Source organism: Peromyscus maniculatus, chromosome 3, assembly GCF_049852395.1.
Source record: "Peromyscus maniculatus bairdii isolate BWxNUB_F1_BW_parent chromosome 3, HU_Pman_BW_mat_3.1, whole genome shotgun sequence".
Lineage (NCBI taxonomy): Eukaryota > Metazoa > Chordata > Mammalia > Rodentia > Cricetidae > Peromyscus > Peromyscus maniculatus.
This window is the reverse complement of record NC_134854.1, coordinates 104,639,218-104,889,362: the sequence shown is the minus strand read 5'-3', so window position 1 is coordinate 104,889,362 and position 250,145 is coordinate 104,639,218. Positions and strand designations below refer to the sequence as shown.

The following is a 250,145-nucleotide window of genomic DNA, read 5'->3' as shown; positions in this document are numbered from 1 at the left end:
GTCCTGGAACTTGGAAAATATGTAGTCACACGGATGGCTCACTGCGCTCCCTGGTTCTAGCCTGACTGGGGACCGTCCATGTGTCACCTCTTAAGCTACAACTTCCTACAGCTGAATGTATCTCTCTCCCATTTAGGCTACCCTGCATGGCCACCTGCCCATCCACAGTGGCCTCTATTCATAAAGAAGGCTTAGGAGGGTCTTGAACGTTCACTTGCTTCCCTATTGGACCACAGAACCTTGGTCCAACCACTGAACTCTCTAGTCTATTCTATGAGGACATTGTAGTCTCAGTTGCAATGAAAATCATGTATGGGAATAAAAGTGAAGCCCTCCCAGGGAAAGTGCCCTATAAGCAGAGCTCCAAAGACTAAGGAGCCGGGGCCCCAACCACTGAGTCCTCAGATGCAAGCAGCTCCTGCTCACTCCACCCGGACCTGACCTTAAGCATCTTAAGAGTTTAAGGACAGCACCAGGCATGTGGTGGTGCACACCTTTAATCCCAGCACTCAGGAGGCAGAGGCGGGTGGATCTCAGTGAGTTTGAGGCCAGCCTGGTCTACAAAGAGAGTTCCAGGACAGCCAGGGCTGTGACACAGAGAAGCCCTGTCTTGAAAAACAAACAACAAACAGAAAGAGTGTAAAGCCTGGTCATCTCTCAGCTGCTTGCTGGGTCACAAAGCCCAGGGTTCTCAGGAACAGGACTCCCTTCTGACAGAAGGGAACGGCAGAGGACTGGCTCACTGGCCAACTACACAGGGTCTCCTGGAAGCTTCAGAACCGGCTGGGTAGAGTTTGAGACAGGGTGGGGCTATGACAGAGCAGATGGCAGGAGCCAGCTTGCAGGGCAGCCAAGTTAAAGGCTCTGGGCTGCAGCAAACGTCTCGGTAGTGTGCTAGAAAGCGGACGTCCAGTCAGTCCAGCCACAGAGGAAGAGAGAGCATTGGCTTATACACCTGGAAAGTGCAGGCGTCAGGTTTTAGGTGCAGCTTTGACCCAGGCATCCAGAGTCACAAAGGTTTTGGGTTTTGCACACACACACACACACACACACACACACACACACACACATTTTGCTCTACTTCCTTTCATATTGATCCAGCCCTCAATAGCATAGCGTAATAAGATTGCTGCTGAAAATTCCGGGACTGCATATGACTTTTCAGACCTAAATTCAACTTAAAAGAAAAAGAACATCTGGGGATTGGGGCATCTGCACATGTCTGGGACTCATGCTAGGCTATTTGAAATCACTCAAGCATCCCGAACAAATCGCTGTGGCCTGATCTCTGACTAGACCCGAACCAAGCACCTTGGCGAGGAGTCACGTGTGCTTGCTTATTTGTGCATTTCTAGAGAGCAACTAGAGCCCAATCAGCTGGAAGGAGGAGAGGATGGGAGGAAGAGGTTCCTCAAAGGATGTTTCAGGTACTGCCAATCGGTGAGGAAATGGATGGTGGTAGGGAGAAAGACAGCCGTCCATCCTCATCCTCCTACACACACAGAGGTACGATATTTGATATCAACTCAAATGATAGATGAGGGAAAGGAAGAGAGGCATGTCTTACACCTTCACTCCACAGGTCCACTATTGCTACTCTGATGTGCAAGCTTTCCAGAGTCGGGCAGTCTGTCTTGTCTGTCTCTGATCCTCTGTACATCTTAAGTGCTCAGTAAGCATCAGTTGAAACAAACAAAAGCAGCACACTGATTTAAGGCATCTGCACACACACACACACACACACACACACACACACACACACACACACACCACTAACTCTTTTACAAAGTCATTCATCAAGATAAATATTAATTGGGTTGGAGGTGTCATTAAGTGGCAGAGTACTTGCCCAGCATGTGCAAGACCCTAAGTACCACACGCAACTAAAGAGGTTCATTTCCAACTGGGCATGGTGGCACATGCCTTGATCAGAGGCAGGAGGATCTCTGTGAGTTTGAGAATATATAGCAAGTCCCAGGACGGCCAGAATTAGATAGAAAGTGAGACCCTGACTTCAAAAACAAAACAAGGGCTGGAGTGATGGCTCAGAGGTTAAGAGCACTGGCTGTTCTTCCAGAGGTCCTAAGTTCAATTCCCAGGAATCACATGGTGGCTCACAACCATCTATAATGAGATCTGATGCCCTCTTCTGGCCTGCAGGCATACATGCCGACAGAATACCGTACACATAAATAAATACATCTTTTTTTAAAAAGTTCGTTTCTAGTGTTTGTTTTTGGACACAGAACCCATTTTTTCCTAGATGAAATTTGACCTGGAGTTTGTGACAGCGCTCAGATTCCACAGTGTGATAGAATCAGTTTCTGGAGTCTCGGGGCCTGCCCTCAGCACTCCTGTGAAGCAGGGCACAAGAGCTCCTAAGACTTGAGGACACCTGCTTTAAGACCCGGGCAATACATAGAGAAACAGACTCCCGGAGAGGAAGCTGAGCTCAAGCCCTGTCTGAGAGCTTGGACTCCTTGGGGGTGAGGGCTTATGGAAAGGAGTGGCACCACAAACCCACGTTTTGGAAGTGAACTTGGTGGCCTTGTGTGCAAAGCAGATGCAGGAGCTGTGCCCGGGCTAGTGAAGCCAGCCTCCAGGACTCAACGAGGGAGAAGTGAGGACCAAGATACTAGTGGATTGATTTTATATCCAAATTTTATTTGACAAAATATTTGCAGCCAATAAGATGTCTCAGCATGTAAAGGCACTGGTTGCCAAGCTTTCAAAGACCCGAGTTCTATCACAAGGGGCGGCGGGTGTGGGTGTGTGTGTGTGTGTGTGTGTGTCCATGAGAAGTAGAGAATCAACTCCTAAAAGTTGTCCTCTGACTTCCACAAGCGCTCTTATGGTACACACACACACACAATATAAAATGTAAAAGAAAAATGATTTTTTTTCCAAGACAAGGTTTCTCTGTGTATCCCTGGCTGTCCTAGAACTCCCTCTGTAGACAAGGCTGGCCTTGACTTTGGAGATCCACCTACTTCTGCCTCCCAAGTGCTGAGATTAAAGGCGTGTGCCACCATGTTCAGCTAAAAGAAAAGAACATAAAGAGGGCTGGAGAAATGGTGCATCAGTTAAGAGCACTTGCTGCCCTTCCAGAGGACCCAAGTTCAATCCCCAGCCTCCGAGCCAGCTTCACAACCACCTGCAACTCCAGCCCCCACGCTCCTGACTTCCGGGCACCTGCCCTCATGTGTACATACTCACGTACTACATAAACATAACTAAAGATAAAAGAAATATGGTTTTATGTTTATTTTAAAAATTAAAACGAAGGTGATAAATGTCAAACACTCATTACTTCCTGGTCTCATTTTACCATTATTTCCTAATGTGATTACTTCTCTGGCATCTGTAGACTAGAAATGTTACATTCTGGTAGGAGATTTGCATATCTGCTCCCACTTGTGTGTTTAGTGACCTTCCTGTCTGAATGGGCTTCAGTGAGAGTATTTACATAACAGAATAAGTGGACATTCCAGATTAGGGCTGATTTGTTTTCCAGTGCAGCTTTTGTTAAACTTTTACCAGCACACCACTGGTTTAGTGGCCCTCTCTTTCTCATGTTCCCCATCCTTTGGAGAAAGGGGTGTGAGTCACACAGGACCCAGACCACCTGCCTAGTTTGCACCGTCGCCCTCAAGAACGTGCTGGTAGCAGGAGCTGGAGCTCCTTTAAGGCAGCTGAAGCACATTTGTTTCCTCTGCCCGCCCACCCCATGCCCTTCTTCATAGACCCAGAGACACTGGAGTGCTCCCAACTGGACTTTGAAGCTTGGAGTACAGACAAGCCCCAGTCAGAGTTCATGATAAATTCGCTGCAACTGCAGCCCCTGAAGGCTGGGTGGTGTTGGCAGCAAAGCCTCATCAGATAGTTCCTGGGCATGGCTTCCATGTGGCCTCAGCACAACCTCAGCCACGTGTTCCTTCTGCCTGGCCTGCCGTGGCTTAGAACATCTGTTAGTGTCTGGACAGTGGAAAGCGTGCCCAGGAGCTGGTGAGGTGGCTTAGTGGGTAAAGGCTTTTGTCAGGAAGACTGAGGACCCGAGTTCGATCCCTGGAAGCAGAAAGAGAGAACTGATTCCTGCAAATTGTGATCTCCACACAGGCCCTGTCTTAGGGTTTCTACTGCTGTGATGAAACACCATGACAGGGTTTATTTGGCTTACACCTCCATATCACTGTTCATCATCGAAGGAAGTCAAGACAGGAACTTGAAATGGAGGCAGGAGCTGATGCAGAGGCCATGGACGGGCGCTGCTTGCTGGCTTGCTCAGCCTGCTTTCTTCTAGAACCCAGGACCCCAGTTCAGGGATGGCACCACCCACAATGGGCTGGGCCCTCCCCCATCAATTACTAAGTTAAAAAACGCCTTACAGCTGAATCTTATGGAGGCGTTTTCTCAGTTGAGGTTCCCTCCTTTCAGATAACTCCAGCTTACGTCACGTTGACATAACACTCCTCAGCAGTGCATCATGGCACACCTCCCCCCACAACCAAATAAATAAATAAATAAATAAAAAATGTAATTTTTTTTTTAAAAATTGGGCTAACAATGTTACTAGAGTGCTTGTCTAGCACACATAAGCCCCAGGCTCCATCCCCAGAACCACGTGACCCTGGATGTGACGGTGTCTTATCTATAACTGCAGCACTGGTAGGGGCCAGAGACTCAGGCGTTTCTTCAGCTATACCGCAAGTTCGAGGCCAGCCTGGAATATATTTGATCCTGTCTAAAAAAAAAAAACATAAATAAATAAGGCCAGATGTAGTGGTGCAAACCTAATCCCAGCATTAGGGAGGTAAAGGCTAGCCTGGTCTATGTTACAGCTAACGTTACATAGTGAGACCCTATTTAAAAAAAGAAAAAAAGAAAAAGACTACCTTCTTTCCCAATACTTGGGCTTGTATACAAGTCTATTTACTATTGTTACTAATAGTCTATTTTACCTTTTTTTTTTTTGTTTTAAGATTTACTTATGATGCATGTAGTGTTCTGTCTGCATGCCAGAAGAGGGCGCCAGATCTCATTACAGATGATTGTGAGCCACCATGTGGTTGCTGGGAATTGAACTCAGGACCTTTGGAAGAGCAGTCAGTGCTCTTAACTGTTGAGCCATCTCTCCAGCCCTAGTCTTTATTTTTTAATGCTAGGGTCTTCTGTATCCCAGGCTGGCCTCACACTTGCCGAGAATGACCTTGAATTCCTGCTCCTCCTGCCTCCCGCTCCACCTGCTGGACTTGCATTGTGTACCTCCACAGTTTTATCCTGTGCTGGGGATGTTCAAGGCTCTGTGTATGTGAGGAAAGTACTCTGCCAACTGAGTCACATCCCCAGCCATGCATTTATTACTTTCCAGAAACATCTTTTATCGTGGTCAATTCTTCATAAAGTATGTGTGTTCTTGGTTTGTTTTACGACTAGAAAGAGCCCTAGGAAGCACTCATCGGTAGAATACTCACTCAGCATGCAGAAGACTCTAAATTGAATCCCTACTACTGAAGAAGGAAAAAAAAAAGCTCAATGAAGTAGGTTTTACTTTATCTTATCTTACAAACTTGTAATCTGAGGCTCAAAGAACTTAAACAACTTTGAGCCCAAGGTGCACAGCTAATAAATAATGGAACTTATATTTGATAATAGGCTTCTCTGACTCCAAAGTCCATTCTTTTCATCTTAATCACGCTATTACATTGCTCTCTTACTGAATTCCCACATATTACTATTCATTGGCTCTGCATCACTTTTTGTTTGTTTATTTTTGTTTGTTTTGTTTTGTTTTTTTCAAGACAGGGTTTCTCTGTGTAGTTTTGGTGCCTGCCCGGGATCTCGCTCTGTAGACCAGGCTGGCCTCGAACTCGCAGAGATCCTCCTGGCTCTGCCTTTTGAGTGCTGGGATTAAAGGTGTGTGCCACTGCCACCCAGCTCTTTATCGCTTTTGTCTCGCACGTCTCTTGAATAAATTCTTCCCCTCCTTAGTTCACTGCTAGTACCTTGTTCAGATATTAAGTACACATATATAGGTGTTGTTTCTTCCTAATTACAAATGTATACATGGACTGTAAGAAAACTCATTGCAATGCCAGGTAGTGGTGTCATACACCTTTAATCCCAGCACTCAGGAGGCAGAGAAAGAGACAAGTGAATCTCTGAGTTCGAAGCCAGCCTGGTCTACAGAGTGAGTTCAAATCTAGACAGTAAAAGATCCTTAACTGTAACCTTAATATACAATAACGGCACACTGTATATTCCTCAATTTTTTTTCTAGTATATACTACCATATGAATTTTTTTTTTTTTTTCCCGAAACAGGGTTTCTCTATGTAGCTTTGTGCCTTTCCTGGAACTTGCTTTGGAGACCAGGCTGGCCTTGAACTCATAGAGATCCGCCTGCCTCTGCCTCCCGAGTGCTGGAATTAAAGGCGTGAGCCACCACCGCCTGGCCCATATGATACTTTTAAAAATGAAATCAAGGGGTTGGGGATTTAGCTCAGTGGTAGAGCACTTGCCTAGCAAGCTCAAGGCCCTGGGTTCGGTCCTCAGCTCTGGAAAAAAAAAAAAAAATGAAATGAAGGAAGCTGGATTTGATGGCACACACTCAATTCCAGCACTCGGGAGGCAGAGGCAGGTGAATCTCTGAGTTCAAGGCCAGCCTGGTCTACGAAGTGAGTTTCAAGATAGTCAGGGCTACACAGAGAAACCCTGTCTCAAAAACAAACAAATAATAAACAAACAAATAAACAGAATCAAGGAGCTGGAGAGCTGGCTCAGCAAGATTTGCTGCTCTGCAGAGGATCTGAGGAGGCCAGAAGAGGCAGACAGATCTGAAACCGGAGTTACTGATGATTGTGAGCAGCTGTGTGGGTGCTAGGAACCAAACCCGGGTCCTCTGGAACAGCAGCAAGTGCTCTTAACTAGTGAGCCATCCCTCCAGCGCCAGTCACATTATTTTTAAAAGTTATATGCAGGTGTATGTCTGTGTCTGCCTATGCAGGTGCCTGCACAGACCAGAGGTATCAGATTCTCCTAGGGATGTAGCAAAATTTATTTAGATGTTTCATTAGAAGGATCCCTTCTTTAGAGGGATGCATTTTTTTACAATGTGACTGTTCTCTGGAATCTAAATTCTGTGTCTATCTTATTATTTCACAACTTTTGTTAGTCGAGAAACTTAGTGTTTCCGACTAGATGCACTGTAATGGACTTACCCCATTGCTTACCAATGAGAATGAAGAAGAGGGGGGGAGGGGGAGGGAAGGAGGGAGGGGGAGGGAAGGAGGGAGGGAGACAGAGAGAGAGAGAGGCGGGACGGAAGGAGGGAGAGAGACGGAGGGAGGCGGGAGGAAAGGAGGGAGAGACAGAGACAGAGAGGGAGGGAGGGGGAAGAACGGACGAACGCACAGAGAGACACAAAGACAGAGAGGGAGAGAGAACGGCTCTGGAACCTAATATGCGGAGCCCAAGTTAAGAAAAGTCTTCTTTGTGGCGTTTCCAGCCTCATAGAGACTTAGCCCTTTTGTTTTGAGACCAGGAGTGGCGTTAAGGCTGGCCTCGAACTCGTGATCATTTTTTTAAAGGCAGGTGTGACAGGAAGGTACGTAGCAATGCCGGAACTTTTCTTTGAAATGGTCCTTGTTTCTTGCCGGAGTATTTTTGGCCGTAAACCGTGCCACGCACAAACATGGTTGCCAGGCGCCGGAAGTAGCCGGTTATTTTGCTGGATTCCGTTCTTCCGCGGGGCGGAAAAGGCATGTCGGCTTGTGTCCCGACCGTTTCCAGTCCTCTTCCCTCGCAGGACCCCATGAGCAAGCTGTGGCGGCGCGGGAGCACCTCTGGGGCCATGGAGGCCCCCGAGCCAGGTAAGCGCGGGTGGCTCAAACTCGGGGGATCTTTGACAAGGAGTCCTCTCACTCCGCGGAGCCAGGTCAACTCGCCACAGGTGGGAAGGAGCGAGGCGGGGCTGTTGTCATGATAACGGCTCCTAAGAGTGGGACTCGGTCAAGTTGTGAGGTTATTCGGCTCTTCCCCTGCCACTGTTTGATGGGACACCTCTGACAGACTCTCCTTCTGCAGGGGAGGCGCTGGAGTTGAGCCTGGCAGGTGCTCACAGCCACGGAGTACACAAGAAAAAACACAAGAAGCACAAAAAGAAACACAAGAAGAAGCATCATCAGGAAGAGGAGGCCGGACAGACACAGGCTCCTGCTAAACCTCAGCTTAAACTTAAAATCAAGCTGGGTGGGCAGGTCCTGGGCACCAAGAGGTAAGGTCAAATATTTAACTCGAGAAAATTCAGCAGCAGGAGGGCTGGGCTTTTTGGAAAATAGAGAGTGAACGTTGATGTTAGGGTCCAGGTAAAGACATCAAGGATCCAAGCAGTCGGGAAAGCCGGATGTGGCTCCAGAGCGGTAGAGTGCACTTGTTCACTTTAGAGTAGTGTTCCTTCTCTGCAGTGTTCCTACCTTCACTGTGATCCCTGAGGGACCACGATCACCTTCTCCCCTGATGGTCGTGGATAATGAAGAGGAACCTATGGAAGGGGTACCTCTGGAGCAGTACCGAGCCTGGCTGGGTGAGCAGACCCTGGAGGTGGGGGAAGGGGATTGGTTCTGAGAAGTTTCACGTCCCAGGACCAATTTTGCTAAATTAACGTTCTACTTTTCTTTCCCCAACTTTCCTGCCCAGATGAAGACAGTAATCTATCCCCCTCTCCACTTCGGGATCTGCCAGGGGATCTGGAGGGCCAGGAGGAAGAGGAGGAACAGAGGTGGCTAGATGCCCTGGAGAAGGGAGAGCTGGATGACAACGGGGACCTCAAGAAGGAAATCGATGAGCGGCTGCTCACTGCGAGACAGGTTCGTTAGTTCAGCCTTTATTCACGCCACAAACACATGAGGAGAACCTGCTGTTTGCTAGCCAGCGAGAATGTCGGTGGAATAGAAAAGATAAGGGGCTGATGCTCTTGTGCATGCCGAGGGATGGAAAATTATTTTCTTTTTTGAATTGGGATCTTTTTTTTTTTTTTTTTCTGTTTTTCGAGACAGGGTTTCTCTGCGTAGCTTTGCGCCTTTCCTGGGACTCACTTGGTAGCCCAGGCTGGCCTCGAACTCACAGAGATCCACCTGGCTCTGCCTCCCGAGTGCTGGGATTAAAGGCGTGCGCCACCACCGCCCAGCTGAATTGGGATCTTACTGGTTAGCCCTGACTAGCCTGAAACACCCAGAGATCTGCTTGCCTTTGCCTCCCAAGCGCTGGAATTAAAGGTGTGTACCACCACACCCAGCTCATACATAATTTTTACACACTACAGAAAGTAGGAATGACGAAATAGAAAGTGTCACGACAGAAACATTAGGGTCGTTGTAGGGAATGGCTTATTGTTGTTTGCTTTTGTTTCAAGGATAATTTTTATTTATTTTCATTTTATGCGTATGAGTGTTTGGCTGCTGCCCATGGAGGCCAGAGGTCATCAGAACTCCTGGAACTAGATTTACGGACAGTTGTGAGCTGCCGTGTAGGTGCTGGGAACTGAACCAGAGTCCTCCGCAAGAGCAGCTAGTGCTCTTCACTGCTGAGTGCTCTTTCCAGCCCAGGACTCCTCTTTGAAGAGATGACATTTCCAGCACTGGAAGAGGTCCTCAGGCAGAGGCCAGATGCCATAGGCACAGAAGGAAAGCGTGGCTAAGCTGCTCGTGGGTCATAAGCAGACAAGTGACATCGCTGACTTAATTTTCAGTTTTTATTGGGGAAGGGATTTACGAAGAAAGCTGCTGTGCAGGCTGGGGTGGTGCATGCCTGTAACCCCAGAACTTGACAGACAGAAGGATGGCTACAAATTCTGAGCCAGCCAGGAACACATCCAGAGATCCTGTCTCAGTCAGTCAGTCAGCTGGGAGAGGAGTGTGGAGATGGTGATGGCCTGAGCCAAGAAGTAGGAATAGAATGAAGAAAACTCTACCAAATCCTGGATATATTTTGGAAGTAGCTACTTGTAGGGAGATAACTGGGGGGAAAAAGAATCTAGGTTAATTCTGAGTTTTTGGTTTGCACCAAATCCAGCAAAAATCTACACAAGGGTGGTACAGATTGGACACTTGGGGCAGCCTGGGGATAATACTGATGTTTTCCCCTTTGAAGCTGGGAGCCCTGGGAGGAGCAAGTGGTATTAAGGGTCTTCAAAGACAGGTGTGGTGGCGCAAGCCTTTAATTCCAGCATTTGGGAGGCAGAGGCAGGAGGATCTCTGAGCTCGAGGCTGGCCTGGTCTACATGAGTTCCAGCCAGAGCTACATAGTGAGACCATCTCGAAAAACAAAAAATGGGAGAGGGGTGTCCCCCAAATACGAGTCTCAAGATCCTGCCTTTCCTCTCTCATCTCGAGACTTGGGCACCTGGCCATTCCGTTCTCAAGACATCCTATCCTCTGTCTTTCCCCAGCGAGCCCTGCTCCAGAAGGCGCGGAGTCAGCCGTCCCCCATCCTGCCTCTGCCGGTGGCTGGGGGCTGCCCAGCCCCTGCCCTCACCGAAGAGATGCTGCTGAAACGCGAGGAGCGGGCGCGGAAGCGGAGGCTGCAGGCGGCAAGGCGGGCCGAGGAGCACAAGAATCAGACTATCGAGCGTCTCACCAAGACGGCCGCTCCTAGCGGACGCGGAGGACGTGGGGCAGCGCGCGGAGAGCGGCGCGGAGGGCGGGCGGCTGCCCCAGCCCCTGCACCCATGGTGCGCTACAGCAGCGGGGCCCAGGGCTCCACTCTGTCCTTTCCTCCCGGCGTCGCCGCACCCGCGCCCGTGGTTCAGCGGCCCGCCCCCACGGGCCCTGCTCCGCGCTGCTCCGTCCCCGGCTGCCCCCACCCGCGTCGTTATGCTTGCTCTCGCACCGGCCAGGCTCTCTGCAGCCTGCAGTGCTACCGCATCAACCTGCAGCTACGGCTGGGTGGACCTGAGGGCCCAGGGTCCCCCCTCCTGGCCACCTGAGGCCTCTCCCACGCCACGTTCCTTCTGTCTCTCCTACCCTATTAAATTTGGTGCGGTGCCTCGGCTTGTATAGAATTGCGGCAGTGGGAAGCCTGCGGACTCAGAACCTGCGCGATTCACCTAGCCAATCGGTGGTGATTTTGTACTCCTGGACGGCCGTTGATTGGCTGATAAGTCAAAAGCTTGTCCTGTTGTCCCTACTGGCTACTGTAGCTGTCAATCAGAGCCTCGGTCGAACCTTCCCCCTGTCTTTGTCTGTGTGAGTCCCTGTTGTCTGGGAGAGCGGCAGAGGCGCTGCTGCGGATTGGACAGCGGGAGAAACCTGTGACCCGCTCCTATTGGCCAGTCTGTCAGTGAACGGCGCTGATTGGTTGGACCGAGCAATCCTTGTCCTCTGGAAGAGCGCTCCCCGGATGGGAGCTCAGGCCACCGAGTGATGGTGGCAGCCTCGGAGATGGGCCGGGCAGGGACCATGGCGGTGGCGGCAGAAGTGGCAGGGGCGGGGCAGCCGGCGGTAGAGGAGGCTGTGGTCTTCAGGGGTCTGTAGGTGGAGGCATGGCTCGGGCCAGCAGCAGGAACAGCAGCGAAGAGGCCTGGGGGGCACTCCGGGCGCCGCAACAGCAGGTATCCCAGCAGCTCTAAAAGCTTATCACGACAGCCATTTATTTCTCTTTCCCCTTTCCTGTCACTTCCTGTCCGGGGTGGGGGAGGAGCTCACAGAGCCAAAGATACCATGAAGTTCCTGAACATGACCATTCTACTCTTTGTCTAAACTTTGTTACGTAGACGCAGTTGACTTTACCTGCAGCCTCTTAGACCCCATCCCACGACTGCAGTGTAAGCCTGCAGTGGCTTTGCAGTTACCAGGGCGTAGTGAAGACCCCAGGGAGGCTCCCTCTGTCGTGCAGCAGTTTTTTTGTGATGTTTTTCTATGTGCCTATTGTCACAACAGAGTCCGGCAGCGTCTTCTCTTGAGGGAGCAATTTGGAGACGAGCTGGGACCCAGACTCGCGCCCTGGATGCCGTCCTTTATCATCCCCAGCAATCCCATCTGGTTGGGAGCACTGCTCTGGGTCTCACACTGCCCTTCCTCTACCCTAGGGAGCTTGAGACCCAGGGGTGGAAAAATCCATCTTGGGGTTGTGGGAGGCAGACCTTCGGGGTGGGGGGTGTTGAAAGCATTTTAGCTTTGGAAATGGCCTTAAATCTCTACCGATTGTCAGACTGTTTTGTTTATTCCAAACCACTACCTAACCAAAACCCACCCTTGTGGGCTAGGCTTATGTGAGAGAAGTATTGGGTTTAAAGAACTGAAGCCACCTTCTTTGTGTATCCACACTTGATTTTTTACCCTAGTTCCTGGCTATTCCAAATCGTCCATACTGACAGCACTACATATATTTAAGCTCCTCTTAGCATCCCCATGCCATCTTTCCAAGCTATGTTGGCTCGCGGGTGGGATTGTGTGTGTTCATGCAGCAGGTGGGGTGGACAGGGCCTTGGGTAGAATCTCCCTTAGTTCTAAGTGCCTACTTGCCTCCAGCTTCAAGAGCTGTGCCCAGGAGTGAATGCCCAACCCTACCTCTGTCAGAGTGGTCACTGCTGTGGGGAGACTGGCTGCTGCACCTACTACTATGAACTCTGGTGTGAGTCTCCAAAGGGGCCCATCTCAGGCCCCCTGCCCATTCTCCCTTAGATTTCTGAATTCAGCTACCGAGGACCCTTCTCTGCATGTAAGGCGAGGCCGGTAATCTGAGATGTGCTCTTGCCTCCTGCAGGGTTCTGGCTGCTCTGGACAGTCCTCATCCTTTTTAGCTGTTGTTGCGCCTTCCGCCACCGGAGAGCTAAACTCAGGCTGCAACAGCAGCAGCGGCAGCGTGAGATCAACTTGTTGGCTTACCATGGGGCATGCCACGGGGCTGGCCCTGTTCCCACTGGCTCACTGCTTGACCTTCGTGAGTGACTTGAGGCTCGTGGGTGCAGAACCAGTAGCCCCTCCCAAGCCAGGGCCCTCACCCACCCCACATTTCCACTGGCAGACTTTTCAAAGCACTCTTTCCCCTCATAGGAGAGATCCCTCTTCTAGCTCCGATCTTTCAGTCATCCATGCTGTTCTCTCTCCTGCAGGCTTCCTCAGCGCCTTCAAACCCCCAGCCTATGAGGATGTGGTTCACCACCCTGGCACACCGCCACCTCCTTACACTATGGCCCCGGGCCACCCCTTGACTGCTTCCAGTGAATGCACCAGCTGTCTTCCCGCCCCCAGCTGCTCTGCCCACTTGGAGGGGACAAATGTGGAAGGTGTTTCCTCCCACCAGAGTGCCCTCCCTCGTCAGGAGGGTGAGCCCAGGGCAGGGGTGAGCCCAGTTCACATACCCCCTTCCTGCCGCTACCGTCGCCTGACTGGTGACTCAGGTATCGAGCTCTGCCCTTGTCCTGACTCCAGCGAAGGTGAGCCAGTCAAGGAGACGAGGGCTAGTGCCACTCAACCAGATCTGGAAGACCATTCCCCCTGTGCACTGTCCCCAGAGTCTCTGTCCCAGGCCCCTCCTCTGGGGCTGGCTTCCAGTTATGGGGACATCCCGTAAGTAGTTTCAAGGGGAGGCTGGGTGTTCCTTGGCCACCAGGAACAGCCCTGGAATCGACGGCAGTCGTCCTCCGGGTGGGCCCTCCCGATCCTAGAATCTGTCTGAAAGGGCTCAGCCCTGAAGAGGGGCAGTACCGAGGACTGTGCTCTTTACTCTCAAAACATACACAGGAGCCTTTAATCTCATTAAAGAGACGTGAACCAGCTGCTTGTGGTTTTGGGTAGAGTAGACCTCAACGTACTGCATGCCCCCTAACACACTGGGTTCGAAGGGAAGAAGCAGTGGCCGTTTATCCCCTTACCTGAGGACAGCAGGTAGCCCTGAGGCAAAACTGCCAAAGGCAAGAGTTGAGTTAGGGTTTTTCCTGTTTATTTAGAAAAATAGACTCTTGAGTTCACATTCCCCCCAGAGCTGTATGGGGTGACAATAAAGGAGACACCTGAGATGAGCTTACAAGATCTGAGGGGACAAGACCAGGAACCTAAGACCTTGTCTCTGCATATTCCAAGTGACACACGTGGCCTAGCTCTCAGTCACTTCAGTACTCCTCAGCCATGACCAGTAAGACAAGGCTTGTCCATCCCTGGAAGGGGCGGCAGCCCATGCCATGGCCGTCCTGGTCACTGTACTGTTCCCACAGAAACCCTGTAGCCTGGTACTGCCGCCATATGTTGCTCACTACATTGGCACGGAGTTCATGGTAGAGCTTGGCAGCCTGAACCTTGTGGGGACCCTCCACACGCCCATAGTGGTGGAGTGCCCCCAAAGCTAGGTAGTTGATGTTCACCCACACGGCACCCCGCCAGTAAGGGGGATCATGCTCAGAATTGCGCTGTCTATAAAAGAGGCTGGAGGCTGAAAGGGAGCGCAACCCATAGGGGCTCCAGAGATGGCGGCTGTCAGCTAGAATGTCCAGCAGGGGCCCCAGGCGGGGTGAGCTGGGGTCCAGCAGCTGTAGCAGGAAGGGAAAAAGAGAGACATAGCCCACGGCATCCACATACTGCAACTGAGGCGGAGGCCGGCCCACCACCCTCACCAGCCCCTGAGGAGGCCTGGACTTGAGCTGCACTGCTTTTGTGTGGTTCCCAAAGTCAGCAAAGACTCCCAGTTCAGGAGCCCAGTGCAGGTCTTCTAGACTCCCGGGTTCTTCCAGGGAGGCAGCCAGTGGGCCCAGCTCTGCAGCAGCCTCAGCTTCCCCCAGCTGTTCTGCAAGCCGTGACAGCACCCGGGCGCCCAGGGCCACCCAGCATCGCAGGTCCAGGTGCCGCTCTGCTGCAGAAGGGTGGGATGCCCTGGGATAGTCATCCAGGCCCGAGGGCAGTGTTTTGGGATTAAGTAGGGTAGGTAAAGCCAGGTCCCTGCCTCGCCAGCGGTAGGATAGCGGCACTGGCCCGGCCTGACTTTGATGGAGCCAAGAGAACCAAGCATGCAGGCGGGGGAAAGCCTTTCGGAGGAAGGCCAAGTCATCGGGGTCACCGCCTTCTAACATCTGCAACACTGGCAAGAGCAGGCTTGGGGGGTTAGCGTGGGCTGCGCGTTGCACTAGGAATTCGGGGGGCACTCGGGATCGGGCCTCATCCCCTAGTATCTGTTCCCGCCCAATCCAGCCGTCAGCATTGAGCAGCCCCAGCCAGTGGCCTAGGACCTCTCGGGTGAGGTGGGGATCCCATCGCTGGACCACTAGCTGGTGAAAGCCTTCATCCCAAAGGAAGCCTCGAGGGAAGAAGGACCGGGAAGGCACTCCAGAGAAAAGGGGTACAGGGGGGAAAAGAGCAGGGTCTACTTTCTGCTCAGACCCTTCCATGCCAGTGTCTGGCAACACCAAACCCTGTCCATAGAAATAGCCAATCCCGCCCAGGAGGCCACTGAGGGCAGCCTGACCCAAAGCCTGCTCCTCGGGGCTCAGGCCCTTCTCCTTTAACCGGAAGGTCCTCTCAAAACGCTCTTGGAAAGCCGCAGCATGGCTCTCTAGGGCTTGGGTCAGCTGGCTGCCCAGCAACTGCCCAGGGGCTTGGTTGCCTCCCGCCCGGGCACTGCCGGACTCAAACACGAACTCCACAGAGAAAGGGACTTTGAGTGTCACCTGCTGTATCAAGAACTGTCCTTGCCCACCAGGGCCTCTCTCCTCCCACTTCAGAGACCCAGGCAAGCCAAGGTAGCGTTCCGGAGAGGCCCCTGGGGGCCGGTGCTGAAACCAGCTGTTGAGGCGGCTCTTGACCATATCTGTGAGCAGTGGCAGCCCTGGGTTGGAGGACCAGAAGACATTGTAGCTTGAAGGCAAGAAGACAAATAGGGAATGTTATTCAGGAAAGGGATGTCTCCGCAATCTCACGGGGGGGGGGGGAGGGGGGGTCACTGAAACCAGGCCAAGTCAACATCCACACCAGCCCTGTACCACCCTGCACCCTTCCCCCAGTTACCTGCCATGCTTAGGGACAGTGTCTCCTGGACTGGTTGGTGGCAGAAGCGTAAGGCGGAAGTCACCAAGTTCACTGGTATGTCCACTGATGAACTTCAACTGTCCTTTGGCTCCAATCTCTGGTAGTAGGACTTCCTGGCCATCTGTTACCACGTAGAAGAACAGGGACACCAAAGGGAGGAAAGAAGTACCTGAGGCCTGGGTGACCAACGGGAACAGCAAAGCCTTAGAAAAGCAATCTTTTGAGAGGCAGCCTTAGCAAAGGTTACAAGGAAGAACTATGGCAAACACCTTTAGATGCTGAGAGGAACGGGTACCCTGGAGTGGGCTGAGCTAAAGGGCCACCAACAGGGTTCCCCGGGGAAAATAACAGGTGTTTTAGAATTCTACATGGGTTGTTTCATTTAATCTTGTGAGTTAGGTGTCGCGGTGATATCTGCTTTACAGACAAGGAAATGAAAGCTTAGAGATGGGTCAGCCCGGCTGGTGTCCCGACTGCTGTGAACCTCCATTTCATGCTGTATCTGCTGCTGCAAGGGAAGTGGAGGGGAAGTCTGGACTGAGGAAAGAGGTTCCTGATGCCCTGACCTGAGGCTCTACCGTCACTCTCCAGCTCCAGTCCCCTCCATGCTGACCCCCAGGCCTCTTGACGAACTCAGTGGTGAGTCTTAAGGCCCCATCGTTGATATGCTGGCGGCCGAAGGAGAGGCCATCGTGGAACTCCCAGCCGTAGGGACCCACGCCGTCTCCCTGTTCACACGTGTGCCTGAGTTTAGGAGGGGTCCCCGGGGTGGCGCCCTGCTGCGCCCACATCAGACCTGGGGAGTAGAACGGCCACGTAAGTCAACAGCTACTGTCCCTCTAAGTCTGCAAAGACTGCTGGATGCTCGCACTCCTCCCCCGCTCCCGGGCCCCGGGGTTACCCGTCAGCAGTGGTTTGGGGCTGCGAGTCTTCATGCCGAAATAGACGTGTGGACGGTAGGTGCCCCAGAAGAGTTCCGGGGCCACGGCGGGACTGGAGGAGTCGGGGGGCAGCGCGGGCGGCGCGGGGTGCAGTGTGAGCGCGCGACGCGCACGGAGCCATGCCATCACCCAGCGCCCCGACAGACCGAAGGCCAGCGCCAGCACCACCACGGCCAGGGCCGCGCCGCCAGCCGAGCCGCGCGCCCCGCTCGCCCCGCTCGCCCTGCCGTCCCGCCGCCCAGCGCCCCGCGCCCTCTCCAGCGGCCGCGCCCCCTCTGCCGCTGCGGCGCGCCGTCGCCTCTCGCCTCGGGCCATCCCGGCAGCCGGCCCCGTACCCCAGCCGCCACCGTGCGGTCGGTCCACTGAGCCTGCGGCCCGCGCCTCGCTGAGCACCCGCGGAAATCCCGCCCCGCCACGTCAGGCCTGGCCCCGGAACCCGGAAGCGGTGTAACTGACCGGGCTCGGTACTGAGTACCCCCGGCTCAGCCCGTGACAGCCGTCCGTGGCCGTGGGTTCACCGGGTCCCAGAGAGAAGCAAGAGCATGCTGAGCCCCACCTGTTTATTTTGTTTAAATAGTGATCTGGGGCTGGAGAGATGGCCCAGCGGGTAAAGGCGCTTGCCGGCGGCGAGGCTGACGACCTGGCTTAGATCCCCACACCCACGTCGTGCAAGTGAGAGAACTGACTCCCTCAAGTTATCCTCTGACATTCGCAAGCGCGCCCACACGTATCCATACACTCCCTGGCCTCCTGGAGCGCACCTCCATACGTACACACACAAGCACACGCGATTTTTTTTTTTTTAAAGTACGTGTAGGGGGTGAGGCTGCAGACATGATTTAGTGGCTAAGAGCACCTGCTGCTCTTTCAGAGGACACAGGTTCGGTTCTCAGCACCCACATGGCATCTTACAAATTGTCCAGAGGCTGTGACGCCCTCTTCCAGCGCTGCATGCATGTGGTGCACAGACATACATGCAGGCAAAATGTCCAAACACAAAAAATGAAAGTAAGTATTAAAAAAGGATCATGCTAAGGCCCGTTTTTCCTCATTGGGGAATGAGTTTGTCTAGGTTTTCTTCCAACTTGATATGTAAAGCCAGGTTGGCTGAAACAGGGTCTTGTTTTGATATTCTCAACCTTGATATCCTCCTGCCTCAGCCTCCAGAGTGTCAGGAGCTAGGATCTAATATGCTACTTTTTTTTTTTTTCACTTTTTTGTTTTTATTTTTGAGATTCTGACACAATGACAACATTTCTCCCTTCCCTTTCCTCTCTTTAAACCCTTCGATACACCCTTCCCCACTCCTTCAGTCTCATGGGCTCTTCTCCCGTTGTTACGTGTGCATGTATGTATTTGCACACACGTGTGTGAATACAGCCGGCTCAGTCTGTGTAATGTCGTGTTTTCAGGCCGACCATTGGCACAGTTGACCAGTTGCTGGGATCTTCCTGCACCCAGCTTTCCTCAGCTGCCTGTAGTTCTTTGTGCGGGGTGGAGACCTCTGGCTCTCCCCTGTCTAGTCCGCCAGTCCGTTGGTGTGATTCTTTTTTTTTTTTTTTTTTCCATCACAGGCAATTTATTTTGTTCTATTCATTCACAGTTAATACAGAAAATACTTGGAAACATTTCCATATAATGTTTGACACAGAAATCATCAAATAGAAGTATACAATGTTGACAGGAGGCAGTACATTTATAATTTATAACCCCAAATGTATTTATAAATTAGAAATGGAAAGATCTACAAATGAAATTATGAAGGTTCACCAAAGTCATTTAATCTGTCAGTTTCTCATTCATTTTTATGTCTTAATAATATTCTATTGTATGAATAAGCCACATTTTATTTCTCTCCAGTATTTGAAAGCTATTTGAGTTGTTTTAACTTTTTTACTATTAGCAACACACTGCTGTAAACCTTCATGTACATGTTTCATAGGTGCACATTAATATGCTACTTTTACAAATTGCTGTCCAGCACTAATCTGGTAGCAGAAAGCCGTGGCCTAGGAAATACAAGGAACGGGGTCCAAGTCACGGAGCGGGAAGTGGCTAGTTTAAAACTGGAAAGTGTAGATGAAGCAGGCTCTATCACCGCTCACACCCTGCACTTCCCTTCTCCCTGGAGTGGAAGCTTGGGGTCTGCTTCTGTAAGCCACTTAATGACTTCAGACAAGGCTCTAACTCAGCCTGAAATTTTGTTGGCTTTTAAATTTAAAACAAAGCCTGTATACCAGACGGGCCTGGAACTTGCTAAGTAGCCAGATGACCTTGAACTTCTACACCCCCAGTGCTGGGGTTACATGTGCCACTACTAGTGTATTCAGTAGTGGGGATCAAACAGACAGCTTCATGCATGCTAGGCAAGCACTCTGCCAACTGAGCTACAGCCCCAGCCCCCATTCATTCATTCATTCATTCATTCATTCATTCATTCATTCACCCACTCACTCACTTGTAGTGTCTGAGAGGAACCTGGAGACGTTTGCATGCTAGGCAGGTACTTTACCATTGAGCTGTACCCCTTACCTACCTACCATACTTTGATAGATGAACTCAGATTAGACTCTACAAAAGGCATTTTCTTTCCTATGACCCAAGAAACAGAAGACCTTACGGGAAGCATGACTTACATTTGCCTGGAGGCTGTTCAGAGGTAGTACCTGCATCTCAGATTGACCCATGAGCAACTTAGGGTCTCACTATGCAGCTGAGGTTTCCCTGGGACTTACATGGCCAAGCCTTGCCTTTGACCCTTGAGTACCGAGACCACTCCGTTTTTAGTATTTGCATGTGACCTACACCTGACGCATATCTTAAATATATGTATCTTAAATACATGTGAGATGCATGGAGGAAGCAGGATGGACTGTACGGAGTTAAGATAAAAGGGCTGGCGGGACAGAAGACTCATTACACCTGGATGCAGTATTTTCATTCCAACACAGAACCCTTAGAAACAGTGGACAACCTGCTGTCCTTAGTTGACAAATGAGAAAGCAGGCAGTGATAGATTTGTCTGTCCCATGTCCTAGGATGACTGGGATCGACACCCCAGCCAGGCTGGGTCTTTATATTATACGGCCTTCAGGGAGTTGTCTTTTGCCTGCGGCCATGTCAGAGGAGCAGCAAGCAGCAATTGAGCTTAGGGAGTCCAGCCCACCAGGAAGCAAGGCACTGATGGGTGAATCTCAGATAGGCAAGGCTGAGGACTTTGGCTCCAGAATGTTTCTTGCTACTGCTGTGCCTTTACATTTTTGCTGCTGCCATTGTTCTCTAGTATCAGGCATCATGTGAATAGGTGTGGGGGATCCCCACTGCCTTTAATGTAGTGTGATTATCTCATGGAAATATCCTGTTCTACTGGGCATTTTTACCTGTGGATTATTATGAAGATGATTTCCTCTTAAGCTGTACTGTTTAATTGGAATAATGATTTTATACAATAATAGTTAGTTTAAATAGAATTTTGATGATTAAGGGTTTCTAACAAATATAGTAAGATTATGATAGAAGCTAGTTTAGTGGGAAAATTTAAGTAAAGGTAGGATATAGTGTTGCCCCTGCCCCTGGTAGGGCAGGGGCTGCAGAGGACAGAAAATAGAAACAAGGAGGTGTCACACAGCCAGGACTTACGCCTTTCTCTTGAGGAGCCAGGTAGACTATGGCTTAGGGTAATTACTAAGGAAAACAATTGAGTCCCAGAAGCTAGGCTAGCTCAAGTTCTTTTCATCTTGATGTTGAGAGATGTGTTCACGGGTTTCAGTGTGCATCATAGCTAAGACAAAATTTTAAATAATGTCTTAACGATAGGTTGAGATGTTTTTGTTAATGGCATTGAGGTAGAAAATCTTGGGGAACAGTTTAAAGCTTAGGAAGACACACACTTTTAATAGTTGGAATGAGGGATTCAAGAACAATAGTTGAGGTCAGGGAACAAAAACAACGGCAGCCTGCCTACTGCTGGCTGGCATACCTTTCTTGCTAGGATGGGTTGGTGATCGAAGGTGACGATTAATTCCTTGTACCCATTTCTGCCCTCAGCTTCCTGATATGATTTAATAAAAAAAACTGTTGATGAGCGGTTATGCATCCTGAGGACTTAAAGTAGAAATGACTGGCTGTTTTTCATATATAAAAGTTTAGATTTGTAATTCTTTAAAGATTTATTACTTTTTAAAAAGATTTATTTATGTATACAGTGTTCTGTCTGCATGTATGTCTGCATGCCAGAAGACACCAGATCTCATTATAGATAGTTGTGAGTCATCATGTGGTTGCTGGGAATTGAACTCAGGACCTCTGGAAGAGCAGCCAGTGCTCTTAACCTCTGAGCCATCTCTCCAGCCCTTAAGATTTTTTTATAAGATTATTCCTCCCCCACCCCCGACAGGGTTCTCTGTGTAGTTTTGGTGCCTGTCCTGGATCTCGCTCTGTAGACCAGGCTGGCCTCAAATTCACAGAGATCTGCTTGGCTCTGCCTCCCAGTGCTGGGATTAAAGGCGTGCACCACCACCGCCCAGCAAGATTACTTTTTGAGATAAATAATAAAGTAATTGATCCTTTCTTTATAACTGAAAAAATGCAGCCTGCCAGGAAAAGAACTGGCTGAGAAAAACACCTTGCTTGCTCATATTCTGTTAATCTATAACAAGTTGCTTGGACATGAATGTATGTGGGTTCTTGGGAATAACATTTCACCTATAATACATGAAATGTTTCATCATGTAAGGAAAATGGGAACATTTTTTTTAACCTGTATTCATTATAATCGTTCACTTGAAAAACAGAATGCAAACACACTGTAATTTTTATATTGCTTGAATGATTTTGCTGGGATATATAAGCTGAAAAAGAAAAATAGAGAGATGATAGAGACCCTGAAGATGTGTGTATTTTCACTTTTTCTTGGGCCCCAAAAGAATTAAGTTTTACTTCCTCAGACAGAAGAGTCAATTGAGTGACTAGTCCGCCGACTCTGTGGCTCCCCTTCCAATTCTTGAGCTGCTGAAGGCTGGTTCTCACAGCAGCAGTCTGTTGGGGGATGTCTTTTCGTACGCTGTGAATATACGTTGTTCCCATTGGTTAATAAATAACCTGCTTTGGCCTATGGCAAGGCAGCTTAGAAGCTGGCAGGAAATCCAAGGAGAGAGACAGGGAAAGAGAAAGGCGGAGTGAGGGAGATGCCAGACTGCTATGCTAGGAGCAACATGTAATGTAATGAGATGCAGGCAAAGTCACGGAATACGTGGCGATACATAGATTAATAGTTATGGGTTGAGATAAACTATAAGAGCTAGCTAGCAAGAGGCCTGCCATAGACCATACAGTTGATAATTAATATTAAGCCTCTGAATGATTATTTAATAATCGGCTGAGGGACTGCAGGGCCGGGTGGGACCTGAGAAACTAACCACTACAGCAGTCTTTCTTAGGATGGTGCAGAGAGAATCCTTTGCTATCCTTTCAGGCAGGGAGGAGTTACAGTTTTGCTGTGGGGAGGGGAGCCCCACAGTTAATATATTTGGTAAACTACAGAGCAGCCAGTCTCTCAGAGATCTCTGATTGCCTTAGCTAGGCAATCTTAAATTCTTCTGGCAGTGGCTGTGGGCTACTTTTTTCTTCCCTTGTAATTCATAGTAAGGAACAAGGGGGCTGGGAAGGTGGCCCAGTGATTTGAGCACTTTCTGGGAAAGCATGAGAAATTGACTTGGGATCCAGTGTACCCACATAAAAGCCAGCTGGGGAGAAACCTCAGCACTGGGGGACTGGAGACCAGATCCTCAGGGCTTGCTGGCTAGTCTAGCTGAAAATGGTAAACTCCAGGTTCAGTGAGAGATCTTGCTTAGAAACAAAACCAAACCAAACCCCACAGAACAGCTGGAGCATGGCAGAGGAAAATACCCTACCTTTGGCTTCCACATTTGCAAACACAGACAAGCGCATCTACATATACATATCCATACACTCACAAAAAGAAGCAATGGGAATAGCTGGGCAGTGGGGGTGCGCACCTTTAATCCCAGTACTAGGGAGGCAGAGGTTGGTGGGTCTCTGTGAGTTCAAGGCCAGCCTGGTCTACAGAGTGAGTTCCAGGACAGCCAAGGCTGTTACACAGAGAATCCCTGTCTCAAAAAACAAAACAAACAAACAAAAGAGAATGTGTACTGTAACCCAGTACTTACAAACACACACACACACACACACACACACACACACACACACACACACACACACACACGAGTGCCTTTATGTTATAAAATATACATGGTTATTTGCTTAAAACTAAAGTTTCCTAAAAGAATACTCATGTGGCATGAATGGATAACTTTTTATACCATTGAATCCTCTAAAATGATTTCATGGCCACACCAATGTCCATTAGACTAAGAACTATTTCAGGTGCTATGAGAAATGAGCCATTATGTGCCTGAAGGTACGATTTAAGTAGCAGCAAAAGATGATAAGGGAAAATGACACCAGGCAGGAGAACGCAAGTGGTACCGAGAATGAATAGTAATAGAAAGGTCTTGCTAAGTAGACCAGGCCGGTCTCCCGAGTAGCTGGGATGGTCTGTGCCACCAGGTGGGACTGATTCTACTTTAGGAATGTTGTTTGCATATGAAGGAAGCTGATAGTAGGTAACCATAGAAATGGGGATTAAAACTAAACAGAAATGTAGGGTTTAAGTCCAGAGTAGTTTAAATCACGGTCCAGTGAGTGGTTCTGTGGGGGTCTGAATAGGAATGGCCCCCATGTGTTTGAATGCTTGGCCCATGGGAAGTGACACTATTAGTAGGTATAGCGTTGATGGAGGAAGTGTGTCACAGCCCCTTCCTGCTGCCTGCAGATCGAGCCGGACAACTCCCAGCTCCTTCTACAGCACCATGTCTGCCTGCATGCCACCGTGATTCCTATCATGACCATAATGGACCTCTGAAAATGTAAGCCAGCCCCAATGGAATGTTTTTCCTTTATAAGAGTTGCCGTGGTCATGGTGTATCTTCAAAGCAATAAAAACCATAAGTAAGGCAGATTCCTTATGAGAGTAAAAAACTACTAAAACCAGACAAAACTGCTAAGAAAGATGAGGACTGAAGCCTGGTGTGGTTAGGCACATCTATGATCCCAGCACTCAGGAGCCTGAAGGCAGGAGAATCCTTTCAAACTTCTAGCCCACCTTGGTCTCCGGACCAAATTTCAGGTTAGCTCATGACAAGATTCTGACACAGAAACCAACCAAGCAAACAACCTGAGAAAAATAACATTCATTTGGCAATAAATATTTAATTAAAAGGTACTTGGGTAACAGATGAAGCCAAACTCAAATACGGTTACGCAGTGAGGGAAAAGGAGAAAGAAAAATTCAAATTCGTCCTGACCCTCCACCACCTCATCTTACTTATCTTGCCCCCAAAGCACTGGCAAGTGTCAGGTTTCCATGAACCATCAGTCTGTTTCGTGACCGCCACGCAGCGTTGTGAGTGATTAAGCCCAGTTCTTCTTAGACAGCTATCTTTAGTTCCAAGCTAACCTTCAGTGGTTGGACTCTTAAGCAATGTCAGCGCCGGGTACCAGTAACTGGGCCGGGCTTGTCTGCGCTGGAGGCCGATGCTGCCGCGGCCGCCGCTGCGTTCCTGACCCGTATGTGGGAGGCCAAGGCAGTGAACATTTCCTGAGCGGTGAGGTGGGCGCCCCGCATAATCAGCCGATACCCATCTCCTGGGGAAGATGCAAGCCGATGAGTCAGGGACCCCCGAGTCCGCAGGGCTAGGGCTGCGCCCAGCCGCCGCCGTCGCTCGCCCGCCCACCCGCCCGCCCGCGTCCCAGCCAGACCTACCGAACACCACGTCCACGCAGGGCTCGGAGCCGTCGTGCCTCACGTCGGCGATCACCGAACAGTTGAGGTTCGTGGCACGGACTTTTTCGCTGCTCACCGCCTGGAGAAAGGTCCTGCGGTGGGAGGGCGGCGTGAGCGCGCGGGAGGACCCGGGAGCCTGGAGCGGGGACGAAGGGGCGCGCAGCGCGCGGGGCAGGGAGAGCCGCTCCGGGGCGCCCTGGAACTCGGGCGGGGGGGGGGGGGTCGTGGGTGCGCGCGCAGGCGTCGGGAGCGCGGGCGCCTCCCACCTCCCGGGAACCCGTACCTTGTCGCCTCCACGTTCTTCTCAAACGGGCAGAACTGAACTCGAACCAGCTTGACCGGCCGCAGTCCGAGCCGAGCCAGAGCCGCCGCCATGGTTCCCTCTGGCCCGGAAGGAGTAGGGCTGGGGATCGCTTTATGGGAACGGACCACTTCCGGCGGCCTCTGCGGGGACTTTTAAGCGGTTGCCCTCCTGGGCCGCCGAGGGATCCAGAGTGGGCGGGTCGCAAATTCTTCAGCCCTTAACAGTACCCTGTGCCACACATGGCGTAGACAGTGAATGTGCAAAAATCCCCCGCTTGCACGAAAATTCGTCGTCTCCTGCAGCTTCCCCCCTTCAGTATCCTGCCTGCTACATGTAGGACAATCCCTGCTGTGGTAATCCCCTCGTTGGATTTAGGATGGTGTTGACCCACCCTGGTAACTGTACAGCCAAAGCTTAAACGTTGTCACAGTCCTACAGCCTAATGACTGAAAATAGAAACGAGGAAGGGTTAAGACAGGCCCTCCGCGTGTAGAAATGCTTGCTCCATCTGTGTTTCCTCATGAATTCACTTTAGCCTTGTTCCTGGGATTCAAGAGAAAGCATGTAGCTTGCTTTGGCCTCCCGAGAGCCACACCTGCAGACCTAGCTATTTCTAGCTCATGTCTTCATTGTTGCTGATGTCTACATTCCATGCTGCAGTTTGCCCATTACTCTGGATTGCAGGTACTAGGGTGATCTTGGATTCAGTTCCAGACTGTGTACTTTATGTATGTGTTCTCCCAAGCTCCCAGTTTTAAGCCTCTCTAACATAAGGTTCCTTGACTGGGGCTTAACAGTCCATGATTTGGAACTCCCCATCCTAGGCAGCTTAGGGCTCAGGACTCGTCCCCAGGCAGGAAAGAAAGGGCAGGTGCCAACGAGGGTGCTGGTGCAGCCTCAGGGCAAGCCAGGCTTGCTGGTTTCCAGCCAGGTAAGCCTCAGGACTAGGTCCTCCTCCTCCTCCTCCCAGGGTGCTTAGCAGGTGCATGTTCTGGGCTGGGGAGACTCCAGGCCGTAGAGGGGGTGCCAAGCTTTCCAGGCTGTTGAGGTTGCTGGTGGGGAGTTCAGTGGTCTGGACGTCATTACAAAAACCTGGGAAGGCAGGAGTGGACAGCAGATTGGTGGGTGATGTTAATGCCAAGTCAGTGGTGAGATGGGGCTGTGGGTCTCTTAAAAGCAGTGATGGAGGGATTTAGGAAAACCTGGGATTGGGGCAGCGTAATGACTCACAGCAACAGCGAGTCCTTCTGTGGACTGGATTCTTGGGCAGGGGCTGCTGCAGGAGACACAGCAGGGCTCCATCTAGCCGCTGGAAGATGCTGAGTGAGAGCAGGGTCTGGCGAAGCTCCCGGGACAGGCCCCACTGCTCCTGTTCCAGAACCTCCCTGATGACTCCGAAGTCTTGTTTGAGCTGCAGCGCCCCCTGCAGGCTAGATGTCCAGGTACAATGTGGCCGCGGGGACCCTTCTGCCTCCCCAGACTGCTCTGCCCAGATGTTCTCTCCATTTTCCCTGTTGACATTCGCCCTCTGCCACTACCGTCTTTCCTTCCCACCTGAACCGGATCCCATGGGTGAGGATGTGGTCAAGCCAGGCACCCAGGACGGCTGTCAGTGCCTGGCCGAGGGGAGGGGCTTGGGCTTCGGGTGGCAGTCCCTGCAGTCCTTGTAACACAGGCTCCAGCACGGCGCAGACCACCATCCCTGCATACTCACTAGGAGCCCGGGGATGTTCTGGAGAGAGAGAAGAGAAAGGGCAGGTTGTGAGACTCTAGAAATCCAATGTGGGGGTTGGGGATTGAGCTCAGTGGTAGAGCGCTTGCCTAGCAAGTGTAAGGCTCTGGGCGTGGTCCTCAGCTGGGGGGGGGGGTCCAATGGGCACCAGCGAAGGGGCACAGAAGGTAAGGACAAGGGCGGCGACAGTGGTGTGGAGCCACAGTTGGGGGCTTGAACCACTCACTCACTGGGAACCCCGGAAGGAGAAGATGGACATGGGAGGTTACCAAGACAGTGGGCTGTGTGTGTGTGTGTGTGTGTGTGTGTGTGTGTGTGTGTGTGTGTGTAGGGGGTCGTGTCGCTTAGTCAGAAAGACTAGCATGCGTGAAGTCGTCCTGGGTTTCATCCCCAGCACTACAAAGAGAGAAAGAAAACTTACCAGGACACAGCCGAAGCCTCCAGTATCGACCCCTTGGCATGTGGAGCTTGAAGCCCTGGGTGGCTTGTTGACGGCATTCTTGGAAAAAGAGACTCAGCGACTCTTCGGGCAGGAGCTGCGTGGGGAGGAGGAGAGTCAGAAGGGCTCACCTGTCAGACTGACGAGATGGTGCTTCTCCCACCTGAGGCCTCGGCGCGGGGTCTGTACAACCCCGAGTCCGTGCGTCATTGTGGGAGCTGAATTTTCCATGAGGTCTGGACCCAAACTCTGCACAATATGTAGGATTACCAGTTCTTAGTTGTCAAAGGCACATGACAAGTCAGGCATGGTGGGCATGGGCTTGTGTGGAATATTCCTTTACACTGTGTGAACGTTTGTCACTGTGGTTGGTTTAATTAAGAAGCTGACTGGCCTATAGCTAGGCAGGATAAGGTTAGGTGGGAGAATCGGACTAAGAGAATGCTGGGAAGAAGAAGGAGCAATTTCAGAACTCGCCAGCCAGACTAGGAAAAAGCAATATGAAAAGTATATAAACAAGGTAAACGAGCCTTGGGGGTGCACATAGGTGAATAGAAATGGGTTGATTTTAGTTATAAGAGCTAGTTAAAAACAAATCTAAGCTAACAGCCGAGCATTTAAAATAAATAAGTCTCTGTGTGGTTATTTGAGAACTAGATGGTGGGACAGAAAAGTCCACCTACATGCCTGTACTCCAGGAATATCAGGAATTCATGACCAACCTCAGCTACATAACAAGTTCAAGGCCAGCCTGGACCCCATCTCAAGAAAATAAAAACAAAACCCAAATGGGTTTAAAACCTGTCAGAAGCATATAGTAGACAGATGGGTCTGTGTGCCCTGATCAGGCAGGGGCTGAGGCAAAGGGTGAAATTAAAATTATCTGGCTACATCCAAAAAGGAAGGCAGTGGATGCAGACCAGGACCCATGCCTGTGTCACTGTTCTGGCATCCAGGAGCCTTTGAAGTGGCCTTACATTAAGTATTCCTTGCCGTCTGCAAAGCGAATGACCCATGAAATAAAGAGGGAAGTAGCGGCAGGCTGTGTTCCATGAAGGGGAGGAGACAGCAGTAAAAAGGGTCTTTGTCTTGCTGCCGGTCTCTCGGAGGAGAGGAATCTAAGAAATGGGCATTTGGCAGAAGTGCTGTAAAAATGTGACTGAGCACAGTGGCATGTGCCAGTAACTCCAGGGTTGGGGAAGATGAAGCAGGAGAATCACAAGTTCCACGGGTCAGCTTGATCTTACTCTCTCAGAAAACACAAGAAGGGGAGAGGGGAAGGGAGAACAAAAGAGAAGAAAAAAAGATCCGGATGTGTGGATCCCAGGAACCTAAAGCGGGAGAGGAGGCCACTGGGTTCCCGGCACATCTGGCTTGTTTAAGCCTAACCTCTTGCCTTCTTCTCCAGCGTGGCATTTCCTCCTCCCTCCCATCTTGACAGGGTCTTACTGTGTAGCCCAGGCTGGCCTCAAACCCACAATCCTGCTTCAGCCTCCGCAGTACTGGGTTAAAGGTGTACACTAGCACACCTGGCCTTGCCGCCAACAATTTAATACTAACTTGCTTACTCTGCCAATTCCCACACTGCTTCCCTGACACACGCAGGCCCACACACATACAGAAGAGGGAGGCAGGGACACACATATGCTTACAGATGGGGAGGACAACTTACAGAAATTGGTTCTCTCTACCTCACATGAGTCCTGGAGATCAACTTTAGGTTGTCAGACTTGGCAGCAAGCACCTTTAACTGATGAGCCATCTTGCTGCTTCATTTCCCCCTTTCCTGCTCATAATTGGGATCAAAGAAAGCCTTGATGCATGACCAGCAAACGCTGTGCTGCTTAGCTACAGCCCAGTTTACATTTCACTTTTGTACCCTGAGACAGCCTTGGCTGTCCTGGATCTCACTCTGTAAACCAGGCTGGCCTCAAACTCAGAGATCTGCCTGCCTCTGTCTCCCGAGTGCTGGGATTAAAGGCTTTTGCCACCATTGCCCAGCTACATTTCACTTTTTACACTATAGACATGTAGTACTTCAATAAAACTGTACATTAAGCTAGATGTGATGGCATGCACCTTTAATCTCAGCATTCAGGAAGCAGAGGCCGGCAAATATGAGTTTAAGGCTAGCCTTGTCTACATATCGAGTTCCAGGCCAACCTGAACGACATAATGAGACCCTATCTCAACAAAACAAAATAAACAAGCACATAATCACACACACACACATACTAAACTTAGGAGAACCAGTGGATTGAACACTAGTAGGAAAAGTGGAGGACGTAATTACGGAAAACCACTTTTGCAGTCGTTAATGAAATAAGTCTCAGCAATGATGTCAGTGGCTACCACTATTAGCAAGTAGCCAGGGAGTAAGAATCATAATTGGCCACTCGTTGATACTGTTATGACCATATTTGAAAATTTTCCATAGTAAAGACTTAGAACAAGAACCAACCAAGAAAAAAAAATGAAGTTAGTGGAGACTCCAAGGAGATTGCAAGGCACAGAGGTTCTACTCTGTTCATCCCAACCCTGTTCCCTAGTTAGCACACACTGACACTGACACTGTAAGGGGCTCTGCTCTCCCCTGCACCTGTGCTCTCCCTCCTGTGCTCTCTCTCCTGCACCTGTGCTCTCTCTCCTGCACCTGTGCTCTGTCTCCTGCACCTGTGCTCTCTCTCCTGCACCTGTGCTCTGTCTCCTGCACCTGTGCTCTCTCCTGCACCTGTGCTCTCTCTCCTGCACCTGTGCTCTCTCCCCTGCACCTGTGCTCTCTCCTGCACCTGTGCTCTCTCCTGCACCTGTGCTCTCTCTCCTGCACCTGTGCTCCCTCCTGCACCTGTGCTCTGTCTCCTGCACCTGTGCTCTCTCCTGCACCTGTGCTCTCTCTTCTGCACCTGTGCTCTCTCTCCTGCACCTGTGCTCTCCCTCCTGCACCTGTGCTCTCTCCTGCACCTGTGCTCTCTCTCTCCTGCACCTGTGCTCTCTCCTGCACCTGTGCTCTCTCTCCTGCACCTGTGTTCTCTCTCTCTCCTGCACCTGTGCTCTCTCTCCTGCACCTGTGCTCTCTCCTGCACCTGTGCTCTCTCTCTCCTGCACCTGTGCTCTCTCTCTCCTGCACCTGTGCTCTCTCTCCTGCACCTGTGTTCTCTCTCTCCTGCACCTGTGCTCTCTCTCCTGCACCTGTGCTCTCTCCTGCACCTGTGCTCTCTCCTGCACCTGTGCTCCCTCCTGCACCTGTGCTCTCTCCTACACCTGTGCTCTCTCCTGCACCTGTGCTCTCTCTTCTGCACCTGTGCTCTATCTCCTGCACCTGTGCTCTCTCCTGCACCTGTGCTCTTTCTCCTGCACCTGTGCTCTCACTCCTGCACCTGTGCTCTCTCCTGCACCTGTGTTCTCTCTCTCCTGCACCTGTGCTCTCTCTCCTGCACCTGTGCTCTCTCTCCTTCACCTGTGCTCTCTCTCTCCTGCACCTGTGCTCTGTCTCCTGCACCTGTGCTCTCTCTCTCCTGCACCTGTGCTCTCTCTCCTGCACCTGTGCTCTCTCCTGCACCTGTGCTCTCTCTCCTGCACCTGTGCTCTCCCTCCTGCACCTGTGCTCTGTCTCCTGCACCTGTGCTCTCTCTCCTGCACCTGTGCTCTCTCCTGCTCCTGTGCTCTCTCCTGCACCTGTGCTCTCCTGCACCTGTGCTCTCTCTCCTGCACCTGTGCTCTCTCCTGCACCTGTGCTCTCTCCTGCACCTGTGCTCTCTCTCCTGCACCTGTGCTCTCTCCCCTGCACCTGTGCTCTCTCTCCTGCACCTGTGCTCTCTCTCCTGCACCTGTGCTCTCTCCCCTGCACCTGTGCTCTCTCTCCTGCACCTGTGCTCTGTCTCCTGCACCTGTGCTCTGTCTCCTGCACCTGTGCTCTCTCTCCTGCACCTGTGCTCTCCCTCCTGCACCTGTGCTCTGTCTCCTGCACCTGTGCTCTCTCTCCTGCACCTGTGCTCTCTCCTGCTCCTGTGCTCTCTCTCCTTCACCTGTGCTCTCTCCTGCACCTGTGTTCTCTCTCCTGCACCTGTGCTCTCTCCCCTGCACCTGTGCTCTCTCCCCTGCACCTGTGCTCTCTCTCCTTCACCTGTGCTCTCTCCTGCACCTGTGTTCTCTCTCCTGCACCTGTGCTCTCTCTCCTGCACCTGTGCTCTCCCTCCTGCACCTGTGCTCTGTCTCCTGCACCTGTGCTCTCTCTCCTGCACCTGTGCTCTCTCCTGCTCCTGTGCTCTCTCCTGCACCTGTGCTCTCCTGCACCTGTGCTCTCTCTCCTGCACCTGTGCTCTCTCCTGCACCTGTGCTCTCTCCTGCACCTGTGCTCTCTCTCCTGCACCTGTGCTCTGTCTCCTGCACCTGTGCTCTCTCTCCTGCACCTGTGCTCTGTCTCCTGCACCTGTGTTCTCTCTCCTGCACCTGTGCTCTCCCTCCTGCACCTGTGCTCTCTCTCCTGTACCTGTGCTCTCTCCCCTGCACCTGTGCTCTCTCTCCTGCACCTGTGCTCTCTCCTGCACCTGTGCTCTCTCTCCTGCACCTGTGCTCTCTCCTGCACCTGTGCTCTCTCCTGCACCTGTGCTCTCTCTCCTGCACCTGTGCTCTGTCTCCTGCACCTGTGCTCTGTCTCCTGCACCTGTGCTCTGTCTCCTGCACCTGTGCTCTCTCCTGCACCTGTGCTCTCTCCCCTGCACCTGTGCTCTCTCCCCTGCACCTGTGCTCTCTCCTGCACCTGTGCTCTCTCCTGCACCTGTGCTCTCTCCTGCACCTGTGCTCTCTCTCCTGCACCTGTGCTCCCTCCTGCACCTGTGCTCTGTCTCCTGCACCTGTGCTCTCTCCTACACCTGTGCTCTCTCCTGCACCTGTGCTCTCTCTCTCCTGCACCTGTGCTCTCTCTCCTGCACCTGTGCTCCCTCCTGCACCTGTGCTCTCTCCTGCACCTGTGCTCTCTCTCCTGCACCTGTGCTCCCTCCTGCACCTGTGCTCTCTCTCTCCTGCCCCTGTGCTCTCTCCCCTGCACCTGTGCTCTCTCTCTCCTGCACCTGTGCTCTCTCTCCTGCACCTGTGCTCCCTCCTGCACCTGTGCTCTCTCCTGCACCTGTGCTCTCTCTCCTGCACCTGTGCTCCCTCCTGCACCTGTGCTCTCTCTCTCCTGCCCCTGTGCTCTCTCTCCTGTACCTGTGCTCTCTCTCCTGCACCTGTGCTCTCTCTCCTGCACCTGTGCTCTCTCTCCTGCACCTGTGCTCTCTCTCCTGCACCTGTGCTCTCTCTCCTGCACCTGTGCTCTCTCTCCTGCACCTGTGCTCTGTCTCCTGCACCTGTGCTCTGTCTCCTGCACCTGTGCTCTCTCTCCTGCACCTGTGCTCCCTCCTGCACCTGTGCTCTCTCTCTCCTGCCCCTGTGCTCTCTCTCCTGCACCTGTGCTCTGTCTCCTGCACCTGTGCTCTCTCTCCTGCACCTGTGCTCTCTCCTGCTCCTGTGCTCTCTCTCCTTCACCTGTGCTCTCTCCTGCACGTGTGTTCTCTCTCCTGCACCTGTGCTCTCTCCCCTGCACCTGTGCTCTCTCTCCTGCACCTGTGCTCTGTCTCCTGCACCTGTGCTCTGTCTCCTGCACCTGTGCTCTGTCTCCTGCACCTGTGCTCTCTCCTGCACCTGTGCTCTCTCCCCTGCACCTGTGCTCTCTCCCCTGCACCTGTGCTCTCTCCTGCACCTGTGCTCTCTCCTGCACCTGTGCTCTCTCCTGCACCTGTGCTCTCTCTCCTGCACCTGTGCTCCCTCCTGCACCTGTGCTCTGTCTCCTGCACCTGTGCTCTCTCCTACACCTGTGCTCTCTCCTGCACCTGTGCTCTCTCTCTCCTGCACCTGTGCTCTCTCTCCTGCACCTGTGCTCCCTCCTGCACCTGTGCTCTCTCCTGCACCTGTGCTCTCTCTCCTGCACCTGTGCTCCCTCCTGCACCTGTGCTCTCTCTCTCCTGCCCCTGTGCTCTCTCCCCTGCACCTGTGCTCTCTCTCTCCTGCACCTGTGCTCTCTCTCCTGCACCTGTGCTCCCTCCTGCACCTGTGCTCTCTCCTGCACCTGTGCTCTCTCTCCTGCACCTGTGCTCCCTCCTGCACCTGTGCTCTCTCTCTCCTGCCCCTGTGCTCTCTCTCCTGTACCTGTGCTCTCTCTCCTGCACCTGTGCTCTCTCTCCTGCACCTGTGCTCTCTCTCCTGCACCTGTGCTCTCTCTCCTGCACCTGTGCTCTCTCTCCTGCACCTGTGCTCTCTCTCCTGCACCTGTGCTCTGTCTCCTGCACCTGTGCTCTGTCTCCTGCACCTGTGCTCTCTCTCCTGCACCTGTGCTCCCTCCTGCACCTGTGCTCTCTCTCTCCTGCCCCTGTGCTCTCTCTCCTGCACCTGTGCTCTGTCTCCTGCACCTGTGCTCTCTCTCCTGCACCTGTGCTCTCTCCTGCTCCTGTGCTCTCTCTCCTTCACCTGTGCTCTCTCCTGCACGTGTGTTCTCTCTCCTGCACCTGTGCTCTCTCCCCTGCACCTGTGCTCTCTCTCCTGCACCTGTGCTCTCTCTCCTGCACCTGTGCTATCTCCCCTGCACCTGTGCTCTCTCTCCTGCACCTGTGCTCTCTCTCCTGCACCTGTGCTATGTCTCCTGCACCTGTGCTCTCTCTCCTGCACCTGTGCTCTCCCTCCTGCACCTGTGCTCTGTCTCCTGCACCTGTGCTCTCTCTCCTGCACCTGTGCTCTCTCTCCTGTACCTGTGCTCTCTCTCCTGCACCTGTGCTCTCCTGCACCTGTGCTCTCTCTCCTGCACCTGTGCTCTCTCCCCTGCACCTGTGCTCTCTCCCCTGCACCTGTGCTCTCTCTCCTGTACCTGTGCTCTCCTGCACCTGTGCTCTCTCTCTCCTGCTCCTGTGCTCTCCCTCCTGTGCTCTGTCTCCTGCACCTGTGCTCTCTCCTGCACCTGTGCTCTCTCCTGCTCCTGTGCTCTCTCTCTCCTGCACCTGTGCTCTCTCCTGCACCTGTGCTCTCTCTCCTGCACCTGTGTTCTCTCTCTCTCCTGCACCTGTGCTCTCTCTCCTGCACCTGTGCTCTCTCATGCACCTGTGCTCTCTCTCTCCTGCACCTGTGCTCTCTCTCTCCTGCACCTGTGCTCTCTCTCCTGCACCTGTGTTCTCTCTCTCCTGCACCTGTGCTCTCTCTCCTGCACCTGTGCTCTCTCCTGCACCTGTGCTCTCTCCTGCACCTGTGCTCCCTCCTGCACCTGTGCTCTCTCCTGCACCTGTGCTCTCTCCTGCTCCTGTGCTCTCTCTCCTTCACCTGTGCTCTCTCCTGCACCTGTGTTCTCTCTCCTGCACCTGTGCTCTCTCCCCTGCACCTGTGCTCTCTCCCCTGCACCTGTGCTCTCTCTCCTTCACCTGTGCTCTCTCCTGCACCTGTGTTCTCTCTCCTGCACCTGTGCTCTCTCTCCTGCACCTGTGCTCTCCCTCCTGCACCTGTGCTCTGTCTCCTGCACCTGTGCTCTCTCTCCTGCACCTGTGCTCTCTCCTGCTCCTGTGCTCTCTCCTGCACCTGTGCTCTCCTGCACCTGTGCTCTCTCTCCTGCACCTGTGCTCTCTCCTGCACCTGTGCTCTCTCTCCTGCACCTGTGCTCTCTCCTGCACCTGTGCTCTCTCCTGCACCTGTGTTCTCTCTCCTGCCCCTGTGCTCTCTCTCCTGCACCTGTGCTCTCTCTCCTGCACCTGTGCTCTCTCTCCTGCACCTGTGCTCTCTCTCCTGCACCTGTGCTCTCTCCTGCACCTGTGCTCTCTCCCCTGCACCTGTGCTCTCTCCTGCACCTGTGCTCTCTCCTGCACCTGTGCTCTCTCCTGCACCTGTGCTCTCTCTCCTGCACCTGTGCTCCCTCCTGCACCTGTGCTCTGTCTCCTGCACCTGTGCTCTCTCCTACACCTGTGCTCTCTCCTGCACCTGTGCTCTCTCTCTCCTGCACCTGTGCTCTCTCTCCTGCACCTGTGCTCCCTCCTGCACTGGTGCTCTCTCCTGCACCTGTGCTCTCTCTCCTGCACCTGTGCTCCCTCCTGCACCTGTGCTCTCTCTCTCCTGCCCCTGTGCTCTCTCCCCTGCACCTGTGCTCTCTCTCTCCTGCACCTGTGCTCTCTCTCCTGCACCTGTGCTCCCTCCTGCACCTGTGCTCTCTCCTGCACCTGTGCTCTCTCTCCTGCACCTGTGCTCCCTCCTGCACCTGTGCTCTCTCTCTCCTGCCCCTGTGCTCTCTCTCCTGCACCTGTGCTCTCTCTCCTGCACCTGTGCTCTCTCTTCTGCACCTGTGCTCTCTCTCCTGCACCTGTGCTCTCTCCTGCACCTGTGCTCTCTCTCCTGCACCTGTGCTCTCTCTCCTGCACCTGTGCTCTTTCTCCTGCACCTGTGCTCTGTCTCCTGCACCTGTGCTCTCTCTCCTGCACCTGTGCTCCCTCCTGCACCTGTGCTCTCTCTCTCCTGCCCCTGTGCTCTCTCTCCTGCACCTGTGCTCTGTCTCCTGCACCTGTGCTCTCTCTCCTGCACCTGTGCTCTCTCCTGCTCCTGTGCTCTCTCTCCTTCACCTATGCTCTCTCCTGCACCTGTGTTCTCTCTCCTGCACCTGTGCTCTCTCCCCTGCACCTGTGCTCTCTCTCCTGCACCTGTGCTCTCTCTCCTGCACCTGTGCTCTCTCTCCTGCACCTGTGCTCTGTCTCCTGCACCTGTGCTCTCTCTCCTGCACCTGTGCTCTCCCTCCTGCACCTGTGCTCTGTCTCCTGCACCTGTGCTCTCTCTCCTGCACCTGTGCTCTCTCTCCTGTACCTGTGCTCTCTCTCCTGCACCTGTGCTCTCCTGCACCTGTGCTCTCTCTCCTGCACCTGTGCTCTCTCCCCTGCACCTGTGCTCTCTCCCCTGCACCTGTGCTCTCTCTCCTGTACCTGTGCTCTCCTGCACCTGTGCTCTCTCTCTCCTGCTCCTGTGCTCTCCCTCCTGTGCTCTGTCTCCTGCACCTGTGCTCTCTCCTGCACCTGTGCTCTCTCCTGCTCCTGTGCTCTCTCTCTCCTGCACCTGTGCTCTCTCCTGCACCTGTGCTCTCTCTCCTGCACCTGTGTTCTCTCTCCTGCACCTGTGCTCTCTCCCCTGCACCTGTGCTCTCTCCCCTGCACCTGTGCTCTCTCTCCTTCACCTGTGCTCTCTCCTGCACCTGTGTTCTCTCTCCTGCACCTGTGCTCTCTCTCCTGCACCTGTGCTCTCCCTCCTGCACCTGTGCTCTGTCTCCTGCACCTGTGCTCTCTCTCCTGCACCTGTGCTCTCTCCTGCTCCTGTGCTCTCTCCTGCACCTGTGCTCTCCTGCACCTGTGCTCTCTCTCCTGCACCTGTGCTCTCTCCTGCACCTGTGCTCTCTCTCCTTCACCTGTGCTCTCTCCTGCACCTGTGCTCTCTCCTGCACCTGTGTTCTCTCTCCTGCCCCTGTGCTCTCTCTCCTGCACCTGTGCTCTCTCTCCTGCACCTGTGCTCTCTCTCCTGCACCTGTGCTCTCTCTCCTGCACCTGTGCTCTCTCCTGCACCTGTGCTCTCTCCCCTGCACCTGTGCTCTCTCCTGCACCTGTGCTCTCTCCTGCACCTGTGCTCTCTCCTGCACCTGTGCTCTCTCTCCTGCACCTGTGCTCCCTCCTGCACCTGTGCTCTGTCTCCTGCACCTGTGCTCTCTCCTACACCTGTGCTCTCTCCTGCACCTGTGCTCTCTCTCTCCTGCACCTGTGCTCTCTCTCCTGCACCTGTGCTCCCTCCTGCACTTGTGCTCTCTCCTGCACCTGTGCTCTCTCTCCTGCACCTGTGCTCCCTCCTGCACCTGTGCTCTCTCTCTCCTGCCCCTGTGCTCTCTCCCCTGCACCTGTGCTCTCTCTCTCCTGCACCTGTGCTCTCTCTCCTGCACCTGTGCTCCCTCCTGCACCTGTGCTCTCTCCTGCACCTGTGCTCTCTCTCCTGCACCTGTGCTCCCTCCTGCACCTGTGCTCTCTCTCTCCTGCCCCTGTGCTCTCTCTCCTGCACCTGTGCTCTCTCTCCTGCACCTGTGCTCTCTCTTCTGCACCTGTGCTCTCTCTCCTGCACCTGTGCTCTGTCTCCTGCACCTGTGCTCTGTCTCCTGCACCTGTGCTCTCTCTCCTGCACCTGTGCTCCCTCCTGCACCTGTGCTCTCTCTCTCCTGCCCCTGTGCTCTCTCTCCTGCACCTGTGCTCTGTCTCCTGCACCTGTGCTCTCTCTCCTGCACCTGTGCTCTCTCCTGCTCCTGTGCTCTCTCTCCTTCACCTGTGCTCTCTCCTGCACCTGTGTTCTCTCTCCTGCACCTGTGCTCTCTCCCCTGCACCTGTGCTCTCTCTCCTGCACCTGTGCTCTCTCTCCTGCACCTGTGCTCTCTCCCCTGCACCTGTGCTCTCTCTCCTGCACCTGTGCTCTCTCTCCTGCACCTGTGCTCTGTCTCCTGCACCTGTGCTCTCTCTCCTGCACCTGTGCTCTCCCTCCTGCACCTGTGCTCTGTCTCCTGCACCTGTGCTCTCTCTCCTGCACCTGTGCTCTCTCTCCTGTACCTGTGCTCTCTCTCCTGCACCTGTGCTCTCCTGCACCTGTGCTCTCTCTCCTGCACCTGTGCTCTCTCCCCTGCACCTGTGCTCTCTCCCCTGCACCTGTGCTCTCTCTCCTGTACCTGTGCTCTCCTGCACCTGTGCTCTCTCTCTCCTGCTCCTGTGCTCTCCCTCCTGTGCTCTGTCTCCTGCACCTGTGCTCTCTCCTGCACCTGTGCTCTCTCCTGCTCCTGTGCTCTCTCTCTCCTGCACCTGTGCTCTCTCCTGCACCTGTGCTCTCTCTCCTGCACCTGTGTTCTCTCTCCTGCACCTGTGCTCTCTCCCCTGCACCTGTGCTCTCTCCCCTGCACCTGTGCTCTCTCTCCTTCACCTGTGCTCTCTCCTGCACCTGTGTTCTCTCTCCTGCACCTGTGCTCTCTCTCCTGCACCTGTGCTCTCCCTCCTGCACCTGTGCTCTGTCTCCTGCACCTGTGCTCTCTCTCCTGCACCTGTGCTCTCTCCTGCTCCTGTGCTCTCTCCTGCACCTGTGCTCTCCTGCACCTGTGCTCTCTCTCCTGCACCTGTGCTCTCTCCTGCACCTGTGCTCTCTCCTGCACCTGTGCTCTCTCTCCTGCACCTGTGCTCTGTCTCCTGCACCTGTGCTCTCTCTCCTGCACCTGTGCTCTGTCTCCTGCACCTGTGTTCTCTCTCCTGCACCTGTGCTCTCTCTCCTGCACCTGTGCTCTCTCTCCTCTACCTGTGCTCTCTCCCCTGCACCTGTGCTCTCTCTCCTGCACCTGTGCTCTCTCCTGCACCTGTGCTCTCTCTCCTGCACCTGTGCTCTCTCCTGCACCTGTGCTCTCTCCTGCACCTGTGCTCTCTCTCCTGCACCTGTGCTCTGTCTCCTGCACCTGTGCTCTGTCTCCTGCACCTGTGCTCTTTCTCCTGCACCTGTGCTCTCTCCTGCACCTGTGCTCTCTCCCCTGCACCTGTGCTCTCTCCCCTGCACCTGTGCTCTCTCCTGCACCTGTGCTCTCTCCTGCACCTGTGCTCTCTCCTGCACCTGTGCTCTCTCTCCTGCACCTGTGCTCCCTCCTGCACCTGTGCTCTGTCTCCTGCACCTGTGCTCTCTCCTACACCTGTGCTCTCTCCTGCACCTGTGCTCTCTCTCTCCTGCACCTGTGCTCTCTCTCCTGCACCTGTGCTCCCTCCTGCACCTGTGCTCTCTCCTGCACCTGTGCTCTCTCTCCTGCACCTGTGCTCCCTCCTGCACCTGTGCTCTCTCTCTCCTGCCCCTGTGCTCTCTCCCCTGCACCTGTGCTCTCTCTCTCCTGCACCTGTGCTCTCTCTCCTGCACCTGTGCTCCCTCCTGCACCTGTGCTCTCTCCTGCACCTGTGCTCTCTCTCCTGCACCTGTGCTCCCTCCTGCACCTGTGCTCTCTCTCTCCTGCCCCTGTGCTCTCTCTCCTGCACCTGTGCTCTCTCTCCTGCACCTGTGCTCTCTCTCCTGCACCTGTGCTCTCTCTCCTGCACCTGTGCTCTCTCCTGCACCTGTGCTCTCTCTCCTGCACTTGTGCTCTCTCTCCTGCACCTGTGCTCTGTCTCCTGCACCTGTGCTCTGTCTCCTGCACCTGTGCTCTCTCTCCTGCACCTGTGCTCCCTCCTGCACCTGTGCTCTCTCTCTCCTGCCCCTGTGCTCTCTCTCCTGCACCTGTGCTCTGTCTCCTGCACCTGTGCTCTCTCTCCTGCACCTGTGCTCTCTCCTGCTCCTGTGCTCTCTCTCCTTCACCTGTGCTCTCTCCTGCACCTGTGTTCTCTCTCCTGCACCTGTGCTCTCTCCCCTGCACCTGTGCTCTCTCTCCTGCACCTGTGCTCTCTCTCCTGCACCTGTGCTCTCTCCCCTGCACCTGTGCTCTCTCTCCTGCACCTGTGCTCTCTCTCCTGCACCTGTGCTCTGTCTCCTGCACCTGTGCTCTCTCTCCTGCACCTGTGCTCTCCCTCCTGCACCTGTGCTCTGTCTCCTGCACCTGTGCTCTCTCTCCTGCACCTGTGCTCTCTCTCCTGTACCTGTGCTCTCTCTCCTGCACCTGTGCTCTCCTGCACCTGTGCTCTCTCTCCTGCACCTGTGCTCTCTCCCCTGCACCTGTGCTCTCCTGCACCTGTGCTCTCTCTCCTGCACCTGTGCTCTCTCCCCTACACCTGTGCTCTCTCCCCTGCACCTGTGCTCTCTCTCCTGTACCTGTGCTCTCCTGCACCTGTGCTCTCTCTCTCCTGCTCCTGTGCTCTCCCTCCTGTGCTCTGTCTCCTGCACCTGTGCTCTCTCCTGCACCTGTGCTCTCTCCTGCTCCTGTGCTCTCTCTCTCCTGCACCTGTGCTCTCTCCTGCACCTGTGCTCTCTCTCCTGCACCTGTGTTCTCTCTCCTGCACCTGTGCTCTCTCCCCTGCACCTGTGCTCTCTCCCCTGCACCTGTGCTCTCTCTCCTTCACCTGTGCTCTCTCCTGCACCTGTGTTCTCTCTCCTGCACCTGTGCTCTCTCTCCTGCACCTGTGCTCTCCCTCCTGCACCTGTGCTCTGTCTCCTGCACCTGTGCTCTCTCTCCTGCACCTGTGCTCTCTCCTGCTCCTGTGCTCTCTCCTGCACCTGTGCTCTCCTGCACCTGTGCTCTCTCTCCTGCACCTGTGCTCTCTCCTGCACCTATGCTCTCTCCTGCACCTGTGCTCTCTCTCCTGCACCTGTGCTCTGTCTCCTGCACCTGTGCTCTCTCTCCTGCACCTGTGCTCTGTCTCCTGCACCTGTGTTCTCTCTCCTGCACCTGTGCTCTCTCTCCTGCACCTGTGCTCTCTCTCCTCTACCTGTGCTCTCTCCCCTGCACCTGTGCTCTCTCTCCTGCACCTGTGCTCTCTCCTGCACCTGTGCTCTCTCTCCTGCACCTGTGCTCTCTCCTGCACCTGTGCTCTCTCCTGCACCTGTGCTCTCTCTCCTGCACCTGTGCTCTGTCTCCTGCACCTGTGCTCTGTCTCCTGCACCTGTGCTCTTTCTCCTGCACCTGTGCTCTCTCCTGCACCTGTGCTCTCTCCCCTGCACCTGTGCTCTCTCCCCTGCACCTGTGCTCTCTCCTGCACCTGTGCTCTCTCCTGCACCTGTGCTCTCTCCTGCACCTGTGCTCTCTCTCCTGCACCTGTGCTCCCTCCTGCACCTGTGCTCTGTCTCCTGCACCTGTGCTCTCTCCTACACCTGTGCTCTCTCCTGCACCTGTGCTCTCTCTCTCCTGCACCTGTGCTCTCTCTCCTGCACCTGTGCTCCCTCCTGCACCTGTGCTCTCTCCTGCACCTGTGCTCTCTCTCCTGCACCTGTGCTCCCTCCTGCACCTGTGCTCTCTCTCTCCTGCCCATGTGCTCTCTCCCCTGCACCTGTGCTCTCTCTCTCCTGCACCTGTGCTCTCTCTCCTGCACCTGTGCTCCCTCCTGCACCTGTGCTCTCTCCTGCACCTGTGCTCTCTCTCCTGCACCTGTGCTCCCTCCTGCACCTGTGCTCTCTCTCTCCTGCCCCTGTGCTCTCTCTCCTGCACCTGTGCTCTCTCTCCTGCACCTGTGCTCTCTCTCCTGCACCTGTGCTCTCTCTCCTGCACCTGTGCTCTCTCCTGCACCTGTGCTCTCTCTCCTGCACTTGTGCTCTCTCTCCTGCACCTGTGCTCTGTCTCCTGCACCTGTGCTCTGTCTCCTGCACCTGTGCTCTCTCTCCTGCACCTGTGCTCCCTCCTGCACCTGTGCTCTCTCTCTCCTGCCCCTGTGCTCTCTCTCCTGCACCTGTGCTCTGTCTCCTGCACCTGTGCTCTCTCTCCTGCACCTGTGCTCTCTCCTGCTCCTGTGCTCTCTCTCCTTCACCTGTGCTCTCTCCTGCACCTGTGTTCTCTCTCCTGCACCTGTGCTCTCTCCCCTGCACCTGTGCTCTCTCTCCTGCACCTGTGCTCTCTCTCCTGCACCTGTGCTCTCTCCCCTGCACCTGTGCTCTCTCTCCTGCACCTGTGCTCTCTCTCCTGCACCTGTGCTCTGTCTCCTGCACCTGTGCTCTCTCTCCTGCACCTGTGCTCTCCCTCCTGCACCTGTGCTCTGTCTCCTGCACCTGTGCTCTCTCTCCTGCACCTGTGCTCTCTCTCCTGTATCTGTGCTCTCTCTCCTGCACCTGTGCTCTCCTGCACCTGTGCTCTCTCTCCTGCACCTGTGCTCTCTCCCCTGCACCTGTGCTCTCTCCCCTGCACCTGTGCTCTCTCTCCTGTACCTGTGCTCTCCTGCACCTGTGCTCTCTCTCTCCTGCTCCTGTGCTCTCCCTCCTGTGCTCTGTCTCCTGCACCTGTGCTCTCTCCTGCACCTGTGCTCTCTCCTGCTCCTGTGCTCTCTCTCTCCTGCACCTGTGCTCTCTCCTGCACCTGTGCTCTCTGTCCTGCACCTGTGTTCTCTCTCTCTCCTGCACCTGTGCTCTCTCTCCTGCACCTGTGCTCTCTCCTGCACCTGTGCTCTCTCTCTCCTGCACCTGTGCTCTCTCTCTCCTGCAGCTGTGCTCTCTCTCCTGCACCTGTGTTCTCTCTGTCCTGCACCTGTGCTCTCTCTCCTGCACCTGTGCTCTCTCCTGCACCTGTGCTCTCTCCTGCACCTGTGCTCCCTCCTGCACCTGTGCTCTCTCCTGCACCTGTGCTCTCTCTTCTGCACCTGTGCTCTGTCTCCTGCACCTGTGCTCTCTCCTGCACCTGTGCTCTTTCTCCTGCACCTGTGCTCTCTCTCCTGCACCTGTGCTCTCTCCTGCACCTGTGTTCTCTCTCTCCTGCACCTGTGCTCTCTCTCCTGCACCTGTGCTCTCTCTCCTTCACCTGTGCTCTCTCTCTCCTGCACCTGTGCTCTGTCTCCTGCACCTGTGCTCTCTCTCCTGCACCTGTGCTCTCTCTCCTGCACCTGTGCTCTCTCCTGCACCTGTGCTCTCTCTCCTGCACCTGTGCTCTCCCTCCTGCACCTGTGCTCTGTCTCCTGCACCTGTGCTCTCTCTCCTGCACCTGTGCTCTCTCCTGCTCCTGTGCTCTCTCCTGCACCTGTGCTCTCCTGCACCTGTGCTCTCTCTCCTGCACCTGTGCTCTCTCCTGCACCTGTGCTCTCTCCTGCACCTGTGCTCTCTCTCCTGCACCTGTGCTCTCTCCCCTGCACCTGTGCTCTCTCTCCTGCACCTGTGCTCTCTCTCCTGCACCTGTGCTCTCTCCCCTGCACCTGTGCTCTCTCTCCTGCACCTGTGCTCTCTCTCCTGCACCTGTGCTCTGTCTCCTGCACCTGTGCTCTCTCTCCTGCACCTGTGCTCTCCCTCCTGCACCTGTGCTCTGTCTCCTGCACCTGTGCTCTCTCTCTTGCACCTGTGCTCTCTCCTGCTCCTGTGCTCTCTCTCCTTCACCTGTGCTCTCTCCTGCACCTGTGTTCTCTCTCCTGCACCTGTGCTCTCTCCCCTGCACCTGTGCTCTCTCCCCTGCACCTGTGCTCTCTCTCCTTCACCTGTGCTCTCTCCTGCACCTGTGTTCTCTCTCCTGCACCTGTGCTCTCTCTCCTGCACCTGTGCTCTCCCTCCTGCACCTGTGCTCTGTCTCCTGCACCTGTGCTCTCTCTCCTACACCTGTGCTCTCTCCTGCTCCTGTGCTCTCTCCTGCACCTGTGCTCTCCTGCACCTGTGCTCTCTCTCCTGCACCTGTGCTCTCTCCTGCACCTGTGCTCTCTCCTGCACCTGTGCTCTCTCTCCTGCACCTGTGCTCTGTCTCCTGCACCTGTGCTCTCTCTCCTGCACCTGTGCTCTGTCTCCTGCACCTGTGCTCTCCTGCACCTGTGTTCTCTCTCCTGCACCTGTGCTCTCCCTCCTGCACCTGTGCTCTCTCTCCTGTACCTGTGCTCTCTCCCCTGCACCTGTGCTCTCTCTCCTGCACCTGTGCTCTCTCCTGCACCTGTGCTCTCTCTCCTGCACCTGTGCTCTCTCCTGCACCTGTGCTCTCTCCTGCACCTGTGCTCTCTCTCCTGCACCTGTGCTCTGTCTCCTGCACTTGTGCTCTGTCTCCTGCACCTGTGCTCTGTCTCCTGCACCTGTGCTCTCTCCTGCACCTGTGCTCTCTCCCCTGCACCTGTGCTCTCTCCCCTGCACCTGTGCTCTCTCTCCTGCACCTGTGCTCTCTCCTGCACCTGTGCTCTCTCCTGCACCTGTGCTCTCTCTCCTGCACCTGTGCTCCCTCCTGCACCTGTGCTCTGTCTCCTGCACCTGTGCTCTCTCCTACACCTGTGCTCTCTCCTGCACCTGTGCTCTCTCTCTCCTGCACCTGTGCTCTCTCTCCTGCACCTGTGCTCCCTCCTGCACCTGTGCTCTCTCCTGCACCTGTGCTCTCTCTCCTGCACCTGTGCTCCCTCCTGCACCTGTGCTCTCTCTCTCCTGCCCCTGTGCTCTCTCCCCTGCACCTGTGCTCTCTCTCTCCTGCACCTGTGCTCTCTCTCCTGCACCTGTGCTCCCTCCTGCACCTGTGCTCTCTCCTGCACCTGTGCTCTCTCTCCTGCACCTGTGCTCCCTCCTGCACCTGTGCTCTCTCTCTCCTGCCCCTGTGCTCTCTCTCCTGCACCTGTGCTCTCTCTCCTGCACCTGTGCTCTCTCTCCTGCACCTGTGCTCTCTCTCCTGCACCTGTGCTCTCTCCTGCACCTGTGCTCTCTCTCCTGCACCTGTGCTCTCTCTCCTGCACCTGTGCTCTGTCTCCTGCACCTGTGCTCTGTCTCCTGCACCTGTGCTCTCTCTCCTGCACCTGTGCTCCCTCCTGCACCTGTGCTCTCTCTCTCCTGCCCCTGTGCTCTCTCTCCTGCACCTGTGCTCTGTCTCCTGCACCTGTGCTCTCTCTCCTGCACCTGTGCTCTCTCCTGCTCCTGTGCTCTCTCTCCTTCACCTGTGCTCTCTCCTGCACCTGTGTTCTCTCTCCTGCACCTGTGCTCTCTCCCCTGCACCTGTGCTCTCTCTCCTGCACCTGTGCTCTCTCTCCTGCACCTGTGCTCTCTCCCCTGCACCTGTGCTCTCTCTCCTGCACCTGTGCTCTCTCTCCTTCACCTGTGCTCTGTCTCCTGCACCTGTGCTCTCTCTCCTGCACCTGTGCTCTCCCTCCTGCACCTGTGCTCTGTCTCCTGCACCTGTGCTCTCTCTCCTGCACCTGTGCTCTCTCTCCTGTACCTGTGCTCTCTCTCCTGCACCTGTGCTCTCCTGCACCTGTGCTCTCTCTCCTGCACCTGTGCTCTCTCCCCTGCACCTGTGCTCTCTCCCCTGCACCTGTGCTCTCTCTCCTGTACCTGTGCTCTCCTGCACCTGTGCTCTCTCTCTCCTGCTCCTGTGCTCTCCCTCCTGTGCTCTGTCTCCTGCACCTGTGCTCTCTCCTGCACCTGTGCTCTCTCCTGCTCCTGTGCTCTCTCTCCTGTACCTGTGCTCTCCTGCACCTGTGCTCTCTCTCCTGCACCTGTGCTCTCCCTCCTGTGCTCTCCCTCCTGCACCTGTGCTCTCTCTCCTGCACCTGTGCTCTCCTGCACCTGTGCTCTCACCTGCATCTCTGCAGCCAGCTTCTGGATCTCCAGGCCCAGCTTCTGCTCCACCTCCAGGGTTAGGGTTGCCTCTGAGGCCAGGCTGGACAGCTCCTCCACTGCATGCAGTAGAGGCTTTAGGTGGAAACAGAGAGTGAGGACTCAGTTCAGGCCAGGCTGCTCCCTTCCCTGCTCCCAGGCCACTCACAGGCAAATCCCTTTGGGTCAGGAGCAGGAAGGAACTGGGTGTCCATGCTGCCAGGTACTGCTGAGCTCTGCCCAAGAACCAGAGCAAGGTGGTCTGCAGGGTACAGAGCCCCAGAGCAACAGGCGCAGGACCTGGAGGGAAAGAGCAGAGAGTATCCTAGTGTCCATAGGCTACCTTCAGGAGAAAGCCAGCTGCAGAACAGAGGGAAGGAAAGAGATATCAACTGCTCTACCTCGTACCCCCTTCCACACCCTTCTTACCTGGAGGCAGACACAGGCGAAGTTCTGACCTCGGCTCTCGAAGGGCGTCCAAAAGTGGAGGGAAAAGCCGCTGCAACAGCTCGGCAGTAGGAGATAGTAGAGCAGGGCTGCTCTGACCCGTCAGGGACGACCCCAAGGCCTGGCAGAACCCTGGAAGGACAGAGTATAGTCTGAAGGGGGAGCAAGCTGACCCTTGGCCACCCCCCATGTCCCTTTCTCCTTACCTTGGTCCCAGCTCCAGGTAAGAGACTGATGAAGTAGGATGTCACACCAAGACAGCAGCTCCTTCTCACACTCCTGAGGCAGGGATGCTAATGGGAGAAACAATGGGAGCCTGAGAACAAAACCTCCCTGTTTACAGCCCCTGCCTACTCCTGATGTGTCCTCCACCACTCAGTCAGGGGTGGGAAGTCAGGCGCCATGTCTCTCAGCCTGTGGGAAGCTGAGGCATGAGTTCGAGGCCATTATGGACTACGTAGTAAAAACCTACCTCTAAACAAAACAAAGATGGGGGGGGGGTAGCAAGGTGGCCTGGGAAACCGTAACCTATGAACTCAGGAAAGTTCATTCTAAAGGACCTGCGCTTTCTGACAGGCTAAAGGTGAGCGAGCCGACTAGGATAAAAGGAGAGAGATACCCTCACCACAACCCCCAAATGCCAGCTTGGGTTCCTCACTCACCTTGACACAATGCCTGACGCAACTGTCGTGCCACTGCTCTGGGGTCCCCCCAGGGTCCCACGCTTAGGTCCAGACTCTGAGCACAGGCTGCCCACAGCAAGGTCCAGTACTGGCTCCACAGGGCTCCAGGCCCTCCAAGCCTCAGTCCACCGCTGTCGGTGCTAGCCACACCCCCTATTAGACCCAGCAGCCCTGGCAGCAGCTCTCGCTCTTCGTCGCACTGCCGACGGAGTTGGTCTTGCAAGCCCGATCCGCCAAGGGCCTCAGCCAGCCTATGTGCCACCTGACAACCCCGCTCTGCAGCCAGGAGGTGGAGCACACGGGCCGCGGGGAATGGGCGCGCCGCCCCAGGGACGCAGCTCACGGCTTGTCCCTGTAGCTTGTGGTAGAAGGGAAGGACCAGCAACAGTTCCGCTAGCTGGGACGTCAGGCCCAGGCTGGCGGGTGCCCGGCCTAGGGCGCGAAGCTGCATCTCGATGGCAGCATCCAGACGCTGGGCTGCTAGCCCGACGGGGCGAGCCAGTAGAAGCGTCTCCGTGGGGTCCCGGCGGCCGAGGCGCAGAGCCGACCCACGCGAAGGGCACAGCTGCAGGTCGCGATGCAGCTGCTGCTGGGAGAGGGCACCAGCCGACGAGCTGGAGCGGAGCAGCCTCACGACCGCCTGCAGGTGGCGGGCAAAGTCCCGGGCCCGCAGAAGCTGCTCCCGCTCGCGGTGCAGACGGAGCAATGCGGTCCGGAGCCGCTGCAGAGCGAAGGGCATCGGGCCGCTCGCCGATGCGGGCTCCCACGGTTGTCTGTCGGAGTCCGGGCGCGGGACGCTCTCCGCAGCCCGCAGCCCCGGCCCTCCGCGACTCCCCTCGCCCCGCTCATTCCCAGCACCCACGGGATGCGCCCACGACGGGGGTACGTTAGAGAGGGGAGGCAGAAAGCCACCGGAGCGGGGCGCCCGGGCCATGGCACGGCGAGTCCCAAACGAACCTAACGCCCGCCACCTCCCCACATCCCGCGGCACTCCACACCCGCGGGCGCCTGGACTCACCAGCTTGCAGCCGGAAGTTTCGTGGCTTCACTCGCTCTCCGTAGCCGCGGCGTCTGCCCCTAACAAAGATGGCCGTCTGCTCATTCTTTCCCGGCCTTTAGCGGGAACCAAATTCTAACCGGACTTTCACTTTGCTGTCACCGTTGACGGGAGGTGGCGCTGTTGTAGGGCGAGTCAAGTTAGGTGAGTGGTTTGACCAGACCGTAGGAAGCTCAGGAAGAGAGGCCCCTTCAATCTACCAGGGTTTGGACATTTTCAGTAGAATTTTAGGCTTCAGGTGGAGGGTCCTGGCGTCTCCATCTCGGGCTCCCTGACGTCACCTTCCTTCCCTGAGGTCTGGTTGACATCTGGGGCCCCTGTGGGTCCCGATTTAGCAAGGAGTTTCGGTACCACAGAAAAGAGGAAAGCGAGACCCTGGCTTCCTTTTGCCCTGATCATCGTCTTCATGATTGTTGGTGGGTTTGTGGTTGTTTTGTTATGTTCTCTTCTCTTTGCGTCTCACTTTGTATGTTCCTGGCTAACCTGGAACTCGCCATGTAGACCAGGCTGATCTCGAACTCACAGTTGTCCGCCTGCCTCTGCCTCCTCTGCTGAAGTTAAGAGTGTGTTTGTGTCATCACGGCCAGACTCCGGCAAGATGTTGTTTTGAGTTAGCGGCGGGCTTTGGGAACCAGTAGGTTCGGGCCCTACTCATAAAGGACAGCAAGGGACCCTCAGGCTGCTGCGGATACAATGCTCAAAGCAGGCAAAACTGAGCATTTGAGGGTCTCATGGTTGAGGACTCAGCAGTGGTTTGGAAAGATACTGCGAACACAGGACGTTTTGAGCAAAAACGCTGAAGCAAGGAAAAGAGAGTTCACTACAGCCCAGCACTCAGGAGGCTGAAACAGGATTGTCATGAGGCCTACATAGTTTCAGGCTAGCTTGGGCTACAGTGTGAGACCAGTCTCTGACAGTGGCTTGAAAGGCCACAAGGGTTTAGATTTCCTGAAGTATATGGTACAGTTGCTGAGGGAGAGACAAAAGCATCAGATATAGGGGCACTGGCTGGCTAAATTTCCAGGTGCCTTCCTGATCATTTCCTGATTTATTTCTAGAAACTCAGTTAACAAGTCCTCAGGCGAAGGATACAGGTCACATAGAGAATTGGACCCAGCCTCAGATTCATGAGCGCCCACCCACAAAGTCAACAAGTCTAAAAATTAATTAATTAGTTGAAGTTGAAGAGATGCCTCCACTCAGGCAGAGGACCCCAGTTCAATTCCCAGCACCCACATCAAATGGCCTGAAACAGCCTGCAACTCCAGTTTCCGGGGGATCTGATGTGTCTGGTCTCTGAAGGCACCTGCACACCTGCACATGCCACCCCCCAGATACATATAAAAAATAAAATCTTGAAAAGTTAGTTACCATTTATTTGGTTGTTTTTTTGGTTCATAACACAAACCTGTTTGCTTAGTAAAAAAAATCTTGAGACTCCTTTTATAATCCTCCTTTATCTCAAACATTCACTAGAATAGTGTTTGTTTGTTTGTTTGTTTGTCTGTTTTTGAGAGGGCTGGTGAGATGACTCAGCCAATAAGGGCACTTGCTTCCAAGACTGACAACCTAAGTTTGATCCCTGGAACTCACATGGTGGAAGGAGGAAATCACACACACACACACACACACACACACACACACACACACACACACCAATAATAAGGAGTAAAATAAAAACTCACAGCCGGGCGGTGGTGGCGCACGCCTTTAATCCCAGCACTCAGGAGGCAGAGCCAGGTGGATCTCTGTGAGTTCGAGGCCAGCCTGGACTACCAAGTGAGTTCCAGGAAAGGAGCAAAGCTACACAGAGAAACCCTGTCTCGAAAAACCAAAAAAAAAAAAAAAAAAAACTCTTCTAGTCAATGACTTAGCAGTATCGAGTGGAGCCACCAGCCACACCTAACAGTTTGTCACATAGGAGATATATAAACAGGAAGTAGAGCGGAATTAAGAGGTTTCTCTTTTTTAAAGGAGTGATAGAGACAGCTTCCCTGATAATGTGACGTTTAAGCCAAGATCTAAAATGGACAAGAGAGCCAACCCATTTGCCTGGGAAAGAATATCCTAGGTGGAGGACATAAGACGTGCAAAGTCACAGATGGTGTGTTGTAGGAACTTCACAGGTGTTGGCTGTCTCAAGGAAAGCTCTGGACAGTATAGAAATAGATTGGGCTTCAGTTACAATGGCTGCCACCACCAAGGGGTCATTAGGTAAGAGAAGCCTTAGTAGATAGGAAAAGAAGATGAGCCCACAGTGTTCCTAAAAAGGCTTAAGAGTCAGATGAAAAAATACTTGAGATTAAACATGAAAGAGTCTTTGGGATAAGGGATGCTAAAATTACACTTTGTAACTAACCACTGAGCAGACAGACTGAAAAAAATGAGAAAAGATGGAGGGCTAAAGAGATGGGAACAGAGTTATTCTGAGCCACGCAAAAGGTCTGTCCAAGAAGGGTCAAGGAAAGACACAGCAAAAGCTTAGATACTGTTGACAACCATAAATCAGACTAATGAGGGTAGGCAAGGCTCCAGGAAGTCAAGGTCCAAATCACCAGAGAAGCCTCAAAGGGAGTAAGACCAAAGAGAGACTTTAGGGAGGAAGAAGAAATCCACTGTTAAAATGGAGGGACCGGGGCATTCCAAGAGCCAATGTCCTGTCTTAGAAAACAAGAAATAGCTGGGGCAGTGGTGGCGCACACCTTTAATCCCAGCATTTGGGAGGCAGAGCCAAGCAGATCTCTGTGAGTTCAAGGCCAGCCTGGACTACAGAGTGAGACCCAGGACAGGTACCAAAACTACACAGAGAAACCCTGTCTCAAAAAAAAAAAACAAAAAAACAAAGGAAGAACAACAACAACAAGAAGAAGAAGCAGTTAGAAATGGGGGTTGGAGCCAGGTGGTGGTGGCACCCACCTTTAATCTCAGCATTTGGGAAGCAGAGCTCTGTGAGTTCGAGGCCAGCCTGATCTACAGAGTGAGCTCCAGGACAGGCACCAAAACTACACAGAGAAATCCCATCTCAAAAAACAAAAACAAAGAAAGAAAGAAAATGAGAAATAATACCCACCTATCAGTGAGAATTAAAATACATTAATAAATGTCTTTCTCATCTAAAATTTCAATTACAGAGTTAACATGCAGATTTTTTTTTTTTTTTTTGTCTCTGGATGTGCTTTCTTTTCTGCCATTTCTTGTTTGCAAGGTTGTAGTCCCCAGCGTCAAGGTCATTTTGATAATATGTCAAGGTTCTTGCTAGAATATATATATATATATTTTCTAACCAGGGGGAGAAAGAAAAGTAAAAATTGGAGCAAAGAAAAGGCTTGCTTAAGACTTCCAAAGAAAAAAGTTTGGTGGTTAAAAGTAGGTGTGCAGCAGGGTGGTGGTAGTGGCACACACCTTTAATCCCAGCCCTGGGGAGTAGAGGCAGATGGGTCTCTGTGAGTTCGAGGCCAGCCTGATCTACAGAGCGAGTTCCAGGACAGCCAGGGCAGAGAAACCCTGTCCTGAAAATAAAATAAAAAAATTGTACAGGTAATCTTAATTTGTTATAAGGTGCCGTGTATGTTATTTGGATTTGACAGTTATTAAGAAATGAAATAAGAAAGAGACAGTGAGTGGGTATGAGAGAATTGTTGGGAATAATCTAAGTATAAGGTCATATTTTTGTTAAAGGGGTAAAAAAGAAATGGGAATATTTTGGACAAGGGTGGATTTTTTTTTTCTTGGTTTTTCGAGACAGGGTTTCTCTGTGTAGCTTTGCGCCTTTCCTGGAACTTGCCTTGGAGACCAGGCTGGCCTCGAACTCACAGAGATCCGCCTGGCTCTGCCTCCCAAGTGCTGGGACTAAAGGCGTGCACCACCACCGCCCGGTGGATTTTTTTATGGTAAAAAAAAAAAAAAAGAAAGAAAGGATTTTATTCTAAGAATGAAAAATAAGCGAGGGAGCCAAACAGTGAAAGCCTAAAGCCAAGTCCCGGGGAGACTGAATAAACTGTACAAAGATGATCTATAGGTTGGATGGTTAGAGTTTATTAAACTCTAACCAATCATGGATTGCAAGGATGGCTTAGCTGTTAAAGGCACTGGCTGCCCTTATAGAGGACCTAGGTTTGACTCCCAGCATCCACATGATGGCTCACAACCATCCACAACTCTGCTTCCAGGGGATCAGAAGCCCTGGTCTGACCTCCGCAGACATGAAGCATGCTTATGGTGCACCTACATACATGCAAGCAAAATACTTAAACAAATAAAATAAAATAATAAGTAATAAATAAAATAAATAAATCTTTAGAAAAAAAAAAACCCCAAGGTTATACTGTAGTTAGAATTTTCTTTGGGCCACCAACCAGCTCCCAAATAAAGACATGTAGACTTATTATTAGTTATGAATGCTCAGCTTTAGCTTAAGCTTGTCCCACTAGCTCTTTTAACTTAATTTAACCTCTTTTTCTTTCTTCCCCCAAGTTTAAATTCCTCCTCCTCCTTACTTTCTCTGCCCAGAAGTCCCGCCTATACCTCCTCCCTTGCAGTTGGCATTAAGCTTCTATTAGACCAATCAGTTGCCTTAGGCAGACAAGGTAAAACAGCAACACATATTTGCATAATTAAAGAAATATTCCACAACATAAATAAATGCAACACATCTTTGCATAATTAAAGAAATATTCCACAACATTATACTGATCAACTTGTGATAATATTTGCAAAAACTGGCTTTAAAAAACAAAAGTGTATGTCTAATCCAGATAATTATCTACTTTTTTTGTTTTTTGCTTTTTGTTTTTGTTTTTTTGTTTTGTTTTGTTTTGTTTTTCTGAGACAGGGTTTCTCTGTGTAGCTTTGGTGCCTGTCCTGGATCTTGCTCTGTAGACTTGAACTCCTGCGTGCTGGGATTAAAGGTGTGTGCCTCACTGCCCAGCTAATTATCTACATTTTTGCTGCATTAGACTTTAACTAATTGGGGAAACCAAGTCACAGCAAAATCAAGATTTGTGTAAAACTGTTGGGTTGTTTCAAATTGTCTAAGCTTTACCTAACTGTGACACAGATTTAAAATGACAAGGTTGGTGAGGCTGTCCTTCTCGGTGTTCAGCAGAGCTTGGGCGCCTACACCAGTGTGGGTAAGAGAGTCAAAGAAGAAATGGAGTATCTTGGCCTTTGACCTCCAAGGTCAGCTAGGACGGAGGGGACAATGAGAACCCTCTCATAAGTCACTTGTCCTCTTGATTGAAGAGGCCATGGAGTCTTCAGAGATCAGACCATCACCAGAGTAATCCTACACAAAGGAAGAAAGTCACAGGGGACCTCAGGCTATGTCTGATCCAATACTAAGGTTAGAATCGTAGGAGGATCTACACCATTGCTAACCAAGTGTGTGCGAGATGCCTAACTTACCAAGGGAGTCCCGGAAACTGACCAGATTCGTTAGGCTCCTCCCTTCCCTGGCTCTTCAAGCCGGTGAGCTCCTGCAGGCTGTGCAGCGTGCTCCAGAGGTCCAGCTTCCATGAGCTGTCACCCATGCTGGGGTAGTACAGCTGTCACTGAGTCGTTTCTGCTCCTGTAAATAATCCCAGTAGCACTCATTGGCCTGCCAAGTTGTGCTTTGGTGGCGTCTGTACATTGGTCTACTGTGGGCTCCCTCCCCATATTTCTATCTCAGTGTCCTCCACCCAATCCATGCCATTCAAGATTACTTCTCAGGGTTTGCCTATCCCTGCCCTCTCTTTTTGGTTTTGTTATTTGAGACAGGGTGACTATGAAGCCTTAGCTGGCCTGGAACTCACAATGTAGACTAGACAGCTCTCCAGCTCATCATAGGAAGCAGCCTCTGTGATGGATTTAAAGGTGTGTGCCACCATGCCAAGCTTGCCTCCCTGGCTTGTTCTCTTGTATTCTCCATATTTCCTCTCCTTCTGGCCGGCCGCCTGCCTGCCTTTCCCCAGGAAGCCAGTCTCCTGTGGGAGACACTGGTGGCAGAGGAGGAATGCATCCCCCAGAAAGTCAGGAAGAAACGACGCCAGAAGAGTGTATGTGTTGGGGTGGGGGTCCAAAAGGACTTTGGAGTGGAGGCCCAGAAGGACTTGGCAGGGGACAGGTGGGGCTCACTGCGGTAGGGCCCCTTGCAGGTGGGTGCAAAGGGCTCGGGGACCAGAGAGTCTTCTGGAGACCATGAGCAGTGGCAGGAATCCCACCGTGTGCTTGACTGGGACCTGCTTCTCCCTCACTGTGGGGCCTCCGGCCGGTGGCTTTCTTGTCTGCTTTTTCACCTATCAGACGAGAATAGTGGGGCTGGGGAGATGGCTCAGCAGTCAGGGGTGCTTGCTGCTCCATCCCAGAGTTCAAATCCCAGCACTCACATAACAAAGCAGGCGTGTGGCAAAACCCCTGTGACGTCAGTGCTGAGGGGTATGATGCCTTCTCTGGCCACTGTACTCCAAAGTATGTCTACCCACTCATGTATGTACGCACACACATAAATAAAATAAATCTTTAAAATTTTTATTACATCTATCTATCTATCTACTTACCTACCTACCTACCTATCATCTCTCTCTCTCTCTCTCTCTCTCTCTCTCTCTCTCTCTGTGTGTGTGTGTGTGTGTGTGTGTGTGTGTGTGTGTGTGTATGTGTGTGTGTGGTGTATGCATGCCATAGCATGTGTGGGGAGGTCAAAGAACAACTTGCAGGACTCAGTTTCTCCTTCCACCATGTGGGTCCTGAGGAGGTGATCAGGCTTCACAGTAAGTGCCTTTACCCACTGAGCCATCTTACTGACCCAAAATAAATGTTTAAATGATGGTCCGGATAGATGGCTTAGTAGTTAAGAGCAATTACTGCTCTTGCAGAGGACTCTGGTTCAGCACCTACAAGGCAGCTCACAGCTGTTTATAACTCCAGTTTCAGGGAATACAGCGCCATCTTCTGGCCCCTGAAAGCACTGCACTCGTGGGTACATACTGACACACAGATACATACACATAAATAAAAGTAAAATAAATCTTGGCACCAAGTGTGGTGATTCATGCCTTCAATCCCAGAATTTGGGAGGCAGAGGCATGCAGATCTCCGTTGAGTTCAAGGCCAACTTGGTCTACATAGTGAGTTCTAGGACAGTCAGAATTAGGTAGAGACCCTGTCTGGAAAAAAAAAAGTACAATAAATCTTTAAAAATTTTTAAATGACTCACAAACCCGACATCATGGAGTCACAGGGAGCGGATGAACCAGTACATTCAGCACATGGCTTGCCACACTGCATGTAGTCAAGTACAAACAACCTCATCCTTACTGCAGTGCTACAGAATGAAATCAGGCTGCAGAGATGCCACCAAGCCTGAAAACCTGAGTTTGATCCTTGATCCCTGCAACCCACATGACTTCTGACCTCCACACATGTCCTGTGCTGCCCCATCTACACACACACACACACACACACACACACACACACACACACACGCGCTCACTGTGTCGCCCTGGCTGGCCCTGAACTCACTGTGTAGATCAGGCTAGAATTTAACTCTGCCCCCTGAGTGCTGAGATTAAAGGTATGTACCTAGCACAATAAACATATTTTGTTTTGTTTTTCAAGACAGGGTCTCACTATGTAGCTCTGTCTGTCCTGAAACTCACTATGTAGACCAGGCTAGCCTTAAACTCACAGAGATCTGCTTCCTTCTGCCACCTAAGTGCTGGGATCAAAGGTTTGCACCACTACACTGGACCAAAATACATTTTTAAAAAATGCTCGTTTTATTATTTTTATTTTTATTTTATGTGTAAGAGTGTTTTGCCTACATATAGGTCTGTATACCAGTTGTATACATGGTGCCTGTGGAGTCCAGAACAGGGCATGGAATCCCCTGAAACTGGAGTTACAGATGGTCGTGAGCCGTCATGTGGGTGCTGGGAATTAAACCCGGGTTCTCTGTAAGAGCAGCCAGCACTCTTAATTACTGAGCCATCTCTCCTTTGAAAAGGATGCAGAGAGAGGGTGCACGCGCGAGAGAACCACATCTCCTGAGGGCATCAAAGGGGAGCGAAGTCCTGAAGTACTCCAAGGTTCATTGGAAGGGATTATACAGAACTTCAGACTTTGAGACTGTAGCAGAGCCAGGGAGGAGACCATGGAGTTTGTCCTGTTTTCAGCCCTAAGAGACTCTAAGGTCAGCTAGAGCGCCGTGCTCAGGAGTGTCTCAGGAGTGATGGATAATGGCTAAGTCACACCCTTTGGCTTGATGGATGCTCACCCTCCCTCATCTCAGTCCCTGCCCCGTCTGTTCCAGATACAATTCTGTTGCTCCTGGCCTCTGGTAACATTTCCTGTCTGTGTTGCTATACGCCTTCTGACCTCTCGTGTGTTCAGTGATCAAATTCCTTCCACCTCCCCCTGCCGAAAGATTCTTCAAGGCTTTGCATTTGAGAAGTCCCTTCTTAGATCTCGCCTGGAGCTGGTGGGACTAACACGGCTTCACACGCATTGATTGCTGGCATTGCAATTGGCTTCTCCCTCCCTCCCTCCCTCCCTCCCTCCCCTCCTTGCTGGGAATGGAGCGGGCTCTCGCCACCAAGCTCGATCTCCAAGCGATTTCTTTTTGTAATTGTTGAAACATCTCTTTTTTATAGGCCTTGGGCATTTTTTTAAATTGTTTATGATTTAGGACCTTAAAAGCGCTGAAGCAGGATAAAAGTCAGCAGTGATTAGCTGGGACCATGTGGCACTTGTGTCTCTCAGTGTTTGAACTTAGTTCCTTCATTTGCACAATAGAGGCAATCCCTGCCTCACAGAGTGGTTAGAGGATGAAAGGAGAAGGCTGAGAAACTATCCATCCAGGTTGCGAAATAAACTGATTTTTGCCTGCACCTGCCCTGTGGATTTGTGACTCCTAGATGGAAAGAGGTGTGTGAGTACATTGCTTTTTAAATTAATAAAGTCCAGAATTCCTGGGACTGTGGATCTCCATGCGTGGAGACCAGTACCATCAACATCACCCAGGAAACTGATGGATGTAAACATGCGGGCACCAGGCCAAGAATTTCCGTCAGGCTGCAAAGCATTGAGCCCACAGTGATCGGTGTTCAGTAAGCCTTCTAGGTAATCACTGTTCACTGTGTGTGTGTGTGTGTGTGTGTGTGTGTGTGTGTGGTACACATATGAGAGGGATATGTGTTTGTACATTTGTGGAGGCTCGAAAAGTACATTAGATGTCTTCCTCTGCTCCTTGACACTTTTTCATTTTCTTTTTTTAAGGTAATGTCTCACTATAAGGCCCTGGCTGACCTGGAACTTGATATGTAAACCAGATTAACTTCAAACTCAGAGATCTGCTATCTCTGCCCCTCCCCCACCAAGAGCTGGGATCAAAGGCTTGAGATACCATACTCAGCTCATCATTTTGCTTTTCTTTTCTTCCTTTCTTCCTTCCTTCCCTCCCTCCCTCCCTCCCTCCCTCCCTCCCTTCCTTCCTTCCTTCTTTCCTTCCTTTCTTTCTATAAGGAGGAGCCAGGCATGGTAGCATGTGCAGAGATAGGTGGATCTCTGAGACTTCAAGGCCAGTCTGGTCTACATAGTGGGTTTCAGGCCAGCCGGGGCTACAAAGTGAAACTCCATCTCAATAAAATAAGGTAGAGAGCAACCGAGGACGACACCTGCTATTGACCCCTGAACTCCATGTGGACTTAAACACACATGCATGCACACTGGCACACAGATGCATACATATGCAAAAATCCTTGCAGCCACATATACATGAAAAACTGCGCGCGTGCGCGCACACACACACACACACACACACACACCTTACAATATTTTCACATTGGCTTTTGGACACACCTTTAAACGATGTCCCCTCCTCCGGACTTCCTAGCCTCGTCTGAACTTGAGTCGTAAGATCCTCTAATACCCTGCCCCCTGCCTGCTGTACACCCACTGCTTCTAGTGAACAGGGCTCTGTTGCAGAAGCTCAGATTCAGAGTCATTACAAAAGGAGGTGTCCAGCCATCCTGGGGTTCCTGGGGGTGCTGGTGTAACAGTGCCAGAATCTGGCGGTGCTGGGCAACCCAACAGAGAGGACGGCCTGCTGGGAGAGTCCCACAGAGGGGGTCTGGAAGGCGGTGATGGAGCATGGTGGGGCCGGGGCCAGGGCGGCTGTGGTACCTGTGCATACGGAAGGGCGGTGCAGCTGCAAAGAGTATGTTCTGAACACGACTGCCAGGGTCTTAGCTCTGTATCAGTGGTCACAGTTTCCGTCCCGTGCCATTTTCCTTCCAGTTGATAAGGTTGACAGTCATCTAGTCCCAGTCACTAGAATCACATGGATTCCCTTCTGTGACTGCCCCCACACTTCTCCCAACCAAGCTGTGAACTCTCTGCTGCTACTCTCTGCAGTGGCCGAAGACCTCTGGCAGTCTCTCTCATGCCACCATATCAGCCTACCTACCCTAAGCAGTGTTCTGCTTGGCCTCCCTAACGTCTTGAAGATGATGCCTTGTTACAGTACAGTGCCTACTCCAATTTCCTTCCCGGTCCTCTTGCCTCTCTCCCTAGACATCTGCTTCCTAGTCACCTCCATAGGGCTAGTGCCTGAAGGAGTTGAAACCACGTGCTTTTGTTTTGTGCCAGGGGGCGGGGCGGAGGGGCAAGCAAAATGCCAGGGCTAGAGAAGTGGCACTTTCTGTTCTGGCAGAGGACTTGGGTTCAGCTCCCAGCTGATGTGGGCTCACAACTGACTATAACTCCAATTCCATCCGGGCAGCGGCGGCGGTGGCGCACGCCTTTAATCCAAAGGCAGGTGGATCTTGTGAGCTCGAGGCCAGCCTGGTCTACAGAGCAAGATCCAGAACAGGCACCAAAACTACACAGAAAAACCCTGTCTCAAAAACAACAAAAGAACAAACAAACAAACAAAAACAAAGCAAAACAAAAAAAACCATCCAATTCCAGGGGATCCAACACTCTCTTCCAGCAGTGTTGGCACCAGGCACACACAGTATGCATATGTATGTGCAAGCAAAACACTCATATACACAAGATGAAAATAAATTAATCTTAAAAAAAAAAAAGAAGAGTATGTCCAGTATGGTGGCACACACCCTTAATCCCAGCACTTGGGAGGTAGAGGCTGGTGGATTTCTGGCCAGCCTGGTCTACAAAGTGAGTTCCAGGACAGCCAGGGCTACACAGAGAAATTCTGTGTTGAAAAACAAAAACAAAAAACAAAACAAAAGCTTGTTTCAGAGAAGCAGAAAGATGAACCCCATCTTACCACCTACAAGGGCGGTGTCCTTGGTGGTCCCAGACCAGAAGTCTGTCAGTTGGGCTGGCCTGCTGATTAATTCACACGAAGCACTTCATTCTTGTGTGAAGACACCAGGATCACTCCTGCCTTCCAGCCTTAGTCACCCTCCCTGGAATGCAGCTGAGGCTCTAGCTGAACGGTGGTCTCCTAAAGACTGGCAGGGTGGGCCTGGAACTCCTCACTGCTCCTGGTCCCTCCCCAAGTGCCGTTGCAGGAGGGTGATCAATGGCCAGAAGAAAGGCATGTCGGAGATGTCAGCAGTGGGGCCAGGCTAAGATGTCCTTGTGACAGTCACAGCTATTTCGAGCTCCTCTCAGCAGTCAGTTGTGCCCCGCCGCCCCCATACCTGGACAGAGGTCCCAGAGGTAGAAGTGGGGGTGCCCTCTTTCCAGACATTGGTGTCACTGTGTCCCATCATAGAGTTCTTTGTTCATTGGTGTGTGTGTGTATGTGTGTGTGTGTGTGTGTGTGTGTGTGTGTGTGTGTGTGTGTGTGTGATGTAGCCCAGGCTGACCTAGAACTCTTGATCCTCCTGCCTCCACCTCCCAAATGCTAAGATCACAGGTGTGCACCCGCACTAGGCTTAGTGTGAAGCGCTTAATGCCCGGAACCTGGTAAAGCTTGATTAAGAGTAGGGAACGGAAAGAAACAGGTTATCACATAGGGGACAACCTAAAGTTTAGTGCTGAGGTCTGCAAGACTGCAGACAGAGTCCTGGGAACAAAGGTGGCCAGTAGGGGGTAGTGGCCGGAAGCCACCGCTGGAGTCCTGCCCACTTCCTCTCCATCCAGTGTCTCCAGAGGGGAAAGACAGGCGGCTCTCTGAAGGGCAGCTGATGCCTGCGTCCACATCCTGACCTCAAGATTCTTTTGGAAAATGAGCATAGCCAGACACCTACCTTTTGGGGTTGCTACCACGGCTAAAAGAAGCACCGCGTTTTAAAGGAGCCGCAAAGCAGCAAAACCAATTAATTTCCCAGTAAGTAGCAGATTGCGTTGGTTTGGGCTGCGAGCATCCCGGACTGAGGCACCTTGCAGCAGAGCGGCGGCTTTATTCTCAACGAGTAAGGAAAAAAAAAAAAAAAAAAAAAAAAAAAGTAGGAGTGTGGACTGAGGGACAAAACAGGGCTAAATGGGTCTCTTCCCTCCACCCGGGAACCCAGACAAGGCCCCTAGCAGAGGTGAGGAGTCCAGGGCCCTGGCACCCAGGGCTGGCAGGGGCCTTGCTTTCAATCGTCCACCTGTATCTCTTCATCTGATAAGTGGGGCTCAGAGTCAGGCCCTGTAGGGCCAGGGTCAGGGCTTGAAGCGCTGTCTGGCAGTGCCAGGTGGCACAGGACTCCCGGAGACAACGCGCACAGGGAGGCCACGTCCGCGCGCATCTCCTCCACATCTCGCTTGAGCTTGGCGCGACGGTTCTGGAACCAAGTGACCACTTGCGCATTGGCCAGGCCCAGCCGCGCGGCCAGTCCGTCGCGCTCCGACGGTGCCAAGTACTTCTGGAAGACGAATCGCCGCTCCAGCTCCAGCACCTGCTGTGCAGTGAACGCTGTCCGCGACTTGCGGCGTCTCCGGACACCAGCGCCAGGACCCGGCGGCGCCTCTGGGGCGCCTCTGCCTGCACGGATAGAACGGAAATGTCAGCCTCCAGTTTTGGAGGAGCTGTGGTCTGGGCGGAAAAGCTAGGGTCGCAGGGCTCAAGCAGGTGTGGGGGAGGACCAGCACCACGATCCCTATACACCGGGTCAGGTCAGGGATTCGAAGAGCAGCAGCCTCTGGAAGAGGTGAGATGAGGTTGCTCATGCAGGGGAGTGGGTGGGACTGATCAGAGGAGATCTGGTGCAGGGGTCAAGGCCGTTTGGAGAAGATCCTCCGACGGCTTTTGGAGCTCCAAGTTGCGTGTGGTGGTAGGTTAGAGGCTAGATTGAGGTCGCGTGACCCACCCGGCCTGGTGGCCATATAAAGCCCTCTGTTTATTTGTCCTTAAAAACACCAGTTCCCTCTCCGGGAGCCAAAAAGGGATACAGTGGGAGCATAGGGAGGGAAGGGAGGTAGAGAGAGGCGGTTTCTGTGCCCAATGCAGCTGCAAGGACCTTCTTGGACAAGGCTCTAGAAGTGACCGGCTGGGGCTGGGCTGGGGCTGGAGCTGGGTGGTCGAGAGGTCTCTGGAGCTTTCTGCCTCGTCCTAGCCCTGCCTTACTCGTTTCTTGCCTACGGCTCAAGCCTTTTGTCTCCTCCGCGGCCTGTCTGGGTCGCGATTGTCCCGCGTACAGCGAACGCACCAGCCCAGCCGGTCCCCTAGATTCTTTCCAGCCTGGCGATACCCCGCGGCGCTGGCGACCCCCCTCGAGCCGCTGCAAGGTCTAGGAACTAAGACTGGAGAGTTGCGGGGGCCTGAGATGCAACTCTTGACACCTGGGCAGAGGGCAGGACTGGGTAAAAAACGATCGGCCAGGGTTGGACAAAACTTTGTGACGGGGGGGGGGGGGGGGGACGGGGACAGACAGACAGAGAGAGAGACACAGAGAGAGACACAGAGAGCGACAGAGACACAGAGACACAGACAGAGACAGCGACAGAGAGGGAGAAAGAACTAAATTCAAGTCTGCGACTTTGCAGGCGTTGTACCTTCAGAAGGCTGCAGAGCGCGCGGGTCACGGCCCAGGAACGTTTTACTAGTCAGCTCCTCCAGCGCGTACAGTGGCGACGCGGGATCAGGACTGGCCTCGGGAAGCGGTGGCGCAGAAGGTGCTCGGGGAACCATGCTCGGGCCTAGGATGTCTGCGATGCTGAAGGGTGTCCGGCGTTGGCGTCCAGAGTTCATGGCAAGCCGGGTTGTCACGGTTCCGCCTCCCGCTGCTCTTGGCTCCACAACCTCCTCGGGCCCCCAACCCTCAGCTTCCGATCTGGGCCCCCTGCCTCGGATCCGCCCCCAAGAGCTGGGTTGGAGCCCCATGTCCCCTCCTTCTGCACCCCCACCTCCCTCCAAGGGCCGCGGTGAGTCTGGAGCCCGAAGGTGTCCTGGCAACCTTAGTTCTTCTGTGTCTTGGAGAGAAGCCGGTGGCTTCTGGCTTTGAGGTATAGCTCTGTGCACATTCAAACTGGGCTTCCTTTACTGGATTCTGCCGGCTGCTTGGCTCCCCGCAAACGCTCTGGCTCATAAACTCCTGGGCAATAAAATTGCTTTCCCTGGCCCCAAGGGCTGGGGATTTGCAGAGTACTTAGAAACAGGATTCAAGGCTGATTATGTTAGGATCCTGGGCCTTAGCTAGGAACTCAGTATCCTAACTTGGCCTAATCTTCCCCACCCAGCCCCAGGAAACGGTCTTAAAGAGAACATGGAGGCTGGAAATGGTTGGTACAGTGTGGGGGGTCCGGGATCAAGACTTGGGAGAGCCTGGCCTAGTGGAAGACTGTCATAAAAAGATACCACAAGGAATGGAGCAGGTGAGTCTGCCATGTTGGAGCCTAGAGGTCCCAGTAAGTTAAAACACACACACACACACACACACACACACACACACACACACACACACACACACAAAGCTTCCAGAGACCTGGGCTGGCCCTCCCGGGGTCCCTTGCTCCCAAGGACTGGTCTCCACAGAGAACCTGCTCTTCTTCTTGGCTTACCAGTGGGTCTGCCTGTCATTTTATTAAGCTCTTATATTTCAGGTGTGGTGTCGCTGTGGGGTCACTCTCCAGGGAAGACTAACTGAAGAGCAGACCTCACAGACCCAGCCAGATCACGAGGCAGGCAGCACTGGTAACCCCGACGCCAGCTCTGAGGTCTGGTCTGCTCCTTGTCTTTGGTATTCTCCATCTCCTTCTCCCCCACATTTATTCTCACCCGAGTTAGCACTCCATGGTCATCTTGAGTTGAAATAAGGCAGCTCTGGGACAGTGAAGCTGGGTAGTGAGGCTGGACGGGCCCGGGTTCTCTTTCTACTGTGTCCGCCTCACATACATAGCTGAAGGCTTCACAGCTTATAGCCATAGAAACCCAGCTATTCCCAAAGGGCATGCCTATGTTCTTTTTAAGTTGTATTATTATTATTATTATTATTATTATTATTATTATTATTATTATTATTATCATCATTGAGTTAGAATCTCACTGTGTAGCCCTGGCTGTCCTGGAGCTTACTATATAGGCTAGGCTGGTCTCAAACTTCTCTGAGACTAAAGGTGTATGCCACCATACATGGCTTTTAGTTTTAATTAATTTATTTATGATTGAGCTAGGGTTTGTCTCAGTATGTAACCCAGGCTCTGCTCAAACTCAAAGCAATCCTCCTGGCTCAGTCTTCTGTGGAGTGAGCCACTGTGCTGAGCCAAAACTAGTATTCTGTCTGTTTGTTTGTTTGGTTTTGTTGACAGTCAAGTGAAAAACCAGAAGAGTCCCTCCCTCCCCTGGACTGTTCCCCATACCACCTTCCCTGTAGTCCTCTGCAGCTCCGTATTATTTATTCAGTGCCCACTTGTCTATTCCCTGGGGCAAGTGTAACTTAGAGGTGGGGTGCCCCAAATAGGACTTAGGAGATTCTGGGAACCTGGGCCAAAAGTTCCTTGACAATAGGCCACTTCCCTTGATAGTCCGAGGGGTGTCTTTCCCACAAAGGGTTCCCTCTGATGGCACCCCCAGACTTCAGGCATCCAGATCCTCCTGGAAGCCCAGGGGATGCTCTGGATGCAGTGAGCCACTGCGGGGTCAGAGAGCAGAGCCGGCCCGATGGAAAGCTGAGCTGCTTCAGAACCTTGTTAATTGGTTATTAATGGAGGGGGTGGGGAGGGCAGTACAGAGCCTCTGCTGCGGGCCTCGGGCCTCAGCACAGTCCTTGTGGTTTCACTTAATCTGCAATTAAAGCAGATCCCAGGAGGCAGGAGGGACCGCCCTACCACATCCCAGACCCGTCACCCAGAAGACACTGCAGCCTCTCCTCACATATCCATTATGTGGCTTTTATGTCCTTTTTACCTCTGCTCTCAATTACTCCTGTGTGTGTGTGTGAGGAGTGTGGGGCTCTCCTGAGGGGCTTTGCCTTCCTCCCCGTCCACCTCGACTGCCTACCGGCCTCCCACCAGCAGATGGGCTCCAGGAACGGATGGGATGGTCCTCAGACACAAGTTTGGGGGAGAAAGAGAGGCGGAGAGGTTAAAGGGAAGATGTCTCAACGTCAGAGACTAAGGACATCTCAGTGCCTAGGGACTAGTGCAGACTATCCTGGGGCCATTGAGGGGGGCTTCTCCTGGTTAAGCATCTGGAACATGAGCTGGGAAGAAACCAGATCCACAGAGGGGGACCGGAGGAGGGTGAGTGATTAATGAGGGCTAGGAAGAGATTAAACCTGAGTTCTGGGCTTGAGGGGAGCGCTTAGCCAGAGCTACATAGTGAGACCCTGTTTCAACAACAGTATTTTCAGAGGCTGGGGATATAGGTCAGTTGGTAGAGGACTAACCCAGCACACACACAAAACGGAAAAGGAAAAGAAAGAAAAACCAAGCAAGGTGTGTGGGAGAGGTCCCTCTGTCTCTGGGTTGTTTTCTTTGGGGGGCTAGAGTTAAAACAAGGTCTTTCAGATAGCCCAGGGTGGCCTAGAACTCACAGAAATTCTCTTGCCTCAACCTCAGAGCCGCTTGCACTCAGCTTGGGGCAATTTTCTTTTCCAGGTTGTGTATCTAAGTGGTAACCAGACCCATTGGGTTCGCACACACACACACACACACACACACACCCGCCTCCCAGAGAAGGATTGTTGTGATATCCCAATATGAGATGCGAATGACCTCGGGGTCAAGGTGGAAAAAGGGAGTCTGCAGCTGCGCCGCATCAGCAGCTACTGGAGATGCACTCCGCTGACAGGATGAAGGGTGTTGCAACCACGGACCATCAACCAGCCAGACTCAAATCTTAGCACCTTCAGCTGTCCTGAGCCGCAAAGCAAAGGCCGCATCTCCAGGCGTGGGTGCTCAGGACTCCTGAGCTAGGAACCCCTAGTCTTCAGGCTGGACTTAATTAAAACAAAACAAAAACATTTAGAGCGAGGGGGCGAGTAGGGGAGGGGCACGCGATTTCACGGATACAAGCTGCTCTCTGACGTTTTAAATTTTATTTAAAAAAAATATGCTGCCAGTGGCGCACACCTTTAATCCCAGCACTCGGGAGGCAGAGGGAGGCGGATCTCTGTGAGTTCAGCCTGGTCTACAGAGCGAGATTCAGGACAGGCACTTAAAACTACAGAGAGAAACCTTGTCTGGAAAAACCAAACCAAAACAAAAAACCGACTTTGTATTTTGATCATATTCAACCCCAGTTCCTCTGATTTCTTTTTGTTGCTGAGCTGCTGCAAGAGCGCGCACCTTCGCAGAAGGCGGGTCGGGGAGGGGGTCGGGGGTGGGGAGGGAGACAGGACACACGCAGACTGCAGTCTACCTCCCACAGTGCTAGCTTAGCAGCCCTCCTCCTTGCTCCTGCCCAGCCCTCCATGAGAAACTCACGGGCGGGCCGTACAAACCCTTGAGAACACCCAGGGTGCCGCAAGCTTGCAGACTTTAGATCCGGAAGGTAGTGGGAGAACACTATCTGGATATTTAATCCACCCGAGCTGCTGTTGAGGTCATCTTCTGGGAACAGCTGTTCTGCATGGGGGAGGGGTCCCCGGAGGAGGTGAGGCTGTTGTCCACCCCTCCCCACCCAGATCCCTGTCGTCTGCCTCAAACACAAAAGCACTTTTTATTGTTGGAGACGGCTCACTTTGTACTCCATCCAGGCTAGCACAGAACTCTTGGTAATACTCCTGCCTCAACTTCCCCAATGTTGGAATTTATAAACAAGAGTCACCTTGGCCTAGCTCATCTTTTGCAATACTTTTGCCTTGGCCCTATATTCTCTATGTGTCCCAAGTGACTTGGTAAGGTTTCCAGACAATATAACGAAAGTGGACAGGTTCCAGATGCAAGCTTAGGCTTTCTTAGCTCATGTGGCTTATATTCATTGCCAGCCTTCCAACCTTAGCTACATACCGAGACCTCCTTGAATTCCAGAAGTCAGCCTTCAAGTCATCACGGTTTTTGACTTTACAATCAGGAACCCCCAAAACTTACAGTCTGCTCATTGGGGCTCATCCCAGATTGACAGCAGCCTGAGGCTTCCTCCAGAATGTCCTGGTTGTGAATAGAGGGTTTCTTTAGCAGCCCTAGCTGTCCTGTAGACCAGGCTGGGCTCAGACTCTGCCTCCTGAGTGCTGGGACTAAAGGGGACCACCTATGCTTGCTTGCTTGGTTTTGCTTTTTTTCTTCCTTTGGGTGGGGGACACTTTCTGACTCTCCTACATAGCTATCCATAGAACCAGGCACACCCCTCTTCCATGAAGCTCCTTTCCCCACCTTAAAGCTCCTTTGGTGTCTTGTACCTGGGCCCCCTCTCAACTCCCCTTTCCCATCTCCGCTTCACTGACTCCCCATCCTAGCTGCCTCTGTAGACATCTGCCCTGGGCTCAGGTCTGCCCACTAGAAGCCATTTGTGGGGTCTTTTTCTTGTCTCATTTCCCAGGCTGCAGAACCAGATGCAATTATTTGGATTTTTTTCCTTAAATATTACTCTTCCTCCTCTTCAGCCCTGTAGTGGCCACACATCCTCCTCTCTTGACGTGATCGGTGACATTTCCACTGAGGCTGGGACCATATACTGCAGCCCACGAGGACGGCAAGAGCTGCCATCTAGACAGCCTTCCCTCACCAAAAAGGCCAGGTTTCAGTTCACTGAGGGCCTCTACCCTTCTCCTTGGGCAAATCACTGAAGACATTTGGTAGATGGAGGAGCCGGGAGACTGCTGAGGAACCAGGAAACAGGCCAAAGCTTGAGTGTTCAGTGAGTGGTTAAGGAAGGTGAAAAATGCTTTTTAAAAGCTTTTATTTCAAAAAATAAAGACACAGTTAATTTCACATAAATATCTGGGGAGGGGTGGGGAGGGGTGGAAGCAGGACTGGCCCCTACCTCCTCTTCTCTTTCACACTGTACTGTAAAAGCAAAGGAGACGGCTATGGAGAGAAGGGAAGAGAACGTGAGTGGGCTGCGGCATCTGCAGGGCCCTCAGCCCACCGCACCTGGCACCTGGCACCTGGCACCTGGCTTACCTTGCCGAACCAGCGGGACAGCCAGAGCTGCTTCATTGTCATGTGGTCAGGGAGAACTTCATTGTCAAAAAGGAGCTGTACCTAAGGGGGCGAAGGGGCGGGGGAGCTGTCTCAGGAGGACTAGGCAGACTCCCCGGACTCTGTCCCGTGTGTGTTATGTAGCATGTACATTGTGTGTGTTTATGCAGTATGTGCAGTATGTATGTATGCTCGCATGTACATTGTGTGTGTTTATGTAGTATGTATGTATGCTCGCATGTACATTGTGTGTGTTTATATAGTATGTATGTATGCTCACAAGTACATTGTGTGTGTTTATGTAGTATGTATATATGCTCGCATGTACATTGTGTGTGTTTATGTAGTATGTATGTATGCTCGCAAGTACATTGTGTATGTTTATGCAGTATGTATGTATGCTCGCATGTACATTGTGTGTGTTTATGTCTGAGGAGGCCAGAGAACAGCTCTGGGGTTTTTCCTCAGGCTCCATCCACCTTTTTTCTTTTCTGAGACAGATTCTCTCACTGGCCCGACTCATCAAGTAGGGCAGGCTAGCCCCGACGCCGGTGCCGGGACTACAGGCACTACCTCACTAGGCTGGTTTTGTTTTAGGTCTGGGGATTGAACTCTGGTCCTGGTGCTTACAAGGCAAGGACTTTACCCACTAGTCTGTCTCCCGCCTTTTTTTTTTTTTTTTTTTTTTTTCATTTCTGAAGACAAGGTCTTACTTTGGACCCCAGACTGGCCTGGAATTCACTATATAGCTTGGGCTAACCTTGAACTTGAAGTAATCTTCCTGTCTCAGCTTCCTTCCAGGCACAAGCCACCAAGCCAGACATGTCCCTCCCCTTTCAACATCTTGTTCTCCAAATAACACAGTGGGTCTACTCACATAAATACCACAGTGGGTCTACTCACTCACATAAATACCACAGTTTGTCTACTCACAGAAATACCACAGTGGGTCTACTCACATGTTGTGGATTTAGCATTAGGCGGTGACACAGAACCCTTCGGAGATGGCGAACCTCAGCTCTAACAGAGCACCGGACATATTTGTTCTAGGAGCAGGGAAGGGGGGAAGAGGACAGGTGTGTGAGGACAGGGTTGCTGGTACTTCTCTTTCAAAGAGGCCTCCCCACCTCAGCCCCTCTCACCTGAAGGACATTTTTATTCTTGTCTTTGCCAGAACTGGATGGAAACAGAAACAAGTTAGAGGATCCCGTTTTTCCCTCTCTCCCACCTAGATCCATAGTCCATTTCCATCAAGGGGACAGACACTCCCTCGCCCCTCAGCTGACTCTGGGTCACCAGCACTATCACTTCATGCAACCTCTGACCCGCCCCTCACCTCAGCCGCTCCAGGCAGAGGCTCAGCTGCTCGTCATAGCGGTAGTAGTGGGCTTTGGAGTGGTCAAAGCTGCTGAAAGGGAGGCCAAGGTTGCTCAGGGCCGGCTCTGAGAAAAAGTAGACACCGAGGAGGCTGGGACAGGTTCCGAACCCTCTTCCCCAGAGAGCAAAACTGGGCAGAAGAAATGCCCTGAAGACGTTACTTGACACCCCCCGCCCCTTTCCCCAAATGACCACCAAGGACATACCTTCCCCACTGGGCTGGGAGACTCTGTCCAAGCCCCGGGACTGATAGAATTCCCGAATCCGTTTCTCTTCACCTAGGGAGGGGCGAAGGGCGGCCATATTAATTCTCTTTGTCCTGGCTGTTGACCTCTTTATCTAGATGGTTCCCAACAAAACCGTTTGTTCGCGTCCAGCTGCCACCCAGCACCGGCGTCAGGAGGGCCCCCCCCCCCAAACACAAGGTGGCCACTCACTGTCTTGCAAGCCTGGTACGAGCTTATACACTATGTCCTGCATGACCCGATCCAGCTTGAGGTTGAGCAGCGGCTGCGTCTCGTGGATCTTGATGTTGCACATGGGGCAGTACTTGCTGGTCTGCAGGTACTTCACGATACAACTTTTGCAGACTGCAAGAGGAGAAACGCGGCCGCTCAGCCCCTTTGGGGAACCCGACACACAGGGCGGGTGCGGAGTGGGGCAGACCGCACAAAAGAGGCTTGCAGGCGGTGGCGTGGTGAAGGACAGGGCGGGAGCCGGGACACTCACAGGTGTGGAGACACTCTGTGATGGTGGTGGCATCCACGAAGTAGCCGGCGCACAGGCAGCAAACGATGTGTTCGTTCAGGTCTTTGATCTTCACTCGGACCTCCTCCTGTGGACACACCCTCCTCGGTCACTCCTCACTCGCCTCCCGCACGCCCTGCCCACGTCACCTCTGCACTTCCCAGCTCCGGAGCGGTTCCTGTCACTGGGACTCGGCCCGAGGAGGTGGGGGTGGGGGTAGGGGTGGGGGGAGAGGAGCTCCCCCTCCGCCCAGCAGGGGGCTCCGCGCACAGCGGGTGCTCTCTTCTCCAGGGCTCGCCCGACCCTCCTTTCCCCAGGGAGACCAAACGCCGGCAATGACACAACGCGCAAGCGTCCTGGTCCAGCGTTTGGCAACCCGGTCGGTATCGCGCGTGCGTACCGCGCACCCCCACAGGCTGCGCAGGCGCACTGGGCGCCCGTCCCGCCACCGCCCGTCCTCTCGCCCGCTCGGGTTCGCACCGCTACCGGACCCCAGAAGTCAACCCGCCGCCCCTGCACCTCGTTCCGTAGCGGGTCCATCTTGTACACTGACTGGAGCTGGTTCCGAAGCCTCATCGCGATCGCAATCTGGCCCCCCTGAGGAGACGCCATCTTAAAGGCTGATCCCAGCCCGCCACTTCCGGTACCGCCTGCGGGGCGGGACTTGTCTCATAGCAACGAGGGCCTCAAACTCTCCGGATTGGCTAGTCTTCCGGCACACCCCGCCCTCACCCCCCTCTCTCTCTCTCCCGGTGTGCTCACCTGAGCCCGCTGGCCCCCCCCCTCCCCGCGGTCATTAGGGAGTGGGGGGCCGTGGAGCAGGGTCCCGGGATCGCACGCCCCCCACGGGCGTCCTTCCGACGGCACGCGCCGGACCTCTGGACCAACTTCAGGAGCTTGTGATGGATAGCCTGCGCCCTCCGAGGCCGGCCGATCGCCGCCCGCTGCTGCCCCGGAGAGTGGGCGTCCTGGGACGCGACCTCGCCCCAGACCCCGGGTCCTCACCGTGCAGCGCGACCCTGCTCGGCTGCGGCGTCCGCGCTGCGGATCTGCGTCCGGGTGGCGGGCCGCCTTCTCCGCTCCGCCGCGGGAGTTTCTCCCGGCTTCGCGAAGTCTCGGAGAGGGTGCCTTGGGCGGGGTGGGGAGGGAGAGACCCTCCGGGAACGTGGCACTCTTACCCCCCACTCTCTCCCTGCTGCCGGGGGTGGGGGGGAATAGGCCCTGGTTAATGATGATGATTTAATCATCGGCGCCTGCGGAGGCCTGGGATAGACTAATGCAGAGCAGATGCCGAAGGAGGAGGGGACGCTGACAGCGAAGATACTTGGGCAGCGAGTGCCTGCAGTAGCATAGGCCCAGGCCCGTACTGGGGGCGGACGCAGGGGTCCCCAGGACTGGTGCACTGTCATCACTGGGCTCTTACCACGATTTTTTAAACTCTGACGCGTTATTAGCACCGAGTACAATTGGAGATTGGAGCCAGAGGGGAGATACCACCTGGACATTGAAAGTGTGATGGAAATGGGAAAGAAAGGTAGTGTGGAGGGGAAACATGATCGAGAAAACAGAAGGTGTGGATTGGGAGTGGTAATAGAAGGAACGGGGGCCTAAAAGGGTTGGAATGATTAGATTGATGGCAACAGGTACTTGACAGAAAGGAGTGTGTGTGTGTTACCCCATGAATGGAATAAAATGTCCTCTTCAGAATGGAGTACATAACCAGCAAGAAAGTGTTAATGACTTGTTAATCAACTAATTACAGCTATGGTTTACCTCTCAGGGCCAAGCTACGGGCATCACATCCCGGGTCTTGACAGATTCTTCCTGTCCACCATTGCTTCCTCTTCAGTCCCTTCTTCCTACAGCATGGAAGAGTGATTCTGACCATAGCTTAGACAGAGCACAATGTTTTTGATGGATTTTCTTATTTAGAGTGTGGAGTTAGTTTAATGCGTATTTACATTTGTGGAGACCAGAGTATACACTTAAAAACTTGCAGTTTATTATAAATTAGATCTCCGGGTGGTGGCAGCGCACGCCTTTAATCCCAGCATTCGGGAGGTAGAGCCAGGTGGGTCTCTGTGAGTTCAAGGCCAGTCTGGTCTACAGAGCCAGATCCAGACATGCACCAAAACTACACAGAGAAACCCTGTCCCGGAAACAAAACAAACAAAACAAAACGGGCTGGAGAGATGGCTCAGCGGTTAGGAGCACTGGCTGTTTTTCCAGAGGACCCAGGTTCAATTCCCATCACCCGTATGGCAGCTCACACCGTCTCTAACTCCAGTTCCAGGGGATCTGACGCCTTCATACCAACACACATAAAATAAAGTTAAATAAATTATAATAAAATATAATAAATTAGCCTTCAAGAAAACTGTTGAAAAATAAATAATAAAGGCATAGTCCTGTAATCTCAGCACTTACAAGGTAGTGGCAGGGGGAATCATGAGTTCAGGGTCATCCTAGGCTATATAGCAATTTTGAGGCCAACCTCAAAGATATATATATATATTTGATTTTTCAAGACAGGGTTTCTCTGTGTAGCTTTGTGCCTTTCCTGGACCTCACTTGGTAGCCCAGGCTGGCCTCGAACTCACAGAGATCCACCTGCCTCTGCCTCCCGAGTGCTGGGATCAAAGGCGTGTGCCACCACCACCCAGCTTCAAACCTGGGATACAACAACAAAAACAAGCAATAACTAATCCATAAAATTAAAAAAAATAGATTGTTGAGCTGAGTGTGGTGATGCACACCTTTGACCCTAGCACTCAAGGCAGATCTCTGAGAGTGAGGCCAGCCAGGTCTACAGAGTGAGTTCCAGGATATTGAGGACTACCTAGAGGCTCTGTCTTGAAAAAAACCGAATAAAATAAATAAAAAATCAGATTCTTTTCTTTCCTTCTTCTGTTTAAGGTATTTTAGTAGCACTGGGGTTACAGCTCTGTAGTGGGGTGCTTGTCCCAGGTCATCCCTAGGAACACACACACACACACACACACACACACACACACACACACACACCTAGACAAACCCAGGGGCTGGAGAGACGGCTCAGATGCTCTTTCAGAGGACTTGGGCTTGCTTCACAGCACACATAAAAGGTTTCCGACAATCTCACTCCAGCTGTAGCTCCCATGCCCTTGTTTGGCCTCCACAGTCATTACACCATGTGTGTGGTACACATACATACATGTGCAAAACACTCATGCACATCATATAAATTTAAAAAACCAAAACAAACAAAAATTTAAACTTGATAGCTTCCCTTTTCAGTCAGAATAACAGCCTAACGCCTTGCATGGTTTCATGGTTTCTCCAGCCACACTGGGCTCCTCACTGTCTGTTCCATGAAAATACTAAAATGGGCTCTGCTTCGACACACTGGCCATCCACGCGTCCTCCTTCCTGTGGGTCTGCATGAAGCTCCTGTGTTCCTGCTGCACAAATATACATACTGTTCACTTGCCCTTTTCCTTCTTGCCGTGTTTTCACATTGTTAGCATTTATTTTGTTTTGTTGTGTTTTTTGAGACAGGGTCTCACTATGTAGCCCTGGCTGCCTGGAACTTACTAAGATTAAACTGGCTTTAAACTCAACAGAGATCCATTTGCCTCTCTCTGCCTTTCAAGTCCTGGGATTAAAGGCAATTGCCACCACACCAGGTTGTGGATCTTTTTCTTTAAATAAATAAATAAATAAATAAATAAATAAATAAATAAATAAATAAAGCTTGGGGCTGGAGGGATGGTCCAGTGGTTAAGAGTGCTTACTGCTCTTTCAGAGGACACAGGTTGGGGTTCCTCAGTTCCCAAGTCAGGCTGTTCACAACCACCTGTAACTCCAGTTCCAGGGGATCTGATGTTCTCTCCTGGCCTCCACGGGCTCTTACATGAATGTGGTGCACATAAACTCACACAGGCCTTGAAAAAAACCGAAAACTAAAATAAAAAATCAGATTCTTTTCTTTCCTCTTTCTGTTCAAGGTATTTTAGTAGCACTGGGGTTACAGCTCTGTAGTGGAGTGCTTGTCCCAGGTCATCCCTAGGATGCCCATAAATTAAAAAAAAATCTTTTAAAAATAACTTATTTTGTGTGTGTGCGCATGCACACTACAGTGAGTACACATGCATGCACATACATGTGTATGTATAGGCCAGAGGACAAACTCCAGTGCCTTAGGATCCTGGGAGGGGGGGCTCCTTGGTGATAAGGAAGGTCAGGCTGGCTGGCTAACAAGCCATGTGGCTCTCTTCTCACTACCACCCCAGTGCTTCCATACCAGGCTTTTTCACATGAACGCTGGGGGTTCAACTCAGATCCTCCCATTTGGGTAGCAATCGATCGTCTGAGCTATCTCCTGAGCCCCTCTCTTTTTTTTTATTCTTTCTTTCTTTTTTTAAACACTCCAGTATTGTTCCAGCCGACCTCAAACTTGTAATCTCCCTGCTTCAACCTCCTAAGGTAGAATTACAGGCACGCAACCCCCCCTACACACACACACACACACACACACATACATACACAAACACACACACACTATTATATCTCTTTATATATCATATGGATATAATATTTGTTTCTAATATTTTTCTAGTTTTTAATCTGACTTTTGCATTAGAATGTTAAGTTCTTCAGAGCCGGGTACCTCCTCCCTCTGCTATTCACATCTATATTTCCAGATCTGAGCACACAGCTGGTGTTAAAATATTCTGAAATGGCAGCTGGAGGGCCAGCTCAGCAGTTCAGAGCACTCACTGCTCTCGCCGAGGACATGAGATCGGTTCCCAGCACCCATGTCGGGCAGGTGCTCACAGCTACCTGTAACTCTAGCCTCAGGGGGATGCAACCCTCCTGGCCTCTAAGGGCTCTTGCACATATATAGTGCACATAAACTCAAGAAGGCAAACACACATGGATAGAAAATTTAAAGAAATCTATTTAAAATATTCTGAATGAAGAAATGAAAGAATGTAGGTGATGGTGACGACCAAGATTAAGGGTTTAACAATGGTAAGGAAGAACTGCAGCTGGAAATTAAACACATCTGTAATCCTAGCACCCGGAAGGTAGAAGCAGGAAGGTCAGAGTTCAAAGCCAGTCATGGCTACATAGTAAAGTCACAGCCTGAGCTACAGAAGACTCTGTCCAAAGGAGGAGGAGGAAGAGGAGGCGGCTGCATGTTAAACTTTAAAGGAAAGCATGGCGGAAGGAGGCAGCGAGGGACCGGCTGAGTAGGCCTGGGTAAGAGGAAGAATAGAACCTGTGAGAAGTGAGCATTTCCTCCGGCCTGTTGGACTTGAGGTGGCTTCAACAGAGATGGGTGGAGCTGGCCAGAAAGCTAGAACAGAAGCGAGACTGAGCCGAGGCTCAAATGTCAGGTGCCAATGCTGTGTGGGTGGGTGTGAGAAGTGAGACCACCGGGATGATGAAACCTGAACAGAGATGGGAAAGCCAAAGTCCGACTTCCGCAGCAGCAAAGCCAGTGGAGAACGGCTACAGACAGTCACATGATAAAACAGGCCTGGGGACGTAGCTCAGTAGTAGGGCACTTGCCTGGCATGCATGAGGCCCTGGGTTCAATCCCCAGTGCCCAAAACAAAACAAAAAATAAAAAGCAAAACAAAGCGCAATAGAAGCCGAAGGAAAGGACATCTCGAGGGTTGATGAGCTGGTCCAGCAGGTGAAGGAGATTGCTTCCAAGCCTGATGACCTAAGTTTGATCCCTGGGACCACAGGGTAGGACCACAGAATCAAGGTAGTCCTCTGACCTCCACATTCATACTGTGGTACATCTACACATACACACACACACACACACACACACAGAGAGAGAGAGAGAGAGAGAGAGAGAGAGAGAGAGAGAGAGAGAGAGAGAAGGAACATTAAAAAAAAAAAGAAATGTAGTCTTAGTGGGGTTTTGTTTGTTTGTTTGTTTTAAGGTAGAAAAGAAAATTCAAGAAATAATTGGTTGCTGGGTGTTCCTCAGAAGGCAGAGGCAGGTGGATTCCTGTGAGTTCCAGGCCAGCCTGGTCTACAGAATGAATCGCAGGCCCGCCAGGGCAACCTAGTGAGACCTGCCCCACCCCCACCCCCACCCCCCTGGAGTGCAAAAAAAAAAAGACGTGGTGCAGAAAAAACAGTGTCTACTGGGTGAACACAAAATTAGCTGAGGAGCAGGAACTGCGGGAGGCAACGGCCATGGAGAGAACTAGGGAAGAGGGAATGAAGATTTCACTCTAAGTCAGGCGAAGACTGTCCGAATGAGAAAGTCCCGAGGTAGCTGGGCATAGGAGGACGACACTGATGGCACACACGTGGTGACATAAGAGTTAGGGCCGCCCTGAAGAACAGTTAACATCAGGGAGGAAGGGAAGGGAAGGCGCTGAGATGGGGCACTCAGCTTCTGCCAGTGAACCAGACACTGAGCGGTAAACGGGTGGTGGTGCAAGCCCGTAAGCCCAGAGTCCGGGAGTTCAAGAGAGAAGGTCGGTCGTAGGTGGGAGAATTTACGACCAGCTTGGGCTCCATAGCAAGACACAATCTCAAACATTTTTTTTAAATGGGGGGCAGGGGAGAAAGGAAAAGAAAACACCCGTGGGCGTGTGTTGCGAACGCATATGGTAGGACCCGAGGAAGAGGAAACACTTACCTGGAATCTCCATCTTCAACTTGAACTAGCTGGAACCATCTCAAGCAGAGATGGGGACAAGAAGAGGAACTCCCAGGTGAGGCTGGCAAAGCTGGAGGGCTTCGGTCCTTACGGCCAGGCCCTAGACCGTGTCCTCCTTGGCTCCCAGATTTGAATGTGCTGCCGATTGTGACCCTTCTCCTCAAAAGGTCATCAGTGGGGGAGAGCCACCTGTGCAGACCTCGAAAGGTACAAGCCAGGCCTTCACCAACTTGCCTGTTTCTCATTCGTTGACTTATTCTTGGGCGAGTTCAAAAGGATTTATTCTGTTTGGTGAGAGGCAGAGTTACTTCCCCTCGTGAAGCTCACCCTCCTGGGCACACCTGCAAGCCAGTCCCTCTGCAGGGGACTGCCTTTCTAGGCCAGGTCCCAAGGCTCCCTGCAGTGAAGTATACTCTGCTTTGCTTGGGGCTTCATGGTAGGTGCATCCTCCCTCTGCCACTCGGAACAGGGAGGGGTCTGAGGAAGGTAGAAGTGATAGTGTGTTCTCTAGGAACATACATAAAACGCACCATTGCCAAAATACTCGCCCCCCCTCGCCCCCGCGCGCTCTGTGACCAGGAAGGCGAAAGGAATGGCTGAAAATGATAGGTGGAAAAGGTAGAAGAGGTCTCTTACATAGTATTAGTGTCCTGGGCTTCTAACCACTACCCTCGTCGCCCATCGCCTCCCCCCCCCCAACCCCCGCAGGCTCCCGAGATCACTGGGGAGGAGGGCCTACTTTTATCTACTTTTATGTTTTGTCCAGATGCCCAAATATCCTGATTCCCAGGAGAGAAAAGACCCCTTCACCCTGCCCCAGGCGCCAGGCTGCCTGCCCATCTGCTGGGAGAAAGGAGGGGCGCCTTTCCCAGGGGGATCCTGGCGAAGCAACTAGAACAGTCGTCCCAAGGAGGTCTGTCTATACTTGCTAGGCACTTCGCTTCACGCGGGAAAGCCAAGCCGCAGGGTGGAGCAGAGCCCGGAGGTGGGCAGGGGTGAGGGTCCAGGCTTGGCAGAGCAGGGCGGGGTCTTCTGGCCGGGACGTGTCCAAGGCAAGCAGAGCAGCTCCTCCGTGCCCACCCGCTGCCCCCCTCCCCGGGCCCAGTCTCACCGGCTCGGAGGCGCCAGGGCCCCCCCCAGGGCCGGGGCGGGCTGGGGAAGGTAATGTAATTCCGGCCCAGCTAACCCGATTATGGCGGCCTGCACCAGGCAGGGTGGCGGCGGGGGCGTGTCTTCGGCTTAGGGGCCCGCCCGGCAGGGGTCCCATCCGAGGGAGGGACACCGAGGTCACACACTCTCTGCTCCTGGGTCCTCGCCCAGAGGTCACAAGGTCACCGAGCCTCTTCATCCTTCCCCCACTCTCTTGGCTGGCACGCTCCGGGCGCAATTTTCTGGGGCTTGGGTGGGGTGAAGTGTCTGTAGGATCCGGAGCTGGGAGCCTCCCAAGGCCTCAGCGAGTCCCCAGTGTCGCCCTTTCGCCTTAGAGAAGGGAGCAGAGTGTGTGAGGATAGCTTTCCGAGATGCAAAATAGAGGAGTGGAATCCCGCGCTGGAGGCCCGGGTTGGTCCGTTTGCGACCCGGGTCCGATTTACAGCAATTTCGGAACATCGAAATTGTAAGAAACTGGGCACCAATTCCTGGCCGGTCAGGACCAGGGTGGGGAGTGCTACAGGAAAAGCCAGAGGGTGTGCCACAACCCCAAGCTCAGATGTTCGTTCCCTGCCCCAGCCCACCGAACGCGCCCTGTCACCGTCTGCTTCCCACACCTGGCCTCTTCCTGGGACTCCAGGTCGCGGATCGCCGTCCCCCAGCCGCTTCTTACACAGCCAGGAAGCCACAACGAGATTTGGTCTCAGAGGGCATTTGGGTAGGGGCCACAACGAATCCAGGAGCTGGCCAGCGGCACCCATCGGGAGGCGAAGAGTGGGGGCCGGGGACAGAGCACCTGCCGAGGAAGCCGGGAGGTCGAGGCAGCCCGAAGGCGGAGGCCCGGGAGGATGCGGGCGCACGAGCATCCCGGCTGAGTCAGCGGCCCCTCCCGCGCACCGCGCCTTCCTGACACCCGCGCCCTCCTCTGCCTGCGCCTGGCACATCCAGCCATCCCTTTCCCTTTAACAGCAGGGCCCCGCCCCTGCCCTCCCTCAGCCCCCTCTGCCCACCCGAGGCCGATCTGTCAGTCACTGCCCCTGCCTGAGCTGGCCACCCCTCTCCACACCGGACTCGGGCAGCGGCCTGGGCAGCCTAGCGTCCACCTGCGCTCCCGGGACCCCCGCCGGCCACGCTCCTCCGGGATGCGAGTCCCTGCGCGGACGCCCGGGAGGGGCGGGCACGCGCGCGGCTGCGCCCGGTGCACAGGGATGCTGCTGTCCCGGGGGCCCCTTCGCCCGGCCGTGGCCAGTCCCGCGGGCCCCTGAAGCCGCAGCCCGGAGCCGGCAGAGACATCCTTCCCAGCCATCCAACCTCCCGGTCCTCTCCGGCTTGGACCCATGGAGCCAGCGGTGTTGGCTCCGCACCACCTTCCGCACCACGAACCCATCAGCTTCGGCATTGATCAAATCCTGAGCGTCCCCGAACCCCCGGGGGGCGGTCTGGGCCAGGGGCAGGCGGGCCAGAGCCACGGGGAGAGTGCGGCGTTCTCGGGTGGATTCCACGGAGCCTCGGGCTACGCTCCAGCCGGCTCATTGGCCCCCTTGCCCAGAGGCTCGGGAGTGGGCCCGGGCGGCGTGATCCGCGTCCCCGCGCACCGCCCGCTGCCGGTGCCGCCGCCCTCGGGTGCGGCCCCCGCGGTGCCCGGACCCTCGGGTTTGGGCGGCGCTGGGGGCCTAGCGGGACTCACCTTTCCCTGGATGGACAGCGGCCGCCGCTTTGCAAAGGACAGGCTCACGGGTGAGATTGCCCAACCCCTCCGCGTCTTTCCCCCGTAGACCCCGTTTCTTCGCCTCTTAGCTTTCTGTTCCAACTCCGTTACCCCTTTCTCCCTCCCCTCTGTTCATCCCCGTGGACCCTCCGTGACCCCACATTTCTTGGTCCCACAGAGGAGAGGCAGCAAGGAGAGAGCTGCTGTCGTCGGGTGCATGCGCCCTTCCTCTGCAGCCCTACCGTGCCCACGCGAGGAGGGGCAGGGTGAAGTTTGGGAGGGACCCGATTCTCCCTAGGCCCCTTCTTGAACGAGGCCTCAGTGGATGCGGGGCCCGGTAAGGACTGAGGGCTCTCAGTTCTCAGTGTCACCTCGGGCCACCCCCAAACTTTGCCTTGCTCTTCTGCCCCGTAGCTGCGCTCTCGCCCTTCTCTGGGACACGTCGCATAGGCCACCCCTATCAAAACCGGACCCCCCCGAAGCGCAAGAAGCCGCGCACCTCCTTTTCCCGCTCGCAGGTGCTGGAGCTGGAGCGCCGCTTCCTGCGCCAGAAGTACCTGGCCTCGGCAGAGAGGGCGGCGCTGGCCAAGGCCCTGCGCATGACGGACGCGCAGGTCAAGACCTGGTTCCAGAATCGGCGCACCAAGTGGCGGTGAGGCGCGGGGCGCGGGCGGGCCGAGTGGCGGGGAAGGGCCGCGCCGTCCGCTGACCCCGGCTCTCCGCCCGCCCAGGCGCCAGACGGCGGAGGAGCGCGAGGCGGAGCGGCACCGCGCGGGCCGCCTGCTGCTGCACCTGCAGCAGGACGCGCTGCCCCGGCCACTGCGGCCGCCGCTGCCCCCGGACCCGCTCTGCCTGCACAACTCTTCGCTCTTCGCGCTGCAGAATCTGCAGCCCTGGGCCGAGGACAACAAGGTGGCTTCGGTGTCCGGACTCGCCTCGGTGGTGTGAGCGACCCCTACCCGAGGAACGCCACCGTGGCCGGCCGTATGCCGTGCAGCTAGCGGTGCGTGCAGAGCAGAAGACCTGCGACTGTCCTCTGACTCCCGTCGGCCACCAGCGGCCCCTGGTCCGCACTCTGACTCTGCCCTTCACGGCATTTTCGGACCCGCTGGAACCTGGGTCTCGAGAGCAACCTGCAGGATGTAGTGAATGGGAAGGATGCGGCAAGGCACTTGCGATTCTGCCCGGAGTGGCCTCAGAGCTCAGGTCCCACTGGGAAGGGGCCACTGAGCTGGTGTGAAGGAAGATATTAAGGACATCGGGTAATGGAAGAGGTGTTGGTTCCCGCGAGTGTGGCTGTGACAGGGACCGGCTTGTCCACCTCATCCCCTCAACGGTAAAACAATCGCTAAGGATTCTTTCTTGACTCAGTCTCACGTTGTCATGTGTCTAACCTGCAGGCCACTCCCCCCATAGAGTCACAATGCACCTTTGCTGTAGGTAAGATGGATACTTATATACTCAAAGGATAAAAATCTAGGAAGAGTATCTGGCTCGGATGCCACACACGGTCAGAGAACCGGGAGGAGAGGCCAGTGGACAGTTCATGGGCCCAGTGTTAGAGTGAGCAAGATATGCTTTGGGACTGGCAAACCTAAGAAGAATCAAAGACTACGTCAAGACTGCAGATGTGGAGGCCAGAAGTCAGTGGTGCTGCAAACAGGGAGGAGAAACTGGGGACCTGTAGCAAGATTAACTGTAGGCAAAACTAATATTAGATCTAGAGAGAAAAAATTCCCGACGCCTGCCTTTGGGGGAGCTCACTGACAACACAGGGGTGGACCGGTGGGGCCCAGATCTCCAGGGAAGGGAACTCTGGGGAGCTCCACCGATTAAGCCTTTCTTTCCACCGTATTCCACAAATACGTTTACAATGTGCAGGATGGTGGTGGATTCAGAAACTGATAGACTAAGGGTGGAGGGAAGGAGTACCCAGACAGAAAGAAGAAAAACATGACACCTTTTAGTTAGAAAGGCTTTAAGGAGATGACTTAGCAGATTAAGAAGACACTTGCAGCTAATACTGACAATCTGAGTTTGAGCCCTAGGAACAACTTGGTGGAAGGACCAATTTCTACAAATTGTCCTCTGCCCACTGTATTGTGTTATGGCATGTTCATGCATGCACACGCGTGTGCATACACACATGTGCACTAAATATAATGAAAAATCAGAAAGACTTCAGGCTGTAGGTGAGTCAGAGGCTACCGTAGAAGGCTTTTGGATAGTCAGCTGAGTTGAAAGATGGTTGCAAAGCTTTCTGGTTTAAAGGGAGTATTTTGTCTCATTCCAGTGTTGCCTCTTGTTTCTGGCAGAGGCTGGAACACTGTGCTAAGGACAGGGGTGGCCAGACCACTCCTGTTCTGTGCCGGTGACAGCTATGGCAGGCAGCATAAAGGCTGGGCCTGAGGTGGGAGGAGGGAGGAGGCTTGCGGAAGTCAGCCTCCTTCGGAAGTGTCATCTCTAACTCGCAGAGGTGTGTGGCACCGCAGAACCAAGATCAGACTTGGCATCCTAGGGAGATCTTTTATAGTCCCAAGGAGAGTGCAAGGTTGTCTGGGGCAACATCGGTGGAGTGAGCAGCATTTGCCCCTTTGCCGGTGGACAAAGGAGAAAGAAAGGTCTGCCTCCTTCCTCACTGTGGCTCCCTCCGGTTCCCTTCTCTCCCACCCTGTCTTGGCTCTTGGGTTCCAGGAGTGTATTGGACCCTGCACTGTGGGTTTCTAAGACTGGCCCACTGCCTTGGTGCTGTGTGGTGAGGCTGGCTCCATTCCTTAGGCAGCCGCTCACTGCAGAACACAGCCATCCCTGTACTCCTGGGCCGAGGAAGAGTCAGTCTGGGCTGATGTTGGCTGGGCCGCTCCTTCCCTCAGCTGGTTCAGGAAGTCTCTGCTCTCACTGGGGGGCAAGTTGCTCAGGAAGTATGGAGGGGCTAGCTCCACCAGCCTGTTGGAGGAAGTCAGAATGAGATCATCCACGTCTCTCCTCCGCCCCTCTTCTCCTGTTACCACACACCTTCTTCGTAAGTCCCACCCCCCAGTGTTAGGCTTGGTCCCTGTCCCTGGGGGAGCAAGGGTATTAGGCGTGAGGGTCAGGAGACTCACATTTCAGGTTGGATCTCAGAGACGATGCACAGGCAGTTGTCTTTGGATATGGAGAAGCTATGGTAGAGCACCCAGGCCGGTGGCTGAGCCGGAGCCCTGCGGTTTCGGTAGCTGCAGCATGGAGACAGCTGGGCTACGTGTTTATGGGTGAGAAGCAGGTAGTTTCCAGTGCCATCTGTGTCTCGGGCCACCTCATGGAAACACAAATATGTGAAAGGAATAAGTAACAGAGCATAGGGGAAAGGGAGAAAGAAAAAAGGAAAGGAGGCCAGTACTGGGTGTGGCAGCACACATCTGCAATCCCAGCATTAGGGAGGCAGAGGCAGAAGGAGCATGCGTTTGAGGCCAGCCTGAGCTACACAGAAAGTCCAAAGCCAGCCTGTCTGTCTCAGCATTGCCTTTAAGAAGAGAGAAGAGCTGCACTTTTAATCCCAGCACTTGGGAGGCAGAGGCAGGTGGTTCTCCATGAGTTTGAGGCCAGTCTGTCTGTTCCAAGATAGCCAGGGCTGTATAGAAAAAAAACCCTGTCTTGAAAACAAAAACACACAAAAAAACCAAAACCCAAAACAAAACAAACAAAAAACCCAACCCCCCCCCCAAATAAAGGGGGGGAAAGGAAGAAAAGAGGAGAAAAAAATAAGAGAGTGTGAACAGATTAAGAGTATTGTAGAGCCTCAAAGCGACGCCTAGCTGTGGCCTGGCCCTCACTTCACCGCATGGCATTTTCCATGGCTCCTTGTCCTCCAAACCCTCAGACTCTTGGTTCTAAGAAATTGTGTGTGTTTATGGGAGTATATGTGTGTTAATCTTCAGGTGTCAGTCTTGGGTGTCAGTCCTCAGGTGCCGTCCATGCTTTTGGGGGACAGAACCTAGAAAGTGCCCATAGGCTATGCTGACTGCTAGACAGCTCCAGGGCCCAGTGTCTCAGCCTCCCCAGTGCCAGAACCGCAAGTGAACCCACAGTTCTGGGGGTCAAAGTCCGTCCTTGAGATTGGAGCGAGGTGCTTTACCTGTTCAGCTTTTCTCCTGGACCCCTCCCCCCACACCTTTTGATTCCCTTTCCCCTAAAATTTAAAAAATAATAATTTATTTATTTTATTTTATGTGTATGAGTGTTGTGCTTGCAGGTATGTATGCACACCATGTGCCTACCCCTAAAGGTCAGAAAAGTGTCGAATTCTCTGGAATTTGAATTAAGGATGGTTGGAAGCCACCTGTGGGTGCTAAGATCTGAACCTGGACCCCTGGGACCTCTGAGAGCGCAAAGAGCCCTTAACTGCTAAGCCAACCTTCCAGCTGTACTCGCCCCCCCCCTCCCCACACACCCCTTTTGGAGACAGAATCTCACTATGTATCCCTAGCTGTCCTAGAACTTACTATGTAGACCAGGCTGTCCTCAAACTTACCGAGCTCTACCTGCCTCTGGAGTGCTGGGATTAAAGATGTGCACCACCACCCCAGGCAAAATGCCTTTTCATTCTATCACGCTCAGCCCCCTCCCCAACCTTGAGGAAGAATCCGGACAGCAGTGCTTTTTGAAGGTCTCTGCGATTCTGCTCAGAGCCAAAGGCTGGCTGGGACAGGGGAAGCTCAATCCGTTGCATGAGTTCCACTAGCTCTTCTCGGAGTTTGCGGGCTTGGCACAAAGCTGCCCAGTTTAGACCCCGAGCCTGACACCAACTCTCATCCGCTCCACCTAAGAGAAGAAAGGAAACAGCTATAATTAAGTCCTTGAGACTGGCACAAAGAACGACCCCCGGCCAGGGGCCGCCTCTTCCTGCACACAGAGGTCTGTGGGCTGATTGGGCATTTCCTGGGAGTCTCTGAGGGTGCAGAGTGAGCCACTTACTTTGTACAAAGGCTTCATAAATCTGGATCAGAGAGCTGTGATCACCATCTGCATGCTCCAGGGCCCGACGCAAGGCAGCTTCTTCTGCACACAGTGGAGGACGGGTGAACCCCGGAGCGGCTGGAGGCAGGGGGACAGGAAGGTGGTTTGGGAGGAGTCGGGAAGGACAGTAGCACTTAGTAATCCTCTGGGAGCTTCATTTAAAAGACAATAGATTCTGGGTGCTCTGCACTTCCTTACACTTTGCAGGCAAATGCAGCCAGCCCTCCAGGGCCAGGCTCTGCACATGTGGATTCAACCAACTGCCCCGACTGCAAGTATTCAGAGAACACTGCATCTATAGAGAGTCTGCAGATAATCCTCTGCTGTTATGTCTTAAATAATAATATAGGGTACCATTGATATAATATCTGCACACAGTACAGGGTCCTGTAAGTGATCTGGAGGTTATGCAATATGTTGGAGAATATGCACAGGTTATGTTCAAGCACTACAGGATTTTATCCTGAGAGACTGAAGCACCACAGATGGTCCCGGAAGCCATCTCCCATAAATACTGATGGCTGGAAATGAAAGTTTTTGCCCTTAAGGAAATTAGAATCTGGTAGGAGAAAGGCTGGGCATATGACTCAGGGGGTACTTGCTGTCTGAAAATCAAGACTTGAGTCTGAATCCCCACCACCCACATAAAAAACAAAACAACAACGAAGAACAGTATTGCTACCTATGCTGGGAACCCCAGAAGCCGAGAGGCAGAGACAGGCAGGTCCTGGGAGCTTGCTGGCCAGTCAGTCTAGCAGAAAAGATGAGCTCTTTCCTCTGGCTTTTCGTGCAAGCACACTGATGCATGCACCCTCGCCCCCCCCCCCCAAGTCTGGTGGGAGAGCCCAACAAGGAAGTGGACAAGTAAGAAAAATAAGTGTCCCTGGCATTCTGGAAGCAAGGCGAAGGTGAGCTGATCCGGGCTCTGGTGGAGGAGCCGAGGGTGAGTGGGAGAAAAGCATGGGCCCCTTGGGTCAGTGCCCGAGGTGTGGGTGGAGAACGGACAGTGGACCATTTGAGGCTACGGGCCCAGCATGACACAAAGGTTAATGGCATGGCTTATCTGGAGCACTAGAAGCCATCTGGTTTGGGTGGGATGGGTGACGTGTAGCAGAATGGCAAGGAGAGCTGGAGTGGTCTGCAGAGTCAGGGTAAGAGGCTGACTGTGTGATGCCAAAGGCTTTGCATAGTCCAGGAGGGAGAAAAACTGCTGAGGAAGAATGGTAAGAAAGAAAGTCCAAGTGCTGGTCCTCCAGGCTGGTTAGGAGACCATGCATGGAATCCAGCTGAGTCGGGAGGAGGACCCCACACTGCCATTGGCTGTGATTATGCAGAGAGCAGATAACTCTGAAAAAGCACATGTAGGAGCTAAAAGAGAGAACTCTAGAGACAGATGAGCACAGGATGAGACCAGGAGAGTGGTGGGGTCACTGGAAACAGGAAAAGCCTGGTGGTGTACTAAGAGGGGCAGGTGAGTAGAGTGCTTGAGTTCAGTTCTGAGCTGAGGCACTGTGGACTAGTCTAGTAGAAATCCTTATAGGGAAGCCAGGAATTGTGGCACATGCCTGGAATCCTACTACCTGGGAGCCTGTGGCAGGAGGATTGCTGCAAGTTTCAGATGAGCATGGGATATACAGGGGATTTCAGGCCAGCATGGGCTACGGAGTAAAACCCTGCCTTAAAAAAAATAAAATTGGGGCTGGAGAGATGGCTCAGAGGTTAAGAGCACTGACTATTCTTCCAGAGATCCTGAGTTCAATCCCAGCAACCACATGGTGGCTCACAACCATCTATAATGAGATCTGGTGCCCTCTTCTGGCCTGCGGGCAAAACAGGCAGATAGAACACTATACATAACAAATAAATAAAAACCTTAAAAAATTTACACACACACACACACACACACACACACACACACACACACACACCTGCAAACCTGGCCTCCTGAGTTTGATCCCCGGAACCCACACATAGGTGGAAGCAAAGAATCAATTCTACAATCTTGTCCCCGATCGCATGAGCTATGGCACATCCCTGGCACCCCTCGTACATGATGCACAATAATAATACTTTTTAAAAGAGGAGGAACATGGGGCTGAGAGATGGCTTAGCAGTTGAGCGCACTGGCTACTCTTGCAGGGGAGCTGGGTTTGGTTCCCAGCACCCACAATCACCTAAAACTCCAGCTGGGGTGGGGAGATCAGATGCTCTCTGATGGCATCTGCAGGTGCTGCATGATGTGACAGTACAGACAGCCCTGCAGGGACACACACAGAAATAAAATCTTGCGCGGGGCGGGGTGGGGTGAGGGGGTATTCTTCAGGAGTTGGATGTCTATCCTCTCTTTTTTCACTTTTCCCTGTATCCCTCATTCTTCCTCTTCCTCCTTACCTTTTTGCCTCCCCATCTCCTCTTTCCTAAGAACTAAAAGAATGGTCCTGGGTGGGTGGGGGGGTGGGTGGGGGGAGCCAGGAGCAGTGGCACAGATCTTTTATCCCAGCACTCGGGAGGCACAGGCACGCAGATCTCTGTGAGTTAGAGGCCAGCCTGGTCTACAGAGTGAGACCCTGTCTGTCTGTTTAACAGAGAGGTGCAAAGTATAGTTTGGGATTTTCAAGGACAGAGGCAGCGCTGTGGACTGTGGGTGTGGATGGACTTGCTCAGAGTTCTGGGAATGAGAAGACACACAAGTCAGAGGTTCGAACCCTGAAGGGACTTTACAGTGGAAAAGCAGAGGATGAGAATCCCAAGGAAGAGATGAAGACAGGACGACCAAAGAGGTGGGATGAAAACCACAGGATGCTGGGCATGGTGGCGCACACCTATAATCCCAACATCTGGGAGGCTGAGCCACAAAGATCTCAAGTTCAAGGCCAGCTTGGGCTACCTAGCAAGATCCTGTGTCAAAAAAAAGGGGGGGATGGCTGGGAAAGGGGGATGGCTGGGGAAGGGGGATTCCTGGGGAGGGGAATGGCTGGGGAAGGAGGATTCCTGGGGAAGGGGGATGGCTGGGGAGGTAGCTTGGTGGTTAAGAACACTTGTTACACAAGCGTGAGGACCTGAGTTCAAATTCCAGGTGAAAAGGCCACCTGATGTGGCCAGACACACCTGTAACCTTAAAAGCAGGGAGTGGAGACAGGGGATCACTTGGGCTTGATGGATGCCTGCCTAGCTCCAGATTCAGGAAGAGATCCAGTCTCAAGAGAATCAGTAGAGGGTGAAGCAGGACACCTGACATCCTCTGGCCTCAGTGCATGCACTTTCATGTACATGTATACACACATGTGTAAGCACTACACACAAACAAAAAACAGAATCTCACCCCCATCCCTCAAAAAAAAAAAAACAAATAAAAATGATATCACAGAGGCATAGGGAGGAGGCAGTTTGAAGCGCAAGTGGTAAACATTCTTGTCAAAAGGTTGTGAATAAATGCTCAAAAGTGTCCGAGTTAAGCATCTGGAACCTCACTAGGAAGCGGTCATTTGGGGGTGGGGGTGGTGGTGGTGGTATGGTTTTGCTGCTGGAATGCAGTGGGTGAGCCATACCCGGGACAGATTTCCATAGGGATTATGTGCGTAGCTGAAGGGGGAGGAGGGCTGAGGAGGACAGTGAGTGGATCTAGTCACAGTGTGGGTGAGATGACGTACCCCGAGAAGGAAGAAGCGTTAGAGAAAACGGCTGTGAGATGATAGGGAGAGATGGGAAAACACCAGGCTCCCTAGGCACTATGAGGGGCGGGAAGATGAGGGGCGGGAAGGCTGAAGCCGCTTAAGGCCCAGTGATTGCAGCTCCACCCTAGTGCAGGGCTGAGCCGCTGCCTAGCACACCGAGGCCCTGGGCAAGACGCTCAGCACAGCCAAACCCCAAAGTCCCTACCAACAAGCGACAGCATTCCTAACCTAAGGCAGAGGAAAAGGAGAAATATACCGGTGAGCATGGCAGCGAGAGTGAGCATTTCATCCACACAGTCAAACTCGCAGGAGGCCAGCAGGGCTTTGGCCAGCTCAGGGGGCAGGGGAAACTCCGACAGAATGATTCCTAGGTCCGACAGGTCCCCGTCATCATCCAGCGCAGCCAGATAGTCTAAGTCTTCCAGGGCCTGCATCAGTGCTTCTGGTGCTGGGTGGGACACAGGGCTCAGACCGCAGCAGGTCTGCGGCTGCCGTCAGAGGTAGCCCCGGGGCAGGATGGGGGCTCACCAGGCCGGTCCAGGAAGTGGCACTCCCCCGGCTCTGCAATCTGTTTCCTCCTTAGTAGCAACACCAGGGAGCTCAGATTCTCCTCGAACACTTTGGGGCGGGGCAGTGGGGGAGCCTCTAGTTCTAGGATGGACTTGGAGTACAGGCGGAGGCAGGATCCTGAGAGGAGGAAGGCCTGGGGAAGTAATTTCTCAGGGCTTGCGCGGGATGATTTTTTTTTTTTGGTCCGAGGCACAGGCTCTTACCTGATGGGAACCCCCTTGCCCGCAGCAGCCTTGCCTCTGCCTGACACTTGCTAATCGGTCTCAACACCTGGGATTCTGCTCGGATCCGAGGACTGTAAACCTGTCATCCAGCCCCCAAACAAGGCCAAGACAGGTCAGAGTGGTCCGTCTCTACCGGAAGCTCCACTCCCCCTCATTTTGCTCACTCACACTGCGAAGTTCCAGTCCCGAGTCAATGACATGCTGGATGGAAGGGAGGGAGAAGGAGAAATCCGCCAGCCAGTGAGTGACCACGACCTTCCGGACACTCATGTCTGTGTCCTCATACACAGCCTGGATGGCTTGACCACAGCCTGGGTGAAGGGGCAGTACCCGTGGTGGAGGCCCTGGGATAGCCAACATCCCCAGCTCCCTGGACAAGGATTCACAGCACAGGGAAATTTCCTAAGGAGAGGGGTGGGGCATTAGGGCAGTTCTTACCTTTTTGGGAGGGAGCACAAGTCTTTTTGATGAAAGCTAAGGCCCTTCACTCATAGAAAAATATACATATTTCTAAAGTGGGGACATTATAATTTCAGCTCGCTGTGCACAAAGCTCTGCTTTATAACGAATTTTAAAAGTGGCAAATTTCTTTATTCTGAAGTCCTTGATCCCCCCACCAAAACTCCAGCAGAGTAAATACAACCATTAACATGTGTTGCCCCATTCCTAGGACAAGAAGGCAGCATAGGAATGCTCCCCACAATCCACTTTTTCATTTTGTTTACCTCCTCACTGGGCAGGTACACCAGCACATCCCCTGGTGCCTCTTCCCGCTGACACAGCTCAAGCACCGCTTGGCAGGCAGCTTCCACTAGGTCAGTAGGGACAGTGTCCCTGTAGACAAGAGTGGGACTTCCACCAGGCTCTCTGGGTACACGCACAATAGGAGAACTGCCCCAGAAAGCTTGGAGTTTGGGTTCAAGGGCTGGGTCCGTAACCACAACCACTCTGCGATCCCCTGGAAGGTTTCTCAGTCTGCTGTCTCGCAGGAGGCCCTGCAGTAAATCTGAGGCCACTGACCGCTCCTGAGCCTCATCCAGGATCAGCACAGTCCAGGCGCCAGGGCCCCTGGTGGAGGCTACTTCCTGCAGAAGCAGCCTGTCCCAGCAGAACCTGTCGACATTGGTAGTGGGCAGGGAGTCAGTGCGGGACACTGAGCAGACCCAAATCCAGGTATTTTCCCCCCAGGTGCCTCGGTTTTGATACTGAAGGTCAGAAAAAGATGTTGTCATGGACTTCCTAAGCCTGTGGACCACCAAGTGTGACCCTACATCTATCTTTGCTGAGGGTGGTTGGTTCACACACTATAACCTGTATCTTGTGGCGAAGGTGAGGTCTGCACTGTGCATGACTCAAGGGCAGTTAAGCTGAGGGTATGGGAGGGTGCTAGACGACTAGGCTTGTTTCCATCAGCAAAGGGAATGAGACTGCAAATGGCCCACCTGAGCATGGTGTTGGGCCCAGTGCAGTCTTCCTGAGGGATGCTGTATCCAATCTCATGACCCAGGGTCAGGTCCATCTCATCAGCCACCCTTGAAGCCAGGCTCATGGCTGCTAGCGGGTAGGGCTGAGTGACAGTAACCTGGCCCAGCTGGAACCCCCTGGCCAGTGCAAACTCTGCACACCACTGAGGAATCTGGAGTGGGGAGAGGGAGGGCCACTGGTCAGGGGACTGGAGGACTTGAGACAGAAGTGCGCAGGAACTACAGCCAATGGAACTGGGATTCCTGAACCTCCACCCCCCCAGGTCGGCCACATCCATCTTCCTTTCTCACTTGCACACCTCTCCCACGTGCCCACTCTTTACCCAGGAAAAGGCACATTAACCCGCCCTTTGTCCGCTCCCAGGTCCTCCTCCACCTGGGTGCTCTTGCCGGAGCCAGGCTCCCCCGACACCAGCACTACTCCCGTGGGGCTGCTCTCCAAGTGCTCCAAGAACAGGAAGCGAGCAGCCCAGATGGGCAAGGCTCTGCGCTGCTCAAGCAGCTCATAGTAGCAGGAGGAGAAGGGGAGCCCATCAAAGGGGTTCACAGCCAGCTCAGACTCCCCAAGACTTGGTTCAGACTCTTCTGCCGGCCCAGAGGCCATGGTGGCTGTCCATAGAACCTACGGAGAGCAGGGCAGCCAGTAAGGCCTCAGATCTGGTGACTGACACCAAATTCCCATCTCGGCTTCATCCCCAACCTCAACCCTCGGAGGATAATGCCTCGGGGTCCATCCTTCCCAGCAGTACTTGCTTGCCAGGAAACAGTGCAGGGTGTTTCTAAGGGGCCATCACAAGCGGACTTTTACCCTGCTTGTAGTTGGGCAGGAAAGATCTTGTGACCAGCAAAGGGGCCCTTGTGAGCGGCAGGAGTTACATGAAGCATAGTAATCTGTGGGAAGGACCCAAGAGGGAGAAAAAGTAAAATTTAGGAAAGAGAGAGCGGGACAGCAGGGCCATAAGGATCCTGGATTCAAACCTGCCAACAGCTCCAAGACGTGTCCGGATGGCAGCCAGTTCTGGACACACCCAGCCAGGCACCACCAACCCAGACCTGCCTGGAGTACAAAGGTAAATTCCGGCCCCACCCTGAGGCTGAGCTCCAACTCCAATCCCCGAGCTTGCTTTTGGGGGTGGAGCCTTTTTGCTCCACCTTGGTTAACTTTGCTTGGAAGCCATGGAAAGCCGGCTCCTGCTACCATACTGAGCATGTATGAACCCAACAGGACTGTGCTTATGAAATGCATTCTGGGACTTGTAGTTTTAGAGTGATAGCCTCCCAATATAGCCAAGCTGGGATCCAGTTGTCTTCAGTTTAGCATGAGATAATTTCAGGCTCATTCTGACCATCCTCACCCATATATTCTTCAACTGAAGAAAAGGAACCCAGAGAGGCAACAGAGACCTTGAGTGAAAACCCTGAATTTAATGTGACATTGGGGGAGCTCCATCCCTCCCTTTTTACCACCCACTCATCCGGCCTGTTGTGAGCTGGGTGAGGGCTGCCCCCAGTCTCCGTCCTGCGGCTCTGGGTACCATCCTGTTCCTTTGGCTCAGTCAGCCTCCTGGGCCTGTCTCTCTCTGAATCTCCTGTGGGACGTGGGGAGAGACAGGGTGTAGGCTTTGTCGGATTAGCTTCCTCAGGCCCTTCTCCACCTTGCTCCTTCCTGCAGTGTCCTCTACCCCCTCACCTTCTTGCATAGTCATACAGTGCCTGCTTGCGCTCCTGCAGGCTCTCCTGACGGGCCCAGGAAGACTTGGCAAATGTTAGGGCTGTGGGCTGAGGGGTCACCAGGCCAGAGCTGGGGAACTGAGGTGATCACAATGTCAGAGGGCTTGCGAAGTCATCATCATTAAACACCCATCGAACGCCTACTTTGCAAGAGAGGCACTGTGCTAGGGTCTCAACATTAGAGAGAGTCAGGGAGAGGGCGCGAAGAGACTGCCCCGACCTACCCTAAGTCTTGGCCTTGACTACTCCTGGCTCTCACCTTTGGGGCAGAGGCTGTGGGCGGGGACTGAGTTCCCTCAGTGACATCTTCAGGCATGAACGCCACAGCCCCCTCAAGCAGATTCGTGATGGTCAAGTCTACACACCCAGTCCTGGCTGGGAAGAGAGGAGCAGAGGTCCATTTCCTGCACACCCTCTCTGTCACACCCCACTTTTTCCTGTGTCTGTCGTCCTGTGGAACTACCCTTCCCATACCCAGGTCTCTCTGGATGACATTCAATGGCACATGGGGTAAAACCTCCTTGACTCTTTGAGCCAGAGTAGTCAGCTGCCCATCAGAAGAAGGGCTGGGAGGAGAGGGGAAAGACGACTGTGCTGTGGAAAAAAACAGAAAGTAGCAGGTGAGCGGAGACTAGGACAGCAGCTGACAAGACAGTAAGTCACACCACCCGAAGAGACGTCTCTGAACACAGAGGCGCACACCTGACTGGGGGCGCACTCTGGGGTGTCTCTGCCGCTTCATGTGTTCGGCTTTGTCTGCCGGAGTGAGCCGCGTCCCTGTCTGGCCCAGTTCCTTGGCCACCAGCTAGGGAGAATCAAAGGTTGTAACTGTAGCCACTCCAGGCCTTCTCCCACCCCCGAAGAGGGATCCCACCTCCACCATGCCCGTGTCCGTCCCCTGAAGAGGGACCCACCTCCACCATGCCTGTGTCCCCCGAAGAGGGACCCACCTCCACCATGCCCGTGTCCGTCCCCTGAAGAGGGACCCACCTCCACCATGCCCGTGTCCCCCAAAGAGGGACCCACCTCCACCATGCCCGTGTCCGTCCCCTGAAGAGGGACCCACCTCCACCCTGCCCCACCTCCACCCTGCCCGTGTTCACCCCCACCTGCTGTACACGGCGTGCAAACTCCTCATTCTCCTCCCCAGGCTGCCGATGAACGGGATGAAGCCACCTGCAGAAAACAGAGCACTACCCTAGTAAGGCACCAGGATGAAGGGTGTCGTCCCTTCCCCATTCACACGGGACTGGAGTGACGAGGGGGGAGGGGGGAGACCAGCGTTGTCTGTGGTGGAACTCGGACATTAACAAGTCCACAGACCGGCAGGGCGGAGGCCACTACTTCCTTGACCTTGAAGTGAGCACCTTCCCAGCCACCAAAAACTGAGGACAGTGAGTACCTTACTTGATACACCGTGAAGGGGACGAAAAGTGACCACAGCAGTTCTGAGACCCAGGAGGCATCTGACACCGTCTGAGGGGAGGGCACGAAGTGAGGCCTAAGCCAGGGTCAGCGGTGGGAAACCTCCCCTCCAAACCCCAGAGATCCCCTGGCCAGCATGCACTCACCACAGAGACCAGGGGTCTCTGCACTTGCAGTGTAAGGGGCTGTACCACATCCTGGATAGAAAACGGCCACGAACTAAGAAAGAGAGAGAGAAAGAGGAGGGGGTCCAGCGTAGCCCAACCAACAACTCATACCCGACTAAAGAAACTGTCCAACTACCTAAGCAGGTAACCAGGGAATTAGGAATTTCAGGGGCAGGACTAAAAGTGGGCAGACAGGAAATGAACTAGGGCAGGTTTACCCAGGAGCTTGACAACCCCCTCAACTGGGGCCAGATACCTGTCCTTACCCACCTGAAACGCAGCAGCCCCTCTCGGCCATTGGTAGCCTCTTCCTCGGGGAAGAGCAGCAGAGGTGTGGGCGGGAGCCTTGTGGAAGCACAGAATTTCTTGAGCGACTCCACCAACTCCACCCGCCTGTCCATCTCCATGAAGCCCCGAGACCAGCACACAAAGCTGGGGGGACTGTTGAGTAGAGGCTGAGGGCAGGGAGGAGAGAAAGGCGAGAAGAATGGGGGGACATGTCAAAAAACAAAAAAGAAGGAAAGGAAAACGGCAACACGCGGGCGGGGTGGTGCTCATGGGGCGAGGGAAAGGGATCGGTGTTCCTCAAGAGAACCCTAAGGGGTCAAGTTGAGCACTGAGCTCGGGCCTCGGGAGGAGCCACCCGGGGGCGCTCTCGGCCTCGCCCCCCACTCACGGTGCTACAGGTGGTGAGCAGATTGACTATGTTGTGGTCAAAGGGGGTGACATGGTTGGAAATGAGGACCCTGACGCGGTGATCCCGGAGTCCGGAGTCCTCCTGCCGGGCCACGAGCCCCAGGACCGCACACATGGTCCGGACCACGAACCTGGAGGGGACACAGGCGGCGGTGACGGGGCGCTCCGGGGCCCGGCCCGGCCCGGCCCAGGGGGCTCCCCAGGCGCCGCCGCCGCAGCCCGCACCTGCGGAGGACGCTGTCCGGCAGGGCGCAGCTGACCAGGAAGACGTGGAGCCCCAGGAAGAGGCGCAGGACCAGGAGGCAGAGGCCGACCGGAGCGTAGAGCAGCAGCGCCAGCAGCAGGAAGCCGTCGCTCGGGAGCCTGCGGCGAGAGGCGACGCGATCAGGCGCCGAAGCCGAGAGGACGCGCTGACCGGTCTCTTCCCTCCGCAGCGCTTACCGGTGCGAGTCAAAGAGCCGCTCCGGCCCCGGAGCTGGGGGAGGAGGTTCCATCGCAGCCGCCTCAGGAGAGCAGGGCCGCCGCCGCCGCCATCTTCGCAGGGCCGCAGGGGCTCCTGGGAAGGCGGAGTCTCCGGGCCTCCGCGGGGAAAGCCAGAACCCGAGGTCCGGAGGCGCCCCGGAAGGGCTAGCGCTCCCAGCATGCCTTGCGGCCCCCCGGGGGGGGGGGAGTTGGTGTGTGGGTGTGTGTGGGTGTGTGCGTGCGCGCGCGCGCGCGTGTGTGCACGCCCAAGAGAGCGCGTCCTGGATGGACTACAATTCCCGACATGTACCGGACCGATACCGGCGTGCCTCGCTTCTCCCAGTCTTCTTGTTGGGCTCCAGGGCACCGCCTCCGAGTAGGGCGGGCAAGGAGAGAGCCGAGGCGGAGCTGATGGCTGCGCTGAAGGCGGGGCGGGGTGCAGGCAGGAGCCTTCGGGCATGGCGGGCTTTGGGGGGCATCTTCTGGGGGAAGGGCCCCCTGTTAGCCCCCGATGTCCGGGCTCTGCTGACGTCAGGAACTCCTGACCCTCCAGCCCGGATAACTTATGGGACCCCCAGCCTCCCGGCCCGGGTGCCTGTGGGGGTCCTTGCATCACGGGCGTGTCTGACGCCTGGGAGCCCGGATCTCTGGGCACCACGGACTGTGGGGACCCCAGGCTCTAGCGCCCAGGAGGCCTGCAGGAGCTCTGGAACCCGTTGGCGCGAATGGCTGGCGGTGGCGGTGGGCGCAGGGGGAGCAATATTGCTGCTCCTGTGGGGCTGGGGGCGGGGTTCTCCCGCGGTGCTGGCCGCGGTTCCCGCTCCGCCACCCAACTCTCCCCGGAGCCAGTACAATTTCATCGCGGATGTGGTGGAGAAGACAGCCCCTGCTGTGGTCTATATCGAAATCCTGGATCGGTAATGGTGAAGTGGACCGGGAGGTGTTGAAACCGACTGCCCTAAGTAAGGCAAGTGAGCAGGATGGGGTGGAAGCTGCAGGGTAGTGTAATCGGTGCTTTCCCCCCATCCCAGGCACCCTTTCTCGGGCCGTGAAGTCCCCATCTCAAACGGTTCAGGATTCGTAGTGGCTTCAGATGGGCTCATCGTTACCAACGCCCACGTGGTGGCTGATCGGCGCCGGGTGCGAGTGAGGCTGCGGAGCGGAGACACTTATGAGGCCGTGGTCACAGCTGTGGATCCTGTAGCCGACATTGCCACGTTGAGGATTCAAACCAAGGTGGGAATGGAATAGGCCAGATCTGATGGCAGCTGCTTGCTTGCTCCCTTCTTAAAATGACCGGTTTGGTTGTACTCATTTCCCTCAAGGAGCCTCTTCCCACACTGCCCCTCGGCCGCTCTGCTGATGTCCGGCAAGGGGAGTTCGTGGTTGCCATGGGAAGTCCCTTTGCGCTGCAGAACACGATCACATCTGGCATTGTCAGCTCTGCTCAGCGTCCAGCCAGGGACCTGGGACTCCCGCAAAACAACGTGGAATACATTCAGACCGATGCAGCTATTGATGTGCGTCCTGATAGAAGAGAAGTTTGGAGCTAGGTTGGAGTTGGGGAGGTCAGCAGCTATCTGGTGTGGGCACCCACTGACCGTGTGGTGGCTGGGCCTGTAGAATGCAGTTGGGAGGCAGAATGCAGCTACTGTAGTTCATGGGCTGGGAACAGAATCTGAACATTTTCCTTACACCCTGCTTATGCCTACAGTCATAGAATTCCGAGAGACGTAGAATTCTAGACTTCTTTGATGTTTTCTTTCATCTTCTCCCATAGTTTGGAAATTCTGGCGGTCCCCTGGTTAACCTGGTAAGTGCCATCCACGTTCTAAGAATCCATACCCCAGGTTCGGTGTGGGAGGGGTGGGTTTTTCTCTCATTCAAGGATTTTCCGTTAAGTTTCTGTAGTTACTTGTGTATCTCCCTGGTATCCAGACCCCTGCCCCCAAGTCCTTGCTACTGTGCCGTGTGTGTGTGTGTGTGTGGGCTAGGGGACAGAGGGCTGTGTCCCCGCAGGATGGGGAGGTGATTGGAGTGAACACCATGAAGGTGACAGCTGGAATCTCCTTTGCCATCCCTTCTGATCGCCTTAGGGAGTTTCTGCATCGCGGGGAAAAGAAAAGTGAGCCTTTCTTCCTAGGGAAGGGGGTCCTTTAAAATGGAGGGTGGGGCACGGGGAGGGGCATTCGCTGTGACTTGCTGGGCTCTGCTAGTAGGAGGTGAGGGATAAGGCTGTGACTAGGTGGCCCTCCGTCCTCTTTCTGCAGACTCCTGGTTTGGAATCAGTGGGTCCCAGCGCCGCTACATCGGAGTGATGATGCTGACTTTGACTCCCAGGTGTGTTAGGGGTCGTGGTAGGTGGGCCCACAGGTGTGTCTGCGCTCCCCAGCTGCGCTCTGTTACGGGTTTTGCCTGCATGTCTGTCCTTATCTAAGATGAGCTCTTGTCTGCTGTCACAACTTTTTCATCCTGCTGCATCCTGTGCCTTTTCACTGGATGGACTGCATCATGTCACTGCCGTGACTTAGAGACTTCATTGACCTAGCATTAGAGGACATTGCCACCGACCTCTAATCACCTCCTAGACTTGTAGGACCTGCCTTGTTGCTTCTTCAGGACTACTTTGATTTTCCGTTTCTATGTCTTTTTTTTTGTTTTTTGTTTTCCAAGACAGAGTTTCTCTGTATAGCCTTAGCTGTCCTGAAACTCGCTGTAGACCAGGCTGTCCTCGAATTCACAGAGATCCACCTGCCTCTGCCTCTCTAGTGCTGGGATTCAAGGCGTGCACCATCACCTTCCAGCTTCACCTCTGTCTTAATACCCTCTTATTCCATATGGTTAATAGGATCCATCCTTTTAGGCTCAGCTTAAGTTCTACCCCTTCCTTAAAGTAGATTTCCAGGGCTGGGCATGGTAGTACACACCTTTAATCCCAACACTTGGGAGGCAGAGGCAGGTGGGTCTCTGTGAGTTCAAGGCCAGCCTGGTCTATGAAGCAAGTTCCAGGACAGCTGGGGCTGCTTCACAGACAGCAGAGTCTGTCTTGAGAAACAAACAAGCAAAGTAGAAGTCCAGAATGACAAAAGTGCAGTTGATTCGACATTGCGTATCATTTGGAGTTAGCTGTCTTTCGTGTGTCTGTCCCACTGCCTAAACACTAGAAGGTAAAAAGTGGACTGCCAAGATGAGGGGGCCTGGGCGTAGCTAATGGGGTGGTCTGTACCCTTTCAGCATCCTTGCTGAACTACAGCTCCGAGAACCAAGCTTTCCTGATGTTCAGCACGGTGTCCTCATCCATAAAGTTATCCTGGGCTCCCCCGCACACAGGTGATGGAAAGCCTGCTCTGTGAGGTGGGGTGGAGTGGGGTGCATGTATCCTTGAGCTTAGCTGTCTCCTCCTTTCTCGCCCTGTTCATCCTCCACAGGGCTGGTCTGCGGCCTGGTGACGTGATCTTGGCCATTGGGGAGAAAATAGTACAAAATGCTGAAGATGTTTACGAGGCTGTTAGAACCCAATCCCAGCTGGCAGTGCGGATCCGGCGGGGATCAGAAACACTGACTTTGTATGTGACCCCTGAGGTCACAGAATGACTGGACTAGCTCCTACTCTGATTTCCTGCTTGGCTTCCTCGCCTAGGTTCTGAGTGCACCTTGGTCGAGGAGTCAATGGACTTAAAGAGGGCAGGTTCCTCTAACCACCAGCACCAATCCGGGGCTCTGAAGAACACATTTTATATAAAATAAAATTATATCTAGCAACATGTTTCAGTCAAAACTGGGGGCTGGATCTTTTCCCCCACCAAAAGGCCAGAGGTAAAGCGGTACTTAGGAGAACTCAGCAGAGCTGTGGGAGCTGACCTTCCTGACCTCCCCATCCCGTGGGGGGCAGTTCTTTGTGGTGTGATCTGTCTGTCGATGGGTCTGTTGGCTGATTCTCCATGGCTGGCCAAAGGGCCTGACAGCTGACCCAGTAAGGGAGGCGCCAACTTCTGTTCAACAGTTCGTCATCCGTAGAGCATAGGTGGATGAGTGTGATGGGCCTGCTGACTGACATCAGGGGTTCTTGTGGTAAAGCTCCTGAGGTAATGGCAGCCTCAGACCCCTGCCACTGAGGGGCCAGTGGTGGTTTGCCGGAAGGGTGGTGGCATTTCAGACGATCTGGTTGCTGGTCTGGCCGGGGTAGCGCTCAAACCTCCTGTTGGCTTCTTCACTGAAGGCATCGCCTGCAGAGGAGAGGGGCACTGTGAGGGGCTGGCTCCCTGCAGAGGCAGGAGCACATACCCATCCTAGGGCATGGTGGGGAGGTGCAGAAGCCGCTTGGGCAGTGAAGGCTTTTTCCTCCTCCCGCCCCGGCCGGCCCTCCCTGTCACCTACCGATGTGGCAGTTGTGCACCCAGATGCGGTGCCCGTCATACTTGCAGTTACACTTCATCGCGTTGTTGGTGAAGTCGCTCTCCGCTACCTCAAAGTTGGGGTTGATGACCACCTGTGGGTTAGAGAGAATGCTGGGACGACCCAGCTGCACCCCTACAGTCCAAAGGGGTCACCCACCCCAAACCGCAGTATTCGAAAGCCCAGGCAGATGCCAGGCACCTGGAGAATGTAGTTTCCTGGCTTCACATCTGTGATGTCGATCCACTGGCAGTCGATGTCGTGCCTGTAGAGATCCCAGCATCCCACGGTGATGCCCTGCTCTCCAAAGTTGGCACACTCGTACCTCTTGGAGACATCTGAAGGGAGGGTTGGATGTCAGTGAAGGGCAAGGCTAGGCTTGGGCTGAAGTCCGCTCCGGCCCCAACTCACCCTCCTGACACTCAGTGTCTTCTAGGCAGAAACTAGCTTTGTGGCCCTCAGCCACCTTGGTGCCGTTGGGGGTCAGGATGTCATAATGAGTGAAGATGTCCATACTGTGGTAGTGCCTGTGGGACAAGGGAACTTGTGATTCTTTCCCAGATCCAGCGGGCTTGTCACATCCCCTGTAGCCTTGCCAGTCTCCTTGGCCCCCCTTTGCCCTCTCACCCATGGCACTCATGCCACACCCAAGAATGGCGCCCAGCCTTGGGCCTGAAGTCGGCCCTTCCTAGGTTGTGGATCTGGGAGGAGAACCGGAGCAGACGCCGATGGCCGTAAGGCCAGTTGGCCGAGCGGGCGGAACTGGCCAGGCAGTTCTCTTCCGCGGCGCAGTACAACATGTGCAGCGGCCGGTCCTCGATGTAAGCAGTCTCCTGTACCAGGGCCGAGTGCAGAAGGAGGTCTGAAGCGGCTGCGGGGGAAGGGAGGGGTGGGGTTACCGTTGAGCGTCCCCGTGGGACACAGGGTTCCCCTGGCCAAGGAGTGCCCCTCCGGATCACAGCACATCTCCCTCCAGGTGAGGGGTGCCCCAGGGCCCTGCTTCTCCAGCCTATGCGACCCCCTCGCCACTCACTCTCAGAACAGATGACTCCCGCGGTGAAGCGGGTTCCTGTCCTCTTGCAGGTGACGTGGGTGCTGTGATGGGCACATTGGTTCAAGGACAGCTCAGACCCTGTGCAGCGCACTCCGCTCATCACCACCTCGGTGACATTCCCTGAGTCCCAGTACCAGGTCTCCTGGGGGATGTAGGTAGGTGTTTTGGTGAGGCCATAGGTCCCAGTTTCCAGGGCCAAGGGACTTGTTTCCACAGTCCTTTGCCCGAAGCACAGACTTTGGTGACAACGGATTGGGTTTCCCTTTCCTCCTCACTCACCTGCAGGCCGTGGTTGGCGTAGCCCAGACCAAGTTGCCTGCAGGCCACCATGGCCTCCAGTGTCCCCCAGTCATCCCCACAGATGAGGCCCCAGCGAAGATGCCCAGGTGCCCCTATTTGCACCTCAACTCGCCCCTCATAACGGCTTCGGCCCCCGCTGAGTCGGATCTGCAGGGGTACAGAATAGAAGGAGTGCAGGGGGATGCTTTAGGGGCGACAGCCTGCAGCAGGGAGCAGAGACAGAGAAGGGGCCGGCAAATGGCAGGGTCCTGTGGGAGCTGGGGGACGGCTGGGCCTGGGATGAAGGGCTGGGCGCAGTCAGGCCATGTGTTGGAGGCTAGGCCCAGACAGACCCCAAAGTAGAAGGTATGACTGACCTTAGTCTCCACTCCAGTATAGGGGAGATTGCATCGCACGCCGGCATCCTGGCTGTGGGAACAGTCCTCGGCTGTGATGTTCTTGGAGGGGCACTTCCAGAGGGAGGGTTCCTGGCCAGAGCACCGGACTTCACTCAAGTGGATCGCACCCATGCCTAGAGTCAGAAGTCAGGGCTGAGGAGGTTGTGACTAGAACTTCATTGCCCAGAGGACTCCATTCCTCCCTAAGGACTGTACCCTAGTAGTGTGAACATCCTCTCCCCTCACCCTGCCCCATCCGGGCACCACTCAGGGCCTCTCGAGCACTGCCAAAGCCCAGCTCTCGACACACCACGCTGGCTGCCTGCAGGTCCCACTTCCGGTCACAGACTGTTCCCCATGTGCCAGCCTTCAGGACTTCCACTCGGCCCTCTCCAGGGTGAGCGCCACCCTTTAGACGCACACGGACCTGTAAAAGACAGACATGCCCGAAGAGGTGAATAGAAACACTAATTTGGGGAGGGCTATGTAGCCCGGGGAGCTGAGTGAGATTTTTATGACAGAGTGGGTGTCATCAGGTCTGTGGCGTAGCCGCGGGAAGGTTCCCTGTCTTCAAAGGTCAGGGCTGTGCTTAGTCGAGGGCAGGCTAGGGAGTTCCCACACTGTGTAGGAAAAGGTCACATTCACTGTCTTGGGCTGGGGGTGTAGCTGAATGGTCGATTTGCCCTAGCTAGCCTGTGTGAAGCCTGGGGTTCGATCCCCAGAGGTGCAGAATGAAAACATTCATTGTCTTACCTCCCCCTGAGGCTTCGGCTGTGGGTGCTTCTTCTGACCAGAAGAGGTGGTGTAAAGAGGGCCCAGCACACAGCTCACCACGGCGGGGCTCCCCCCGGAGCACCGGCTGCTGTCATTGGCACGATAGAACTCCAGGGCACACAGGGAGAGGTGGGCTTCCGTGCCCACACACGCCACCCAGTGCAGGCCAAAGGAGTGTTGCTGCCTCTGGGCCAGCATCCTGTGGGGACAGGATGCAGTGAGGCACAGTAGGGTGAGGCTGAGTTCTTGCCTCCCTGCCCCACAGCCGCCTGGCACCTCCCCTCCCCACCCCACCCCCGACTTCTCATGACCTCTGGTCCCTCTTCTTCCCGCGTCTGTGTTCTCCTTGGGAGAGACAGGATTGCTAGTGTGTAGAGAGACAGTGTGTAGTCTGAAAGAGCTTTGGCTACCCAGTCAGGGTCTTTGGGGGACTTTCTGCAGCAGAACCCTAGGGGAAGGGTGGCCAGGTTTCATAGCAACCTTGTTCTTTTTTGTTCTTTTGTTGGTAGTGTTTTTTTTTTTTTTTTTTCCCCTTTGAGACAGGGTTTCTCTGTGTAACTGAGAACTCACTCTGTAGACCAGGCTGGCCTCAAACCCACAGAGATCTGCCTGCCTCTGCCTCCCAAGTACTGGGATTGATTAAAGGTGTGTGCCACCACTACCCAGCTGCAATCTTGTTCTTAATGACCCAAAGGGAGGGTTAGGCTGCGACTGAGGTTGAAGCCAAGGCGGCCATGCAAATCGAGTGGGAAGCCAGAAGAGACCGCTCAGAAGGAGCGGCTGGCACAAACAAAGCCGACCTGAACAGCCAGGGAGCAGACCTTTCTATTACGGGGTGACTGAACAAGCCAAATGACTGTGAGCCAAGATGCAAAGTACTGAGGAGGTCTGCATCTCAATGGCTTCTCAGAGGTCAGAGGGGCCTCCGGGTTAGAAGCCCCGCCGTAATATGGAGACAGCTATGGTAAGGACAGACTGGAAGACGGCAGTGCAAAGGGCTGGGGACGGCTCTCTGGAACAGAGACAAGTGCAGGACAGACAGACGACAGCTGCAGGGACCACATGGCCCGAGAGGGAAGCTGGCTATGGACATCCCAATGGCCATCGTGGCCCAAGACCCGAGTTGAGCTGTAGATGTCTTGAGTGAGGTAGTCCATGCATTGTTGCACAGCCATTGGAGCAGGGAATCAAGACAAAAGTAGAGATGTTAACACGGAGAAACACTGTAGAGATGCCCGAGAGAAGAGGGGGTCTTGTAGATACCAACAGAACGAGAGCCTGCAGCTCGGTGAGTGGAGGAAAGACTCTCTCCCCAGAAAGGCTGGGTGGGGCTCAGGGAGAAAAGGAAGGCAAGGCCTGGTGTGGGTGGAGTGGCCCTGTGAGGCTGACTTGTTGTGAACTATTGCAGGTAGGTGCCCTATCCCTGACATTGGAGAAAAGAGGGAATATGACAATCTAAAGCCATTGGCTAGGAAGACAAGAAGAAAGGCTATTTGTAAACAAATAGGTAAAAGGCCGGGCGGTGCTGTTGCATGCCGCTGATCCTAGTAGGCAGACAAGAGGATCTCTGAGTTTGAGGCTAGCCTGGTCTACAAAGGAGTTTCCAGAACTGCCAGGGATACACAGAGAAACCATGTCTTGGAAAACAAACAAACAAACAACACATACAACACACACACACACACACACACACACACACACACACACACACACACACCAGTCAAAGGAAGCAGGACACTTCACAGAATACCCTTGGAAGCCCAGGATAAACGGATCCCGAAAATCAAAGTGATCAGGTATTCTCAGTGTCCTGTTAGGCTGAAAACTGAAGTCAGGCCTTCACAGGAAAAGACATCTAACTTCTCAGCTCTCGCTCACCCTCTCCCTACAACCAATAAAAACATGGTTATAAAGTGTGCGCTTTAATGTGGGGGTCAGGGAAGGGAAGGAACCAAAGGACAGTTATGTTGGGCAAAGGTGACTCAAGCCACAGGGGGCGACAAGAACTCACACTCACCAAGTTCTGAGCTCTTGGACAGCTACCAGGGGGCGGGGGAGTTCGGGGGACACTGGACTTTCTGAGGAGAAGAGGGGACAATGGAAGGGATGCCTTCTGTGGTCCTCAGAAGTTATCAGGGCCGGGCGGTGGTGGCGCACGCCTTTAATCCCAGCACTCGGGAGGCAGAGGCAGGCGGATCTCTGTGAGTTCGAGGCCAACCTGGTCTACAGAGCAAGAACTAGGACAGACACCAAAACTAAACGAAGAAACCCTGTCTCGGAAAACCAAAAAAAAAAAAAAAAAAAAAAAGAAAGAAAGTTATCAGGGAGATTTTAGTGGTGCTGCCTGCCTTTTAGAGACAAGTTGGATGGAAGGATTGGAAGTCTCCTACTCTCTTGAATTCTGAGGGAGGTCAGGAAGAAAATATGGAACTGGATGCCTGACTATTAACAAGTAGCCAGGTGGGTCTGTGATTCTTAAGCCATCCCTGGGAAGGTTCCATAGGCTGCCCCGCACACCAGGTAAACTGGTAATGTTTACTTTTTAAAAAGCCCTTTAAATATTTGTATATGTCAGAGTGTGGGTTTGTGCACATGACTGTAGGTGCCCAAGGAAGCCAGAAGAGGGCATCAGCACTGGATCCTCTGGAGCTGAAGTCAAACAATGTGGGTATTGGGAATTGACTTCCGGTCCCCTGGAAGAACAGTGTACACTCTTAACCATTGAGCCATCTCTCCAGGCCCTAGTAATATTTACTTTAAAAAAAAAAAAAAAAAACGGAAATAAGAAGCACTCATCAAGTAGAGCAGGATGAGAACACCCATCTCTTGGCCACATGGTGATCTTGTGGGGAGAGGACCGGCGTGGGTCAGAAGTGCTAGATTCTACTGGAACTCAAGAAGAAAGACAAGCGCACAGGACAAGAACCAAAAGTCCTATGACTAACACAGTCCCCAGAGACTCACATCACAGCGCCTCACTTCACATTTCTAGAAGGATCTGGAAGGTGATCGTCACAGCGGCCAGTCCACCTCTCCTCAGTTCCACCAGTCCGACAGGCCTGTCTGGGACCCTTCCCTGCTTCCAGCCCTGCCCCTGCCCGCCACGCTTCCTCGCTTCCTCTCTGCCTCCCACCCCAAACCCATTTACCTCTTGCTTGGCCCCCTGCCCCCTCGGGGCTTGTGTTTGACTTTAAACTTGTTGATTGTTCTGCAAAAAGGAGAAAGATGTCGGTTGGGGCAGTGGGTGAGGATGTGGCCCAGGAGAAGTGAAGCATCCTGCTTCTAGAAGGACCCCTTGTTCACAGTATGGGGAGGGCAACTGACTTCTGTGCGCATAAGGACTGCCGGATGCCGCGGGAGGGCATGCAGTCAGCAACTCCCGATGCTCCCTGGAATCAGTGCCACTGAAGGCGAATCTAGTTATGGAAATCCAGGTGAGGGAGAGGAGAGGTCAGCGGAAGGTCAAGGGAGGGGAGAGTGGAAATGTTCTTGGACCAAGGGAGTTGAGCTGGAAGTGGGGGTGGGGTGGGGAGGAGGAAGAACGCAGGGCAGGGGCCGAGGCTGCAGTGGAAGCCTTTTGGGAGAAACAGAGAGACACAGGTATCTCTTCAGCGGTTCCCACGTAACTTCCTGCTCCCATTCCCTAAGATCAAAGCTCACCCATTCCCATGCTTTCCTCCCTCCCTCCCCTGGGAGCAGCCATGATCCAACTACATTCCTAAGCCGTAGGATTGGGTTTTAGGATGGACATGGATAGGTTTCCATCCATCCATCCACCTCCTGGGGCCGCAGGGGCTGGCAGGAGGTCCCGGGGCTCTTGCCCCTTTACCTTCCAAGGGGCTTGGGGCGTCGGGCCGAGGCTTTGGCCGCTCGCTTCCTCAACTTTCTGTGAGGATAAGACAAGATCAAGTCAGGATTGGTGTAGAACCAAGTGGAAAAGGCCAGTGCAGCCAGAACCGGGGGCAAGATTCATTTCCTAATAGAGAACTATTCCAAGAGTAGTGTGATGTCATCAGCGACTCCCAAGGCCCTACAGGCTGTCCCAGCATATGAACAGGGGGGTGAGCCTCAGTGAAGGCCACGGACTCAGAACAGTGTCCCAGTAGCAAGACCTTTAGAAATTAGATCAAGACAGATGAATGGGGCCGGGCGGTGGTGGCGCACGCCTTTAACCCCAGCACTCAGGAGGTAGAGGCAGGCAGATCTCTGTGAGTTTGAGGCCTGCCTGGTCTACAAATCGAGTTCCAGGACAGCCAGAGCTGTTACATAGAGAAACCCTGTCTTGAAATTAAAATAAAATAAAATAAAATAAAATAAATAAGGAATGAGGGCTTCTGGGTCTGGAGGTTGGTGGAAAACCTCAGAGGAGGCCAGAGGAGGGATGCTGTGGAATATTTGTTGACACTGTATGAGGATATGCCACTGTGATTTATTTAATAGAGAGTTGAATGGCCAATAGCTAGGCAGGAGAAAATAGGCAGGACTTCCGGCAGAGAGAGGAACTCGGAATGAATCTAAGTGCCCACGAGATGTCCGTGAGACACTGAAGAAGCTGGACGTACAGTACAGAGAAGAGGGAACCCAGCCACTTGGCAGAAGGCAGATTAATAGAAACAGGTTAATTAAGTTATAAGAGCTAGTTAGGAAAAAGACTAAGCTAAGGCAAAGCTTTCATAATTAATAATAAAAGTCTCCGTGTTGTTAGTTGTGAGCTGGTGGCCCAAAAGGAAAGTCTGATTACAGAAGGGGACATTGGGATTTGGAGGACAGAGAACTAGCTGGAGTTAGTCCTAGGGAGGCTGTCTGCACCTCCTTTACTCCTGTGTGTGTGTGTGTGTGTGTGTGTGTGTGTGTGTGTGTGTGTGTGAGAGAGAGAGAGAGAGAGAGAGAGAGAGAGAGAGAGAGAGAGAGAGAGAGAGAGATTCTTGGGTGGTCTCTCCAAGTAAGGCCCTGGCGCGGCACTGTCTAGGCCTGAGACTGCCGGACCAGGGACAGAGGACTACATTTTTGAGGACATTAGCTTGGTTTGGCTGTGCGTCTTCTTCCTGCCCGAGTTCCCGTCCCACATGCCTGGTCATTCCCAAGCTGAGCTCATCTCCCAAACACGCTTGCAGGGAAGTAAATCTTTTAAATTGGCCTCAAAAATTGACTTACTTCCTTCTCCAGGTTTCCTTAATTCAATTTCTCCTCATTGTCTCTTTAATTTTGAAGACTTTAATTATGGCTCCTCTTTGTCCTGTCCAATCCTGCGTATGCCTTTGGGAGGAGCGGGGCATGCAGTGAAGTGGGGTGTGGGATTGAGACAGGGACTTTGATGTATAGCCCTGCCTGGCCTACAACTTGACCGGTGCCTCTGTGTCACATACATCGGAATTACAGGACAGAACCCCTGTACCTGGTGAGTGCAGACCTCGGATCTGCTTTTTAAGAAGAGGTTCATGGCATTCCCTGTTGTTGCCTTGGCTATCTTTTCTTTGTCCATGTCCCTGCCCTGCCATTTCTCTTGAGTGCTCGCATGTTTTGACATAGTATACTGTGTGAGGCTGCACTAGGGTTTGATGTGTGCATTTTTATTTATTTACTTTTCTTCCCTGCATGTTGTCCAGGCTGGCCTTGAACTTGTAATCCTCTTGCCTGAGCCTCCCACGTGCTGTGGTTACAAACATATGCCATCATCAGGCATGCATTTGGTTTTATGTGTATAGGTGTCTTGCCTGCATGCATGGCTGTGCACCATATGCATGCCTGATGCTCTCAGATCAGAAGACTGCATCAGAGCTCCAGAACTGGCATTCCAGATGGCGGTGAAGCACTGTGTAGGTGCTGAGACTCGAACCTTGTGTGGTCTGGGCTCTTAACTGCTGAGCAATCTCTCCAGCCTTGTATTTTTTGAGAAGGGTCTCACTATGTAGCCAAGGCAGGCCTCAGATTCAACATGTAGCCAAGGATGACCTTGAAGGTACATGCAATATATCCAGCTTTTAACGGTTTTAAAAGGTATTTGTTTCATCAAAGCAATCATTTACAAGTTTACACTTGTGTGTGTGTGTGTGTGTGTGTGTGTGTGTGTGTGTGTGTGTGTGTGCAGGCATCCATGGAAGCCAGAAGACATTGGGTTTCCTGGAGCTAGAGTTATAAGTGTTTGTGAGACCTGATGTGGGAGCTGGGAACTAGCTCAGGAGTCCTCTGAGGGAACAGCAAGTACTTTCAGCCACTGAGTCATCTCTCTAGTCCCATAATTATTTTATTATGAAAACCCATTTGAAAAAACAGAGCCACAGCCCGATCATGTCATCTCACAGACCTCTTCATTAAAACACTTTTTCTCCTCTTTTTTGGAGACAGTCTAGAAATCCATATCCTCCTGCCATAGGCTCCAGACTGCTGGACTCATGGGTGGTTATCACCATGCACAGCTTCACTGAAGCACTGTACTGTAACTTGATGTGGTAGCACCTTTCATCCTAGCACTTGAGTTGAGGCCAGCCTGGTCTACACAGTGAGTTCCAGGACAGTTAGGGCTATGTAGAGACCCTGTCCTTCTCCCAAACAAATAGGCCAAACAACCAACCACTCTAGTGTCTTTTCCCCATTTCCTTTCTTAGGAAGTCTAGCATGGCCTGCAGACCCGTGGTCTGGTGCCTATCTTCCTCCTCATCACTTATCATCTTGATACTCTGCACCCCTTGCACGGAGGTCGGTAAGAATGTCCCATAGTGACATGAACAAAAGAGTGATCTCTCAAACCAGGCATAGTAGAAAAAGCCCGCATTCTTAGCACTCAGAGCTGAGGCAGAGGGATGGCCAGTTCAAGCTGCTGCATAGGGAGACTTCCTTTTATAAAGAAGTGTCTTCTTCCACAACACTGAAGCTCCTGGAGCCTTGGCTTCATTACCTATACAAGAGTAGCAAGGAGCTCTGATAGCTATCCATTCTTCCCCTCCCTCCTGTAACATTCTATAGCTTTCACATATTCTAGAACACCAAAACAAGTTTAAAAACTATAAATACGAAACTGGGCACAATGATGCACACCTGCAAGTTAATTAAAAAAAAAAAAAGCACCTTAAGTTGACCTCTGGCCTACACACACACACACACACACACACACACACATCTTTAAAGAAAAAAAAAAGGAGCAAGGAGTAAGGCAATCAAGAGAATAATTAATGGCTGGCAAGATGGTTTAGTAGGTAAAAGCTTTTGCCATTGAAACCTAACAACTTGAGTTTGATCCCAGGAATCCAGTGTGGAAGGAGACAACTGACCCTTGAAAGTTGTCCTTTGACTCCCCACGTGTACCACAGTGCACACACACACACACACACACACACCATGAACACACACACACACACACACACACACACACACACCATGAACACACACACACACACACACACACACACACACACCATGAACACACACACACACACACACACACACACACACACCATGAACACATACACACATAATAATAAAATAAAACAATTCAAAGTAATGATTGGAAATGTGATTAAATGCCAACCATCAGCTGGGCATGGTGATACAGACCCATAACCCCAGCACTTAGGAGGTGGGGGCAGAAGGACCAGGAGTTCAAGGCCAGCCAGGGATACACGCGATGTGGTCTCTGGAGACAGGACAGGTGGAATGGCTCAGCATACAAAGGAGCTTGATGTCTAGACTGCTAACCTGAGTTCCATCCCTGGGACCCACATGGGAGAGAACCTCCTCCGCACATCCCTCTCTGACGTCCATCTACTCACAGCGCACTCAAAACCAGTAAAGATGTAATAAAAATGAAAACAACAACAAAACAAAACCTCTGCTCAAAACCCTCCAGTGTCTCCTGACCTCACCGAGTGAAGTCACCATCTCCCACAGGGCCCTCCTTGACCCAGCTCACCAATTCTTCCCACCACCTTCTCTATCACGTCGCCTACTATGCTCTCCTTGGTCTACTGGGCTCAGCCCCACTGGTGTGAAGACAAGAATGTCTTCTCGCCGCCCCCTCTCACCATTCTCCCTCGCCTACCTGTCTGTATCGCTGTGTCTCCCCCACTTCCACCTCCTCACCCCTCACTCCCTGCACACCGCTGAGACAGGCAGACCCAGGGCTAGCTTAGCAAACTGGGATGCAGTTGGCCTGAGATAACACCTACACATCCCCTTTCTCAGCAGAGCGCTTGGCACCCTGGGACCCCTGCCTGCATTTTGCTGCATGCACACCTATCCCTGAACAAAGCAATTGGGTCGCTCTGGCATACAGCTGACCTAGCAACCCTTAGTAACTCTCTTTTTGGAGCAAATACATCCTGGAACATATTCAGGAACTAGGGCAGTGAGCCTATCCAGCCTAGGCGGGTTCTGGGGGCCAGTGCAGTAGGGTAAACTGTGTTCTTTTAGGGAAATGCTCCAATTCACCATCATATGCCTATGCATGATAATACACACACACACACACACACACACACACACACACACACACACATATATAATTAAAATCAGATGCATCATGGGAAAAGACATGAGCAGTAAACAAAGGCTTATATAACCCAAGCCTGCCAATCAAAATAGGAAACTGTCCATGGTTCACTCTGTAACAACCAGCTGCTTCTCCTGGGCCCACAAAGGAAGCCCTGGGCAGTGTCCTTGAGCACGCTAGCTCAGGTGGCCTCCTGCCTGCTGCTTGCTCTCTTGCAGCCTATCTGTTCCACACTTCCACGTGACCTTTGAATAATATCCTTCCCAACTTTGCTATTTGTGTGCGCTCTTTCAATTCTTGAGTAAGAGGACAGGAACCTCGTTCTGACAGAGGCCAAGGTAACACCACCATCCTTCCATTTCCTAAATTCACTTATGTTCTGGGTGCCCCCGGTGCCCAGAGGAAGAATGCTTGTGTTCACTGTGGAACCTCTGAAGTCTACAACTGAAGCCAGCACAGAGCGGGGCATCGGATAAATGTTGGATGAGTGACCCTCTAGGCCTTGGTTCGCTCCATCCTCTTCGCTTGGAAGAAGCTTGGGCTTAAATCCTACAACTGTTTTAGAAGCTGGTGTTTGGCTCCTGAAAGACAGAGCCTGGACGACAGTAAAGGCACCGCACACAGCTTTTGTAAAATGGTGTTAGTCGCAGGCAGCCGAAGGAACTTTCGGACGTGCTTGGGCACCACAGCAAAGAAAACTCCAGCAAATATGGGAATTAGTGGATATTAGAGAATGTACTGACTTTAGAAAGAAAGAAAGGGAGAAAGTGCAAGTTTCCTTACTCCAGACAAATGCTATTTGAGAGTCAGTTGCTAAGCAGAAAGTTTGTGAGCATTTAGGGAAAACATTTGGCAGTCCTTAGAGATCTAAGATGACTGAAATAATAAAATTATACTCAAACTACTATGATAGTTCTCTATGGAGGATCACTAAATTTGGAGGCTGGAGACTGATGTCAGCACAGCTTATCGCTGTGTTCTGACCAGCATATAGTCAGGTTCAAAAGGCAGCTTTATCCGTATCAGAGATAAGACCTGAAACCGTTTTCTGGTTCAACACCAGATAAGCCGGGCGGTGGTGGCTCACACCTTTAATCCCAGCACTCGGAGGCAAAGCCAGGCGGATCTCTGTGAGTTCGAGGCCAGCCTGGGCTACCAAGTGAGTTCCAGGAAAAGGCTCAAAGCTACACAGAGAAACCCTGTCTCAAAAAACCAAACCAAACCAACCAACCAACCAACCAACCAACCAAACAAACAAACAAAAAACAAAAACAAAACTTGTGTCATTCCATTCATTCCATTCAGATATGGCTGTGCCAGAACAGGGTAGTCTAAGTCACTCACAACACCAGATAAATGCCAACTTTCTTCAAAGACTGGCACTCCTACAATACCCTGCCCCACTGGATGCATCACATCTTATGCATTGCGCTCAATGGAAAGTCATCTAGCCATCGTGAAGCCTGCAGGCGAGGGAAATAAGTAAGAGCTGAAGAAAGCGAGCATTTTGGGCTTGCAAAACAGGTTGCAGATCCACACTGAACAGATCTCCAAGTATCTGCCGGACTAGCGTGGGCTGTTTATCCAAACTACCAAACGAGATGCTCCAGGAAGGAAGCCGCCCTTTGCACTGAACCGTTCTCTAGGTTGGGTGACTCGGCGGCGGCGCCGACCAGTCACAGTCCCCGAGGCCCGCAGGCACCGCCTCCGACAGGCAGCCGCACCCTCTGTGAACTCGGAACTCCCGAGGCCCCAGCGCCCAGGCTCCAGAAATCTGCCTGCCGACCGATGACGTCACCCCACGCGCTCGCATTCTGCCCGCTCGCCTATCTGCCTGTTTCCTATCCTGGGGAAGAAGAGCCTTCGAGGTCACGCTCGGTTTCTCGGCCGGCCGCCTGTGTCACAGCAGTCTCCCTGCGTCCCCTCCCTTAGACATGGGCTTCCCACAGGCTCCCCATCCTCTCCAAGGTCTGCAGACACCCCTGGGCCCCGCACCTGTAGAAGGCCATGTTGACTCTCTTTTCTCCAGGGAAGCCCAGCATACCGCAGACCACGTGGCTGTTGTGGGCACTCCAGCCTTTGTCACACACTTGCGACCAGCCCTCGGGAAGCCTGACTTCAACCAGGCCCTCCGTCACGGGCAGGGGTCGCCTGCCCCAGTCCACGGCGGGGCGGAGTCGCACCTCCTCCACTTGCAGGTGATGCTCCACCTGAGATGGGACCAAAGGCAGAGGAGAGAACTCGAGCATCCATGCCGTGCCACCCCCAAGGAGCCCCGATTGTGACTGCTGTAAAACCCAAGGGTGGGACCACTGAGACAGAGCTAAGGATGATGCCAGGCCCGCTGCCTAGCTGGGGGATGTGCCCCAGAAGGCAGCGTGACCGTAGCAGAGTAATAACAGGGCCTGGAGGCACTGAGAAAGGGAAGCCTTGATAAATCTGCTTGAAGCAGGAGGCAAGCCTCGCAGTGAAGTGTCTCAGGAAGAGGAGAAAGTAAGAAAGAGTTTGGAGGAGAGGAGAAACGTTGGAGGAGAGAGACAGGTGACCAGGAATGAAACTGGAGAGGCTCGTGCCAGGCATCGTAACTCCAGTGTGAATACTTAAAATAATTGGATTTGGGGGCTAGAGTTCTTCCAGAGGACCTGGGGCTCAGTTCCCAGGACCCACATGGCAGGCAGCTCATCACCACCTGTAATTCCAGTTCCATGGGATCCAGTGGCCTCTACTGGCCTCTGCCTACTCTAGGCATGCACGGGGTACACAGACGCACATGGCCGCAAAACACCCATATACATTTTTAAAAATTGGATTTGGCGGTGTGGCACCTCACTGGGCCCCCGCCTTTCAAATTTCCCGGAAACCCATATTATCCCATAAAGGCTTATGGGATCCCTTTATAATGTCTCTTCTAATCACATATGGCCACGCCATAGCTTTTTTGGTGTGTGTGTGTGTGTGTGTGTGTGTGTGTGTGTGTGTGTGTGTGTGCACTGCAGACCTCAATGACGTTGGAGTCCGAGAAGCCAGGAAGGCGCTGGTCCTTGCAGATGACCCCAGCATCCTCATCATGGGTACAGTCACTGTTTCCCCAGCCCCGGGAGGCACATTCCGTCACACTTCCCTCCGTCCCACTGCAGCTCAGATTGTCCAACCAGATCCGGCCTGTGGAAAGGGAGATGAGCAGACAGAGGAGTGCCTGAGCGAGAAGGATGAGGGAGTGATGGGGCTGGAGATGGAGGAGGGAGAAGGACTCTGGAGGGCAAGAGGGTATAAGCTGACACAAGGTTGGTGGTGATCCGGGACACTGAAAAGTTGGTTAGGGTGAATTAACAATAACAACCGAGAACCAACATTTGAATTCTCAGCAGTAAGGATCCATTCAACAATGGCTATAAGTAAGTACCTCCTATGTGCCAAATGCTCTGCCGTAGTAAGTACATACTTAGTCGTTCTCAGACTGGAGCTGCCAGGAGACAAACGCTTTATGTAAATAGACCGGGGCTCCAAAGCATGATGTAACTTAAGATTTTGACTTTCTCCCTGAGACTTGGGAAGTCTTTTACTTCGCTCTGACGTTCTTCCCTGTGGCATTTTTCTGTATACCTATGTTGCCACAGAAACCCTATTTTTACTTCCTAGATCCTGTTGAGTATCACTGACCACTCAGAACTGGCAGGGGCCTCCTCAAAGGTACGTGTCTCAGCCAGTGCTGGGGCGCCTCACCTAGTCTAACAGAGCTTACTGTTCTGCCCCACGAGGCCACATAACCATGAGAAAGTCCTTGTGGGTCTTTACAACTTTCCCCAACTAGGTCTGATTTAGTCCTTCGACGCCACCCAGAAAAACCCTTCAGCCACGACTGTCCTTGCTGAATTTGAACACCAGCATCATGCAATTGCTAACTGGGGCTTTTTTGTTTGTTTGTTTCTGTGCCAGACTTTTGGTTTTTTTTTAGCCATTCCTCCTGAAACGTGGCTTCTGAAAGTGGTTTCACCTTTCTCTGTCTCCTCTTTCCTCCCTCCTTCTCTCTGGAGGACTGAGCAGGCCAATCACTCTACCTCTGAGCTACATACATCCTTAGCCCAGCATTTCCACTTTTCCCACCCCCAGAGGATTGTGCCCTAACCCTCACACTCATAGTTGAGCCACATTGAGTTCCAGCTTGCTCGTGTTAGCTCTAGCCTGGATCCTGATTTTGTCAGCTGTGGTATATGACCCCTTCTAGCTATGGGACATGCAGACACCATTCACCTGACCTCACATCTCATCAAGTTAACTGCACTTGGATCATTCAGGGTTCACCTGCTCTGGGCTGTCCTTGTGCATGGTTCAGAATCTTACTTTGCAGAGGAGAATTTATCAACCCCCTCCTCTTTCTGCACATGAAACATTGGAGGCTCATGAAAGGCACAGGCTAGCTTCAGGGCATATGGCCCGGAAATTACTATGTTAGATGGTTTATTATCTGTGGATTTACTTAATTCTATCCAGTCTTGGTGTCCCACCTCCCTGTGGCTGTACCATCATGGCGTTCTTCTCTCGGTACTTGAACTGCACTTAGGTAACGTCTGGGCTAGCCCAGAGTATTGCTCACCTGTTCCTGGGCCATATTTGGCACTGTGGGTCCAACCTGTGGCTTCTGTGAAGCCCAGTTCCCGGCAGAGGACGTGGGCAGCCTGCAGTGTGAAGTCATCGTCGCAGATGGTGCCCCATTCGCCAGCACGTTGTATTTCCACACGGCCCTCATAGGGCTTTCTAGGAAAGCCCGCCAGCCGGAACCTCAGCCCCTGGCTTCCCACCTTCTTCTCTGGGTCAGTGGAAGGGGATGGAGACCCCACACTGGAGCTGCACAGTAAATGCAGCAGCAGCAGCAGCGGTCCCCATGGAAACCACACATTGACAGGTCGCATGGCAGGCAAGGCCCGAGTGAGGGGGGGCACTAAGGGACAGAGAGGGAGAGATACGCACTAAGTGAGGGTAGGAGCATAAAGAAAACAGGCACAGCCTGAGAGACCCAGACTGGGGGTGAGGGAGGGAGACTCTCCCTTTGCAAACAATAGAACCACTACAAGTTGCTATGTCCCACAATGCCCTCCCCTCTTCTGGCCAGCTTTATCGTCATTATTGTCATCACCATTTACTCCCATTCATGGGGTGGATGTGGGGGTTACAGGCCAAGAGTGTGAGGATGGTCACGCTAGATAAACAGAGAGACTGAAAACAGGCACACAGAGAGGACGACCCAGGCAGACAGGATGTGAGAGTAAGGGAGACTGTGGGAATGAAGGAAAAAAAAAAAAAAAACAAACAACAACAACAGAAAGACACAGGGTGAGAGACACATTGAATATGGATAGACGGGATACAAACCCAAACACATAGTATTGGGGAGGGACCCAGAGAGGCACAAAACACCAGAGGGAATAAAGGCCCCGGGGCAGCACAGGAGAAATGACAGGGGGGACCCATGAAGCAGGCAGACTCGGGCAGCAGTACAGGCAAGGGGAGCCTGGGAGAGCAGACGCCGCCGCCGAGATCTCAGAACGATGAATGAGAGGGCTGTTAGCGGTTTTCTATGGAAGCAGATGCCCAGGCAGGAAATGCTGAGGCTAAACAGAGTAGGAGAACCTTCAGCCACCCTCCCTAGCACATGGGCTCGCAAATACGCTGCAGGGTCAGGGGCTCCAGGAGAGCTAGGTTCGAGCTGGGCAGGGTTTGATGTGGGGTTGTCCGAGCCTCCGTAACACCACTGTTACTGGGCAACCACAAGCTAGGGCTGGCTCCTCAGCTCAGGCCTTCTCCATCCAGGGCTGAAAACAGCCCTCCACGGCAAAGGGGGCCCCCAGAATTGCTTCCCCCAACTCAGACAAGACAGCTTTGTTCTGGAGGCGTTTGGCCTGGAAGCCCCTGTGTTCGGTTTAGAGCCTCCCAGCTGCACCCTGGAGCCTCCATCCCCAGGGTCTGCGAAGCTCTCCACTCCCGCATTTCGCTCCTTTAGCAATAATAAAACTGTCAGCTGGTTGGCTTCTCCGACTCCATCCCAAATCAACATTCCCCCTTGGTCCACCATCCTCTCCATCCCCAACTCCTCTCCGGGCCTGCAGTGACTCCCCTACCTTCTTCGCCTAGGCAGAGCCCCAGAGGCTGGAAGCAGAGTCCTGGTCCTGGAGATTAGTTTTAGGACTTCCAAAAAAAAAAAAAAAAAGTTCGGCCAGGGGAGACCGGACCCCCCCTTCCTCCCCCCTCTTCCTCGGTCCCTCCCACGTCCCCTAGAGCCCTCCCACATTCCGCTTTCTCCCTCCATTCCAGCCAGGCCAGTTCCCTCCTCTAGATCTTCCCCTCCCCCGTGGAGCTGGCTGCAGCCGTCCCCCTATGCCCCCCCCCCGCCCCCATCCTGGCTCAATGAAGCTTTCTTTTCCCCGCAGGTTGGAGGCCAGGCAGCCGCGGTCAGGATGCTGGACTTGCAAACGGTCTCGGGATCGGCCCCTGTAGCTGCGGGAAACTTTCCAGCCCCCCAGCCGTTCCTCCACAACCCCAGCTAGGCAGAGTATTAACAGTCCAGTTCAACTCCAGGGCTGGGCCATGGGAGCAGGTCCCGCAAGGGGAACTCATGTCCCGTCCCGAGGGCCCCCTTGGTCGCTATGGTGCTCCCGGGGTGCCTGCGGATGATGTCACGGCCTTCACTCCGATGTCACGTTAAGCATATGACGTCACTCTCAGCCCCCACCTCCCAGGCACCAGAGCCCTCTGGTTGTCAATCACGGCTTCCCTGAATGGCGCCACTGTGCAAAGGTAGGCTAAAGGCCCCAGTCCGCGTGTCTGGGGACCCTGACTTCTTCCTGCTGGCTCCTCTTCCTCCATTTCCCCCATCATCGCCGCAGGGGCCGGGGAGGGGCGGGCACGCCTCTGGCACCCTGCAGCCCCGCCCCGCCCCGCCCCCTGCCCCTGGGGCCAGGAAGCGCGGAAGGAACCGCCCGGACCATGGAAGGGGCTGTGATGGAGGGTCCGCTCTTTCTGCAGAGTCAGCGCTTTGGGACCAAGGTAGTGTGTGTGTGTGTGTGTGTGTCTGTGTGTGCCGTGGGGGATGGCGAAACCCCTCTGGACTAGAAGTGGGTGAAAGTATCCAGAAAGAGGAGAGGGGGCCGGAAGCAGGTCGAAACGCCGCGCGGGCAACTAACTGTAGAGCCCCTGGAAGCCCCAGGCGTACCCTCCTTGGTGCGGAGTTGGGATGGCATTATCTTTGGGAAAGCGTCCCTGCCTGGGAAGCCCCAGACTCAGATCGGCCTGCGTGGGTCTCTCTTTCCCCGTGGGGCGCGTGCTGCCCCGCACTCCCGCGTCTTTCGTCTTTTCCCCAGAGGTGGAGGAAAACCTGGGCTGTGCTCTACCCAGCTAGTCCCCACGGCGTAGCGCGGCTGGAGTTCTTTGACCACAAGGGGTCGAGCACTGGAGGGGGTCGAGGCGGCTCTCGCCGTCTGGACTGCAAGATGATCCGCCTGGCTGAGTGTGTGAGCGTGGCCCCTGTGTCTGTGGAGAGTCCCCCTGAGCCCGGCGCCACTGCCTTCCGCCTGGACACCGCGCAGCGCTCGCACTTGCTGGCGGCGGACGCCCCGTCCAGCGTCGCCTGGGTGCAGACTTTATGCAGAAATGCCTTTCCGGTGAGGGGATGGGGGTGAGCGGCCCTGGGCCTAAGGGACACTGCGAGAATGGGGGCTATTCCCGCGGCACTGAACCTCCTGCACCCACTCCGGACCTAAGGGAATTAATTATATATTCCTCGATGTTCCTTTTCTCCGCAGAAAGGCGGCTGGGCTTTGGCGCAGACGGAGAGCCCGCCTAAGTTTTCTGCCCTGGAGATGCTGGAGAATTCGCTGTACAGCCCCACCTGGGAAGGTAGACGCTTGGCATGAATGGAGTCGGGAGATGTGCTGTCGTGGAGCTAGTGATTGGAGTCCGCCGAGCCCCTAAGCTGCCCCAGCGCTCCTTCCCCTTTCTATGTGTTCCTTTCAGGCTCCCAGTTCTGGGTAACCACGCAGAGGACTGAGGCTTCTGAACGCTGCGGCCTGCAAGGCTCCTACATACTGAGGGTGGAGGCTGAGAAGCTGACCCTCCTGACTTTGGGAGCCCAGGGTCAAATCCTGGAGCCGCTCCTTTTCTGGCCCTACACTCTGTTGCGACGCTATGGCCGGGACAAGGTGCAGGGGCTGCCTGGGAGGGTGACTGTCAGGGAGGGTGTAGGATGGGGGTGGGTGTGTAGATGACCCATTCCGCTCCCAGGTGGTCTCTTCTCTGCAGACACACGAACTTGGTCAGACCTGTGACTCACCTCCTATGACATCTCTAACGGGTTTCCCTCCACACCCTCAGGTAATGTTCTCCTTTGAAGCGGGTCGCCGCTGCCCCTCTGGCCCTGGAACCTTCACCTTCCAGACCGCACAGGGAAATGACATCTTCCAGGCAGTTGAGGCTGCCATCCAGCAGCAGAAAGCCCAAGGAAAGGCGGGACAGGGACAAGACATCCTCAGGACTGACTCCCACGAAGGGGAGGCAGAGGGAAAGGTAGCTTCCCCTCCCGTGCCTCAGGACCCCCCCGGGAGCCCCCCAGCCCTATATGCTGAGCCTTTAGATTCCCTGCGAATTCTCCCAGGCCCTTCTCAGGACTCCCTATACTCAGACCCCCTGGGCAGCGCCCCTGCTAGGGCAGGGGAGGGGGTGCATTCGAAGAAACCCCTCTACTGGGACTTGTATGGGCACGTGCAGCAGCAGTTGCTGAAGACCAAGCTGACAGACTCCAAGGAGGACCCCATCTATGATGAACCTGAGGGCCTGGCCCCGGCCCCTCCCCGGGGCCTTTATGATCTGCCTCAGGAGCCTAAGGATGCGTGGTGGTGCCAGGCTCGGGCCAAGGAGGAGGGCTATGAGCTCCCCTACAACCCCGCTACAGATGACTATGCCGTGCCGCCTCCTCGGGGCTCGAAGCCTGTCCCTGCCCCCAAGCCGCAGGGCTTGGCCCTTCCTGACCCCGGTACCACGGGCGGCGGCGGCGGCGGCGGCGGCGGCGGCAAAGGTCACAGCTCAGACACAGCTCTGTACAGCCAGGTCCAGAAGAGCGGGACCCTGGGGGCTTGGGACTGTGGGCTTCCTGGTGTAGGGAGTAAGGGGGCGGGGGTCAAGTCGGAGGGCTCCACCTGAGACAGCTGCTGACCGGAGCTTCATGGAGAGGGGGCACTGGACCTCAAACCTGTTCTAGCCAGCAGGAACCGGAGGGTGGGAGGGGCCTGTGTTGAGACTAGGGGACCAGAGGGAAGACGGGGCCCCAGGAAGTCAGAGGAAGTAGAACCAAAGGATAAGGCTGAGAGATAGCTCTGGGGAGGCGGCAGCGCTAAGGAATGGATGGCTCCGGGACCAGGCCTATGGAAGGGGTCTGCTGGTCAGAGTGGGCGCACTTTGGGGAGGCCAGTGTGGACCCTTGGTCTTGTATTGTTCTTTGGCAGATGTACTTTTAATTTATAAAATAAATCTCATTAAAGCCAGTTTGGGTTGAAAAAGTCTCTCTGTGTGTGTGTGAGTAGACACAGTGGCAGCATGTGCTGGAGGGGGGTGTGGATAGATCAAGAGAAGAACCAGAAACATGCTGGGGACCAGGGAAGGAGGAAAGGGTCCCAGGGAAGGAAGTCTACCTGTGGTGGCTCAGGGCCTGGGTGGCCGGGGGCCCACCTGGGCTGGCTGGTCTCTAGCTCTGTGACCCCGGGTCAGGTATCTGCTGTCCGCAGTCCTTAACTTTCCCCCACTGTCCTTCCACCAAGGGTGAGAATTTGGCTCGGCTTCCGAAGGTCGCTCGCCCTGAAGTGGATACGTTCCCCAAGCACTAGTGTTGTCTAAGGCATGGGAAGGTGCTTTCTAAATGGCAGCTATTTTTTCTGTAGTTCAGACAGGAAGGGAGGTGGTGTGGGGAGAGGAGATGAGGTGGGGAGTCTTTCACAGTGCCCACTCCCCTCTGCTGGGTGGCACAACAGCACCCTGCCCCTTACACACACACACACACACACACACACACACACACACACACACACACACGCACACACACACACGATTGCTCACAGGGGTCTGAAGCTGAAGGGACCTGCTGTGGGTAGTTTGGGAAGGGGACTCTTCTGGACCAGCGTTCAGGTTCTAATGTCTTGATTTTTCTGGAGCTGCGAAAACCTCGTCGTGATTCTTGAGTTGCAGTTTCCCAAGGGTGACCGGACCTCGTCCACCTTCTTACACAGAGCTGCAGGAAGAAATTCTGGCCTAGGAATGCTCCGAACAATGGTAGAGGCTTACTGGGCATTTAATTATTTGTGTCAACACTATCAGATGATCCAAATGAGAAAGAAAATCCCTGCTGCACAAAAGACAGGCCTGGGTGTGTTGCTTTCAGCCCTGGGTTGGGCAAGGGCAGCCCTGGGGACCGAGGTGGGAGAGTCTGGGCTCACAGGTGCAGGTTGAGAGCAGGCAGATCTCCTCAGGCAGCCATCCTGTGTGGAATGGCTGTATCCTGGCGCTGGGGACTTAGGTCTGAGAAAGATACTCTTCCTCTGAATCAGAGGGCAGGAAGGTTCCTGAGGAAGCTTTGCTGGCTGCTGACGTCTTGGGAGCTCTAGCTGGGGCTGGAGCCATGGGCAGGGGGACCACTGTGGCTCGGACTCTGTTGGTCTGCAACTGTCCAGCCTGCAAAGAACAACCAGAGTCTTCTGTGAAGACCAGACAGTTCCCAAGTTCCTGTCACTGCTCCCTGCTGGACCCTGGAGTCCCTAGGCTGCAACCTCCGTGGCATCATCTCTGTGCCCAGAGTCCCTTCTCTGTCAGCCTGCCTACCAAGCCCTCACGGTGGGCTGCTCCGATGCATCTGGCCATTGCTTCTTCCGGAGTTTAGAAACATCCTTTAGCGATTTTAGCTGAGACAAAAATGGGGACTTTTCCAAATGCTCAGTGACAGAGAAACCAGGAAAGTCCTCTGAGCAAAAGGAAACCTTAACACAATAGACCCTGGGCCTCCTAGAAACACTTCAGTTTCCCTTCTGATCTCTCCTGCCCTTCTTTTCGGGTCTCACTGTAGCCTAGGATGGCCTCAAATGTCCAGCAATCCTCCTGCCTCAGCTTCCTGAGCGCTGGGATTACGGGTGTGAGCCACCATGCTTGGCTTCTGGTTTCGAGCCTTTTCTCCCTTTTCTCGGGAGCCCCATTCTGAGGTAGGCGTCCAGGTCTGGCTCCTCACCTGTCCTCTGTGACGCTCCCCTTGCTGGTGCTGTGAAGAGTGAGTGAGCTCTTGTTAGAAAGCCTGGCCCTCGCTAGAAGCCTTCCTTTCCCTTCCCTTAGGCAGTTCTAGTCCCGCCTCCCTGTCGGCCCTTTTTTTCTTTCCAAAGAGAGGGCTGTGGTTGCAGTTCCAGTGTGGCCTGTTTGCTTAACAAGACAGCCAGCAGATAACATCCCAGTTAGACTACCTAAGCCACAGGTGTGATGGCATGAGCCATATCACCTCCCCCCACCCTCCCTCCCCACCCCAGGGAGGCTGAGGCGGGCCGCTGGCAAGCTCAAGATCACTCTGGGCTGTACTGCTACCTCGTGAGCCCAGGAAAGCAAAACAGACCCCAGACCAACCGACCCGCCCCCTGTCCCCTCCCCCTCCCTCAGCTACTGCCTGCGATGGCCTCAGCAGGTTCTCTCTCCTTCTTCAGCTTGGTTTCCCCCTCCACCCGTGGGGGTGTGGAGCCGGCCACTCTCTTTGTCCTGGTGCTCTTGCGGGGTGGGGATGAAGGGCTCCCTTGGGCACAAAGGGGATGGGGACAGAGGGAAGGACGGGACAGACGGAGGAGGGAGAGGTACCTTTCTAAGGCCCCGGCTCTCCCAGCTTGTGCCGAGGCGCCCCTGAGGCTTGGCATAGGTGCTCCTCAGATGTGCGTACAGGTGGCTCTCTACTTGCAGGGGGTTGTAGGTGGGCCCCAGCTCCAGGCTGTCTAGTGTGCTCTGAGGAGGAGGAGGAGGAGGGGGAGGAGGAGGAGGAGGAGGAGGAGGAGGAGGAGGAGGAGGAGGAGGAGAGACACTTAATTCAGGAACTCAAGGTCATAGAACACGAGTCACCCCGTAGAGACCTGAGCATGTGAGAGGCTGGGGGAGGGGGAGGACCCCAGACTGCGGCTGAGGCTGAGATGGGTGAGTCCCGCTGGTGTTCCGCCCGCCCACCAGAGGATGCTGATGTCGGCGAAGCAGATGGAACGCCTGCCTGGTGGTTAGAGACTCTGAAGCCCCTAGTATTAGCCCCAGGAAGTGTCACTGGGTTCTGAGAAAAACCAGAACTCTCCGAGAGGTACAAGGGGTCCAGTGTGGAGGCCGAGGGTGGGTGTGTCTTCAGGTTACACGCAGGATTGAGATGCTCCAGCCCTCAATACAAGTACAGGGAGTTCCCAGCCTGAGGTGAGGGCCGGAGAAGGAGGCCATTGGAGCACAGCATTCCTGAGTCGCTAGGTTTTCCGGCCACAGCATCCTGTGCCAGGAACCACTGGGCCCGAAGGGAGACCCACCGAGGGAGGCATGGCACCCCTGCCCACCTCCTTGCGTTCCCATGGCTGTCGGGCAGCAAGCACAATCCCACTCTGTCCTTTCTGCTCCTCAGCCGGCTCGGCCAGCCAGCCAGCCGTGATGTGGTTCCCACTCTCCCAGTCCAGAGGCCTCTCTCCACCCCAACCCCGGAGGAAAGACAGGATCTAGAGAGGAGGAGGGGTGGGAGAGCACAGGGGAGGAGGTGGGGAGAAGGGGAGAGGGGGTGCCGAAGAAGGCTGCCTCCCGGCCTGCTGGCTGCGCTACATTTGAGTTTCTTCTTTTACTCCTCTTCCCCAGCAGAGGCCCGGAGCACAAGCATGCACGTACACACTACAGGAACGTAGTGTCCCACAGAGGGCGCAGGTGGAGCCACAGACACGCTGCCATCTGTCTAGAGGCCTGGCGCACACACTAGAGCACCATGACAAACACTTGAAGACACGAGAATCCACCCACAGTTTCCCACCGGCATCTCCCCTACTGCCCGCCATGTCTTTGTTCCATGGCTCCCACCGGGCTTTGATCCCTTCCTCCCTCTGGTCCCTCCGCCTCTCCTCCTGAAACCTCCCAGCCTCCTCTCCAAGGCCCAGTGCAGATGAGAGGAGGCTCCCGAGGGCTGGCGTTTGCAAAGGGCACTCCAGACCAAGCTAAACAGATGAGATTCAGCACCTGGACCTGGACTTCCTGTCTGGACTTCCTGTCCTGCCTGCTGTCAGCTTTCCCTTCTGGGGTACTGGCCCCCTTTTCCTTCGCAGCTAGCTACTTGTTGGCACTCATTTACATCAGATTTCAGGGGTGTATATGAGTGTGTGCATGCATAGGTTTATACATGTGCCTATGTTTGTGGGAGCTTCTCTTAAGATGGATGGCACCAATTCCCAATTATTTGCCTGTGTCAAGGCCCATTTCTCTCTCAAGTATCTCTTCACAGACCTTATTTCCCCTCAAATCAGGCTCTCTTCTCAATTTTCATAATCGGACCACTGATTTCCTCCCACTTCATTTTCTATCCTGGCTTTTATCTCTGATGGCCGTAACAAACCCCGTCCCTGCTCCCCATCTGTTCCCTGATGGCCCCCCTTTTCTCCTTCACCCCGTTCTCAAGCTCCCTTCTATTTGTCCCATGGTGTGGGGTTTAAACGGGATGGACTGCCACAGGCTCATAGGTTTGCATGCTCAGTCCCCTGTTGGTGACTGCTTTGGAAGGATTAGGAGGTGTGGCCGTGCTGGAGGAGGTGTGTCGCTGCGAGTGGACTTCGAGGTCTCAGAAGCCCACATCAGGCCCCATGTCCCTTTGCCTGAGGATCAGGATGTAACTCTCAGCCACTGCTCCAGCGCCATGTGTCCCGCCATGGTTTCCACCGTGTTGGTCATGGACTAAGCCTCTGAAACTGTAAGCACGCCCCCAATTAAATGCCTTCTCTTATAAGAGTTGCCTTGGTCATGGCGTCTCTTCACAGCAAGAGGACACTAAGACACACAGGCTGCACTTGCCTCTATCATCTTTAGGCTGTCTTCAGGTGGGTCCTCAGAGAGCAGGGGGAAGAAGCCAGGCAGCACCAGCTCTCTCGTGGCCACCAACTTCGCCAGCAGTGTGAGAGACTGAGATGGTGTGATCACGTAGAAGCTGCTGGCGGGAACATTCTGGCTGTGTCTGGCGATCTGGGGCTCCCCTCTGGCCAACAGCAGCCAGTCTCTTTTCTGCAACAAGGGCGCACATCTTCAGTCTTTGGTTGTTTTGAGGACAACCCCAACTGAAGATTCTGAGTTCTCCTTGGGGTGTCAAGGAGGAAAGACACATTTCACTTTGGCCCTTAGAAGGGAGGAGCTCCTGATAGCGCAATTACTGCTCTTCCTGTCTGGTTTACAGAGAATACACAAAAAGATTGTGTGTGTGTGTGTGTGTGTGTGTGTTTACACAATTACAGAAAATACACAGAAAAGTTTTGGTGAAGACATATACTAAGAGCTGTTCTTTAACTTGAAGTGGGTACATTCCAGATAGACTATTAAATACTAAGTGTGGAGTTTGAAAAATGACAATCTTGTATATGTTGTATGTATGTGATTTATTTATGTGTGTGTGTGTGAGTGTGTGTGTGTGTGTGTGTGTGTGTGTGTGCAGGCATGCATGTGCCATGGTGTGTGTATGTCAGAGGACAAGTTTTGGAACTTGGTTCTTGTTGTGGCAGAGTTTTTCTTTCTGTTTGTTTCTGGTGTCTATTCTAGGCTAGTTGATCCACATGCTTCTGGGCAATTCTCCTGTCTCCACCCCTATCTTGCCATAGGAGTGTTGGGATTCAAGATGCATGCCACGAGGGCCCAGAGAGATGGCTCAGCAGTTCCAGGACCCACATGGTGGCTCACAACCATCTGTAATTCCAGTTCCAGGGGATCCATCGCCTCCTTCTTCTGGCCTTTGTGGGCACCAGGCACCCAAGTGGTGTATGGATGTACATGTAGTCAAAACATCCATACACATAAAGGAAAAACGATTAGAGTGCTTGGATTGAACTTGAGTGATCAGGGTTACATGGCTAGTGGTTTTACTCAATGAACCATCTCTTCTCCCTCATATTTTTTTTTTTTTTACCAGCTGGGTGTGGGGGTATTTACCTTTAACCCAGTACTCAGGAGATGGGGGCTGAAGGATCACAACTTCAAGGCCAGCCTGGCTTATATAGAGACCTTGTCTCAAGAAAACAAAAACAAACAAAAGAATAATTCTTTCTAAAATTATAATTCTTCCTAAATACATTTTTTGTACTAGAAATTGAATGTGATAACATTAAATCACCTCCCCCCCCCCAGAAAAGCTTTTGCTGTGTAGCCCAGGTTATCTAAGAACTCACTATTGTAGCCCAGGCTTGCTAGGCTGCTTCAACTTCCTGTGCTGGGATGAGCCACCATGCCTGGCTCTAAGAATTATAACTGTGTGAGTGTGTGTGTGTGTGTGTGTGTGTGTGTGTGTGTGTGTGTGTGTGTGTGACAACCTCGGGTGTCATTTTTCAGGTGCCTGTTCTTAAACAGGGTTTCTCTTTGGCCTGGAACTCACCAAGTAGGCTACTCACCAAGTAGGTTAGGCTTACCAAGCTATCTGGTAAGCCCCAGGGATCCATGTGCCTCTCCACCACTGGGATTATAAGCTTGTCCCACCGTGGTAGTTTTTTTGTTTTGTTTTGTTTTTTAATGTGGGTTGCTCTAGGGATCAAACTCAGGTCTGACTGAGTCATTTTCCCAGCCTCCCCTCCCTTTTATTTTATTATTATTATTATTTTGTGTGTGTGTCACTAGAAATTAAACTTAGGGCCTCACACAGGCTAGGCAAACACTCTACCACTGAGCTATCTTCCCACCCCCAATTCCCAAAGTTAGCCTTGAAATGGAGGTATGTAGAGGATGGTGTGGCGCATCGGGTCTTGTTCTGAGAACGAGAGTCTGGTGATGCTGCACTGGCTGCAGTTAGGATGGGACTGATGACTGTGGGGAGCCCCTGAAACACCCAGGGAAGGGTTAAGAAGATGCTGAAGCAGCCTGCAGACCAAGAAGAGAAAGAGGAAGTGTGTAGGGAAAGCTTTAGTACAACAGGACAGTGGGTGGGGACGGGACCCTGAGATCAACTCAGCCAGTCCACAGGACAAACAAGGGCTGGACCCTGGGGGCAGTGGTGCGTGTCACATGCCATGGAGACAGCAGAGGAGAGAACGAAGACAAGCATTTACAAATGAATCTGCAGGCACACCCTTTTTGACGAGATGGAAACAAGGCAACTTTCTATGGTCCTTTTCCAAGGAAAACCACAGATCTCCAATAAACATGGAGTCAGAATGGTCATAGTCATTGGTAAGTTATGTCCTTTTGCTGGCAGAGACCATTAATCACATCTGGCACAAATGTAACAATTTCCCAGTTACACAAGATGGGGAACAACAAACTCATACTAGTTCTATCATTCCAACATAAAAATAATTTGAAAGACAATGGAAAGGGACCATGAGTACTTTGTGGAAGACATTGGAAAGGGACCATCAGTACTCTGTGGAAGACAATGGAAAAGTGACACAGGGAGGCATCTAACACCTGCTGGTGGCTTTGGAGAGAGGAGGGAAATCTCTGCCATCTTAACTCAGTGCCATCAAACCACGTGGCACAGAACACCATGGGGTCTGGTGGTCTCTGGCAAGGGGAGGGAACCCATTCATTCTTCCAAGAAGAAAAGCTGTGACTGTTCTTGTGGTTGACAGTTATGGGCTGATAATTTTGGAAGTATGGTGCCTCTTCAATAAAATCTTGGGTAAAGATAGATGAGAAGTATGATGCTTCCTCAATAAAAGAATGGGTAGAGATAGGTGATATAACTATAACTATAATAATAATCTCAAACAGTGGAATGCTTACCCAGCCACAGGCACTGTGTGAAGAGCATTGTAGAGAACCTTAGAAGTTCATATGTGGGCTGGAAAGATGGCTCAGTGTTTAAGAGCACTGACTGCTCTTCCAAAGGACCCACATTCAATTCCCAGCACCCATACGGCAGCTCACAACTGTCTGTAACTCCAGATCCAGGAGATCCAACACCCTCACACATGCATACATGTAGGCAAAACACCAGTGCATACACAAAAAATAAAAAATAAAAAAAGTTCATACGGTGCTATTATTTTGGTTGTATCTAGAATTTTGTCGCCCCCCCCCCCCAACTCCCTGCAGAACAGATTCAAAATGTGATGCGAAGTCCACCTGAGGCTCACTGAACCTATTAAGCTGGGAGTAAATAATGTTAAAATTATGGTATATGTGTGTGTCAGGGTATTTGCCTACCATGGGAACACAGCCTTGCTAAGTCTTAGGGAAGACTAGGTAATTGCTTAGCTTTCATTGGCCAAAGTAACTTCTGATTATGGCTCAGGATTTCAACCATCATTGCTTTCAGCCTTCTATTTTGTACCAGTTCAAGCACTTGTTTGTAAGTTTGTTAAAATATATAGAGTAGGGAGCTGCAAAGACGGCCCATTGGTTAGGACCACTTGCAGAATCGAATACTTAGGTTTAATTCCTGGCACCCTCATGGTGGCTCACAGTCATCTGTAACTCCACTTTCAGGGGATCTGACACCCTTTTCTGATCTCCATGGGCACTAGGTGTCATGAGGTGCACACACACACACACACACATGCAGGCAAAACACTTATGCATATAAAGATTTTTTATTGAATACTTATCATGTTCCCAGCACTAGGTGTGCAGAAACTCACTAGATATACTCTGTGTCCTCTTGGCATTTATAATAGAGTAAGGGGGAAGCTCATAAAGGATGTTTGTCTAAGACATCACGTGACCCACTCTTCTGACTGGTCTATATTTAGGAAACGATTGTCCCGTGTCCCAGAAAACTTCTCAGTCCTAAACAAACTGATATGTCAACCACCTGCCCAAGACTTGACTAAGCATGAGAGATCTTGCCACTGAGGCAATGAACTAGGGGCCATGGTGTATGATGTTTCTTGGATCTCATCACTAGAGAAGAGTCATACATGTTACACTATGGGCTTGCTAAGAGTCTCTGAGTGTTGCACACAGAACACTTTGGGACACTGGACTCTGAGTCGATTGACTCAGAGACAACAGCCAAATCTCTGTTATTTAGCTGGTAGGTAGAAAGGACAGCAGTCTCAAAACTCTCTGCCAACGTTGGGACTGTCAGAGGACCGAGAAGATTTGCTTTGTGTCCCCTCCCTCTCCTTGGATTTTTCTGTAGCTGAAATAATTTTATAGAATGTTTTAAAACTTATGGGCTTGATACATAAAGAGATTGCCAGAAAGCTCTGGGAGAGAAATAAGTCCGTATTAGAGGACAATGTTAATTTATCTTCAGTTCCCAGGAGCATCTGGAGAGAGTGAGGAGGAAGGAAGTTTGAACTTGAAGGCTCCTGTTTAGGACTGCAGATTTCTAGCATCTCCCCCTGGGTAGTGGCTTATGGCACTAGAGACTGGAGGTCCAGGCCCCAAGTCTGAGGATGTTAGCTAAGTTATAGGTTGACCTGTTAGGACAAGCAATTGTGCTTATGCTGGGTGTGGCTGACTGCCACAGCAAGTATGTGAGGCTGAGGAAAAGTACTGGGAACATCTCAAAGCCAGCAGCCTTTGGGGTCCTCAAGGGGAACAGTGCCAATGACCGTAGATAACTGCTAATATACTTTGGCTGGTTCTAAGGAAAAGAGCGTGATTTAGATGCTAACCTTACCAGAAGGAAGATACTATGCTATGGATGTAGAACGTCTCCTATAGGCTCATGTATTTGCTTCGGTTCCCCATTGGTGGAGCTGTTTGGGGAGGGAACTTTTAGGAGGTGGGGGCTAGCCGAAGGAAGTGGATCCACAGAGCCTTACAGTCTGGCCTGGATTCCTATTCTGGTCCACCAAGATGTGATCGAGTAGCCTTGTGCCTCTGCCACTGTGAGCCTTCCTTGCCGAGCCCCTTCCCCACCCTGGCGTCTCTCCTCACTGTGAGACAAAATAAATCTCTCTTCCTTCATGTTGTTCCTCGTTAGGTATTTGCTCCCATCAATGAGAAAGGTAGCTAATGTACAGTATGTGAAGGATGCCTTTGTTTATGTGTAATTGGAGATCTTGCCATAGAATGTGGCTTAGACTTTACAGAGCAGGTTCCTTCTCCTCAGAGCAGATGTGGACAGGGGCAGGTCTGAACGGCATGCCATACTCCAAGTTCAGCCTGAGTAAGATCATCCTCCCCCAACTTATTTACAGTTGTTTGTATGGTTTTCTTCTAGTTACAGATTAATGACTCCTTACGGATAGCAAAGGGAAGGAAGAGGATATGGTTACTGACCTCTGGTTGACAGAAATCTCAGAGGCACTAATACAAACCCTGCAAGGAGTCAGAGGAGTATTTGTTAGAGCAGGGAGAAACTTGAATCCCATAGGCCAGCACTGCCTTGGTCTGGCATCAATGTGATGGCCATCAAACAAATGCAGTGTGCAATTAATGAAACACAGCTAGTTGCGCAGTGAGGTGTTTCAGAGGCAGGCAAGGGAGAAGGGAGGAACAAAACACCCATTTAGCTTTGCTTGTGGAGAGGGAGGCATCTCCTTGGTCTAATGCATCCAGGAAAAGAGACTACAAACTAAGTATGCATTGGGCCTTTGGAAACTGGAGGGAAACAAGGAAGAAATTAGGTTTGCTTAGCATTTGCTTTTTTCTCTTACCCTAGAAAGGATGGAACCAGGAGGAGAGAAGAAGCTGTTGCAGCATCCAATACCTGCACCATGGTTTGGATCTAAAATCCAATAGACTGGGTGTAGAAATCTTGGTCCTCAGTAGGGGGAACCACATGGGAGAAGCTAGAAACTTTAAGAGGTGGGGCTTAGCTGCAGGAAACTTAGGGGAGTGTCCTTGGAAGTTAGGTCTTGCCTTGATCTCCCTTCCTGGAACTCTCTCTGCTTCTAGTCTAGCATTGACTGAGTAGTCTCTGCTGCATGGTCTTTTTTATCATGGTCCCAGAATCAAATGAACCAAGGACTATGTTCTGAACATTTGAAATTGGGATCCCAAATAAGTGCTCCCTCTTTTGATTATATCAGGTATTTTTCCATAGTGATAAAACTCTGACTAATAAAACCATTCTGCTCTCACACTGGCTCCCGTAAACATGGTAAAAGAGTCCCAACCCTCTAAAACAGATTGCCCAGTCCTCACAAGTCAACATTCTTCAGGATAGACAACAATACATTTAAAAAGACTAACGTCATCCAAAATGTTTTCTCCAACCACAGTAGAATGAAACTAGAAATCGATAATGAAAGCAACTTGGGAATTCATGAATTATGTGAAAAGAAAACAATGTACTTCTACATGTGCATAATTGAGGGAATCACAGGGGAAATTAGAAAACAAATAACAGTGAATGGAACTGGAAACCTAACAGCAAAGTCTGCGACAAACTGCTAAGGCAGGGCTTACAGTGAGAGGGGAGAAAAGGAGCCGCCAATCCCTCCCAGCTGTGAACCCTGTGACTACAACAACAACTGCTCTGGCAAGACCTGCCCAGTGGTGTAACTGCGGCACAGATGTCATGCAAGTAACAAACAACTCTGACTGGATTTAAGGCCCGCTTCACAAGCTGAAACTCATACCCACTATCATTCCTCGGGCCAAGAATCCGTGGCTAGACAGAACATGGGCCCCAGGGGAGAACCTGCCTCTGCTCCTCTGCTGAGTGGACACAGCAGTAAACCAACTCCTGGTGACTTATCCCGATACCCACAGACGAGAGTATATCTCAGCCCTCATCAGAGAAGCTTCTTTCTTTGCAGTAGATGGTGGTTAACTCAGAGACCCACAACTGGTCAAGGTGCAGAGGAGAAGAGACTATGGATATTTGAATCACGCTCTTCCACTCAAGGCTCGGAGATCATGGTGGAGGAGAGGGCCAGAAAGACTACGAGAGCCATAGGTAGAGAAGGCTACAAGGGAACTGGTTTCTGGATGTAGCAGGGTAGCTGTACATACGAATCTACAGCAATCGAGACAGCATGCGGAAGACAAGATCTTTTTATGTCATCTTTTTAGGTGTTTTGCCTGCAGGTATGTCTGTGTATCAATCACATGCATGCCTGGTGTCCGTGGAGATCAGAAGAGGGTATTGGATATCCTGGAACTGTGGTACAGAGGGTTGTGAGGCACCATGAGGGTGCTGGAACTGAACCTGGGTCTTCTGTAAGAGCAACAAGTGCCCTTAACTGCTGAGCTACCTCTCCAATCCCTTGGTTTAATATTTTTTAAAAAATCAGTCAATAGATTATTGTATACTGATAAAATAAAGAGAAAAAGTATATAATCATCCAGTAGACTTAATTTTTTTAAGACAAAATTCAATAACCTTTCACAGTAAAAAGGAACAACAAACTAGGAATCAGGATAGAACTTCCTTGTCTTGACAAAGTACTAAAACCAAAATAAAACAACAAAAATGAAAAATAACCTCATAGCTGCCTGCTGTGGTGGCTCATGGGAGGCTGGTGTCGGAGGGTCACCACAGTTGAAAACCAGCCTGTGTAGCAGAAATCTTAAAAGTTCTTATTAATAAAATCAAACCCGAGGCCAGTTATTGGGGTCAATGCTGGTAGATCAGAGAGACAGAACAAGCCACAGCTATCTCACCTCGCCGGATCCTCAGCTGGTCTTGTCTCCTCAGACTGGAGGCCTCTGAGTCGTCATCCGGAATGGGTCTCAGCTGAATTACTGCTCAAAAGCTTGGATGCTTAACCAGCCAAAAGCTTTACCAGCCAAAAGCTTAACCAGCCAAAATCTTCTAGTTTCTGGTCCTCACGCCTTATATATCTTTTTGCTTTCTACCACCACTCCCTGGGATTAAAGGCTGGCTTTCTGGGATTAAAGGCGTGTGTCACCATGCTTGGCTATTTCCAATGTGGCCTTGAACTCACAGAGATCCAGAGGGATTTCTATCTCTGGAATGCTAGGATTAAAGGTGTGAGTGCCACCATTTTCTAGCCTTTGTATCTAGTGGCTGTCTGTTCTCTGACCCCAGATAAATTTATTAAGGTACACAATATTTTGGGGAACACAATACCACCACAAGCCTGGGCTAGGTAGTGAGTTCCAGACAAACCTGGACGACAGTGTAGGACTCTGTTTCCAAACAAATAAACAAGCAAGCAAACACCTCTTCCCCCACAAAACTCCCTCAAAATTCTAACTCACAGTGGTAAAAAGTGGTAAAAACCACTGTGGTTTGAATAAGAATGATCCCTATAAGCTCATATATTTGAATGCTTAGTCACAGGGAATGGCACTATTTGAGAAGGACTGGGAGGTGTGGCCTTCCTTGTTGGAGGAGGTGTGGCCTTGTTGGAGGAAGCACATCACTGGGGGTGGGCTTTGAGGTTTCAAAAGCCCAGGCCAGGCCCAGTGGCTCATTCTCTCTTCCTGCTGCCTATGGATCCAGACACAGAACTCTCAGCTGCTTCTCCAGCACCATGTCTGCCTTCATGCTGCCATGCTCCCTGCCATGATAATGAACTAAACTTCTGAAACTGTAAGCAAACCCTCACTAAATCCTTTTTTTATGAGTTGCTGTGGTCATGGTGTCTCTTCACAGCAATAAAAACCCTAACTAAGACGCACACTTTGCTGCCAAGAACAGAAACAAAGATATCTGGTTTTATCCCTTGTCTATAATACTGTACTGGAGGAGATATGCTGAAGACCCCATGCCAGCCTTCGGCCTTCATACTTGTTCCCCTCCTAACCTCCAGATTCTAGCCTCTACCCTCACTTTTTTTTTTTTTTTTTTTTTTTAAGGCTCTTGACCTGCCGTTACCCCACTCCCAGCTTGGAATCTTGGTCTTGACTCTTTGCCTCTACAGCCAAGGACTTTCCGTCTCCCCACCCATTCGCAGCCCAACCAGCCCACAGCCTGTGTGCTCAGACTCCCGCTGGACACATCCTGGCTGGAATTCTGTCACTTCTGTGGCCAATTAGGGCAGACAGGGACTGGAAACTCAGGAATGTGTCTCTAGAGACACTGACATTTGAAGTAGGAAACTGGAAGACTTAGTTGGTGTTTTCATTTCTTTTGCTCGTTCATACAGACCTGACTTTGTCAGAGAAACGAGGATGTGGAAAGTGAGTCATTAGCTGCATAACTGGGACTACACAGTAGGCTTCGGTAATTGAAACAACATTTTCCTGGCAATGGATGGCTTCATCTCATAAAGACTGGGAAAAATTCATTTCATTTCCTTATGTATTTATTCCCTACCACATTTCATAAAATTGTTGTGTAAACTTAGAAAAAAAAAATGTAACAGCACATAAAGACCAAATAACGAGTTAAGGAGATTGGTTAGAGGAGAGAGGTAAGACCAGGGCAGGATCAGAGACACTGTCAGAAATGCTAAGGTTCTCCTTGACAAACAGTAAGGGAGCCTTACTTGGACGGATGTTGCCAAGTAACAAATATGCTTCAGAGACCACCTGCAATCAACATGACAACCAACTCCACACGACGGCAGAGTGGTTTAAAATTTGGGCCCTGGAACCAGCTCTCCGGGTTCTGTCCTGACTCTACCATTTCTCCACACCTTAGTTTCCTCATCTGCAAGACAGAGACAGTTCTTGTTGAAGGGACACTAGCCCACTCGAGCGTGTGGCTCTGGCAGGCCACGCCCTTCTCCCCTGTCCCCTCGGCCTTGCTAAAAACCATTAGATTACATTCCCAAAGCTAGCCACCAAGTCTTTTCCCTTCTTTGGCCACTTCTCCTCCTGAGGCTGACTACCAAGGCCCAGCTATTCAAGTATTGAAGTCCAGCAATCAGAAGCCCCCTTTGCCTCACCTAATTAACATGCCCAATTAAAATTAAACACCTCATCCTAATATGGGGTCCGTCCCCCACCCCACCTTTGTAAACCACCATTTTCCTATGGGCTCCATCTGTCTCCCCTCTTGCAGAGGCAGAACTTTGTCCCACTAGGGACAAATATCCCTGCCCCCTCTCCCTTGTTCCCTTCCCCTTCTCCCTCATCCTCTCTCTCCTGTCTTTGTCTCTTATTCCCTGCTCTCTGTCACTCTGGGACAAATAAATCTCCTTTGTGTGGAGAACTTGGCCTTGGGGGTCTTGAGCGGATCCTTCTCCTTTCAGTTATTTTATAGGATGGTGATGGTAATAAAACAAACTAATAGTTGTAAAGTACTTGGAATTGTGTTAGGCATAAAGTCAGCATAATAAAGTATTACATTTCTAAAATTAGTTAGGCATACCAGTGCATATGTTTAATCCCAGAATTCAAGAGGAAGAGGCAGGTGGATCTCTGTGAATCCAAGGTCAGCTTGGTCTAGATAGTGTATTCCGGGCCAGCCAGAGTTATGTAGTGAGACCTCTCATTTTTTTTTCCCTAAAATTAAGATGTATTTAATTATTTGTATTTTGTTAAATTAAAAATAATTGGGTAATGCTTAGATATAGGTCTGTAAAAGCATCCAAGGATGCTGTAAGGACACAGACTCTTATGATCTAGATTAATCCAAGAGTGAAATTTATGAGATCAGTGGATGTCATGTAGTGATTATCTCTGAGAGTAAAACCTTCCATCTTGGAGGGAAGCTCCCTAAGATACAGGATGTCAGAGAGGAGGTGAGACAACAGGATATTCAGTGAAATACTCCATCCTTCAGGGATGTTCATTAAGCCCAGGAAGTAAATAACTCAAAACCTTTAGGAAGTCCCTGAAACTGACCAGACTCACTAGGCCCCTTTCCCTCAAACACACACACACACACACACACACACACACACACACACACACACACACACACACACACACACACACACACGAACTGTTGAGAGATATCCTTGGACAAAATTGCTTAGAAGAACTGCTTACAGGAGGCTGAGAACAAGCAAGCTGCCTGGAAGAAGCAGAGACCAGTCTAGTTGCCTGGAGGAGGCACAGACCAATTCAGTTACCTGGAAAGAATACTCGAGGTTCCCAGATTTTGTGAGCTGTCACCATGCTGGGGTGGGATTTTGGTGATGCAGCTGTCTTTGAGTCATTTCTGCTTCTGTAAATAATCCCTTGCCATTCTCTTGTAAGTAATTCCAATAAAACTCACTGGTTCACCACACTGGACTTTGGTGGGATCTGTACTTTGGTCTGTTATCAATTTCCTATCTAGGAGCAGTGGATGCTTGTTCCTGTCTCCCCAGAAATAGTGTCACACAATACTGCAGAATACCTAGCTTTCAGAAAGACTGGGTAAAGCTTTTTTGATGAAAGTAAGATACCTAAATAAAACAAATAATCTTTGAGGAAGACAGAAATGGAGCGATTTTCAGTTAAAAAAAAATCAGGGAATGGAAAGTACACATCTAACTGCAGTTGACTAAGGCTTAGAGCATGTACAAAACGCAGTTGGAAAAGTTACACACTGTTTGCAGCCAGGGAGCCTGATGGGTTGGTACTAATGGCAAGGATTTGATTATTGTAGCATGTATTTTGTCCAGAAGAGCTGTTCCAGATGAAGAGGTGGAGGAGAGGAAGCAGTAGACAAACTGACCTATACCTTCACTTGTGGGGAAGCCCACGAACCCGAAAGTGAAAACATGGAGTCAACTCACTGGCTGGGGACGAATTAGAAAATGTGCTGTGCATGTAGTCAGATGGCCAAGGGGGAGTACATGAGCATGTGATAAGAGCTACTTCTGCATTCAGAGGCCAGTGCAGGGTGCTTCTCTTTCCTAGGACAGTCAGAAAAGCTAGATCATGTACAGAGAGAGACCATTTATAGTGAGGTATTGTCATGGATTTGAACACATGGAGAGGAGAGAAGGGGCAGCATGAACAGAGGAGGACCAAAGGTGGAGAAATCTAATGCTCTTCATGCAGTTGCCTGTAATATATAGGATGTGAAGAGAATAATGGGCGAAAAAGCTGGACCTTGAATACTAGACTAAGAAATAGGGATTTTATGGTATAATAATAGTCTCTTGAGAGGGAAGAATCTAGACAGAGGAGGGAATTATGATGGCTTCATTTACCCTGAGGGCATATGTTGATTTTGAGTTGGAGGGGATGGAGGTAGTAGAAGTGGAACTCAGAATCTAGGATTCCCCCCTTCTAGGAGACATCTGCAAGGAAACAGAGCACCTAGCAGCTCTTTTGGTGGAGACCTGGTGGTGGGGTAGGGTGAGACTCAATTCAGTCTTCCACTCAGAACATTTGTGACATGCTAGAGTTATATGTATCTGGAAGCAGAAACACTTGAGAAAAGCTGAGAGGCTTTCAGTGGACTTGGGTGGCAGTGGTTAGAGTTGAGATCTTCTAGGGTGAGGGGAAATGCGCAGTACACCAGGCTTGCAGTTGGAAGCTCTGGAGGAAAGACTGAGCGTTAGCAGTATGGCTGCCCAGCCATGACTCAGCACGGTACCTGCGTGTCTGTCTATCTGCCTGGTCCAGGGAAGGGTGAGCCCTCTCTGCCAACTGGAGCCTCTACAGCACATTTATATACAGGCGTGGCTTTCATTAAATACTGCTGGATACCAAAACAAAAACAAGTAAACAAACAAACAAACAAACAAACAAAACAACAAAAAGGCAAGCCAGGACCACATATTTGAAAACCAAAAGACAAAACAAATAATGAAACAAATCCACCTGACTTAGGATTAGCCAGAAAGAATCTTAAATGCCTAAACTTATATTTATGTGTGTGTGTGTGTGTGTGTGTGTGTGTGTGTGTGTGTGTGTGTGTGTACAGATTGCGTGTGCAGATTCTCCCCACTGTGGAGGTCCCAGGGATCAAACTCAGGTCTTCAGGCTTGAACTGACTTCTACGAGCTGTTCCCTAATCTCCACATTTGTGGGCTCTCTCTCTCTCTCTTTCTCTCTCTTCTCTCTCTCTCTCTCTCTCTCTCTCTCTCTCTCTCTCTCTCTCTCACACACACACACACACACACACACAGAGACACATACATATGCAAACAAACAAATAAATGTAATAAGGGTAAAAAAAAATCAGGAAGAGCCGGGCATGGTGGTATAAGCCTTTAATACTAGCTCTCAGGAGGCAGAAGCAGGCGTATCTCTGTGAGTTTGAGGCCAGTCTGGTCTATATAGTAAGTTCCAGGACAGCCATAATTATGTAGAGAGACACTGTATCAAAAAAACCAAAACCAAACCAAACCAAAAGAAAAAGAAAACAGGAAGAAACAAGTGGAACTTATAAAAGTACTAACCAATAACTGAGCAAACCATGTGCTGGGTGCTTTACACACACAGCTCTACCTAGTCAAAATATGCAAGGCACGTCTTATAGTTTCTGTTAGATGTGACAGAGACCACAGAGTTACCAGCATGTCTCCAATGTGCCTCTCCTTCCTTTCTCTCTCCCCGCTGTGCCGCTCATGGGAGAAGCTAGCACTGGACTTGAGTATCGTACACAGGAGCCGGCAGTGAGGCCAGTCACATCAGAGAATCAATTTAGAATATGTGGCTGAGTGGGGGGAGGAAGCCAGGAGCAGGGCCCCGAGGATGTGGTGAGAGTCTGCGTGTATGTGCACGCTTGTGTGTAAAGGGCATAGGGTCAGCTCCAGGTTACAGATAATTAAGTGGAGGAGGAAGATCTGAGAAACACCATTGTGTTTACAAGATGGATCTTCTTTGGTGTTCTTTGAAAACACAAGTTAATTAATTAAAAATTACTTTGGGGTCCCTGGATAATGTTTTTTAATATGTCATCTGTGCAGAGACTAAACCGCACGGGCCCACTGTGCTTGTTAGGGTTAGGAATGCATAAATACAGCACGGTTAGAGATGTGAGTTTTTGCTTAAGTTCAAAGTCAGGAAACAATAAAGGAACAGGACATCAAGTTCGGGATTTTCTTGCGCAATAGGGATATTTCTCCAGAATATTTTAGAAAACCACCCTGAGCCACTCAGAAGTAGCAGCAGGACGGGCAGGGGAGAAGGCTTGGTAATTCACGAGCGCCTACTATGCACCCAGAGGACTGGAGCTTGGTTCCCAGCACCCACATAACAAGCCGGGCACTCCTGCAAGGATCCATGACCCGAGCTCTGAGAGACAGAGTCAGGAGGACTCTGGGGCTTACTGCATTCCTGCCTAGTCTGGAATTCACAAACTCCAGCTTCTGACAGAGACCCTGCCTCAGATGAAAAGGCAGAGAGAGACAGGGGACACCTGATGCTCTTTTTATAAGCCCCCCATCCCACCCCACCCCCCACATAAATAAATCTTTAAAAAAAAATAGAGGTAACAAAGGGGGAATTTCTCTCTGAGCCAAAATTTGACTAAAGCTGAGGACTTGGTTGGGGAAGTGGGGAAGTGTAGAAATACCAGGAAAAGGCAAGTGTGTCATTCTGGATTTTAGGGTAAGTCACATTTACATCTCAATCTTGAAGTCAAATCATAGGACATACACTTAAAAGACACTACGTGAGACATGCTTTTCTCTAAAAAGGAATAGAATACATAAAATCTAATAAAAAGGCAACTGGAAAGGGCTTACTAAGGAAGCACCGTTTGAGCTGAGTCTTTCAGATTAGGGCAGGATTTAAACACATGGAGAGGAGAGAAGGGGCAGCGTGAACAGAGGAGGACCAAAGGTGGAGAAATCTAACGCTCTTCATGCATTTGCCTGTAATATATAGGATGTGAAGAGAATAATGGGTGAGAAAGCTAGACCTTGAATACTAGACTAAGAAACACGGATTTTATGGTATAAGTAGTAGTAAGATTGTGTGCATACGTGTGTGTGTGTGTGTGTGTGTGTGTGTGTGTGTGTGTGTATGTGTGTGTGTGTGCCTCTGTGTGTGTGTGTGTGGGGTGCTGGGGATCAAATCTAGGGCATCGTGTACACCAGGCAAGTTCTCTTTCACTGAGCTACAGCAGCAGCTGCAGAGAGGAAATATTTTGAGGCTGAAGATGGCAGACTCAATGCCATACTTCAAGGTTAGTTTATGGGCATTGCTACAAACCACACAGAGCAGGGGAAGCAAGGAGAGAATCTGGACCAGTGGAGAAATGGCTGCAATATTAAGGCACAAGTAAAACAGGTCTTGAATAGCACGGTGAGGACACAGGGGAGAGAAGGTGCTGGAAGATGAGGATAAGCAAGGTTCATTAAAGCAGAGGGTGTAGGCACGTGAGAAAATGTGACAGTCAGAGGACTGCTTCAAGAAGGTAATACGAGGGCTGGAGAGATGGCTCAGAGGTTAAGAGCACTGACTACTCTTCCAGAGGTCCTGAGTTCAATTCTCAGCACCCACATTGCAGCTCACAACTGCCTATAACTCCAGGATCCAACACCCTCACACAGACATACATGCAGGCAAAACACCAATGCATGTACAAGTAAAAATAAACCAAAAAAGAAGGTAATATGAGGCTGGGCATGGTCACGCATGCTTTTCATCCCAGCATTTTGCAGGCAGGGGTAGATGGATCTCTGTGTTCAAAGACAGCTTGATTTATATAGTAAGTTCCAAGTCAGCCAGGATTATACAGCGAGACCCTGTCTAAAAAGAAAAATAAAACTAAAGAAAGAAAAGAAAAGAAAAGGTAATTTAGTGTCAATGTACAGGTAAAAAGAAGTTGGGGAGGTTGGGTAAGGGAAGTTAGGAGTTTATAAAAAAAGTTTGTGAGAAAAGCATTGGGAACAGGAAACAAGGACATCTCCAGTTTAGGAGTGGAAAACTGACGTGGCCTGGGTGACTCGAGTGTAAAGGACACTGTAGCTGAAAGTGGCTGAGGTTTCAAGCCTGGGTGACCTAGGCAGTGGTGGGGCTGCTCGTAGCAGAACGACAGATGTCAGAAGCAGAAGCTGGCTGCAGGGGAGGAAACAGGAGTGTGAGGAGGAGAGAGCACAGAGTTGCCCTGGGAACTGAGGGGTCACCAGATCCGAGGAGAACAAAGTGTAAAAGAAGAAAAGAAAAGAAAGTCCAAGCGCAAAACCAAAGCTGGAGGTAAAGTTTTGCAAACCCAGGGCTGGGGAGCTAGGTCAGCAGTTAAGGGCCCTTGGTGCTCTTCCAGAGGACCCAAGTTCGGTTCCAGCACCCATGTCAGATAGGTCACAATGCCTGCAACTCTAGCTCTGGCCTCTGTGGGCACCCATACACAAGTGGCACGTATTCGCATGGATATACACATATACATGTTAATAAAAATAAAAATCTAAAACACAAAAGTTTGGGCAACGTGTGAAAAGGTTAGGGAGGTTCAGCCTAGGTAATACGTCTTGTCACATAGTTAAGTATAAAACCACTTCTTGTTGAATGAATGACTTGAAACGTGTGAAAAACCCTTCCCTCTATCACACTGCCATTGAGGATTTATGTCACTCAGAGAAGGTGTCATTCAAAAAGCATGGATGAAGAGCCTTTCGAAAACTGATTCACCCCCTCCACCCACTAGGAGACTAGTATTTAATGCTAACACAATTAGGAACAAACAGGGCCGAGAAAACTGTAGCACAAGATCCCTGTGACCCACATGGGGAAGGGAGAGAACCGACCCCTGCAAGCTGTCCTCTGTCTCCCATGGGTGTTACAGCATGTAAACTTTCTGCTTCCTAAATATGTGAATAAATGCAAAAGATGAACAAGGAGCAATTATGAATGCCCGGATACTAAGTGGATTCTAGCCCAGAGAAATGCAGGAGTGCAGGTGACTTAGAGAGGAAGAGGCTCACCTTACAGCTGACAGTCTAGCATCAGAGGAAGCCAGGTCAGGAACGTAAGGCAGGAGCTCTGAGGCAGAAACTGAAGCAGAGAGCATGGAGGATGCTCTCTACAGCTTGCTCAGCCTACATTTTTATTGCATTTTATCCAGGACCGCCTGCCCAGGGGAAGCACTACCTATAATAGACTGGGCCCTCCCACATTAACCATCAATCAAGAAAATGCCCTACAGACTTGCCTACCAACCAATGTCATGGAAGCATCTCAGTTGAGGTTCCCTCTTCCCAGATAACTTTAGCTTGTATCAAGTTGACAAGAAGCCAGCAAGGGCACCCATTCATCTATTTAGGACACTAAACTGTTTCTAATTTTCTTCCTCTGGGAATAACACTGAGGTGAACATCTTGTATGTGTATATCTTTGCTTCTTTGTCTTGGGCTATAATCCTGGCTAAAGTGTTGATGGAAATTTTCAGGAAAATGTGTTAAAATGCCAATGTGTAAAATATGTACTATAGTGTTGCATACCTTCAATCCCAGTTTTCAGCAGGCAGAGGCATCTCAGTGAGTTCGAGACCAGCCTGGTCTACATAGTGAGTTCCAGAATAGCCAGGGTTACATAATAGAGAGAACTTGTCTCAAAATACAAAAACAAAGCAAACAACAAAAATCCTGTGCTATAAACACTGAACAAGGTCTGGTGGTACCTGTGTATAACACTAATACTCGGAAGGCATAAAGGTCATCCTCAGCTACACAGCAACTTTAAGGCCAACCTGGGCTATATGAGACCTTGTCTTTAACAGGCCTGACTCAGGCCTGTAATTCTAGCTATTTCAGGGAGGCTGGGACAGGAAGGTCTTGAATTCAAGGCTTGCTTGGGCTGTAGATTAAGTTAAATTCCCTGGGTAACTTAAATGAGATTTGTCTCAGAACAAAAAAATAAAGGAAGTCCGGGGACACAGAGCAGAAGTTGTTTGCCTAGCCTGTGTGAGATCCTGGGTTCAATCTCCAATATGTCACAAAGAAAAGAAGAAGATTGAAGGCACGTGGGGGAAGTGCCTGCTGATTGATGGGTCATCTCAGAGATTTGGAGGAAGTGGGTGGAGTACACAGTAAACCGAGCTGCTGGGCACTCAGAACTGATTGATCTGTTGTCTGTGCTCTGCAAAGACAGGAGGTGGACGTCCTTCAGACCAGAAACAGGAACTCAGTGGGTGGGCCCCCCAAGGGGAGTGTGAACTTTGAAACAGAAAAAGAAGTCTGCCTCTGAGAGTGGAAGACAGTGCTGTGCTGCCCTTCAGTCCAAGGCCAGCATGGGGACCTGCCACTCATGCCCACCTAGGCCAAGCCTTTGCTTTTGAAAAGATGGATTTCATTTTTCATTATATGTGTGTGGGTCTGTGCATGTGACTGCAGCGACCTGTGCAGAACAGAGGTGTTGGATCTCCCTAGAGCTTGAGTTACAGGTGGTTGTGAGCAGCCCACGGTGGGTGCTGGGAACTGAACTCGGGTCCCGTGGAAGAACAGTATGTACTCTTAAACTCTTTGCCATCTCTCCAGCTCCAGGTCAAGTATTTATTCAGTATCTTGTCTTAGATTCTCTTTTTACTTATTTTATTTTGATTTAAGTGTTGCATTAATTTTCTTTTTTCTTTTTTTAGGTTTTTGAGATAGGGTCTCACTTTGTAGTTCTGGCTGGCCTAGAACTTGCAATGTAGACCAGGCTAGTCTTGAACTCATAGACAGTCACCTGCCTCTGTTTCCCAAGTGCTGGAATTAAAGGTGAGCACTACCACATCTGGTTTCTTTTTTCTTTTTCTTTTTTTCTTTTTTTAATTTATGTGTATGCATGTGGGCCTGAATGTATGTATGTGTGTATGTGCACCATGTGTGTGTTAGTAGAGACGAGAAGGCATCAGATTCCCTGGAACTGGAATCACAGGAAGTTATAAGCCTTCTGATGTGGGTACTGAGAATTGAACCTGTGCCCTCTGCAAGAGCAGTAAGCTCTCTTACCTGCACAGTTCTCTAGCCCCTCATTAGTTTTCTTTTTCTTTAAAAAAATTTGTGTAAAACATATTTATTGTGTATGTGTGTATAATTTGTGTGTGTGTGTATGTGTGTGTGTGTGCCACAGAACATGTGCAGAGTTAGAGGATGACTGTGTGGAGTTGGTTCTCTCCCGCCTTTGCCCACTGAGCCATCTGGCCAGGCCACATTAGTTTTCTGTGCTTTTTATTTGCTTTTGTTCCAAGGACTGACATCAAGTCAGATGCAAGCAGTTGCTGGACATTGCATTTACCTCACTCCCACATCCTACCCCACACTGAGTTCTAATTGATTATATATGCCTACAAATATTTCTGTGTTGTATTTTTTTAACCTTGACTTCCGATACTCTAGTCTAAGCCACATATATATTTCTGTCTCTTTCATTACAGGCTAAGTTTCCTGAGGACACCAATGTATCCATTATGCCGCCACTGAATGTGTATCTGGGACTTAACATACTGTCTGGCATGGATCGGGACCACAGACTTCTTCAAATGACCTGTGATAAGGAGTACAGTGTTAGAAAGGCTGTGGGATTTTAAAAACATTTACCATTATTAGTGTGTGTGTGTGTACAGTGTGTGTGTGTGTGTACAGGTGTGCCACAGAGGACAGTTTCCTGAGTCCATTCCCATTCCCCAGGCTTATGTGGAAAGCATGTTTACCCACTAAGCTGTTTTTCGAGTCCAGAAAGGAAGCAGGTTTGAAAGCATCATTACTTATGTTTAAAGCTTATAAAATAAGGGGTTCTGACTGATTTCAGGAAGGCTTCTGCTACAAACTGAGTACCCTCACCTGGCTTTTTCATCAGTACTTGCAACTGCTACCCCCAAATTGACTTTGGGCTGACAGAGAAATGATCTGAATTTCTGGACTTTCTAGCCACGCTATCAATAAGAACAGCACCTGGGCCCAGTGAAATGGCGTGGCTGGTAAAGATGTTTGCTGCCAAACCTGAATCCTGAGTTCAGTCTCTAGGGCCCACATGGCTGAGGGATAGAATCGACTCCCCAAAGTTCTCCTCTCACTTCTACACATGTGCCATAGCATGTGTGCACCACCCCCTACACATATGCGCACAAAATAAAAAGATCAAATGTATAAAAAATAGCATTTGTCCAGCACTCAGGAGGCAGAGGCAGGCGGATCTCTGTGAGTTGAAGTCCAGCCTGGTCTACAGGGCTAGTTCTATGACAGCCAAGCCTACACCGAGAAACCCTGTCTCAAAAACAAACAAACAAACAAACAAACTAGCACTTGTATGGAGTGGGGAGGTTCTTTTGTACTACACTTGATCAGTTGGTCAGACTGTAATAGGCGGATGCTTGGAACGCCATCTGGTAGAGAGCACTCATGTTTCCTCTGGGTGCATCTAACAAAAGCAATGTTACCTTGACTGTAAAATCCAGAGTGTTGCCAGGTTCTCTATCCCTTCCAGGGTTGAGGCAGGTCTGGGGTTAGGAAAGAGTTAGTGACTGTTTTTCTCTAGCTGTTACTTGAGCACTCTGGCCTGGGAACAGGGCACTCACCAGCAGGCAGTGACACAGAGCATGGAAATGTTGCTGGTTTGTTTCCAACTCATCCCAGTCCAGCTTCCAACAGCTTGTGGGTCTGAGGATGAAGGGGAGTCCATAGGTCAGGGACTCACAGATCGCACTGGATTTAAGAGCCCTGGAAAAGAAAGACTCTCCTTAGTGGTATCGGGAGTCTACCTCTACCATCAGACCCATCTAAATTCAGCTCGGATCTAGGACCTTCTGGGAGCTTGTGGATCAGGGTATGTAATTTACAGAGTGTGTGGTCAGTGTCAAGCATGGAATCGGGCACACTGAAAGTTCTTAGAGCTCTACAGTCTTCCATGGGGCCCTACAGTAAGAACAAGAACACAGCAAAGCTGGGCTTTCCCATCCCTGTTCTGCCTGAGAGCTGGATCCCCTGATCCAGCACTCCTAGTGCCCAGAGGAGTGGTAGAGTTGAAGTTAGATCTTGAGCCACTTTGCCCCTGAAACGCTCATTCCTACGCTAACCCTATGGCTTTTGACAAACATCCATCGGATGGCTGAATACCTTTGCATCAACCTTGCTTTGCTCTGCACTCAGAGGCCATGTTTCCAATTCCTGCCCCTATCTCCAAGTCTTCTGTGGTAGCAAGTGTACATCTGTCCCTCTGGCTTCCACTTGCTGAGGAACCCAACCTTACTTTTGTTGCTTTGCTGACATGCTTGTAACTGCTACCTGGCCACGGACTGTTGCCTGACTGCCAAGGTATACCCTGAATCTCTGCCCTTCCAGGCCGTGGGATCAACAAGGCCAGAGGAGAAGGGCTAGGTTTCCTCAAAGCATACTTGATCACTTGCAGCTTGTACGGAGAGTCTGACGACAGGGAGGCCATCTGGTAGAGTGTGCTGATGTCTCCTTTGGGGTCATCTATGCTCAACAGGCCATCGGCCGTCCCAGGAAGCAGGGACGGGCTGAGAAATCGCTCTTGGAGGTCACATTTCAGGCATACTGCGACCAAAGGAGAGTTAGAGAAGAGGCCATGTTACAAGTTACCTCAGGCTGTCACTGTGAGACAAATTCACTCTCACTAGGCAGTCAAGGCTTGGGAGGAGGTAGGAAAATGGGAAAAAGAAAGCAAGTTTGGTTTGGGGAGGTAAAGCAGACCTGTCACCTGTGTTATAGCTATTCATCCTCACGGTTTACTTGTTCTCTGAGCCTGGCATGATGCTCCTTTGCTTTATGGCTGGGCTCACTGAGCATTTGTCTCCTAGCAAGGAGTCTGGTTTGTCATTCCGTTCAGGAGGGACAGGTATCCTCGCTGGAGCAGCTAACGCTTGTTAGGTCTCAAACCCGGGATAATATGCAGAGGCCCTTGGGTAACCACAGAAGGAACTCTTGCCTCTGCTGCTTGCTTCCCTGCGGCTTTGGCAAGCGTGCTGGCCAGATGAAGGAAGAACAGGAAAGCAGAAGTCAGACAGTCAGCTGACTGCTACTGTTTTTCTCTGGCCTTTGCCAGGGGGCCTCCAGGACTATGGGAGGAACACGTTCCTGAAATAGCCTATGTTTGATGCCTGGAAGGAGCCCGAGTACTGGATCTTCAAGGCCTTGGAGCCCAGCGGTGGGTTAAACAGCAGGAGTGCATAGACTGTGCTGAGTTATACTTGTCTCTGTCTGCTACTCTGTTCTACGAAGCTTTTGGCTTAAAAAAAAAAAATTTATTCTTATTTTGTATCCATTGGTGTTTTGCCTGCATCTATGTCTGTGTGAAGGTGTCAGAAGCCCCAGAACTGGAGTTACAGACAGGTGTGAGCTGCCATGTGGGTGCTGGGAATTGAACCTGGATCCTCTGGAAGAGCAGCCAGCACTCTTAACTGTTGAGCCACCTCTCCAGGCCCATTGCCCCGATTTTGAGACAGGCTCTGCTGCAGCCCAGATTGACCTCTAACTTGCTATATAGCTGAAGATGACCTTGAACTCCTGTCCTCCTGCCTCTGCCTCGCGAGTGCTGTGGTTTCAGGTGTGTGTTACTGTTCCTGGCTTTGAATTGGGTTTCTATTCCAGCAGTTACCTTCAGGTGCCTGAATCCTTGATGCTACGAAACATTAAAATATAGATCTGATTGGAATATCAATAGCAAACTTGCAAGTATACGAACACTGAATCCTTGTGAGAAGGCTCGTAGGTTATGGTGATTTGTGGAACGACCAGACTGCCACGTGAGGTAAAAATTAAAGCAGAAGTAAACTGCAGTGGCATACATCTCTGAAAATGTCATCTCACTAACATTTGTTATGTTATATACTAATTTAAAAACCAGCCGGGCGGTGGTGGCGCACGCCTTTAATCCCAGCACTCGGGAGGCAGAGCCAGGTGGATCTCTGTGAGTTCGAGGCCAGCCTGGACTACCAAGTGAGTTCCAGGAAAGGCGCAAAGCTACACAGAGAAACCCTGTCTCGAAAAACCAAAAAAAAAAAAAAACCAAATAAAAATATCAAAGTAACATGGGGAAAATGGAGTAGGCGATAGATTCAGCTGGATTTCCTGGGCTCAGTTCATAAGATGTAGACTTTAATTTATCTCATTGAACCCAGGAGGGGCTTGGTCCAGGAATGTGCCTCCCTTCATTTCTTCTCTGCCTGACTTCTCCATTACCGGTCACTGGGATTTAGGATTGGGAAGCTCTGTCCATCTGGATGAAGGTCTCATTGGTTGCAGTAAGAACCATCCTAAGAGGTCATGTGCAGTGGTGCATACCCATAACTCCAGTTCTCAGGAGGTGGAGGCAGGAGGACCAGGAGTTCCAGGCTAGGCTAAGCTCATAGTGAGTTCCAGGCCAGCCTGTGTAAGACCAATTAAATCAGAATCTTTGAGGTGCTTCTCACCATCCAGAGCTCAGGTACAGAGATGGTAGAGCCCACACCAGAGAACAAGACACTCAGCTGCCTGCACACTCTGGCACAGGCAGACCTCTAAGGGAAGCCCAGAGAGACGGTGAAGTGCTCCGGGCAGTCATGAAAATGGGTGGAGAAGCTTAAAAAGAAGACTCAACATTCCTTCAAGGAGCCTGTGTCAGGACAGCTCAGAGATCTTATTTTTATGTGGTGAGTCTTGTGCTCAGAAGTCTACACGGAGCCATGCATCAGCTTAAAAAACAACAGGTAGCTACAGTCTGATCTTTGTTGTGATTGTTTATAATCTCCATGGGCTGCATCACTCTGGAAAAGACCTAATTTCTCCAGACTCCATTCCAGTTGTACCTGACATCTGGATTCCAGTGAGGCCCTCGCTTGCAGAAGAGCTGATCTAAGATATGCATGCACGCTGAAGCTTTGTCGACTTCTGAAGTATGGCTACAGTTGGACTATATTCTGGCTCTGACCCTGGTAATAAAAGCTTTGGAGAGGTGGTGTGGGGGGAAGCTAGAGAAGTTCTGACCTGAGCCAAGCACAGATGCTGTAGCAGTAGTTCCTGGCCTTTGAGGGTCCCAACTCCATTAGTGAGAGAAGTGAATCACTATCCCTTTTGTTCAGAGTGGCCTAAGCAGCAAGTGGGTTAATGGTGGGCAAAGGCCTAAGTTCTGGAGGTAGATAGACCTGTGTTTGATGAGTGTATTCCAGGCAAGAATTGTGAAGTGTACAAATAGAGATTTCTGATCCTAAGATGAAGAAGGGGCCCTGTGCTTTTCTGTGAAGCCCTAGGAAAGAGTTTAATTTCTTTGTCTTACTTTCTTCATGTGTAAACACAGGTATAGTATTATGTTTGGTTTGTAGACAGATTTTTCACACACTAAGACAGATCTTTAAAGATCTTACAATTGCTATTGGCCAGGCAGACAATCTTAGCACTTGAATTCTCCCAGGAAGGATACAATTATATTGCTAAGTGACAAGAAACCAGTATGTTGTGTTTAATTGACAGTGCTTCCATTCTTAGTGGCACACAAACAGTGGCATGTCTTATAATGGATAGCGTCTTAGACCTGATGACATATTGGGTGACAGCATCTGCCTGGCGGTGGTGTGTACAGCAGAGGGAACTATCAAGAAAAGAAGCCAGCATGGTAATTTGGCAGGGGAAAGGCACACAGATGTCGAACATCAGCCGGCTTCTGTGTGAAGCTGCTGGCTGCTTTTAAGGGAGGAAAGTGAATGAGTGAATCCCAGAGGATGGGATAGGGAGGAACTGGTAGGATCCCTTGGGACACAATGCAAAGGAGGTCCTGGGGAGACAATTTACAGGCAAAGGAAAACAGGTTATTATCAGGCTAAGCCATCAAAGGCATTCCAGGCCCTAGGTGTTGTAAAAGAAAAGCTATTTACTCAGTGTGTGTGTGTGTGTGTGTGTGTGTGTGTGTGTGTGTGTGTGTGTGTGTGTGCTATGGAACATATGTGTAGGCCAGAGAACAACCTGTGGGAGTCTGTTCTTCCATACCATGGGACCTGGGACTGAACTCCAGTTGTCAGGCTTAGTGGCAAGTGCCTTTATCCACTGAACCATCTTGCTGGTCCCAACCCCTGGGGTTAAACAGAAAATGATGGAGGAGGGAGGACAGGGGAATCCGTGGCTGATATGTAAAATTAAATTAAATTATAAAATTAAAAAATAATAATTATAATTTAAAAAAAAGAAAATGATGCAGAATCTGATAGCTGTCCCTGGAAGGAGGGGAACCATAGTCCTATCTAATTAGACTTTCAGAGGGCTTTCCCCCACCCTGAAAAGGTGACAGTCATAGCAGAGTTCTATTCCAGTAGGAGAAGAGATTTTAAACACATTGTTAGTTGGGGCTGGAGAGATGTCCAGCAGTTAAGAACACTGGCTGCTCTTGCAGAGGACCAGGTCTGGTTCCCAGTACCCACATGGCAACTCACAACCATCTGTCAGCTTCAGGGGGTCCAACGCTCTCTTTCAGCCTCTATGAGCACTGCATGTACATGGTGCACAAACATACATGCAGGCAAAACACCCATGTACACTAAAACATACTACATATATATGGAGCCTTCAGAGGTGGTATACAGCACATGTCACATCAGAGCCTGGGAAGGGGCTTTGGAAAGCATGACACCTAGTTCTACTTACGACCCCCAGTGAGCTCCGTAGTTGCTACCACTATTCTGTTCTGTGGAGAAAGTGGGTGCAGACTGACAACCCCAAACACACTCTAGTGTCTTCCCTGAGGAGACGGGTCCTCAGGAGTCACCCTTCTTAAACTCAGTGTGGCTGATTATACTGCTAAGTCCATTTGGCACCAGCCGCTACAGTATCTAGGACCTTGTTGACATGCCTGGTGCTGACTAGCTGCCTGAACTTCTTTGTGCACATGATCCTGGGCTCATGTTGCCCTCCTCAGAGCTTGCTTCGGAGTTGATGCAGTTTTCTCAATGTGATGCCTAGCTAGTGAGACTTTTAAGAATTTCATTTCAGTTTATGTGTATGAGTGTCTGTCTGTCTGTGTCTGTATGCACACTACGTGAGTGCAGTGGCTGAAGAAGGTGTCAGGTCCCCTGGAACTGGAGTTCCAGGAGATTGTGAGCTGCCATGTGGGTGCTGGGAACTGATTCTAGGTCCTCCACAAGAGCAGCCAGTGCTCTTAGCCGCTGAGCCATCTCTCCAGCCCACGAGAAGATTTTTTATTTACTGTTATTATTCTTACCACAGGCAGTGCTGATATCAAGGTAACAGGCTCTTGAATTATAGTACCAAGAACACCTACCATACTAAGAGTGAGAATACTGAGGACAGTGCATGATTCAGTGTATCCTGCTATGGTGTAGCTGATTTCTTATCATCGAGGCATCAAGGACTTTGCCTCTGTAACTGCTTGGCTCCTGCTGGCTGGGAGGGTCACTCTGTAGAGCTTTTCTCTTTATATCCACGCTGTCACTAGACAGCGTCACCCAAGCCTCCTCCAACCCCTAGGCCTCAAATGATCTGTATTCTGATGACTCACCAGAGTCGTCTAGACTTCTAATCCTAGACAAGGACAGACTTAGCCCACAGAACCTATCTTTTCAGGGTTGTGTACTTGGATTATCTCTTGCCCTGGAAGAAGGAGGAAGGGTCTGTGGAGCAAGAAGAAGATGGATGTGTTCTCGGTCGGTTTCACTATTATGCAGCCAGGCTTTGAAGAAGATCTCCATGCTGACAACATCGTTGTCGAGACTCTGAAGGACAATGTCAGCTTCCAGGATAGCACTCTCTGCAGAAGAGAGGAAAATGGTGGTTAAGGTAGTTTTTTGTTTGTTTGTTTTTTGGGGGGTTATTTTTTAAAAAAATCTTATTATTTATGTTAAGATTTTTTTTGGGGGGGGGGGGAGAAGGCGAGGTTGGGAAGATGACTATTAAGAGTACGTACTGCTCTTGCAGAGGACCTGAGTCCAACCCCTAGCACCTACACCAGGTGGCCCACTGCCTGTAACTCCAGTTCCTGGGGTCTGATGCTCTCTCTTCTAAACTCCAAGGGTACATGCACTCACACAGGCATATACATAATTAAAAATACAAATAAGTCTTTACAATATTTTAAAAATAGATGTATCTTAATTAAAAATTATTTATGTGTTGGGGCTGGAGAGATGGCTCAGCTGTTGAGAGCATTGTCCTTGCAGAGGATCTGGGTTTGATACCCAGCACCCACATGGTGGCTCAAAACTGTCTGTAACTCAAGTCCCAAGGGATCTAACACCCTCTTTGGACCTCAGCAGTGGTCGACATATATGCATGCAGGCAACATACTCATTCATGTAAAATAATAAGATAAATCTAAAAATGTTAAAAATAGTTATGTGTTTGGGTGTTTTGTCTGCATGTAAATTTGTGCATCACAAACGTGCCTGATACCCACAGAGGGTAAAGAGGGTATCAAATGCCTTAGAACTAGAGGTATAGACAGCTGCTGTGAGCTATCCTGAGGGTGCGGGAACTGAATTTAGAAGAGCACTCTTAACTGCTGAGTCATTTCTCCAGCCACTTGTTTTTAGTTTTTAATTGTGTGTGTGTGTGTGTGTATGTAGTTATGTGCACACAAATGCAAATATCCACAGAGGTCAGAAGAGCTGTCTGCTTCCCCTGAGCTGGAGTTACAGATGGTTGTGAGCTACCCATGTGCCAGGAACCTCTGGGAGAACAGCAAGTGCTGAACCATCTCTGCAGCCCAAGCGTCTAATTGTTATTGCTGTTGTTGTTATTATTATTTTTGAGACAGGGTTTAACTGTGTATCCCTGGCTCTCCTAGATCTCACTATGTAGATCAGGATGGCTTTGAACTCATGGAGATCTACCTGCCTCTCCCTCAAGTATTGGGATTAAAAGCATGCACAAAACCACACCCAGCTAAGTGTTTAACTTTTAATTAAACGTTTTTTTTTGTTGTTGTTGTTGTTGTTTGTTTTTTTTCAAGATAGAGTCTTGCTATGTAGCTCTGGCTGGTCCAGCATGCACTGTGTCGAGCAGGCCTTGATCCTGACACAAGCCTCCTGCCTTTGCTTCCCAGTTGCTGGGATTACGAACATGAGCCATCACACACATCTAATTTTTTAATTAGAAAATTTGAAAATTGGAAATTTTTTTTATATATATTTTTTATTTTACAATACCATTCAGTTCTACATATCCGCCATGGGTTCCCCTATTCTCCCCCCTCCCACCCCCTCCCCTTACCCCCAGCCCACCCTCCATTCCCACCTCCTTCAGGACAAGTCCTCCCCCGAGGACTGTGATCAACTTGGTAGACTCAGTCCAGGGAGGTCCAGTCTCTTCCTCCCAGACTGAGCCAAGTGTCCCTGCATAAGTTCCAGGTTTCAAACAGCCAACTCATGCCATGAGCACAGGACTTGGTCCCACTGCCTAGTTGCCTCCCAAACTGATCAAGCCAATCAACTGTCTCACCTATTCAGAGGGCCTGATCCAGCTGGGGGCCCCTCAGCCTTTGGTTCATAGTTCATGTGTTTCCATTCATTTGGCTATTTTTTTTAATAATTGAGTAAAACTGAAATTTATTATATGCCACAGTCGTCCTAGGGACCTCCATGCTATATATATAGACTCTATGGTTCTATGGGCTGTGGTCTGATTGTTCTTTATTTTATATCTAGAATCCACCAATGAGTGAGTACATACCATAACTGTCTTTCTGGGTTTGGGTTACTTCACTCAGGATGATTTTTTCTAGTTCCATCCATTTGCCTGCAAATTTCATGCTTTCATTGTTTTTCTCTGCTGAGTAGTACTCCATTGTGTATATGTACCACATTTTTTTCATCCCTTCTTCCGTTGATGGGCATCTAGGTTGTTTCCAGGTTCTGGCTATTACAAATAGTGCTGCTATAAACATAGCTGAGCATGTATCTTTATGGTATGAATCAGCATTCCTTGGGTATATGCCCAAGAGTGGGGTGGCTGGGTCTTGAGGTAGTTCGATTCCTAATTTTCTGAGAAACCGCCATACTGATTTTTTAATTAGAAAATTTGAAAATTGGAAATTTTAAGTGTACCTGTCTTCTAACACATCAAGTGTATGTCTCAGGATCTGTCCTAGACACAGTCTTGGAGGGTACACAGGAGACATATACAAAGACATTCGGCACAGCATTGTCATACCAACAATCAAACTCCAAACAGGAAGCAAGTCTCATGTCCACCAACAGAGGAGTGCTTAAACAAATCACAACACACTCAAACTGGTGTTTACTATGCAACTGTTAGCATTTAAAGATAAATACCCCAACATGGGAATTAGAAGGAGCCGTGAAGGAAGTTGTAGGGCAGATATGACCCCATGTGTGTGGACATAAAACTACCTGCATAAGTGCACATGTGAGCACGCACACGTTCTTTATAAAGGTCTGCAAGGCGCCGCCATCCAAGCATTAGCTGTTGGGGAGCAGAGACGGCAGGGCTCTGAGACACATTCCCTTCTTAGTCACACCCCACATTCCTTACTTTTTATCTTAACTGTGTATTTCTGCCTAAGGGTCTGGAGAGACGACTCAGCAGTTAACGCTTGTTGTTCTTGCGAAGGACCAGAGTTCGGTTCCAGCACTCACTCACACTGGGCAACTTGCAGACCCCTGAAACTCCAACTCTAAGGGATCCAATGTCCTCTTCTGGTATCCACAGACACCTGCACAAACATGGCATGTACACATACCACACACACACACCCCAAAAATAAAATAAATCTTTAAAAAAAAAACACTAAAATATTCTAGAATATAAAATGTATGAAAAATTACATAACAATTCAGGTTAGTGATTAACAAGGGCCATATCAGTTTTATGTTGTCATTTATAAATTTAATTATTACCTCTTAAAATGCATCTGCACATTTGAAAGAAAAAAGGTGAACCATTGTATCGGGCTCTACCTTACGATATAGATGATGGAATTAGTCATCGGTGGGCTGTCTCACAAGTGTGTCTGACATCCTGCTCTACATAGAGGAGGGGCTGGGCTGGCATGTGATGAGTGTCTCTGGGTAGGTGGGTTGACAGGCTTTCCTGGAGCACTTCAGAATTCAGCCGGATCCACCTCTGCCTCTGTTATCTGGGTCTGCAGATAACGGTTGTCAGGGAAAGTCAAATAGAAAGCAGTGGAGGGAAGCCTGGACAGAGGACGTGAGGGAAGCGCTGAGGAGAAACCCTGAGGGGCTTGCTGAGATACAAAGGGCCTAAGAAAAGCCAGTGGCTCAGATGAATTAACTTCTGTGTGTGACTCATGAATGCCAGGCGGCTTATTTCTGGAACGACATTCCTGAGGACAACTTGGTAGAGGTGGCAGACTCTCCACCAGCAGAACAAAGAAGGTTCAGTCCAGCGTGCTGGCTCCAGCACAGGAGGTGCGGGCCGCTCGATGACGTCACAGCTCACTCGAGGACTTCTGCAGCCAGCAGGGATAGCAAGCACACCACTTTGTTTCTTTTTTCTGGTCAGCATGATCAACTCTGCTAAATAGTTGTGCAGATTTAGTCATTACTAGCTCTTTCATTCACTTCATCAGGAGCACACAACTCTGCCCCTGAGGATCCGCCCCCTCTCCCCGAGACAGGGTTTCTCCATGTAGTTTTGATGCCTGTCCTGGATCTCACTCTGTAGACCAGGCTGGCCTCGAACTCACAGAGATCCGCCTGGCTCTGCCTCCAGAGTGCTGGGATTAAAGGCCACCACCGCCCGGCTGCCCCTGTGGAATTTTAAAAGCAGCATTACTCTCGAGCATTCCTTCTCAAATTCTCATCTGTTCCACCGTGTCTTATGGTACTATGATAATAAGCACAAAGATATTGCCAAAGAAATATTTAAAAAATTACGTGGATTTGGTGAACAGGAGAACGACTGTTCATTTATTGTTCTTTTTTTCTAAGCCTTTGAACTTTTGACTTGAGTAACATGTTTGGGGATGAGTGAGCAGCTTTCCCCTAGTGAGGCAAAAGAGCTATTAAAGCTATGAGGGCAAGTACAGAGCTAAAGAATGGAATTGAGGGGCTGGAGAGGTAGCTCAGTGGTTAAGAGCACTAGCTGCCTTTCTAGGAGACCTGGGTTCAAATCCCAGCACCTACACTTTGGCTAATAACTACCTCTAACTCCAGTTTCCAAGGGATCCAGTGGCCAACCTCTGGCTTTCCTAGGCACCAGGCACACATGTGATGCACATACTGTTGGAGGCCAGCTCTGACCTGTCGAGGGTTCTTGAGGGGAGGAGTGAGGAATTGAGAAATAATAGAAGAAATATAGACGTAGACGGAGAGAAAGACAGAGACACAGGATAGCTTCGGGAGGGCCCTGGGTCAATACCCAGTTGCCCGGGTTTAATCATGATGGACTTTTTATACATCAGCAAGGGGAGGAGCAAAAGACCTCCCCCTTTCAAGGTCGAAGCACAAAGTACCAACAAGCATAGACCCTTCAAAACACCTGGTAACCACACCCTTGGCCAAATCATCCCATTATGCAGCCCTGCTGGGTAAAGCAAGCTCAGACTCTCTGACCTTGTGAGTAAGACCTTACTAGGGAGCCTCTGTGGGCCCCCACCACATACATACAAAACATTCATACACATAAAGTAAAAATAAATAGATTTTTAAAAAAGAGAGGCTCAGAGAAGTGAGTATAATGGGTAGAAGATTAGAAACTCTAATGCTGGGAAACGGGGAGACAAGATGTCATTATCCATATTAAGAACCTAGAAATAACAACAGCAACCAAAGGGTTTCCTAAAGTAATTAAAACTACGAATTTAACATGGAGTGGTGAGACCATGGAAAAACAGTTATTTTAAGAAAAAAGGAATGAAGCTGGTGTGCTGGCTCATACCTAGCACATAAGAGGCAGAGGTAAGTGGATCTCTGTAAGTTCAAAGCCATCCTGTTTTACATAGAGACTTCCAGGTTATCCAGAGAAACACAGTGAAACCACATCTTAAAAAAAAAAAAAAAAGAAAAAGAAAAAAAGGAGAATTGTTTTCTTTAATAGCAAATACTCTAAGCCTAGAACAAGACAAAAGACAAGCATGACGCCCTGCACAAGGATGCCATGCAAACCGCAGGACTTTGCAGTAGCTTCGCTGACGGTCCTGTTGTAACGTCGAGGATGGACATGCACAGTGGACAGGGAGAAAACTCACCAGAAGCGGAACATCGATGAAGCCACAGGGGCGCGGGGACCCCCTCTAAGGGTGGCTCCTACACGTGCCCCAGATAACGGCAGCTACAATTCTTTCTCTAAATAGTCTAGCTTTCCCATTAGTTCCGAGCTTGGGAAGCTAAATGCCCGAGAGGGTGCTGGCACAGCCACTTGGCAGGACCAGTCCTTGAACACGGCACCTCTACGATGGAAATGCCGTGCCACCGGGGGAGCCAGGCAGCCAGTCCTCCCCAGCCGTGTTCATCGTTCGTGTTTCTGACTTTCTGAAGATTTTATTAATATATTTTTATGTGTATAGGTGTTTGGCCCACATGTACATCTGGGGGCCATGTGTGTGCAGGGTCCGTGGAGGCCAGAAAAAGGCATTGGGTCCCCTGGAGCTGGAGTTCCAAATGATTGTGGGGCACCTTATGGGTGATGGGAATTGGTGGGAAGCAAACCTGAGACCTCTCGAAGAGCGGCTAGTGTTTGTAACTGCTCAGCCATCTCTCTACCCCCCCCCCATTTCTTTTCTTTCTTTTCTCTCTCTCCCTTCCTTTTTTTTCTTTTCTTTTCTTTTTTTCTGGCTTTTCGAGATAGGGTTTCTCTGTGTAACAGCCCTGCCTGTCCTGGAACTCACTTGGTAGCCCAGGCTGGCCTTGAACTCACAGAGATCCGCCTGGCTCTGCCTCCCGAGTGCTGGGATTAAAGGCCTGCGTCACCACCGCCCGGCTCCAATCGCCATTTCTAACTTCTTAACCTATGTACTCCAGGAACAGTAACGGCAGAACCTTTTCCTTTGGAGAAACTCTCATGTTGTCTCCACAGTGGTGCTGCGCTTCAAGTCTGAGTCTTCATATGGCTGTCTCAGAAGGAGCGGCATCCTTTCAGGGACAAGACGGAGATGGCTCCTCCGTTAGGCGCACTGGCTGCTCTTCCAAAGGACTCAGGTTCGACTCTACTGTCACCTCCTCACCTTGGAGCGCTTGGTATGACCCATCCTTCCTCAGAGATCCCACCCTCCTCTTCCTCTGTGTGGCCGAGGCTGTTCCTCCTCATTACTACTGTTGATGTTCTGTTTTTCAAGATCAAGTTCAAATGACACTTGCTACATGTCCTGATCCACCCTCCGTTTGTAGGGGATGTTGGCAGGGCGTATAGTTCATTTTACATTCTGTGTGGTCCGGTTGTGATTGGGGAACACATTTGGTCTTCTCCATTTAAGTGGAGCCTTCTTTTCCCACACACCCTCCCCATCCCCCAGTTCAGGGCCTCCCTTTGTTTTTCCTGTGACTCCTCTGCTTTAGCTAAGTTAGTCTCCCTGTCACATGACTTCCTTCCTTCCTTAGGACTTTTATTACTCTGTTAATCCATGGCATGCGCCTCCTCCAGCATTTGACTCAGAACTTTGTCCAGGAGCTATGTTGAAATTATCTTCTTTGTCTGCTTTAATTAGGACCGACTGGATGTCTGTGGGCTTCATTTATACACTGTTAATCACACTCATTATGTTAATACTCTTGTGTTATACTCTCAGGGTAATCGTACACATCTATTTCTTCTGAAGGGTCTCTTCTCCTGAGTTTATGAAAGGCAGTGAGATTTAGTGGAAAGACCAGGACTTGAATTGTGCCTTTGAATATTATTAGTTGTGTGTTCCGGGGTGAGGACACTAACCTATTTCCTAGTTACCATGAAGCACCAGTGTGAGATGTTTACAAATAGCATGCAGTAGGTCCAACCTTCCTCCTCCTCCTTCTCCTCTTCTTTCTCCTCCTCCCTTTTCACTGTTATGCTGAGATAAAACAGGGTCTCATATGGCCCAGGTTGGTCTCACACCCATCATGTAGCCACGTGATCTTGAACTTCTCCTCTTCCTGTCTTCACTGTCCAGGGGTGGGGATGATAGGGACTGGCATTCGCCACTGTACCCAGTTTATGGGGTTGTAAGATAAGCATGCTAGTAACTGAGCTACATGCCCAGCCCATTCCCTCGTCTCTCATCTATAGAATGATTCACTCTCAGAGGTCAAAAAAAAAAAAAGTGCTTTTATTTTTCCTGAAACTTTTTTTTTTGGGGGGCGGGGGGGGGTCGCCGTCGTCGTCCTTGGCTTCTGCCTCATATGTAAGAACATCAGCACCTACCGCAGTGTTACTCATACATATAACTAAATGTGCTAAATCTGGGCGTTGGAGAGAAAATATTGCTCTTAGACGCTGAAGAGCAGCCCCCACGTTGGCTAGAAGGCAGGGCATTCTGTGTGTGATGAAACATGCCCCCTTGACAGGGTGCCTGAGTGAAACTACAGCCAAGTGTTCGGTAGCCTTGCCTGAGTCATCGTCTCCACAGGGGGCCGCATTCATAGTCTATGTGTGGACCTGTTCTGCCCCCTAGTGGCCACAAGCAGTGACAGCCTTCACGGAGCTCGTTAAGCTCTGAGGAGGGGGGTTTAGGGGGGTTTGGAGGTTGGGGGGGGGTTGGGGGTTAGAGGTGGGGTAGCAGGGGGGTTAAATAATATCTACAGCCTAAACAACTCTAAAGCAGCATCACACAACTCAAGCGTATCTTTTAAAACTGGGTATGTGTGTATACCTGAAAGTGTGTGTGTGTGTGTGTGTGTGTGTGTGTGTGTGTGTGTGTGTGTGTGTGTGTGTACCTGCAGAAGCTGTGGAATTGCATTTACAGACTACCATGAGCTGTCAGGTGGGTGCTGAGAAGCAACCCCCGACCTTTGGAAGGGCGAGGGCCCCTTACCGCTGAGGCTTCTCTCCAGCCCTCTGCAGTGTGTTTTTGATGGGATTCTACACATGTATTAGATGACTGCATTTTTCTTGACGTAAAATGTCTAAGTTAGTGGGCCTTAGGTGGTTCCAAGAAAATGGAACTCCCAAACAGTCCTGCAGCTCATAACTACTCCCACAAGGTCCTAGAGATCAGCCCTGTTCTACCAACAGCCCTGATGAGGCCTGCCCTTGGGAGTCATGAGTGAGAATCCTCTGAAATCGCATACAGTGTCATCAGGGTGTATGAAGGTGCATTTGGGTTGGGTAGGGAAAGAGGATGGGTACTTAACCTTTACCAGATTCTCAGAAAGTCTCTGTCAGCCTTAAGATACCAGCCAACATTTATTATTATTTTGTATACTTGTATACATGGGGATATGTGCTTGTAAATGAAGGTGCCTGTGGAGGCCAGAGGCATTAGATCTCCCGAATCTGAAGTCATGTGCGGTTATGAATCACCTGGTGTGGGTTCTGGGAATTGAACTCCCATCTTCTGCAGGGGCTTGACATACTTTTAGCCAGTAAGCCATAGTTCTAGCCCCTGAAGCTCTCTTTAAAAAATTATTTATTTTGTGTGTGTGTGTGTGTGTGTGTGTGTGTGATTGTGATTGTGTGCATGCACACGTGCATATGTGTGGCAGTCAGAGGACAACCTGCAGGAGTCAGTCCCCTCCTTCCACCATGTGGGTCTGAGAGGTCAAACTCAGGTCATCAGGCTTAGTGACAACCACTACATCATCTCCCTACTCCCTGAATCTCTTGTTCTTTGGTTTGTGTGTTTTAAGGGGACACAGATGGGGACTGTCCTTTAGTAGTCTTAGGAGTGTTCCCTGACAGCTAAGCTTGCACTGGGTTCTGTGACTGTGCCTTCTCTGGATGCTACAGATGTAGTCAGAGGAGCCTTAGCCAGACCAGAGTGTGTGTGTGTGTATATATATATGGTATATATGTGGTATATATATATATATGCTGCTGGGTGTCACCCCTGGTACCCTGTCCATTCCCATGTCACCGGGAATAGTCTAGTGCCTGGCACACAGCAGGGTTCAGTAAATGCTTCAATGCCAGGCTGCTGAATAGTTTCTCTGTGACCTCAGGCCAGTCACTTGGCCTCTGTAACTCCAACTCTTACATCTGTGTGGTGGTTTGAATGGGATGTCCCCTGTAGTCTATTTGAATACTTGGTCCTCAGTTAGTGGTGTTATTTGGGGAGGTTTAGGAAATGTGACATTGCTGGAGGAAGTGTGTCACTGGAGTGGGCTTGAAGAGCTTAAGGCCTGGGTCCACTGCCAGTTTGTCCTTTCTGCTTTGTGGTTGTGGTCGAAGATGTGAGCTCTCCTGTTGCCATGCCTGCTGCCCGTTGCTGTGCCTGCTGCCCGTTGCTGTGCCTGGTGCCTGGTGCATGTCCACTGCCCGTTGCTGTGCCTGGTGCCTGGTGCCTGTCCACTGCCTGGTGCTGTGCCTGGTGCCTGGTGCTGTGCCTGCTGCCTGGTGCTGTGCCTGGTGCCTGGTGCATGTCCACTGCCCACTGCTGTGCCTGGTGCCTGGTGCATGTCCACTGCCCGCTGCTGTGCCTGGTGCCTGGTGCTGTGCCTGCTGCCTGGTGCTGTGCCTGGTGCCTGGTACATGTCCACTGCCTGGTGCTGTGCCTGGTGCCTGGTGCTGTGCCTGCTGCCTGGTGCTGTGCCTGGTGCCTGGTGCATGTCCACTGCCCACTGCTGTGCCTGGTGCCTGGTGCATGTCCACTGCCCGCTGCTGTGCCTGGTGCCTGGTGCTGTGCCTGCTGCCTGGTGCTGTGCCTGGTGCCTGGTGCATGTCCACTGCCCGCTGCTGTGCCTGGTGTCTGCTGCATGTCCGCTGCCTGCTGCTGTGCCTGGTGCCTGGTGCATGTCCACTGCCCGCTGCTGTGCCTGGTGCCTGGTGCATGTCCACTGCCTGCTGCTGTGCCTGCTGCCATGCTGTCCCCACCTTTGAACTCTGCCCCCTCTGCAATCATAAGCCAAAACAAACTCTTCCTTCTATATGTTGCCTTGGTCATGGTATTTTATCCCAGCCACAGGAAAGTAACTAATGCCGTAAGCTGGAAATGATAGTGATGCCCAGGCTGAGAGCTCACTGAATAGAAAATAAGGGCACTGGACACCCGGGAGCACTGTAGACCTGAAAGCACCGTGCAGCTCCTGGGCATAAAGATGAAAAAGTTGTCTCTCGGATGTCTACAAAGATGCAAACATTTTAGACACTAAATGCCTCGCCATTTCTTTTTCTTTTTCTCATGTGTGCTGAAAATGTCAATGAAGTATATGATCCAAATTGGAAGAAAAAATATTTTTAACTATGGTTCTCAATGGTCCTATTTTCATTTTATTAAAAGAAAATGAAACCCTTTGTAAAAGAAGTTGCTTAGTAGCGACTGATATATGCTAAAGTCTAACGTTCTATTTGGAGCTGGGGAGATGGTTCAGTTGGTAAAAAAAATTTTGCCTCATAAGCATGAGGACCTGAGTTCAATCCCCAGATTCCGTGTGAAAATGCTGGGGGGCATGGTGATGCACGCTTGTAATTCAAGCACTGGAGAAGCAGAGGCAGGAGGATACCTGGGGCTCACTGGACAGCTGGTTTAGTCTCATCGGTGAGCTCTAGACCCACCAGAGAACCTGTCTCAAAGGAGGGTGACATCTGAGGCTGCGGTGCCCCATGTAGCTCCCACATCAATAAAACATACAAACAGTTAGAGTAAGTATTGTTTGGCTTGGTAAACACTAGTTAGGAGATATTTAAAAACCCTCCATGATGGCACGTGCCTGTAACTGCAGTACTAGGGAGACAGGCAGAATTTCTGTGCATTTGGCTATGGGGTAGGTACCAAGTACCAGGGCAGTCAGAGACCCTGTTTCAAAAACAAAAGTCTTTTATTACCCATGCAGACATTGATTTACATATCACACAACTTAAAGGTATTTAATGTAAACTGATCATCAAAAACATAAAGCTGACTGGGCAGTAGTGTTTCCACAGGCACCATGTTGAGAGAGGAAGACAGGAAAAGGTGGATGAGGAAAGGGCTGGGAAGACATTCAGTCTGATGGCCTGGATCCAACAACTGCAGCAGAGCATCTTGTCTCCTTTAAACACTCAACATTTTATTATTAATCATCATTATCTGTGTGTGCGAGCAGGCACACACTGCTGCACATGGACCAGAGAAGAAGTGTGGGGGTCAGAGCACAACTTCTGGGAGTCAGTGTTCTAATTTCACTGTGCAGTCCAGGGACTGAACTCGGATCATCGAGCTTGCCAAGTGAGCTAAGGTGAGTAAGAAAAAAGTTGAAAAGGTCTCTAAAATGGAAGAAAATCCCGAAGGATGCGTGTGCACGCACACCTAGGCTGCACGACTGTGATTCTGCATGTGTCTGTGCATATCTGCATCACTGGAAGAGTGTTTTCAGGACACTGCGTTCATAAAAGAGGATCTGGCGGCTCAAAAGAAACCTCTATAAAAATTTCAAGGATATTTACAACTCCCCGCTAAAAGTTGTAACTTTGTGTTTAGATGTCCTGTGTTGTAAATCCCAGCACTTCCCCTAGTTTCCAGTTGTCCTTTGATATCATAGCGCCATTTTCATCTTGTCAACAATAGTAGTGTGTGTGTGTGTGTGTGTGTGTGTGTGTGTGTGTGTGTGCGCGTGCGCGCACCCGTGAGTCTAGTAATCTGATGGTGAGAGTTGGTTCTCTCCTAGAGACTGAACTAGGGTATGGAGCTCAGGTCTTTGAGCTTGTCAGTAAGTACCTTTACTTACTGAGACAAGTCTTACATTGGCTTAGGTTTTAATAAAAACATGTATTCCTTTATTTCTGTGTGTGGGAGGGCCTGTATGTGTGTGCAGGTGTGCAATCCCATGCTTGCATGTGCAGAGGCCAGAGGTCAGCTGCAGTGTCTTTCTCTATTGCTCTCCACCTTATTTTTGAGATAGAGTTTCTCACTGAACGTGTAGCTCACCGTTTTGGCTAGACTGTCTGGCCAGTAAACTCCTGGGATCCTCCTGTCTCCACCTCACTGGTTCTGGAATTATAGGAGGTGTTGCAGTGTCTGGCCTTTTAACGTGAGTGCTGGAGGTCAAGCTCAGGTCCTCACGCTTGTATACAAGCATCCACTGAGCCGTCTCCCTGGCCCAAACATGAGAGAAAAGACTTTGTCAGAGGAAGAAAACAGGTGAATCAGAGTCTCCAGAAAGTGAGGAAGCTGAGCCGGAGAGCACTGAATGACATGTTTACACTCAGTCCAAAGCCCCAGCTGGCCCTTGCATTACACATACGGGGCAAACTGAACACAGCTTAGAGTTTAGGCTTAAAGAACAGGACTGAGGCCAAGCATAGTGGTGCATACCTCTAATTCCCGCACTCAGGAGGCAGAGTCAAGGCCAGTCTACATACTATTACATAGTGAATTTCACAGCAGCCAAGGCTACCCAATGAGACCCTGTTTCAGATAACAACAACAACAACAGCAAGCAAAACAAGTATAAAGAGAACGGGACTGAGAATTTGAATGTTTGCTCACCGCAGGACCAACGAGGCTAACAAAGTTAATCGTCTGACAGAACAACCAAAAATCACCCCAAAGCAACACAATGGAGCCTAGAATCTCTGTATCATAGCATTCACAAAATAAAAATCACAATGTTTTTGGCATAAGAGAGCAAGAAAACTGTGACTCAGTCTCAATGGAAAACACAGATCACAGATGCAAACCCTAACATGATAAAGCTGTTGCATCTACCAGAAAAGGACTTCATACCAGCATAATTAAAATCATCCTCAATGGGGAATTGAAAGTATGTTCACAATGAATAGGAATGTAAGAAATGTCAGTAGAGAAACAGGAAATATAAAAGATAACCAAATGGAAATGTTAGGGCTTTAAAAATACAATATCTAAACAAAAATGTTCACATGGGCTCAAAAGCAGGATGAGGGCCGGAGAGATGGCTCAGAGGTTAAGAGCACTGACTGCTCTTCCAGAGGTCCTGAGTACAATTCCCAGAAACCACATGGTGGCTCACAACCATCCATATCAGATCTGGCGCCCTCTTCTGTATACATAGTAAATAAATAAATCTTTAAAAAAAAAAAAAAAGCAGGATGAAAATGTGAGAGGAAAAAGTGAGCGAGGTAAAGACCTGAAGAAAGGAAAATGAACAAAACAGATGGGGGGCTAGGGACACAGGTCAGTTGGTACAGAGCTTGCTTAGCATGCACAAAACCTTTGGTTCCCAGCACTATAAAATCAAGTGAAAAGCTGGGTGGTGGCACATGCCTTTAATTCCAGCACTCGGGAGGCAGAGCCAGGCAGATCTCTGTGAGTTCGAGGCCAGCCTGGTCTACAGAGTGAGATGCAGGACAGGCACCAAAACAACATAGAGAAACCCTGTCTCAAAAAAAAAAAACCAAAAAAAAAATTAGATGAGGAGGCACACACCACTTTAACATATGGGTAACTGGAGTGCTAGAAGAGAAGAAAGGATGTAGCACAAAAATATTTGAAGAAATAATGGCAAAAAACCTTTCAACTTAGGTTACAGATTTAAGCATATAGGTTTGGTAAGGCATGGTGATGCATACCTTTAACTTCAGTACTTGGGAGGCAGAAGCAGGTGGGTCTCTGTGAGTTTGGGGCCAGTCTAAAAAACAAATTGAATTCTAGGCCAGAAAAGGCTATACTGTGAGACCCTGTCTTAAAAAGAAAAATAAAGCATATAGATTCAAGCTCTTTTTCCTGGAGCCTCCTAAGCGGTCAGCTATGTCAAGATGAAGCTGTATATTTCCCTCCCAGTCAGCAGCTATGAGAAATATATTGAAAAACACATCAAAGTGGATTATGAGTGCCAACTTCGTATTTTCTATGAGGAGCATGGGGCCACAGAAGTAGCTGCTAATGCTCTGGTGAAGAGCGGAAGGATTACGTTGTCTGAATCAGTGGTGAGGATGGTAAAAAAGATTTTCCCACAAGGCAAGGTGTCTTGATTCATGTCAGAGTGTACCTGCTGTTGAGTAAGTGGCATTCTTGTTATAGACCAAGGAGAGCTGGAGAGAGGAAGCACAAGTCTGTTTGGCACTGCGGATGCCAATCTGAGTTCTCAGCTTGATCAAAAGGGAGAGAAGGCTATTCCCAGGCTGACAGATACTACCATGTCTCAGCAGTTGGGAACCAAAAGGGCTAACAGCATCCTGAAGCTGCTCAATCTCTCTAAAGAGATGATGCCTGCCAATAGGTTGTCAGGAAGCCCTTAAACAAAGAAGGTAAGCCCAGAAGCAGAGCACCCAGGTTTAGAGTCTTGTCACTCCATCCGTTCTGCAACACAGATGCCAACGTCGCTCTGAAGAAACAACACATTCAGAAAATGACAAGGAGACGGCTGCAGAATCTGCTAAGCTTTTATCCAGGAGAATGAAGCAAGCCAAAGAAAAATGCCAAGAACAGAATGCAAGAAGACGTAGGTTATCCTCACTGAGAGCCTCTGTTTCTGAGTCCAGGCAGAAAGAAGTCTCTAAGAGCAACAAATAAATGATCAGACCCTGAAAAAGAACATATAGACTCAAGAGGCTCAGTGAACTTCAGACAGGATAAATGAGAAGAAATCTATGCTTAGTTATGGCATTATCAAGCTGCCGAAAACAAACACAAAGACAAATTTCATGAAAGCAGTCAGAAAAATGATCCTTTCCAGATAGCTGAAAATGATTTAAGGGCTGTCACTTTTGGATAGAAACCAGGGGAGGCCAGAAGACAGTGAAATAGCTTTAAATTACTGAAACAGCTGAGACAAATATGCTTCATGAATAAAGGTGGAATAGACATTTTCAGATAAATAGTAATGAGGAGAACTGTCACTACCACAGCCATGCTATAAGAAATACCAAAGTCCTTCAAGGAGAAGGACATGATATCTAAGGGAAACTTGGCCTCTTAGGAATGAATGAGGAGCTTTAGAAGTGGCAGAAATATATGGGTGAAGATGGAGGATCCAGGATTTAAGACTAGGGGCTGGAGAGACAGCTCAGCAATTAAGGGCAATTTCCAGCATCCACATGGCAGCTCACAAGCATCTGTCACTCTAGTCCCAGGGCATCTGGTACCCTTTTATGGCCTCTGAGAGCACTGAACACATATGATAACTACAGCATAAACAATAGTGTATATGTAGCCCTAGGGCTCAGAACTTGAGACATAGAGTCAGGAGTCAGGAGTTCAGGGTCATCTTCAGCTGTATATTAATTTCAAAGCCAGTCTGGTATCTATGAGACCCCGTTTCAAAAACAAACATACAAACAAACAAATAAATTAACAAGTAAAAGAATATATGTTTGAGGAGGGATAAATGGACCTACATAGTTGTGAAGTTTTTGTATTTTACATGAAATAGTGCTATATTAATTTTAAGTAGGCTATAAGAAGTTTAAAAATAGATTTTTAAGCCCTATGGTACTATATTAATTCTAATTAGGTTGTAAAAAAGACAAAAGATATATAATATAATTCCCCAGAGAAGCTGCAAAAAATAATGTGAATTATTTTTGTGAATTCAAATGTGAATTCTAAGATGAATCTCTAAATTACAATAGGTTAAATAGAATTAAAATGCTTTTTCTGTTTTGCTTTTTTTTGGGGGCGGGGGGGGGAATACATTACATAGCCCTGGCTGGCCTGGAATCTACTATGCAAAAAACCAGATTGGCTTTGAACTCCGAGATCTGCCTCCCTCTGCCTCCTGAGTGCTGGGATTAAAGGCATGCACCACCACACTCAGCTAAATTAAAAAAATATTTATGTGTATGAGTGTGTCTTTCTGTGTGTATTTGGGTGCCTTTGGGGGCTAGAAGAGGATATTAAATACCCTGGAGCTGAAGTTACATGCTGTGGATATTGCTCTGTATGCTGTGAATGTGTTGCTCTGATTGGTTAATAAATAAGATGATGATTGGCTAGTAGCCAGGCAGGAAGTATAGGTGGGACAAGCAGAGAAGAGAATTCTGGGAACAGGAAGGCTGAGTCAGGAGTTGCCAGCCAGACACAGAGGAAGCAAGATGTAAAAGTACTGGTAAGCCACAAGCCACGTGGCAACTTATAGATTAATAAAAATGGGTTAATTTAAGATATAAGAACTAGATAGCAAGAAGCCTACCACAGCCATACAGTTTATAAGTAATATAAGTCTCTGTGTGTTTACTTGGGTCTGAGCAGCTGCAGGAGCTGGGTGGACACAGAAAAACTATAGCTACAGTTATAGGTGGTTGTAAGTCACCTGATGTGGTTGCAGGAAACTAAACTTAGGTCATTTAACTGCTGAGCCATCTCTCTAGTCCCCAATTTTAAAAATATTTTAACACCCCTCAAAGGCAGGAAAGCAGGAGGAAAAAAGACCAACAAAAACTCAGTTAACAAACAAACAAACAAAATAAAACGGTAGACCTAAAATGAACCATATACTTAAGGTAATTATTAATGGAGTATACATTATAAATAAAACTTAGAGGTTATCAGAATAAATATAAAGATATGTTCTATATAACAAATATATTTTATTTATTTATCTTAATAATTTTATTTTATTATTTATATTATATATTCATTTATTTTTGTTTGTTTTTTGAGACAGAGTTTCTCTGTCTAGCCCTGGCTGTCCTGGAGCTCATTCTGTAGACCAGGCTGGCCTTGAACTCAGAGATCCACATGCCTCTGCCTCTGAGTGCTGGATTTAAAGCATTTGCCACCGTGCCTGGTTCAAATATACTTTAAATATAAACACACAAATGGGTTGAAAGTACATGTGTGAGAAAAAAAAAATGAATGATAAGAATTCAGGAGAAATGAAAACATACATACACAGAAAGGTCTGTGCATAGCTATTTATACCAGCTTTATTCATAGTTAAAAATTGGAAACCAAAGTGTCCATCAACAGGAAAATAGTTAAACAAAATATAACATTTAAGTAAAATATTACTACTCAACAATGAGAAGAAATTAACTGATATAAACAACATGGACAAATCTCAATATCTGAATGAAAAAGGTTGGACACAAAGGTATATATGTATGATTCTACTTATATTAAATGTAACCAGTGGGATTGACTGCAGTGAAATGGGAGGGGCCTTTTGAACATGATGGAAGTGTTTCCTGTCCTGTCTGAGGTGATGATCTGCAGGTGTATACTACTATGAGAACTCATGTGTGTGTTGAGTGGCTATAACTTCTGGTGTGTAGGTTATTCCTCAAACTGGCAAGGCCAAACTTTTAAAATCTCAATTTTCAAATAACTTCAAATATTCTGCTAAATTCCTGTTACTTTAATTATGAAAGGGAGGTTGCTATTTTTCTTAGACCATGACTTCTGTTAATGAAACAAATGTCTGTCTGTGTTAAAAATCTTTAGGTAGCAAACATAACAGAGCTTCTAATTTAGTCTTAATGCCACAGGAAAATGACTTTAATGCAGTTATCGAAGACAAACTCGACAAGCAGCTGCTCACTCCCTGAGACTCTGGAGTCTGACAACTGCTTGACATACAGAGGGGATGCCCAGTCCCTACCTAGGTCTTTCTGGAATCTTCTAAGAAGCAGTGAATCTCTACCTTCTTTGTTTGGATTGTTAACATTTGGTGCTTCCTGAGAACACATATGGCTAGAATACCTTTCCAAGGGAGCTTGACATCGATCCCTGGTCAACTCTGGGAGGAAATTTTAAACAGATGGCTTGTGAGCACTTAGCAAAGGAACCTGATATCCTTGTGTACACGGCCGAGAAATGTAGGCTCGTTGGCAGCCTCGTTAAGTTGATTTGTAACTGGTTCAAGACTTAGATACCCAATCAGTGCAGACGGTTGTCAACCTGGACAGATGCCGTCAAGATGCCAAAGGATATTGATCACTGTGGCCTTTTTAGTTTTGGCATATTTATTGCTTACCCATTCTTCAGAAGGCTATTATAAAATTTAATATATGCAAATGAAGACATACTATGTGTGTTCATGTAAGCTCCAAAAACTCAACAATAACCGACAGTCATGAAGTCTTTTGTTTAACTTGAGCTGTAGAATAGCATCAACAGCACTGATCTGTCTGGTGGCTGTTCTCTGATCTTCAGGGGAAGCCTCGCCACACACTGTATTCCTTGTCATCCTTTTTCCTGTTAGAGAGCAGTTTACTACCTTAAGCACTATCTTATTGTTTTAATGCCCCGAGCTTTGTGAAGAATCGCCATCCTCTGGGTGTCTTTAGTTCCTTGCTTCCCCACTCCTCACATTGTTCTACATAGCCGTGGTTCAGTCACTGTGACATTCCGCTTTATGATGATGTCTCAAATTTTGTATTCCAAATTTGTATTTTACAGGTTATACGGGTTAGAGATGTAGTTGTGATTTTTTCTGACTACTTTGTTCATGACGTCTTCTGACAAACAGAAATTCTGATTTTTAATACAGGGACACTTATTCAGTCCCCCATCATTAGCAGACTCTGTGTCTCATTTGGGAAATACTTCCTTTTTCTCCTCACCAACCATCACAGAAATTTTTTCCTTATACATTTTCTTCTAAAAGTTCTATCTTTCATATTTAGGTTTTTAATCCATTTAAAGTGTTACACATTTTGTAAAGTAAAGGTCCAATTTCCCTTTTTCCTGTAAGGAATGTTGATAGTTCTAGAATGATTGATTAATCTTTTTTCATTGTTTTTCCATGGCAGCCACAACACATATCAAGTTTTCATGTGACTTTCTACTTCTGGGATCAATAATCTGCTCCAGACAGAACAAATTGTCTATTCTTGTGTCAATCTGATGTTGTCTGTTATTGTGTGTAGTGCTGGGTGAGATATCCAGAGCACTATTTGTGTGAGGCAAAAGATCTGTGGTTGGCTTGTATGACAAGCCCCCCCAATACTGTCTTATTTAATAACTCTATGCATCATTTTTACACCTGACAAGGCAATCCTTAGTTTTAACACGTGCCTTAACTTGGATTCATACATGCACAAGAGTGCACTCATGCACATACACACACACACACACACACACACACACACACACACACACACACACACTTTCCATAGGATTAGCTCATCAGATTAGCAACAACAACAGAAAAAGTGAGCTGGGTGTGGGGGCACACAATTGTAATCTCGGTATTTCTGAGATTGAAATGGGAGAATCTTATTTTCCAGGGCAGCCTAGCTAATATGTAACCTAGGCTTTGGCAAAGCAAAAACAAAACAACAAACAAAATGAAGCTGGGCATGGCAGTACATACTTGTAATCCTAGCATTCAGGAGGCTGAAGCAGGAGGATTGCCACAAGTTCATGCCAGCCAGAACTACACAGCAAGACCCTGTGTTTTTGTTCAAAAAACAAAAAAAAACAAACCAAGCCAAGACAAAATAGACAAAAAACTCTCATAGACAAAAAACTCTCATAGGATTTTGATTGGAATCACGTTAGTAGGTCAATTTGGGGAGAACTGAATTCTCCCCAATGATATTGAGTGTTTTATCTACCATCGTGTTCCAATTCTAACTTCTTTAAAGTACACGAATGAAGCTTTAGGCACTCCTAAGAAGTACCATAATATGGATCCCAGTTGAGATTTTTCTCTTTTTTGAAAAAATTATGTATGCATGTGTGTCTGTGTGAATGTATGCCATATGTATATGGGTGCCCGAGGAAGCAAGAAGAGGGCCTTGGATCCTCTGGAGCTGTGTTTAAAGGTGGTTGTAAGCTGCCCATAGTGAGCGATATAGGAAACCTGGGTTCTCTGGAAGAGCATTATCTTACTTATTGTCCTATTGCTGTAAAGAGACACCATGGCCAAGGCAACTCTTCTAAAAGAAAACATTTGATTGAGGGCTTGCTACAGTTTCAGGGGGTTAGACCATGATCCACATGGTGGGAAGCAGACAGGCATGGCATCGGAGCATAGTTGAGAGCTTGATATGCTGATACACAGGTAGCAGGCAGGGGTGGGGAGGTGGGGGAATGGGGGTGAGCAGGGAGACTAGGCCTGGCATTGGCTTGAAACTTCAACAAGGCCACACCTCCTAATCCTATCCAAACAGCTCATCGACTAGGGACTAAGCTTGCAAGTGTGCGAGCCTGTGGGGGCCATTTTCATTCACACCGCTACAAGCAGCAAACACTCTCTTCTTTTGTTTTTCAAGACAGGGTTTCTCTGTGTAGCTTCGGAGCCTGTCCTGGAACTCACTCTGTAGCCCAGGCTGGCCTCGAACTCACAGAGATCCTCCTGCCTCTGCCTCCCGAGTGCTGGGATTAAAGGTATGCGCTACCATTGCCCGGGGCATCAAGCACTCTTAACTGCTAAGTTATCTCTCCAACCCACAAGATTTATTTCTAGGGAGCTAGAGATTTAGCCCAGTGTTGAATGTTTGGGTTTGATCCCCAACACTGCAGCAAATAGGAAAACAAGAAGAAAATACTTAAAAAGACCTTACTTCTGCGTGAAATAGCTCAATGGGTAAAAAGCACTTGCCACACAAACCCAACAACCCGAGTTTGATCCCTGGAACACACAGGAAGGTGTAGCATGCACCTGTAATCCCAGCATTCTTAGGAGGCAGCCACAGGAGAATCATGTGGAAGCTTGCACATCTGTTATCCTGGACTACCCAGAACAGCAGAAACCAGAGACACCCTGCTTTGAAACAAGGTGGAAAGCTAAAAATGAACTCCCCAAAGTTATCCTCTAACTTCCACATGCATGTCCCCCCCCCATGCACATACATAGGTGCAAATGCGCATACTAATAACAAATAAAAAATAAAACAGCAACACAAAAAAAAAATCCCCAAAGAAGATAGCAACATTACTCCTATGATTTATGGCTCTTCTACGAGGCCAGTCTTGGGTGCTAGAATTAGCAGAATTTCCTAGATCCTAAGATGATTAAGATCATTAGGAATTTGCTGTTCATATGGGGTTGGTTCACATGTAAAGAGCATAGGGTGAAGGAAGCATACAGGTTTCCCTGTGAAAGTCTGTATCTATTTCTTGGGCAAACACTTTCTTATTTTCTTTTAAGAGTGAAAGAGGAACAAAAATAGACAAAAACCAGAAACGAAGGACTATGAGAACTATGTAAAAGTTTTACATTATGTTAGATGAAAACAGAACATTACACACACAGATTCCACCTATGGGGCATAAATGTGACAGGGACAACTGAGTGGCAATGTACAAAAATAAAAATCCTGTAATGGGCAGTGGGATTGGGATAGGCTTCTAAGTTGAAAAGTATTTTGATGGTCATATATTCCTTTTAGTAAAACAATAAATTACTAGAGTTTGAAATTTTCTCAGTAACAGGCATATTCAAAAGCACTACAAATACTCCAATTGTCCTATCATTAACACCAGCACATGGCATTTATCTGTGGCAGGCACTATTCTAAGTGTTTTATGTCACCAAATCTGAAAACTTGGTGAAATCTCTCTCCAGTCACATGGAGCCTAAGCCGGCTTCAAACTGCTATGTAGTGTAGACTTCCACTGCTACCAGCCTCCATCTCCCAGATGCTTCAGTTACAGGGATGGGCAGTCATACCCTACTTTTTCCCCTTTAAAAAAATAATTGGTTTATTTATTTTATTTTTGTTGTGTATGGGTGTTTTACCTACAGGTACTTCTGTGTACCATGTGCATATTCAGTGCCCACTAAGGCCAGAAGGGGGCATGGGATCCCCCAGAACTGGAGTTACAGACAGTTGCAAGCCACCATGTGGGTGCTGGGAACCAAACCTGAATCCTCTATAAGAGCAACAAGTGACTAGAGCACTGAGCTATCTCTCCAGCCCCAACATAAACATTTTTGAGGCAGGAAGACTGCTAGGTCAAGACCAGCATGGGAAACAGCAAAAAGCAAAGTTCTTACCACCACTGCTGGGTTCTTCAATGGGGGACGGTGAGTCCATATGCTCTTGGATGTCTCTCGTGATCTCCACCACTTGCAGCCTTCTGACACTAAGCAGGTTTATGTCTTTCAGCCCTTCCTCCAGGTGTCTGATCACTTCTTTTCCAGGCTGAGAAGTCAGGATAGTAATCTAAAATGAAATCCATGACAATAATGAAGATGCTTGCTTTTCTTGATATCCAGAGTGAGGGACATACAATCTATTCTGGAAGACAGACTTGTAAGTTTTTGGTAGTAGCTATTGTGTTTAGTACAAAGAGAGAGAGAGATTTAAATTAATTTAGGAATAAAACTTCACTTGATCTTAGTCAGCAGGCTAGGAAGTGATACAAATAAAGTTCCATGCGGCCAATTCCGATGGAACAATTAATCATCAAAATCCTTCCCAGTAATCCCAGATAGTTTGTAGATAGTGCCTAGACAATGACCAGGGAGAAACCATAAGTGTGTTCTGGTCTTTTTTTTTTTTTTTTTGGTTTTTCGAGACAGGGTTTCTTTGTGTAGCTTTGCGCCTTTCCTGGAGCTCACTTGGTAGCCCAGGCTGGCCTCGAACTCACAGAGATCCGCCTGGCTCTGCCTCCCGAGTGCTGGGATTAAAGGCGTGCGCCACCAACGCCCGGCCTTGTTCTGGTCTTTTTTATTCATCCTTGGTAAAAAAATTTTTTTAGCTAGGCGTTGGTGGTGCACACCTTTAATCCCAGCACTTGGGAGGCAGAGCCAGGCAGATCTCTGTGAGTTCGAGGCCAGCCTGGGCTACAGCGTGAGTTCCAGGAAAGGTACAAAGCTACACAGAGAAACCCTGTCTCGAAAAACCAAAAAAAAAAAAAAAATACTGGTAGCATTTCCTCTGCTCAAAATATTTTTCTTTCACAGGAAAAGTGAGGAACAGGGTACTGAGGTTTCCCTCACTACATGTGCCCTACATCTTAGAGAGCTCATGGCGCCTCTTCCAGTGGTGGTTCCATGTATTGCATTCTCAGATGGATCTGTTCTCTTTGCACGGATCCAGAGCAATGGTTTCTTTTGACTCTAAAATGTACTTAACCCTCGACCAGTATGTTGGACCTGAAGAAATATTAAGGCATTTGTGTATAATTAGGATCTTTTACACCACTGAAATGAATGTTTTCAATGATCAGTTTTGCCTTGGATTTTGAGACTCTGGAAGACAATTACATATGCAACTATTTTGTATGTAGATGTTTTTAATTAGCAAAGAGGGCTGTAGATGGAAGTCAATTGTTAGTGTTAGTTCTGAATGCTTTACTGTTGCAGAATAGTTTTAGGTTCACAGTAACATTGAGAAGGACACAATAACACTTACTTCTTGCCCTCACACATGAATAGTTTTTCCCGCCTTATTTTCCTCTACCAGCTCAGTACATTTACTGCAAGTGATTCTTGTCAATTGAAAAGTCATAATAACCTCAAATCCATAGTCTACATTTGGATAAGTGCTTAGTGTAGTACATTCTATGGGTTTGCACACACATACAATGACATTTACCTAAAATATCAGGATGTTTTCACTGCCTTAAAAATCCTCTTTGCTTATTTTCCCATTCTTCTTACTGCATTTTTTTTTTAAATTTCAGTACTGGGGATTGAACCCAGGGCCTTATCTTTGCTAGGCACATACTCTCTTACTGAACTATATTCCTAGCTCATCAGTCACCTTTTTTACTGTCTCCATAATTTTGCCTTTTCCAGGGTCCTGTATATTTAGAATCACAAATAATGTAGTCTTTTCATATTGGCTTCCTTTTTTTTAGTAATGTACATTTAAGGTTTTTCCATGCCTTTTTGTGACTCAAAGACAGCTCATTTAGTTTAGGTGCTGAATGGTATTCCATTGTCTGGATGGACCACAATGTATTATCTGTTAATCTACTGAGAGACCTTGTGTTTCAGTGGCTGTGACTGCGTGCACAAGATCTGTATAAGAACAAGGCACTCAAACCCCAGCACAGATAGGAGAGGGGCTCATGAAGTCTCACCTCTAGCTATTTGCAACTGATGGCCTCTGGGAGAGGGAGAGCCAATTTCCTTTTGAGATGTGGCCTCTAAGAGGCTGCCCATGCTCCAGTAGGTGGCCCTACATCCTTATATATATAGGCAGCACTACTAAAGGAACCTTGGGTTTAAAAAAAGAACACGTGAAGTTGGGAGGCAAAAGTGGTGGTGGGGTTTGGGGGTGCTAGAGGGGAGGAAATGGGGGTAGATTTCATCAAAACACATTGTATGCATATATGAAAGTCTCCAAAATAAAAAAATAAAATCCCTAAAAAAAAAAAAAAAAAAAGACCAGACACTGTGCTGCTCCCAAGATTGGAAAGCATAAATGAAGCTTACTATAATCATCTAGGTGTGTGGGCACAGTCTTTAACTCCTTTAGGTAGATACAAAAGCCCTAAGTGTTTGATTGTATGATAAAATTTTAGTTACATTTTGTAAGAAACCATGTTAGTTACTTTTCTCATTGCTGAGGTCAAATCTGACAAGGAGAGACTTTGGGGAGGAAGGATTTATTCAGGCTTACAGTTCAAAGGATGCAGTCCATCATGGAGGAGAGGCATGATGGCAGGAGAATGGGGTGACAGCCACACTGTGTCCACAGTCAGGAAGCAGAGAGGTATGAATGCTGCTGCTCAGCTTGCTCTCTAATTAGTCCAGGTCCTTGACTTATGGAATGGTGCCACCCACATTTAGGGTGAGTTTTCCCCTCAGTCAACCCAGTCCGGAAACTCTCTCACAGACATGACTAGAAGTTTGTCCCCAAAGTGATTCTAGATCTTGTCAAGTTGACAATATTAACCATTGTAGGAACACCAAACTGTCTTCCTGCTAAAACTAGATCAAGTTTCAGTTGCCCCATATCCTTGTCAGCATTTGGTATTAGTGTTCTGGACTGTGCTCGTCTGATAGGAGGGCGGTGATGCTTGCTGTTTTTCTTTGTATTTTGTGATGACGAACCATGTAGGTCATCTCTTCATATGCCCTCTTGCCACTTGTATGATTTTTTGGGTGAGCCATCTCTTAAGGTCTTTAGCCTCATTCCTTCGTTTGGAAAGTGTCTTTTCAGCTCATTTGCTTATTGCTTGGATTATTTGCCTTTAAAATTAATTCTCTCTATATATACATAATGTTTAAAAAAGATTCATTTAAAAATTTCTATGTATGATTTTTTTCAGTTTTAAAGTCAGTATTATTTTATTTTATGGGTGTTTTCTAATTTCAACTTCATTGATTTCTGTTCTATCCTTATTCTTTTTCTTCTGCTTACTTGGACTTTATGTTCTCATTTATCTTTAGTTTCCTAAAGTGGAAGCTTAGAGTATCAAATATAATTTTTTTTCTAATATATGGATTCAGTTCTCTTTCCCTTTCAGCACTGTTTTTTTACTGTATCCCACAAATTTCAAGTTGTGTTTCCATTTTTTTCTTAGTTCAAAGTATTTTTGAACTTTCTGAGATTTTCCATCTTTGCTTCATTTTGTGTGTGTGTGTGTGTGTGTTCGCGCGTGCCCCCACACGCGTGTGCACACGTGTGTTTTGACCTTTTCAGCTCTCTTTGTTTTCTTTTGCTTGTTTTTTGAGATAGGGACTCTCTACATGGAGCTTGAATTCACAGAGATCTACCTGCCTCTGCCTCCCTAGTGTTTGGATTACAGGTGTGTGTCACCACACGTGGCCTTTTCAGTTATCTTTGGAACTGGTTTCTAGTATAATTCAATTGCGGTCTGAGGGCAGACACTATATGATTTTTGTATGAAATTGCTAGGGAGCCCTTTACAGCCCACAGTATGGCCAACTTTGTGTGTGTTCCATTTGAGCTTCAGAATACTATACATTTGTCTGTTTTTAGATGACATTCTATATAGATGCTGATTAAATCCTTTTGATTTGTCTAATGAGTTCAGTTACACCCTATAGGTTGTTCTTCCTGCTGGATCTGTCCATTTCTGATAAAGAGTGCTGAGGTTTCCAGTAAAAACAGTGGATTCATCTGTTCATCTTTGCAGTTCTGTTACATTCTTGCCTCACGTAGATGACACTGTGCATCTATGTAAGACTCTCACACAAGAATTGTTATATCATGATGTTATGATATCACAACATCATGTCATGGTTTTTAAAAAATTATCTTAGTTTTTAATTTTATTGCACACACACACACACACACACACACACTATCTCTTTTTACCCTACAGGTCCTTTGTGCATATATTACAGCTTCCAGGTTAGTGTTTTTTTTTTTTTTTTTTTTTTGGTTTTTCGAGACAGGGTTTCTCTGCGTAGCTTTGCGCCTTTCCTGGAGCTCACTTGGTAGCCCAGGCTGGCCTCGAACTCACAGAGATCCGCCTGGCTCTGCCTCCCGAGTGCTGGGATTAAAGGCGTGCGCCACCACCGCCCGGCGTCCAGGTTAGTGTTTTTATGGGATTCCTGAGTATTCAAATGAGTGGGGCTCTGAGTCTTCATCTATTTCTTGTGCCTTTTCTTGGGCTCTTTTTCTTCTTCTTCTTCTTCTTCATTCTACTCCAATGTATCAGTTTTTGTTTTATAATATTATTTTTTATTTTATTATTATCCTTTAGACGCCTGTTTGTTTTCTTTTTTTTTTAAAGACAGAATATTTATGCTTTATTTACAGGTATGTAAAGTTGACAATGACATGGAAAAGATTTGGATGTTCTCAAAAGTAAGCTGTACAATTAGCATATGACTCAGCAATTAACTTTCTAGGTGTAAACATTTTAGCTATTGAAAACAGGCCCTCAAGCAGACCCTTGTATAGTGGTGTTCAAAGATGCGTTATTTATAACACTCAAAGGGTAAAATGAGAGACAGAAAGGGGGTGGACCTGATGGGAGGGGAAGTAGAGAGGAACGGGAAGGAGCAGAGGGAGGGGAACTATAATCAGGATATATTTTATGAGAAAAAAGTTATTTTCAATAAAAGGGGGAAAGAACAATGTATAATTATCTATAGCTATTTAGGTAACACATGGCCCTGTCAACTTGATGCATAAAGTGAGCCATTCAATAATCCAGCCCTCTTGCCTATTCCTCCTGTGCTTTGGGAGCTGATGAATATTGTTCCGGTCTGGTCATTTTAACAAAATTTATGCTTGGAGATTCCTGGCAGGGAATTTGATCGTGGGTCTTCCTCTCAGAGCTCACTGGTGGCTTCCAGAAGCTAAGCTATGGTGGAAACGACAATGGTGAGGAGACCTGCTTCTGCTGTTTTCTAGCCCTGTGATGTTACATGAACTACTAAATTTCCTGAACCCTAGTTCCTCATCTATCGAGCGAGGAATATACCACAGGTAACAGAATTGTCGTGAGGGTGGTGCCTGGCTTGAAGGCACTTAACATCTGTAATTCTGCGTAGCTTCACGCTTCATAGCTTCCTCCGTGTCTTCATCCTTATTTTCCTCCATCAGAGGATACCAGAACTCCTCTAATTTCATGTCTTGGACCCTAAGTGTGGTGCCTGAACCTTCCTGGCTCAGAAGCTTCAAAATAGTCCTCTGTCCCCTCAAGGTTGTCTTTGGACAGAAGTCACCATATTCTCAGTCACTGAAGACAACCACAAAGGAGAATACTTTGTGAACAGCCTCAGTGTATCATCTATCTTATATTTGAATACATAGAGGAGAAAATTATCTTATGGACTCCTACTGTTCAGAAATTGCTTTTAGTGGCACTTTACTTAAATATGCATTCATTGAAACAAAACATGAATTCTATATGGCTCTAGTTCTTATCGTGTTGAACTGAAATCCAATTTAAATTGAACATAAGTAAACTATAAATGTAAAATCTAACAAACAGTACATTTATATGACAAACGATACCATTTTGCTGAAGTAAAATGGTCATGTCTAGGTTGTGGGAGTGTTTACATTCCTGTGTCATATGTTTGACTAATCTAACTTTATCACTGTTTATTTTTAATCTATAAAATCTTCATATAATTTTAAAAAAGTGACATTATATTGGTGCTGGAGAGATGGCTCAGCAGTTAAGAGCCCTGGCTGTTCTTTCAAGGATGGGCTCAATTCACAACCCTCCACAGCTCCAGTTTCAGGGAATTCAGAACCTGCTCTGGCCTTCTGGGCACTGAGTGTGTGCATGCAATGCACTTATATACGTGCAGGCAAAACGTCCATGCATGTAAATTTTGTGTGTGTGTTTTTGAGACAGGGTCTTACTGTGTAGCTCTGGCTGTCCTGGAATGTATGTAGACCAGGCTGGCCTCGAACTCACAGAGATCTGGCTGCCTCTTTAATCCAAGTACTGGGATTAAAGGTGTGCACCACCACACCCCATAATAAATAAATATTTTTTAAAAATTGTTAAAAATTTTAAAAAATAAAAAAGAATTATCACATCATTTGGAATAACTGATTTCTTATTATTATGTAATATTCTTCTTTGTCCCTGATAACTTTGTGTACCTTGATGTTTCTTTGCCTGAATTAATACAACTCATCTTGCTTTGACTGGTATATGTTTTTCTCCACACACTTTTTTTAAATAAATATTTTTATTTTATAATTAATTTAATTTTACATATCAACCACGGATTCCCCTGTCCTCCCTCCTCCCACCCCCAGCCTCTCCCCCCCAACCCACCCCCCATTCCCACCTCTTCCAAGGCAAGGTCTCCCCTGGGGATTCAGCCCAGCATGGTAGATTCAGTTGAGGGAGGTTCAAGGAAAGAGACACCATGATAAATGAAGACCCCATAGGAATAGGAAGAAGCAGAGTGCTAGAGAGGTCCCCAGAAATCCACAAAGATACCTCCACAATAGACTACTGGCAATGGTCGAGAGAGTGCCTGAGCTGACCTGCTTTGGTGATCAGATGGCCGAACACCCTAACTGTCATGATAGAACTCTCATCCAATGACTGGTGGAAGCGGATGCAGAGATCCATGGTCACACACTTTCTTTTAATCTCTATCTTTATATTTAAGGTGGGCTTCTTTTTAAAATTAAATCATTTATTTTATTTATTATTGGTGCATGTGTGTGTGCCATGGTGTAAGGATGGAGGTCAGGGAACCACTCTCAGAAGCTGTCCTCTCCTTCTACTGTGGGTTTCAAGGACCCAATTCAGGTTCTCAATCTTGAGCAGCAAGCGCTGTTAGTGGCTGAGCAAATTCTAGTGTGGGTTTCTTGTAGACCAAACATAATCAAGTCTTTCTTTTGATCCATTCCGACATTCTCTGTTTTAACTAGGCCTTCTAGGTCACTGACATTCAAAGCAATTAGTGACACTGGGACTGACGTATACTATCACTATTTTATGTCTGTCACACATGCTTTTTTTTCCTGTTTCACTTTCCCTCTCTCCTCCTCCTCCTCCTCCTTCCTCTCTCTCTCTCTCTCTCTCTCTCTCTCTCTCTCTCTCTCTCTCTCTGCTCTGCAGGGATTGAACCCGGGCTTTTTACATACTTGGAAAACACCCTACCTTGAGCCACGTTGTTGTGTTTCTCATGACTTTAGTTGAGCAGTTCCTATGATTTTTAATTCTTTTCTATTTTTAGTACACTGGTTATACTTTTTTTTTAAACTTTACAAAGTGGTCACCCAAGAGCTTGCAATGTGTATTTATATTCATGACTCATCAGGTCCACTTTCAAAGAACACCACTCTGTTACAGATGTATAAGCATGCTACAACAATAATTTTGAGCCAAGCATTGTGTCACATATCTATAATCTCAGAACTGGGCAGGTGGAGTCAGAAGAATCAGAAGTTCAAGACATTGCAAGTTTGAGGCCAGAATAGGCCATGACTCTCAAACATGCAACAAAACCCCTAGTTTAACCCCTAGTTTTTCACCTGTCTTTTATATCACTGCTACCACTGATTTAGCTTACTTATAAACATATGTGTGTATGCACAACCAACATGTTGTTGCTGTTATTTTGACCAAAATGTCATGTTTCATGAATTAGGACTAAGAAAAAAGTCTTCATATACCTTCTTTGATATGATTCACTTCTCAGGCATTGATATATATTTCTAACCTGTATTATTTTCCTTCTCTCCACCCCCTACAAGGATAATTCTCATACACTGTAGCTTGGTGAATTCTTTTCTCTTAATACCAAATATTTTATTCTACCTTCTTTTTTTTTGAATGGTTTTGGAGGGGTTGAATATAACCCTCGTTCTTCCAACCCTTCCCCATCCCATTAGTCCTCCTCATTCCTAGACAGTTTTGTTTCTACTTTATGTCATTGATACATATGATTTTTATCTATCGGTATAAAATCTAGGATCCACAAGTGAGAGAATGTGACTTTTGTCCTTCTGAATCTGATTTAACTCACTTAATTTGAAAATCTCTTGTTATATCCATTTTCTGCAAATGATGTAATTCATTCTTCTTTCTGGTTGAACAAAATTCCACTGTGTACATAAACCACATTTTCATCCATTCTTCTGGTGAGAGACATCCAGACTGACTCTATAACTTGGCTGTTGTGGATAATGCTACAATAAATATTGGTGTGGACTATCTCCGTGGTATATTGCTTATTCTAATGCTCCTTGATTTCACTTAGGAGTCTATTTGTGTATTCTTTGATTTGTTACACACTCATATAATTATTTTTTTGAATTTTTTTTTGTGTGGGATTTCATCTAATTCACTTTCGCTGAACCCATCACTGGGGAATTGACATTTTTCGGAGGAATCACACTGTCTTGATTTCTTCATGTTTCTTGTATTTCTTCACTGTTACTTGGGTATCTAGGGTTATGTCATTGGTTGGAATTTTTAAGATTCAGCTGTATTTTTTCAGTTGAAGTATTTGCAATGTTCGGCAGGACTAGTAGGGCTGAGGTGACATACCTCCACAGTCAATTGTGAGTGATATAGTGTAGTAGTTAAACCCTTAGTCCATGTGCCGGGATGTTGGGCACCACCCACACACCACTCATAGTTCAATCTTGGAGTGGTGTTGTGGGAACTGCAGAAGCTATTACACAATGTAAATATCATAATATTGGAAACAGTCATTCATCATTTAACTTCAATAACTTGGGATACAAAGAAACAAGAATAGTACAGTATGCACTAAGTCATAAGTTCCTGAGGCCAGGAAACAGGCTGAGTAAGGACAGGGATCAGTGTTAGGGCAACTGAGAAAACAGGTGGAAGGGTGAAGTCTGGAACGTTATCAGGAGCAACAGAGTTTTAGAAAGCCATGGGAAATTATATTGAAGAGGTAAAGGGAGAAGGAATGGGAAAGGGGGGGGCAGGTAGGATAAGAGGGAACTTATATGGGTTGAGTGTAGGAAGAATGACAGGTGTACACAACAGGATGGGTGCAGAAACACAGAATAATCAGAAAACCTAATCAGGCAACATAAAGCCAAAGTAAGACCATTGAGAGATAGTTATACAACCGAAGATCTAAAAAATAAATGACAAAGTGGGACTGGTGATATAGTTGGGTGGTAGAGTGCAGCCCAACACGTGCAAATAATGCCTCTCTCTCTCTATATATATATACACACACACACACACACACACACACACACACACACACACACACATATATATATATATAAAATAACAAGCAATCTATATCATATATTATGTAACACCAGTCAGGCTTTCTTCTTTGAGAGGACGAGTTTTGAATTCCTCCTTTTCCTGACAGGGGATTTGAGGGTTAAGGCTCCAGTTCAAACCTGTAAAACAGCCGGGCGGCGGCGGCACACACACCTTTAATCCCAGCACTCCGGAGGCAGAGCCAGGCAGATCTCTGTGAGTTCGAGGCCAGCCTGGGCTACAGAGTGAGTTCCAGGACAGGCTCCAAAGCTACACAGAGAAACCCTGTCTCAAAAAAACCTGTAAAACCAGATCTGTGGGTATGCAGTGTCCTAGTGGATAGTGGTGTGCAAACCAATTACCTTTTGGGGTGAGTTTTGCTCAGTGACCAGTAGGTGTCAGCATGTCCTCATTTTTCCGGTTCCAGTCCATATGGAATAGAATTTTGGGTAGTTTCCACCCATTAGTGTTTCATGTGCACTGGATGATTGAATTTCCCAAGCTTGGTTTATTACACATTCTTATTACATAAGTTAGAGTTCTGGGTTTTTTTTGGAAGTAGAGCATTTTAATAATTGTTAGGACAATTTACATGTGAAACTGGAAATGGGAAGCTCCACGCTATTATTTTTCCAGTCATCTGTTTGCAGCTGGAGGTTACCAAAACAGACTATTTTAACCCCCACTCACAAATGTACCCACAGAATAGCCACCCATAACTTATTTAAGATTTTTAAAGAGTGTCTCAGCCTGGCATCAGAATAGCATCAATTTTGGCATTTGCTAATCCCAAGAAAATTTAGTCTCTTTAAGTCAAAATTTGATTAAAGACCAATATTCCTCAGAAAATGGGCAATCAATATACCTCAAGACCAGGCCATACCACTCTTGGACACATACCCAAAGGGTGCTCCACCATACCACAAGGACACTTGCTCAACTGTGTTCATAGCTGCTATATTCATAATAGCCAGAAACTGGAAACCACCTAGATGTCCCTCAATGGAAGACTGGATAAAGAAAACGTAGCACACTTACACAATGGAGTATTACTTGGCTGTTAAAAACAATAAAATTTGCAAGCAAATGGATGGAACTAGAAAGAGTCATCCTGAAAGAGTTAACTCAGAAGACAAACATGGTATGTGCTCACTTAAAGTGGACATTAGTTGTTAAGTAAAGGAAAATAATGATACAATCCACAGACCAGAAAGGCTAAGTAACAAAGAGGGCTTGAGTGGGTGGGGGCATGGATCTTCCTGGCAGGGGAAAATAGAACAGATTTTGCAGGTGAACTGGGGGCAAGTGGAGATGGGGACAGTAGGATTCAGAAGGCAGGCAAGATGGAGGGAGAGAGTTTTGGGAGAGATGACTAGAATTAGGGTGTATGGGGAGGGGTGATGACGTAGAAAGCTAATGCAATCGAAACTCCCTATAATCTACAAGGGTGACCCAGTGAAGTCTCCTAGTAATGGGGATATGGAGCCTGAACCAGCCACCTTCTATAACCAGGCAAGGCTCCCAGCAGTGGGGCTGGGACATCAATCCAGCTACAAAACCTTCAACATACAATATGTCCTGCCTGCAAGATGTGCTGGGGTAAAGGGGGTGCAGAACTTGTGGGAGTGGTCAACCAATAACTGGTCCAACTTGAGGCCCATGCCAAGAGAACTGCATATTAACGATGCTTGGATGGTCAGGAATCAGAGGCAGGACAGCTCAGAAACCCAGGATAGAACCAAATATAACTGGCCAAAACCAAAAACCAAACCAAACCAAACCAAACCAAACCAAAACAAAACAAAAAAACAGTCAATGAAATGATTCTTAATGATATTCTGCTATACTCATAGATTGGTGTCTAGCCCAATTGTCATCAGAGAGGTTCCTCTGGCAGCTATTGGAGCAGATGCAGAGACCTACAGTCAAACACTAGATGAAGCCAATGGAAGCCTGAAGAAGGGGAGGAAGGAGGAGGAGCCAGAGGGGTCAAGGACATCACAAAAAATGACCCACAGAATCAAGTAAGCAGGGCTCATAGAGGCCCACGGAGACTGAAGAGACGATCACAGACCTGTATGGGTCTGAGCTAGGTCCTCTGCATATCTGTTATGGTTGCATAGCTTGCTGTTCTTGTGGGACCCCTAATATCATGAGTAGGGGGTGTCTCTGTCTCTTTTGCCTGCATTTGGGACCCTTTTCCTATGGGGTTACCTCATGCAGCATTGATATGAGGATTTGTGCCTAGTCTTATTGTAATTTGTTATGCCACATTCAGTTGATATCCCTGGGGAGCCTGTTTTTGTTTTTTTTTTTTGAAGGGAAACAGAGGAGGAGTGGATCTAAGGGAGAGAGGGGGACGAGGGGTGGTGGAGGTAAGGGAAACTGGGTTTGGGATGTGATGTATATAAACAATAAAAATAAAGTTTTAAAAATTTTGATTAAAGACAATTACATTTTTTGTTTATTTTGGGTTCTTTCTTTGAGATAAGGTTTGACTCTGTAACCTAGTCTGGCCTGGAACTAACCACAGAGCCCAGGCTGGTTTAGGCTTGCCTCAACCTCCTACATTCTGAGATTACAGGTGTGACCCTCCCTATCTGGCTTCATGGTTACCCAGACAGATAGAAAACAGAGCTAATGTAGGCAATTTAACGATTACCTTGCAAATTCTAAATATCTGGAGGCAGGTGTACTCAGATTTCACTTTTATTTCAGTTTTTCCTTATGGTTCACTTTGGCTCCTGCTTTCAGTTTCTCTTGATGCCCTTCTGCATGTTAAGAACGGAGTGGACGGGACTGGAAACATGGCAGCAGTTAAGAGCACTTGTTGGAGCAGGAGAGATTGCTCAGTGGTTAAGAGCATGGATTACTCTTCCTGAGGACCTGAGTTTGGCTTCCAGTACCCACAGCAGGCGGCTCATTACTGCCTGGACCCCAAGCTCTGGGAGATCTAATGCTTCTGGTCTCTGTGGGCACCTGCATATACATGTGTATACCTACACACGGTCACACAACATAACTGAACAAACAAAACCACTTGGTGTTCTTTCAGAGGACCGAACCAGTGCCTGATTGGGCAACTTACAACTGCATCTAATTCCAGGTCTTGGGTATCCAAAACGCGCCTGTGCGCACGCATGCATGCATGCATGCATGCACACACACATACACACACACATGAACGTGCGTGCACAGAAAAAAAGGACAAAGTATCGAGGAGAAAAGAAAAAAGGACTGACTAGGTTACAGGTTATGGGAAAGGGAAATAATCTTCTACTTGCAGGTAGCTGAACATCTAGCCTTGAAAATGACACTCAATGTATATGAAACAGAACAACATAAGGATAATAAATAATGAATCACCTGCACAGATGGAAATGGGAAAATGGCTTCTGCCCTGCAACCAGCATCACTCACCTCCAGGGAAGTGCAGGGCTGAGCAGCACTTGTGGCCATGTATCTGCTCAGTTGTTTGAACTGTTGGAGCCCATCCTCTACAGCCAGCGGCAGTAAGGTATGATGTGGTCTGTAACAACCTTCCACCTCTAACATGCGCAGCTCTGAGATGCAGGCCTGCAGCCTAACGAAATTCCCTCTCACTTGCTGCAGAGACAAAGGAATCAAAGACACAAATCTGTAGTAACCCAGTATGCTGGTTGGCTTCTGTCACATCGACACAGACTAGAGTCACCTGGGAAGAAGAAACCTCAATCAAGGAATTGCCTCCATTAGATTGGGCTATTAGCTTGTCTGTGGAGCATTTTCTTGATTAATGGTTAATGTAGGAGGGCCTAGCCTCCTATGTGCTGTGCCAACCCTGGGCTGGTAGTTCTGAGTCATGTAAGAAATCAGGCTGGGCAAGCAATGGGGAGCAAGTCAGTTAGGGAGCTTTCCTCCTAACCCGGAGAGTGGTGGCGCACCCCTTTAATCCCAGCATTTGGGAGGCAGAGGCAGGTGGATTTCTGAGTTCAAGGCCAGCCTGGTCTACAGAGTGAGTTCCAGGGCTGCACAAAGAAACCCTTTTGTCTTGAAAAACAAACAAACAAAAAAACAAAACAAAACCAACCAAACAAACAAACAAACAAAAAAAGGAGCTTCAGATTCCTTGAACCGAAGCATGCTGGCAACTGAACCCGGGTCCTCTGAAAGAGCGGTGCATGCTCTTAGTTCATGAGCCATCTCTCCAGCCCCAACACTGTCTGGTTACAGCTTTTAGAAAATTGCTGTCTTGTGTATTTTATTTTCCTTTTTTCTATACACTTTTCTTGTCACACTAGGAAGATTTGAGCCTGTTTTGGTTCTTATCTTCGTAACTCATGTTTATCTGACTCCTTTAAATGACTGCTCTAACAGTACTTCACTCACACCTGATAGAATGACTGTATTTCCTTGTCTCATTCTCATTCCCCTCTCCTGTTGCTCTCAATTACATTCTACCACACCATCTTCCTTAGACTTACCTTTATCTGCATCCTTTGTTGCTTTGACACAATCAGATGTCAGCTACTAAGGATGAGGAAAAGCATTATAACTAAACTAGAGCAGTTTGAACCCTAATATCTCATCCTAGATAATGTATAATTTCAATAAATTCTTTATAATGAAAATTTTAAAAGAATTAGGAAGAGTTTCAAAGTAAGGACACTCTTCTGGAATCCTCCTTTGAGAGGGAAATTAATCATTTGGGTTAGAATTATTTATATTCATGTCACAATGGCTATAAAAGGAATTCTAATATTTTAATTATGAATTCTCTGTCATTAGTCCTTATAAAAGGTTCAAAATTATTTGATGATACTAAAAAATTAAATGTGAAGGGTAATCTTAGGTCTGTCCTGGCTACGATTTCCCATATGGTACTTTTCTGAATTTACATTTTGAGGTGTCTCTGCAGACAGGAAATGTCAGATGTTTATATAGTTCAGTGAAAATGGAATTAAGGGCCTGTTTCCCTTGTAGACTGGATTGCTTCTATACATCATGTGGTAGCATCATTCTCGCAATTTTCTTGAGTTTCTTGAATACCCTGAATTCACTGTTCTAAGGGAAGGAAATTTTGGTTTGTCATTTTTCCTGAGTTACCCACGAGGAGTCCTAAAGGTGATTTTTCTTCTAGGACTGCCTATAGGCAACGACAAGGCTTTCCCTGGCAGCTTCTATGGGATGGTGGTGGGAGACAAATGGCAGCTTGCACCTAGACTTGGTGCACAGCCAATTCACCGCAGTCTCTGAAGGATGTGGTCAAGGACTCAGGCTGGCCCGGCACAGCCTGTTCTTGGGAGATTTGCCTCCCTATCTCTGCCACCTGCATTCCTAGGTCTCTCAGGCCTACAGCTACATTCCCCTCAAGAGCTTCTGCCAAGACTGCTGTATGAGAGAACGGGGAAACTTGGATTCACTTTTCTCTACCCTGACTCAGTTCTTTTCTATTATTAGCCTTGCCTCTTCGCTTTCTCTAACCCCAGGTTGATTAAAACCATCAAAGCTTTTTGTCTGGGGTTCATTCAACAGGGAGACTGTCCCTTCATCTGTGCCAATACATTTACCTCTCAACCGTTCTGAGAAAAATGGGGAAAGGTGGGTGTGGTGACTCACACCTGTAATCCCCCCACTCAGTAGAGTAAGTGGGGAGAATTGTCCCACATTAGAGGGCAGCTTGAGCCAAACAGTGAGCCCCAGGCCAGGCTGGCTGACAGAGTAAGACCGATTTAAATAAACAAAAGAAATGAAATACAGAAACTCACCACCAGCACCACTATCAACAAGATGGAATGGGACTTTGCCCAGGTTAGACACTTGATTAGTCCCTTTCAGCAGGAGATTAGCCTTAACCCTTTTCTGTAGTTCGTTGTTCCTTTGGCACCTGGCAGATAAGTTCTGTTTCCCAGCTTAGTTAAGCTCCTGACAAGTTCATGGTTTCTAGTATAAAACTGCCTACCTTTCCTAATGGAGTGATTAAGGAGTCAGTTGATTTTAAAAGGCCACATATACTGGGAGTAGCAGGGAGATAAAGCTACCTGAAGAAAAATCATCACAACATTCGGTACTGGGAAGTCTTTTTGTTTGCCTTGCGAGATCACTGCCTACTTTTCTCTCCCTGGTTTTGTATCCTTGGAGGCCAATCTCTAGGGACCAATTCAATGTGTTTCCTCACACTCTTGCTTCTAAAAAGGTGTGTCCAATGGGAGGCACTAGCTGGGATTTAGATGTGGGAATCCCACTTACCCATACTATGCTTTGCTGAGCTAAGGCTCTTCTCCACAGCAAAATCCCATTGTCAAGGTCCTTGTACCTACTGCAATGGTCCTGAATAAAAGCTATATGGTGCTTTAACAAAGGTCACAGATCCCGTGAGGTGGCGCTCTCCAGTCCTGGGTGGCCTGGCTGTTGCACTGTTTTTTATTGACTCTGCCTAAACTCTGCCTTCACTTCTGCAAATATTCTCTTTCTGTATCTCTGAAAAAATGTCCAGATCGGGTATGCCATCTGTTCTTGCTTGCAACTTGACTGACTTATATAGCTCCTTAAAGAGCTTCCTTTAAAAAGGAAAATGGGAGTTCTCTTTCCTTTCCCATATAGAGTTATTTTCCTCTAGCTACCTTGGTCTCTCTGAAGCCCCAGATCCTACTTCTGAACACAAGAGGACGGCTGGCACCTGCCTGGATTTTTCTCTTCTGTACTGAGGCTTGGAAACTTAAGGGAGTAGACTGTGACAGCCCTAGGTTCCCCTTATTGTACTCCATCATGATATGTACAGTGTCTTGAGAAGTGTGTGTGTGTGTGTGTGTGTGTGTGTGTGTGTGTGTGTTGAGCCAGAGGTCAACTTCGAGTGTCATTCCTCAGAAGCTTCCTTGTTAGCTTTCTGTTGCTGTGATAAACACCATGACCAAAAGCAACTTGGGGGAGGAAGCGGTTATTTCAGTGTATAGCTTATGGCCCATCATTGAGGGAAGCCAAGGCAAGAACTCAGACAGGAACTGAAGCAAAGACCTTGGAGGAATGCTGCTTACTGGCTTGCTTAGCTACTTTACTGGCTTGCAAAGTCTACCTGCCCAGGGATGGCACTGCCCACAGGAGGCTAAGGCCTCCTACCTCAGCTAGCAATCAAGAAAATGTTCCCACGGACATCCCATATGTCAATCTGGTGGAGGCAATTCTTCAATTAAGGTTTCTTCTTCCCAGGTGTATCAGGTTGACAACCAAGGTTAGCCATTATAGGAGCCATCTACCTTGATTTTATTTTATTGAGACAGGGTCTCACTGGGACCTGAGGCATGCTGATTTGGCTGTGCTAGAGTACCAAGAACCCTCCCGTTTCTGCCTCCCCAGCACTAACAAGCACACACCAACTAAGATCTTGTATAATATTCGAGGGACCAGTGTAGATGTAACCAACCGTCTTATTAAATAAGAAACACAGAAACAATGTAAAAGAGAAAGCCGAGAGGTCAGAGCTCAGAGCTAAAATCTCACCCTTCCTCCTGCTGTCCCAGCTTCGCGAAAAGAGACCTACCTCCTGTCGGTTCGTATTTTTAAAGTATGTTGTTCTGCCTTCTCATTGGTTGTAAACCCAAACACATGACTGCCTCGTCACTGTCTGAATGTACAGCCCCCTAGGTCTTAAAGGCATATGTCTCCAATGCTGGCTGTATCCCTGAACGCACAGAGATCTTATGGGATTAAAGGCGTGTGCTGCCACCGCCACACTCTTGCTATGGCTCTAATAGCTCTGACCCTGAACACACAGATATCTATGGGATTAAAGGCGTGTGCCACCACCGCCACACTCTTGCTATGGCTCTAATAGCTCTGACCCCCAGACAACTTTATTTATTAACATACAATCAAATTAATATTTCAGTACAAATCAAAATAATATTTCAATACAATTAGATTACCACCACATTTCCCCTTTTCTATTTTAATAAAAAGAAAAAAAGCAAAAGGTTATGACTAACAAAAGAAAAACTATATACAAAAGTACAATAACTATATACAATATATACAAGTAATAAATACCTAAACAGGTATTTGACAAATCAGAGAAAATAATTCCATTATCTATCCTATTTTGGTAAATCCAAGATGTATCTAATGTACTTTCTATCCTAATTAATTTTCAACTATAACTAACTAATCTTCAACCATAACTAACTAATCTTCAACTCCCTCAGAGACCCAAGAAGGGAATAATAGTAGCTAACAAAAATAAAAACAGGAAGTGCATGCAAGCAACTTCCAAAAAATTTTGTGAGTTGACAGAAACAGCCAGCTGCCTGGGCAGTCACCTGAGGTTTCTCCGCAGTGTTGGGGCATCATCTTCAGCCTATAGGCTTAGTGTATCTGACAGACTCATTTGTGAAGTAGGATGTACACAAGGTCAACAGTTCAACCTCACATTGGGTGAGAGCAGTCCACGTACCAGAAACACCTGAATTCCACTAGTGTCCTGTCATGATTCAGGATTTTAAATTCTGGAAATTGTTGACAGTTTTTTAATTCAGCTGTCCATTCTTCTTGGCTGTGTATATATGGCTTCATCTCAGCATCCCCTTCTTCTCCACATCCCTCTATTAAATGCCAGTCTACTTTTGAGAGGCATGAGCTTTCAGCTGCTGTTCCATTGTACAACAGAATCCATCGGCCCTCTGCCTGTTAAGCTGCCTTCGAAGAAAAGGGCACCGTACCTTTTCCGGATGCGAAGGCCACTTCAGGGATGGGGCCATATTGTCCTGGCCTCAGAAGATGCCTTTTGATAAAGCCATAACCACACTTGTTTTGGCAAGAATCAGTAGTCCCTTGTTTCGTGATCTGTCTGTCCATTTTGTCCTGTTGATTCGAGGATACTTTGTTGTCCAGTGGCTAACTTTTGCCAGAATGAAAGTTGACTCCATATGCAGTTTCTTCAATGCCCATATTTTCTCTAAAGTAGATTGGTACTGCCAGGAGCCGACATGTCTCAAAAAAGAAAAATTTTTTAAGTTATTAAAACATTTTAAATGCCATATTCTGTAGATCTCTGAAGGGTTTGAAGATGACCTGTCTAAAACATCTCTGCTCAATTTTTAAAACATATCTAATATGACTACAAGTTCTATTGTAATGTCTAACTACTAACTTTCATTTCTTTATATCCTAATAGTTGATAATAATAGCATTCAAGGATCAGAAATTTGCATTACATTGTTAAATGGATGGAATAAATACAATTAGAAATATACATATAGCATTTTCTAACAATATCAGTTTCAAATTTGTGTACAATATAAAACAATTCAATCCAATGTAAAGTATTTAAAACTAGTAATTGTCTTTTTCTTTTCTTTCTTTCTCTTTTTTTTTTTAAACAAGAACTTTAAATCTAATCTCCTTTGCTTAGCCTTTATCCTAACCCTTGACAATAACTTGTAACCAACCCCCCTAAATACTGAAAATTATCCCAGACCCAAAACCCATTAAAAAGACCAAAAAACCACCCGCCCCACACCACCTCTTTGGGAATGTGGGCGTCGTATTCTTAAAATTGCTTCCTGCTGGGTATGGGCGAAGTTTTCTTTATCCTGAAAGAAAAATTTTAGGTTAATTGTCAAATTCTAGGAGAGGTAACTATATCCTTCATTATCCAGTCTGTGTATAATGCCAAAGTTGAGGGTTTATCTCAAGTCCTTATTCAAGTAGTCTTTGAGACTGGATCATCTCAGCTAGTCATCTCAAATTTGCTCTGAGCACCTTGTAGTTCAAAGCTGATCTATGGATAATGTTTGTCAGCTTAATGATATTATTATTGTCCACGTGGAATTGTTGTTGTTGTGGGGCCCCATCTTCTTTCTGGAGACTTCAGTTGATGTTAGGCCTGGCCATGATTTCCTGCAGAAAACTGATAAGAGACTCGAACACAAAAACATATATATGCAGCTAGCCTTTTTTCTAGAATTAGTTAGTACTCTATGTGACCATTCATATCTTAACAAAGTTTAAAATGTATATATATATATATTAATCTTGTAAATTTTGATATAAAATTTATACTTTGAGAAAAATTTAAAGAATCAGAATAGAATCAAAGAGTTGAGATTAGTAATAGAATAGTCCCTTAATTAATTTTGCTTTTGTCCTGTACCATAGCAGAAGATGGCTCTTATTCTGGCATGATACAGGGAGTTTGCATTTTCCTTTTAACAACATGCTTGATTTTAAAGAAGGAGAGAGCCATTCTCCAACTCCAAAGTCAGCTTTAAATTTTAATTGAACTGGGACTGTTAGAAGACCAATAGTGTTAAATCTTTAGAGAAAAGCAGAAACAAACATTTAGGAAGACATAAAATTTTTTTAGATAATATATACCCATACACCGTTTCACTCTGTTTCTTGGGATAGATGATTTGTCCCTTTTCTTCAGTTGTCTCATTTGTCCAGTGTTCTTCAGATTCCTTAACCTTCATTCTCCTAAAAGACAAAAACAAAAACCTTTCCCCAAGACTAATTTTGGGGATGTTCCTTGTTGGCAAGTTATTATCTGATGAAATGAAAAGGCATGTTTTATTGATACAAGTTAGTTTAAATTGGATGTTCATGCTGGTTGATGAACTATCACCTCCTCTAATTAAGAGATCTCTCTTGTTCAAATCGAACCTTTATCAATTTTGATGGTACCCACAGCTTATCTTCTCCTGTAGAAACAAAAGCAAAACCACGTCCCCAATGTAATACATACCCTGGTTTCCATTCTGAGGTCAGCACATCCTTAAAGTATATAGGCTGATTTAATTCTGTAGTTTTTTCTATTATCCAATGTCTCTCTGCAGCTGTTGTTCCTTTCTCATTGGCATTCAGAAAATTCAAAGTTAGAAGAGCATTATGCAGTCTATTTCTGGGGGTTTTTGTTACCCATTTCTGTTTATTTAGCATATCCTTTAGAGTTCTGTTTGATCTTTCTATAACTGCTTGACCTGTAGGATTATGTGGTATGCCTGTAATATGCTTTATATTGTAATAAGCAAAAAACTGTTTCATTTTAACAGAGACATATGATGGAGCATTGTCAGTTTTGATTTGTGCAGGTATACCCATGATGGCCATAACTTCTAGCAAATGAGTGATTACAGAATCAGCTTTTTCAGAACTCAAAGCAGTTGCCCATTGAAATCCTGAATAAGTATCGATAGTGTGGTGTACATATTTCAATTTTCCAAATTCTGCAAAGTGAAACACGTCCATCTGCCAGATTTCATTTCTCTGAGTACCCTTTGGGTTACATCCTGCTGGTAATGGCGTCTGATTGTAGAAGGAACAAGTAGGACATTTCTTTATTATTTCTTTGGCTTGTTGCCAGGTTATGGAAAAATCCTTTTTTAAACCTTTACTATTAACGTGATGTTTTTTATGAAATTCTGAGGCCTCCAGCACATTTCCTATCAATAATTTATCAATCTCTTCATTGCCTTGTGCTAGAGGGCCTGGCAGACCAGTATGGGATCGAATGTGAGTTATATATAAAGGATGATTCCTTTTCCTGATTGTATCTTGTAATTGAATAAATAGTGAAGTTAATTCTGAAGCATCAGGGATAAATTCTGCAGTCTCAATATGTAACACCACTCTTTCAGCATACTGAGAGTCAGTTACTATGTTGAGAGGTTCTGAAAAATCCATTAATACCAACAGAATAGCATACAATTCTGATTTTTGCACTGAATTATACGGACTTTGAACCACTTTACTTAAATTTTCTGATTTGTAACCTGCCTTTCCTTCTTTGTTGGCATCTGTATAAAATGTACGAACTCCAGATATGGGTTTTTGCCGTACAATTCGAGGCAAGATCCATTCAGCTCTCTTTATAAGATCAATTCTATTGCTTTTGGGATATTTGCTGTTAATTTCTCCCAAAAAATTACTGCAAGCTCTTTGCCAAGGTTCACTTTCTGTCCATAATTTTTCAATGTCCTCCTTAGTTAATGGTACGACAATTTCTGCTGGGTCTATGCCTGCTAATTGACGAAGTCTCAATTTTCCTTTGTAAATCAAGTCAGAGATTTTTTCCACATAAGTTTTTAATTTTTTATTTGGTTTATTTGGTAAAAATATCCATTCCAATATAATATCTTCCCTCTGCATTAATATTCCAGTAGGAGAACGCCTAGAAGGTAAGATAACCAAAATGCAATCCAGCTTTGGATCAATACGATTCACGTGTCCTTCATGCACTTTCTTTTCTACCAAGGCTAATTCTTTCTCAGCTTCAGGTGATAATTCTCTTGGACTATTTAAGTCCTTGTCACCTTCTAAGGTTTTGAACAAATTAGTCAGTTCATCATTTTTTACCCCAACAATAGTTCGTAGATGAGAAATATCTCCAAATAATCTTTGAAAGTCATTAAGAGTCTGTAGTCTATCTCTCCGAATTTGCACCTTTTGGGGTCTAATTTTTTGTAGCTCTATTTTATATCCTAAATAATTAATAGAATCTCCTCTTTGTATCTTTTCAGGAGCAATTTGTAATCCCCAGCGAGGCAAAATTTTCTTTACTTCTTCAAACATTATTTCTAAAGTATCTGCATTTGAGTCAGCTAGTAAAATATCGTCCATATAATGATAAATTATAGATTTAGGAAATTTTTTACGTATCACTTCCAATGGCTGTTGTACAAAATATTGGCACAGAGTTGGGCTATTCAACATTCCCTGTGGGAGGACCCTCCATTGAAATCTTTTAACCGGTTGAGAATTATTATAAGTAGGCACTGTAAAAGCAAATCTTTCTTTGTCTTTTTCTTGTAAGGGTATTGAAAAGAAACAGTCTTTTAAATCAATAACTATGAGAGGCCATCCTTTTGGTAACAGAGTAGGCAAAGGCATCCCAGATTGTAGAGAGCCCATTGGCTGAATTACTTTGTTAATTGCTCTAAGGTCTGTTACCATTCTCCATTTACCAGATTTCTTTTTAATAACAAATACAGGAGAATTCCAAGGGCTGGTTGATTCTTCAATATGCTGAGCATTTAACTGTTCTTCTACCAGCTCTTCTAAAGCCTGGAGTTTCTCTGTTGTTAAAGGCCATTGCTGGACCCATACAGGCTTGTCTGTTAACCATTTTAAAGGTAGAGCTGTTGGTGTCTTTGGAAGATCATCAGTTATTGTGCCCTGTTCTTGTATAATATGGATGGCTGGTGACCACTCATTAGAACAATATCTTCTAATATTTCTCTCAGTAACATGTGCTAGTTTATGATTTGTTTCTGAGATTGGAGGGATGTTAATCTGAGTATTCCATTGTTGCAACAAGTCTCGACCCCACAGGTTCATAGTTATGTTAGCCACATATGGTTTTAATTTTCCTCTCTGTCCTTCTGGACCTATACATTCGAGCCATCTTGCACTCTGTTTCACCTGAGATAATGTCCCAATTCCTAACAGTTGAACATTTACCTCCTGAAGAGGCCAAGTTGGATGCCAAAATTCTGGTGCAATTATGGTAACGTCCGCACCTGTGTCTACCAGACCAGACAACAAAACACCATTTATTTTTATCGTTAATTTTGGTCTTTGTTCATTAATAGAAGTTTGCCAAAAAATTTTCTTTATGTTTTCTCCTGAATTTTCTATTCTCTCTGTTTCATCATTCTGACCAGCATGATTTATTCCAATAGGCATTTGGTTATTTAATCGCTCTCCAGAGCAGGCATTTCCTCTATTGCTGCCGGAAAGGTTTGAACTGGATTTGCACTGGGGGCCTGCCTGAGGCCCCTCTGGGAGTTTCCCGAAGACTGAGGCAAAGGATTACCCTGTCTGTCCTTTGTTGATCTACATTCGTTGGTCCAGTGTTTTCCCTTACCACACCTTCTGCATACTCCAGAAGGAAGGGGCATTCTGTTGCCATTGTTCCTTGAAGAAACATTGTTTCTGGGAATGACCTGTCTACAGTCCCTTTTCAAATGTCCTTGCTTTCCACATCCAAAACATCTAACACTCCTCAAACCTTTTGAAATTACTTCTCCTACCCACGTATCATCATGCTCATCAGCTTCAACATTAATTGTTTCTCTAATCCAATCTTCCATAGGTGCAGATCTTGCCCTTAATGGCCTGATTATTCTTTTGCATGCTGCATTCGCATTCTCAAAGGCCAAAGATTCAATTATTGCCTTACCAGCTTCTGAATCCGAGACCGTTCTCTTTACTGCTGAAGCCAGTCTTTGTAAAAAATCTGTAAAAGACTCTTTTGGGCCTTGCTTCACCTTTGTAAATGACTCAGATTTTTTTCCTGGTTCCTCAACTTTGTCCCATGCATTCAAGGCTGCCGTTCGACATAAAATTAGGGTTTGGACATCATATAAACATTGTGCTTGTGCTGAAGCATATTGGCCTTCGCCCATAAGCTGATCCTGGCAAACTTGTACTCCTTTATCCCTCCATTGTTTTTCTATGTTTTTAGCCTCCTCCTTAAACCAAGTCAGAAATTGAAGTCTCTGGCTGGGTTCCAGAACACCTTGTGCGAGGTCCCGCCAGTCCTGTGGTACTATCCTATTATATGTTGACCAAGTGTTTAACATTTGCTTTACATATGGGGAATGCATGCCATAAGATACTATTGCCTCCTTAAACCTTTTTAAATCCAACATTTCAATTGGAGCCCAAGTATTTTGTGTAGCCATTTGATCAGGCATCTGCTGTACTGTTACAGGATAAATTAAGGGTGACTGTGTGAAAACAGGCTTTCTTTCTGCAACCTTATGATCCCGACTTGAAACAACTTCACTGTTAATTTCTTCTGTCTGAATTTTTACAGGTTTAACAAGTTCTTCTAACGCTGTTATCCTGGCACTTAAATTGACTATCTTTTTAAATATTAAAATGTGGATTATTATAGTGATGAGGTGCATAATTCCACCAATACTAATATTATATAGTTGTTCCATTGTCAGACTGCCTAAAATTTCGAACAAAAACCAATTTTCTTCCAATGCACACATAAAACCCATTTGTTTTTTAATGTGGAAAAAAAAATTCTCTTTTAGATAGTTTCCTTTAAAATATCTGATATATTATGACTTACCAAATCTGCGTAGAACAGTAGAAATCCGAGGGGATTTTCAAAGCAGCCACCTAGTGTCCCAGGTGTAAATCCAGAGAGAGAGAGAGAGAGAGAGAGAGAGAGAGAGAGAGAGAGAGAGAGAGAAAAGAGAGAACGCACAAGAAAGCGTAGCCGGCTAAAGCTTAAATGCAGCCACGTGTTCCCTCTTGTGCCGAGTCAAGGCTTGGGTCTGGCTTCCTTAAGCTCCGACCACGTGCGTTGGCTTTACAGGCAGGGCAGGTCTGAGTTGTTTGTAGCACCGGCTTTAGGCAAGCTGCTCACAGACCTAGGCCCGGGCTAGAAGTTGCTACCCGGACTAGGACGCCAGCAGCTTGGACTAACAAGCCGATCGCCGCCGGCCGCCGTGTGCCGCTGCTGCCGCCGCTGCCGCCGCCGCCGCCGCGGGCCGCCTGCCGCCCTTGCGGGAAAGCGGACCTGCCGCCAAGCCAAGCAGTTTTTAATGGATTCTTGTCACGTTGGGCGCCAGATGTAGATGTAACCAACCGTCTTATTAAATAAGAAACACAGAAACAATGTAAAAGAGAAAGCCGAGAGGTCAGAGCTCAGAGCTAAAATCTCACCCTTCCTCCTGCTGTCCCAGCTTCGCGAAAAGAGACCTACCTCCTGTCGGTTCGTATTTTTAAAGTATGTTGTTCTGCCTTCTCATTGGTTGTAAACCCAAACACATGACTGCCTCGTCACTGTCTGAATGTACAGCCCCCTAGGTCTTAAAGGCATATGTCTCCAATGCTGGCTGTATCCCTGAACGCACAGAGATCTTATGGGATTAAAGGCGTGTGCTGCCACCGCCACACTCTTGCTATGGCTCTAATAGCTCTGACCCTGAACACACAGATATCTATGGGATTAAAGGCGTGTGCCACCACCGCCACACTCTTGCTATGGCTCTAATAGCTCTGATCCCCAGACAACTTTATTTATTAACATACAATCAAATTAATATTTCAGTACAAATCAAAATAATATTTCAATACAATTAGATTACCACCACAGACCAGCCTTAATATTATACACCCCAGGGGCTCAGGAGAGAGAACTGTGAATGGCGAGGACTAATTTCGGGAAATAGAATCTCAGCACACCAAGCTCTTAGTCATTTATTCTTCCAAATCTTCTTCTCCATCCTCCCGTGTCCAGGGAGTCCCAGTATACATACACTTAAAAGCGGTAATCTGGGCTGGAGAGATGGCTCAGAGGTTAAGAACACTGGCTGTTCTTCTAGAGGTCATGAGTTCAATTCCCAGCAACCACATGATGGCTCACAGCCATCAATAATGAGATCTGGTGACCTCTCCTGGCATGCAGGCATACATGGAGGCAGAATGTTGTATACATAGCAAATATATAAATCTCTTAAAAAAATAAAATAAAAGCGGTAATCCCTTGGCAGTGCAAAGCCAGGCTTCCAGGGTCAAATGGAGGGGTGATAAGAATCACAAAGAAGGGCAGGGGCAGTAATTGTTAATTATCATTTGCAACCCCAAAGGAAAGTGACTAATGGGGAAATGAATTAACTAAAAGCTAAATTCGGGTAATATCTAAGAAGAGGGCTCTTATGTGCTCAACTATAATCTTAAATGTGATTTGTAGAAAATATTAAGATTCTATAAGTTGCTAGGTCAATGGGAGAAAATAAAACTGCCTTCTTTTTTCCTGTGGCTCCTATCTGTCCGAGCTATCTGCTGTTTTTTCTGCAGGGTGGGGGAAAATGTGCTCAGTCACTAGGCAACCTGTGTACAGCTAGATGCCTCTGGTGATAGTTAAAGGGAGATCTGGCCTGTAGGGCCCTGCCCCCCCCCCCCCCCCCCCCCCCGTTTTGGGTAACTGTTGCCTTGCTTGCTGACCTTGACCTTGATATCCCCCCTATGCTAATTCCCTGCCAGGTTCCACCCTCTTGAATGCTTAAGGGAAGTTCCTTGTCTGTGTATCCTGAATAATGGGCGTTAACAGCTTAGATGCAAGATTGTAAAACATCAGTAGCGAACTTCTGCCCTCCAGGGTCCTCCCATTGTGCTGTAAGCCTGTATTTAAGACCTCCTACCCCCTTCAAGAAATGACATTCGACATTTAAAATTTAATATATATATATGTATATATATATAATTGAATGAATACTGTGAATGTAATCTATGAATACCACAAATGTGATTAATATCATGAGTGTAATTAATGAATATCATGAGTGTAATTTAAAAAATAAATAAATAAATAAATAAATAAATAAATAAATAAATAAATAAAAGGGAGATCTGGAACTAGAGGAAAGATTTGGGAAAGGAGGTAGTTAAGTTTAATTGGCACATTCACCAGGCCTTCCCAAATGGGTAGTCTGGACACTTAAGTCTGTTCTTAGAGAGTACAGAGGTGTCTCTGATAAGGTACTATCCTCCGTCTGGGGATGGTCCTGGCTGGATGCTGCCAATGATGATAATTACAGGGAGCCTTCAACTGAGGTTCTGGCTGTGCATAGCTTCAGTGCAGAAGGTTATCTAAACAGTCCTAGAAGTGGTTAGGTAAGAAGTTAGGGGTCTATAAAGTTAGTAAGGCTGTAAGAAAAGAGAGTCCAAACTAAATTGTGTAAAGCTATTACTTAAGGTCCACCTGACCTAGGTGGTGTCTCCTTGTGGAATTTACTTTAAATCAGGAGACTAGCATGTGGTGGTCTGGACTGTTATTTCTGTTAGTCCTTGAATGTGGCTAAGGGAGATATCTGATTCCAGTGCTGAAAGGGGAGAAACGGATGTGCTGGGGGAAAGGAACCCTTTCCTGAGGCTGTTCTCCAAATACCTTGAATGTGTATGTCCAGAGAGTAATCAGTCCACACTATTAGCACTTCTTAGGGAAAAATCAACTGGAAAACTATGAAGGCACACATGATTTTCATAACAGAAGACAGATGATATATAACAAGCCAAATAACACCAAAAGCTCCCTGGGATTTGGCTTCCTCTGAAGGAATTCCTTGATCCCTTCAGGTAGTGGCTCTGCCATAACCAGCTGAGTTCTTAAATTCCTGCGGCCTGTAGCACTAAGAGTGTCATCAGACAGCATCTTCGGCCTGGAGGAAAGCTTCCCCCATCTCGCTGTAACTGTGTTCTAATGTACCCACTGATGTATTTTAAACTTGCCTTGATTTATGAATTTCTTTGTCCTATAAAACTTCATAAACCTGCCTCCATGGACTTGGGGTAACCTACACCTGTGTTTCCTTACCGTGGTCATTCAAAATGATTCCAGAATAAACTATCGCATTCCCTTTAAGAAAGATGAGAGCTATAGTTTTTTGCATTGACCCCTCCAAGTTACTTTTGGTCATGAAGTTTTATCACAGCAATAGAAAGCAAACTCAAACAAATGTGTATTATTTTCATCCTTTATAGTACCCAAAGAGATATTATATTTCCACTTCCAATGAGGAGAATGAGACATTAATTAAAAAAAATGAGTGGACTCTAATTTAATTTTCCACACATAATCAGCAACAAGTCTGTGAAATTCCTTCTTTTGGTTTTTTTTTTTTTCTTTTTTTTGTTTTTCGAGACAGAGTTTCTCTGTGTAGTTTTGGTGCTTGTTCTGGATCTTGCTCTGTATACCAGGCTGGCCTTGAACTCACAGAGATCTGCCTCCCAAGTACTGGGATTAAAGGCATGTGCCACTGCCACCCGGCCATCTTTTGGTTATCTTAAAGACATAATATCTGGCCGGGCGGTGGTGGCGCACGCCTTTAATCCCAGCACTCAGGAGGCACAGCCAGGTGGATCTTTGTGCGTTCGAGGCCAGCCTGGTCTACAGAGCGAGATCCAGGAAAGGCACACAGATAAAATAGTTTCTGTTTTGCGTTAGGATTTTCTGAGCAAAGAAAATTAGGGCCTTGAGTTTTACCCCAGGACAAGTTGGGAGAAACTTCTTTAAGTGTTCACATTTCAAAGAACTGCAAATGCTAAGGGTTCTCCTCTCTCCAGGAGAAGGATGGTGTGCAGCCTGTTTCAACCCCCAAATCAACAACTCCGAGACTTTCCTCTTGCAGCACACACCCCCATATACACAGGATGACTTCTGGTTCACGTGGGCCAAGTGGATACGAGGAACCAATGTGGTTTTTACTGTAAGTAGTAACAACTGTGAGCTCTGCTGTGGAAAGCTCACTTGCTTTCGGGATGCCGTGAGTGCAGACAGACTTACCACAAATGGGAGGATACACTCGTGTTGGTTTTGTACTGTGTACAAGCTGAACAGAGACATGCGGCTGGGGCCCATCAAACTGCAGGCTATGGAGAAAAAGTTCTGTAAGGCCTCACAGAGGTTGGGGCAGATGTTGGCCCAGGAAGGTACAGCAATATGCACAATGAGAAGCCTTGGAGGCTGATGACTTATCTTCATGGTAGGAGAGGTCCCTCTGTTAGTGGTTCTCCTTCGATTCATGGCAGCCAAAAACCAGTGTGGAACTGTAGCCACCACTTGAATAACGGATATTTTTTTCTAAACCTGAAGGAAAAGAAAAAGAAATGGCTGGCTTTCATAAAACTGGATTAGGTACTTGAAGCAAAGGATATAAATCGAGGGGATAAATCCGAAAAGGATTCAGTCTGGGTACTAAATCAAACTTGTCAAGGTCATCCCATATTAATGGCACCCAAGGGATCTAGATGTTTTAGTGTAAGTATAAGAATGCTTACAGATGCTAAGTGAAAGTACTAAAGACTAAAGGGGTTACACAAAAGTCAAACGTCAGGTTTGTTTTTGGTTTTTCTACAGGGTCTTGTGTTTCCTAAGTTAGCCTGGAGTTCATATGTAGCTGAGGATGATCTTGAACTCCTGATCTTTCTGCTTCCACCTCCCAAGTGCAGGGATTATAGACAAACATCACTGTGCCTCAAATCAAGCTTTGTGTAGGCTATTTGCCCTCCTAAGTTTTGTTGTTGCTTATTATGCTGTATTGTAACTTGTTTCTGTGTCTGTTTCCAACCATATTGTAAGGTTTCCCACAGTGCAGGTGTGGGATACCTCCATGGGAGCTGTGGGTCAGGTATGCTCCCAGAACAGTAAAGGTTCTTGCTGTTTTTCTTGGTTCCCCATTATAACTAACTGATAAGCTCCTATTGCTGAAGGCACCACCCACCTAGGATAAAAGCTACAGAGAAATCAAGTTGGAACCGAGCCAGAAGTTTCCTCCTTGAGGGCTACCTCTCCCAGTGCTGGAAGGTGCTACAAAGACTGCTGGGGGCAAGAGGAACCAACAGTTTTACCCAGCTGTGAACCCTAGGAACTATGGTACTAACCTTCCTGGCAAGATGTGCCCCTTGATGCGATAGTGGCATGACTGTTATGGGGCAGGAGTAACCAACCACTTCCCAATTAGATTTCAAGCTGGCTCTATAAGAGGAAACCCTACTTCTGTAAACCTGGTCCAAAGCACATGAGTGTAGAGTTCATGGGCCCTAGTGGAGGAATCTAACACTGCTGCTTAGCTAAACTGACATACTATTAAACCACCTTCTAAATACTTATGTTTATACCCACAGACGAAGGAGACTATCAGCTTTGGAATGAAGCCACTCCTGGCAGTGAACAGAGAAGACCTTGCACAAGATGCTGAGAATAAAGGATGGATGATCAAAGGCTCAGCCCTAAATAAGACAGCTACACCATCCGTTTAAGTCTCAGAGGACACTTTGGAAGAGGAGTCAGAAAGATGGAAGAGATGGAAGATATGGAGAAGGGCTGAAAAATGCCATCCTCTAACTGCAACATGGCCGTAACAATCATAAAAACCAAAGCAGCTGTGCCTGCTAACCCTCCTAACAGTCAGCTATGGAAGAGGGAGGGGCCCATAGGGTCCTACCATTTATTACTGATCTGTCTGCAGCTAACAGATTCTGGAAGATGGGGAGGTATAGGTAGTATCCAGTTATATATGACACTAAACAGAACAAAAACTAGTAAACATGGGAAAGAGATTTTTAAGGAAGAAGGGGGGCTGGCAAGGGTGGGAGGGGAATAAGAGAAGATGATAGGGTGGAGAGCAACCAGAATGAATTATCTACATGTATAAAATTGTCAAAGAACAAATTTCGTTAATAAAAAACAGACAAGTAACATTATTTTTACTCATGAACTTAGATGTAAAAGTCCCAAACAAGACAAGAATATTAAAGCTAGGAACACGTGAAAAGAATAATGCAACGTGGACTGGAGAGATGGCTCAGCAGTTGGCGCCCTTGCTGCTCATCCAGAGGACCCAGGTTCAATTTCCAGCACCCATGTGGCAGCTCACCATTATGTGTGACACCAGTCCCAGGGGATCTGTCATCCTCTTTAGGGCTTTTCAAGCACCAGATACTCAAGTAGTGCATAGACACACATGCGGGCATAACATTCATACGTATAAAAATAACATAACCAAATTGGGTTTGTCTCAGAAGCACAATGTCAGCTAGGAATGGTGGCTCACACACACCTCTAACTCAGCATTTAGGAGGCTGGAGCAGGAGAACTGCTTACAGCTTGAGGCCAGCCAGAATAAGGAAAACTAGTCTTGAAAGAAACCAAAGAACCTAAGTTTAATAAAACACCAGAATCATAATAATCTACCATATTGGAAGATTAAATGAGAAAATTATATGATCCTCTATAGATATGCAAAAACTGTTTGTTAAAATCCAATGTCCATACATGACAAAGTCCCTTAGTAACTTGGAATAGAATAATCTGATTAAAATATGTGAGTAAAAACTTAGGCTCATGCCTATAATCCTACTAGGTGTGAAGCTGAGGCTGGAAGATTGAGGCTAGCCTGGGCTATATTGTGAGGTTTAGGCCAGACTAATCTAACATTGACTCAATCTCAAAAAAAGTGTAGAGTAGCCTAGGCCTGATGGCATACACCTGTAATCATGAGGCAGAGGCAGGTGGATGATGTGTTTGGGACCAGCTTGGGATTTGCAGTGGGTTCTGTTAGCCTTCTGATACAGAATGAGACCTTGCATAATAAAAACCACCATCATCAAAACAAAAACCCTGGAGCAAACCCATTCTATATTTTTAGATGGAGGATTGAACCTAGGTCCCCCCCACAGTAACTATGATATCTTCTACCACTAAGCCACACCCCCAGCCACAAACTCATTCTTTTGTATGTATATGTACACACATGTTTTTGTATGTATGAAGGCCAGAAGATGATCTCTGGAGTCATTCCTCAGGATTCACCCAATTGTTATTTGTAACAGGGCCTCATATTGGGAACTTGGGCTTGCTGATTAAGCTGGCCATCGAACTCCAAAAATTCATCTTTCTGCCTTCACAGTGCTGGGATTCCAAGTGCATGCAATCATGTGTGGCTTTTTATGTGGGTACTGAGGATCCCAATTCAGGCGTAGCAAGCAGTTTCATTAAAGTATCTCTTTGGTCACACAATCATTCTTTTTTTTTAAGGTTTATTTTTATTTTATGTGCACTGGTGTTTTGCTTACATATGTAAGGGTGCCAGACATCCTGGAACTGGAGTCACAGACAGTTGTGAACATTCTGTGTGGATGCTGGGAATTGAACCCTAGTCCTCTGGAAGAGCAGTCAGTGCTCTGAACCGCTGAGCCATCTCCAGCACCACAATTACCCCCCCACACACACCTCCAAGGGACTAAACATGAGTCTTCATTGGCCACAGCTACTTGAGGGGGATGAAGTGGGAGGAGGGCATGGCTCCGATACCAGGCCAGCCTTCACAGGCTTGTAGGTGATAGAGAATTCGCCCAGGTAGTGGCCGATCATCTCTGGTTTGATTTCCACCTGGCTGAAGGTCTTGCCATTCATTGTACACGCCTACCGTGCTGCCTACCATCTTGGGCAGAATGATCATGTCCCTCAAGTGGGTCTTCACTATCTTGGGCTTCTTCATGGGTGGCGCTTCCTTCTTGGCCTCTCTCAGGCGCTTGAATAATGGGTGCGGCTTCCACCGCAGGTTCAGGCGCCGCCTCTGTGGGGCGCTGGCTGTATAAATACATCAGGTGCTCACAGACAATAGGAAGTGTCCAGCAGCTGGTCCAGGTCCACGCTGCAGTAGGTGAACTTGCAGAAGATCTACATCTTCTTCTGCTTTACTTTAGCCGTCTTGGCGGCTGCTAGGGAAAGGAAGCGTGGGCTGCGTCCGTGCAGGTCAACGATCATTCTTAATAGTAGTGTGTTGACAGTTTTCTCCATAAGATGAAGAGCTTGCTACCATCAACTGAACCATTTCACTAACTCTGGCTTAAAAGCACTCTTGGAACTGGAAATCCAAATCAATGCCTAATGTATTTACCAAGAAAGCAACAACAGTATTTAATCTTTTAACTGTACTTTTTTTTTTTTTTTTTTTTTTTGGTTTTTCGAGACAGGGTTTCTCTGCATAGCTTTGCGCCTTTCCTGGAGCTCACTTGGTAGCCCAGGCTGGCCTCGAACTCACAGAGATCCGCCTGGCTCTGCCTCCCGAGTGCTGGGATTAAAGGCGTGCGCCACCACCGCCCGGCTTAACTGTACTTTTAAAGGAGTACATGGCTTAGTAGCCTGAAGCAGGAGGATTATCACAAGATCAAGGTCACTCTGTCTCAGAAACAAACAAAATAAACAAAAATGAACAAATGAACTGGTGTACAAGGCCAGCTTCTAAATGGAATATTCTGTTTGAGGGTGACATATATTGATATAGAAAAAATGGGCACACAGAAGGCTTATTCACCACACTTACATGCCTATTTTCCTTCATATATATAAAAAACATTGTTTTATTCTATCTCTCTATCTGAGACAAGTCCTATCTATCTATCTATCTATCTATCTATCTATCATCTATCTGAGACAAGGTCTCACTTTGTAGTCCAGGCTAGCCTGGAATTCTAATGTAGTCCAGGTTGACGTTACACTCATTGTTTGTCCCACCTCAGTGTCCCAAATGTTGGGATCACAGAGGTGAGCCACCATGTCCAGCTTGAAAACATCATTTTAGATGCAGGCAGCGTGCACTTCACACAGGTTCATTTCATGCCAATTTCAGCTACTCCAGGGCTGGTAATTAGCACTAGTGCATCAGAACAATTCAGATTTCAGGTTGCTGTGGAAACTAATGAAGCAATTACATAAACCATTATGGAAATAACATGTATATCAATCATGACTATCAGTAAGCAATTATATAACTCCTTTAAAAGTCCCTCAGTGAATGGTCACTGCAGAGTCCAGGCAGCAAAGTAAGTGTGTTGCTTCCTTTTCTCTTTGTGACTAGTCTATGTGGTATTTTATAGGAAATTGGTTATGACAAAAAGGATGCAGATATTCTAGAGGAAAGTACCTCTAGCAAAAACAGAATCATTAAAGGAACTCTCAGGCAAATGTTTAAACAGATCCCAACTTAGGAGTCTAACAATTTTCTGAGGTGTAGGAAGAAAGTGTGGTCTATCATAATTTATCTTTGAGAAGAATGAAAGCACGTGGCATTGTTCAAACCACTGAGGTTTTGCTTAAAAACAATTTTGTTTGTTGTTATTTTTTAGACAGATCCCACTTTATAGCCCAGGTTGGCGTTGAACCCTTGTCCTCCTGATACCTTTGAAGTGCTGAGATTACAGGAATATGTCATCATACCCACTGCCCAGAAGCTATTCCTCCCCTTTTAAATACAAACAAAACATTTCCAGTGTTATTACAGCATGTGAAATATGAACTCTACATTCTCCTACATACTTTCACAGGAAGAGAGCCTTCTGTGTTTCCCCACTGATTAGGACAGCCTCATGTTTCAGGTTGTACAGTTATTTTATTTTAGGTCAGTGGGAAATAATGCTAATAAAAATTTTGTATATCTTCTCACACATCTATCTTGCTTTGTATTAGGAAATGGATTGTGATTATTTCATTGCAAGTAAAATATTACAAAATATTTACAGGAAAGTATGACAAATAAACACAAAGTCCAGATTAAATAAGGTGGGGGAGATGACTCATAGGCAAACTGCTCGCTGAACAAGCCTGACAACTTGGGATGTGAATCCCCAAAACCCACCTAAAGCCAGACATAGCACACTAGCCTACTTCTACCTTAACATAGGAAGCAGAGGTGGGGGAAGTCCCAGAAGCCATTGTGCTAGCTTGACTGGCATATGTACTATGAACAACCAAAAGAAACCCTGTTTCACACATGATGAAAAGAAAGAACCAACATCCGAAGTTGTTCTCTGACCTTTACACTCAAGTGGTGTGATTGCACACAAATGAACACGTGTGTGTGTGTGTGTGTGTGTGTGTGTATACACATATCATAGACATAAACACACACCATACACACAAAGAAAAGAAAATACAAAGATGAAGTAAACTTTTTTTTTTCTCAGAAATCTTTAGTGCTCATAGCATACAAGAGCAGCTTAAGTTTCTTCTGATTACAAATTTTCAAGGAGATGGAGAACAGACTGAGATGGAAATGATGGTGTGAAAGGGAATGGGTGCTAGCAGTGATGCTAACCAGTCTATTCTGAAAGAGATACCATCTCTGCAGCAAGTTCTAAGAGTAAGCATTAAGATATTCCTTGCACTGAAATCAGACGATGCCCTGACAGTATGTGGTAGTTTGAATGTAATTGGCCCCCATATTCTCATAGGGAGTGGCACTATAGGAGGCATGGCTTTGTTGGAGTAGGTGTGACCTTGTTGGAGGATTTGTGTTACTGTGGGTTGGGCTTTGAGGTTTCCTACGCTCAGGATACTTCCCAGTGTGTTAGTTGACTTCCTGTTGCCTGTAAGATGTAGAACTCTCAGCTCCAGCACCACATCTGCCTGCATGCTGCCATGCTTCCCATCACGATGACAATGGACTGAAGTGTAAGCCAGCCACCCCTTCCTTTGTAAGAGTTGCTGTGGTCATGGTGTCTCTTCATATCAATGAGAACCCTAACTGAGACACCATAGAAATATCTCTTTCCGCCAGGCGGTGGTGGCGCACACCTTTAATCCCAGCACTCGGGAGGCAGAGGCAGGTGGATCTCTGTGAGTTCAAGGCCAGCCTGGGCTACAGAGTGAGTTCCAGGAAAGGCACAATGTTACACAGAGAAACCCTGTCTTGAAAAACCAATAAAAAGGAAAAGAACTGACCTTTACAGTTCTTTACTGTAAGAAAAGTACTTTCCCCTAAGTACTAAAATCCTCATGTACCATGAACCCCTGTGGTTGCAGTCATTTTGAGACCTCACAGTAACCTGCAATTGAGAGGCTATTCTTTAAATGAAGTGACTCTCTTCAAACATTATCAAAGAGCTCATCTAAAGTGTTTGGACATGCCGGGCGGTGGTGGCGCACGCCTTTAATCCCAGCACTCGGGAGGCAGAGCCAGGCGGATCTCTGTGAGTTCGAGGCCAGCCTGGGCTACCAAGTGAGCTCCAGGAAAGGCGCAAAGCTACGCAGAGAAACCCTGTCTCGAAAAACCAAAAAAAAAAAAAATAAATAAAGTGTTTGGACATACTACCTAACAGGAACGACTTTATTTTTTGACCTCACGAATTTTATTAAGAACGCTCACTAAATGTTTGTTTGTTTTTGTTTTTTTCTCTGTAATGTGGTTAAACCTGGAACTGGGCCTTGAACCACCCTAAACCGAGTTACTTTAGTACTAAAATCCCTTCAACAATGCTTGGAACAGAATCCAAAACTCTTCATCCTGGCCTCAATTTTTTGCCTGTGTGTTTTCTTGGATCTCCATCCTTGGGCCAGGCTCAGCTCTTTCGGATCTCCCAGGCTTCTTGCATCATGAACACATTCAGATTCCAGCTGGGCTCTTTGAGACCTCCCTTTCCTAGCATTCTCTCACAGTAGATTAGGGCCCTTTGCATGCGCTCCTTAAAGTACTTGTGCTGTGCATTTATACCTCTTAGGACACTTGACTGCAGTAAGTGATCCATCTGCTCTCCCTCGAGCAGAGCGCCATTAAAATTTCCCCGTGTGTGTGTGTGTGTGTGTGTGTGTGTGTGTGTGTGTGTGTGTGTGTTGTGGGGAGGGTGTCACCAGCACGTGCAAGGCCCTGGATTCCCTCTAGTACCACAAATCAAATCAAACCAAACCAAACGATACTTCTTTGGGGTCCAAAGAACTTCTGCCTTCATGGACCCTATCCTCCATTTAAAAAAAAATAATAATAAATTAATAGATTTCCAAGAGTCTTAAAGACGTCAAGGTTGGGGTTGGGGATTTAGCTCAGTGGTAGAGCGCTTGCCTAGCAAGCGCAAGGCCCTCAGCTCCAAAAAAAGACGTCAAGTATTCCCTTGGAGAGGGGAGACAAAAAACAAAGTTTCTTTGACCTTCAGAGTGCATTGTTTCTTTCTTACTGAAGAAGTGAGACCAGGCTCAGCGATTCACGTTGGGGGGGGGGGGGGGCGACACCACGACAATAGACGGGGGGGGGGGGGAGGGAGGGAGGGAGACTTAAGCCTCCCTCCTGTAGTCAATTACGGGGCTCTGAAGCATTGCCTTTATGGGTCACCCGCTGGTCCTGCCGCCCTCACGGACCCAGCAGACGGCGACATGGCTCTCAGCGCTGCGCCCTCACACCTTCCCGGGGCTGACCCAAGTGTGTCCCCTAAAGCCGCCTCTGAGGCGCGGTCCTGACCCCCAAGCCCTTGGGTCTTTTCCCTTGCCGGGAGGCCTGAGGACCAAGCATCATCATCCGCCAGCCAGGCTGCCTGCTCACCCCAGGCACGCCCTCTCCAGTGAACACCTCAGATGCCCCGGGAGAACTCTCTCAGGCACCACCCCACCCCTCAGACACAGTCCCTCAGGGGTCCCCTCAGGCATCGCCCTCTCAGGACCTTACCTCAGGCTCCGCTCCCTCAAGAGTCCACCTCAGATGCCCTCCCCCCCCGGACAACCGCCCTCCCCCCACCTGCTTCTCCCCTCCCCATCAAAGAAAGCGCAGCTCTAGCACCCTAGAGTTCTAGCTACAACCTCCAGGGTCCACGGGACGTCAGTCACTCACTCCGTCAACTATTCTAGTTAATTAGCGGCTTCAGACACTCAGGTGACGCCTCCCTTAGACGTTCCCCTCACGTTCCTTCGGGTGTCTCTCTCGGGGCAACCCGTCGGACCCCAGTTCAGGCAACTCCCTCAGGCGAGTCTTTCCTCAGACACCCGCTGAAGGGAGCCCCCTTTTGGGCACCGTCCTCTGGAGTCGCTCTTTAGGTAGCACTCTCTGTCCCACCCCCCCTCCCATCTCAGGTACCCCTCCCTACTCAGCTGTTCCCTTAGAAACACTCACCTCAAGTTCAGGCTCCTCCCCTGCAGGAAACTCCTCCTCACAGTCAACTTCCTCTGAGGCTTCGCCCTTAGGCACCGCCTCCTCCACGCTGCGCCCCCCGGGTCTCTCCCCTCAGGGGCTCCTCCCTCTACGCTCCTCCCCCATAGGGACCTCCCACTGTAGGACCTCCCCCTCCCTGGTACTCCTCCCCTATAGGGACCTCCCCCTGTAGGACCACCCCCTCCCTGGTGCCCCTCCCCTATAGGGACCTCCCCCTGTAGGACCTCCCCCTCCCTGGTGCCCCTCCCTCTAAGCTCCTCCCCTATAGGGACCTCCCCCTGTAGGACCTCCCCCTCCCTGGTGCCCCTCCCTCTAAGCTCCTCCCCTATAGGGACCTCCCCCTGTAGGACCTCCCCCTCCCTGGTGCCCCTCCCTCTAAGCTCCTCCCCTATAGGGACCTCCCCCTGTAGGACCTCCCCCTCCCTCTAAGCTCCTCCCCTATAGGGACCTCCCACTGTAGGACCTCCTCCTCCCTCTAAGCTCCTCCCCTATAGGGACCTCCCCCTGTAGGACCTCCCCCTCCCTGGTGCTCCTCCCTCTGAGGCTCCTCCCACTGAGGCTCCGTTCTTCTGAGGCCTCTACCCCTCAGGCTCCTCCAGTTCAGAGACCCCTCACACACTCCCTGGTGCCTGGACGTGAGCCCTCAGACCATCTCACTGCAGGTGGTGTTGTCCCCCTCCCCCCCAGCCCTTGACTTCCTGGGTCACTCAGCTTCATTCACGCCCGATGCTGTTGCTCAAGTTGCAAAACGTCCTGAGACTAGTCCTCTATGGTCCACGGGCAGTGGCAGATTTCAGAAAACCTGCGTGAAGTTGGACAACTTTCCCTTTGTTATGCCCTCCCTATTAAACACAGGCACGACCCTCTACTGTGGGCTTGCCTTTACCCTTTCGTGCCCACAGCTTTATTCAGTAAGCCCTGATGGTGAGCACACTGTAGAATACTATGCCTGGGGTGTGGAAGAACGCAAACCATGGCCATCGGACCCTCTCGTGAAAGAAAGTTAGTTACTTTTTCTTCTCTTTTCTCTTTTCTTTTTTGATAGTGGCTCTGCCGTTCTTTGGTCTTAGCTGGGATAACAGGTACACGGCATTTCTCAACCTGTCTTAACTTGGATTGTAGACATACTGGAATTATTTTTACTTCTCTTCACCTTTATGTATGTGTCTATATTTATGAAATAGTTAAGGAAATACTATTAAACAGATATTCGAGCTGGGAGGCTGAAGTAGGAAGACTTTAATGAGTTAAACGTGACAGAGTCTGTCTATAAAAGTTCTCCTTTGTTTTTGTTTTAAGAAAGACTTTTTTTTTTTCTGGAGCTGAGGACCGAACCCAGGGCCTTGCACTTGCTAGGCAAGCGCTCTACCACTGAGCTAAATCCCCAACCCCAGAAAGACTTTTTTAGTTTTATGTATATGAGTGTTTTACCATATCTGTGCACTGTGTGTGTGCAGTGCCTGAGGAGGCCAGAAGAGGGCGTTGGATCCTCTGCACCTAGAGTTACAGATTTTTGTTTTGTGTACAGCCACAATACCGGTGCTGTGAAGAGACCCAGGGCCTCTGTAACAAGTGCTCTTCACTGCTGAGCCAACTCTCCAGCTCCTTTTGCTTTTGGAGATTGGGTCTCTCCATGCACTCCAGACTGGCCTTGAACTCACACTGCCAGGCAACCCTCCTGCCTCAACCTTCCTGAATGTTCTGATTACAAGTGTGAGCTACACTGCCTTAAAACATCAATTCCCTTTCTTTTTCCTCCTCTCTTCCCCTCCCTCCCTCCCTCTCTCTATCCTTTCTCTCCTTTCTTCTCCCTTTCTGTTCCTCCCTCCTCCCCTTCTCTCCTACTCTCCTCATTTTTTCCCTCAAGCTCTCTTCCATTGGCTATATCCCCATCCCCTAACTTGAGCCTTTAAGCTTTTAGAAATCAATTTTATGGGAATTCTCAAAGGCGACAGAAATGTACATGAAATCATCAATGACAACACAAACTAGAGTAAAAAATAATCAAAATAGAGCAAATAGCTTTAAAAAATCACAATATATTACCTGGCAGTTGTGGCACATGCCTTTAATTCTAGCACTTGGGAGGCAGAGGCAGCTGGATCTCTGAGTTTGAGGCCAACCTGGTTTACAGAGTGAGTTCCGTCCAGGACAGCCAGGCTACACAGAGAAACTCTGTCTTGAAAAAACCAAACAAAACCCAACCCAACCAAACCAAACCAAAACCAAAACAAACAAACAAATAATCAAAACAAAACTGCCACCAAAACCCAATGTTCAGTTATAGAATACGATATAGATCTTAAAAATCTGGATTTTTAGGGATTTTTCAGTGGGATGTGTTAACTTGATATTTATCAAGGCGATGTGAAAATAGAAGGAAGTGGAGAGCAATCTCTACATGAGCAGAATTGTTCTTTAATCAGAACAACTGATTCCACATCGTGTCAACCAATCCTGATCTAACATGATGGGAAATGCTTTTGGATCTGGAATTTGATTTCAACTGATCTGCAGACTAATAGCCTCTAACTATACCATGGCGATGTAAGACTCTCAGTTAGAAACAAAATACTATCTGTGGCCCAGCGAAGGTCCATCAGATTACTTTTAGGGATTTTTTTGACCCTCAAGTCCCATGAGGGTCATATACTATGGAACAGATGACTGCTATGTATGCAGTGGGCTTGAATGACTCCCCATATTTTGTGTGTGTACATATATATATATATAATATACATTATATACAATTAATATATATATGTTACATGAACATATGTAACTGTAAAGGTCTAAAGTTTGCACTAAGAAGTATGAACTTAATTTATGTAGTATTAGGGATTGCTCATAATTTTGATAAAAATGATACTGCAGAAATATGGATTCACAGTAGATGGAAAAGATTTGAAACTCTAAATAGCTCAACCCAATAGAACCTTCTTTGACAACAGAAATGCTCTACATCTTGAGTGTTTAACACTATAACTCTAAATGAGAGCAATTCCAAATAGCAGTATTACTAAATGACATCAGGACAAAGGCAGAAATTGATAAGTTGTGCATTTATTCATCCATTCAAAAATAGGGATGTTTACTCTATGCAGGTACTGGGCTAGATATGGGAGATATGGGAACAAAAAACTGTAACTCTTACTACAAAGTTTATATGCTAACGGAAGGAGTCACCCAGTGAATGAACAGGTGAAAACATGGTATATGAGATGTTGTCAAGAAAGGACTGAGGAGTGAATTGTAAGGCAAAGGAGTGGAAATTCAGTATTAATTCTTAAAAACAAACAAACAAAAAACAAAAAAAGAGCAGACAAAACTACGTAAAGTGCCCTATAATCTGAGAAGGAATACGCGGTGTGAACATTTTTGTGAGGAAGTAAGGGTCAAGATATTGATGATACAGAATGGGCTGGCAAAGCTGTGGTGGTTTGAATAAGAAGGGCCCCCAGAGGGTCATATATTTGAATGCTTAGTCCCCAGGGAGTGGCACCATTTGAAAGGTTTGGAAGGATGGGGAGGTGTGACTTGTTGGAGGAAGTGTGCCACCAGGGGTGGGCTTTGAGGTTTCAGAAGCCCGTGCCAGGCCCAGGCTCTCTGCTCTCAGCTTCTGCTCCAGTGCCTGCCTGCATGCTGCCATGCTCCCCGCCCCATGACAATGGACTGACCCTCTGAAAACGTAGGCCAGCCCCCAGTTAAACGCTTTCTTTTTATAAGAGCTGCCTTAGTCATGGTGTCTCTCACAGCAGTAGAATAGTGACTAAGACAAAAGCAAAAGCTTATTTTCCCAAATTTTTTCTTACTTGACTGGGCGGTGGTGGCGCACGCCTTTAATCCCAACACTCAGGAAGCAGAGGCAGGTGGATCTCTGTGAGTTCGTGGCTAACCTGGGCTACAAAGTGAGTTCCAGGAAAGGTGCAAAGCTACACAGAGAAACCCTGTCTAGAAAAACCCCAAGGGAAAAAAATTACTTTTGAATAGTAACACCATGAAGTAACGTTCCTTGAAGGAAGCAAATGAGATAAACGTCCAAGGACTGAAGACATAACCCAGACTTCAAAAGATGTAGAGGTTTACATGAGATGATGAGACCTGGGGAGAAAGGAAAAGATTAGCAAAGGAAACTTGAAGAGGAGGTACAGGGTAAGCGGCTAAAAGGGCGAGAGACTCCTGGTGTTGAAGAAGAAATTTCCCCAGCTCTGTGCAAACTCACAGGCATATACTCCAAAATATCAGAAGCATCCACAGTCACAAGCCTAGTAATTATATTTGGAAGTGTTTGTGCAGGTAAAGAATTCATGATGACAGATGGCGTGATTGTAGGTGCTTTTTACTATCTCAACCCTGGGAGAGAGAAATAAACACACCAAGTATTACTATTCAGCTCCTAAATTTACAAAGATCGTTTTTTTCCTTTCTTTTTAAAATTTTTATTAATTTATTTTTACATTATTTTATTTTGTGTGTATGAATGTTTTACCTGCATGCATGTCTGTGCACTACATGCATGCCTGGTGCCTGAGGAAGGGGTGAGCCTCCACGTGGGTGCTAGAAATCGAACCTGGGTCCTTTGCAAGAACAACAAGTGCTCCTAACCACTGAGCCAACTCTCCAACCCTACAAATGTCATTTTTTAGAACTGGCTTGATTGAAGTTTTGATCACAGAAAGAAAACAAGGTTGCTAGAAGAAATCCATGACCGACTACAATTGTCTTCCAACATGAAATGCGCACCTAATAGGAACATGATCAAGATTAGAGAGTTGGTCAGGCTTTGCTCAAGAATTCTTCCCAGAAAGCAAATGCTTATTTACATAGAGACCTCCTTAAAGGACAGAACAGCATATAATTACCTGAAGCAGTCTTCAGCCTGAGTTAATAAAGCAAGTGCTCATTGCTCACAAACATGAGATGCCCTCCCAGACTTCCATTCCACAGGTGACTAAGGGCTGCTTACTCATCATTCCAACTCAGTTGTTAGGCACATTAACACTAACACACCAAAACAGATCAGTGCATTTCTGGATGGCCGGGCACGTTATCCAGTCACTGCTGAGAAGTACTGTTGGTCTGTAAAATACCTACTGTGTGCACACCACAAGTAGAATAAAATCCTGCAATTTTATAAAGGGCAATAGTGATGCTTCCAGCTGGTCTCTGCCTTCAGCTGTTATTCTTGATTTATAATTGTATTAGACACTCTTTGTTGCTGTGATAAGTACCATGACCGAAAGTGACTTACAGAAGAGTCTATTTTGGCTCATGTTTCCAAAGGGAGAGTCTATACTGGTGGGGAAAGCAAGCTGAGAGAGCACCTCTCCAACTGCACCCCGAGAGCAGAGAGGGCAAAGTGGGGTGAGGTTATAAACCCCCAAAGCCCCAGTGACACACTTCCTCCAGCAAGGCAGTCTCCTACAGTTTCAATAACCTCCCTAAACGGTGCCACAGACTGGGGACCAAGTGTTCAAATACGTGGGCCTGTGGGGGACATTTCTTATTCAAACCACCACAATAATTATTTAACTTCTACAAATTCTTAACAATTATTGATAACTAGGTAATGTCACAATTTTGTTGTGAATTATTTGGTTACTCCTTAGCAAATTGATAGATGTTTACATCCATATTATTTGAAACCCAAGTTCTCTCTCTTTAAAAATTATGTATGTGTATGTGTGAGCGAATGCCATAGATATGTGGGAGCAGAGGCCAGAAGATAGTGTGGAATCTCTTGGAGCTGGAGTTACAGGCAGTTGTAAGTGGCTTCACATGGCTGCTGGGAACCGAACTCAGGTCCTTTGAAAGAGTAACAAGTTCTCTTAACCACTGAGCCATCTCTCATGTCCACCAGGTTATTTCTTTTTTTTTTTTTTTTTTTTTTTTTGGTTTTTCGAGACAGGGTTTCTCTGCGTAGCTTTGCGCCTTTCCTGGAGCTCACTTGGTAGCCCAGGCTGGCCTCGAACTCACATAGATCCGCCTGCCTCTGCCTCCCGAGTGCTGGGATTAAAGGCGTGCGCCACCACGCCCGGCTACACCAGGTTATTTCTTAACTAGATCATAGTATATGTTTATTATGGTTCAAGTGGGAATTTTTTTCTTACTCCAATGGTTCACTTTTATTTGTTCTGTGTATTTATTACTAAAAATTAAGATAACAAGAATTTATTGCAAAATTGCCTTTATTACAAATTTCTGTGAATTAGAATATACAAAGATCTATTCCAATTATTACCTTCTAAACCAAACCATCCTCAAATTCTACTGACATTCTTTCAAGTCTTTGTATTTAACCCCAGACTTGAGACTCAGTCTTGCTTCTTTGGGTCAAATTAAAGGCATTCTTGTGCATTCAAACTTCACAAATCTATATCATTTAATGATCTTAAAAAAAAAAAAGCTTTTCACATCTGCTGCAAGGCATTATCAGCAGTAAGGGCAGTGCACACGTTAGCCCTGAACTGACTGTCCTAATTCTGCACTATTTTAGCATTCTCAGCAGGATCCCACCCTTGATACAGGCAGAAAGTGCAGCGGCATCTGAACGGCCCACTTTCTTCATCCCTATCTTCGTTAAGACTTCTTAGTGTCTTTTCAATCCGCATAAATCTTTTCATCCTTGCTACAGGATCTTTCTGCACAGACAGTAGTGTGCGGACTCTTCTCTTGGGAAAGGTACTTTGGACCGCTCTTAAGATTTTTTTTCACGGTTGTTCTCCACCACCCTCATCTTCACTGGGGGGGGGGGGGGCGGCGATGGCGGCGATGGCGGCGGCGACGATGACATACTGGCTGAAAAGAAGGAGACTTCTCGGCCCTGGGGTCGAGCGTCAGCTTTTTCAGGTCCTTTGCTAACATTTCTGACTGTGAGACTGAATCATCACAGGAGTCTTGATCATCGCTGGTCTGAGGAGGTTCTGACTTCAGAACTTGTTGGAACACCTCTGATGGCTCCTCCTTGACGATGAGCAGAAGCCTCTAAAGCTCCAAACAAACTTGCTTCGTCTTGGAAAAGACCGAAACCAAACTCCTCAAGTGGGAATTTTTTTTTTTTTTTTTTTTTTTTTTTTGGTTTTTTCGAGACAGGTAGCTTTGCGCCTTTCCTGGAACTCACTTGGTAGCCCAGGCTGGCCTCGAACTCACAAAGATCCGCCTGCCTCTGCCTCCCGAGTGCAGGGATTAAAGGCGTGCGCCACCACCGCCCGGCGTTCAAGTGGGAATTTTTTAAGTAAGAATTTTTTTTATAGCTTTATTGAGAAAGTAAGTACAGTTAAATCTATAACTATGTGCTATTTAAATAACCCACAACATCGTATCAAGTTAAATGTAATAAAATTGCTGAATTTAAATGTGCTATTTGGTAGCATACAAATTACATACATACTACAACCTATAGTTTTAATTTTTCCTTTTTGCTATTACCAGTCCATTCTCTTTCAATGTGAAGGTGAGGGCTGGTAAAGGGTTAGTAGGCATACTTAAGTGAACAGGAGTTTACAGAGCTAAAAACTGCTGCTGTGTGGGTAAGCCCAAAAGCTCTGCTTCCACGACATCAAATCCCAACAGTTTCCTGATAGAGTAACATGGGAGTGTTAATTTCTCTTTCAGGTCTCCCTCCCAGGATCCCCAGAAGATGAACCGAAACCATGTATGTAAAACACCTGGTAAGTAGAAGTTCCCTCTGGGACAGGAGGATGTTACTTCTTATCTCAAAGTCCTGCCCCAAAACACAGCTACTGCTCCTTAAAAGCTGCTTAGAAATGACGGAGTATTATGTGCAGAGCAGCGCTGAGGGCCACCCTAGGCCTCTTCCATTGGATGCACCTCTGTGGATCGTCCTCTCAAGTCCCCAGTGGTCCCTCTTGATCTGGTCAACCCACTTTCTGGTCACCGTAGTTGACTTTCTGGTCACCTAAGGACTGAGATTTTTAATTTTATTTCCTGTGTGTAGGTGCTTTGCCTGCTTGTATGTCTGTGTCCCCTGTACATGCAGTGCTTGTGGAGGCCGGAAGAGGGGGCATGAGATCCTCTGTACCGAAGTTACACATGTTTGTGAACCACCAAGGGGGCGCTGGGAAGAAAACCCAAGATCCCTGTAAGAGCAACAAGCGCTCTTGCCTGCTGAGCCATCTTTCCAGCCCGGTTTTTCCTAGTGTGGTGGTTAATAATGCCTACATGACAGAATCTAAAATCACCCCGAGACAAACCTCTGGGCATTTCTGTGAGGGAGTTACTAGATTTGGTTGAGGTAGGAAGACCCACGCTAATTATGGATGGCACCATTTCCTGGGATGACATCCGGGAATGGAAAAACAAAAACAAACAAACAAACAAAAACAAAAACAAACAAAAACCCAGGAAGCAGGCTGAGCAACAGCATGCCTCTCTCCTCTCCTTACTGCAGATGCAGTGTGGCCGGCATTCTCGCTTTTTTTTTTGCCACCAAGCGTTTTCCATCTTGGTGGACTATATCCTCCACTGTGAGCCAAAATCAACCCTTTCTTAAGCTGGGTCTCAGCAATGAGAAAAGTAACTAATATACTCATACATATATGTGTGTGTTTCGTATTAATCTATTTATTGTGTGGATGTGTGGGGGCACTAGTCCTATGGCATGCACGTGGACGTCAGAGGACAGCCTGAAGGAGTGGATTCTCGACTTTCCATGTTGTGGGGGCCCTAGTGTGGGGGTGGGGGTGAAATCAAACTCAGACTTCAAGTTTGGCAGCAGGCGCCTTTACCCACCGAGCCATCTTTCCAGCCTTTACCACCGTCTCTTTGGGTGTACAGGGAACAAAGAAATAATGCTGAAAAATTTGGTTCGTGCTCCCATTTACCCACATATTTTTTTCATAGTATTACATATATATTCCTAGTAGTACAGACATGGATATTTGGGGGTTTTGACTCCAGACCTGGGGACGTCTCCATTCGTCTGTGGAAGACACTCACACCTGCACCTGGCTTGGCTCCGCCTCCACCTGGGTTGGGCCTCTCTTCCTCGTCCCTCCTCCACTCAACCTTGATTGGTTATAGGAAGAAACAGGGTCTCCATTGGCTCCTTCATGAGGGGGTGGAGTCGGGTTGTGTTTCATCTCTCCGCTGCAGGCCGAGCTCAGCCGAAGGGACCCGAAAGGCGCCGAGGCCCGCGTTGTAGCGGTACTGATCCGAGGCGGCTGGACGCGCCCCACCCGGCATCAGGCGGAGCCAGAGATGCTGGCCAGGGCCGAGCGGCCCCGCCCGGGCCCCCGGCCACCTCCGGTGTCGCCCTTCCCGCCGCCGCCACCGCCGCCGTCGCTGCTGCTGCTGCTGGCGATGCTGAGTGCTCCGGTGTGTGGCCGCGTCCCCCGCTCGGTGCCCAGAACCTCGCTGCCCATCTCCGGTAAGACCCAGGGACCCTTGTCCTCAGCCGTTTGCACGGAGCCCAGCCCTTGCGTGCAGGTGCCCACACCCACCTGTCCTGCTAACCCCAGCGGCAGCATCTAGGGCCCCTCTGTGCGGTGCACACCCCTCTGAGACCAAGACCTCTACCCCGTGCCTCTCCATCTCATCTCATCCCATCCCATCCCACCCTATCCTATCCCCAAGCTGGCCTTGCATCTCAGCTCCCAAGACACAACCATAGTGCTCCCGAAGCCCCCCTTTTTCAACAGGGTGTAGCCCCTCATCCTGCAAACCTGGATACGGAAGCCCCGGGAACACCTGGGGTTTGCCCAAGGTTGTCCATATCAGTCCTTTATTCTTCTGTTTCCCGCACATACACCCACACTCATCACTTCATTTCCAAGCCCATGCTATTCCCTATTTCTTTCTAGTCGAGGTATCCACCTTGATCCCTAACCCCGCATTTCAGTTTTTTCAACTTCTCTCCCCCCACTTCTCCCCTCCCCGGTCCCGTTGTCCTTTCAAACGCCCTCCCACCGCCTCCAGACCCAGATCTTTCCACCCACTTCCTATACGGCTGACATCTCCGGCTTTATCCTTCCCATCCTTTCGTTATCAACTCACTTCAATTTCCCGAATGTTTGCTGCTCCCTCTACCCATCCCCTACTTTGAATGCTAGAAAACACTTCAATGAGTCGATTCAAAGTTCTTCATTAAAAACAAACAAAAACAGAGAAGGGGGCTGGAGAGATGGCTTAGGTGTTAGGAGCGTTTGGCTGCTTTTCCAGGAGATCTGAGTTCTGTTCCCAGCATCCATGTCGGGTGGCTTATAACCACCTGCAATTCCAGCTCTAAGGGAACAGGACTCTGTGGTTACTTGTATGACCCTATATACAGACAAAGATGATGATGATGATGATGATGATGATGATGATGATGATAGGGAACAGGACTCTGTGGTTACTTGTATGACCCTATATACAGACAAAGATGATGATGATGATGATGATGATGATGATAATAATAATAATAATAATAGAAACCTAAAAATTATATATTAAAAACAGAGGATAGGGCTGAGGTCCTTTATGATGACATGGGAGAAGCCAGGGGTGCTATGAAGTTTAAAATGGCATTCACAGTTTAAATACTCTTTGCTGAGGTGGACATGAGTGTGGCATGGGGCTTGTCTTCTTCTCAATGAAGCCAAAACTCACAACTGGGTCACAGTAACTTAAAGCTTATGCTCATGCCAAATGACATCTAAGGATACTGTGAGTCCTGAAGGCAAAGTAGCAACCAGAGCCTCTGGAGTTTCAGTTTGTGGTGAACCCCTACCCTACAAAGAGAGTTGTGGATGCCAGGTTTTTTTTTAATGGTGGCTGGAGAGACAGCCATGGGTGCTGGGAACCGAACTCTTATATTTTTGGTTGTGAGCCTAGCCTTTAACGGCTGAGCCATCTCTCCAGCCCAGATGCCAGTTTTTGTTGATATCCAGGAACCCAGACAGAGAGGCCTAGGTGGCCAGGCAAAGCAGAGTAGGTAACACAAAAGGAGTTTTGACAATCCAGGGCTTATACTAAGCATCAGAATAGGAAGTAGAGACGATGTGGATGTGGAAGGGTGGGATGGGTGGGGCTCACATTGGCATATCTCGGGATGAATGGGCTGGTAGCTGGTCTACTCTCTTGAGGGCATCCGAGTTGATGAGGCAGCTGGAATCCAGATGTACTGGTGAAGAGTTCGGCTCCCCAGAACCAGACACTGAGCAAAGGTGAATTCACACAAAATTGTTATTGAACTTCAAAAAGCTGAGAGCTTTAGATGCTGATAATGAGTTGAGTTTGGGTCTAAGCAGAAAGATGATAAGGAAGGCAGGATGTGACCACGAGTGAGATGGGTGTCATGCCCACTTGTTACCCCCTTTATTCTCCCAACACTCCCGGATTGTGGCGTTTACACACAAAGGTGAGGCCCTAAGAGGGCTTATGTGAGCGCACACAGCTGGTATGTGGAAGAACCACGTTTAAATGCAGAATGGTCTATTTCAGAAACACACACTCATCCCACTCTCGCTTTGGGTAGATGGGGTAAGAGGAAGCCAGGGTGTAGGGTAAGAGAGGAAGTGAACTCCAAATGTGTTGGCAAAAGAGTGCCCATTATGGTGGCACACACCTTTAATCCCAGCTGGCCGGAAACTGAGGTAGGAGTATTTTGAGTTCAAGGCCAGCTTGGGCTACATAATGAGAGTTTATCTTAAAAAAAAAAATTGAGGCATATCAGGAAAATACTAATACTTTCTATAGGTATTTTAATGTTTTGTATCACATTGCTGTGAGTAGGAATGACAGATTTAATATTTGTACCATTTTAAAAAGTGTTCTTTTTATAGAAAAAGCATGCATGCCTGGATCGTGTGCTAACTATTCTGGCCTCTTCAGTTATCTTTCATTGGGAACAGGAAGATGGTTGGCTTGTCGAGGTTCTTCTTCTTCTTCTTCTTCTTCTTCTTCTTCTTCTTCTTCTTCTTCTTCTTCTTCTTCTTTTTTTTTTTTTATAAACCTTGTTGGCTGCCAAATAAAGAGTCCTTGGGCTGGCGGTGGTGGCGCACGCCTTTAATCCCAGCACTCGGGAGGCAGAGGCAGGCGGATCTCTGTGAGTTCAAGGCCAGCCTGGGCTACAGGAGTTCCAGGAAAGGCGCAAAGCTACACAGAGAAACCCTGTCTCGAAAAACAAACAAACAAACAAACAAACAAACAAAAAGAGTCCTTGGGAGACAACAAAGATCAGCCCCTTGGGGGACCTTAAGTTTCTGAGGGGATGGCTGATGTCACTCTCCCTCTCCTCTGTTCTTCCTTCCAGAGGCCGACTCCTATCTCACCCGGTTTGCTGCCCCTCATATATACAATTACTCTGCTCTCCTTGTGGATCCTGCTTCTCACACGCTTTACGTCGGGGCTCGGGACAGCATCTTCGCTTTAAGCCTGCCCTTCTCGGGGGAAAGACCCCGCAGGGTGAGAGACGACAGTGGGGTTGACCCCGCCTGTAGCGTACATTTAAAGCCATCATTCCGTGGGCTGTAGGTGGTAGAGTTTCATAATAACTACAGGTGTCGTGGAGCAGAAGGAGGGAGAGGGAGCCTGCAGCAGCGTGAGTTACTTGGGGGTGGTGGGTGGAGGGAAGGGTTTTCGGTGAGTGACTGTGGTGGGTATGGTTAAGACCATCACTGTATGGAATAGAGGATACAGGGAGTAAAGGCTTTGTCTGCCAGTAAGGAAGGAGATAATGGGACGGGGCGGGGGGGGGGGGTGTCTTCCCACCTGTCTCAGCTGTGATGGGGACACATGGCGACGGGGGAGGGGCAGTGGACAGACGTTGTCGCTAGAATAGATTTTTTCCAGGGAGAGTTTGCAAACTGTTTTCACCATGTATTAGTAAGAACTCTAGTACACCCTGACACAGTGCACAAGTATGTAAATGTGTCCTGACCGAAAGGTTCTTTGGACCAGCACTGACAGTCATGTATGTGACAAGTTCTGATTTGTTCTGTTTCCTTAAAAAATGTGATTTGGGCTTGGGGATCTGCTCAGCAGATGAAGTGCTTGCTTAGCTTGGACAAAGCCCTGGATTTGACCTCCAGCACCACATAAAAATCTTGTGTATGCCTGTGATCCCCGAACTGGGAAAGTAGAGACAGGAGGTTCAGACGTTCAAGGTCATCCTCAGCCTTACAAAGAGTTTGAGGCCAGCCTGGGCTGTCTGAGACCCTGTCTCAAAAATAAAAATGGGGCTTTGATTTCACAGTTGATTTTGTTACTCATTAATGGGTGGGGGACTTCCAGTTTGAAAAGAAGTGAGTGGGGAATCTCGGAAGTTTCCAGACTGTTGAGATTTGTAGGACCGTCTCTTTTCCCCTGACCTCAGTGTGCAGGGGGAAGGGAACCTGGGAAAAAGAGTTCTTCTTCTTTCTCAGATTGACTGGATGGTGCCCGAGGCTCACAGACAGAACTGTAGGAAGAAAGGCAAGAAAGAGGTAGGTGTAAGCCCTCACTCTGTCCTGAGAGTCGGTGGGGACATTGGCCCAGCCCTGACTTTGGGTCAGCACCCTGTAGTGCTCCTGTCCTGAGGGGTCCAGGCAAGGACTCTAACACCACACATCACTCATACTCCCCCATACCACAGCTGCCTCTATCTATACCTGACCCCATCCTTTCTCATACCCACGGCTTCTGATTCTCTCTAACCATCTCTGACCCCCCCAGGACGAATGTCACAATTTTATCCAGATTCTCGCCATGGCCAATGCCTCTCACCTCCTCACTTGTGGCACCTTCGCTTTTGATCCGAAGTGCGGGGTTATTGTGAGTGACAGGGGCCAGACGGAGAGGGAGGGGGAGCCTGCAGCAGTGGGAGTTACTTGGGGGTGGTGGGTGGGAGGGTGCGAAGGGTTTTTTGTGAGTGACCATGTTGGGCATGGTTAAGACAACCACTATGTAGGATAAGTATCGGTGGGCCCCCCGGGGTGGGGGGTGGGGGTTAGAGGATGCCCTCACAGAGGAATGGGAAAGGGAGATTGTAGAGGGTCAGGTATGCTCAGTGTAACAAGATGCAGTGAGACAGTGAATGGAGTTAGTGTTGCCGGGGATTGGTTGGCCTGGGGATCGGACAACTCCAAGAGATACTTCAGCAGCCAGACACTCATGCTTTGCCCACTAAGGGCTTTGGCCAAGCAGCTGCAGCCTGTTTCTTCATCAGAACAGCCCAGTCTCTCTTCTCCCATAGCATGCCTCATCATCTTCTGGCACCCTCTGCCAACCCTGTTCTCTACAGGGTGTGACTCTCATGACTCCTGATGTCACCCCCATGCAATGTGGTACCAGCTGGCTCCGTGCTCTTGATATTGCCTTTGGGGTGAGCCACTCTGTCAACCACATTTTCTTCTAGATCTTGTTCCTTGGTGAAGGCCTGTAGACTTTCCCACCCTCAAACCCGGGCAGCCTTGGTATCAACAACAATATGTTGTTGATGATGTCTAGTCTAGTCACAACTACATGTTTGGAACTCTGACCTTTCTCTGTTCATTGTACAGTGGTCACCACTGGTCTTCTGGCAGCAGATTTGTGACTGAGTCCTGGGGTGAGTCAAAGACCCTACTTGTCCTTTGCACACAGACCATGCAGTGTGTTTCTTTCTTGACTTTGATCCTGAACTGCAGATATTGATAGACTGTTCTACAGTCTGCACTAATACAGTGATCCACTTGGGCCTAGGCAGTATACATCTCCAAAAACCTTTGTTCAAGGGCACCCTAACTCTGGCTTGGGATGGATCCAATTAGCATCTGAGGCTTTCCTCAGGGTTAGTTGGCCTTGTTGAATTCTTTCCATATGCTCTTTACAAAAGTCTGGGTGATTCTCTCAGTCTGGGACAGCTTATTGGTTCTGGATGGTATTTGAAAACCTCGGTATTCCAGCAACCAGTATTGAAGGTTTAGTTCTTTACAATTCCCACCAGGCCCACAAGGTAGCAGAGCTAGTTTTCCCAGTCTGCTCAGGCATAGAGAGCCCAGAGGAATGAATATCAGAGTCAGGGATTATGCAGAGTATGATCATCCCAGCTCATCTTCTTGGGCTCTCCTTTCTTCCTGGGATCTCTGAGTTGGGACCCTAATGGGTCCTAGCTAAAGCACCTAGATGGAAAATGCTCTGGCCATGCCTGGGGTGATCAGTGTGACTTGGGCCCCTCTCCATTCTTGAGAGATGTCAGCAATGACAAGTAAAGCCAGGGTTCTGTGTCCCACCAGTTCATCTCACCAGTTCAGTATTTTTTCTGAAACCACCTATCCAACAGGCTTGTGAGCTTAGGGGCCATTCTTTGGAGGGAGAGGTTAACTCTGTTAGCCTTCCATGCTCCATCCCCAGCCGACTCAGTAGACCTTTTGAACATCCTCTGTGGCTTTTACCTATCCTATTCTCTTTGACTGTGTCCTTTCTTTACCCTTAGTGCTGAATCTCCCATGTTCCCGACTGATGATATTGAGATTGTGGATAGCTGTTTCCTGAAAGCTTTGATCTAGACCTAGCTCACTCATTGATGATTGTGGAGAAATGAAGGTTCTTATGAAGTCCTGGATCTACCAGTTTTAGCAGTGGACTGCTAGCTTTCAGTTCCAGCTTCCATCACACATTGGAAGAAAATACCTTAATGTGACTTCTTGAGGGAACTCCAGCCATTAATAGAGAAAAATTTAGGCTTCAGTAATGATCACCAGAAAAGCAATGGCCATTCACTCTGTTGCGGGCTTAGGTACCTTATGTTCACAATTGAGTTTAATTTAATCACCATATCATAGTATTCAGGTATGATTTATTTCTATTTTATAAGCAAGGAAACTGTTATTCAGAGAAATGAGATGCCATGGCTTAAGATTATGTAGCTAGCAGAGGCAGAACCAATATCTGAACCTGGGTTAGTCTAGATATGTTCTACAACCCTGTCTGTGTGGCCAGCCTGCAACCCAGGGGTCCTCATCTGGCTTCTGTCTCCTGTGACTTCTGACATGGTTCATGCATCTTTGTTTCTTTATATGCCTTCTTTTTTGGGGGGGTGGGGGAGGACAAGGCCAAAGGGCCAACTCTAGCTTCACTGCTCAGGGAGAGCCTTCCTATCCATCCCCAGATTTCAGCTTTAGGGACTTGCCTTTACCTCTACTAGCTGATAGTGAGAGACATCTACTGACATGGAGATGATGTACTGAAGATCTCCACATACAAACAGAGAAAATCAGTGAGATGGTCTTCCATTTTCACAGCCTGGTTCGAGGTCATTTTGGACAGAATAATCAGAACCTGTTTGTCAATGGGTGGCTCACTTTCTCAAAGGTTAGAAGGTTAGATGAAATGATAATGGCACTGGGAAAAACTGGGAGAGAGCTAGTCTTGACAGGTTGAGTTTTAAGAAGCTGACGGTAAATTTTGTGAGTATGCCCACCAGTCAATGGAAGTATGGACTTGGGTTTGGAGGACATGGGGCTTGTTGGAGGGCATCAGTCCCGGAGGGTTTGACCAATGTTTTAAATAGAAAGGCTGGAAATAGAGGAATGAATGGAATATTTAAATGATATGTTAGAAAGACTACAGATATATACATGATGGGGCTAGGAAAAGAAGGAGCTAGAGAAACAAATATCAAATCGGAAAAAGGACTCCAGGAAGATAGAGTTTCAAGAGCCAAAGAATGGAATATTTCCAGGAAATGAACATGCCAGCTGATACATAGAGACTGAAGTGGTTGGGTACCAAGAAATGGCCCATCTTTTTGATCTTTGGTGAAAAGAAAGAGAGCACAGAGATGGGAATAATAGGTGATTTGTTTGGAACAAAGATCATTTTGAGAAGCAGTAGAAAATAAGTAGGTTGTGTTAGAGTTTGTACTACAGGCAATGATGGGTCATGTGTATATGCATGCATGTCTGTGTGCATGTGCGTGCGTGCGTGCGTGCGTGCGTGCGTGCGTGCGTGTGTGTGTGTGTGATTCTGGAAGACTGATGTGAGGTGAGTGTGGAGGTAAATTGGGGGTGTAGATGTAACCAATCGTCTTATTAAAATAAGAAACACAGAGCCAATGTAAAAGAGAAAGCCGAGAAGTCAGAGCTCAGAGATAAAATCTTACCTCCTGCAGTGCTCCTAACTTCCCCGAGAGAGAGCTACTTCCTGTTTGTGTTTAAATAGTCTTTCTGTTCTGCCTTCTCATTGGTTGTAAAACCAACCACATGACTGCCTCATCACTGCCTGTAAGTACCGCCCTCCAGGTCTTAAAGGCGTATGTCTCCAATACTGGCTATATCCCTGAACACACAGAAATCTACCTAGCTCTTCTAACCACCACGCTCTTGCTATGGCTCTAATAGCTCTGACCCCAGGGCAACTTTATTTATTAACATAAAATTAAAATCACATTTCAGTACAAATAAAATATCACCATATTTCCCCTTTTCTATTTTAATAAAAAGAAAAAAGGCAAAAGGTTATAACTAACAAAAGAAAAACTATATACAAAAGTACAATAACTATATACAATATATACAAGTAACAAATACCTAAACGATGTCTAGTCCATTTGTATTTGACAAATCAGAGAAAATAATTCCCTTATCTATCCTATTTTAGTAAATCCAAAATGTATCTAATTCACTTTCTATCCTAATTAATCTTCAACTATAACTAACTAATCTTCAACTCCCTCAGAGACCCAAGAAGGAAATAATATTAGCTAACAAAAATAAAAACAGGAAGTGCACAAAAGCAACTTCCAAAAATTTTGTGAGTTGACAGAAACAGCCAGCTGCCTGGACAGTCACCTGAGGTTTCTCTGCAGTGTTGGGGCATAATCTTCAGCCTATAGGCTTAGCGTATCTGACAGACTCATTTGTGATGTAGGATGTACACAAGGTCAACAGTTCAACCTCACATTGGGTGAGAGCAGTCCATGTACCAGAAACACCTGAATTCCACTAGTGTCATGTCATGATTCAGGATTTTAAATTCTGGAAATTGTTGATGGTTTTTGAATTCAGCTGTCCATTCTTCTTGGCTGTGTATATATGGCTTCATCTCAGCATCCCCTTCTTCTCCACATCCCTCTATTAAATGCCAGTCTACTATTGAGAGGCGTGGTGAGCTTTCAGTTGCTGTTCCATTGCACAACAAGGGGGTGCATCTATTCTAGGGCAAGGAGTAGCTCAGGTGAGGGAAGAAATGCAGCCACAGTAGTTGCTAACTGCACTTCTCGAGGGCCAGAGCACTCCGGCAGTCACAAAACCACCATCCTCCTCCTCAGACAATGTTCTCATCACCACACACTTGGAGTGTTGGGCGTCTGTGCGGTCTTCCATTCCAAAACGCTTTTTTGATCCAGTATCTTCTTCTGGAGAGGCGAGCGGATTGCATCTCGTTTTCACAAGACTTCTTCAAGAATTGTGTCAGCAAAATCAAACCTTGTTTGCTATCTGCAGCAAAGAGGGGAGCTAGGCGAGTGGTCCGGCGGCAGCACTAAGCTCGGAGACCACGTCTCTATTTCACACCTCTGGCTAGCCTCAGAACAGCTCAGCTGCGGCCACAGCGACGCCTGCTTGAGTTTGTGAGCTGGCGGCAGCATGCCTGGCATGTCCGTGTCATACCTGTGACTTGAGACCAGCTATGGTGATGTCCCTCTGAGTCCTAGTGTGAAACCGTCCTTCCTTCCCACTTGTAGATGTTGTCTTGAAATTCTGCTAGTGCTGTCCACTAGACTAAGGTCGCTTGTGACTGTCCCTGGTGGATGTCTTCTGTCTGCCGCCTCCGCCCCTCTGGAGGTCCCTGGAAGAAGATGCTTGCCTACCAAGCCCTCAGATCATGATCTGAGCTTTGGGTCATTCTTCACAGTTTTCTTCTCTGCTTGAATGTGGGACTCTGACCCTCTCCTCCATCCTTCAGTGGGAGCGAGGGGAGAATGATATTTTGTTTTCTCTCTAAGCTCCCGGGCTTCAGCTGGTTCCCAGAGACTTACACTTTCCTTGCCCTTCCTCAAAGCTCCAACCCTCAAAAGGCTGTCTGCTTCCTTCCCTCTCCTTGGCTGTAGCACATCCAGGTGGTTACAAAGTCCAGGATTTCAGAGGAGAGACCTTTGTCCAGCCTCCTGGTCTTCTCTAGGGCTGTTCTAGGAATGCCTTCATGAGGAAGTGGGGGGCACGGGTCTGAGGGCCAAGAGGAGTGAAGCAGAGAGAGGAAGTCAGTGGGTGGAGGAAGCAGGCATACGATGACTGGATATGGGGATGGGAGTTGGGGGGGTGGGTGGGAGGTGAATGGAAATGGGGTTTTCCTCCATTTGATCTTCTGTTTAATTCTCACCATGAACCTTCCCCATAAACCCTAAACCACCTGCCCCCCCTCTTCTGGTCTGTAGGGTGTGTCCAGTTTCCAGCAGGTTGAAAGACTTGAGAGTGGCCGGGGGAAATGTCCTTTTGAGCCAGCTCAACGGTCAGCAGCTGTAATGGCTGGTGAGTGGGGAGAGACAAGAACCGGTGATTCTTGCTCTGCCGCCCTCCTTCCCCACCCCTGCCGCCCAAGTTTCTGTGTCTTTTCTGCCCTTGGAATGTCTACCACACGCCTGTCTCCTCTCAGCCTTTCCTGATGGTCCCCGAGTGCCTGTGACCGCTACATGTCCCCATAGGATATTATTTCCCCCAGGCTCCTCTCTAGAGAATGTGGCCTCTGCACCTCTAGTGGGATTTCTTTGTCTGTGTACCCCATTTTCTTCTCTTATAGCATCCTCCCGCCCTGTTTGTAAGAGGAATTGACTGCAGTGCATATTGTAATACATTTGGAAAGAGCGTTTTTTTTTTTTAAGTCCAAATTATCTTTATGTGGTAACCGAGACGATCTAGATCTTTGTCTGATTTGGTAGCCACTTATTACCTTGGCTGTTGAAGCCATTGAAACGTGACTACTGCAATGAATGAGGGAATTTTAAATGAAGTTGAATTTCATTTGGTGTAAGTGGCCCCATGCGTCTTGAGGCTATCACTTAACGCACTTCTAGAATATCTCTACTTAGAAAACCACTGCCAGTACTTTAGGATATTCCTTTCTAGCCTTTAAAATGTGTTCACACACCCATATACACTTACGCACATGTTGTTGGCTCGTCCTTTGTTCTTCAGGGTAATGAATGGCTGTTTTTCAGTTCCTTTCATTGCCTCCTTTGAGGGAGCTACCTGCAATTGCTCAAGTGTGGACCCCGCCCGAACTTCTTTTGGAGAATGACAAATTCATTGGCATAGAGAACAGATTGCTTTTGTACTACATAACCCATATTTTAGGGGAGTTTACTCCACGTAGACTCCAAATTCAGAGCAGAGCCAGCTGTTTGCTCATGACAGTGCAGAACAGGCAGGAACAGAATTGAGATCTGTTTAGGTGTGCGTTGAAACATTTTTTAAAGCACTTAATTTCCAGCATGAATATAATTTCGAGCTTTGTCATGTAGCTTTACTTATAGGACTTTCTATATGATTTTTAAATACTTTTTTGTTGTTGTTATTTTGAGACAAAGTCACATGTAATCCAGACTGGCCTCCAACTCTCTGTGTAGCCAAAGGTAGCCTGACTCCTGATCTTTCTGTCTCTACCTTTGAAGGCTGGGATGATAGGTATGCGTTTGCTTTAGCAACACTGGTACAGGACCCAGGCTTTGTGTGTGCTAGGCAAGCCCTTACTGACTGAGCGAGAGCCCCAGCCTCTAAAGATACTTTGTGAAGACATTTTTAGAAATAATTATTCCGCTGGGCAGTGGTGGCGCATGCCTTTAATCCCAGCACTTGGGAGGCAAAGCCAGGTGGATCTCTGTGAGTTCGAGGCCAGCCTGAGCTACCAAGTGAGTTCCAGGAAAGGAGCAAAGCTACACAAAGAAAACCTGTCTCGGAAAAACAAAACAAAAACAAATAAAAAAAAATTATATTAGCTCTGTCTGTCTGTCTGTCTGTCTGTCTGTCTTTCTTTATCTGAGACAAGGTCTGCTATCTATCTATCTATCTATCTATCTATCTATCTATCTATCTATCTATCTATCTATCTATCTATGGTTCTTTGAGACAGGGTCTTACTATGTAGCTCTGGCTGTCCTGAAACTCACTATGTAGTCCAGGCTAGCCTTGAACTCACAAAGATTCACCTGCCTCTGCCTCCCAAGTGCTAGGATTAAAGGCATGTGCCACTATGCCCAGCTATGAAAACAGTTTTAATGACGTTATGCTGTTCATCTTCTGAGCATACTGTAAATTGATTAAATAATTTCATATTGTTGTTATATTTTATGTTTCCTTTAAAGATTTTGGTATTGTCCATATTGCTGTAGTGAACACGTATGTGTGTATTTTTTGTCTTCAGTTTTGATCATCTCAGGATTCCTAGAAATGGATTACCACATCAAAGGGTGTGATATTTTATGGCTCATTATCAGATGCTAATTGGGTTTTAGATTGGGGTGCACCAATTCACACCTAAGCCCGAAATGTATGAGGGTGTTTTCTTTTCTCACATTAATTTTGCCATATGTTGTTGTCATTTAAGAAAATCTGTGCTAATCTGAGGCCGAAAGTGGCGCTTGTTTTAATTTGTGTTTCTTTGAATGTTAGTGAAGTTGAACTTTTTTTCATGTTGTAGTACTTATTTTTTGCTTCTTCGGGTAAATTCTCAGTTGAGCCAGGGCATTAGTATTCCAAGCCACACCTTTTCCTTTATGGTGTGTGTGTGTGTGTGTGTTTTCTTTATTTTATTATGTTATGTGTATGAGTGTTTTGTCTACAAGTATGTCAGTGCAAACAAGTTCATGACTGGTGCCTGCAGAGGTCAGAATAAGGGATCAAATCCTCTGGAACCGGAGTTACAGATGGTTGTGGGCAACCATGTGCCTGCTTAGAGTTGAACCTGGGTCCTCTTGAAGAACAGCATGTGCTCTTGACCACTGAACCATCTTTCCATCTTTCCAGATTTTTTATTTTACTTTATTTCATTTTTTGAGACAGAGTTTTTCTATGCAGCTCTGACTGTCCTGGAACTTACCATGTAGACCAGGCTGGCCTCTGAACTCACAGAGCTCTGCCTGCCTCTGCCTCCTTAGAGTGTGATCAGAGGTTTGTACTTCCACATCTGGCTTCTGATTATATGTTTTTTAAAAGCTCAGTTCTTCTTTTAAAGAACAGGTAACCATTTTTCCCTTTTAAACAGTTCCCTTAGGTTTAATTCTTTGAATATTTGGAGCTTGTTTTAGTGAGTGGAGTGAGTGAGGCTCACAGCCTGTCATTCCCAGCTTGCTCATCCGGTCCTTATTCTCATGGATCACAGTCTCTTCTTCCTTCCTAGACACTTATTGCCAAGTTTATCATACAATATGTTTTTACTTATATTTTTGGACACTTTATAAAATTTATATTACTTATTAATTAATTATTTTTTGAGTCAGGGTTTTTCTGTGTAGCCCTGGCTGTTCTGGAACTTACTTTGTAGACTAGGCTGGCCTTGAACTCAAAGATCAGCCTGCCTCTGCCTTCCTAGTGCCGGGATTAAAGGCCTGCACTAACCACATCTGGCTTATTCATTTATTTTTGATAGGGTCTCACTGTGTAGGCCAGGCTGGCCTTGAGCTCACAGAAGTCTACATGCTTCAGAATGTTGGGATTAAAGGTGTACACTATGGTGCCCAGCTTGACAATACTTTATGTAAAACAAAAATTGAGACTTGGACTACAAAAGTGATTTTTTTCCTTATGTATGAGTTTATTTTTAGGAAAATTCTTAAAAGATAAACAGATTAAATCACTCTCCAGTCATACAGTTGATGACTGTCTGTTTGGAAGCAAGCAGAGAGCTGAGTGACTACAGCATCCAGCCGTCATGATTACCACTCTCCACTGTTGGAACCGACGAGACCTTGCTTGTACTGGTTCATGTTGGAATAAAACAGTTCAGTCAATATTTTTCTTGGCTTTTCACCAACACCTTTGACAAAACTCTGAATTGGTCACTGGGGTCATTAAGAAAGACTTCTGGATTGTAGCTGTTGTAAACACTGCTAGGTTCTGCAGAATTGTGTATCAACACAAATGACTTAGATGTAGGAACATGAAGCATGCTTTCTTTTAAGCAATATTCTTTTTTTTTTTTTTTTTTTTTTTTTTTTTTGCTTACAAACTGTATGGCTGTGGCAGGCTTCTTGCTAACTGTTCTTATAGCTTAAATTAATCCATTTCTATAAATCTATACCCTGCCACATGGCTCGTGGCTTACCAGCGTCTTCACATGCTGTTAAGCAATATTCTTAAAGCATGGGTGAGTCTCTGGATAACTTCTCTCTTTTGTCAGGAAGAAAATTCATATTATGACATGGCTTAAGGAGCCAAACTTCATTTTAAGGTTCTTTTATTGGTTGAAAGTTATTATTTTATTATTATTTGATTAAAAATTCTTCTCCAAAATCCAATTTGTTTTGTGTTTTTCCTTTCCTTTCCTCCTTTCTTTATTTCTCTCTTTCTTTCTTTTTCTTTTCTTTTTTTTTTTTTTTTGACATGGTCTTACCATGTATCATTGGGAGGCATGAACCTGGCTGAGTAGATTAGACTGGCCTTGAACTTGTAGAGATCTTCCTGCTTTTGCCTCCCAAGTGCTGAGATTAAGGATGTAACCGCCCCTTTCCCTGAATGTATTTTGATTGGCATTTCTCCTGGAGAGGTCAAACAGCTGTGCTTACTGGTGCTTGTATTTCTTTTGGGGTAAGTCTAGGGTTTATTATTGTTGTTGTTGTTTTTTGAGAGGTCTCTCTGTTCCCCGGGCTGGGTTTGACCTGCTGCTGGTCATCTTGCCTCAGCCTCCTGAGTGCTGGGATAGCAGACACGAACCACCATGCCTAGTTGTAAGTTCAGTTTTGAAATATGACATTTATCTGTACTGTAGTCAGGTAAAATTAGCAAAATCATCTCCGTATCTTCATTTGTGAGATTTTTTTTTTTTGTTTTTTTTTTTGTTTTTTTTTGTTTTTTGAGACAGGGTTTCTCTGTGTAGTTTTGGTGCCTTTCCTGGAACTCGCTTTGTAGACCAGGCTGGCCTGGAACTCACAGAGATCTGCCTGGCTCTGCCTCCCGAGTGCTGGGATTAAAGGCGTGCGCCACCAACACCCGGCTCATTTGTGAGATTTATACTACGACAAATGTGAATATTTTGGCAATCATTCACATCAGGCTGAAATCACTGGCGAGTCCTTCGCAGTTTCCCTGTCTTCTACTTGCTCTTTGAAGGCTGGCTTCCACCCAAAAGCCTCTTCTCATCCCTGTGACTTCTTTCCCCACCACGTTCTGACGGCTCCTGGTTCCGTACCTGCCTCCCAGACCTAACTGCCTTTCAGACAGCTGTGCTCGAATGTCCCACAAGAATCTCAAAACCGCCATTAGCTCACTGTCTTCGTCTGCTCCTCCACCAGCCTTCTCTCTGGGCTCAGAATACCATTACCCAGGCATCCCAGCTGGAGCCAGCAGCCTGTTACCTTTGAGCTTTCCTACCACATCTCGTAATGAATCAGGTTTTTATGACGACAGTGAGCTGAAGCTTTTGCTGCTGCCGCCTCCTCCTCCTCCTTTTCAGACACTGTCCAGTACTTTTTTCTCTATGGATTCCAGAACCATCCCATCTGGTAGTAATGCTTCTGCCAAGGACCCCTGCAGATGTTCAGGTGTGCAGCTGCTGCCAACATCTTAGGTCAAATCCGACCTCTTCGATCCACATCTGCCCCTGGACATCCAAGCATACACTGAAACATGACAGGCATAGGATCCTGTATGGCCAATAGACGAAATAAGGGGTAAACACAGTATCTCTGTCTAGTTATATCTTACAAACAGATTGTTGAAGAAAGGTAACCTGATGATCTAATGCTTAGATAAGGAAATGGAACACATTTGATAGAATTGAAGCTGTCTGTCTTGAAAGACTGTCTGACCAGCAGGGTGTGGTAGCATAGACCTGTAATCCTGGCACTGGGGAAGAGGAGATGGGGGGTCAGGAGTTCAAAGCCAATCTCTGCCATATAGTGAGTTCTAGGCCAGGTTGGGCAATCATGAGACCTTGTCAAAAAAGGAACAGAAAGAGAGGAAGGGAGGGAGGGAGGGAGGAAGAAAAAGAAAGGAAGGAAGAAAGGAAGGGGCCTGATCTTAAGAAAGAAAACTAGAGCATGTTTATAATCTTCTTCTTTTTTTTTTTAAAAAAAAGATAATCCCTACTGTTAATTTCCTTTAAAAGTGAGCATTTGGAGAGACTGAGACACGAAGATCTGGAGTTCAAGACTATCCTAGGCTTCAAAATGAGATTACTGTGTTGTTTTTTAAAACTTATTTTAGATTTATTTTATTTTATGTGTGTGAGTGTTTGTCCTGCATGTATGTCTGTGTGCAGTGTACATGCTTGGTGCTCACAGAGGCCAGAAGAGAGCATCAGAGCCCCTGAAACCGAAGTCAAGGATGGTTGTGAGCCACCATGGGGGTGCTGGGACTCAAACCCAGGTTTTCTGTAAGATCAGCAACTGCTCTTTACCACTGAGCCGTCTCTCCAGCCTCCCAGATGGAACTGTGAAACTCCGATGGTGTAATGGATAGTTGCTGCTGGATGCACAATCTGGCCTGTTAATTTTAGGGTGGCTAACCCTTCTGGGACCTGTGTCTACAGGCCATCCGGACGAGTAGGGATCTGTTTCACATACAATTATGTGTTTTATTCAGCTGTGAGTCTTCATCTTTTGTGGCTTTCCAATGTCTTTTTAATTCTTTTTTCCTATTTCTGAAATAAAATATGTTAACTTTGAGTTATAAAAGTAAAAGATGCTAACTACAAAAGTGTAAACAAACAAACAAAAAACAAAACAAAAAAAACCCTAGCCAGGTGTGGAGAGCCATACCTTTAATCTCAAGCACTTGGAAGATGGAGGCAGGAAAATCAAGGTCATCTTTCCCTACATGGAAAGTTTGAGGCTAACTTTGGGGTCTCAACCCTCTCTACTCCTCCCCCACCAAAGAAAAGCAATCAGACTACAAAGGTGGTTTAAGCTGGAAATCCAGGACTTATGAGGTAGTATCAGGAGAATCAAGAGTTCAAGGCCATCCCAGGAAGATCCTGTTTTGAAAAACCCAACTCAAAGCAATTCTTCTAATAAGGTTAGTCAGAAACAAACATCATTGACACTGTAGCTATACCATCTTCAACAGTCTTTCTGAAGACCACACACACACACACACACACACACACACACACACACACACACACACACACACACACACAATGTGTGGTGGGGTATATGCACATGTATTTGAGTGCCTATGTCTGAGTGTGGAGGCTGTCAGAGGTGTCGGGTCCTGCTCTGTCTCTCTCTGCTTTTTCCCTTGAGGCAGGGTCTGTCGTCACTGCACCTGGAGCTCAGGTGACCCTACTGTTTCTGCTGCACACCGTGCTGGGACTACAGGCTTGCATAACATCATGCTTGGCTTTTTGTGTGGGGGCTGGGATCTGAACTCAGGGCCTCATGCTTGCACAAAAGTGTGCTTACCCACTGAGTGATCCCCCCAGCTCCTGTATATGTATGTATTTAAACATGTTTTATAAAAATAGGACTGAATTGTCCCCAGTATTTTTTTTCCAACCAGCGTATTCACTGAAGTCTACATAATACTGTGGTCATGATGCCGTGGTCATCTCCTCACTCTCTTTTGCATGTTTTTAGCTTTTAGTGTCATTTGTTTCGGTGCTGAGGCTGGATCCCAGGGCCTTTGCAAGCCTCTTACTGCTGAGTTCCACCTCCAGCTCTCAGGCTCTTTTGTTTTGGTTTGGTTTTGGGGTTTTTAAAGACTGTGTAGCTCTGGTGTTCTGGAACTCATTATATAGACCAGGCTGGCCTTGAAATCCACCGGCCTCTGCCTCCCAAGTGCTGGGATTAAAGGCATGCACCACTACGCCCTGCCCTCAGCCTCTTGAGGCAGGTCTCACGGTGTAGCCCAGACTGACCTGGGTACCTAATACTCCAACTTCAACGTCCTAAGTGTTGGGATTTCCTGGCATGCACCACTGGGCCGGATGTGTATTTGAATGTTTGCTGATTGATCCATTCAGCACTAATTAGCCAAACACTTTCCCATTTATGAACATTTTACTACATTGAGGTTGTAGTTCTGTTGCATTGGAATTGAGAGTCTTGGAGAATCTAGAATGTGTAGTAATTGTACGTCCTCCTGTGGACATGGTCTTCATGCCTGTGTGGTTGATGTCCCGTCTGTGTTTATTTGAGACCGTGGTGAGCCCCTTGATTCTCCCAGAGCACCTGGACACCCGCTGCTCCATCCCAAGGCGTCCATCCCTTCCTCTGTCAGTGATAGTTTCTGTTCCACGCTGAGTGACAGTTCTCTGCACTGCAGGTTCTGGGGTTGCTAGCTCTCTGGGGTATTGATCCCTTAGAGCAGTTTGGGACCGTTTGCCTCCAGTGACAGCCAGGCCTTTGTGTGCTTATCTGTGGTCCATTAATGATTTATCACCTTGGTCCCTAAAGACATGCTCTCTAAATATGTGCAATTGTCTCCTTCTCTCATCCTCCATTCTCAGGACAGCCATGGCAGAACCTCTGCCAGATTTTTGGGTTTAGAGCCTTTCAGGTATGGTGTTCTTAGGAACCATTTTTCTTTTTCTTTTTGAGACGGGGATTCTCTATGTAGCCCTGGAACTAGCTGTCCTGGAATTTGCTCTGTAAACTAGGTTGACCTTGAACTCACGGAGATCCACCTGCCTCTGCCTCCCAAGTGCTGGGATTAAAAGCAGTGTCACCCCTGCCTGGCTAGCGACCATTTTTCAGTCAGCTTTTCTGTATCGGTTCTCTCTCCACCGACCCCCTTGCAAGTACAGAGAGTTGGCTCGTGTGGGGTCCCATTGTTGCTGGGACTGATGACTGATGTTGGGTTTTCTAAACCTCTCAGGAAGGGACTGGGGTGTCATTTGGCAGCTGCCCTCCTCTCCTAGCGGCAAGTCAAGCATATGTCTCCAAAGTGTCACGGGGAGCTGTAACTGATTGTACCGAACGCCTACCGTGTGCCAGACTCTCGCTAGGGCTCTGTGATCGTCATCTAGCATCTGCATTTATTCTGAGTGGGAGGTGGCTTTCTCTCTGTTCTGCATTTGAAGAATCTGGGATTTAGGAAAGTCAGTTTGCCCCGGATCCTAATATCTAGTAAGTAGTCAGAGTTCAAACCGAAGTCTTCTGATGCTGAAACCCTTTTTGAAATCTCAAATGGTGGGATCATCTCCCCTTCCCACCCACATCCCACAAGGAGGTTTTCAACCCACATATCTCCCAGGCCTCCTGGCTGTGCTTCACTCTGCATTGAGGATTGTGTCAAGGCGGGTGTCTGGTCACTGCTAACAAAACATGGGTTTTCTAGAGCGTCTGTTGCCCTGGGATGTCTGTGCTTCCTTCTGTGTGACACTGCCCTCCTGCCTCCCCTGGCTAGCACAGGCTCCTTCCAGCCTTGCTGAAGTACCTGCCTTGCTTCTCCTGGCTTTCTGCTCTGACCTCTCAGCGGCCCGCAGAACACTCTCCTTTAAATGGCGCTGTTCCCAGGGCACCCTAACCTGTGTACCTTTCTGCTCAGTTCCTTTGCGTTGTCTCTGTTGGGACCTGAGCACGATGTGCAGCGACTCCCAGGTGCTGACCCTGGCTGTGTTTCCTGGACCTTTCTTAATTGCCTTCTAGAATCCCCGTTCTCTTCTGAAAGCCCCTTTTGCCTTAGCATGCCCGGGAGTGAATGGCCTTCCTCTCCAGCCACCGTCTTCATGGGTCCTCCCCTGTTGTTTCCTGGCCTGGTTGGTTATGGCTGATAAGCCATAAGGGAAATTACCTTAGTTTATTCTTTCACTCTCTTATCTCAATTCGTGCTCAGGTCTTACGAACACACTCTGCCTTAGAAATACCTTCTTAGTCCGTCCCCTTTATTCTCTCCGCCTTACCCAGGTCGTCCACTCTTCCCGAGCTGTGTGAATGGTCCTTTGTTGCTGTTCCTCTTCCACTTCCTCTTTTATCGTCTTTGGTTTTCTCCTGTATTCCCATTTTCCATTTCCCCTTCCTCTCCCTCCTCCTCTCCTTTTTTTTTTTTTTTTTTAAAGATTTATTTATTTATTATGTATACATTGTTCTGTCTATACATATCCCCACAGGCCAGAAGAAGGCACCAGATCTCATTACAGATGGTTGTGAGCCACCATGTGGTTGCTGGGAATTGAACTCAGGACCTTTGGAAGAGCAAGCAGTGCTCTTAACCTCTGAGCCATCTCTCCAGCCTCCTCTTTTTTAAATATGAAAATCACCTTGTTTTCATGAATTCATGAGTAAAAACATCACACAGAACATTTAATGTAGGAGTGGCTTTTTCTCTCTCTCTTTCCATTTTCATTTTATGGGGATGTGTGTTTTTGCGTGTTTGGCTGGGTATCACACGCCTGCAGGACTTGGGAGGCCAGTGGAGGGGTTGGATCCTCTGGGTCTAGAATCCAAGGATGGTTGTGAGCCTCCAGGTGGGTGCTGGGACCCAAGCCTGGGTTCTCTGTAAGAGCAGATAGTGCTCTTCACAGCTAAGCCATCACTGTTGTTCCGTTTCTGAAACAGGGTCTCTCTGTGGAGCCCTGGCTGTCCTAGAACTTGCCGTGTGGACCAGGCTGGCTTTGAACTCACAGAGATCTGTCTGGCTTTGCTTCCAGAGTGCTGTGACGAGAGGCGTGCACTACCCTGCCTGGCTCTTCTCCTCTTTTTTGACAGCTCCTTGTTTTGTGATTCAGGCTGGGTCTTCAATTTGTCAGCTTCTTGCCTCAACCTTCCTACTGTTGGGATTCCAGGTCCACACCACCAAGTCTAGCTACTGTCATTGATGTCGCTGTTGTCCTCCTCCTCCTCCTCCTCACCACCACCACCACCACCACCACCACCACCACCACCACCACCACCACCACCACCATCGTCTTTGATTAGACCAGTACTCTAACATTGAGCCACACCTCCAGCCTTCATTACTTTCTTAAAAACCACACATTGATTATATGACTCTCCCCATTAAAAACTAACTCTCCATAGTTCCAGTCTCTGTGGGATAAAGACTACATTTCCTGGCCTGGCAGAGCACACTTCACAAACGGGGCACATCTCCACACCTCTTGCCTTGCCTCTGCTCACCTGCTTGGCCCAGAATCCTCTGCCTCTCCGGGTGTCAGCCGTCATGGTCCTTATGCCTGAATATGCCTCCTCTATTCACTGCTTTCCTAAATTTCTCCTTGAAGTGCTTAACTGGCGAACTTTATTTATTCTTAAGAGGTGCTTGTGGGGCTGGGGATATGTCTCAGTTGATAGAACACTTGCCTGGCTTATGCAGGGTCCTGGTACTTCCCTGCCACCCCTCAAAAGATGCCGCAATACCAAGTAGATATGGCTGGATCATCCTCTGTGCCCACCTCCATCTGCTAGTTCAAGACTCCTGGTCCCTGAGCGTATGCTCGTCTTCCTCACGCTAGTGGGAGCCTGTGGGGACACTGATGTGTTCAGGGCAGTGCCTTGTGCACAGTAGCTGGTGGACTCCTGACACCTGGCTTTTCCCAAAATGCCTGTGGTGCTTGAGACCTTCCAGATGCCATGACTCCTGCCCTCAGCCGCTTCCTTACTCCTGTGTCTGAGCCCTTGCCCATGTGACTCATGGTGACAGAGCTGTCTGACTTTTCTGAACCAAGTCTTTGTGGTTTCTATGTTCTCTTACCACTGTGATTCCTAGAGTGCTCGAAACCATTTCAGTACAGGGGGAAGACCCCCCCCCCATTGTCCTCACTGTCTGTGAAGCTTCCTCTCATCACCTGGGCTGGCATTTCCCCAAGTGAGGCCTGCACCACTTTGATCATAGTAACTCCTGCTTGTTTGAAATGCAGGGTGTTGGGACATGCCCCGATTTTACCCAGTTAGAGTGGTTGGGCCTGAGAGAACCTTCACTGTCCTCGGGTCTCCAGTCACTCCAGTGGGTTCTTTACTTGTGAATTGTTCCAGGGTAGTGTACCCAGCAACGTTCAGAAAGAACACAGGGTCTCAGACTGCTCCATAGTGGACAACTTGAGTAAGATTTGGGGTTTGCCGCAAAGCACAGGCCACCTCTGGGGGAGTCTCAGGACAGCCCGCTTATCACCAGGTTACCTCTGTGACACCCAAATGTCCACTAGAGAGCCCTTTATGGGCCTGTCACACCGGGGCCCTTCTGACGGTTCCTCAGTGCGGGCTTCCTACTCCAGCATGGCCATTCCCATTCCCATAAGTCAGGTGTTCCCCTGTGATGACGTTTGGTGGGTGCTCAGTCCTGCGTGTGGCCGCTCTGCTTTGTCCCATGCTCTGCCTGTGACCGCTTCTGCTTCCGGGTGTGCGTCTCTGACCGCCCACCTCCCCCCTGTCGCCCTGCAGGGGGCGTCCTCTACACCGCCACTGTGAAAAACTTCCTAGGGACGGAGCCGATTATCTCCCGAGCCGTGGGTCGTGCTGAGGACTGGATTCGAACAGAGACCTTGCCATCCTGGCTTAATGGTGAGGAGGGGGACAGGGTCCCCCTGTGGCACAGGTCGGGTGGAGCCCGGGTAGCCCCAAGCGGTGTCTGTGAAGATCTGAGGTCATTGGTTTCTTCAGCCCCAGCCTTTGTGGCAGCGATGGTCCTGAGCCCGGCCGAGTGGGGGGATGAAGCTGGAGACGATGAAATACTCTTCTTCTTCACGGAGACCTCCCGAGTGCTGGACTCCTATGAGCGTATCAAGGTCCCGCGGGTGGCCCGAGTGTGTGCGGTGAGATCTCTGTCTTGGCTGTCTGTCATCCGCAGGTGTTTGTCCTTCTGTCTTCTCCTCTGTCTGCTGTTCTCCACCTAGGCTTCTTTCCTGGGGAGCTTGAAGGAAGTGAGCGAGAGGGCTCTGTCTCTACCCCACGTTTACCCCTGTGACACACTGTCTACACAGGAGGTTGTTTTACATTAGAAGCTCAAAGCAGGAGCTAATGGTGGACTCAGGTTCATGTCCTGCCCCACCACTTCCTGCCCCTGTGATCTAGTGTATTCTTTAGCACCTTTGAAACACACACACACACACACATACACACACACACACACACACACACACACAATTTTTTTTACATAATAACCAAAGTTAACCCGTAAATGTTTTAAGGAGTAAACGAGGTCACGGTTCTTTGTAAGTACTCAGTTAACTTTGTCACTGTCCATATCATCGTGACCCTGTCCACCTCTGCATCTTATGACCCCCAATTTCTCAGCCTATATGCCTCTTCTTCCACTTCTGTATGTCTGCCTCCTCACCTGTCCATGTGTGCTGTGAAGTCAGGGAGGGAACCAGAGGGTTGGTCTATACATGTTTTGCCCAATATTGGTCTTCTGAAGAGTGTTCCCCATGTTCTTGTCACCCCAGGGGGACCTTGGAGGCCGGAAGACCCTTCAGCAGAGATGGACAACATTTCTAAAGGCTGACCTGCTGTGTCCAGGGGCTGAGCATGGCCGGGCCTCTGGGGTCCTGCAGGATATGACAGAGCTTCGACCTCAGCCTAGAGGGGGGACTCCCGTCTTCTACGGCATCTTTTCCTCTCAGTGGTGAGGGGGTCCTGGGGCGGATGAGAGGGGCGGGGGGGGGGGGGGGTCCGTGGAGTTGGTGTGGTCAATGCAGGTGGACTCTCTCTCCCTCAGCTGCATGGCTCCCATGCATTTCTCGGGGATCATCTCATTTGATAAGGGATGAGAATTGCTGTCACCTAGCCCTCTCCAGATACCTGGCTCCAATCTGTGACTCCTCCAGGGAAGGAGCTGCCATCTCAGCCGTGTGCGCCTTCCGACCCCAAGATATCCGGGCAGTGCTGAACGGTCCCTTTAGAGAGCTAAAACATGACTGCAACAGGGGACTACCTGTCATGGACAACGAGGTGCCCCAGCCCAGACCTGGAGAGGTGAGGAGGTGGGGCAGGTCTTGTCGCCAAGGGCAAGAGCTGGGCTAAACACCCCTAACGCTTCCGGTTCCCTGGGAAACACTGTCACCCAGACCTGTCTCCCTTTAGTGTATCACCAACAACATGAAGCTCCAGCAGTTTGGGTCCTCACTCTCCCTGCCCGACCGGGTCCTCACCTTCATCAGAGACCACCCGCTCATGGACAGGCCCGTGTTTCCAGCGGATGGTCGCCCCCTGCTGGTCACTACTGATACAGCCTATCTCAGAGTGGTGGCCCACAGGGTGACCAGCCTCTCAGGGAAAGAATATGATGTGCTCTACCTGGGGACAGGTATATTTAAGCATCAAGCGAGTTGCCTGCACAGTGCATGCTCACACTACAGAGAGGCCCTCTATGACATACTGGCATCTGAGTCCCAGGCACAGTGCCAATTACGCCATTTTCTTGTCCCTTGCCTGCCTTCTAGAGGATGGACACATCCACCGGGCTGTGCGCATCGGTGCTCAGCTCAGTGTCCTGGAAGATCTGGCCTTGTTCCCAGAGCCACAGCCGGTTGAGAGCATGAAATTGTACCGTGTGAGTTGGGTATTTGAGGAGCCAGGTGGGGAGAACGGAGTCCGTGGCCAGTTCATGAGCTGGCCTGGAAGCCGTAACACGTTTTCTCTCCTGGCTCCATTTCTGTAGGGCTGGCTCCTGGTGGGCTCCCACACCGAGGTGACCCAAGTGAACACCAGCAACTGTGGCCGTCTCCAGAGCTGCTCGGAGTGTATCCTGGCCCAGGACCCCGTGTGTGCCTGGAGCTTCCGCCTTGATGCTTGTGTGGCCCATGCCGGGGAGCACCGTGGGTGAGCGGGGAGCCCCGGGGGTGAGCGGGGCTGCTTTGCGTGGGTCTTGCGCCTGCCCTCGGTGGCTCCGCCCCTCCCATATGCCTGTCTCACCGGCTAGAGCCGCCCTGTCTGTGGGCCGCCTTCTCGTTTCGTGTCTGCATCACTTGCCTGTCCATCTGTCAGCCCGTATTAGCTTATCCATCTGTCTGTCTGGTGCTGCCCAATTAATGCTAGACCTGCCCTGACAGTGGCCCTGAGTCCAGGTTAGCCAGTGACAAACAGGCAGTGGGAGGGGCATCATCTCCAGGAGACATTTCTCGGTTTTCATCTGACCAGATACTCGCACAGAGCTCTCACTGTTGCCCTTCCTCTCCTTGCTGGAATCTCTCTCTTCTCGTCTTCTGTGCATTCTCCTCTCACCCTGCTGATGGCTGCCTCCGCCTTCAGCCACCGATTGCGGGGGGGGGGGGGGGGGGGGGGGGGAAGACGACCAACTAGATCCCAAATCGTGACACGGAGACTCATTAGTTGTGAAAGCTCGGCTTTATCTTATGCTTGTCCCACGAGCTCTTATAACTTAACCTGTTTCTCTTCATCTACGTTTTGCCTCAGGTTTGTTTGTTAAACATTTCTTTCTTTCTGTATGTCCTGCTTTCCCTGCTTCTCGTGTCTGTCTGTCTGTCTGTCAGCCTGGCTTCTGGCCCCTGGGCGCATTCCTCTCTTCTCCCTCATTCTCTCCTCCTCTCTTGAGCCTAACTTTCTCCTCCTACTTAATCTTGCTGCCGACCAGCCCCGCCTATTCCTCTCCTGCCTAGCCATCGGCCATTCAGCTTTTTGTTAGAGCAATCGGGGGCCTTAGGCAGGCAAGGTGAAACAAATGCAACACATCTTTACATTATTAAACAGATGCAGCACAAACAAATGTAGCACATCCTCACATCATTAACAAAGGCAGCATAAACAAGTGTAGCTCACCTTTACACGGTTAAAGTAATATTCCGCAGCATGAACAAAGGTAACACATCTTTACGTAGTTAAAATAATATTCCACAACACTGCAGAACCCCCCATGAAAACCTAGACTTCAGACTCCCGCACTGTGCTCCATAGGCAGCCCAGACACAGCCAGTCTGAGCCTGCACCATGGTTTCCTCTTTCCCTCACGTGCTCATCTCAGTAGAAGGACTGCCGTCCCTCCAGGTGCTCACACCAGACATGGCGCACATTGTACTGTGAAGGACAGTGACTGCAGTTCCAGTGTGTATCATCGCTCTACTGGCTTCCTCCACCTCCACTGCCACCAAGCTGATGTCGCTTCTTTGTGTGTCCGTATGATGTGTTATGATGTATACGTATATATGTGTGTTTGTGTATGTGTGTGTGTATGATGTGCATTTGTATGTGGTGTGTGTGTTTGTGTATATATGAGTACCAGTGAGTATCTGTTATTGCCACAGCACATGTGTGGGGTCAGAGGACAACCTGGGGTACTATATGTGTGTTTGTGTATGATGTGCATTTGTATGTGGTGTGTGTGTATGTGTGTGATATGCATTTGTATGTGGTGTGTGTGTTTGTGTATATATGAGTACCAGCGAGTATCTGTTATTGCCACAGCACATGTGTGGGGTCAGAGGACAACCTGGGGTATAGTCTTCACCTTGCACTCTGAGACAAGGTCTGCCTTGGGTTCACTACTGTGTATTCAGGCTAGTTGCCTGCAAGCTTCCAGTTCTGTTTCCTCCTCCTCAGTCAGCAGGGGTGCCCTGGGGTCCCTGGGATTCTAGAAGCCTTCCTGCTGTGGCCGACTTTTCTGTGGGTTCTGGGAACCAAACTCGCCATCAGGCTTGTATAGAAGGCACTTTGTCCACTGATCCATCCCCCAACCCAGTCACCTCTCACTGGGCTGCTCTTCAGCCTCCTGACTGACCTTGTCTTACTCATTTTGGACTCTACCATCCATTTACCTCTCAGCAGTGACCTTAAAAATATGCCATATGGAAGCAAATCCCCGACATCTCACTCTCCCTGAATATTTCAGTATGGCTCTTTATCACATAAAGACGATCCTAAAAGTATTTATTCTTGGAAATTTTAAACATGTTAAAAACTAGAGAGACTTCTATGATAAACTTCCATATATCCATCCCTTCCACCACTGATGCTTGGCCAATCCTGTGTTTTTAACAGCTTCACTCCCAGTTATTTTGAAGCAAATCTTAGCTATCATATTACTTTATCCATAAATCTTTGAGTATCTCTAACACACAAGGGCACCACGTTAAAAGGGTGGAGGTGGTGGAGAGATGGCTCAATAGTTAAGAGCATGGCTGCTCCTCTAGAAGACTCAGGTTCAGTTCTCAGCACCCACATGATGGCTTATCGTTCCAAGGGCTCCAGTGCCCTCTCCTGGCCTGTGAAGGCACTGCACACACGTGATGCACTTAAAGGGAAAAAAGGATGCTCCTGATGAATGGCGCCTGAGGTTGTCCTCTGACCTCTCTGCGCACACACGTGCATGTCCACTTGTGTGCACACACAAACGCATACATATACACCTGCAAAATAAATAACCATGTTACATAATGAATAATACTACCGTAGCCATACCCAGTTCTTAATTTCTTAGTGTTATCAAATACCCTGTCAATGTTTCAGTTTTCTTATTTGCAGATGCTTAAAACAGCCTGTATAAGTCAAGATTCAAATAATACCATCAATCCCAATAGGCTTATATGTTTCATAAGTGTCTTTCAATTTGAAAAAACATCGAGACGAGGTCTTAATCTGTAGCCCAGACTGGACTACTCTATATAACCAGGCTAGAATTCACTCTACAGAACCTGGGCAGATCTCTCCTGCCTCATCCTGCCACACACTGAGATTATAGGCGTCATGATTCATGCCTGAATCAAACCCAGGGTCTGCGTATGCTTGGTAGGCATTCTTCCCCGAGCTAAATTCTCAGCTGTTGATCTTTAATATCAGTTCCTTTAATGGAATATTTCTTGGGCCAGCTGTTTGCAGAATACTTTTTCAGAGTAACACTGAGATTGCCTGTTTTGAAGCCCTGTGGTGCACTGCCAGCCCAGCTCATACCCAGCCCGGCCTCACACCTAGCTCTGGTGATGGGGAGAACGCTGACTGACCCCAGGGGTGATTTATAAGGTGATGGGTTGTGTAGTGAGTGAGTACTGTACCATGGTACCGTGAGGTTCTGAGGAGGATGCAAGCACATGGGAACACTAGATTTACCAAATGCTGTCTTCTTTGTAGGATGGTCCAAGACATAGAGTCAGCGGATGTCTCTTCCTTGTGTCCGAAAGAACCTGGAGGTCTGTATGGTTCAGTGGAATGTGGGTGGATATAAAGAAAGCGGCTAGAAAGTTGCTCACTTTTGACTTAATCAAAAAACTTGGACCCTCCAGGGACCCAGGGCCTTCCCTTCTTTGGGAGCCCCTTTTTGCCAGTGTCCCTACAACTCCACGTCATATCTGACATCTCGCCATATGCCCCCCTCATCCTAGTAACCGCCTGTATTTTGTGCCTGTGCCTTCTCTTCACAGAACACCCGGTAGTGTTTGAAGTTCCGGTGGCTACCAAGGGCCATGTGGTCCTGCCATGCTTCCCCAGCTCCGCCTGGGCATCCTGTGTCTGGCACCAGCCGAATGGAGTAACGGCACTCACGCCCCGAAGGGATGGGCTAGAGGTGGCGGTGACCCCAGGGGCCATGGGTGCTTACGCTTGTGAGTGTCAGGAGGGTGGCGCGGCCCGGGTGGTGGCTGCTTACAGCCTGGTGTGGGGCAGCCAGCAGGGGCCTTCAAACCGGGCCCACACGGTGGTGGGGGCTGGGCTGGTTGGCTTTTGCCTGGGGGCTCTTGCAGCATCCCTCACTCTCCTCCTGATCGGTCGCCGTCAGCAGCGTCGGCGACAGAGGGAACTTCTGGCTAGAGACAAGGTGGGCTTAGACCTGGGGGCTCCACCTTCTGGGACCACCAGCTACAGCCAAGACCCTCCCTCCCCTTCCCCGGAAGATGAACGGCTGCCCCTGGCCCTGGCCAAGAGGGGCAGCGGTTTTGGTGGTTTCCCTCCACCCTTTCTGCTGGACTCTTGCTCGAGCCCAGCCCATATCCGGCTCACGGGGGCTCCTCTAGCCACATGTGACGAGACATCCATCTAGAGCCAGGAGAATGACTGCCAGCCCGTGAGCAATCACTGGAACTAGCAGCTGCCAAGACCAGGGTGACTGGACCTGGGAGATGATCATGACGGCTCTTGGAGTCTGTGTGATCACCTGGACAGCGGTGTCTGTCTGTCCTCTAGACCTGGATGAGCTGGGGGCCAGACCTTTGCCTGATTCCTGATTCCTATGAGAGGTCAACCCTTGTGACCCTTCCGCCACGGCCTCCTATCTTGGGCCCATCAGTTGTGGCGTGGAGCAAGGACATAGCTCTGACTTGCTTTAGGATGGGCCCCGGACAGAAGGAAGCACCACAGAGGTAGTTGGTGGGGGTCGGTGTGCGCTGCATCCTTGTGGTGGCTGTATGATTTCCCAGTTTGCTGACTCTGGGGAGTGCATGATCCCCTGAGCGCCTTGAGATCTCTCCCAACTCACTTTCCCTTTGTTCCTGGAAGAGTGTGTGTCTATACACTGGTGTGCCTAGAAGACCTGTCCATATGTGCATGAATGGCAGGGCTGGTGCCTAGGTGCTTTCTGGGGGAAGGAGGGCAAGGTTGGAATGGGGGACATTGCCCATACAACTTCACCCTCCGTAGTCAGTGAGGGAAACCACCCGCTCCCCCCGCCCCCATCACCCCACAGAGCTTCTCTGACTTTGAGCAAAGTTCCCAAAGTGACCTTCTGGGTGGAAAGGGCAGCAGGACATGTGGCCCCCACCCTCTTCCTTGTCTTTCCTCTCTGGCTGCCACCACTGCCATGCCGCCGCTGCGCTTTCCCTGGCTAGTGTGGAGGCCGAGGTCTCTCTCCTTGGCTCCCATTTAAGACGAACTTCACAACGTTCTAACTATTGTGGGATGACAAACGGAGCCCGGAAATGTGTGTAGGGAATACAAGCTGGTTAAAGGTAGATTCGCCTCAGTGACTTTCACCCTTGCCCTAAAATAGGAGTCCCCCCCCCAGCTGGGGCTCACGGACTCCTAGAAATTGTATGCAAAATGTCTGTCCATGTGTGTCTATTTTTTGGGATGTAATGGCTTTCATCAGAGCGAAAGGCCTTAATGAGGTTAAAGGACCACGGCCCATCGTCGCCACATGGGCCACGTGGAGGAGGTACTGCTCCGTGGCAGTTCCTCCCTGCCCCACTGCCTGTGGCCAGTCCCTGGACGCATTGCTGCTGGAGATCCAGCATCTCTCCAGTTGTTGGAAGCTAGACTCTGCACGTGCTTGAAGACACCGTCACCTCGTTTCTTGCTTCGTAGTCCCCGTGTGCCCTGCTTCTGCTCAGTCCCGGTCTTGGCCTGTGAACGTGCCTCGTCCATCCCTGGTGGGGGCCTTGGACTCCATTGGTGACGCAGCCCTTTCCAGTTGATGTTTTCTGCTCCACTTGTCTTGACAGCAGCCTGTGAACTACTCAAGAGTCCCCTTGGGTTTGGCGTTATCAGTGGCTTTGTGTGGGATCTTTGGCACGTACTCTAACATAGGGACGTTGGTTTATTCATCTGTAAAGTGGGGAAATACCTACCTCAGGGTTGCTGCAAGGACCAAACGAGGAAATGTATAAACAATAAAGCATTCCCTATACCAGTAGATGTTGTTATTGGAACTATTGCTTTATTACACCAGCAGAGCTTAACCACGTGACCACCATGACAGGTGCAGTCACTGAGAGCCCCATGCAGTGGAAGGTGGATCATCCTTCCACAGACATCTGTTCTTGGATCATCTCTGAATGGGTCTTAACCACTCACGTCTAGGCTTTAGTCAGATCTGTGATTTATTTTTTAAAAAATCATGTGTATATGTGTGTGTCAGTATATGTATGTGTGAGTGCAGGTACCTCCAG

The 250,145-nt window shown here is 49.1% G+C and overlaps 15 protein-coding genes, 1 long non-coding RNA gene and 1 pseudogene across 28 annotated transcripts; 7 read left to right on the top strand and 10 right to left on the bottom strand.

The window, feature by feature from the left end:
• Window positions 1-7,415: 7,415 nt before the first annotated feature.
• Window positions 7,416-11,222, top strand: Ino80b (INO80 complex subunit B). Of its 2 annotated transcripts, none has more exons than XM_015987830.3 (5): window positions 7,416-7,867; window positions 8,067-8,271; window positions 8,462-8,580; window positions 8,694-8,863; window positions 10,444-11,222. In XM_015987830.3, the coding sequence occupies exons 1-5, from the start codon at window positions 7,759-7,761 to the stop codon at window positions 10,978-10,980; spliced, it is 1,140 nt and encodes a 379-aa protein (XP_015843316.1). In that variant the 5' UTR covers window positions 7,416-7,758; the 3' UTR covers window positions 10,981-11,222. The 2 variants fall into 2 exon arrangements, with proteins under 2 accessions (XP_015843316.1, XP_006994403.1); XM_006994341.4 differs by having other exon boundaries at window positions 7,419-7,867; window positions 8,082-8,271.
• Window positions 11,223-11,368: 146 nt separating this feature from the next.
• Wbp1 (WW domain binding protein 1) lies at window positions 11,369-13,773 on the top strand. Of its 3 annotated transcripts, none has more exons than XM_006994340.4 (5): window positions 11,369-11,604; window positions 11,933-12,034; window positions 12,524-12,626; window positions 12,759-12,935; window positions 13,108-13,773. In XM_006994340.4, exons 1-5 carry the CDS (start codon window positions 11,536-11,538, stop codon window positions 13,566-13,568), a joined length of 912 nt encoding a protein of 303 aa, XP_006994402.1. In that variant the 5' UTR covers window positions 11,369-11,535; the 3' UTR covers window positions 13,569-13,773. The 3 variants fall into 3 exon arrangements, with proteins under 3 accessions (XP_006994402.1, XP_076423114.1, XP_042129460.1); XM_076566999.1 differs by having other exon boundaries at window positions 11,933-12,053; XM_042273526.2 differs by lacking the exon at window positions 11,933-12,034.
• A 142-nt stretch (window positions 13,774-13,915) lies between these two features.
• On the bottom strand, window positions 13,916-17,333 carry Mogs (mannosyl-oligosaccharide glucosidase). The gene is made up of 4 exons (XM_006994339.4): window positions 16,911-17,333; window positions 16,576-16,805; window positions 15,989-16,185; window positions 13,916-15,838 (listed from the first exon to the last, which is right to left on the bottom strand). Exons 1-4 carry the CDS (start codon window positions 17,263-17,265, stop codon window positions 14,107-14,109), a joined length of 2,514 nt encoding a protein of 837 aa, XP_006994401.3. The 5' UTR covers window positions 17,266-17,333; the 3' UTR covers window positions 13,916-14,106.
• Window positions 17,334-24,220: 6,887 nt separating this feature from the next.
• On the bottom strand, window positions 24,221-25,270 carry Mrpl53 (mitochondrial ribosomal protein L53). The gene is made up of 3 exons (XM_006994338.4): window positions 25,098-25,270; window positions 24,794-24,906; window positions 24,221-24,675 (listed from the first exon to the last, which is right to left on the bottom strand). The coding sequence occupies exons 1-3, from the start codon at window positions 25,187-25,189 to the stop codon at window positions 24,515-24,517; spliced, it is 366 nt and encodes a 121-aa protein (XP_006994400.1). The 5' UTR covers window positions 25,190-25,270; the 3' UTR covers window positions 24,221-24,514.
• A 393-nt stretch (window positions 25,271-25,663) lies between these two features.
• Window positions 25,664-27,919, top strand: LOC143272408 (uncharacterized). Its single transcript, XR_013049935.1, has 3 exons — window positions 25,664-25,802; window positions 26,389-26,560; window positions 27,245-27,919. It is a non-coding gene; the product is annotated as an uncharacterized LOC143272408 (long non-coding RNA).
• Ccdc142 (coiled-coil domain containing 142) lies at window positions 25,796-47,667 on the bottom strand. The gene is made up of 9 exons (XM_076566997.1): window positions 46,600-47,667; window positions 46,144-46,230; window positions 45,920-46,069; window positions 45,660-45,790; window positions 45,473-45,586; window positions 27,272-27,386; window positions 26,673-26,850; window positions 26,349-26,548; window positions 25,796-26,210 (listed from the first exon to the last, which is right to left on the bottom strand). The coding sequence occupies exons 1-9, from the start codon at window positions 47,552-47,554 to the stop codon at window positions 25,948-25,950; spliced, it is 2,193 nt and encodes a 730-aa protein (XP_076423112.1). The 5' UTR covers window positions 47,555-47,667; the 3' UTR covers window positions 25,796-25,947.
• Window positions 47,668-60,066: 12,399 nt separating this feature from the next.
• On the bottom strand, window positions 60,067-62,091 carry Lbx2 (ladybird homeobox 2). The gene is made up of 2 exons (XM_006994336.4): window positions 61,607-62,091; window positions 60,067-60,596 (listed from the first exon to the last, which is right to left on the bottom strand). The coding sequence occupies exons 1-2, from the start codon at window positions 61,932-61,934 to the stop codon at window positions 60,208-60,210; spliced, it is 717 nt and encodes a 238-aa protein (XP_006994398.3). The 5' UTR covers window positions 61,935-62,091; the 3' UTR covers window positions 60,067-60,207.
• Window positions 62,092-66,873: 4,782 nt separating this feature from the next.
• On the bottom strand, window positions 66,874-69,925 carry Pcgf1 (polycomb group ring finger 1). The gene is made up of 9 exons (XM_006994335.4): window positions 69,776-69,925; window positions 69,239-69,344; window positions 68,947-69,099; window positions 68,716-68,787; window positions 68,469-68,574; window positions 68,275-68,308; window positions 68,092-68,178; window positions 67,115-67,195; window positions 66,874-67,018 (listed from the first exon to the last, which is right to left on the bottom strand). The coding sequence occupies exons 1-9, from the start codon at window positions 69,866-69,868 to the stop codon at window positions 66,971-66,973; spliced, it is 780 nt and encodes a 259-aa protein (XP_006994397.1). The 5' UTR covers window positions 69,869-69,925; the 3' UTR covers window positions 66,874-66,970.
• Window positions 69,926-78,335: 8,410 nt separating this feature from the next.
• On the top strand, window positions 78,336-79,831 carry Tlx2 (T cell leukemia homeobox 2). The gene is made up of 3 exons (XM_076566996.1): window positions 78,336-78,815; window positions 79,201-79,438; window positions 79,518-79,831. Exons 1-3 carry the CDS (start codon window positions 78,416-78,418, stop codon window positions 79,732-79,734), a joined length of 855 nt encoding a protein of 284 aa, XP_076423111.1. The 5' UTR covers window positions 78,336-78,415; the 3' UTR covers window positions 79,735-79,831.
• A 916-nt stretch (window positions 79,832-80,747) lies between these two features.
• Window positions 80,748-91,109, bottom strand: Dqx1 (DEAQ-box RNA dependent ATPase 1). Of its 2 annotated transcripts, XM_015987822.3 has the most exons (13): window positions 90,712-91,109; window positions 90,542-90,624; window positions 90,110-90,355; window positions 89,692-89,885; window positions 88,975-89,362; window positions 88,418-88,651; window positions 88,229-88,328; window positions 87,984-88,142; window positions 87,712-87,903; window positions 83,740-83,859; window positions 83,396-83,586; window positions 81,891-82,081; window positions 80,748-81,732 (listed from the first exon to the last, which is right to left on the bottom strand). In XM_015987822.3, exons 1-13 carry the CDS (start codon window positions 90,977-90,979, stop codon window positions 81,573-81,575), a joined length of 2,526 nt encoding a protein of 841 aa, XP_015843308.3. In that variant the 5' UTR covers window positions 90,980-91,109; the 3' UTR covers window positions 80,748-81,572. The 2 variants fall into 2 exon arrangements, with proteins under 2 accessions (XP_015843308.3, XP_006994395.3); XM_006994333.4 differs by having other exon boundaries at window positions 90,542-91,109.
• Window positions 91,110-91,138: 29 nt separating this feature from the next.
• On the bottom strand, window positions 91,139-94,426 carry Aup1 (AUP1 lipid droplet regulating VLDL assembly factor). 3 transcript variants are annotated; one of them, XM_076566993.1, is made up of 12 exons: window positions 94,194-94,426; window positions 93,978-94,115; window positions 93,733-93,883; window positions 93,327-93,511; window positions 93,036-93,108; window positions 92,867-92,940; window positions 92,574-92,640; window positions 92,167-92,269; window positions 91,939-92,058; window positions 91,724-91,839; window positions 91,424-91,542; window positions 91,139-91,322 (listed from the first exon to the last, which is right to left on the bottom strand). In XM_076566993.1, the coding sequence occupies exons 1-12, from the start codon at window positions 94,244-94,246 to the stop codon at window positions 91,286-91,288; spliced, it is 1,236 nt and encodes a 411-aa protein (XP_076423108.1). In that variant the 5' UTR covers window positions 94,247-94,426; the 3' UTR covers window positions 91,139-91,285. The 3 variants fall into 3 exon arrangements, with proteins under 3 accessions (XP_076423108.1, XP_076423110.1, XP_076423109.1); XM_076566995.1 differs by lacking the exon at window positions 91,139-91,322 and having other exon boundaries at window positions 91,468-91,604; XM_076566994.1 differs by lacking the exons at window positions 91,139-91,322; window positions 91,424-91,542 and adding an exon at window positions 91,571-91,604 and having other exon boundaries at window positions 91,689-91,839.
• A 199-nt stretch (window positions 94,427-94,625) lies between these two features.
• Window positions 94,626-97,992, top strand: Htra2 (HtrA serine peptidase 2). The gene is made up of 8 exons (XM_006994329.4): window positions 94,626-95,131; window positions 95,246-95,450; window positions 95,540-95,734; window positions 95,995-96,027; window positions 96,234-96,339; window positions 96,485-96,554; window positions 97,449-97,544; window positions 97,643-97,992. The coding sequence occupies exons 1-8, from the start codon at window positions 94,626-94,628 to the stop codon at window positions 97,806-97,808; spliced, it is 1,377 nt and encodes a 458-aa protein (XP_006994391.3). The 3' UTR covers window positions 97,809-97,992.
• On the bottom strand, window positions 97,934-116,467 carry Loxl3 (lysyl oxidase like 3). 2 transcript variants are annotated; one of them, XM_042273509.2, is made up of 17 exons: window positions 116,327-116,466; window positions 115,716-115,782; window positions 114,194-114,538; window positions 112,598-112,761; window positions 111,595-111,809; window positions 104,944-105,000; window positions 104,263-104,322; window positions 101,094-101,313; window positions 100,587-100,767; window positions 100,320-100,474; window positions 99,943-100,110; window positions 99,643-99,805; window positions 99,237-99,480; window positions 99,021-99,136; window positions 98,811-98,947; window positions 98,592-98,703; window positions 97,934-98,440 (listed from the first exon to the last, which is right to left on the bottom strand). In XM_042273509.2, exons 3-17 carry the CDS (start codon window positions 114,507-114,509, stop codon window positions 98,367-98,369), a joined length of 2,382 nt encoding a protein of 793 aa, XP_042129443.2. In that variant the 5' UTR covers window positions 114,510-114,538; window positions 115,716-115,782; window positions 116,327-116,466; the 3' UTR covers window positions 97,934-98,366. The 2 variants fall into 2 exon arrangements, with proteins under 2 accessions (XP_042129443.2, XP_042129444.2); XM_042273510.2 differs by lacking the exons at window positions 104,263-104,322; window positions 104,944-105,000 and having other exon boundaries at window positions 116,327-116,467.
• Window positions 116,468-116,476: 9 nt separating this feature from the next.
• Dok1 (docking protein 1) lies at window positions 116,477-119,129 on the top strand. Its single transcript, XM_042273512.2, has 5 exons — window positions 116,477-116,640; window positions 116,955-117,254; window positions 117,396-117,489; window positions 117,607-117,791; window positions 117,964-119,129. The coding sequence occupies exons 1-5, from the start codon at window positions 116,581-116,583 to the stop codon at window positions 118,786-118,788; spliced, it is 1,464 nt and encodes a 487-aa protein (XP_042129446.2). The 5' UTR covers window positions 116,477-116,580; the 3' UTR covers window positions 118,789-119,129.
• A 784-nt stretch (window positions 119,130-119,913) lies between these two features.
• On the bottom strand, window positions 119,914-210,429 carry M1ap (meiosis 1 associated protein). Of its 3 annotated transcripts, none has more exons than XM_015987842.3 (11): window positions 210,294-210,429; window positions 201,203-201,505; window positions 185,344-185,529; window positions 172,310-172,478; window positions 149,995-150,168; window positions 144,812-144,974; window positions 143,996-144,137; window positions 123,673-123,879; window positions 121,465-121,605; window positions 120,857-120,886; window positions 119,914-120,309 (listed from the first exon to the last, which is right to left on the bottom strand). In XM_015987842.3, exons 2-11 carry the CDS (start codon window positions 201,440-201,442, stop codon window positions 120,151-120,153), a joined length of 1,611 nt encoding a protein of 536 aa, XP_015843328.3. In that variant the 5' UTR covers window positions 201,443-201,505; window positions 210,294-210,429; the 3' UTR covers window positions 119,914-120,150. The 3 variants fall into 3 exon arrangements, with proteins under 3 accessions (XP_015843328.3, XP_076423106.1, XP_076423105.1); XM_076566991.1 differs by lacking the exon at window positions 210,294-210,429 and adding an exon at window positions 209,984-210,291; XM_076566990.1 differs by lacking the exon at window positions 210,294-210,429 and having other exon boundaries at window positions 201,203-201,523.
• On the bottom strand, window positions 204,674-209,021 carry LOC102912947 (small ribosomal subunit protein uS19-like; annotated as a pseudogene).
• Window positions 210,430-219,414: 8,985 nt separating the features above from the next.
• Sema4f (ssemaphorin 4F) lies at window positions 219,415-249,889 on the top strand. Of its 4 annotated transcripts, none has more exons than XM_042273507.2 (14): window positions 219,415-219,720; window positions 222,586-222,737; window positions 223,697-223,756; window positions 223,986-224,084; window positions 229,666-229,759; window positions 241,762-241,881; window positions 241,981-242,132; window positions 242,766-242,944; window positions 243,147-243,294; window positions 243,403-243,625; window positions 243,762-243,871; window positions 243,980-244,140; window positions 247,399-247,457; window positions 247,689-249,889. In XM_042273507.2, the coding sequence occupies exons 1-14, from the start codon at window positions 219,552-219,554 to the stop codon at window positions 248,300-248,302; spliced, it is 2,340 nt and encodes a 779-aa protein (XP_042129441.2). In that variant the 5' UTR covers window positions 219,415-219,551; the 3' UTR covers window positions 248,303-249,889. The 4 variants fall into 4 exon arrangements, with proteins under 4 accessions (XP_042129441.2, XP_076423103.1, XP_042129442.2 ...); XM_076566988.1 differs by having other exon boundaries at window positions 219,417-219,720; window positions 242,766-242,941; XM_076566989.1 differs by lacking the exons at window positions 219,415-219,720; window positions 222,586-222,737; window positions 229,666-229,759.
• The last annotated feature ends 256 nt before the right edge of the window (window positions 249,890-250,145 follow it).

Bases quoted from the DNA above. Each gene is read 5' to 3' on its own strand.
- Ino80b (XM_015987830.3), top strand. From the start codon at position 7,759: ATGTCGGCTTGTGTCCCGACCGTTTCCAGTCCTCTTCCCTCGCAGGAC. The intron at 8,272-8,461 runs GTAAGGTCAAAT...CCTTCTCTGCAG, and splicing joins CAGGTCCTGGGCACCAAGAG to TGTTCCTACCTTCACTGTGA. The intron at 8,581-8,693 runs GTGAGCAGACCC...TTTCCTGCCCAG, and splicing joins GCAGTACCGAGCCTGGCTGG to ATGAAGACAGTAATCTATCC.
- Wbp1 (XM_006994340.4), top strand. From the start codon at position 11,536: ATGGCTCGGGCCAGCAGCAGGAACAGCAGCGAAGAGGCCTGGGGGGCA. The intron at 11,605-11,932 runs GTATCCCAGCAG...TTGTCACAACAG, and splicing joins TCCGGGCGCCGCAACAGCAG to AGTCCGGCAGCGTCTTCTCT. The intron at 12,035-12,523 runs GTTGGGAGCACT...ACTTGCCTCCAG, and splicing joins ATCCCCAGCAATCCCATCTG to CTTCAAGAGCTGTGCCCAGG.
- Mogs (XM_006994339.4), bottom strand. From the start codon at position 17,265: ATGGCCCGAGGCGAGAGGCGACGGCGCGCCGCAGCGGCAGAGGGGGCG. The intron at 16,806-16,910 runs GTAACCCCGGGG...TCTACTCCCCAG, and splicing joins CCCCAAACCACTGCTGACGG to GTCTGATGTGGGCGCAGCAG. The intron at 15,839-15,988 runs GTAACTGGGGGA...CTTGCCTTCAAG, and splicing joins ACTGTCCCTAAGCATGGCAG to CTACAATGTCTTCTGGTCCT.
- Mrpl53 (XM_006994338.4), bottom strand. From the start codon at position 25,189: ATGGCGGCGGCTCTGGCTCGGCTCGGACTGCGGCCGGTCAAGCTGGTT. The intron at 24,907-25,097 runs GTACGGGTTCCC...CTCCCACCGCAG, and splicing joins AAGAACGTGGAGGCGACAAG to GACCTTTCTCCAGGCGGTGA. The intron at 24,676-24,793 runs GTAGGTCTGGCT...CATCTTCCCCAG, and splicing joins CTGCGTGGACGTGGTGTTCG to GAGATGGGTATCGGCTGATT.
- Ccdc142 (XM_076566997.1), bottom strand. From the start codon at position 47,554: ATGGCCCGGGCGCCCCGCTCCGGTGGCTTTCTGCCTCCCCTCTCTAAC. The intron at 46,231-46,599 runs GTGAGTGAGGAA...TTCTCCCATTAG, and splicing joins GCGTCAGGCATTGTGTCAAG to CATCCCTGCCTCAGGAGTGT. The intron at 27,387-45,472 runs GTGAGAGCACAG...CTCCCCACGCAG, and splicing joins AGCTGGCTGCAGAGATGCAG to CTCCTGCCCGAAGAGTCGCT.
- Lbx2 (XM_006994336.4), bottom strand. From the start codon at position 61,934: ATGGGGCTCCAACCCAGCTCTTGGGGGCGGATCCGAGGCAGGGGGCCC. The intron at 60,597-61,606 runs GTACAACGCCTG...CTATCCGTGCAG, and splicing joins CGCTCTGCAGCCTTCTGAAG to GCAGAGGCGCCCCAGAGGCG.
- Pcgf1 (XM_006994335.4), bottom strand. From the start codon at position 69,868: ATGGCGTCTCCTCAGGGGGGCCAGATTGCGATCGCGATGAGGCTTCGG. The intron at 69,345-69,775 runs GTGCAGGGGCGG...GTGTGTCCACAG, and splicing joins TGGACCCGCTACGGAACGAG to GAGGAGGTCCGAGTGAAGAT. The intron at 67,196-68,091 runs GTGAGTAGACCC...TCGCCCCCTTAG, and splicing joins TAATGCTAAATCCACAACAT to GTACAGCTCCTTTTTGACAA.
- Tlx2 (XM_076566996.1), top strand. From the start codon at position 78,416: ATGGAGCCAGCGGTGTTGGCTCCGCACCACCTTCCGCACCACGAACCC. The intron at 78,816-79,200 runs GTGAGATTGCCC...TCTGCCCCGTAG, and splicing joins TGCAAAGGACAGGCTCACGG to CTGCGCTCTCGCCCTTCTCT. The intron at 79,439-79,517 runs GTGAGGCGCGGG...CCGCCCGCCCAG, and splicing joins AATCGGCGCACCAAGTGGCG to GCGCCAGACGGCGGAGGAGC.
- Dqx1 (XM_006994333.4), bottom strand. From the start codon at position 90,979: ATGCATTTCATAAGCACAGTCCTGTTGGGTTCATACATGCTCAGTATG. The intron at 83,860-87,711 runs GTATATTTCTCC...CCCTGCCTCCAG, and splicing joins TCTCGCTGCCATGCTCACCG to CCGCTCCGGGGTTCACCCGT. The intron at 82,082-83,395 runs GTTGGGGAGGGG...TGTTTCCATGAG, and splicing joins TGTCCGGATTCTTCCTCAAG to GTGGCCCGAGACACAGATGG.
- Aup1 (XM_076566993.1), bottom strand. From the start codon at position 94,246: ATGGAACCTCCTCCCCCAGCTCCGGGGCCGGAGCGGCTCTTTGACTCG. The intron at 92,641-92,866 runs GTACTCACTGTC...TGTTTTCTGCAG, and splicing joins TTCACGGTGTATCAAGTAAG to GTGGCTTCATCCCGTTCATC. The intron at 91,323-91,423 runs GTGAGGGGGTAG...CACGTCCCACAG, and splicing joins CTGTATGACTATGCAAGAAG to GAGATTCAGAGAGAGACAGG.
- Htra2 (XM_006994329.4), top strand. From the start codon at position 94,626: ATGGCTGCGCTGAAGGCGGGGCGGGGTGCAGGCAGGAGCCTTCGGGCA. The intron at 95,451-95,539 runs GTGGGAATGGAA...ATTTCCCTCAAG, and splicing joins CGTTGAGGATTCAAACCAAG to GAGCCTCTTCCCACACTGCC. The intron at 95,735-95,994 runs GTGCGTCCTGAT...CTTCTCCCATAG, and splicing joins AGACCGATGCAGCTATTGAT to TTTGGAAATTCTGGCGGTCC.
- Loxl3 (XM_042273509.2), bottom strand. From the start codon at position 114,509: ATGCGACCTGTCAATGTGTGGTTTCCATGGGGACCGCTGCTGCTGCTG. The intron at 111,810-112,597 runs GTCTGCAGTGCA...GTCCCATCTCAG, and splicing joins CGGACTCCAACGTCATTGAG to GTGGAGCATCACCTGCAAGT. The intron at 105,001-111,594 runs GTGCGGGGCCCA...TTATCCTCACAG, and splicing joins GTCAACATGGCCTTCTACAG to AAAGTTGAGGAAGCGAGCGG.
- Dok1 (XM_042273512.2), top strand. From the start codon at position 116,581: ATGGAAGGGGCTGTGATGGAGGGTCCGCTCTTTCTGCAGAGTCAGCGC. The intron at 117,255-117,395 runs GTGAGGGGATGG...TTTTCTCCGCAG, and splicing joins TATGCAGAAATGCCTTTCCG to AAAGGCGGCTGGGCTTTGGC. The intron at 117,490-117,606 runs GTAGACGCTTGG...TGTTCCTTTCAG, and splicing joins GTACAGCCCCACCTGGGAAG to GCTCCCAGTTCTGGGTAACC.
- M1ap (XM_015987842.3), bottom strand. From the start codon at position 201,442: ATGAATCGAAGGAGAACCACTAACAGAGGGACCTCTCCTACCATGAAG. The intron at 123,880-143,995 runs GTGAGTGCCCTG...CCCTTGTTGCAG, and splicing joins CTCTGTGTCACTGCCTGCTG to AAAAGAGACTGGCTGCTGTT. The intron at 121,606-123,672 runs GCAAGTGCAGCC...CCTCCTCCTCAG, and splicing joins ACAGCCTAAAGATGATAGAG to AGCACACTAGACAGCCTGGA.
- Sema4f (XM_042273507.2), top strand. From the start codon at position 219,552: ATGCTGGCCAGGGCCGAGCGGCCCCGCCCGGGCCCCCGGCCACCTCCG. The intron at 219,721-222,585 runs GTAAGACCCAGG...TCTTCCTTCCAG, and splicing joins AACCTCGCTGCCCATCTCCG to AGGCCGACTCCTATCTCACC. The intron at 242,945-243,146 runs GTGAGGGGGTCC...TGACTCCTCCAG, and splicing joins GGCATCTTTTCCTCTCAGTG to GGAAGGAGCTGCCATCTCAG.